Source organism: Homo sapiens, chromosome 2, assembly GCF_000001405.40.
Source record: "Homo sapiens chromosome 2, GRCh38.p14 Primary Assembly".
Taxonomy (NCBI): Eukaryota; Metazoa; Chordata; class Mammalia; order Primates; family Hominidae; genus Homo; species Homo sapiens.
The window spans coordinates 130,065,200-130,329,345 of NC_000002.12; the positions used below are offsets into that span (position 1 = coordinate 130,065,200).

The 264,146-nt window shown below is 46.2% G+C and overlaps 5 protein-coding genes, 1 long non-coding RNA gene and 20 pseudogenes across 40 annotated transcripts, besides 13 other annotated features; 17 read left to right on the plus strand and 9 right to left on the minus strand.

The window, feature by feature from the left end:
• Window positions 1–8,335: 8,335 nt before the first annotated feature.
• Window positions 8,336–64,023, minus strand: POTEF (POTE ankyrin domain family member F). Of its 5 annotated transcripts, none has more exons than NM_001099771.2 (17): window positions 63,873–64,023; window positions 62,510–62,665; window positions 54,796–55,409; window positions 50,015–50,129; window positions 49,682–49,855; window positions 46,796–46,902; window positions 45,344–45,481; window positions 42,810–42,880; window positions 36,911–36,981; window positions 35,477–35,521; window positions 34,271–34,437; window positions 28,239–28,309; window positions 22,868–22,938; window positions 21,144–21,188; window positions 20,615–20,796; window positions 11,882–12,002; window positions 8,336–10,373 (listed from the first exon to the last, which is right to left on the minus strand). In NM_001099771.2, the coding sequence occupies exons 3-17, from the start codon at window positions 55,314–55,316 to the stop codon at window positions 9,045–9,047; spliced, it is 3,228 nt and encodes a 1,075-aa protein (NP_001093241.1). In that variant the 5' UTR covers window positions 55,317–55,409; window positions 62,510–62,665; window positions 63,873–64,023; the 3' UTR covers window positions 8,336–9,044. The 5 variants fall into 5 exon arrangements, with proteins under 5 accessions (NP_001093241.1, XP_047301677.1, XP_016860322.1 ...); XM_047445721.1 differs by having other exon boundaries at window positions 54,796–56,099; XM_017004833.2 differs by lacking the exons at window positions 62,510–62,665; window positions 63,873–64,023 and having other exon boundaries at window positions 49,985–50,129; window positions 54,796–55,461.
• POTEF-AS1 (POTEF antisense RNA 1) lies at window positions 42,388–45,158 on the plus strand. The gene is made up of 2 exons (XR_007087238.1): window positions 42,388–42,607; window positions 44,088–45,158. It is a non-coding gene; the product is annotated as a POTEF antisense RNA 1 (long non-coding RNA).
• RNU6-1049P (RNA, U6 small nuclear 1049, pseudogene) lies at window positions 43,997–44,103 on the minus strand (annotated as a pseudogene).
• Window positions 63,935–64,509: an enhancer, noted in NCBI's record as "H3K27ac hESC enhancer chr2:130886707-130887281 (GRCh37/hg19 assembly coordinates)". NCBI's record gives its function as "activates a minimal SCP1, AML or CMV promoter by ChIP-STARR-seq in naive and primed H9 embryonic stem cells {active_cell/tissue: H9 hESC(naive and primed)}" and the evidence as "EXISTENCE:reporter gene assay evidence [ECO:0000049][PMID:30033119]".
• Window positions 64,424–74,214, plus strand: MED15P9 (mediator complex subunit 15 pseudogene 9; annotated as a pseudogene). The gene is made up of 6 exons (NR_033903.1): window positions 64,424–64,599; window positions 69,946–70,346; window positions 71,493–71,625; window positions 72,439–72,672; window positions 72,877–72,964; window positions 73,412–74,214. The product of NR_033903.1 is annotated as a mediator complex subunit 15 pseudogene 9 (transcript).
• CCDC74B (coiled-coil domain containing 74B) lies at window positions 74,088–79,913 on the minus strand. Of its 17 annotated transcripts, none has more exons than XM_047446281.1 (9): window positions 79,548–79,913; window positions 79,141–79,275; window positions 78,070–78,114; window positions 76,934–76,984; window positions 75,959–76,109; window positions 74,980–75,172; window positions 74,824–74,897; window positions 74,692–74,748; window positions 74,088–74,491 (listed from the first exon to the last, which is right to left on the minus strand). In XM_047446281.1, exons 3-9 carry the CDS (start codon window positions 78,092–78,094, stop codon window positions 74,356–74,358), a joined length of 687 nt encoding a protein of 228 aa, XP_047302237.1. In that variant the 5' UTR covers window positions 78,095–78,114; window positions 79,141–79,275; window positions 79,548–79,913; the 3' UTR covers window positions 74,088–74,355. The 17 variants fall into 17 exon arrangements, 16 of the variants coding, with proteins under 16 accessions (XP_047302237.1, XP_047302234.1, XP_047302235.1 ...); XM_047446278.1 differs by having other exon boundaries at window positions 76,934–77,182; XM_047446279.1 differs by having other exon boundaries at window positions 76,934–77,182; window positions 79,422–79,913.
• Window positions 77,949–78,028: an enhancer, noted in NCBI's record as "active region_16521". NCBI's record gives its function as "activates an Ori minimal core promoter by ATAC-STARR-seq in GM12878 lymphoblastoid cells {active_cell/tissue: GM12878}" and the evidence as "EXISTENCE:reporter gene assay evidence [ECO:0000049][PMID:35858748]".
• On the minus strand, window positions 86,193–116,558 carry SMPD4 (sphingomyelin phosphodiesterase 4). Of its 9 annotated transcripts, none has more exons than XM_011511443.3 (20): window positions 116,097–116,403; window positions 111,355–111,438; window positions 109,715–109,801; window positions 108,315–108,457; window positions 108,080–108,155; window positions 107,588–107,696; window positions 107,426–107,478; window positions 107,150–107,301; window positions 102,259–102,391; window positions 99,175–99,246; window positions 95,987–96,073; window positions 92,052–92,197; window positions 91,386–91,476; window positions 90,836–90,936; window positions 89,897–90,060; window positions 89,078–89,283; window positions 88,503–88,736; window positions 88,120–88,251; window positions 87,844–87,972; window positions 86,193–87,685 (listed from the first exon to the last, which is right to left on the minus strand). In XM_011511443.3, the coding sequence occupies exons 1-20, from the start codon at window positions 116,400–116,402 to the stop codon at window positions 87,356–87,358; spliced, it is 2,835 nt and encodes a 944-aa protein (XP_011509745.1). In that variant the 5' UTR covers window position 116,403; the 3' UTR covers window positions 86,193–87,355. The 9 variants fall into 9 exon arrangements, 7 of the variants coding, with proteins under 7 accessions (XP_011509745.1, NP_060221.2, XP_011509746.1 ...); NM_017951.5 differs by having other exon boundaries at window positions 86,209–87,685; window positions 116,331–116,403; NM_017751.4 differs by lacking the exon at window positions 95,987–96,073 and having other exon boundaries at window positions 116,331–116,558.
• Window positions 93,015–93,114: an enhancer, noted in NCBI's record as "active region_16523". NCBI's record gives its function as "activates an Ori minimal core promoter by ATAC-STARR-seq in GM12878 lymphoblastoid cells {active_cell/tissue: GM12878}" and the evidence as "EXISTENCE:reporter gene assay evidence [ECO:0000049][PMID:35858748]".
• Window positions 95,185–95,814: an enhancer, noted in NCBI's record as "H3K4me1 hESC enhancer chr2:130917957-130918586 (GRCh37/hg19 assembly coordinates)". NCBI's record gives its function as "activates a minimal SCP1, AML or CMV promoter by ChIP-STARR-seq in naive H9 embryonic stem cells {active_cell/tissue: H9 hESC(naive)}" and the evidence as "EXISTENCE:reporter gene assay evidence [ECO:0000049][PMID:30033119]".
• Window positions 99,052–99,235: a silencer, noted in NCBI's record as "fragment chr2:130921824-130922007 (GRCh37/hg19 assembly coordinates)". NCBI's record gives its function as "represses an EF-1alpha promoter that drives an FKBP-Casp9 reporter gene in an ReSE screen in HepG2 liver carcinoma cells {active_cell/tissue: HepG2}" and the evidence as "EXISTENCE:reporter gene assay evidence [ECO:0000049][PMID:32094911]".
• Window positions 115,315–116,111: an enhancer, noted in NCBI's record as "H3K27ac-H3K4me1 hESC enhancer chr2:130938087-130938883 (GRCh37/hg19 assembly coordinates)". NCBI's record gives its function as "activates a minimal SCP1, AML or CMV promoter by ChIP-STARR-seq in primed H9 embryonic stem cells {active_cell/tissue: H9 hESC(primed)}" and the evidence as "EXISTENCE:reporter gene assay evidence [ECO:0000049][PMID:30033119]".
• Window positions 116,159–116,298: a silencer, noted in NCBI's record as "silent region_11953". NCBI's record gives its function as "represses an Ori minimal core promoter by ATAC-STARR-seq in GM12878 lymphoblastoid cells {active_cell/tissue: GM12878}" and the evidence as "EXISTENCE:reporter gene assay evidence [ECO:0000049][PMID:35858748]".
• Window positions 116,455–139,594, plus strand: MZT2B (mitotic spindle organizing protein 2B). 6 transcript variants are annotated; one of them, XM_047445914.1, is made up of 4 exons: window positions 117,063–117,253; window positions 117,428–117,576; window positions 137,126–137,240; window positions 138,970–139,594. In XM_047445914.1, exons 1-4 carry the CDS (start codon window positions 117,084–117,086, stop codon window positions 138,995–138,997), a joined length of 462 nt encoding a protein of 153 aa, XP_047301870.1. In that variant the 5' UTR covers window positions 117,063–117,083; the 3' UTR covers window positions 138,998–139,594. The 6 variants fall into 6 exon arrangements, with proteins under 6 accessions (XP_047301871.1, XP_047301870.1, NP_001317211.1 ...); NM_001330282.2 differs by lacking the exons at window positions 137,126–137,240; window positions 138,970–139,594 and adding exons at window positions 118,588–118,767; window positions 125,270–125,528; XM_047445915.1 differs by lacking the exons at window positions 117,063–117,253; window positions 137,126–137,240; window positions 138,970–139,594 and adding exons at window positions 116,455–116,598; window positions 125,270–125,528.
• Window positions 116,809–117,318: a silencer, noted in NCBI's record as "silent region_11954". NCBI's record gives its function as "represses an Ori minimal core promoter by ATAC-STARR-seq in GM12878 lymphoblastoid cells {active_cell/tissue: GM12878}" and the evidence as "EXISTENCE:reporter gene assay evidence [ECO:0000049][PMID:35858748]".
• Window positions 118,012–118,748: an enhancer, noted in NCBI's record as "H3K4me1 hESC enhancer chr2:130940784-130941520 (GRCh37/hg19 assembly coordinates)". NCBI's record gives its function as "activates a minimal SCP1, AML or CMV promoter by ChIP-STARR-seq in naive H9 embryonic stem cells {active_cell/tissue: H9 hESC(naive)}" and the evidence as "EXISTENCE:reporter gene assay evidence [ECO:0000049][PMID:30033119]".
• Window positions 118,749–119,485: an enhancer, noted in NCBI's record as "H3K4me1 hESC enhancer chr2:130941521-130942257 (GRCh37/hg19 assembly coordinates)". NCBI's record gives its function as "activates a minimal SCP1, AML or CMV promoter by ChIP-STARR-seq in naive H9 embryonic stem cells {active_cell/tissue: H9 hESC(naive)}" and the evidence as "EXISTENCE:reporter gene assay evidence [ECO:0000049][PMID:30033119]".
• On the minus strand, window positions 126,546–133,240 carry TUBA3E (tubulin alpha 3e). Its single transcript, NM_207312.3, has 5 exons — window positions 133,159–133,240; window positions 130,950–131,172; window positions 129,880–130,028; window positions 128,587–129,267; window positions 126,546–126,928 (listed from the first exon to the last, which is right to left on the minus strand). The coding sequence occupies exons 1-5, from the start codon at window positions 133,159–133,161 to the stop codon at window positions 126,632–126,634; spliced, it is 1,353 nt and encodes a 450-aa protein (NP_997195.2). The 5' UTR covers window positions 133,162–133,240; the 3' UTR covers window positions 126,546–126,631.
• RHOQP3 (ras homolog family member Q pseudogene 3) lies at window positions 145,680–148,610 on the minus strand (annotated as a pseudogene).
• Window positions 163,923–164,012: a silencer, noted in NCBI's record as "silent region_11955". NCBI's record gives its function as "represses an Ori minimal core promoter by ATAC-STARR-seq in GM12878 lymphoblastoid cells {active_cell/tissue: GM12878}" and the evidence as "EXISTENCE:reporter gene assay evidence [ECO:0000049][PMID:35858748]".
• On the plus strand, window positions 164,164–166,887 carry NOC2LP1 (NOC2 like nucleolar associated transcriptional repressor pseudogene 1; annotated as a pseudogene).
• Window positions 164,193–164,272: an enhancer, noted in NCBI's record as "active region_16524". NCBI's record gives its function as "activates an Ori minimal core promoter by ATAC-STARR-seq in GM12878 lymphoblastoid cells {active_cell/tissue: GM12878}" and the evidence as "EXISTENCE:reporter gene assay evidence [ECO:0000049][PMID:35858748]".
• MED15P5 (mediator complex subunit 15 pseudogene 5) lies at window positions 186,303–187,538 on the plus strand (annotated as a pseudogene).
• Window positions 186,617–187,118: an enhancer, noted in NCBI's record as "H3K4me1 hESC enhancer chr2:131009389-131009890 (GRCh37/hg19 assembly coordinates)". NCBI's record gives its function as "activates a minimal SCP1, AML or CMV promoter by ChIP-STARR-seq in primed H9 embryonic stem cells {active_cell/tissue: H9 hESC(primed)}" and the evidence as "EXISTENCE:reporter gene assay evidence [ECO:0000049][PMID:30033119]".
• On the plus strand, window positions 206,587–207,070 carry MTND1P29 (MT-ND1 pseudogene 29; annotated as a pseudogene).
• NMTRQ-TTG7-1 (nuclear-encoded mitochondrial tRNA-Gln (TTG) 7-1) lies at window positions 207,139–207,210 on the minus strand (annotated as a pseudogene).
• Window positions 207,280–208,309, plus strand: MTND2P22 (MT-ND2 pseudogene 22; annotated as a pseudogene).
• MTCO1P7 (MT-CO1 pseudogene 7) lies at window positions 208,709–210,250 on the plus strand (annotated as a pseudogene).
• Window positions 210,393–211,058, plus strand: MTCO2P7 (MT-CO2 pseudogene 7; annotated as a pseudogene).
• Window positions 211,308–211,988, plus strand: MTATP6P7 (MT-ATP6 pseudogene 7; annotated as a pseudogene).
• Window positions 211,985–212,758, plus strand: MTCO3P7 (MT-CO3 pseudogene 7; annotated as a pseudogene).
• MTND3P15 (MT-ND3 pseudogene 15) lies at window positions 212,859–213,178 on the plus strand (annotated as a pseudogene).
• MTND4LP15 (MT-ND4L pseudogene 15) lies at window positions 213,245–213,540 on the plus strand (annotated as a pseudogene).
• Window positions 213,537–214,896, plus strand: MTND4P27 (MT-ND4 pseudogene 27; annotated as a pseudogene).
• On the plus strand, window positions 215,106–216,880 carry MTND5P29 (MT-ND5 pseudogene 29; annotated as a pseudogene).
• Window positions 216,886–217,407, minus strand: MTND6P8 (MT-ND6 pseudogene 8; annotated as a pseudogene).
• On the plus strand, window positions 217,480–218,130 carry MTCYBP8 (MT-CYB pseudogene 8; annotated as a pseudogene).
• RPL19P4 (ribosomal protein L19 pseudogene 4) lies at window positions 228,590–229,280 on the plus strand (annotated as a pseudogene).
• Window positions 248,741–249,212, minus strand: TEKT4P3 (tektin 4 pseudogene 3; annotated as a pseudogene).

Genomic DNA, 264,146 nt, shown 5'->3' on the forward strand with positions numbered 1-264,146 from the left:
CGCACAGCCTGCTCCTGAGCCTGCTGCTCGTTTCCTCTCTGTGGCTCCATATGTAGCAGAGAGGTTGCACTGAGGCTTGTTCATGCCGGGCAAGGCCAAGCTGTCTCAAAGAGCAACCAGTCACCTCTGCGAGGGTGTGCCAGGAGCCGCTGCACCAGCCACCAACCTCACTTGCTGCTGCACATGGCACATCAGTACTTCTACCCTAAAGGTAGGGCCACAGGGCCATCTGCTTTTCCTAAGGCCTCTGCTCCATCAGCCATCAGGAGGCAGCCACTCACGCTGTTGGAAACTGGCCATCCCAGCTTCCTTGAGTAGCTGAGGTTGCTGGCTGGTCCACCTTGTCCTGGCACACCCTTGCAGAGGTGGCTGGTTGCTCTTTGAGCCAGCTTGGCCTTGCCTGGCATGCATAGGTCCCAGCTACTGACACGCTGCTCTGAGAGAGCTAGTCCTGCCTTGGAACAAATTCTGAGTCTGGCCAGGGCCACAGAAGGCCGAGTCCCCTGGATGGTAATCCTGGCTGCTTTCTGCACTTGAACATGAAGTCCTCCTCGAGACGGCCTGTTGTGTGCCTCCTGGTAACCAAGAAGCCCACAGTGTCATATGACCCCTGAGGCATGGACTGGAGCCCCAAAGGCAGCGCACACCCTGCTCCTGAGCCTGCTGCTCATTTCCTCTCTGTGGCTCCATTTGTAGCACAGTTGTTGCACTGAGGCTTGTGCATGCCGGGCAAGGCCAAGCTGTCTCAAAGAGCAACCAGTCACCTCTGCGAGGGTGTGCCAGGAGCCGCTGCACCAGCCACCAACCTCACTTGCTGCTGCACATGGCACATCAGTACTTCTACCCTAAAGGTAGGGCCACAGGGCCATCTGCTTTTCCTAAGGCCTCTGCTCCATCAGTTATCAGGAGGCAGCCACTCAGGCTGTAGGAAACTGGCCATCCCAGCTTCCTTGAGTAGCTGAGGTTGCTGGCTGGTCCACCTGGTCCTGGCACACCCTTGCAGAGGTGGCTGGTTGCTCTTTGAGCCAGCTTGGCCTTGCCTGGCATGCACAGGCCCCAGGTACTAACACGTTGCTCCGAGTGAGCTTCTCCTGCCTTGACACAAATTCAAAGTCTGGACAGGGCCACAGAAGGCCAAGTCCCCTGGGTGGTAATCCTGGCTGCTTTCTGCACTTGAACATAAAGTCCTCCTCAAGACGGCCTGTGGTCTGCCTCTTGGCAACCAAGAAGCCTGCAATGCCATATGAGCCCTGAGGCATGGACTGGAGCCCCAAAGACAGCGCACACCCTGCTGCTGAGCCTGCTGCTCATTTCCTCTTTGGCTCCGTTTGTAGCACAGTAGTTGCACTGAGGCTTGTGCATCCCGAGCAAGGCCAAGCTGGCTCAAAGGCTGCGCACATCCTGCTCCTAACTCTGCCGCTCATTTCCTCTCTGTGGCTCCATTTGTAGCACAGTTGTTGCACTGAGACTTGTGCATGCCAGGCAAGGCCAAGCTGGCTCAAACAGCAACCAGCCACCTCTGCAAGTGTGTGCCAGGAGCAGCCAGACCAGCCACCAACCTCACTCGCTGCGGGACATGGTACATTGGTTCTTCTACCCTAAAGGCAGGGCCAAGAGGCAGACCACAGGCCGTCTTGAGGAGGACTTTATGTTCAAGTGCAGAAAGCAGCCAGGATTGCCACCAAGGGGACTCAGCCTTCTGTGGTCTGCACTGCCATACAAGCTCTGAGACGTGGACTAGTGACATCTGCTTTATAGAAAAATTAACCTAAGATCTATTAAAGAGTTAAACATGCCATCTGATTTTACTCAGGCCTCTGCTCCATCAGCCCTCAGGTGGCAGCCACTCAGGCTGTGGGAACCTGGCCATCCCTGCTTCCTTCAGTGGGTGAGGTTGGTGGCTGGTCCAACTGGTCCAGGCGCACCCTTGTAGAGGTGGCTGGTTGCTCTTTGAGCCAGCTTGGCCTTCCCGGACATGCACAGGCCCCAGGTACTAACACGCTGCTCTGAGTGAGCTTCTCCTGCCTTGACACAAATTCTAAGTCTCGCCACGGCCACAAAAGGCCGAGTCCCCTGCGTGGCAATCATGGCTGCTTTCTGCACTTGAACATGAAGTCCTCCTCAAGAGGGCCTGTGGTCTGCCTCTTGGCAACCAAGAAGCCTGCAGTGCAATACGACCCGAGGCATGGACTGGAGCCCCAAAGGCAGCGCACACCCTGCTGCTGAGCCTGCTGCTCATTTCCTCTTTGGCTCCGTTTGTAGCACAGTAGTTGCACTGAGGCTTGTGCATCCCGAGCAAGGCCAAGCTGGCTCAAAGAGAACCAGCCACCTCTGCAAGGGTGTGCCAGGAGCAACCGGACCAGCCACCAACCTCACTTGCTGCCAAACATGGTACATCGGTTCTTCTACCCTAAAGGTAGGGCCAAGAGGCAGACCACAGGCCGTCTTGAGGAGGACTTTATGTTCAAGTGCAGAAAGCAGCCAAGATTGCCACCCAGGGGACTCGGCCTTCTGTGGTCTGCAGTGCCATACGAGCTCTGAGGCATGGACTGGTGACATCTGCTTTATAGAAAAATTAACAAGATCCATTAAACAGTTAAACGTGCCATCTGATTTTCCTCAGGCCTCTGCTCCATCAGCCCTCAGGTGGCAGCTACTCAGGCTCCTGTAACCTGGTCATCCCTGCTTCCTTCAGTGGGTGAGGTTGGTGGCTAGTCCAACTGGTCCAGGCGCACCCTTGCAGAGGTGGCTGGTTGCTCTTTGAGCCAGCTTGGCCTTCCCTGGCATGCACAGGCCCCAGGTACCGACACGCTGCTCCGAGTGAGCTTGCCCTGCCCTGACACAAATTCTAAGTCTGGCCACGGCCACAGAAGGCCAAGTCCCCTGGGTGGTAATCCTGGCTGTTTTCTGCCCTTGAACATAAAGTCCTCCTCAAGATGGCCTGTGGTCTGCCTCTTGGCAAACAAGAAGCTCGCAGTGCCATACCATCCCTGAGGCACGGACTGGAGCGCCAAAGGCAGTGCACACCATGGTCTTGAGCCTGCTGCTCATTTCTTCTATGTGGCTCCATTTATAGCACAGTTATTCACTGATGCTTGTGCATGCCGGGCAAGGCCAAGCTGGCTCAAAGAGCAACCAGCCACATCTGTAAGGGTCCACTTGGAGCAGATGGACCAGCCACCAACCTCACCCACTCAAGGAAGTAGGGAATGCGTGTTTGTACCATGCATTTCACTACAAGTACATTCCCCTGAGGTTGGTGGCCTACATTTTCTTCTAGGTTTTTTGCTTTTAGGTCTTACGTTTAACTCTTTTATGCTTCTTAATTTTTGTATAAAGTGTAAGGAAGTGGCCCAGTTTCAGTTTGCTGCATATGGCTAGCCAGTTTTCCTAACACCATTTATTAAATAGGCAATCCTTTCCCCAGTGCTTACCTTTGTCAGTTTTGTCAAAGATCTGGTGGTTTTACATGTGTGGTGTCATTTCTGTGGCCTCTGTTCCATTCCATTGGTCTATATACCTGGTTTGGTACCAGTACCATGCTGTTTCCGTTACTGTGGCCTCGTAGAATAGTTTGAAGTCAGGTACTGTGATGCCTCCAGCTTTGTTCTTTTTGCTTAGGATTGTCTTGGCTATGTAGACTCTTTTTTGGTTCCATATGAAATTTAAAGTAGTTTTTCTAATTTTGTGAAGAAAGTCAATGGTAGCTTGATGGGGATAGCACTGAATCTATAAATCACTTTGGGTGGTATGGCACTCAGGCACAGAAATGTCCTTGTGTTAGGCAATACCATTCAGGACATAGGCATGGGCAGAGACTTCATCACTACAACACCAAAAGCAATGGCAACAAAAGCCAAAATTGACAAATGGGACCTAATTAAGCTAAAGAGTGTTTGCAGAGCAAAAGAAACTATCATCAGAATGAACAGGCAACCCACAGAATGGGAGAAAATTTTTGCAATCTATCCATCTGACAAACAGCTAATATGCAGAATCTACAAAGAACTTAAACAAATTTACAAGAAAAAAAACAACCCCATCAAAAAATGGGCAAAACATATGAACAGACACTTCCCAAATAAGACATTTATGCAGCTAAAGAACATGTGAAGCAAACCACATCATCACTGGTCATTAGAGAAATGGAAATCAAAACCACAATGAGATACAATCTCACACCACTTAGAATGGCCAACATTAAAAGATGAGGAAACAACAGATGTTGGAGAGGACGTGGAGAAATAGGAACGCTTTTACACTCTTGGTGGTAGTATAAATTAGTTCATCCATTGTGGAAGACAGTGTGACAATTCCTCAAGGATCTACAACTAGAAATACATTTAACCCAGCAATCCCATTACTGGGTATATACTGAAAAAATAATAAATCATTCTAATATAAAGACACATGCACACGTATGTTTACTGCGGCACAGTTCACAACAGCAAACACTTGGAACCAATCCAAATGCCCATCAATGATAGACTGGATAATGTGGCATATATACACTATGGAATGCTATGCACCCATAAAAAAGGATGAGTTCATGTCCTTTGCAGGGACATCGATGAAGCTGGAAATCATCACTCTCAGCAAACTAACACAAGAACAGAAAACCAAACACCTCATGTTCTCACTCGTAGGTGGGAACTGAACAATGAGAACACATGGACACAGAAGGGTAACATAACACACCGAGAACTGTTGTGGGGTGGGGGAGGAGGGAGGGATAGCATTAGGAGATATACCTAATGTTAAATGACGAGTTAATGGGTGCAGCACACCAACATGGCACATGTATACATATGTAACAAACCTGCACATTGTGCACATGTACCCTAAAACTTAAAGTATAATAATAAAATTTAAAAATTAAAAAAAAGTTTTAAAAAATTTCCAACTGGATTTTTTTTTGTTTTTTGTTTTTTGTGTTTTTTTTTTGTTTTGTTTTTGTTTTGCAGCCACAGGAGTTTTAGCCAATTCAGATGCCTTGCTCCCCACAATTTGGAACATTCCTTTGGATTTGACCAAGTCAGGAAGAGATGGGAGAAAAGTGAAACAACAATAAAACCCCAAACATAAACAAAAAGAGTTAAGCAAAACAAACAAATGCACAATTCATATGATTAACTGAGTGTTCTAATGGTAAGGAGGAATTAAAAGCAGCTGGTGGGTAATCTTAAATTTTAGTCATTAAACAAAAATTTTAAGACAAAACTCTAATTCAGCTACTTACCTGGAAATAAGGCTCAGACTGGGTGATCATTCTCTGCCATCTTAGAAGCTGGAAAAACTTACACTCACCTTCCCTGTCAGAAGCAAGCTGAAACTCAGGAAAGGAGGTGCCTGCTCTCCTTTGTCAATGGAAGCAGGAAAACTTGCCTTCCTTGTTGGAAATGAGTAAAACTTCAAAAAAGGAGTTGTACAGCAAAATCAACCTTACATCTCAACCAAATTTTCGGAGATCAGGGACTCTGTGAAAGGGAGAAGCTCCACAACCTCAGCAAATTATCCTATTGGTTTGGGCAATACAAATAGCCCAGGTTGGTATCAAGCAATAATGAGATTTATCAAAGGTCAGGACCACCTTTGTAATGTCCTTCTCTTTTTTTATCTTTATTGGTAGAGTCTGTTTTGTCAGAAACTGGGAGTGCAACACCTTTTTTCTGTTTTCCATTTGCTTGAAATATTTTTCTCCATTCCTTTATTTTGAGCCTATGTATGGCACTGCACATGAGATGGGTTGCTTGAAGACGGCATACTCCAGTGGGTCTTGGTTCTTTACCCAGCTTGCCCCGTGTCTTTCAATGGGAGCATTTAGCCCATTTACATTTAAGGTTAGTAATGGTATGTGTGGAATTTATCCTGTCGTCATGCTGTCAGCTGGTTATTTTGCAGACTTACATATGTGCTTGCTTTTTAGCATCATTGGACTGTGTACTTCAGTGTGTTTTTGTAGTAGCAGGTGATGATCTTTTCTTTCCATATTTAGTGCTTCCTTCAGGAGCTCTCGTAAGGTAGATCTGGTGATACCAAATTCCCTCAGCATTTGCTTGTCTGAAAAGGATCTTATTTCTCCTTCACTTATGATGCTTAATTTTGCTGGACATGAAATTCTGGGCTGAAATTTCTTTTCTTTAATGGCAGTTGATGTGGGTTGGGGTGTGTGCTGCACTCCCGTGTGCTCTCAGGGCAAGTAAAGCAAAACCCACCCGTGTAAACACACACAGCAAAGTGATTTAGGAAGTTTCCAAATAAAGGGCTGCCGTATGGAGAGGCAATGTGCAGGCTGGTGCGTGGCTCTAGAGGCCACCTTGCTGCAGCTCTCCACTGATATGGTACAGTCCACTAGCATGGAAGCTATGGTGTGGGCATCTACGAGTGCCCCGTAAGCAGGTGTGGCCAGGCTGGGGCCATGGGAGAGGCGAGCAGACTAAGGAGTGCTGAGATCAGACCAGCCCCATCTCAAGTGCAAGACTGCCCAGCCTCCAGAGATCAGGTCTCAGAGGAGAACTCTCTCAAAAGTGAACCCCCAGCACAGCACAGCTGCTCTACACAAACGTGGCTAGACTTCTTTTATTAAGCAAGTCTCCTTTTTTTAAAAAGGGAACTCTCGGACCTGATCTCTGCTGGGCAATCTTGCATATAAGATGTGGCTGGTATGACCTCAGCATTCCTAAAGTGCTGGGATAAAGTGTCTCACAAGGGCAAGTGGACCCTAGAGAGACAGCCATCCCTGACCTCTGGGCTCCACATCACCTGACTTGCTGCTCCACCACTTTGCTTGTTTCCTGGGTGCTCCATCCCAGAGACATGTGAGTTAGCAATCACTTAGTGTAATCAGCCCAGGATGGAGGGTCTGTGCTGTGGGCCCAAGCCAGGGTTCCCTGTCTGGTGATGAGTAGTGGAGGGTGTGTGGTACCCGTGGGAGATGGACTGGCTTGTTCTTTGGGTCAACTGCAGCTTATTGGAGGTGTTGATAGGGCACTTAGGGTCTTTGCACCCTTGCATCTTCTGAGGGTAGCAAGGGCAGTTCCACTGCAGAGGCAGTGGCAGAAAGGATTTCATTTGCTCCTGGAAGCTCTGTCCCAGGAACTGCAGAGTTGCTACTGGCTTGATAGCTCCAGTGGTGGGCTGGCTAGAGACCCAGGCCAGGAGGATCTGCCCATCAAGTAGAGAGCCCGGCCACTTTTCTGTAGGGCTGCTGTGGTATGCTGGGGGTCCCCTCCAGTCCCTAATTGCCTTGTATTTTCCACGGAAGATGATAGTCTGCCCCTTCCTCTGGAAGCTCTGTACCACTGAGGTACGAACCTGTTGCCAATCTGAACACACCTATAAGATGTGGCTGGAGGCAAGTTGAGAAGTCTTACCTAGTCAGGACGAACGAGAACAGGGACTTGCTTCAAAAAAAAAAGTCTGGCCACGTTTTTATAGAGCAGCTGTGCTGTGCTGGGGGTTCACTTCAGCCCCTGGTCCGCCTCAGACACTCTGAAGCCCTAAGGCTGAAATGGCTGGGTCGCCCAAACAGCAAAGATGACAATCTGGTCCTCCCCCTGGGAGCTCTGACTCAGGGAGGCCTGAGACCTCTGTCGGCCAGAGAACAGCAGTCAAGGTAGCCAGAGACCCTGGTTGAAAGACTTCACCCGCTGACTAGAAATGTGATCAGGGACTGACGTAAACAAGAGTCTGGCCACGTTTTTGTAGCGTGGCTGTGCTGTGCTGAGGTACCTCTTCCACCCCTTGTCAGCTTGGGCTCTCCAAAGCCCGCAGGCCAGAATGGCTAGTCACCGAAAGAGCAAAGGTGGGGGCCTGCCCCTCTCCGGGAGCTCTGTCCCAGGAACATTTCACATTTCCATTGGCCAAGGAATGCTGGTGGGGGTAGCTGGAGGCCCCAGTTGGGAGGTCCTGTCCAGTGAGGTGGAACAGGATCAGGGGCCTGCTTACAGAAGCAGTCTGGCCATGATTTGGTAAAGCAGCTATGCTGTGCTGTGGGATCTCTTCTGTCCCTCGTCGGTTTGTACTCTCCAAAGCCCGCAGGCTGGAATGACTACGTTGCCTGAACGGGAAAGATGGCGGCCTGCCCCGTCTTTTCTCTCAGAGTTTTATCTTGTTTCGTGGAGCTTAATTTTTAGCCTGTTGATTTTACTGTCTTCATTAGACTTGTTGAGAAAGAATCTGTTCTCTTTTAGGTGAGATAAATGAGAATTCATTGTCTTCTGTAAATAAACCTGTTCATGTCTTGTTCTCTGGAAAGAAGTCTCTTTCAGCTATCTGACTTTGGTCACAATCATGTAGAGCAGCAGCCAGTCTACAATGACGTAATTGAATTTCCATTTCCAGTGTTTCCTCGTTGTGTCTTACATTGTCCAGTTCAGAACTGAGCATTTTATTCTCAGTTGTCAACATGCTAAGCTGTCCACTGTACTGAAATACTGTGCTTCCTCAATTTGTTTTAAGGTGTGCACTTTTATCCAACTCTCCTCAAGTCAGAGTACAGGTAAGCCCTGGCTGCCTCCAGCCACTCTCAGGGAGACCAAAAGCCTTCATACACCCCAAGTTGGGGTACAAAAGAGGGGGGCCACGAAGGCTGATCATTCAAAATAAAACAAAATTAAAAAGTATTAAGGCGAAGATTCAAAAAATTTTGCATTATGTAATTTGCACAAAAGCAATGCTATCACCTCCCCTGTGTGAACTAGGGAGAGGACTGGGCCATTCTCCTTAGAGAGAAGTGGGGTGGCTTTTAGCAGGGCAAGGGGCTTCCTGAAACAATGCGTCTCACAATATTTGGAATGACTATTGAAAAGAAGAACAAGGTACAATCAAAGTCCTTGGCCACATTGTAGAACTTTGGAGGAAGCTTCCTCCAACCGACTGCTGTCACCTTCACCATTCCGGTTTTTAAATCCTGAGTCAAGCCAATAAAAAACAAAACAAAAAATGAAACAAGAAAACAAATAAAGCCATGCCAATCTCATGTTGTTTTCTGAGAAGTTTGGTTTTGTCAAGAAAGGGTGTAACGCAACTAAGTCAGAGTCCACCTACAAGCATTTGCGGTGGACAATGGAGGGGCCTGACTCATCATACTCCTGCTTGCTGATCCACATCTGCTGGAAGGTGGACAGCGAGGCCAGGATGGAGCCACCGACCCACACGGAGTACTTGCGCTTGGGAGGAGCAATGATCCTGATCTTCATCATGCTAGGCGCCAGGGCAGCGATCTCCTTCTGCATTCTGTGGGCCATGCCAGGGTACATGGTGGTGCCGCCAGACAGCACTGTGTTGGTGTACAGGTCTTTGCGGATGTCCACATCAGACTTCATGATGGAGTTGAAGGTAGTTTCATGGATGCCACAGGATTCCATGCCCAGGAAGCAAGGCTGGAAGAGCGCCTCGGGGCAGCGGAACCGCTCGTTGCCGATGGTGATGACCTGGCCATCGGGCAGCTCGTAGCTCTTCTCTAGGGAGGAGCTGGAGGCCACCGTGGCCATCTCCTGCTCGAAGTCCAGGGCAACATAGCACAGCTTCTCTTTGATGTCACGCACGATTTCCCGCTCGGCCATGGTGGTGAACCTATAGCCATGCTCGGTGAGGATCTTCATGAGGTAGTCAGGCAGTTCCCGCCCAGCCAGGTCTAGGCGCAGGGTGGCATGGGGGAGGGCATTCCCCTCATAGATGGGCACAGTGTGGGTGACCCCGTCACCAGAGTCCATCACGATGCCAGTAGTACGGCCAGAGGTGTACAGGGACAGCACAGCCTGGATGGCCACGTACATGGCTGGGGTGTTGAAGGTCTCAAACATGATCTGGGTCATCTTCTCGCGGTTGGCCTTAGGGTTCAGGGTGGCCTCGGTCAGCAGGACGGGGTGCTCCTCGGGAGCCACACGCAGCTCGTTGTAGAAGGTGTGGTGCCAGATCTTCTCCATGTCATCCCAGTTGGTGATGATGCCGTGTTCCATGGGGTACTTCAGGGTCAGGATGCCTCTTTTGCTCTGGGCCTCCTTGCCCACATAGGACTCTTTCTGATGCATGCCCCCCATCATGCCCTGCTGCCTGGGGCGCCCCACGATGGAAGGGAAGACAGCCCGGGGGGCATCGTCGCCCGCAAAGCCGGCCTTGCACATGCCAGAGCCGTTGTCAATGACGAGCACAGCGGTATCATCATCCATGGTGAGCTCATTCAATTGTAGAGCCTTTAAAAGATTATCATTCCTTTTTTTCACACTTTCAATATCCTCCAAATATTTCTTTTCTCTTAGCTGGCTCTGATGTTTCATTGTGTCTAGCTCCAGTCTTAGCATGGCAATTTCTTCCCGCAACGTACTATTTTCATGCAAGATGTCTTTTTCTTTCTTACAACTAAGAGAAAGCTAAGTAAACAAAGAGAACTTTTAGTTAGCACTCAATAGATTGACATATCATGATTTCTTCTGAAATTCAAAAATAACATGTATTTGTATAATGAAAGAATCCCCATAGTGGATATTTAACTGGAAAAAAATTGGACAAAACTTCAAACCTAATAAGAGTGTAAATTCCTCCAGTGATTTATTTTTCATCGTCTTTAAATAAATATTTAAACTTTTAGGAATCTGCTCCTAAATTCCTAAAAGTTTAAATATTTATTTAAAGACGATGAAAAATAAATCACTAGAGGATTTTTAAGAATCCCAGAATTAAAAAAAGCCTTTTTTCTGAGTTACAAAAAACCCAGAGGCATAAAATATAAGATTAATAATTTGACTACATTTTTAAGATTAGGTTTACACTCTGATATCTAACCTATCAACCACACCATCCTAAGAGCCTTAGCTATGCATATATTTGGACAGAAGCAATTTCTCAAAGTTCTTTAAGTTTCTTTTACTTAAGAACGTTTTACCGATATTCTACATTTCTAATATTTCTATACTCAGTTATAAGAATTACATTTATTTATAACTGTCAAATAAGCACTGTACCCTTCTACACTGTACACATCTGTATCTAGGCATTGCTCTTCTACATATAATACTGAACTCATTTAAGATCGCGATTCTTAAAAGGAGAGGTCAAAAAATATACACAGATGCAGGATTTTCCCCAGGTCTGCTGATGCTACTTCTAGTGATCCTCCACAAAACCACACTTACTTCTGTGGTGTAAATATATAAATACAAAAGAAACCTTTTGTTTCAAAATATGAATGGTAAATAAGATACAACTTATAGAGATTTTCTTAGAAATCATGAGATTATTTGCCATTGCGGTAACTTTTATTTCCTCTTTATAATGTTTGAAACAGTAGTAATGGTGAAATAGGGGAAATATACTGAACTATTTCTCCAGAAAGAAAATACTTATCAATAAATTATTACTAAATGTGTATCATGGCATGTCATTCTTTTCAAACCTCTTTACATTGAAATGAGAAACTACTTGGAGCAAACTGTTCCTCTCTGCAAAAGTAAGGATAATGGTATCCACAATGTGGCCTCTGACCCAGCTATACATTTCCTACTTTCTTATCAGTAAAAATAATCAATTGACTTCTCTATTAACATTTTTTAAAAAACTAATGTCCAAAAACGAGAAAATCTGTTTTCAGTAGCAAAACTTATTTCTGATGTGGAAAGATCATCAATTCTTATGAAAAATATCAAATACTTCTCCTTTGGATTGAGGCCATTGTGCAGGTCACTACTCAACTGTTGCAGGCAAATGAAGGTGAATTAAGAACATGGCTTTATCCTATACGTACGTATATAGATATATGACAAAGGATATATAGAATATATACACACATATATATGACTTAAAAATCCTTTATATTTCCAAAATACAGTTCTTTAAAATATACACACATATAAAAACATTTGAAAATAACTAAAGAAAATACCTCAGAATTCATTTTTTCAACCACTTCTATCTGCTTTTCTTCATGAATCAGAATCTCATCGTGTAATATTCCAGTGTTCTGTTCTTCACAAAATTGCTTCTGAGTATCATTTTGTTCGTCACTAGAAGAAATTTTAATTTTCATGAAATACTGGAGCTGTCCCTAAAATGATGTACAGGGCAAGATGGCGCCATCAGATGTCATTCACACAATGCATATCTGCACATTATTCCAAGACAAGGCAAAGGGGTCTCACATCTGTTAACCAGGTGTCCCCAACCATGCTGGCACCAGGGACTGCTTTTGTGGAAGATAATTTTTCCAGGAACCTGAGGTGGGGGATGGTTCCAGGATGATTCAAGTATATTACATTCATTGTGCACTTTATTTCTATTATTATTAATATATAATGAAATAATTATATCTCACCAAAATGTAGAATCAGTGGGAGCCCTGAGCTTGTTTTCCTGCAACTAGATGGTCCCATTTGGGGGTGACGGAAGATGGTGACAGATCAGAAAGGCATTCGATTCTCATAAGGAGTGAACAACCTATATCCCCCTGCATGAGCAACTTACAACAGGGTTCAGGTCACACTCAGGACAATCTAATGCCACCGCTGATCTGACAGGAGGAGGAGCTTGGGCGGTAATGCGAGCGACAGAGAGTGGCTGTAAACAGATGGAGCTTCACTTGCTCACCTGCCTCGAACCTCCTGCTGTGTGGCCCAGGTCCTAACAGGCCAGGGACTGCTAATGGTCTGTGTCCTGTAACCCATACTCTTTATGTTTATTGTTTGGAAACACTTTCTACTTATATTCTTGATTCCTATGTATTTTATAAACAACTTAGAAATTCCTTTTAGAACAAGACAGGGTCTAATATTATGTTTTTAACATAGGACTTTGAAATAATTTTATCTGTGTATGAGAGAGAGATGTGAAATAAACTCATCGTTAAGCACTTTCCATTTTACTTTTATTTCATGCATATTAAGAATAAAACTGGGAAGTCCTAGGCAGAGCAATTGGGCAAGAGAAATAAAGGGCATCCAAATTGGAAAAGAGGAAGTCAAACTATCTCTTCACCAATGATATTATCCCATACCTAGAAAACCCTAAAGACTCCTACAAAACACTCCTAGATTTGATACATGAATTCAGTAAAGTCTCAGAGGTTACAAAATAAATGAATACCAATCAGTAGCACCACTATACATCAACTACAACCAAGCTGAGAGTTCATATCAACAATCCAATCCCTTTTACAGTGGCTGCAAAAAGGTGTGAAGTACCTAGGAATATACTTAATGAAAAAAGTGAGTGATCTATATAAAGATAACTGGAAAACACCACCAAAGAAAATAACAGATGACACAAACAAATGAAAATACATCCTATGTTCATGGACTGAAAGAACTGATATAGTGAAAATGACCATAGTGCCCAAAGCAGTCTACACATTCTATACAATACCTACCAAAGTACCAATGTCATTCTTCACAGAATTATTTTAAAATGCTGACATTCATGTAGAACCACAAAAGAGCCTGAACAGCAACAGACATACCAAGCAAAAGGAACAAATATGTTGGCATCACATTACCTGACTTCAAATGATACTCTAAGACCACAGTAACAGAAGCAGCGTGGTACTCGTATAAAAACAGATACATAGATCAATGGAACAGAACAGACAACTCAGAAATAAAGCCACTACAACCAAGTGATCTCTGAGCAAGGATACAAAAACATACACTGGAGAAAGTACAGGTTATTCAATAAATGGTGCTGGGAAAAAAAGATAGCCACATGTGGAAGAATGAAACTGGATCTCTATCTCTCACCATATACAAAAATTAATTCAAGATGGATGAAAGGCCTAAACCTAAGACCTGAAAACATTGGCCTAGGCAAAGGATTTATGAGGAAGACCCTAAAAGCAAATCCAACAAAAATGAAAATAAATAAATAAGACCTAATTAAACTAAAAAGCTTCAGCACAGCAAAAGAAATAATCATCAGAGTAAAACAACAACTTATACAATGGGAAAATTTTGAAAATTATGATGCTAACAAAGGACTAATATCTATAACCTACAAGAAACTCAAACAAATCAACAGGAAAAACGCAAATAATTCCATTGGAAAGTGGCCAAATTACATGAATAGACATTTCTCAAAAGAAGATGTACAAACGGTAAACAAGCATATAAAAACACGCTAAATATCTCTAATCATCAGGGAAATGTACAATAAAACCACAGTGAGATATCACCTCACTGCAGCCAGAATGGCCACTATTAGAAATCAAAAAACAACAGATGTTGGTGTGGATGCGGTGAAAAGACAACAGTGATACACTGCTGGTGGGAATGCAACTTCATACAAATCTATGGAAAACAGTATGGAGATTTCTCAAAGAACTAAAAGTAGATCCTACCATTTTATCCAGCATTCTCATTTCCAGATATCTACATAAAATAAAAGAAATCATACTCTCAAAAGGACACCCGCATACATATGTTTACTGCAGCACAATTCACAATATGCAAAGATATGGAATCAACCAGTGTCCATCAACTGATGCGTGGAATAAAGAAAATGGACGTATATACATATATATATATCTCACATCACATACATGTATCATATATATGTATGTGTGTATATACACTCACACATATACATATGTACATAGCTGAGACTGGGTAATTCACACACATACATACCTGAGACTAGGTAATTCATAAAGGAAAGAGGATTAATTGATTCACAGTTACGCATGGCTGGGGAGGCCTCAGGAAACTTAACAACCATGGTAGAAGGGGAAGGGGAAGCAGGCACCTTCTTCATAAGGCGGCAGGAGAGAGAGAAGAGAGAAGTGAAGCGCAAAGAGCCCCTTATGAAACCATCAGCTCTTGTGAGGACTCACTCACTATCACAAGAACAGCATGGAGGAAACCGACCCCATGAGCCAATCACCTCCCAGCTGGTCTTTCCTCAACACCTGGGAATTACAATTTGACATGAGATTTGCATAGAAACACAAAGCCAAACTATTGCGGGGGGGGGGGGGGGTTATCCTTATTTTTAAAATATCTAAATGTCATTATTTATAATTCAAAATAGCAATTTTTATTACTTATGATTTTGTTTGAAAATAAAATGATCTCGTAAATTTTCTTCACTTTTAACCTATTCAGTCAAAATATAGAAAAAGCTAGATTTGCCAGCAGAAAATTGTTAACTTTTTAATGAGATAAAAATGTATAACAATATCACTATTATTGTACAGAGAAAAAAGTGAACAAGAAAAGGAATTTAAAAACACAGAATATGACTATCACATACATACATGAACTGACAAAGAGACTAAAATCTCCTACTGGAGATTATGTTAGGACTTGAGCAAAAGCTTCTAAAAATACCAAAAACAAAAACAAAACACTTATTTTTAAGAAATAAATTATACAGAGAACACTTCTGGTTAAGATGATGTATCAAAAAAAAAAAATCTTCGTGAGAGCTATTATTAACCAAGTCATCATAACCAAAACTTTAAATCCACAATTCTGGAATATTAAAAAGTTTCTTTTTGAACATAGTTAATGGAAGGCAACTTTTGAACAGAAAATTTCTGGTTAAAGTTGACTCAAACTTAGGAAAGAATTGACCTGTAGCCATGGTAACAAGAAGCCAGCCAGAGCCAGTTCAAAATCTAGTCAATCGATCAATGACCGACCACTGGCTGTGCTCACCAACCAATATCAGTGTGAGCAGCTTGCTTCTGAAAGACAGCCAAGCAGCAACAGCTGCTCCATCAGAATAGACAGTGCCTGACCAGTATAGTCTTACTATCGGAAGCAAAAAATTCCAACTGTCTTTTTATTTCAAATACCGAAGGTCCATAATCCCTTGGAAAGAATTTGTGAGTCCATTACATTTACCACCCTAAAAAAACTAAAATACTAGTGGCCGGATGTGGTGGCTTACACCTGTAATCCACCCAGGTGGGTGGACTGCCTGAGGTCAGGAGTTCAAGACCAGCCTGACAAACAGGATGAAACCCCGTCTCTACTAAAAATACAAAAATTAGCCGGGTGTCATGGCACGCACCTGTAATCCCAGCTCCTCAGGGGGCTGAGGTAGGAGAATCGCTTGAACCCAGGAGGCAGAGGTTGCAGTGAGCCGAGGTCACACCACTGCACTGCAGCCTGGGTGACAGAGCGAGACTCTGTCTCTAAATAAATAAAATACCAGTAAAGTTTGTAATTTCTCTAACTCATTTTACCATAATTGCAATTATCATGATTACCAGTAAAAGAATAGTGAATAACCACAATATTGGGCTTTTCTCCCTAAGTGAAAAAATATTAATATAAAGAATGTAGCTTATTATAAAAAGCCGAAAGAATTTTTAAAATACATATAATTACCAGGCAAAATTGTTAAAATGAACCTTGTCAAACATTTTTTAAGTGAGAATCAATCAAACAATATACCCGGGATAAACTCCATTCATTCATTTAATACCTATTTATTAGGTAGCTACGTCTGATAGGCTAGGCCTCTTTCTAGGAAGTGAGGATATGGTAATGAACAATAAAAACCCTATTCATGAGAGTGAGATAAACACACAATAACAACAGACAGATACGGCAAAATACACAGTACGTTAGAGGAGAAAAACTAAAGCAGGAAAATGAAATCTTTATGTGTTTGATGGGAAGGGTGGTGGGAAAGTTGGGATGGCCAGAAAAATCCCTGCTGAGAAAGAGGATTTTTCTTTAATACAAAGAAACTTTTATTTGTACATCAAAGACTCTAAAAAATGATGATGTTAACAGAGTTGATGTCAAGACACAAACAGGTTTGAAGTTAAAGATGATAAATCACTTTGTTTCATTGAACCTTCCCTCAATTACGTTAAGAGAGCATCCCTGGTATGTTCCCAATTGAATCTCAAGCCTGACGCGTCCTGATGATACAATCCTAATTCCTTTCTGTTAGTCCTCATTATCTCTCTTTTTTTTCATTTTCTTCATTTTCTCTGGATTAGGAATCGTGCTGGTACATGGTTCTTCCTCAGGAAGTGGTTATTCCTTAATGGGTTTCTTTTTACCCTTTTTCTTCTTCTTAGAAAGGGGATTTTAAGTAAAGAGCTGAAGTAATGGAAACAGTAAGCTAGAAGAATATCTGGGGAAAAAGCATTCCAGACACAGGGAACTGCTAAGTGCAGAGGTGTGCCTGGAGTCTTTAAGCACTAGGGATAGGTCAGGAATAGCAACAAGTTCAGTGTGGCTGAAACACAGCAATAGAGATAAGAAACAGAAGTTTCAGCAGGAGAGGTAACATGCCAGATGGTTTACTGCCTTTCAGTTATTAGGAGGAACTCTGCCACATACTCAGAGTGAAATAGGAGGCAATCAGAAGGGCAGGGGCAGAGGAATGACAACATTTGACTTATGTTTTAAATACATCCACTGAGATAAGAATTGATGAAAGGGGAAGTTTTTAAAAACCAGGACTATCAATTCCCGTCTATGACACTCATCTAAACTGCAGATGACGGTGGCTCAGATGTACAAGATAGACTGGCCTCTGGATATATTCTTCAGATAGACCTGACAAGATTTACTGAGAGATTAGATGTGAAGTGTCAGGACAGAGAGAAAGATCAGTCAAGAAGATCTTGACTGAGAGAGAAAGATCAGACACTGAGGTTTTTGGCAGAGCAACTGGAAGAGTTGCTGTTAACCAAAGTAGGAAAGACTACATGAGGTGTAGATTTCAGGAAGGACATCAGTAGCCCAATTTTGGATCTGACAAGTGTGTGATACCCAACAGCTAATCAAATAGAGATGTCAAGTAGGTGGGATGATATAGAGATCTGGAATTAAGGAAAGAGATCTAAGTTGGAGACATACATTTGGAAATCACTAGCATATACACAGTAGAAAAAGTCACGAGGGGCCAGGCACGGTGGCTCACGCCTGTAATCCCAACATGTCATGAGGCCAAGGCGGGCAGATCACCTGATGTCAGGAGTTTGAGACCAGCCTGGCCAACATGGGGAAACCTGTCTCTACTAAAAATACAAAAATTAGCCAGGCGTGGTGTTGCACACCTGTAATCCCAGCTACTCAGGAGGCTGAGGCAGGAGAAGTGCTGGAACTCATGAGGCAGAGGTTGCAATGAGCCAAGATCATGCCACTGAACTCCAGCCTGGGGGACAAAGTGAGACTCTGTCTTAAAAAAAAAAAAATTATGAGAAAGAAGATTGAGGACTGAGCCATGAGAAACAACAATGTCCAAAAGGAGAAAGATGAGGAGCAGCAAGCAAAACAGACCATGATAAACGGACTAGAAAGGCAGGAGGAAAAGCCTGAGGGAGTGAGGTCCTGAAAGCCAAGTGAAGACGCCATTAGGGAGGAGATGCCCTCCATTGGCTCAAATATTGCTGACAGATTAAATGAGGTGTAAGAAAAATGCCTAGATTTAGTACAGAAAAAAATTAGTGATAATCTTGAGGAAAAATAGTTCTGGAGGAGTGCTGAAATTGAAGACTTACCGGCATTGAGATCAAGAGTGAATGGAAAGAAAATTTGAGTTCATGAGTGTAGACAGTTCTTTAAGGACAATATACTTAACGCTCATGACTGAGAATGATGTAATTTTCATCCACAGTCATGGAAAAGTGATAGACAAGAAATAGTAGCTTCCAAATTTTACATACCAGGTGGAGTTTTCAAATTTTATGTAACCATTATATATTCTAAAGGTTATAAAAATTATACACATATGGCATTTAGAAATGTCAGACCAAGGTTTTAAAGGCCCTTTGAACATTTCTAGATTACATAAGCTGATTATCATTTTGTTCACGCTTATACATAAAGACCAAGAAATACTAAAACTCTCAAGGAGAATATTTCTTGCTTGATAAAAATCAGCCAATTCTAGGACAGTTGACACTCATCAAATATACGAAGTAATTGATCACAGTAAAATACTGAGTTCTATTAACAGGAATAAAGTGGGAGAAATGCAGAAAATAATCTTATTTTATAAATGTAGTTTTCAAAATCATATGAAGTCACTGGAAAAATATGGTGAGGTAAATACTGAAATATATCCTTTTCTCAAAGGGAGGATAATGTCACACATGCAGGGCACTTTTACAAATAAAAGTCACTGCATTAGCAGCACCTTCCTTTTAGCACAAGGGTCAGCAAATAAGCACCTGTGGGCCAAATCCAGCCCACTGCCCGTTTTTGTAAGTCAAGTATCTTGGAACACAGCCATGCTTATTCACTTTACAGTCCATAGTGTCAGTTAGCTGGGTGTGATGTTGCACACCCGTGGTCTCAGCTAGTAGAGACTGAGGTCAGAGGATCACTAGAGCCCAGAAAGTCGAGGCTGCAGTCAGCCATGATCACACAACTGCACTCCAGCCTGGGAAACAGAGTGAGACCCTGTCTCAAGAAAATCAATATATGTAGTCCACAAAGCCTAAAATATTTACTAACTAGCTCTTTGCAGAAAAAGCTGGCCAACTCCTGGTTTAGTAGATCAAAGATTCTTTGATGTATTTTAATAAAAGTTTTACCAAATATACTGAAATGTTTATATTAAATATAGATCCCCATGTACAATCGCTTGGCAATATTCAGATTGAGGGTCCAATATTTCAGCACTCAGGCACTGACAACAAAAATTTAGTAACTAGCAATCTTGTTGCTAACAAGGTACAGTGTCAATGTAGCATGTAGCTTCCATTTGCAACACAGCAGATATTACAAGAAATTTAACAAGAACTCTTAAGATGTGTCATCAAACTAAACGCTTTAAATACATTTTAATTGTGAAATAATCAGTATACCCTACATCTAACCTCATTTTTTAAAAATGGTTGCATAATACATTATTTTGGGGATATGGAAATTGAGCTATTTCCTATTGATAAGGAATTAGACTAGCTCCAAATTTTTTACATAATACTATAATAAATGTCCTTATACATAAGTATACATATAACATATCTATACAAATATCCTTTACATGTATTATATATGCTTACTGTTATATATGTGTGTGTGAATATGCTACTCAATTAATGTTCAAAATGTATTTACCAACAGTATATGAAATGTCTTTTTCAATGAAACCATTTCCCCTGCAGCAACACGGATGGAGCTGGAGGCCATTATCCTAAGAAAACTCATGCAGGAACAGAAAATCAAATGCCACATATTCTTACTCATTAGTGGGAACTAAACATGAGAACTCATGGACACAAAGAGGAGAATAACATACACTGGGGCCTACTTGAGGGAGGAGCATGGCAGGAGGGAGACGACCAAAAAACTACCTTTCGAGTATTTTGTTTACTATGTGGCTGGTGAAATAATCTGTACCCCAAGCCTCCATGATACAGTTTACCTATATAATAAACCTGCACACGTACCCCGAAGCTAAAATAAAAGTTCACTGAAAAGAGAAGAAAATGTCTTTTCCCTCACATTTGCCAATACTGGTTATTTTTCAAATAAATTAATGACTGGAAAAAAAACGGTAACTGATTGTTTGCTGATTTTCATTTTTCTGATTAACAGGCAAGGCTCAATATCCTAATAAAAGTATAAAATTTGTTCATCATGAATATTAGCTCAAATTAGGATTAGTTTGGCAGCACAAAGTTACCTCCTGTTCAATGTTGCCATAGGCTTACCTGTGATACTCTTCATTCTCAGTGTCAGGAAATTGCTGGCTTTCAGGTGTTCTGCTCTTCCTTGGAGGAATTAATCCATCATCACCATTGCCAGCAGTGGCACCATTAGTCAGGTTTTCTGGGAATCCGACATGAGTACTTCTGTGCTTCTTCATTTCTTCGATAGCCATAAAATTTTCTAGCTGGAAAATACAGAGAATAAGAAATTATCTACTTTAGGCACATTATCTATTGATAATCAGACTAAAACCAAGAAAGATAAAATAATTGGTCTAAAGCTCCTAAAGTGGCATTACCTAGCATTTTATGGCACCATTCGGGATTATTCCATAATAATGAAAGAATAGCTCTAGGGTTTGCACCTCTTCAAAATTCAATGTACAGAATTCTGAGTTAACTATTTAATTTTTCACTGATGATTTATGCTACTTACATGATAGGATCATGTATGCCTACATTTACTACACTTTGTTAAACAACATAATGTAAAAATCTAATTCAACACAAACGTTTGAATATAAAGGTATACCTCTCTATCACCATCCTTATTTATTTCTGGTTCTTGAGATCTTTTCTGCAGATGTAAAAACAGAAGGTTAATTTGCTTGTTGTATTTCTGTGACATTTCCTCTTTTGGAGTGCATGTTTTTAAAATAATTTTATTCTGAAGTAATCAAGTATGGACAATAAAAATTAGAAAGTAATTAAAATTAAACTGTTAAAATAAATAATAATTAAAATTAAGAATTAACTTTTTAATCTATGTTTAGCTACTGCCACATCACTGGCTTCTAACATGTGAAAAATAATTCACCTTAGACAAAGGGAGAAGAAAAACATGAACCAGCAAACTTAACTTTCTCACTATTTGTTTGGACTAAATTTAATTTGTTATGTGTTAAATCTACCAAAAATGAATCAGCAGATGATTTGTAGTGTTCCAAAATCTTCCTCACTTGAAAAGAGTTTACCTCATGAAACCCTAACTAGTGAGCACCTACAGTGCACTGAAGTGCTTTTTTAAAAGATTCCTAACTGGATTGTAGGCACCCTTTAAACTATTAGGAGCCGAAATCAACACCAAACAGAAAGAAATGCAAATTCTCACATTTTAATTGAAATTATATACTGTCATATGATAGTGTTATGTATCCAGATTATCTGCGTAAGTCCAGTTCTAATATATTCTAATGTGTACTAATGACAGCAGATAAAATTTTTTAATCTCTACTGATTTTCTGCAACTGAAATAAATTAGAATGTTATTGTGTTTGTGCACTAACACCAAAGGTCCCATTCTGCAAGATATGGTTCTTGTAATAGGCAGTTGGGTTGCTTTTATGACCTGGTTCCCTCCCTGAACAGAAACACTGAGGTCAACGAGAGACCACAAGGCAGGATATGTCCTTAACCTTGGTATCAGTGACTGACAATATAAAACTGTGGATTTTCAATCACAGGCCATGATTACTCTTTAACCATGAATCCAGCTCAGGGAATCAGTGTTACATTGTTCATAATTCCTATTGCTTAATAATATGATTCAATCATTGATGTTACTTTCTTTATCATGTTAGGGTGTTGTAAAAATAAAAGAACAAACAAAGTTCTGAAATTTGTTTTTGCCTCTATTCCAAAAGGAGAGATTAGCTATAAGCTAATCAAGAAGGCAGATAAGAATATTTTAAAATAAGAGTATTTTAAATTTTATAGTGGGTTATGTTGAAGTTAAATATCAAATATTAAATTAGAATCTATTGATTCTTCTGTTAATAAGGTTGCTGATTTTATTACAATAAATTTTAAGAATCTATTAAAATTTTTTTTTTTTTTTTTTTCACATGGAGTCTCGCTCTGTCACCCAGGCTGGAGTGTAGTGGTGGATGTCGGCTCACTGCAAGCTCCCTCTCCTGGGTTCATGCCATTCTCCTGCCTCAGCCTCCCGAGTAGCTGGGACTACAGGCACCCACCACCACGCCCAGCTAAGTTTTTGTATTTTTACTAGAGACGGGGTTTCACCATGTTAGCCAGGATGGTCTCGATCTCCAGACCTCGTGATCCACCTGCCTCAGCCTCTCAAAGTGCTGGGATTACAGGCGTGAGCCACCTTGCCTGGCCAAAAGATTCTTAAAAAAACAATCTACTGATTCTCAAAGCCTAGTCTGAAAGGTAATTTCATTTGGACTATCTAATATTATTAAGGCAAAAAAAACACAACATTAAACAAAAGTTTAAATTTAAAAGTTTCCATGCCTCTGGCTGGCCATTTTCACTGCCTTTAAGCCTTTGTGACTCTTCCTCTGATGTCAGCTTTAAGTCTTGTTCTGTTGAAAAATCCATACATTCAGTTAAAATCAACCACTTAAAACAGTTAAAAACTATTGCCTTTTAAAAACAGATTTGAGACATTTCATTTTATTTCATAAATTGAGTGTTTCATCTTTTGTGAAATTGTCATTTAAGAAATAATTCTCAAAAACTTCAAAAACCCACTTGGGGAGATAGCAGATGTCACCAGATTGAAGACAAACAAACATGTCAAAAATTCCCTCACAAATTCATCCACCCAACATCCATGAACAAAACCACCAGAAACACAGCTTTAAAATACAGTAGAAACATATAAGGTGACACAGTGTACTGTTCTCCACTTCCTAATAGTACCTTATAAATGATTTCCAAAATCACTGCTGACACCTTTATTAGTGTACAACATCTTCCTAATATCTAAAATGTTTCTCTCCACTATTCTGACAAATTTATTTTCTTTTTTTCTTTTTTCTTTTTTTTTTTTTATGAGCTAGAGTCTTCCTCTGTCACCAGGCTGGAATGCAGTGGTGTGATCAGCTCACTGCAACCTCCGCGACCCTGGTTCAAGTGATTCTCCTGCTTCAGTCTCCTGAGTAACTGTGATTACAGGCAAGCACCACCACACCCAGCTGATTTTTGTATTTTTAGTAGAGATGGGGTTTCACCATTGGACAGGATGGTCTCGATCTCCTGACCTCGTGATTCCCTCTGAAAGTGCTGGGATTACAGGTGTGAGCCACCACACCTGGCCTTATTTTCATCTTTTGAAACAATGCTATATGAAGTCTTCCTTGATTCTGCATGTCTTTCCCCAAATAAACAGGTACCTCCTTCCTTGAGGCTGCCTTAGTACTTTACTGATTTTTCTACTGCATCTTGACCACCTAAACTGTACATTATTCCTCCACGTCTGTCCCCTCTGCTCCAAGACTGCAGGGGAGAGTCTTGCACATCATCTTTGTAAAAACAGTCTTTGTTTTACTCAGAAATATTTTATTGAGTCCTGCTAAATACATGCTAGGCATTAGGGTTTAAAAAGAATTAAAATAAAGCATGTCAGAGATGGCTTTTCTAGAACACATGCCCAAGCAGAGACTTAAATATTGAGACTAGCCAGATTAAAAGGTGTAGAGGGCAGGAAAGGGTGACGGCATGCCACGCAGCAGCAAGAGCGGGAGCGACTCCTGAAAGAGTGAAAGTATTTGCCTACAATAGAAGGATGAGTGAGTAGGGCACTGCCAGCAGTTCAGTAATGCCAGAGACAGGGCACACAGGGAAAAGGGCTAAAGATGGAGAGTGGGGCAGAAGTCAGATTATGAAAGCATTATGTGTAATTTTAAGATGCTTGAACATTAATGTTCAAAAGTGGTCCCGGGTCCTATCTGCATTTAGATATAGATCATTTCAATGCCAAAACCAATATTCCTAGTGAACAATTATTCATTAAGACAAGGTGACAGATAGCTCATGTGGACACAGCTGAGATGATACAATGTAGCAAATTCTAAACAATTCTCATGAACACTTGGAAAGTCAGTTCTATAATAAAGTCATACAAATTATAATAAATCAGTAAATATTTGGTTTCGGAAGATGCTTTGTAAAGTTATAATGCATATGAATACAATTAACAGTCGTGAATTCAGAGCTGTGAAAATAAATCAAAGAAACCACATTGTGTTTGAGTCAGCAATCTTTAGATTTCTATCCAGTCTTCCCATCCAGTCCATAAATTCTAAGTATAATCCTGGTACTCACTCTCAAGTTTACGTTAAATACTATCCCATTACAAAAAAACACTCTTTCTCTTACTTCTTTTCATTATGTCCTGCTAAAAAGATTCTGATTGGCTGCAGGCGGCAAGAGGGAAAAACAAAAAGCACATTTTGCAGAAAATGATTATTTAGAAGTCAGAACTATGACATGAAGCCAAGCAGGGCACTCTAGGACCGAATTTGCTGTGCTGCCTTCATACGCTCCTTGCTCTTTCTTTTCTGGCAGCTGTGACTCACACAGGTCATGGAGAGTATCATTCCCTAAGAGGAACAACTCCGATATTCATCTTTATCTATTAAGTTCATCTGTCCCAATTCTGTGTTCTGTGGATGCTGACTTTCTGTCACGGACGATGATGCACATGGACATTTATTACTGACTTTCAGATTCTTGGATCTTTGACAAGTCTTATTACTTAGAGTCAAACTAGTAGGATGCGAGTTATAAATGCTGATTATCCAATTACCTACTCAAAATACCCTACACGAATATTCCATTAAACATGCATCGAAAAACATTAGTCATTCCTGCTGACCTGCTGCTCTTTGCTCTCCTGTATTCACCAGAAAATTTCCTACTCCTTCCTCATGTCCAGGTTAAATACTAGTGTGCAATCTGGAAACCTGTACATCATCTGAGATTTCTCTCTGTCCCCCAAGCCTTTCTCATTCAATTATCACTAAATCATATTGACTATACCTCTCTTCTGCCTCTGTTTTATATTCCCACTGCCACTGGGAACACAAACATTTACAAAATGACTTCTATTTAAAAGAAAACTGCCAACTATTAATGTTATTTCTTACAGGAAAAAAAATTAAGCAAAACAAGTGAAAAAGGCATAACGAAGGCCAACATAGTAAAATGAGTAACTGAGATTTCTAACGTTATTTATTTTACCATGGACGGGTGAAAACCTTGTAATACATTGATGCTACTCCAAGGATGTGTGACATGGAAACTATAGCTGACTACTGCAAAAGCTTCCTTTGTCTCCTGGTTTCTTTGCATGATTATCTCCCATCAATCCCAGGAAACTATAGGCCACAGGCCAAATCCAATCTGCATTATGGTTTTGTAAATAAAGTTTTATAGGAGCTCAGTCATGCCTGTTTGCTTACATATAATCATGGTGGCTTTCACACTACAACAGCAGACAACAGCACGGTTAAGTAGATATGACAGAGACCACATAGTCCAAAATATTTCCCACCTGGTCCTTTAAAGAAAAAGCTTGCTAACCCATTTTACACCATAACCAGAATGCCTTAATACTCAAATTTAATCTTGTGGCTCCCCTGCTCAAATTTCTCCAATGAGCCCCCTCCAGCACACATTGTTGGCTCCCTATCAATAGCCATTCCTCATTCTTTCTGGCAGAAAAAACATAAGTCTATTGGGATATTTAATATCCCAATCCCCCTCCTCAGCCTCAGAAAGAAATGTTTATTCTAAGCTAATCAGATATTTACCTTCCCAGTGCCTGGTTTGGGAATGAGCATGTGGTATGACCCAGCCAATGAAATGTTACAGGAAGCCCCTTGCATGCTTCTAAGTTTTCTCCCTGTTTAAAAGACACATGTGAAGAAAAGCAGCCCTTTCGATGTTGTGTTGTGAGAACAAGATGTTTGGAGCTGCTGCAGATTAGCCAACCACAAAAGGAGACGTGAATAAAACACTGTCAACAGCACAGCTGAAAGAGGGACAAGTGGGATCCCTAGGATATCAATGAACAAAAAAACAACTCTGGTTCCTAGTGTTTTAGGCACTGCTCATCTAGTATTTGCAGTCCAAAGCATTCTACCTGGTAAATTTCCCATGGCCCACAGGAAAAGACCTACTCATTTCTATAGTATTAAAAAGTCTATCGTAAACTTGCCTTAGCTAAGTATTCACCTCACTCCCAACCTCTGGTATCTCACACTTTTGGTACTAGCAAAAGTGAACTGCTCAGAAACCCTGCCATGTTCACTCAAGCATCTTGTCTTCTGCACTTGCTGCTCTTCCTCCCAAACGGGCAATCTCATTAGATGTTCCTTCTGGCAAACACACTATCTCACTCCATGTTCCTTCTGCCAAATGTCATTCCTCTGCTTCTTTCCCTGAAAAATTCTTCTCACTCTGCATGCTTACATTAAATCCTGCCTCCTTTCTTTCTAAAGCTTTCACTCCTCATCACATATGTCTGGCACACAATCAATATCACATATAATAAATCATAATTATAAGATTCCAGTGGGCATCTAGCACACAGTAAGCACTGAATAAAGCAGCAAAATAATAAAAATGACAATGATAATAATAACAAGCTCCTGTCTGTTTTTGTGTTCTGTAGCCTTAGAAAAACTGCTTAGTATCTAAAAGACATTTGACAGTTATTTGTTAAGTGGACAAGTGAAAACATAAATAAAAATGTTTTCTTTGTAAATTCTGTTGAAAAACCACAGAAATGAAATAGAAACACTTCTGTTGTGAGCACCTTAAAGATTAAAACTACATCTATTCCATCTTTGTCTCCTGCAACTTATAAAACCTAACTTACAGAAGCTCTTTGATAAATAGGTAGCTAAATTAAAGGTGTCCTCATACAGTTTGGATTGTACCATGTATTAGGTGTCCACATCCAGGTAGCATACTAGCATTTTTGTTACTGTGAAACATTTTTATATTTTTATTATAATCTGCTGACCCTTGCATTGGGAAAATTGTACATTATGACAATCTTTTGGCAAATGGTAGCAGAGCACCTTCTTCTAACAAAATTACTGTTATCATGACAATTAACCAGCCGGTGGAAGAACACATCTTGTTCCAACAAAGTAAATGCATCTCTTTCAACTTCAAAATAGGAGGAATGAAGTCAGTAACAGTGAGACCTTGTTGGCACAAGCATATGTAACATGACCTGTGCTTCACTGTTCTTTTGTGAACAAAAATTCCTTACTTTTACTTTTTAAATCTATGGTAGGACCTCCCAGAGCAGGGCTCCACAACTCCCCGGCCACAGACTGGTACCAGTCCACGGTCTGTGAGGAACCACGCCACACAGGAGTAGGTGCGCAGCAGGCAAGCCAGGGAAGCTTCATCTGTATTTACAGCCACTCCTTATGGTTCATATTACAGCCTCTACTCTGTCTCCAGTCAGATCAGTGATAGCATTAGATACTCATAGGAGCATGAACCCTGTTGTGAACTGCCCATCTGAGGGATCTAGGTTGTGTGCTTCGTATGAGAATCTAATGCCTGATGATCTGTCACTGTCTCACTTTGCCCCCAGAAGGGACCATCTAGTTGCAGAAAAATCAGCTCAGAGCTTCCACTGATTCTACATTATGGTAAGTTGTATAATTATTTTATTATATATTACAATGTAATAATAATATAAAGTAGCACAATAAGTGTAATGTGACTGAACAATCCTGAAACCATCCCCACCTTCCCCCAGCCCATGGAAAGATTGTCTTCCACAAAACCGGTCCCTGGTGCCAAAAAGATTGTGGACAACTGACCTAAAGTAATTCACTATCACAAGTCTTACCTGGGTTGCTGTTTTCAGAAGAGTATTTTGGCATCTGCTTTTCTTTGTAGTCAGAAAGTAATTCACAAATTCTATGTATAAAAATATAACAAATAAAATTACTGTTTTAAAATACTGATCTGGAAACTTACCAAATGTAAAATTCTTAGAGTATTTCAAACAATATCAGAATATCAGAACTTAACAGTATTATCCCATCCACTTATGCGTACGTTCTACAAACTTCTCATGAAGCTTCTAATTAAAGAAGAAAAAAAAGTAAGATGAAATACTCATAAATCGAGGGCACTTTGACCCAGTAAATTAACTTGCATTAGCCTGACATAATAGAAAGTGTCCCAACTCTAAATAAGTCCTAGCTCCATAATGAACAGCTATTTGCTCTTGAACAAGCTGCTTCTCTTAGGCTCAATGTCTTCTACAAAGTGAGGACTATGCTGCCTTATTTTACTAGGTTGTTATAATGATTTAACACGATAACATTTTTTTAAATGCTCAAAGAAATAGTAAAACAATGGAATAATTTGTTCCTAAACTTTATGACTGAAATTATCTTGGAATCCCAAATAAAACCCAGTGCGAATTTTGTTCATAGGTTCTAATATGCAAATGTTGTAGTTTTCAGGAAATGTTATTAAGTCCTAATTTTGCTTCTTAGTTGTCCTACTCTTTATGGCTTCTAATTCAGGGCATCTCAACTATGTCATAGTTTGTAACTAAATTTTTTCATAAATATCTCATTAAAGTAGATAATGTGATTGTCCACTATTACGGAGTTGATCAATCACGCCAAGGGCAGAAAAACCAATGGATGTCAAGACCTGACTTGGACCAATGATCCTTCTCTACAGACTCAAACTCTCAGCCAGATGTTTGTTACGATGATGCTTTATATACATGTTCATCTCCAGCTGACATGGGAGACGAAAACCCTACTTTTATTTTTTTTTAGGTTCCACGAAGAAGTTGTAAGTTGCCATTCTCTAATTTTTAACATACATACTAACAATATATTTGGTACACAACACCCCACACGTTATTTGGCTCTGGTGTCATCTCACAGACCACCTTACATGACTATTTTTATTGCGCAAATCACAATTTCAATGTTTTTGTGGCACCCATTCTGCTTTGATTCACACCATTTCCTTAAAGCTACTCAGCAAACAGTCAAATGACCTTCCAGTGACTGCGCAAAATATAGAATGCTTCAAAAATTTGTGTGGCCGCCTTATGCAAGGGCCAGCTCCTTGGGAGGCTGAGGCAGGAGAAATGCATGAACCCACGTTGCAATGAACTGAGATCGCGCCACTGCACTCCAGCCTGGGCGATACAGCGAGACTCCATCTCAAAAAAATAAAATAAAATAAAATAAAATAGTAAAGTTTGCAATTCCTCTGACTCAGTTTACCATAATGACAATTATGATTACTATTAAAGAATAAATAGTGAATAACCACAATATTGGGCTTTTCTCCCTAAATAAAAAAATTAATATAAAGAATGTAGCTTATTACAAAGAGCCAAAACGATTTTAAAAATGCAGACAATTACCAGGCAAAACTGTTAGGAAAGAACCATGTCAAACTTTTTTTTTTTTTTTTTTTTGAGATGGAGTCTTGCTCTGTCACCCAGGCTGGAGTGCAGTGGCACGATCTTGGCTCACTGCAAGCTCCGCCTCCCGGGTTCATGCCATTCTCCTGCCTCAGCCTCCATAGCAGCTGGGACTACAGGCGCATGCTGCCACACCCGGTTAATTTTTTTGTATTTTTAGTAGAGACGGGGTTTCACTGGTCTCCACCTCCTGACCTCATGATCCACCTGCCTCGGCCTCCCAAAGTGCTTTGATTACAGGTGTCAGCCACCATGCCCGACCCATGTCAAACATTTTCAAAGTGAGAATCAATCAAACAATATACACAGGATAAACTCCATTCACTTATTTAATAAGTATTTATTAGGTAGCTACATCCAATATGCTAAGCCTTTTTCTAAGCAGTGAAGATATGGTAGTGAAAAATAAAAACCCTATTCATGACAGTGAGAAAAACACACAATAACAACAGACAGATAAGGCAAAATATACGGTATGTTAGAGGAGAAAAACTAAAGCAGGAAAATGAAATGTTTATGTGTTTGATGGGGAGGGTGGTGGGAAAGTTGAGATGGCCAGAAGAGTCCCTGCTGAGAAAGGGTTTTTTTTTTCTAATACAAAAAACCTTTTATTTGTATATCAAAGACTCTAAGAAATGATGACATAAGGTTAACAGCGTTGATGTCAAGATACAAATAGGTTTGAAGTTAGAGATGATAAATCACTTTGTTTCATTGAACCTTGCCTTGATTACCTTAGAGAGCATTCCTTGTATGCTGCCAATTGCATCTTAAGCATGATGCGTCTGGGTAGTACACGGTTCTTCCTCAGAAAGTGGATGTTCCTTAATGTGTTTCTTTTTACCCTTTGTCTTCTTCTTCTTAGAAAGGCGGTTTTAAATAAAGAACTGAAGGAATGGAAAGAGTTAAGCTAGGAGGATATCTGGGGGAAAAGCATCCCAGACACAGGGAACTGCCAAGCACAGAGGTGTGTCTGGAGTCTTTAAGCACTAGGGGTAGATACGGGATGGCAAGAATTCAGTGTGGCTGAAGCAGAGCAAGGGAGATAATCAGGAGGAACTTTGACCCATACTCAGAGTGAAAAGGAGGCAATCAGAAGTGCTGGGGAAGAGGAATGACACAATTTGACTTATGTTTTAAATACATCCACTGAGTTAAGAATTGATGAAAAGGGAAGTTTTTAAAAGCCAGGACGATCAATTCCCAGTCTATGACACTCATGACTGCAGATGACAGTGGCTCAGATGTACAAGATATGACTGGCTTCTGGTCATATTCTTCAGGTAGACCTGACAAGATTTACTGAAAGATTAGATATGAGGTGTCAGAGGGACAGATGAGTCAAGAATGACAATGACATTTTTGGCAGAGCAATTGGAAGAGTTGCCCTTAACCAAAGTAGGAAAGACTACATGAGGTGTAGATTTCAGGAAGGACATCAGTAGCCCAATTTTGGATCTGACAAGTGTGTGATACCCAATAACTAACCAAATAGAGACGTCAAGTAGGCAGGCTGATATAAAAAATCTGGAATTAAGGAGAGAGATCTGAGCTGGAGACATACATTTGGAAATCACTAGCATATACACAATAGAAAAAGTCATGAGGGGCCGGGTGCAGTGGCTCACACCTGTAATCCCAACACTTTGTGAGGCCAAGGCAGACAGATCACCTGAGGTCAGGAGTTTGAGACCAGGCTGGCCAACATGGGGAAATGCTGTCTCTACTAAAAATACAAAAATTAGCCAGGCATGGTGGCACACACCTGTAATGCCAGCTACTCAGGAGGCTGAGGCAGGAGAATCACTTAAACCCAAGAGGCAGAAGTTGTAGTGAGCTGAGATCACACCACTGAACTCCAGCCTGGGGGACAGAGTCAAACTCCGTCTCAAAAAAAGAAAAAGAAAAAGTCAGGAGAAAGAAGATTGAGGACTGAGCCCTGGGAAACAACAATGTCCAAAAGGAGAAAGATGAGGAGGAGCAAGCAAAACAGACCATGATGAATGGACTAGAAATGCAGGAGGAAAAGCTTGAGGGAGTGAGGACCTGAAAGCCAAGTGAAGACGCCGTTAGGGAGGAGACGCCCTCCACTGGCTCAAATATTGCTGACAGATTAAATAAAATGAGGTGTAAGAAAAATGCATAATTTACAGAAAAAAATTGTGATAATCTTGAGGAAAAACAATGTTGGAGGACTGCTGAAATTGAAGACGCCGGTGTGAGATTAAGAGTGAATGAAAAGAAAATTTGAGTTCGTGAGTGTGGACAGTTCTTTTAAGGACATCATGCTTAGGAGTCATGACTGAGAATGTTGTAATTTTCTTCCACAGTCATGGAAAAGTAATAGACAAATAGTTTCAAGTTTTATATAACAGGTGTAGTTTTCAAATTTTATATAACAATTATATATTTTAAAGGTTATAAAAATTATACACATGTGGCATTAAAAATGCCAGACTGAGGTGTTAAATTCTTAAAACTATAGAACTAAAAGTCGCCTTGAACATTTCTAGATTACACATAAGCTGATTATCATTTTATTCATGCTTATACATAAAGACCAAGAAATACTAAAAGTTTCAAGGAGAGTATTTCTTGCTTGATAAAATCAGCCAATTCTAGGAAAACTGATACTCATCAAATATACAAAATAATTGATCACAGCAAAATACTGGGTTCTATTAACAGGAATAAAGTGGGAGAAATGCAGAAAATAATCTTATTTTATAAATGAAATTTTTAAAATTATATGAAGTCACTGTGGAAAAATATGGTGAGGTGAATACTGAAATATATCCTTTTCTCAAAGGAAGGATAATTTCACACACGCAGGGCACTTTTACAAATAGGAGTCACTTCACTTGCAGCACCTTCCTTTTAGCACAAGGGTCAGCAAATTAGCACCTTGGGCCAAATCCAGCCCACTGCCTGTTTTTGTAAGTCAAGTATTTTGGAACACAGCCATGCTTATTCACTTTACAGTCCACAGTGTCAATTAGCTGGGTGTGATGTTGCACACCTGTGGTCCCAACTAGTAGAGAGGCTGAGGTGGGAAGATCACTAGAGCTCAGAAAGTCAAGACTTCAGTGAGCCATGATCACACAACTGCACTCCAGCCTGGGAAACAGAGTGAGACCCTGTCTCAAAAATAAATTAATTTATATAGTCCACAAAGCCTAAAATATTTACTAACTGGCTCTTTGCAGAAAAAGCTGGCCAACTCCTGGTTTAGCAGATGAAAGATCCTTTGATATATTTTAATAAAAGTTTTACCCAATATACTGAAACGTTTATATTAAATACAGATCCCCATGTACAATCCCTTGGCAATATTCAGATTGAGGGTCCAATATTTCAGCACTCAGGCACTGACAATAAAAATTTAATGACTAGCAATCTTGTTGCTAACAAGGTACAGCATCAATATAGCATGTAGCTTCCATTTGCAACACAGGAAATATTACAAGAATTTTAACAAGAACTCTTAAGATGTCATCACTGATGCTTTAAATACACTTTAATTGTGAAATAATCAGTATACTCTAGATCTAACCTCACTTGTAAAAAATGGTTGCATACTACATTAATTTCTGGGTATGAAAATTGAGCTATTTCCTATTGGTAATGATTTACTTTTGATAATGATAATTTCCTATTGATAAGGATCCATCTTTTTGATATAATAATGCTGTAATAAATGTCCTTATACATAAGTATATATGTAACAAATCTACACAAATATCCTTTACATATATTATATATCCTTATTGTTATACATGTGTTTGTGAATATGCTACTAAATTAATGTTCAAAATGTATTTACCAGCAGTGTATGAAATGTCTTTTACAATGAAACCATTTCTTTTGCAGCAACACAGATGGAGCTGGAGGCCATTATCCTAAGCAAACTAATGCAGGAACAGAAGATCAAATGCCACATATTCTTACTCATTACTGGGAACTAAATAATGAGAACTCATGGACACAAAGAGGAGAATAACAGGCACCAAGGGTCTACTTGAAGGTGGAGCGTCGCGGGAGGGAGACGACCAAAAAACTAACTTTTGGTGTTTTGCTTATTATGTGGCTGATGAAATAATCTGCAGTCCAAATCTCCATGATACACTTTACCTATATAATAACCCTGCACATGTACCCCTGAAACTAAAAGAAAAGTTCACTAAAAAGAAAAGAAAATGCCTTTTCCCTCACATTTGCCAATACTGGTTATTTTTCAAATAAATTAATGCCTGGAAAAATGGTAACTCATTGTTCGCTGATTTTCATTTTTCTGATTAACGGGCAAGGCTGAATATCCTAGTAAAACTATAAAATTTGTTCATCATGAATATTAGCCCAAATTAGGGTTAGTTTGACAGCACATAGTTATCTTCTATTCAATGTTGCCATAGGCTTACCTGTGATACTCTTCACTTTCGTTGTCAGGAAATTGCTGATTTTCAGGTGTTCTGCTCTTCCTTTGAGGAATTAATCCATTATCACCATTGCCAGCAGTGACACCATTAGTCAGGTTTTCTAGTAATCCCACATTATTACTTTCATGCTTCTTCATTTCTTCTTCAACCTTGAGTGGGATATTAAGGATAGTTATCACTTTATTGAATAAAAAGAACCTTTTTAATTGATTCTATCAATTGACTCAGTTTGTCATTATTTTAGTCATTAAAAATATTTCACACTTAAATTTGATCATATATATAGAAATATTACCATATAACTTTAAGATGTAATTATCATCTCATTAATATATCACAGAAATTTTTGTAAAGTTTGCTTCATTTCTGTTTCAATGAATGAAACAGAATTTTCCAAAATTCAAAAAGGGCCCTCCTTCATTTTGTGCTTTTATTCTCAATCACTCTTCAGAATCTTATGTATGTATTTACCCCATTTGATTCATGGGAACACACAAATAAAAAGACAAAGATGCAAAATGTGTCCTCTTCCGTCTTTACCACCTAGATTTTACATTAAACAGTCAGATTTAGAGGATGACACACTGTGCGGCTTCAGGAATAGAAAGGAAGTTTGCCCTTTTCTGCGCTAAGATATTCTTCTACCCCACTGCCTTTGAGCATTCTTTTTTCATTTGGTTGCTGGGATATCAAAAACATGATGGTGCTCACTGAAAATGGGAGCCAAAGTTTGCCACAACACAAGAAGCAGAGTGAAACTGCTGACGTGCAAGCATGGAATTCCAGAAAATGAGATGCTCCCCAAATTTCACATTGAATAGCCATACAATTTTCTAGCTGGAAGATACACAGAATAAAAAGCTATCTTCTTTAGCCACATTATCTATTGATAATCAGACTAAAACCAAGAAAGATAAAATGATTGGTCCAAAGCTCCTAAAGTGGCATTACCTAGCATTTTATAGCACCATTCAGGATTGTTCCATAATAATCAAAGAATATCTCTAGGCTTTGTATCTCTTGAAAACTCAATGTACAGAATTCTTTCTGAGTTAAATATTAACTTTTTCACTGATGATTTATGCTACTTACATGATAGGATCATGTATGCCTACACTTACTACATTTTGTTAAACAACATAATGTAAAAATCTAATTCAACAGAAACATTTGAATATGAAGGTATACCTCTCTATCACCATCCTTATTTATTTCTGGTTCTTGAGACATTTTCTGCAGAGGCAAAAACAGAAGGTTAATTTGCTTGTTGTGTTTCTGTGATGTGTCCTCTTTTGGAGCGCATGTTTTAAAAAAATTTTATTCTTAACTAATCAAGTATGGACAATGAAAAATTAGAAAATAATTAAAATTAAAATTTAACTGTTAAATAAATAATAATTAAAATTAAGAATTAACTTTTTAATCTATGTTTAGCTACTGCCACATTACTGGCTTCTGACTAACATGTGAAAAATAATTCACCTTAGCCCAATGAAGAAAAAAAACGTGAACCAGCAAACTTAATTTGGTCACCATTTGTTTGGACTAAACTTAATTTGTTATGTGTTAAATCTACCAAAAATGAATCAGCAGATGATTTGTAGTGTTGCAAAACCTTCCTCACTTGAAAAGAGTTTACCTCATGAAACCCTAACTAGTGAGCCCCTACAGTGCACTGAAGTGCTTTTCTAAAAGATTCCTAACTGGATTGTAGGCACCATTTAAATTATTAGGAGCCGAAATCAACACCAAACAGAAAGAGATGCAAATTCTCAAATTTTAATTGAGATTATATACTGTCATATGATAGTGTTATGTATCCAGATTATCTGCTTAAGTCCAGTTCTAATATATTCTAATGTGTACTAATTACAGTGGATAAAGATTTTTTAACAATATGTACTAATTTTCTGCAACTGAAATAAATTAGAATGTTATTGTGTTTGTGCACTAACACCAAAGGTTCCATTCTGCAAGATATGATTCTTGTAATAGGCAGCTGTGTTGCTTTTATGACCTGGTTCCCTCCCTGAACAGAAACGCTGAGGTCAACGAGAGACCATAAGGCAGAATATATTTTTAAGCTTGGTATCAATGACTGACAATATAAAACTGCAGATTTTCAATCACTGGCCATGATTACTCCTTAACCATGAATCCAGCTCAGGGACCATCAGAGTTACATTGTTCATAATTCTATTGCTTAATAACATAATCCAATAATTGATGTACCTTCTTCATCATGTTCGGGTGTTGTAAAAATAAAAGAACAAAGTTCTGCAATTTGTTTTTGCCTCTATTCCAAAAGGAAAGATTAGCTATAAGCTAATCAAAAAGGCAGATGAGAGTATTTTAAATAAAAATATTATAAGAGTATTTTAAATTTTATAGTGGTTATGTTTTTTAAGTTAAATATCAAATGTTAAATTAGAATCCATTCTTCTGTTAATGAGATTACTGAATTTATTAAAATAAATTTTAACAATCTATTAAAAAATTCTTTAAAAAATCTATTGATTCTCAAAACCTAGTCTGAAAGGTAATTTCATTTGGACTATCTAATATTATTAAAGCAAAGAAAACAACATTAAATCAAAAATTTAAATTTAAAATTTTCCATGCCTCTGGCTGGCTATTTTCACTGCCTTTGAACCTTTGTGACTCTTCCTCTGATGTCAGCTTTAAGTCTTGTTCTGTTGAGAAATCCATATATTCAGTTAAAATGAACCACTTAGAACAGTTAAAAACTATTGCCTTTATAAAAATAGATTTAAGACAACATTTTATTTCATAAATTGAGTGTTTAGTTTTTCATGAAATAGTTATTTAGGAAATAATTCTCCCAAACTTCAACAAACCACTTGGGGAGACACCTGATGTCATTCACTCACAAATTCATCCACCCAACATAAATGAACAAAACCACCAGAAACACAACTTTAAAATACAGTAGAAGCATCTAAGGTAACACAGTATGTTGTTCTCCACTTCCTAATAGTGAAGCAGTAAATGTAAAGAAAAGGAAATTTAGTTTTAAAGAGAAACAAGTTTTCCCGCACTTAGCTAGTCTGACTCTAAGGATAGTAACAAGCAGGGCCCAGGAAAGGTCGTGGTGACCCTGCCTGAGAAGCCAGAGCCCACAGGTATGGGCTCCAGACATCCCAGAGCAAGGTTAAGAAAACAAAATCCTTTACTGTCTCCCCTTCCCCTCAGCATTCACTCAGAGCTGTTTTTACAAATGCATACTATTCGCAAGTTCCTGTTGACCTTCAATGCAGCTGCAAGGTCATAAGCTTTGCTGAGGTTGCAAAACTGTCACTATATGATTAACTGCCTTTGTTCTGCTTCTGTAAGCTTGCCTACATAAGCCAAGCCCTGTCTTTGTTCAGGGCTCAGCTTTCGGATGCAAATCTGCTGAGCTGTTGCGAACCTAAATGAAATCCTCCTGTTTCACCCACTTGGTCTCTCCTGCCTCCTGCTTTCTGCAACAATAGTACCTTACAAATGATTTCAAAAATTACTACTGACACCTTTATTAGTGTACAATGTCTTCCCAATATCTAAAATGTTTTCCTCCACTATTCTGACACATTTATTTTCATTTTTCTTTCTTTCTTTTTTTTTTTTTTTTTGAGCCAGGGTCTTGCTCTGTCACCAGGCTGGAGTGCAGTGGCGCAATCTCAGCTCACTGCAACCTCTGACACTCCCTGGTTCAAGCGATTCTCCTGTCTCAGTCTCCGGAGAAGCTGGGATTACAGGCATGTACCATCATGCCCAGCTAATTTTCGTGTTTTTAGTAGAGACGGGGTTTCACCATTGGCCATGATGGTCCTGATCTTTTGACCTTGTGATCTGCCTGCTCCAGCCTCCCAAAATGCTGGGATTAGAGGTGTGAGCCACCACACTTGTCCTTATATTTATCTTTTAAAACAATGCTATGAGAACGTCTTCCTTGATTCTGCATGTCTTTCCCCAGATAAACAGGTACCTCCTTCCTTGAGGCTGCCTTAGTACTTCACTGATTTTTCTACTGCATCTTTACCACCTGAACTGTACATTATTCCTCCACATGTCTGTCCCGTCTGCTCCAAGACTGCAGAGGACAGTCTTGAGCATCATCTTACTCACATTTTACTCAGAAATTTCTTATTGAGTCCTGCTAAATACATGTTAGGCATTAGGGTTTAAAAAGAATTAAAATAAAGCATGTCAGGGATGGCTTTTCTAGAAAACATGCCCAAGCAGAGACTTAAATATTGAGACTAGCCAGATTAAAAGGGGTAGAGGGCAGGAAAGGGTGACGGCATGCCACGCAGCAGCAAGAGCGGGAGCGAGGCCTGAAAGAGTGAAAGTATTTGCCTACAATAGGAGGATGAGTGAGTAGGGCATTGCCAGCAGCTCAGTAATGCCAGAGAAAGGGCACACAGGGAAAAGGCCTAAAGATGGAGAGTGGGGCAGAAGTCAGATTATGAAAGCCTTATGTGTAATTTTAAGATGCCTGGACATTAATGTTCAAGAGTGGTCCCTGATCCTATCTGCATTTAGATATAGATCACTTTAAATGCCAAAACCAATATTCCTACTGAACAATTATTCATTAAGACAAGGTGACAGATAGCTCATGTGGACAGAGCTGAGATGATACTATGTAGCAATTTCTCAATAATTCTCATGAACACTTGGAAAGTCAATTCTATAAGAAGTCAGAGAAATTATAATAAATCACTTAATACTTGGTTTGGGAAGGTGCTTTCTAAAGTTATAGTGCCTATGAATTTAACTAATAATTGTGAATTCAGAGCTGTGACAATAAAGCAAAGAAACCACATTGTGTTTGAGTCAGCAATCTTTAGATTTCTATCCAGTCTTCCTACCCAGTCCGTAAATTCTAACTATAATCCTGGTACTCACTCTCAAGTTTATGTTAAATACTAGCCTATACAAAAAACACTCTTTCTCTTTTTTCATTTTGTTATTTATATATTGCTTTGTTTAAAGGAAGAACACAAAAATGCCCTGCTAAAGGGATTCTGTTTGGTTGCAGGCTGCAAGCGGGGAAAAAATCAAAGTGTATTTCACAGAAAATGATTTTTTAGAAGTCAGAACTATGACATGAAGTCAAGCAGGGCACTCTAGGACTGAATTTGCTGTGCTGCCTTCATACGCTCCTTGCTCGCTCTTTTCTGGCAGCTGTGACTCACACAGGTCATGGAGAGTATCATTCCCTAAAAGGAACAACTCCGATATTCATCTTTATCCATTAAGTTCATCTGTCCCATTCTATGTCTGTGGATGCTAACTTTTGATCATTGATGGTGATACACATGGACATTTATCATCAACTTTCAGATTCTTGGATCTTTGACAAGTCTTATTAGTGAGAGTCAAACTAGTAGGATGCGAGTTATAAATGCTGGTTATCCAATTACCTATTCAAAATATCCTACATGAATTTTCCATTAAACGTGCATAGAAAAACATTAGTCATTCCTGCTGACCTGCTGCTCTTTGCTCTTCTGTATTCACCAGAAAATTTCCTCCTTCGTCCTCACATCCAGGTTAAATACTACTGTACAACCTGGAAACCTGGAAATTATCTGACATTTCTCTCTGTCCCCCAAGCCTTTCTCATTCAATTATCACTAAATCATATTGACGATACCTCTCTTCTGCCTCTGCTTTATATTCCCACTGCCACTGGGAACACAAACATTTACAAAATGGCTTTTATTTAAAAAAAAGCCTGCCAACTATTAATGTTATTTCTTACATAAAAAAAATTAAGCAAAACAAATGAAAAAAGCATAACACCAAAAAAACAAAGGCCAACATATTAAAACAAGTAGTTGAGATTCCTAACTTTATGTATTTCACTAAGGACGGGTGAAAACCTTGTAATACATTGATGCTACTCCAAGGATGTATGACAAGGAAACTATAGCTGACTACTGCGAAAACTTCCTTTGTCTCCTGGTTTCTTTACATGGTAAAGAACCTTCCATCAATCCCAGCAAACTATAGGCCACAGGCCAAATCCAATCTGCCTTATGGCTTTGTAAATAAAGTTTTATAGGAGCTCAGTCATGCCTGTTTGCTTACATATAATCATGGTGGCTTTCACACTACAACAGCAGACAACAGCAGGGTTAAGTAGATATGACAGAGACCACATAGTCTAAAATATTGCCCACCTGGCCATTTACAGAAAAAGCTTGCTAACCCGTTTTACACCATAACCAGAATGCCTTAATACTCAAATTTAATCTTGTGACTCCCCTGCTCAAATTTCTCCAATGAGCCCCTGCAGCACACATTGTTGGCTCCCTATCAATAGCCATTCCTTATTCTTTCTTGAAGAAGAAATCCAAGTCTATTGGGATATTTATTATCCCAATCCCCCTCCTCAGCCTCAGAAACAGAAATGTTTATTCTAAGCTAATCAGGTATTTACCTTCCCAGTGCCTGGTTTGGGAATGAGCATGTGGTGTGACCCAGCCAGTGAAATGTTACAGGAAGCCCTTTGCATGCTTCTAAGTTTTCTCCCTGTTTAAAAGACACATGTGAAGAAAAGCAGCCCTTGCGATGTTGTGTTGTGAGAACAAGATGTTTGGAGCTGCTGCGGATTAGCCAACCATGAAAGGAGACGTGAATAAAACACTGTCAACAGCACAGCTGAAAGAGGGAAAAGTGGGATCCTAGGATATCAATGAACAACCAAAACAACTCTGGTTCCTACTGTTTTAGCCACTGTTCATCTAGTATTTGCAGTCCAAAGCATTCTACCCAGTAAATTTCCCATGGCACACAGGATAAGACCTACTCATTTCTATAGTATTAAAAAGTCTATCATAAACTTGCCTTAGCTAAGTATTCACCTCATTCCCAACCTCTCGTATCACACACTTTTGGTACTAGCAAAAGTGAACTGCTCAGAAACCCTGCCATGTTCACTCAAGCATCTTGTCTTTTGCACTTGCTGCTCTTCCTCCCAAACAGGCAATCTCATTAGATGTTCCTTCTGGCAAACACACGACCTCGCTGCATGTTCCTTCTGCCAAACATTCTTCTTCTGCTTCTTTACCTAGAAAAATTCTTCTCTCTCTGCATGCTTACCTTAAATCATACCTACTTTTTCCCAAAACTTTCATTCCTCATCACATATGTCTGGCACATAATCAATATATAATAAATCATAATTATAAGCTTCCAGTGGGCATCTAGCACACAGTAAGCACTGAATAAAGTAGTAAAATAATGAAAATGACAATGATAACAAAAAGCTCCTGTCTGTATTTTTAATTGTTTGTGGTCTATAGCATTAGAAAAATGGTTACTATCTAAAAGACATTTGATAGTTATATGTTAAGTGGACAAGTGAAAACATAAATAGAAATGTTTTCTTTGTAAATTCTGTTGAAAAAGCACAGAAATGAAATGGAGACAGCTCTATTATGAGCACCTTAAAGATCAAAACTACATCTATTCCATCTTTGTCTCCTGCAACTTATAAAACCTAACTTACAAAAGCTCTTTGATAAATAGATGACTAAATTAAAGGTGTCCTCACACAGTTTGGACAATATAATGTATTAGGTGTCCACAACCAGGTAGCATACTAGCATTTTTGTTAGCGTGAAACGTTTTTCTGCTTTTATTATAATCTGCTGAGCCTAGAGTTGGGCAATTTGTATATTTATTATGACAATCTTTTGGCAAATGGTAGCAGAGCATCTTGTTCTAACAAAATTACTGTTATGATGACAATTAACCAGCAGGTAGAAGAACACATCTTGTTCCAACAAAGTAAATATATCTCTTTCCAACTTCAAATGAGGAGGAATGAAGTCAGTAATAGTGAGAACTTATTGGGACAAGCATATGTAACATGACTTGTGCTTCAGTGTTCTTTTGTGATCAAAAATTCCTTACTTTTACTTTTTTATCTATGGTAGGACCACGCAGAGCAGGGGTCCTCAACTCCCAGGCCACAGACTCATACCAGTCCATGGACTATTATGAACCACACCACACAGGAGGAGGTGAGCAGCAGGCAAGCCAGGGAAGCTTCATCTGTATTTACAGCCACTCCTTATGGCTCATATTACAGCCTCTACTCTGCCTCCAGTCAGATCAGTGATAGCATTAGATACTCATTGGAGCATGAACCCTGTTGTGAACTGCCCATCTGAGGGATCTAGGTTGTGTGCTTCGTATGAGAATCTAATGCCTGATGATCTGTCACTGTCTCACTTTGCCCCCAGATGAGACCATCCAGTTGCAGAAAAATAAGTTCAGAGCTTCCACGGATTCTACATTATGGTAAGTTGTATAATTATTTCATTATATATTACAATGTGATAATAATATAAAGTAGCACAATAAATGTAACATGATTGAATAATCCTGAAACCATCCCCACCCTCCCCCAGCCCATGGAAAAATTGTCTTCCACAAAACCGGTCCCTGGTGTCAAAAAGATTGGGGACAACTGACTAAAGTAATTCACTATCACAAGTCTTACCTGGATTGCTGTTTTCAGAAGAGATTTTTAGCATCTGTTTTTCTTTGTAGTCAGAAAGTAACTGGCAAATTCTATGTATAAAAATGTAATAAACCAAATTACTATTTTAATACTGATATAAAAAAACTTACCAAATGTAGAATTATTAAGAGTATTTCAAACAATATCAGAATAACAGAACTTAATAGTATTATCCCACCCACTTGTGAGTACATTCTACAAACTTCTCTTTAAGCTTCTAATTAAAGAAGAAAAAAATGTAAGGTGAAATAGTCATAAATCGAGGGCACTGTGACCCAGTAAATTAGCTAGCATTAGCATGACATAATAGAAAGTGTCCCAACTCTGCATAAGTCCTAGCTCCATAATGAACAGCTATTTGTTCTTGGACAACTTGCTTCTCTTAGGCTCAATGTCTTCTTCAACAAAGTGAGGACTTTGCTGCCTTATTTCACTAGGTTGTTATAAAGATTTAACGAGATAACATTTTTTAAATGCTCAGAGAAATAGTAAAGCAATGGAATAATCTGTTCCTAAACTTTATGACTAAAATTATCTTGGAATCCCAAATAAAACCCAATGCGTATTTTGTTCATAGGTTCTAATATGCAAATGTTGTAGTTTTCAGAAAATGTTATTAAGTCCTAATTTTGCTTCTTAGTTGTCCTACTCTTTATGGCTTATAATTCAGGGCATCTCAACTATGTCATAGTTTATAACTAAATTTATTCATAAATATCTCATTAAAGTAGATAATGTGATTGTCCACTATTACGGAGTTGATCAATCACACCAAGGGCAGAAAAACCAATGGATGTTAAGACCTGACTTGGACCAACGATCCTTCTCTACCGACTCAAACTCTCAGCCAGTAGATGTCTGTTAGGATAATGCTTTATATTGATGTTCAATTCCAGCTGACATGGGAGACCAAAAGTCTACTTTTATTTTTTTTTTAGTTTCCACGGAGAAGTAGCAAGCTGACATTCTGTAATTTTCGACATACATACTAACAATATATTTTGCACGGAACATGTTATTCAGCTCAAAGTCATCTCATAGACCATCTTACATGACTATTTTTGCAGCACAAATCACAATTTCAATATTTGGGTGGCACCCATTTTGCTTTGATTCACACTATTTCCTCAGAGCTAGTCAGCAAAAATAGTCAAATGACCTTCCAGTGACTGCACAAAATATGGAATGCTTCAAAGATCTGTCCTGCCTCCTTATGCAGAAGCCACGCTAACTTTCCCCGTATTGTTCCAATTTTAGGATATGTGCCGCCGAAGCAAGCACAAAGCCCTACTTTTACATATGATTAGTGATGCGTCATGGACAAGGCTTGGCTCTGTGAAGTCCAACTAACCTACTTGAGATTCTGAGAATTCTCTTCAATGGCTTCCTGTGAGCTAGAGTTTGAAAATATCTTAAAATCTTGAGCTAGAGATGGAAGTAGCTCCGATAATTTTCATTATCATGTAAATCAGATCACTCAAGGGGCCAACCACAGCTGGGAGCCACTGCTCAGGGCAAGGTTCATACGGGACTTTCTACTGCCCAAGGTTCTATACAGGATATAAAGGTGCCTCACAGTACAGATCTGGTAGCAAAGAGGAAACAGACACTGACCTCCTTCTGCCACATTATTTGAACCCCTCTCACCCTTTAGAACAAGCCCACCTAACATCTGCCAGAGAAAAGACCAACAACAGCCTCAAAGGATCTCTTACCATGAAGGTCTCAGCTAATTCCTGGCTAAGATGTGGGTTCCACATTAGGTTCTGAATATGCGGGGAAGGGTCAATTTGGTCACTTTGTGTGCGGATAAAGTCAGGATGCCCAGCGGCCAGAGCAGGGGGCTGGTGCTCTGGGAACAATGGCTGAGCATATAAGCATAGGTATGGGAATTAAAAAACATCAAAGTCACTGTATGAATCGCCATGAAGACTTGAGGGATCTGAATCTACTGATTCATCTTAAGGCAGCAGGACCAGTTTGAGTGGCCACAAAGCAGCAACAGAATCAACGGAAACAACAGAATGATTGCAATGTCTTTTTTCCTCCTCCTTCTGACTTGATAAAAGGGACTGTCTTCCTTGGATTTAGTGAACTCCTTCGGTTCTTGAAAAATTCAAGGAGTATGTAGGACATAGTCCCCAGAAGACAGTACAAGACTTTCCGCTAAACTGGACATTTCAAGACCCAAATAACTAATCAGAAAAATTAAAGATGTGACACTATTTTTTATCCCTGCATAGGTGTTACACTTGGATCAAATGAACAATGCTGGGATCTCTAAGGATAAAGATCTTAAAAGTCCTGAGATAAAGAATCCCGCACCCATTGGTACTTCTAACTTGTCTTGCTTTTTGTCTGATTTCTGGCTGATGCAGGGGACTAAAACTCACTGCCACGCGAAAACTACCTGAACCAAACTATGACATCTCACCTGATATGTGAGATGCAACTGTTATAATTATTTTAAACCTCAATTCAGCATTAACTAGCCTTTTAATGTAAACACTTACACATGATGATGACTAGAAACAGCATACTCTCTGGCCGTCTGTCCAGATAGATCTTGAGAAGATACATCAATATTTTGCTCAAGTAGAAGGCTGACTATACTTGCTGATCCACAACATACAGCAAGTATGAGAGCAGTTCTAAAATGACAGAGATAGGAACTGTAATAAAGTTATTTTTAAAGCTAATTTGATATACTTTACCAATGTAACATCTTGCCTGTCTGTGCAGAATCAAACATTTACATGCACTAAAAGACATAAGCAACCTGAGTGCTCAAGTGTTCATCTTTGTAAAATGCCACCAAGGTTAAAAGGAAGGGACCAAAAAAAACCCTCTTATCTCAGTGGGGTATTGCATAGCAGAAGCTACTAATTTAAAGTCCTTTGATGGGCAAGAAACAATGTTAGGGCCACTTATCTGAGGTGGACAAAGATTTAAGTGAAGATTTTGTCACAGCTTCCCTAGACTGACATGCTGTAATAGAAAATCAGCTAGGGGGTAAGAGAAATAAGAGCTCTCTGCATGCTCAAAGCAGTAATAATAATGGTAAGAATAGTAGTCATAGGAGTTTCAGTTAATGGTGCCAATAACCATGTGCTAGGCACTGAATTAAATGCCACATATATCTTTCTTACTTATGCACAGCCAACTTTGAAGGATATATTCTCCTACTTTTCATATATGACAACATATTTGGTGGTAAATAACGTCCCCAAGGTCACACACCTAGCAAGTAAGAAAGTTACTAATTAAACCCAGTCTTGTGTGAATCCAAAGCCTAGCTCTTTTCTCTTTATCACCCACGTACGGCTTGTCTTCATTAAAGGAAAAGTGTATCCACTTAAAACTATCTTCACTCCCTCTCTCCATACCAATTAAAAATAAAAACATCAAAATACACTGGAAAAACAAAAGGAAAAAAGCTGTTGAACCCACAGTATGTGGGAACAGCAATTAATTGTTATGTAGGGATAAGCTAACACTAATATTCTTCAAAGAAAGCAACTTAAAGCAAAGTCATTAAAAAGACAAAAGGATTTTCAACCCCTATTTATGTTTAATACAGCATATTTAATGGAAAAGCATGTAAGACACAGGTTAAAAACTATTAGAAAGGGTTAAGAAGTTCAATACTGAGTCATAAAGTAAACTAAAAGTTAAAGTTCAAACTTCATAAAATTAATATGAAATCCTTTAAGCTAACATAAGATCATGTAACCAAAAATGTCACATAACAAATAACATCAGTCAATATAATAAGAGAAGATGAATCCTACTAAAACTGTTCTTTATGTTGCCCAGCCCAAGTAATTGTTTTTCTACCTAACTGATTTGTGTTGATACTGATCACTACATCCCAGTAAGTATACATTAATCTTATTAATTTAATATTTATGACTTGAGTGACTGCTGTCCATCTACAACACACAGATTAAAAGAAAGAACTATACCTTCCATATCTATCCAGTGCATTTAAATTCGCTTTTTTCTTAATTAAAAATTTCACGACTTGCTGTTTTTGCTCATGTACACCAAGTAACAGTGGTGTGAGGCCATGCTGTAAAACAATATAAAGCAAAAACCTATGTAATTCAAAAAAGTACATATTCCTCAACCGAAGTGGAAACTTTATATAAGATCTTATGGACTTACACGCATAGAAGTAAATAAAATGTAGTCACTTCCTTCTCACTCTTCTGTGCTTTCCCACACGCTGCTCCTTCCCTTGGAAACACCCCTTCTCTGCCTCACCACAGTAACTCTAATCATCTCAAAAACTCACTTTAAACATTTACTGCTTCCAAGGCTCTTTGCTTCTAAACCAGCATTTGGCTTGGTGTTATTGGATGATAATATTTTTCCCATCTAAACAAAAAGCTTCTTGAGGGCAGGGGCTGTATCTTTTGTCTCTATATCCTCAACCCTAAGACAAATTGTGTATAAAGCAAGAATCTGCATGTAAAATATTTCTTTAGTTTCATGTTTTACCAAAAGTTCAACCTCCAACATGCAACAAAAATTGCTATTAAAACTCATACTGCCCATTTGAAAAAATTTTCCAACATTTATTTATTTAAAATCTATTTGTATTTAATTTTCCCAGATTGTTAACTAAACCATCAGTTCATAGGACTACTGAAACTAAATTAACAGAATTCCTATCTGTATTCTTAATAACTCCATGGTTTTTAGTGTTTAAAACTGCCATGCTGATTATGCCAAAGCTCTACATACTTAAGAGACACACTGGATAGTCCATAATACAGCGTCAATTGACAAAAAATGGTTTAGAATTTGCTACTATTCTAATTGAGAAAACTCTGCTCTTAACGACTTACTGACCTAAGTACTTGAATGACTGAACAAAGAGACACAAAATCCTGAGAGGGCCATCCTCTACTTATTGAAAGACTACTCACAGCAAATTTCTAAAGACCTTCTGAACGGCAGTGAATAACTGATGGTAGGAAGGAAAAGGTATTATTCTGTAAGCTGATACATACTACCAATAATATTCATTTTAATGTCTCAACCACAGAGATAAAAGTCAGACTAGGTCAGGAATGGTGGCTCACACCTGTAATCCTAGCATTTGGGGAGGCTGAGGTGGGTGAATCGCTTGAGCCCAGGAGTTCAAGACCAGCCTGAGAAACATGGCAAAAACCTCATCTCTACTGAAAAAAAAAAAAAAAAAACTGAGGTTGGAGGACCATCTGAGCTTGGAGAGGTCGAGGCTGCAGTGAGCTGTGATCACACCACTGCATTCCAGCCTGGGAAACAGAGTGAGACCCCATCTCAAAAAAAAAAAAAAGTCAGATTAATGTTATTGGAAAGATTTAAAGAAATCAGCACATATCCAACCCCAACTCTTCTAGAGATACCTTAAGTTTCTGAGACATAAGAATTTACATATTACATTTATGTATTGAGTGGTTCTTAAGCAGGAGTGTATCCAGATTTTGAGAAAATTGTTGTTGTTGTCGTTGTTGTTGTTGTTGTTGTTAGAGACAGGGTCTCATTATGTTGACCAGGCTAGACTCGAACTCCTGAGCTCAAGCAATCCTCCCACCTCAGCCTCCCTAGCAGCTGGGACTACAGCCATGCACCACCATGCCTGGCTTCAAGGAAACATTTTCAAATATACATATCCAGGCTTTATTAGACTTACTGTATCAAAATATTCAGAAAAAGCCTAGACTTGTTATTTAAACATTTTCCTCAGGTTACTAGGATGCACAATTCTAGCTGAAAGCTAGTGCAACAGACAATTACTTCAGTCTCATTTCTCACCCACATGACCAATTCCCTTTCTCATTTGAAGATTTGGCCAAAAAGAGTAAGGAGTAGGAGAGAGACCCATTTGCTGAAAACACCACATGATTTTCCCCGGTAAGAGAAGAACAGGGTCTAGTCAACTCAAAATCCAACTTGATCTTGTTACTTGTTTATCTTCCACCTTCCCATCCAGACACTCTAGATTTGAAAGCAGAGCTGAGACTCTCATTGGCCATTTCTACCAGAATAGGATACTAAGTCAGTTAATTACTTGATATTCCCTCTGCTCAAGGGTTTCCTCTTACATTACCACCTATTCACTGCCAATCTGGTTCCTCAGAGGCCTCCTAAAATTGATCTCTAGGTAGTTTACAACCCACTAACTCCCTCTCCCAAACTGAAAACTGTCATTCTCTAAAATTGAAGAGAACCTTGTCTCACCATGCAAAGGAAACAAATCAGTCAACAACAACAACAACACACACACACACAACCTCTTCATGGTCTTTTCCCTCCATTATCTAATTTCCAAATTGGCCTTGATATTTCTGATTGCTCTCTTTTTTGCTTTCCACTTCTGGCTCATGAGCAATCAGAAATATCTTAAGCCTTGCCAGTGAGAGGCGCATCACCTCGTATCTATTACTGTTTTTTAGGAACTTGCCAAAGGAGCAGGATCTCTATTCACTGAAACATGTTTAACTTTTCTTGGAGTTTTCATGTAAAACCTATTTCAGGGCAAATTTTGCCATTTTACATTCAATAGGGAAAAAACATCCTAGGAGGGAAAAATTGAAAAATAGTAAGTATTATCTTTTACAAATTCAGTGTTTTCAAAAAAAGTATTTACCACAAGTGCATTAAAAAAAAAAACTGTACCCTCTAATGCTTCTTTGAAAGTAACAATATTTAAAATGAAGTCTTAGATAATTAGGTCATTTCAAAATATTTCCATTCAGGTTATGCTTGAGCTTCCAAATATGGAAGACTGGCCCTTACACAGGTCAATGTTAAAATGAATGCATTTCAGTATTTTGAAGATAAAATTGGTAGATCTATACCTTGTTTTTTGATTCGATATCAGCACCATATAAGAGCAGTGCTTTGGCCATTAATTTATCTTCATTATAGATAGCGTAGTGCAGAGTGGTATTTCCATACTCATCTGGAATATTTGGATCAGTGCCATGTTCCAGCAACATTAACGCACATTCATCTTCCTGGCATTGTACGGCCTGTCAGTATTAGACCAAAAACAAATTACAAATCTTAGGAATTCAAAATAACATTCCACAGCTTTCACCAACTAGTTATATTTAAAGGAGAAAACTCATTTTTATGCCATGTATTGAAATCAAACCCACCTCATGCTGATATAGTTGGCTACTGCATACCTTTATCAGAGCTGTCCTCTTTTTGTTGTCAAGGACATTAAGTTGACATCGTCTGTCCAGCAGGAGTTTTACTACTTCTGAATTCCCATTGGCAGAGGCCAGATGTAGAGCAGTCCTATGAGAGTGAGAAGACTTTTTAGGAAATTGTAGTGCACTAGCTACAGCCATAGCAATGATTCATGTAACTGCAAACACTGAATAGCCTGCTATTACTCTGCCTTCAAAACAAACATTTAACTTTCCCATGAAAAAAGCACACTATTTATTATCTCTCATTGCTCGCTGTATTAATGAAAGGGCAGCCTATATGAATATAAAGAGCATAGCCCTTGGATGACATTCAACGTGGGCTGGAATCCTACTTGAAGCTCTGTCACTTCCTGGCTGTTGCTTAGCCTTTTGGGGTCTCAGTTTCCTCATCAATAAAATAGGAATGAAAATAGTAGCTTTCTCACAGGAAACCACTCTAATGCTTAAATGAGACTCTGCACAAAAGATATAGAATAGTTCCTAACACAAATAACAGCTCAATAATTGTTAGATATTTTAATTTTTACTAATACCACTAAAGACAACATTTGAATTGAGATGATACAATTATACCTACACTTTCAGGTGTGTTTTAAATATTACAGCTAACATTGTATTTTAGTGATTCTGAGATGATCATTGTCTCCATGTTGTCTCCACTGAAATACCACTTACAATTCATGATTTACTATAATTGGCGGCATTTAAATAATTCTCTTATTGAGGCATAAAATAATGGGGCATCACACAATCCCTGGTGTCTTACATGAAGTAGAATATGTTATAACAGGTCCGGGGCGGTTCCAGTCAGATGACCAGCATTTAGATAAATTTTGGTTCTTAAAAGAACTATGGAATAAGAAAGCTGAGGTGAAAACAAAAACAAATTTCTAAAATAAACCAATTCTTACTTTGGTTTTCAATAAACTTTAAGCCAAAGAAAACCTGGAATTCAAATGAATAGCATGGGCTCATTTTTGTCAATACTTAGATTTATACAATGTATGTACATCAGATATTTCCAATCATTCATATTAGGATTTAAGACTGTTATAAATTTTCTCCTTTTAAAACGGATTTATGAAACGATTTGTGGAGCTTTTTTCAACTGTTACATTCAGGGGTACACGTGCCAGATGTGCAGGTTTGTTACACAGGTAAACACGTGCACCAAGGGGGTTGGTTGTACAGATTATTTCATTACTCAGGTGTTAAGCCCAGTACCCATTCATTCTATTTCCTGCTTCCTTCCCTCCTCCCACCCTTCACCCTGTAATAGGCCCCAGTGTGTGTTGCTTCCCTCTAGGTATCTGTGTGTTCTCACCATTTAGCTCCCACCTATAAGTAAGAACATGCAATATTTGGTTTTCTCTTCCTTTGTTAGTTTGCTAAGGATAATGGCTTTCAACACCATCCATGTCCCTGCAAAGGACATGCTCTCGTTCCTTCTTTTATGGCTGCATAGTATTCCATGCTGTTTATGTACCACATTTTAGTTCTTAAAACAACTAAAACAGTCTTTCTCCAAGACTTATAAATTTTCAAAAGGGCAGTTAAGGGTTGTCTTTTACTATTTTCTACCTTCAGAAATGCTTCTGTTTGAAAGGAGGGAGGAAAAGCTTCAATTGAGATTAAGTCCTAATGCACCAATTTTAAATCTCTCATCTTGCTCAAGCCCAGCAGATAAACATGAAGTTTTCAAAGGTGGAAGGATCCTGAGAGATAGTAGAATATGCCTGCCACATAATAGGTGTCTGGCTTATGTCTGATGACTAAATGGATTGAAAGAATGGATGAACACAGCTTGGGAGTTCAATATTTTCAAAGAAAACTCCTGTCGAGTAATGCAATACATTTGCAATAGTAATAATCACTTACATTTGCTATTTTAATTTTCATAAACATATAACTCAACTAAAATGATTAATTCATACTTTTTACATGTTAATCTATATCTAATGAAAAGATAATTATGTAATAAAATGTATATACAATAAAATCTACAGGAACAGGTAAACACAATCCCTCTACTTCTGAAGAGGGTAAAAGTTCACGGAAGATAGCCAACCACAGATAGAAAAATAAATAATAGAATGTGACAAATTATTTGCATCTATGCAAGAAGCATATTCCTTCTCTTCCCAAGGATTATTGCATTACTAATGAACTTTAACTAAAACTTCAGATGTTCATTGCAGAAATCACAGATAAGAGAAAGGGAAAAACTTCACTTACAAATCCCCAGAAACAAGTTTGATTATATTTTCTACATGTTTTCAGCTAACACGAGCAGATTCTGTTCGTGTATATGTGTAACCGATTTTTTTTCTCACTTGTTATAGCAAAGTACATCTTTGCATGTCGACATATCTCTGTATCTACTGACAACCTCAATAGTTACATATTAGTCCATCCTATGGATGCACTGAAATTTGTCCATGAAATCTTTATATGGGTTCTTCTAAATACACTGCTATTTTAATCAATACTAAGAAAAACAGACCTCTATTTGGTAAAGATATTTCAGTATAATGGAATTGATGAGTAAAAAGCATAACATTTTAAAAATGTGGTTCTTACCACTAAAGTGTTTGTTTGAAAAGCTGTAGCAATTTAAACTTTAAATGACTACGTAAGTACCACTGTTCTTCATCCTCACAAACTTTGTGGATAAAAAACAGTATTTCATTCCTTTTTTTTTTCTTTTTTTTTTTTGAGATGGAGTCTCACTCTATCACCCAGGCTGGAATGTAGTGGCGCGATCTCGGCTCACTGCAACCTCCACCTCCCTGGTTCAAGCAATTCTCTTGCTTCAGCCTTCTAAGTAGCTGGGATTACAGGTGCGTGCCACCATGCCCAGCTAATTTTTTGTATTTTTAGTAGAGATGGGATTTCACCACACTGGCCAGGCTGGTCTCAAACTCCTGACTTCATGATCCACCTGCCTCAGCCTCCTAAAGTGCTGGGGTAACAGGCGTAAGCCACTGTACCCGGCCTTTCATTCCTCTTCTAACTTAAATAGAAAACAGTATTTCATTCCTCTTCTAACTTACATTCCTTCTTCTACCAGGAACGCTATCTTTTCCTATGTGCATAGGTCACTGGTAGATATGCAAAAAAAGTACTTTGCCCAATTTTAAAATGAGCTTATTTTATTATGTCTGCAAATATGGCCAGGCACAGTGGCTCACGCCTGTAACCCCAGCACTTGGGGAGGCCAAGGTGGGTGGATCACGAGGGCAGGAGTTCAAGACCTGCCTGGCCAAGATGGTGAAACCCCATCTCTACTAAAAATACAAAGCAATTAGCCAGGCGTGGTGGCAGGCGCCTGTAATCCCAGCTACTCAGTAGGCTGAAGCAGAGAATTGCTTGAACCTAGGAGGCAGAGGTTGCAGTGAGCCGAGATCGCACTACTGCACTCCAGCCGGGGCAGCAGAGTCAGACTCCATCCAAAAAAAAGTATATATATAAATATATATCTGCATATATAAATAGGCATTTGTATGTTTCTCTTCTGGTATGTTTCTCTTTTTGTATATTTAAATTTTTTAATCTATACTCTTATTTTTGTGACATAAAAATCTAGCTAGTTTTCTCCAAACATGAATTATGAACAATCCATCTTTTTCAAATAATAAAAAACACCACCATTATCAAGCGCTAAATTCTTAACATATATTTGGGTATTTCTAAATTTCCTATTCTGTTGTATTCATTGATGTCTTTTCAGCTGTTAGTAAACAATTTGTGGAAATAAATAACATGCACATTTTGATATCTGGAAAAGCAGCCTTTTTCCATTCTGTTACAAAAAATTAATTTATCACAATAATAAAAGACAGCATGTGTAATTTAAAAACGCTAAAACTTTGCTATTTTTATTTGGCTTAGGTAAAAGTGATAAATAGAAAAAGCTCCCATCTTTTTTTTTTTTTTTTGAAACGGAGTCTCGCTCTGTTGCCCAGGCTGGAGTGCAGTGGCACTATCTCGGCTCACTGCAAGCTCCACCTCCCGGGTTCACGCCATTCTCCTGCCTCAGCCTCCTGAGTAGCCGGGACTACAGGCGTCTACCACCGCACCCGGCTAATTTTTTTTATATTTTTTAGTAGAGACAGGGTTTCACCGTGTTAGCCAGGATGGTCTCAATCTCCTGACCTCATGATCCGCCCGCCTCCCAAAGTGCTGGGATTACAGGCGTGAGCCACCGCGCCCAGCCAAAAAGCTCACATCTTAAGAAAATTCAATCTTCCTGTTCAAGCACAGGAACCATCTTCCCATTTCAGTTTCCTTCTAAGGTTCCTCAGTAAAGAACATATTTACATACTGTACATTGATATAAAATCCATACTGGATTTTATTTGAAGAATATTTAGCCCTGAAGTTGATGTGTTATGGGGCTTCGTTCTTAGTTCTCAATATACACTTTTCTATAATGTATAGAACATTGTTTTAAAATCTGTAGATTAAAAATAATCTGCTGCATTGACTTAATTAATTTTGCAAGTTAAATCACTTTAAAACAGTCTATTAGTGTTCTATGAGGGAAATTATGATTGGAAATCAGCTAAAGTTTTGTTTTTGTGTTGCTGTTCATAAAGGGCCCTGTACCCTGACCTCTCTGAGGTTTCCACATCCAGGGTGGTGTGAGGCCTGCGGAGGCGAGAAAGCCAGGTCCCCCTCCTCCCCCGCCAGGAGGGTATGTCCCCATCATCCCCCCACGTCCCACCTCCTCCCAGCCCAGGCCTGGTTACCTCTTTTGCTTGTCCTGCTTGTTCACGTCAGTGTCCCTGAGCATGACGATGAGATCCTTTCTGGGGACTTTACCCCACCAGGCAGCTCTGTGGAGCTTGTCCAGATCTTCTCCACGGACGTGGTACCTGGGCTCCATGAAGGCACTGTCATCGTAGTCTCCCCAAGCGCCCACCTTGCTCTTGCTGCTCCCCCTGCAGCAGGGGAAGCAGTGGCAGCACCACTTGCCCATCTTGTTCCTGAGTGTCTTCATAGCAGAGTCGTCGTGGTCTCCAGAAGCGCCCACGTTGCTCTTGCCACTCCCCCTGCAGCAGGGGAAGCAGTGGCGGCACCACTTGCCCATCTTGCTCCTGAGTGTCTTCATAGCAGAGTCGTCGTGGTCTCCAGAAGTGCCCACGTTGCTCTTGCCGCTCTCCCTGCAGCAGGGGAAGCAACGGCAGCACCACTTGCCCATCTTGCTCCTGAGACCAAATGGCTTCTTCACAGAAGAGGCAGCCGGCATGGAATCAACCTCAACCACCATCTGCTTTTAACAGCCAGGAGAAGCCAGTAGTAGCCAACAGATCGCGTCTACCAACCAGTTTCACCAACTAGCAGGTAACTCCGGGTTTCCAATCTGTTTGAAGAGAAAAGTCAATCCCAGCCAAAACCTGCCAACCCCAGCAGGGGATTCCAGCCCAGCCCACCCCACCCAGGGAAAACCCACACCCACCCGAGGAAAGCCCACGCCCCCCCTGGGCGACCCCACGCCCACCCCAGAAAGGGCCAACCCCCGCCCCCAAGAAAACACCCAGCCCACCCAAGGGAATGCCAAACCCAGCAGAGAAAAGGTCAAGCCCAGCAAAGGAACACGAGAGAGAAAACGTCAATCCAAGCAGGAAACGTCAATCCAAGCTACCAACGCCAAGCCAAGCCAAGAACGCAAAGCCAAGCCAAGCCGCTACAGGCCAGCCAAGCCGTTAAAGCGCGTGCAGCATGCGCGTGCAAGCCATTACAGGCCAGCCAAGCCGTTACGCGCGTGCGGCGTGCGCGTGCAAGCCGTTACAGGCCGGCCAAACCGTTATGCGCGTGCGGCGTGCGCGTGCAAGCCGTTACAAGCCAGCCAAGCTGCTGCCGGGCGTGTGCGCGCGGCGTGCGCGTGCGCGTGCGGCGTGCTTATCTCAGGTGGCGTCAGGGCACGTGGCACAGACACTGGCCGATGCATGCAACGCGCCTGCTTAAGTCTTGGCGCCACGAATGTCACTGACAGCCTTGAGTTCCGGCAAACTTCGTGGGAGTCAGCTGAGCTTTCAAGCCACTGAGAAGCCTCTGGTGAAAAAAAAAAAGCCTCTTAAAGGAGGACTGGGGCTAAGCGTCTGGAACTTGAGGATGCTGACAGCCTCCTTTGAAAAAAGCCCCCAGGACACTCCTGGCGGTGCTGTTGTGCATGGCAGCAGCTGCAGCTGGGAGCTCGGGCTGACGGAGCTGGCTGCAAATGGCCTCAAAATCGCGGAGCACAAGACGCCCACCGAGCCCAGGGCCTGCCTGAGGTGCCTTCAACACCTGCTCCTCTTTGCTCCGCACCCAGAACACGAGGCCATCAGCAAGGGGGCATTTGGGGCCACAGGATTGCAGCCAGCTCCTGCCCCGGTGCAGTGTATACAGTGTATACTGCACAGGTGTTGGGTGCACCAAAATCTCCTGAATCACCTCTAAAGAACTTACTCATATAATCAAACACCACCTTTTCCCCAAAACCCTAGGAAATAAAATGAAGAACTTTTTGTTTATGCATACCACATATTTTTTAACTTTTTTCACAGGTTCATTGAGATACAATTTATATATTATTTAATTCACTCATTTAAAGTATAAAATTCAGTTTTTTAAGTGTATTAACTAGTTAAACAATCACCATGATTTTAGAACATTTTTATGCTCCTTAAAAGAAACTTTGCACCCATTAGCAATCTTTCCCTATTTTCCCCATTCTTCCTTTAAACCTCTCCCAGCCCTAGGCAATCATCCATCTATTACCTAAGAATTTGCCTATTCTGGAAGGATTTGCCTATTCTGGACATTTCATGTAAGTGGAATCATAATAATATAGTTACGTGTGACTTACTACTTTCATTTATCATGTTTTCAATGTTCATCCTTTTTGGAGCATGTATTAATATGTTTTTCTTTTTCATTGCCAAGTAATATTTTATTTTATGGACAGACCACATTTTATTAATCCACTCCAAAATTCATGGACATTTCTGTTGTTTCCTACTTTTTGTTGCTATAAATACTTTTATGTGTAAGGCATTTGTTTTAATTTATTTTTGGTGTATACATAGGAGTGAATTTACTGAGTCATGTGGTAATTCTGTATTTAACCTTTGAAGAACGGCTTCATTTTTCTGCATGTGGCTTGCCAATTATACCAGCAGCATATGTTGAATAGGGTGTCCTTTCCCATTTTCTTGTTTGCTTTGTCAAAGATTAGGTAGTCTGATGCCTCCAGGTTTGTTCTTTTTGCTAAAGATTGCTTTCGTTTTTCAGCATCTTTTGTGGTTCCATTCAGATTTTAGGACTAATTTTTCTATTTCTGTGAAGAATGACATTGGAATTTGACAGCGGTTGCATTTAATCTGTAGAATGCTTTGAGTAGCATTGAAATTTTGACAATATTAATTTTTTCAATTGATATAGGACTTTTTCTATTTGTCACTTTCAATTTCTTTCATCAATGTGCTATAATTTTCAGTATACAAATCGTTCACATCCTTCATTAAAATTACTCCTTGCTCTTTGATTTACTTATATATTTGTTTTGTTGCTATTATAAATGGAATTACCTTATTTTTCAGATAACAGTTTGTCATTGGTGTATAGAAGCCAATGTTAATTTTGTAACTCTCAACTTTATTGAATATAGTGTTTATCAGCTGTAATGGGTTTTTTGTGGAGTCTAAAACACAGACAATCTCACCCCTTCCCTTCCTATTTAGATGCCTTTCCTTTCTTTGCCTTGTATAATTACTCTGGCAAGTCAGTTACATATAACGTTCTCAGCATTTGTAATTTGACATCAAATCCATCTGTTGTAATACACTGATTGTTACTTTTCAACTCGAAAACATGGACATTTATCACTACTCTCCCTTTCTCTTGGTCTAGTTGTTATTTAAAAAAAAACCTATCAATGCAAACCAGGATATTTTTCTACAAAACAATTTCAAACACACTAAAAGGTTTTAATCTAACAATTTTTAAACTTTCTTTGTCAATGACTTTGAACTGTGGTCTCTCGGAACAAATCCAACACCTTTAGTAGAAAAATTATGTTAATTCCTACATTATCATTGGGTCTAGCCAAGAGTTGACCAAAGGTGATATTAACAGATATGCTTATTTATTACCTTGTTCTCAAAGTTCTAGCATAAGTCTTGAAAAATCTAGTAAAAATTTGTAAAGACTATAATTGCACAAACTCCCTCTCTCATGAGTCACACAGTTAATCCAGAATACTATTTCTAAGTTATTGGAAAGCCAACAAGTAAATATGATGTAGTGTATAAAAATAATCCTAATTTCATTGTATATTCTGTAAGTGACATATGCAATTGATACTATTTACTAAATATCTCATAATTATATTTATTTACATAGAAAAAAGGAATAAAAAACATATCTATTATCTAACATTTAAATGATTAAAAATACTTGAGATAGCATTGCTACATAAATGCTATGTAAATGCTGAAGAAAGTAAAAATGTCATTCCCTACATTTGCTAAATATATTGTGACACATTATAAGCATTTTTAAAATATATCACTAATGGTTGGGTCAAGTCAGCAAAAATGATTCTAAGTATTTAATTGTGGAAAAATTTAGTACAGGGGATAGTATTCATGTGATGGAAGGATTTTAAATGGAACCCAGAGATTAGCAGCAGCAGTAAGTTTTAATTGCATACCAGGTGCAGAGTCTAGGATACAAGACAGAACTGCAGATAAAATCTGACTCCTTCCAGCATAGCTAGGAGACATGGCTAACTCCACCTGTCCGGAGACCTTACCTAGAAATCTAACGGCTCCAAACCAGGTAAACAAAACTATTTTCCAAAGTCAAAGCATCAATTTATGACATTAAAGCACTTCTAAAACTTAACCTCTGACTTAAGTTAGACCAAATGGATAAATTTTGAAGATATTTTTATTTTACCACTGACTTTAACACCATCTTTATTTCCCAAAGATTACTGAAGTCACATGAAATAAAAGGCATTAGAGCTTCTATTTTTCTTACAAAATATTTAAGAGCTTTCATTTTCTTTTAAGCCGAGCCATTATATATACATCACATACACAACACTTCTAGACAAGAAAAGATCTAGCAGTTGTTCAGTTTTTCTTTCCCACTTTATGAATCATAACACAACTTCCACAGACTATCTACAACATGATTAAATTTATCTGACCTGTCCTGTATTTCCCTCTTTTGTAATTAGTCATTCTACTTTAGGACAACAATTTGCCATATAAGATCCTCTCTCATATAACATTTCTTTCCTTCATAACATTTCTTACAATAAATACATCTTCATATCCACAATTTTCTTTAGATCTCTCTCCCCTACTAATTTCTGATGCCCATCCAAACCAAAAAGGTCAGACAACGCAAGGCAAAACAGAGCAGAGCCTTAGATTTTTGAGAGGGACCTGTCTGCTTAAAGTTCTTGGGGTTCCATGAGGAAAACAGAGGTTTCTCCTAAAATGGGGTTTGTGGAACCTTCTGTTTTTCCTTAAGGAGTCCCAGGTTGTCAGAAATTACCTTAGATCCTCTCATGTGGGCATCAAGAGTGGCAACAAGAGAGACTGGGGTAATAATTCAGACAACTGAGCAGAAAAAGAAAAACTTACTACTGTCCCCACTGTAATGATGGATAAACTGAGGCACCATGCAGTTCAAAAATTCATGTTCACATAATTAGGATCCACAGCTCACTCTCTTAAATAATTTTGCCACCTCTATGCCCAGTCACTGATGCACCTGTATGGTAGCTCATGGCCCCCTTGGAACTTAGAACCTGGGTTTCATTCCTGCTCTACGGCTATATAATTCAACAATTTTCCTTTGAATTTGTTGGACTCTAACCCTGTATATCTCAAATTTTATTAGTATTACTGAATCTTAAAGGGAGCTGTGACGTCTTTAGTCTTTAGAAATATTAAACCTATAAACAAGGACTATATGAGGTTAAACAGTATTCAAATTTCTATATGCTTTAAAACATGGACACAATGTATTGAGAAACACACCTACAAAACTGCACCCCATCAACTCTGGACAAAAATTTAGATATTATCTCTTCAATATAACCTATCTAGTGGTATTTATACATATTCTTCCATGTATCAACGGTATATTACATGCTCATAACCTTAAAAATAACAAGTGTTCAAATTATAGGCCTTACACATTTCTACGGGCTTGAAAAATGATACAATATAGATTGTCTTTAAAGCAGTCAAGAAAATGCATAAACTTCTAGAGGAATCAGTAAAATAAAGATAAAAAGTTCACACCTAAAGTAGTAATACTAGGAATAAAAGAGGGCTCGACACTGCAGGTTCTTAGATACAAAAGTTAATAAAGCCTTGTTTTTGGTTGTGAATCTTTGCCTTAAAATACACACAGCTGACCGAGGTGGGTGGATCACCTGAGGTCAGGTGTTCTAGGCCAGCCTGGCCAACAGGGTGAAACCCCATCTCTACTAAAAATACAAAAAGTAGCCGGGCGTGGTGGCAGGCACCTATAATCCCAGCTACTCAGGGGGCCAAGGCAGGAGAACTGCTTTCACCCAGGAGGCAGGGGTTGCAGTGAGCCAAGATCGGGCCATCGTACTACAGCCTGGGGGACAAGAGCGAGACTTCATCTCAAAAAAAAAAAAAATTACACACAATTCTCCCGACTTCCTTTTTCTCTTGCAAAGAGGTGGTGATGAACCAGGTTTGCTCAGGCAGATGACAATACTCTTGAAAATGGTGGCAGAGAGCCAGGCGTGGTGGCTCACACCTCCAATCCCAGCACTTTGGGAAGCTGAGACAGGTGGATCACTTGAAGTCGGGAGTTCAAGACCAGCCTGACCAACATAGAGAAAACCCATCTCTATTAAAAACACAAAGTTAGCTGGGCATGGTGGCACATGCCTGCAATCCCAGTTACTCAGGAGGCTGAGGCAGGAGACTTGCTTGAACCCAGGAAGCGGAGGTTGCAGTGAGCCGAGATCGCCCCATTGCACTCCAGCCTGGGCAACAAGAGCAAAACTCCATCTCAAAAAAAAAAAAAAAAAAAAAGAAAGAAAACAAAGGAAATGGTGGCAGAGAAAATGAAGGCAATACAGTTCACTTAATAATCTCATAAATTAGAACTTACCCCGTGACTCCTGCATAGCTCCAAATATGTGAGAGAGATGAAATGGCTGTTTGCCACCAATATTTTTATGTGATGCTTCATTTTTTGATTCTCTGAATAACTACTTACAACGCATTAGCCCATTTATGCCAGAGGCTGCAATTTTTTGAATTTTTGCACGAGTGAAAAATCAAACCTTCTAATGACCTTGAGCAGTAGGATGTAATTAACTCCCTCATGCTTACCATTCCAATAATGGAACACTAGGCATAAGTGGTTTAACACAATCGTGAAAGCATAGCTATTCAAGTAACTAATTATACAACTGATTTTTTTCCTCATCCCTAAAACATAGTAAAGGACCAGTTATTTTAAAAATACAACACAGTGACAATTTTGGCTTGTTGTTTGTTAAGGCCATTGCTTGGCATAAAGAAAACAAAAAGAGGAGGAGAAACAAGAATAGAAACATGAAATAGAAGCAGCAGCAAAAGAAAATGAAGAGGAACAAGAAGATGAGAAGAATACACAGACTAGAATAAGCAAAAAGAACAGGTGCAGGAATTAGAAGGCCTATTATGACACCTTTTATCCCCTCCCCAATTCACAAAATTTGAAAAAGTCCAAGACCATCACAACAAAAAAGAAGGAAAAAATGGCCGGGAGTGGTGGCTCACGCCTATAATCCTAGCACTTTGGGAGGCCAAGGTGGGTGGATCATGAGGTCAGGTGATCTAGACCATCCTGGCTAACACTGTGAAACCCCATCTCTACTAAAAATACAAAAATAAAATTGGCTGGGCGTGGTGGCAGGCGCCTGTAGTCCCAGCTACTAGGGAGGCTGAGGCAGGAGGATGGTGTGAACCCAGGAAGCAGAGCTTGCAGTGAGCCGAGATCACACCACGGCACTCCAGCCTGGGCAAAAGAGCGAGACTCTGTCTCAAAAAAAAAAAAAAAAAAAAAAAAAAAGCCACACACACACACACACAGTCACCCCCTAAATTTTGTTAAGAATGAGACAATGCTGCCACTCATGCCTGGCTCAGAAGGAGGCCACCCTCCAGAGATTGCAAGAGAAGGGGGAGGACTCCTTTCCCTAAGTGCACCTCCACCACTGCCACCGAGGCCCATGGTACAGCACCAGCAGGTTCGTCCCCACCCCAGGTCGGACTGGGCCCTGCAGTGCTCCTACTCCCCCTTCCCAGTCCCCAGACTTTCTGCCACTACCACCACTAGCACCAATGCCAATACAATTGCTGTCGCCATCAATGCAGCAGCCCACCCTACAAGGTTCCTACCACCTTGCCCCCGCGGGCACCCTCCTACCACTCCTGTCGAGCTGCAGTCTCCGTGGCTGCCATCAGTCACACGAGGCGAGCTGCAGAGTCACGCCACATGCAGGCTCCAGCGTACCACAGGTGATTCCTTCTCCTCCTCCTCCAGCCTGGCTTGGAGCAGCTAGACGGGCAAAGCCAGAAAAGCCTAGAATGGGATGCAGGGAGTGGTAACGTTAGAGCCTCACCTTGTCATGCTGGCCACTGGGTGGCAGGGACCAGCTTCAGCTAAGGCACTCAGACCCACCCACCGAAGTCCAGCCTCTCTTTCTGGCAAAAGGTGGCCAGGAACTGGGGCGGGTGTGAGTGCCTATGCTGAAACCACCCCCATCCAGGTGCAACTGGCCAGAAATTGCTGGGCCCACCAGGGCTGCACTCCTTGGGGAGCAGGAGTAGGAGAAACTCAGACCCAGCCAGCCCTCCCCACTCAACTGCTGGTTCCCATTCCTGACACCTCCACCCACAGTGCCCTGTTCCCACAGTCCCCCGCGATGCCCACTAATCCCCACCCGGTAGTCCCAGGTGGTCTCCCCAACACAGAGCATGGGGTGTGGGCGGGAGGTGCAGGCCGGAGAACCGCAGTGGGTGTGGGGGCCCTGCCCTGCTCAAGATTGCACCAGGAGGAACTCTGGAGTCTGGAAAAGAGAAGAGTCACCCGAAGGAGCAAGGAGACCATGGCTGTTGCTGTCCCCACCACCTCTGCAGCCGACCAACACCACTGGCAGTATAGCCCCCATAGCAACCCTAACCTGACCCCTGCCGCCGGCAGTGTAGCCCCCGGACAGCACACCCACCACACCCTGTGCCAGTTGCAGGCAGTGTAACCCCAATACCCCCCCCAACCACCCCCTCCACAGGCAGTGTAGCACCCGATAGTGCCCACAACCTGACCCAGCCACAGGTGTTGCTGCACAAGACAATGCCTCAAAATCGCCGCCCCCACCCCACCACAGGTAGCGCAGCTCCTGATAGCGCACCCTGAGTAAGGGCAGTGCAGCACCCGACAACACTCCTAAACCACCCCCCGCTGCCAGCATTGTAGCTCCAAATAACCACCAAAACCACTCCCTGCCCCGGGCAGTGCAGCAGAAAATAGTGCCCCTAACCCCTCCCCCGCCACCGGCAGTACACGTTAGTGCACACAACCTGCCTCCCCCCCATCACCCCCGCCACCACGGGCAGTGTAGCCCCGGACAGCCAGCCAAAACCGCCCCCCTCCACCGCCAGCAATGCAACCTCGGAGAGTGCCCCCAACCAGCCCCCTGACACAGGCAGTGCAGCCTCGGGTAGTGAGCCCCAATAGGACACCCAACCCCTGCCCCCACAGGCGGGCAGTACATCCCCGGATAACTCACCTACACCAGGACATTTCTACCACTCTGGCCGAGCTGCAGTGTCCCACGTCACCACCAAACACAGCAAGGCGAGCCCCAGGGGCTCAGGCTCCAGCCTCCAGCATGCCGCTCCCTTCTACTCGTCTTCCTGCCTGGCAGGAGAAGCTCCCGCTACTGGTTGCCCTCCTACCACTGTCGACACCACCAACTGCAGTGAGCCAGTGTCCGAGGCTCCAGCCAGAAACAGGTAGCAGCCATGCCGGATACCAAACGCCCACACTTAAGAGCCTGAAATGACCTGACGCCACCTCCGCATGCTTTACCTACTGAGGTTACGCACATGTGGTTCCCAGACTACATGTTCTGATTGGATGAGAGAAAAACCTCTAGGCCTACTCTGATTGGACTTTATTTTCATGCTGTGATTGGTTGTCTTAAGACTGGCTCTCATCCAATCAGAACATGATAATAAAGTCCAATCCAAGTAACCCTGGAGGGTTTTTCTCATCCAATCAGAACATGCAGTCAGGAATCCTCCTGTATATAATCTCGGTATATGACTGCTGCTGAAGGGAAGTCAGGCTCTTCCACGTTCCCGTATTTTCCTGTGGAGCTGCTCAGTGCCCGGCTTAGAGGACCAGGAATGGGTAATCACCAGCCGTACGCTGGAGGCTGGAGCCGCTACACCGTGGCTCGCCTCGCTGCGACTGGTGGTAACCGCGACCGAGACGGCAGTGCGGCGGAAGCGGTAAGAGGAGGAAAAGAGTTTTGGGATAGATGGAGGGGGTAAAGAGGGTGGTTAGTGCCAAAGGGAAAAGAGGATAGTGAGCAGGAGAGCGCGTTGCAAAAAGGCGGTGGGGAAAAGATAGTGGGAAAAAAAGTTTTTGGGTAGATGGAGGGAGAAAAACGGGGTGGGGAGCGGGAGGGAGGGAAGGTTTTGCAGAAAGATGGTGGGTAAAATGTTTATGGGTAGATGGAGGAGGAAAAGAGGGTGGCAAGGGAGGAGGAAAGAGAGGGTGGTGGGGGGGAGAAACAGCGTTGAGCAGTAGGGAGAGAAGGTTTTGTGAAAAGACAGTGGGGAGAAAAGGTTTTGGGTAGATAGAGGGGGAAAAGAGGGTAACAGGTGGGGGAAGGGAAAAGGGTAGCCAGCGGGAGGAAGACAAGGTTTTGCAAAAAGATAGTGGGCAGGAAAGAAAGACGGTGGAGAAAGAAAAGACAGTGGGTAAAAAGTGTTTGGGTAGATGGTGGGGGGAAAGAGGGTAACGAGGAGGAGGAAAGAGGGTGACGAGAGGGAGCAGGGAAAGAGAGTTGGGAAAAAAATGGGAAAATAGTTTGGGGTAGATGGAAGGCAAAAAAGAGAGTGGCAAGCAGGATAGGGCAAAGAAGAGGACGAGTGGGAAGGGGGGAAGACTGTGAAAAGACAGTAGGGAATATTCTGGGGGGTGGATGGAGGGGGAAAAGGGGAGGTGAGCAGGAGTGGGGAGAAGGCTTTGCGAAAAGACTATGGTGAAATGTTTTTGGGTAGAGAAGGGAAAGAGGGTGGCAAGGAGGAGCGGGGGAAAAGACGATGAGGAAAACAGTTTTCGGGTAGATGAAGGGCGAAAAAGTGGTGAGCAGCAGGAGTGAGGAGAAGGGTTTGGGAAAAGACGGGAGAAAATGTTTTTGCTTAGATGAAGGAGCAAAAGAGGGTGATGAGAGTGGGATGGGGGAAAAGAAGGTGGCCAGGGAGAAAGGGAAAAGACGGTGGGAAAAACAGTGGGGAAAGTGGGTAAGTGGATGGGGAAAAGGGTGGTGAGTGAGAGAGCAGAGAAGGCTTTGCGAAATGACGGTGGGGAAAAATGGTGGGGAAAAAGTTTTGGGGTAGATGGAGGAAGAAAACAGGTGGCGAGGGGGAGGAGGCCAAAGGCGGTCGGGAAAAGAAGGTGGGAAAATAATGGTGGGAGACAAAGATTTGGGGTAGATTTTTTTTTAATCAGATTATTTGTATTTTTGCTTTTGAGTAGTTATTTATATATTTTGTGTATTAGCCCCTTGGCTGATGCATAGTTTGCAAATACTTTCTTCCATTCTCTGGGTTGTTTCTTCGTTCTACTGATTTCTTCCTGTGCTTTGCAGAAGCTTTTAAGTTTTATGTAATTACATCTTTGCTTTTGTTGCTTGTGCTTTTGACAAGTTTAATGTAATTACATCTTTGCTTTTGTTGCTTGTGCTTTTGATGTCTATTTGAAAATTCCTTGTCCTAACCAGTTTCATGAAGGATTTATCCTATGTTTTCTTCTCTAGTAGTTTTATAGTTTCAGGTCCTACATTTAAATCTTTATTTTGAGTAGATTTTTGTATATGGTAAGATAACGGCCTAGATGTATTCCTGTACATGTGGGTGTTGAGTTATCCTAGCAGTTTATTGAAGAGATTGTCCTTCCCGAATGTGTGTTCTTGGTGCCTTTGTTAAAAATGAGTACGCCATAAATGGGTGAATTTATTTCTGATTTCTCTATTCTGTTTCACTTGTCTATGTCTGTCATTCCTTCGTTTCTGTTTCTCCCCCGCCCCTTTTTTTGATAGTATTATGCTGTTTTGGTATTACCATGCTTACTACAGATTTGTAGTATGTTTTGAAGTCAGGTGTGATGCCTCCAGCTTTTCTTTTTATTCCAGATTCTTTTGTCTATCTGAGGTATTTTGCGTTTCCATGTGAATTTTAGGATTTTTTTTTTCTATTTCTATGAAGAATGTCTTTTGTAATTTAACATGGATTGCATTGACTCTCTAGATCACATTGGGTGATATAGACATTTTAACAATATTCTTCTAGTGCATGGACATGGGATATCTTTCCATTTACTTGTGTCTGCTTTAATAGCTTTCATCTGTGTTTTAGAGTTTCCATTGTGGGATCTTTTGTCTTTTTGGTTAAGTTTATCCCTAGATATAATTTTTTTGGTAATGAAATAGCTTTCTTGATTTCTTTCTTAGGTATTTCACTATTGGTGCATGGGCGTGCTACTGATTTTTATATGTTGATATTGTATCTTGCAACTTGACTAAATTATTTCTAGTAGGTGATTTTGTGGAATCTTTAGGGTTCTCTCTTTCTCTGTGTATATATATGATCATGTCACCTGCAAACAAACAGTTTGACTTCCTTTTTTCCAATTTGGATGCCTTTTATTGCATTCTCTTGTCTAATTGCCCCACTTAGGACTTCCAGTACTATGATGAATAAAAGTGGCGTAAAAGTAGCCACACTTGTTCCAGGCCTTAGAGGAAGAGTTTAAACATTTCCCCATTGATTATGATGTTAGCTGTGGGTTTGTCATATATGGCCTTTATTGCGCTGAGATATGTTCCTTCTGTACTCATGTTGTCCAGTTTTTGTCATGAAGGAATGTTGATTTTTATTTTTTTCAGCATCTACTGAAATGATTATATGGTTTTTGTTCTTGATTCGCTGAATGTGATGTCGCACATTTATTTGTGTTTTATTGAATCATCCTCATATTCCTGGGATGAATCCCACTTGATCATGGCAGATCATCTTTTTATTGTGTTGTCAAGTGCAATTTTCAAGTATTTTGCTGAAAATTTTTTTGCATCTGTGTTCATCAGGGATATTTAAAATGCCTGTGGTTTTCTTTTTGTGTTGTTTCCTGGTCTGGTTTTTGTACCATGTACCAGGGTCATGCTGTCCTCATAGAACAAGTTTCGAAGACTTCCTTTCTCTTCATTTTTTGGGGAATATTTTGAGTAAAATTCGTATTAACTCTTTAAAAAACGTTTGGTAGAATTCAGCAATAAAGCCATGATTCTTGTGTTTTTGTTTGATGGAAGACTTTTTATTACTGCTTTAATTACATTACTCATTATGGATCTTGTTCCGGTTTTTTGTTTATCATTCTATCTTGGGAATTTGTTATGTGTCCAGAAATTTATCACTTCTCCTAGATTTTCCAACTTGTTTTTATATAGGTGTTTTTAGTAATCTCTTACAATCCTTCATATTTCTGTGTTATCCATTGTAATGTCTCCTTTTTCATCTATCATTTTGTTTTGTTTTTCTTTTCCTTAGTCTAGTTAAAGCTTGTCAGTTTTGATTTTTTTCTAAAAAATCCAGCTCTTTGTTCCATTGACTTTTTGTATTTTTTGTTTCTATTTTTAAAATTTCTTCTCTAATCTTTATGATATTTTTTGTGCTAATTTTAGTATTTTATTTTTCTCGTTTTTCTCATTACTTCAGGTGTACTGTCAGGTTGGCTATTTGAGATCTTTCTATTTTCTCTGATGTAGGCATTTATAGCTATGCCCTTTTCCTCTTACAACTGCTTTTGCTGCATCCCACAGGATTTGTTATGTTGTGTTTCTTTTTTCAATAAATTTTTAATTTTCTTTTTATTTTTTCATTTATTTATTGGTTGTTCATGAGCATGTATTTTAATTTCCATGTATTTGTACAGTTTTTCCTCCTGTTATTGATTTCTAGTACTATTCCACTGTGGTCAGAAAAGATACTCGATATGATTTCAGTTTTGTTTTGTTTTGTTTTTTTTGAGACGGAGTCTCGCTCTGTCGCCTAGGCTGGAGTGCAGTGGCGCGATCTTGGCTCACGCAAGCTCCACCTCCCGGGTTCACGGCATTCTACTGCCTCAGCCTCCCCAGCAGCTAGGACTACAGGCGCACGCCGCCACGCCCAGCTAATTTTTGTATTTTTAGTAGAGATGGGGTTTCACTGTGTTAGCCAGGATGGTCTCTGTCTCCTGACCTTGTGATCCGCCCCCCTCGGCCTCCCAAAGTCCTGGGATTACAGGCATGAGCCACCGTGCCCGGCCATGATTTCAGTTTTTAAAAATGTGTTGTGACTTGTTTTTTGGCCTAATGCATAGTCTTTTGTGGATAATAATCCATATTCTATTCAGTGGAATGTGCATTATGCAGTTGCGGAGTGGAAAGCTGTGCAAATGTTAGGTCTATTCGGTATAGAGTACAGTTTAACTGATGATGTTTTGTTGTCTGGATGATCTGTCCATTGACGATAGTGGGGTGTTGATTATAGCGAAGCATTGAGGCATTCTGTTATTGTATTGCAGTCTATCCTTTAAGGTCTGTTAATATTTGCTTCTGTGTTTAGTTGCTTGAGTGCTGGTTGCATATACACTTATAATTGTTATGCTGCTGTTTACTTTTTCTCATTATATAATTATCTTCATTTTTTTCTTTTTTTGACTGAAAGTCTATATAATCTAAGTAGAGCTACTCCTGCTTTTTTTGTTTCCACAGGTGTGCGATATTATTTATCATGTCTTCACTTTCAGTCTATGTATGTCTATAGGTGAACTGAGTTTCTTGTAGGCAGTATATAATTGGGTCTTGTCTTTTAATTCATTCAGCCACTCTGTCTTAATTGGAGAATTTAATTCATTTATATTCAAGGTTATTATTAACAGGTAAAAACATACTACTGCCATTTTTTACTTGTTTTCTGGTTGTTTTGCTATTCTCTCTTTTTTCTTTTGTTCTTTCTCTCTTCCTTCCTCTTTCTCTTCTCTCTGATCTCTCTCTTTCTTTCTTTTCTTTCCTCCTTCCCTTCCTTCCTGTCTTTATTTGTAGTGAGATAATTTTTTCTGGTAGTGTGTTTCAATTGCTTGCTTTTCATTTTTAGGGTGTCTATTATTGATTTTTGTTTTCTGGTTACCATGAGGCTAAACAACATAATTATATCAAGTTATTTTAAACTGAAGAAAACTTAACTTTGATTTGTCCCAGCTACTCCGGAGACTCAGGTGGGAGGATTGCTTGACCCTGGGAGGCTGAGGTTACAGTGAGTTGAGATCGCGCCACTGCGAATATAAATAAATAAATAAACAAACAATAGCTTATAATGAATTCTGATTGTAAATTTTGAGATGATGATTGATAAGGTATAAAGAAGAAAGTGAAAATCATTCATAATCTCATTACTCAACTACTCCTAATGTTTTGGTACATATGCTTCCTAATTCATAACTCACTCTCTCTCTCTCTCTCTCTCTCTCTCTCTCTGTCTCTCTCTGTCTCTCTCTCTCACACACACACTCACACACACGTACACATAAAATAGATACATTTTATACACAGATACAATTTTATTGTAACATTTTAAGAAAAACAGCTTTGTAATTTTTTATTTAAAAATATTGGCCTGGCGCGGTGGCTCATGCCTGTAATCATAGCATTATGGGAGGCTGAGGCGGGCAGATCATGAGGTCAGGAGATCGAGACCATCCTGGCTAACATGGTGAAACCCCGTCTCTACTAAAAATACAAAAAAGAAATGAGCCGGGCGTGGTGGCGGGCGCCTGTAGTCCCAGCTACTTGGGAGGCTGAGGTAGGAGAATGGCGTGAACCCGGGAGGTGGAGCTTGCAGTGAGCTGAGATGGCACCACTGGACTCCAGCCTGGGCGACAGAGTGAGACTCCATCTCAAAAAAAAAAAAGAAAACTCAAGAATGACATGGCAGTGGTGAGTGGGATCCTGGGCATCCCTGGGGGAATTGGGGCTCCCCCAAGAGCTCCTGGGAGCACCACTGGGAGGGGCCTTCAAGGTTAGGGTGGCTGGGTAGGGGCTGGGCCTGACCTGAGACCCTGCCCACCAGGCCTCTTCCAGGCCAGGTTTGCTGTGCTGGGTGGGAACATGGGAGAAGTCACTCTCTGTCTGTGGCCCCCATCGGTGCCTCTGCCACCTGGCCCAGAGGGGGCAGGGACTCTGGGGAGGACAAAGCTGTGGGGGTAGGGAATATACCCAGGATCAGCCAACATTGTCTGCACAAGGGTGGAGGCTGAGAGAGAGGCCTCGGGAATCTGGCTGTGAGTGAGGACGGGCCTGGGGTGGGAAAGCCCCCTACATGGGGAACCCTTGGGTTCCGGGCTGCTGACCATGCCCATCCTGCTCCAGCCCACTGCCCCACTGCCCCCGGTGCCACTGACCAAACAGCAGTACCTATGCCAGCTGCTCCTGGATGCCATCCTGGCCAACATCCGCTCACCCTCTTCAACCATTCCCTGTACCGCATATTCATGCCAACCATGATTGCCATCCACAGCCCACCCATCACATACATCCAGCTGGGCTGGGCTTCGCAGAGGGTGGCTGCCTGGCCCTGGGCCATGTGTGCCCAGTGTGGTCACCATGGTGCCTCCCCAAGGCCCCAGTGGTATGCACCCAGAAGCACAGGCTTGAGGACGATGAGCAGCAGAGCATCCCCAGTGTGCTCCAGGGCCTGGTGGCCAGGTTGGAGCCCAAGTGCATGATAAACCTGGACCCTTCTCACTGCAGCAACAACGGCACCGTCCGCCTGATCTGCAAGCTGGGCGAGTGTCCAGGAGGGCCAGGCTGGCGCAAGAGAGCAACCCCCAACTGCAGCCCCAGGCCTCTGCTGTCCAAGCTGGAGGGCACAGTGCCCAGACCCCATCCTATGTTCACGTGCCAGCAGGTTGTCTGCTCTGTCTTCTGGGCCCAGGACAGACTGGCCATTGCCTCTGCCCCCACCCCCGGAGCCCACGCACCCTCACCTCCCCAACACAGATGCGGCTCTGCTTGCCTGGGGCCCTAGGGAGGTGGCACGCAGGACCTCTGGGCACCCATTGATGCAGGTCACTCTGGCTTCAGGTTTGGAAATCCGAGAGTGAGAGAGACATCCAGGCTTTGCCGCAAGCCTCACCAGAACCTCCCTGGGTGTGAAGAGTCCTGTTCGGGAGCAGGGCTGTGAGGCGGGGCAGGCCAGGGCTTGTCTGGGTCACAGGTACAGCCTTGTGTGTTGCAAACGACAAGGACCTCCCAAGTGTGCCACCATGTGCCCACCCACTACCCTACCCAGAGTCCACTGTGGATGGACCGGCAGTGGCTATACAGTGGGCAGACCCAGAGGGAGCTGTCTGGGGGCCCAGGGCAGGCAGGGGTCATTCTGGAACACCAGGCTTCCAGTGCTGCAGGGACAGCCTCTGTGCACTCCAGCCCCTCCCAGCTCAGGCCCCTCCCTCCCCTCTTCTGACTCCCCCTGCACGGGCAGGCGCAGGTTTTCCAGTGGTCACCTGAGAGAGAGGGGTCTCTGCTCTTCTTCTGTGTCCCTTTGCCCCTTCATCTTGTGTCAGGTCAGTTGTCCAGGGTGGCTGTGTTCAGTGGCTGAGGGGTGAGAAAGCCTACGGCTCAAGGACAGACCCTGCTTTTCCCAGAGGCCACCAGGGAGCTCAGCGGGGCTGACAGGTCCTACCAGTAGCTTGGGCACACAAGGCCCCATCTGGGCGATGTGGCTCCAGAGGGTCATGTTGACAGGAGTCAGTGTCCCTGAGCCCAGAGCTGGCACACAGCAGATCCAGGGCTGGGTCCCCAAGGTTGTCAGAGGCAAAGCCCTGGGCTCCAAACCCCATTCAGATTCAGTTCTTCACTGACAATGAGGCTCTGGGAGGAGAGCCCGATGGCCAGGCAGGCAGCGTGCAGGGCTCCTCCTGGTGCTTCAGCCAGTCCTGGGGCTGCCACTTCCCAGAGCACTGCCGGGTGTGCAGGCCGTGGGTGCAGCACCAGCTGCCTCAGGCTCATGCCCATTGTTCTGTTGCAGGCACCAACCCCTTCCTCAGGTCGGTGCACCACTGCGTGACCTCCAGGCAGCCACAGCCTGGAAAAGCACTCGGTTACCACCTTGCTCAACACCTGTGCCCGGAACATCCACAAGGCCTGCCTCGGCTGCTTAGCCAGGACTGCAGGGATGGCCCGCAGCCTCATCGGGGCCAAGGACGCATGCCTCCTGTCAGACACTTCTAGGTGTTGGCGTCCATGGAGAGCCTGGAGTTAGGTTAGCTTTCCTCCTTTTCTCTCCTGCCTTGGGGATCTGCCAAATGAAATCCCGCACTTGTACAGACTGAGATGGGCGTGGTGGAGCGGGCTGCTCGCCGTGGCCTGTCCAGGGTCCAGGTCCATCTCAGCGGCATGAGGGTGCGCTCAGGGTGTTGTTAGAGCATCTTGTGTGTGCTCAACACACCCCTGCTCCTTTCTATAGGAGAACACAGAGGACATAGGAAACCCTTCAAACACACATCGGATTCTCTGCTCACAGTTTTGGGTTCAGGCTGTGCTGCTTTGGGCAGGTGGGGCACCCCCCAGAGAAGCCCCTAAGTCCAGGGCACAGGCTGCCTATCGGAGGGAGGGCTGGCCCATGGCTGCTGCCAGCTCCCCACCACCAGCTGGGCCTCAGCCCTCACGGCATTCCTGCTGAGCACTGTGGGGCCCCCAGGGAGCAGGGGCACGGGGGATCCTGCTGCCGGCACCCCTGTGTCACTCGTGTGAGGGCCGTGTCCCCATTGTGAAGGATGAAGAGCCAGGCCCTCTGGACCCGCGTCCTCAGAACACTACGCACTGCCACCCAGAGAGTGCGGGCCTGGCGGTGGGTGGGGCCATGCAGTGAGTGCCTCCCTATGTTGCCCACTGCCCTGGGCACCGGCCAGCAGCCCTTTGGTGACAAGAGTCGCCCCTTTTAATGCATACCACCCCATCATCTGTGATTGTTATAATCTTGTTATTCCTGTGTTTGTCAGGACTCGTCACTGTGTCCCCCACTCCATGAAACTGGGCCTGCTGTCCTGTTAGGATGCTGTAAGCCCCCGGGCCTGGGCTGTCCTTTCTGACGCACTGTCCCATTCCTTGGCCTGGTTCATCCCCAGCTTCCTGGCAAAGTTCTGCTCCCTGAAGCAGGAAGAGGCTGAGATTAATGCCAACGAAGTGGGCCGTGGGCCTGGGAAGACTGTGTGGCTGGCTGAGGGTGGGCACTAAGCTGGCCACCCCACCCCCGACATGGACATGGCTGTGCTGTGGCGGAAGGGGTGGTGCGGGCATGGCCACGGCACTCGAGACAGCCCTCCGAGGAGGAGGGCGAGCCTGGCTGGACCCCCTGTCTGCGGTGCTGTGTCAGGGCAGCAGAGGACAGCCTCTTGCCCCCAGGAGTGTGCAGTGTGGGCAAGAGACAGAGTGATCATGTGTTTGGAACGCAGCTCCAGCCCAGCCAGGGGACCAGAAAAGCCCTCCCGCTTCCAGGGAGGATGTGCATGGCTCTGCCAATGCCTGTCTCCCAGGGCCGCTGGCAGGTCCCAGGATGCGCAAGACTGGGCTGCCCAGGCAGGTCCCTGCAGACAGCGGGGCCTGGGCTAGAGGCCAAGGGCTGGGACTGGGAAGGGACGCGACGCCTGATAGCCAGTGAGGAGCCAGGCACACAACTTGGAAATAAACAAGCTTTATTTTCAGTTTCAACAGGTAAGGCGATACCTGCTTCATCGTGTGCTTTTATGTAAATGCCAAATAGCAAAATAACAGCTAGAAAATAAACAGTTTGTCAGTTTGGAGATCAAGTACTTTATCTATCTTGAGTGTTATCTATCTTGGAATTTAGCCAGGCCTAAAAGTAGCGGAAGTGTCAGGAAATGCTATAGAGAGCCAATCTCCAGCTGCAGGTTGGTGGGCCTGGCACTGACCAGATGCGGGTAGCTCAAAGCACCGAGCGATGCAGGCGCCGTTTCTGCATTGCCTGCAGCCTCTTCTGCCTCTCGGCAAAGTTGTTCTTCGGGGTCTGCTTCAGTGCGGGCAGGATGGCACGCTCCGCCACAGGTGGGCTCAGAAGCAGGCTGGGGGCGGGTAGAGGGACTGTCACCGTGAGCATCCTCGCGAGTGGAGTGTGTGGGGAGTGCGGCCTGCATGGCCCTCACGGGGGCACAGAGAGGCCTCAGCGAGCTCCGCTTCTGCGCTGCCACGCTCCCTTCCCCACTCCCTCCCTGGGGCCCAGGCTGCAGGGCTGCCCCACTGTCCCCATGCCTGTGGGACTTACCATTTCTTGGAGAGGCTCTTGGTGGAGACCTTGGGGAAATGCGTGGCTTCTTGGTCCCTGGGTGAAGGAAGAGTCAGCAGTGAGCTGTGGATAGGCCCCCAGGGATGGGGCAGGGGTGCACCAGGCACTCACCTGGGAAAGCTAGCTTCCTCCGGGACTGCCTGGGGCCTCTGGCTCCCTTCCAGGAGGGACTTGAGGTGCTGCAGCTGAAAGGCAGGGGCAGGGGCGTGGTGGGGCCTGTGGCGGTGCCAGACTGCCCAGGGCCACCCCCACCACCCAGGGCCTCACCTCTTGGGTCTGCAGGAGGTTGGTATTCCACAGCTCGCGGATGAGCACTTCGCACTGCCTAAGTGTGGTGGGCTTTCGCAGGGGAAGGGGCAGGATCATTGGGGGGTGTGCCGCCGCCCCCATCTGCCTGCCCTGGTGCTGGCTGTTCCCCATACAGGCAGCTCCTGCGTTAGAGGCCTCTGCTTTCTCCTTTCTGAAACAGTCATTGCAGCAGCCAGAGGTGACCTGCCCAGGTGCGTCTAACCACCCACCCAGCATACCTCCCCAGGCAGCGCCCAGGCCAATGTGGGGAAGAGGGCCTGGTTCCCCTCTCCCACTGAGCAGGGTGCTCTGGGCACCAGGTGGGGGTCTCTGGGACTGGGGCCTGTCCCTTTCTCCCCTCTGAAGGTGCCCTAAGGGTCAGATGGGCTTCAGTGGGTGACCAGCTAGCTGCCAGGCTGCTCTTGATCGTGACCCCACACCCAGTGGGGCATCTTGCTCCAGGCCTGGTCTCGGGATGTGCAGATGCAGGAGCCTGTCCTGCTGGTTGCGCTGCTGAAAGTGTGCGCTCTGTAGCATCTCAGGGCAGTCCCGCAAACTCAGGGATCACCAGAACCTGTTCCTACTCTGACCTGCTGGCCTAGTGCCCTCCAAAGGCAGGCTGTGGCCAGGGGCAGCAAGCCTTCTCTTGGTCAGAATATTACTTTACTTTTCTCTGAGGAAGTGGTTTAGGGGCCGCTACTGGCCCCCCTCGTGGGCTCAGGTCAGCACAGGTACTCTGCAGGACCCCCAGGGGAAGGGAGGAAGACAGCGCCCACCGATGGGTAGAGCGTGGCCGTCATCTGCTATCATGAGCCCTGGAGACAGGCCCCTGGAGCTAGGGGCAGAGCAGTTGGCTGACTGCAGGGCGTGAGCCTAGTAAATGTAGTCATGGGGCCCTTAGGGTGCAGGCAAGACTTACCTGGCCTGCCCTTGCACCCCAGGAACACCCAAGCCTTACCTGGCCTGCCCTTGTACCCCAGGAACCTTGTCCAGCTTGCTGTTGTGAAGTAGGGGCTCCTCTTCCAGGTCCGCCTTCTGGGGGACGTCAGCTTTTGAATCTTGCTTGTTGAAGGAGCCGGGCTGGGGCCTGGCCTTGCCTTGAGAGTTGGCTGCAAGTCAGACCCTACAAGGCCGGTCACTGCAGGCACCAACAGTCACCGCCCAAGTTTTCCAGGAACAGCTGTGTGTACCCAAGAAGCCCCTGTCCCTGCCTCAGTTTCCTCCTCTGTAAAGGGAAGCCTGCCTTGGAGGGTTCTGGGGGGAATCAATGTGGTTCTGAGGGTGAAGCCCATGGGTGGTGCCTGTGAACACTCTAGAACAATCAACATAGTGGAAGCTGGCCCCATCTTGGGTAAAATGAAACTGCATGAGAGGCTTGGGACCCAGCCTGCATGGGTTTCCTCGGCAAGGACAAGGCCCGTCCAGCACCTGGGCCCATCACAGGAATGGTGAGGGTTAGGGCTGGGCTGAGGAAAATGCCCGGCCTCACAGAGTGGGGAAAAGAGGCTCTCTGCTCCCAGTTCACTCTGCAGAAGGTGCCATGAGCCCAGGGCTCCGTGGGCAGTGCCATCCCTCCTGTGTCCTGCCTGCTTGTGGCGGGGACACGGCCAAGCAGGGCTGCTGCTGGGCAGCCAGGGTACGTCCTCCCTAGGCGGCCACCCGGGGAGGCCCCTCCTGCCTGCTTGCTGCCCCACCCTGGGGTGCCTGCTGTGAGGCCTTACTGCCCTGTGACTGGTCCCTGGTCCTGCCCACCCCCCCTTAATCCCCTCCCGGTGGCTTCAGCTTGCAGGGCTCTTTTCAGCTGCACCTTCATCCCCAAATCCTGGAGCTTGGCCCAGCAGAGGGTACCTGGTCAGCACCCCTAGAGGCCACCCAGGCTGGGGTCCCCGTGGGGCACTCACCCCTGTGAGCACATGGACGCCAGCCTGCTCACCTGAATTAGAGATGGACTTGACAGACTGGAAGCTTGACGTGGAGAGGCTGTCTGCAGGAGAGCGCACAGTGTCGGCGCTACCGCCCGCAAGACGCCCATGCTTGCCTCCTGGCCTGTGTGTCCGTGAGGAGCCCTCCTTCAGCCTGGCAGGGCTGGGTCCTCCCGGCTCTACCCACACTCCGTTGATGCAGACCCAGCGAGCGCCCAAGGGAGCAGAGGCCCTGGAAAGGTGGTTTCCTGAGGGGCCATCTGGAAAGCAGGAGGGCTTGGGACACATGGAACAGCAGGTCCCGAGGGAGAGCATGGCCTCTTCCCGTGTCCTGTCAGCGTCCCCAGCACTGCAGGGCTGGGGCTGCCGACTTGGGCCACACTTTGCCCAGAACAGCTCACTGGAGTTGCCACAGCGGCTAGGGAAGGGCCCTCCCTCAACCCCATTCTCCATGTCTCTCTGGGAAGGGAGAGCCCTAGGCACTGCCCCAGCTACGATGTTCCCAGGCTGGCTCCATCCACCAGTCAGATGTCCTCCTGATGTCAGCCCCAGCCCCAAAGATAACGGGAAGTGAGCTCGAGACCACAACCCAGAATCCTGGGCTGGGTGGGGGCCGCTGTCAGGATGGGGAAGTGCCTTGGACAAGTGGCAAGGAAACAGGACTCTGCTTCCTCCCTTTGTCCCCATGGTTGCTGCCCAGATGGCAGGAAGGGATCCCTGGATGGAGTGTGTCCAGAGCCCCTGGGCCCCCAGCATGTCAGGACTCAGAGCCATAGGGCTGGAGATCCTGGGCCTGGCCACAGCAGCAATCTGAGGCAAAGATCTAGCAGGGCAGGGGCTGTCCCAGGGGTTCCTTCCCATTTCAGCTCTACTTGGAGGAGGGAGGTCTGGGGAGCACCCTGTGCCCACCTCCCCACTGCAATGACCTCAGGCCCTGGGCTTCCTGAGAGCAGCACGTGCTGTGCTTGGCTGCGTAACATCATCCAGCCACGGCTAGAGGTAGCGGCATCTGTCCAGGTCCCCCAGAACCTGTCCCCACTGGGTTGGCATACAGGGGCCAGTGCAGCCAGGTGGGCAAGGACAGTCTGGAGGGGCTCCCCTGGGTGGCAAGAGCATCCCATCAGGAACTGAAGGGCCCAGTTCTCACCTTTCTTCTGTGATGTCTGATTCATTATGAGCTTGTAACGGAGATCTGAAAGCAAGCACACGCTCTCCTCAGCACTTGTGAAACCACAGCCATTCTGAGAGAAGAAGCCTGGCCTGTCCTCTCCTGGCTGCTGAGCCCGAAAGTCCTGCCCCCCCACTGGCTGATTGGGCCCTGCCCCATGGATCCCGCTCTCCACCATGCCTTTGTCGTGGGTGTCAGGCCAGGAGTGGCCCCTGCCTGTTCCCTAGGCAGAGCCCACCTGGCATATCAGCCTCATCCATCTGAGATGACTGGAGGGCGTCCACACTGCCAGGCAGAACCTGGGCTTTAGGGGTACAGAGGTGAACTCTGGAATCCCTGGCTATGGCGGTGTCATGATCCCGTGGGCATCAGGGACTGGGGGGAGGCTCAAGAAGATATGAGGAACGGGGCGTCCTGAGGCTCAAGAAGACATGGGGAAGCGGGGTCCTGACAAAACAGACGCCTGGTGATGGGATACTCGGCACTCAGGTAAGGCAGCAGCAGGGAACGGGGCGGGAGAGGAGGCCGCGGGCACTGGTGCCCTTGCTGGAGCCCTCCTGAAGCAAGAGCGAGGAGCGGAGCCACATCCCACATCCTGGCGGGCCCTCCTCCTGCTCGGGGCAGGAGGGGTGGGGGAGGAGGGAGGGAGAAAGGGGGGCGTGGGGGTGAGGAGCAGCTAAGGGTGCAGTTGGGAAGGCCCCGCCGGAGGACAGCATGGGCACAGGCGAAGCGGGGACGGGGTGGGGGGCGGGGGAATGCCTGCTCCTGATCCGATGTGTTTAGCTGGAAGAAATTCACTGAGCTGCGCACTCGCACTTGGGCACGTTTCCCTGCATAAAGTTTTTGTTTGTTTGTTTTTGTTTTTTTTGAGACGGAGTCTCGCTCTGTCACCGAGGCTGGAGTGCAGTGGCAAGATCTCGGCTCACTGCAAGCTCCGCCTCCCGGGTTCACGCCATTCTCCTGCCTCAGCCTCCCGAGTAGCTGGGACTACAGACGCCCACCACCACACCCAGCTAACTTTTTGTATTTTTAGTAGAGACGGGGTTTCACCGTGTTAGCCAGGATGGTCTCGATCTCCTGACCTCGCGATCCGCCCGTCTCGGTCTCCCAAAGTGCTGGAATTACAGGCGTGAGCCGCCGCGCCCGGGCCCCTCTATAAAGTTTTTAACAGAGGTGTGTCTGACCCTGCTTGGAGAGGAGAGGACTGGCGGAGTCAGCATCTGAAATGCTGCTGCCCTAGGAGACAGGCAGACAGGTTCGGCACTGCCCGGGGGCCACGCGGGTCTCCCTCTGGGAGGAGGGGACAGCTCAGCGTGGCAGGGCGGGCTTACCGTCCTGTGTTCCCCCTGAGCCCAGGCGTGTGCTGGAGTTGATGGCTGTGTTTCTGTGCTGCGGGAGCGGCAGTGTTGAGTGTGCCTGGGGAGGCAGGGCCGGCCTAGGGCCCCGCGCCGGCTCACCCTTGTTTTCCCGCTTCAGATGCTCGATCTCCTCATGGAGCTTGGCCAGCATCTCCGAGTGCTGCTGCTGCAGGAACTGTAGGCTCTTCTCCAGGTCCAGGTTCCGTTTCTGCGGGTCGCTCTGCCTGAGCTGCGGGCTCTGCGGCCTCAAGGACTGGACGCCCACAGAGGGGCGCTGGCGCCGGCGCCGAGAGCCCGGGGTCGGCGAGCTGGGGGGCCGCGTCCCAGCCGCCACCCCCGCACCGCTCATATCGCCATCGCCAGGTACTCTCCCGCTGCCACTGCACCCCGGCTCAGTGGCCAGGCCGCCCTAGCCTGGCGCCCCGTCACCATGGAAACCGGGCGACGGAGGGCGCCAGGCGTTTGGCGGGGGCGGGGCCTGTCGCTGGCTCTTCCTGGGTGAGTAGTGATTTACAAGGCATCCAGGGCTGGGCGCCGGGGCTCACGCCTGTAATCCCCGAACTTTGGGAGGCCGAGGCGGACGGATCACTTGAGGTCAGGAGTTCCTGACCAGCCTGACCAACATGGCGAAACCCCGACTCTACTAAAAATACAAAATTTAGCCGGGCGTAGTGGCGGGAGCCAGTAATCCCAGCTACTCCGGAGGCTAAGGCAGGAGAATAGCTTGAACCGGGAGGCAGAGGTTGCAGTGAGCCGAGATCGCACCGCTGCACTCCAACCTGGGCGACAGAGACTCTATCTAAAATAATAATAATAATAATAATAATAATAATAATAATAATAAAAGGCATCCTTTCCAGCCTGGATGGAAAGTGAGCCCCTGTCTCTATAAAAATTAAAAGAAAAAAAACCCGGGCATGGTGGCTTGCGCCTGTAGTCCCAACTGCTCGGGAGGCTGAGGTGGGAGGATTGCTGGAACCCCGGAGGTCGAGGCTGCAGTGAGCTATGATGGCACCACTGAACTCCAGCCTAAGTGACAGAGTGAGATGCTGCCTAAAAATAAGAGGCCGGGCGCAGTGGTTCACACCTGTAATCCCAGCTACTCCGGAGGCTGAGGCAGGAGAATCACTTGAACCCAGGAGGTGGAGGTTGCAGTGAGCCAAGATCGCGCCATTGCACTCCAGCCTGGGCGACAGGGTGGGATTCTGTCTCAAAAAAAAAAAAAATAATAAATAAATAAATAAATTTAAAAATAATAAAAATAAAAAGTCTTTTTTTTTTTTACAAGGCCTGCCCTCAAAAAAAAAAAAAATCACAGCCAGGCCAATCATAATTTTGCCAGACACCAACAAACCTGGAGGAAGGGAACATAGCTAACCCCAGCCTGCTCTGGCTCTCCTTCCCCACATCTTACTGCCACATCAGCGGGGCTCCTGTATAATAACAGGGGATACAAGTGAAAGAACTGCTCATCTCAGAGCTTATTCGAGAAATCTCTAGGAAACCGTAAAGACAACAGGGAGACAAAAACTAAGACACTAGAGGAGGTTTAAGCCTCTGACACCTCCAGTTAACAAACAGCACACATGGCACAACCCCTAACCAGACCAACATAAAACTTCACACAGAAAGTCCATTTACTGGTTGAGCATGACCAGCCCTCAACAAAAACTTGCAAGGCATAATAAAAAACAACACAGTTCGAAGACACAGCAAGCATCAGAGCCACACTTAAATATGGCAGAGATGTTGGAATTATCAGACCAAGAAATGGAATACGACTATGATTAATATGCTAAGGGCTCTAATGGAAAAAGTGGACAACATGAGATTACAGACTGATAATGGGAACAGAGAGGTAGACGTTCTAAGAAATAATCTAAAGAAAATGTGAAGGCCAGGCAGGGTGGCTCATGTCTGTAATCCCAGCACTTTGGGAGGCTGAGTTGGGCAGATCATTTGAGGTCAGGAGCTCAAGACCAGCCTGGCCAACATGGTGATACCCCATCTCTACTAAAAAATACAAAAATTAGCTAGTGTGGTGGCATGCACCTGTAATTCCAGCTACTTGGGAAGCTAAGGTGGGAGGATTGCTTGAATCCAGGAGGTGGAGGTTGCAGTGAGCCGAGATCATGCCACTGCCCTCAAGCCTGGGCAACAGAGTAAGACTCCATCTCAAAAAAAAAAAAAAGAAGAAGAAAAGAAAAGAAAATGTGAGAAGTTGGCCAGGCACAGTGGCTTACACCGCTAATCCCAACACTTTGGGAGGCCGAGGTGGGTGAATCACTTGAGGTCAGGAGTTCAAGACCAGCCTGGGCAACATGGTGAAAACCCATCTCTACTAAAAATACAAAAATTATTGGGAGGCCGAGGCGGGCGGATCATGAGGTCAGGAGATCGAGACCATCCTGGCTAACACGGTAAAACCCCATCTCTACTAAAATACAAAAAATTAGCCAGGCATGGTGGTGGGCGCCTGTGGTCCCAGCTACTCGGGAAGCTGAGGTAGAAGAATGGCGTGAACCCGGGAGGCGGAGCTTGCAGTGAGCCAAGATCATGCCACTGCACTCCAGCCTGGGCGACAGAACAAGACTCCATCTCAAAAAAAAAAAAAGAAAAAAGAAAGGCAGGCATGGTGGTGCATGTCTGTAATCCCAGCTACTCAGGAGGCCGAGGCCAAAGAATTGCTTGAACCCAGGAGGTGAAGTTTCCAGCAAGCTGAGATCCTGCCACTGCACTCCATCCCGAGCAACAGAGTGAGACTCCATCTCAAAAAACTAAAAGAAAATGTAAGAAGTCAAAAACACAACAGAAATGAAAACTCAGGTGCATGGCTGATGCCTGTAATCCCAGCACTTTGAGAGGCCAAAGCAGGAGCATCTCTTGAGCCCAAGAGTTAGAGACCAGCCTGGGCAATATAGCCAGACCCTGACTCCACAAAAAACTAAAAAGTTTGCCTGCATGGTGGTGCACACCTGCAGTCCCAGCTACTGAGAAGGCTGAGATGCAGCGAGCCGTGATTGCACCACTGCACTCCAGCTTGGGCAACACAGAGAGACCCTGTTTCAAAAAAAGAAGGAAAAAGATATAGGAAATTTGGATCTAAAAAAAGGGAAGTGCATTAGAGAAGGAATAAAGTAAAATAAAATATAATCTTTATTATTATTTTTAATAGATGACAGGTTGTTCAAAAAAATTATGGCAACATGTATTTAGTAATTATGGTTTATGGATAGCTGGAATGAATGGTAGCAATATTATTGCTGGGAGGGAGGATATCCTGAGTGGAGAGAAATTCATCCAGGCAGGAGTGCAGTGGCGCGATTATAGCTCACTTGCAGCCTGGAACTCCTGGGCTCAAGCCATCCTCCTGCCTCAGCTTCCCTAGTAACTGGGATTACAGGCACACACCACGCCTGGCTAATTTTTTTTTTTTTTTTTGTCTTGCTATGTTGCCCAGATTGGTCTCAAACCCCTGGGCTGAGGCAATCTTCCTCCCTCAGCCTCCAGAAGTGTTGAAATTACAGGTATGAGCCACTGTGCCTGGTATATGGTTGCTTTTGAATGTCCTAGTCCTAAACATCTGGTTCCCAAGAAGGAGAAAAGAAAAATGAAGGCAGGAGGAGGTGCTGATCCATAAAAACCTCCTGGAAGGTGTGTACCCAGGGAGGCAGTGAGGGTTGAGGAGGGACGTTGCAAACATAGCAGTGGAGATTGCAGCAGTGGCTGCCTGCCTCTTTGTCTGCATTTTCACAATCAACAGCAGCCATCATCAATCAGAGCACAGATCCCCAGTATTTGGAGGATGGGGCTCTTATTGCCCGCTCTGGTTCCTGCAAGCTATAGGGAAGCTACTCCAGAAATGCATGCATGGCTGCTTGCACCACCAATTTAAATGCCACTTTCTTCTGAAAACACCCTTACAGACCTGCCAGGAAATAATGTGTAACCAGATATGAGTGCATCCGGTGGCCCAGACAAGCTGACATATAGAATTAACCATCACAAGTCCACCCCTTGTCAACCTGGCACCCATACACATCTCCTTAAACCATACGCACTCTCCAAATAAACACAATAACCCAGTGTTATTGTGTTAGCAGTGGAAGGTGTCCGAGTTAATAGTGTTAGCAGTGGAAGGTGTCCAAGTCACTGGCAGTGAATCCGGATGGGTCTTCAGCAACCACAATTCTTGGCTCCTCAGAAGAAGGAATTCGACTGAGGGGCATAAGGCAGAAAAAGAGACCGAAGCAAGTTTCAGAGCAGGAGTGGAAGTGTATTTTAAAAGGCTTTAGAACAGGAAAGAAAGGAAAGTACGCTTGGAAGAGACCTAAGTGGGCACATGAAAGTCAAGTGTGGTGTTTAACCTTGATCCTAGGACTTTCTAGACTGGCCCCTTTCCCATGATCCTTCCCTTAGGGTGGGCTGCCCACATGTACAGTACCCTCCTTACCCTTGGGAGTTCCTAAACACATGCAGTGTGTTTAGGAAACTGTATGCATGCCCATCTGAGGTTTTTGGGTGGGGTGCCCCCCGAAGGTCATACTCCACCACTTTGTCTCTTAATGCACATGCCTGGGAAGTTGATTCTCCCTGGAATCTGCATTCAATTAACACTTTAGTGAAATAGGTGTGGCCCATCAGGAAATGGCCTGTCCCTGGCGCCAGCTGCCAATTTATCACTTTTTTTATTTATTTATTTTTTGAGAAGGAGTCTCTTGTCACCCAGGCTGGAGTACAGTGGTACGATCTCGGCTTACTGCAACCTCTACATCCCAGGTTCAAGCGATCTTCTTGCCTCAGCCTCCCAAGTAACTGAGATTAGAGGCATGCGCCACCACACTAGCTAATTTTTGTATTTTCAGTAGAGATGGGATTTCAGCATGTTGGCCAGGCTGGTCTCAAACTCCTGACGTCAAGTGATCTTCCTGCCTCAGCCTCCTAAAGTGCTGGGATTACAGGCATGAGCCACTGCGCCTGGCCAAAAGTAGGAATTCTTGACTGGGAAATAATTTGATATATTTTCGCACCTTGTGACTTGAGAAAATTATGCTAGGAATTCTGGTTTTGGGAGTCAAGGGAAGCTAGCTTAATTTTTACAGTGAAGGCTACATAAGAGTCCGCTCTCCAGTGTGGTGGCTCACACCTGTAACCCTAGCACTTCAGGATGCGGAGGCGGTCGGATCACTTGAGCCTAGGAGTTCAAGACCAGCCTGGCAACACAGTGAGACCCCGTCTCTACAAAGAAATTTAAAAATTAGCAGGGTGCGGTGGCGCATGCCTGTAGTCCTGGCTACTTGGGATGCTGAGGCGGAAGGATTGCTTAAGCCCAGGAGTTAAGAGGCTGCAGTGAGCTGTCATGGTGCAGTGCACTCCAGCCTGGGCAATATAGCAAGACCTTGTCTCAAAACAGAGAGTTCTCTCTCATTTATATTGGAAATGTCAGGGTTATTGGTGAGAGCTGGCCTTTAGGGGATCTAACTTGCTCTTGGATGTCCAAGGGGAAAGGTATAGATTTCTCCCGACTGCACAGGGCCTCTGCTTGTGAGTTGCTTGCACAAGATGATCAGAATCTGACTTACCTTGGATCACGGGGGCGCTGGTATATCCTAGCGGTAGATCATGGAAGGGAGTGGGCCACGAATGGGATCCAGGGAACGGGATTGTCTCGGGGCAAGGAGGACGATGCGGAGGTGCGGGGGCAGGGGTGGTGTCAGGACAGGCTGAAGCTGCGCTGCCAGAGTCTCTGGGCCACGTGGTCAGAAAAGCATCGGATTTGGCCTGTTAGCAGGGGAGTGTGGCCCAATGGCAAAAAGTCAAGGGCATCCTAGGAGCTGAGGAGGCGGTGGCAGTGGCAGTTAGGGCAAACCACTCTGGAAGCATCCAGGGGTGGAGACAAGAATCTGCAGGAGCTCCTGCCTCCAGCCTGGCCTCCCTCCTCCTTGTGCCCCAGACAGAACTGCTTCCCCTGAGTTGCTCCAACTCGTCCTTCCCCGGAAGTCCCTCACAAGTGCCTCCTGGCCGGGCCCCCCCAACTGCATTTTGCTTCTGCTCTCATCCCAGCAGTCCCATTTTCTCTACAGTGAGAGTTCTTGGCAAAATTTAAATCCCATTTTATTGGCGAGGTCCCTACCCCCCACCTGGAAGTGGCTGGAACCCAGCTGCCCACTGCTGCCCTCGCTCCCCAGGGAGAAGCCACTGAGCACCAGCTGGCTTTGTGGCCATCGCTGTCCAGGTCCCAGCCACCAAGACCCTGACCCCTCACTCAGCTTTGCTGTTCTTGGTTCTCAATGCATTTTTGTCTGCCCTCCGCTCCTGGCCAGACAGTTCAGCCCCCAGCAACTCCCGCAATCCTCAGAGCTTCTGGAAGCCATAGACTTGGCAGCACATGTTCCCGGTGGTCAGCTTTTCTTTGAGAACAGGGTCTCACTCTGTCACCCAGGCTGGAGTATAGTGGCGTGATGAAGGCTCACTACAGCCTTGACCTCCTGGACCCTGATGATCCTCCAAACTCAGCATCCCAAGTAGCTGGGACCACACATGTGAACCGCCATGCCTAACTTTTTGAATCTTTTGTAAAGGCAGGGCAAAGTCTACTGTGCCTCTGAGAGAGGAAAGCATAGGAAGCCAGAGGTCCAGGCCTGTGGACACTAGCGGGAGGGGCCGACAGGGTGCCCAACAGTTGTTTCTGCAGCCCCCGTGTGCTCAGGGACTCTGTACAGGTGAACCTCCTAGAGACTGAGCCCAGGTGCCAGAAGACTCAGAAGCAAGGACATGTTTATTCAGATCCATGGTCGTTACAAGCTTCATTTTTGGTCACAGGCCCTAAAATGCCATTATGCTCAGTTTACATCAAAATACAAAGCCCAACATTTACAATTTCAAAAACATTAAAGCAAACCCCCAAAACCCCACACCGAAAACAAAGGCTTGGTTTGGAAATCACCACTGAGATGCTGTTCTCCCTCGCATGTCGCCTGTGGGGTGAATGAAGGTGAAGACCCCGTGCTGGTTTCTGTCAGAGAATCTGTAGTTGTATATTTTGAATACTTAAGTACCACTGAACGGTTGCCATGTCTTTGAGCACTTGATGTTACTGAAGTGACAATGCTTCTGACCATCTTTGGCTGCAGAGCAGAAACTGGCAGAATCCGACCCCATCGACCCAGCAGTGTCCCCAACGCCTGAGGACCAGCACCCATCTGTGACAAGGCACAGGGGTCCGCGATGTTGGCCACTGCTTTGGGTGATGTGCTCAATGGCTTGGGGTCTGCGGTGAAGCCCCTGGGCTCTGGGAGGGTCTTAGGCTCCTGAAACATGGAATTCTACGGCCCAGTCTTGGAACAGCTGGGAGAACATGAAGAACGCCCCTCACAGTGAAGAATCAGGACAGCCACTCTCTGGTTTTCTCACAACTCTAGAAACTTTGATTCTTTCCTGGAGTGGAGACTTAAGCCACTGTCCTGGTCCCACACAGAGAGAGGAAGCGCCACAACCCACTCTGCCAACCTCAAGGCCAGCCAGTGGGGAGGCCAGGCCCAGGTGGCTGTTGGCAGGCTGGCTCCCAAGCTTGGTGCAGCAGAGTAGCCAAATGGGCAGTGGAAAAAAGGCCCCGAGAGCTGGCTTGGCCGTGAGTCCTTGGCGGAGGGAGGGAAAGGCCGCCGCTGAGCTCTGCGCTGTCACAGAGCGTAGCTGTTGAGCCCTGGCAGCTACTCCTTTGCTGGGGCCCACCTGCCTTCCTTTCTTGGTTGCGTTTCCTCCAGATGCCTCTGCGGCTGCAGGAACCCCGCTCCAGAAGCCCGAGGATGACCGTGTTCCCTCCTGGAGGGGCTTCCCAGGTCCTCTCAGCCCAAGGGTGGGGCTGTGTGGCAAATCCCTCCAGCCTGCTCTGAAGGCAGCTGACACCTTCAGGGCTGGTGCAGCTTCCCCCGCTCGGTCAGCAGTGTCATGGCAGAGGCGTAGAGGACATAGCCCAGGGTGAGCAGCAGCGTGCATGGGAGGGGCCCGACGCAGAACAGAGAGGCCACGAAGAAGGCCAGCAGCAGCGAGACCAGCGTCCGGTAACTGCCCAGGAAGCGCAGGCTGAGCCTGGGGCCGCGGGTGTGGCCGGCCACCTGCCTCCGCCCCACAGGGCTCAGCAGGTGCCTGCTGGCCAGCCCAGGTTCTGTGAGGTGGTAGCGACAGAAGCTGCCGAGGAAGTCATCCCGGGAACACAGAGCCGCCATCTGTCCTGCAAACTGAAGCACAGACAGAGGCACGGGGATGTGGGGTGGTGGCACCACAGGCCTCAGGACAGCAGTACCCCACCCTCACAGGCCACCCCAGGACTGCACCCCAGGCAGGAGCATCTAGAACCCTCTCTGAAGACGCCAGGCCAGCCCTCCTGCCCACTCACTCTGTGGTTGATGGCAGACGACAGCCTAAAGAGTGTGCGGACCAAGCTGGCGATCTCATAGCTCCGGATGGGCTGCAGCTCCGGGTCCCCCTGGTACTCAATTTCAAACCTTCGCAGCCCATTGATGATCTAGAAAGCCAGGCCATGGGGATGGGTCAGAAAACACAGCCCCACACACAACTCAGAGGAGCCTGATGGCCTCTGCTCACAAGGGAGGAGGGAGCTGGGGACGGGTCAGGGCCCAGCCTGTGCGCCTCTGAGACACGGGCCTCTCACCTGGTACCGCCCCAGGGGCGTAAGGATGAGTCCGTCCTCACCCACGATGCAGTCGGGGAGTTGCTTTTTTCCATTCTCATCCTGGGTGGTGCCCAAGGCGAGTGTGAACTGCCTGAGCTGCGCTTCGCTGAGCTGCCAGAGAGAAATGCCACTGCCCTCAGCATCAAGATGAAGAGAGGGGACCAGTCTTCACCCCACCAGCCTACAACAGTGGCAACAAGGGGACCCAGCTATGACGCTCGGGGTGTGGGCCTGCCTCCCACAACACTGGGTCCATATGTGTGGGGCCTGGGACTGGTAGGTGGCTGACCACAGGCTGGGTGGAGTGGATCCTTCAGGGAAGGGGACCCTGATGGCGGTGGGGCAGGCCCCATAGCTCGTACCCGGAATATCTGGCGCAGGTACTCCAGGGCCTTCTCCAGGTATTCATCTGTCTTCCGGACACTGTCTTGCCCCATCTCGTCCAGGTCGTTGGCTGTGTAGGAGCCATTGGTGTCCATGGAGCTAAAGCCCAGCCATGAGAGGAAGGAGTGGCCAGCCGGGCTCTCCGCACACTGGTCGGAGATGGACTTGGCTGTGTGTTTGGCCTGTGTGATGAGCTGAGCGAGGCGCAGGACCTGCAAGGGAGGCGCGGGCAGGTCACCAGCAGGACAGGCCTGTGCTGCCACCCAGGCAGCCCCAAGAGCAATGCACAGCCAGACTGCTGAGCGTCAGGAGGAGTGGCTTCTGCCAGAAGACTTTTAAAGACTAAAGGATGATCTTCTACATTTGAAATTTCCCAAGAAACACTGCCTTCGTTATCAGGAAAAAATTAGACTTTACTAAAACGGGGGAAGGAGATATGGCGTCAAATCTATACCCAGCCTCCCTCCTTCCTGCTGGATCACAGCACTTCCCGGGTTCTGCTCAGCCCCATGGCTCCAGGGGCCCTGAGGACAGGCACCGCCGAACCACTCACCAGGGTGCGGGCCTCGGGCCCAAACATCGGGGTGTACTTGCAGTCCTGGCCCTCCAGGCTGTAGACGTGGCTCTTCACCTTGAAGGAGGCATCAGTGACCGCTGGTGGCCAGGGTGACAGGAAGCTCCCAGTGAATGTGGGGGCCGTGAAGAGTCGGTGCTGGCGGTGGGGGATGACCAGCTCTGGCTCCAGGAATAGCTGCTCACCTAGAAGGCAGGAGACGAACCTGGCACCCACTTCCCGGAGGCAGAGTACCCGACTGCTGCCCTTAGGATTCTGGGGTGTCTCTGAGGTGTCTGGGGAGCCATGACCCAGGGGTGTCCTCCTGAGGCCCTGCCTGGCAGCATCTCCCACACAGTAGGTGGCTGACATGGGGAGGGCGGATGGGGGAGCTGCTGGCTCACAGAGCCCCTAGCAGTGTCTGCAGGAGGTAAACAACAGGAGGATCGACAGAAACCAACGCCCAACCCAGCCAGGATGAATGCAAGGCAGAGACCAGGCTCACCTCCTGAAGCGGCCAACACGAGTTGCCAGGGAGAAACAGCGGGGTCACGGGGCCGCAGCTTGGACCGTGCCGGCCCGCTCTGTGGGCACACCTGCGATCCCCCACCCAGTGCCTGGTGGCTGCAGGGCAGGCAGGATCCAGCCGGTTTCAGACCTCACCACACAGACGTGTCCCAGGAGTCTCCACAGCACCCTTTGCCGGGGCCCACTCTGGGCGTGTGGGTCCCTCTTAAAGACCAGCCACCCCCAGCTAAGGGCCTGGCCCTGGTCTGGCTGGGTTGACGTATACCGGGCTGGCCCAGGCTGAGGACTTACCTTTCTGAATCATCTCAGCCAGGTTGGGCTGGGCAAAGACTTTGGCCACTCGGAACACCATGAGCGCGTGCTTGGGGCTGACCAGGTCTGTGCGGAGCGCGCGGTTCAGAAAGCCCACAAACAACTTGGTGTACATCAGCAGGTTCTCCTGGACAAAGGGTGCCCTGGGGACCGAGGTGGCAGGTTGGGGCCAGCCTTCCAACTGGAAGCATGCCCCTAATGCCCGGTCCGTGCCCCTAATGCCCTTGCTCACCCTTGGGCTTTCAGACTCTCCTTAGCCAAGGTGACAAGCTGTCACAGATGACAGCTCAGGGGGCCACGGGCAGGCAGGGAGGACAGGACAGAGGCAGGTAAGACCCAGGCCCTCTGAGGATGCCACATCCTTAGCAAGGCTGAGGCCCCTTTCCAAGTGGATGGAGGCCACCATGGCAGAGGCCAGCCCAGAGCCTGAGGGGGCTCAGGGAGGATCCCCCAGAGGGTCCAAAGGGGAATGCCTTGGGCAAGGAGGGGAGGGATCAGTGGCCATGCCAGGTGCCACGGAAGCCTGGGGGTCCGCTGTGAGGATCAAGCAGGGGATGAGGGGAAGACAGCCTCCCTCATCCCCTGCTTGATCACCGCTGCTCTGTTCTGTGCTGATGAAGGTCAAGGGATAGTTTGGGGGTGGCTAAACACTCATCTGGGACAGAAGGGAGAGGGGACAGGGCAGGATGGGTCACCCACAGCTTCCATAAGAAACCAATTCTAGGGCCTGGCAAAGTTGAGCCTAGGAAAAGGCTGGTCTGTGTTCCGCTCGGCAGGGGCTGGGAGAGGACTTCAGGAGGCCACGGGGGCCAGGGCCAGGCTGACCCCAGCACAGGCCGCTGGCTTGGCCTCCACCCACTGGAACAATATCCACCTGGGGGAGCCAGTGGCATGTCTGTGAGAGGAGCTGAGGCTCACCATTTCTCCGACACACACCGGGGCTGGGAGTCGCTGCCCGGAGCCTGCTTGTCAGGCGCGTACCGCCACGGCTGCAGGTAGCTCAGCCACATCTCCAGGACCTGTGGGGGAGGTGTGTGCTAAGGGCTCCGTGGCTGGGGGCCAAATACTCGGTGGCCTGGAGCCCAGATACCAGGCGGCAGCTGGGTGGGACTGACTCTTCTCACTTCCTCCAGAGGGCGCAGGAGAGACATGCACAGCCCTGTGAGGTTTGGCTCTTGCTGGCCCTCCAGAAGCCAGGGTGGGCTTTTCCCAGCCCAGGGGGCAGAGTACTCCCTGGTCAGGTAAGGGTAGGAACCTGCCCTGCACCAGACAGGTGGGACAGGGCAGGGCTTTCCTGAGGGCTGGCTTTGGAAACTCAAACAGAAAGAACAATGTGGCCCTCCAAGACCCCCTCCTTGCCAAGGCCTCTGTGATAACACTTGCTCTCCTCCTTTATCTGCCCCAAAGGACCTCCCACCTCAAGGCACACAGAGGACACAGGCACACGTGTGACGGGGCCAACACTCACAGCTCTGAACGATGCGTCCAGGGGCCAGTGGCCAAAGCAATGCTGCAAGAAGAGGTAGAGTTTCTGCTGGACGAACCTCGGGACAGCAGCCCTGCAGGGGATGGGGAGGGTCACCTGCTGCTTGCCCAGTAAGGAGGCCCTGCTCACAGATGACCCCAGGGCTCCCATCAGTGAGGGTTGGCTCCGCCGGGGGAGAGCACTGGGCACCTCCGGGAGGTTCAGCCCCATTCTTCAGAGGAAGAAATCAAGGTTCAGAGAGGTTAGGGAACATCCCAAGGACACACAGCACGCAGGCGGCCGAGTCAGCACAACTCCTGCACACACCTCACCCTCCGTCCCATACAAACAGCCCACTCTGCTGGCCCTGGTGGGCCTGGCAGTCAGGGCCACCCCAACTCTTCTGACAGGGTTGAAGAATATGAGATGCAAGAGATGGCAGCACAATGGGGCCTCTCTGGCCAGTCTGGAGAGAGAGGCTCTGGGAGCCAACTGGGCGGGGTGAGAGGACACCTGCCTAGGCCTGGAGAGGCCTCACGTGCTCTGTGAACAGAAAGGGACTCCCCTCACCCTGCCCTCCATGCCCTGGGGAGAGGTCGCTGTGGGCGACACCTTAGGAGGGGAAAGTGGGGGAGACGGCAGTGGTGGGAAGCCGCAAGGGCCACCCACCGTTTGAACTCCTCCAGGGGGCTGGTGGCGTGGGAGTGGGCGGAGGGTGAGGCCTGCTCTGGCTTCAGGCTGTTGGCAAAGGCGTGCAGGTGCTTCAGCAGCAGGCGCACCACCAACACATGCTCCTCAGTAGGCGTGAACGACTCCTGGGTGGAGAAGGAGGGGTGAGGGCCTGGGAAGGAGCGTGGCACCCATAGCACTCCGCCTCCAGGTCTGACCACATCCCGCCCTGAGCCAGTTGCTCTGCTGCCCCCACGGGAGGCATGAGCCAGGCCAGGAGTGGGGCCACCCCATGGGGCACCACTGTGCCTGGCACCCAGATGTGCCTTGCACTGCTTGGTCTGAACTGTGACCAGCTTGTGGTATGGAAGTGCTTGGCCCAGCGCCCACACAGCCCTGGGGAGGCCTCACTAAGACAGACACATCTGCAGAGGGCCTCCCAGCCCTGCTTCTGCACGGCTGCAAATCCGCAGCGGGTGGCACAGGCTGTGCCCTTGGGCGCTGGTGCCTGTCTTGATCCCCAGGGCAGGAGAAAGCCAGCATCACCCACAAGCTCTGGATCCAGGGTCTCCCACCTGCCTCCCAAGTGTGTGCAGAAAGCACATGGAACCCAGGTGTGGTGCCTCAGACCTGTAATTCCAGCACTTTGGGAGGCCAAGGTGGAAAGATCGCTAAGAAGAAGTTCGAGATTAGCCTAGACAACATAGGGACACCCTGTCTCTACAAAAAATTTTTAAAAGTTAGCTGGGTGTGGTGGTGCACACCTATAGTCCTAATGACTCAGGAGGCTAGGGTGGGAGGATCACTTCAGCCCAGGAGTTTGAGGCTGCAGTGAGCTAGGATCGTGCCACTGCACTCCAGCGTGGGTGAGAGTAAGACCTGGTTCAAAAATAAGAACCCCATGGCTTCACTTTCCTCCCCAATTCCTCCCACCTGCTCCTCATCCTGGACACAGCCAGATGAGAACTCGGCCCAGTAGAAGCCCCGGGCGTCACTTCCTCTGTTGCCCAGGGACCTGTGGTCAGGAAAACCCCAAGACAAAAGCACAGTCAAGCATATTAGGCCAAACTTTTTTTTTTTTTCTTGAGACAACGTCTCCCTCTGTCGCCCAGGCTGGAGCACAGTGGCGCAATCTCGGCTCACTGCAACCTCCGCCTCCAGGTTCAAGCAATTCTCCTGACTCAGCCTCCTGAGTAGCTGGGACGACAAGTGTGTGCCACCATGCCCAGCTAATTTTTATTTTTCATAGAGATGGGGTTTCACCATGTTGGCCTGACCTCAGGTCTCCCAAAGAGAGGGAATACAGGCGTGAGCCACTGTGTCCAGCCTAGGCCAAACTTTTGATTTGTAACATACAAGCAGGATCCTGGAGATCTAGCCGGAGAGGAAAGCCTTTTTGGTGGCCATGGGCTTCCTCTGGTTGTTTAGCATTGGGAGGGCAGGTGGGCGCATCGAGAGTAGACGAGGGCAGGGAAGTAGGGGTGCTGAGGGCAGGACCCTGAGTCTGAGTGGACATGCTCGCCTCTCCACACTTGTCCCCTAGCCCTTTGGGCCGTAACACATCTGTGCTGCTGAGGCTGGTGCAGGGCCCAGCCTCCAGGTATATCCTGGTATGCTGTAGACCCCGCACGGGCCACTGCCCATATCGCTACCCACTCAAGTCTCCCCGTCAGGAAACTGTCCCCACAGGTCCAAGTGACACACCCCAGAGATAAGTGGCTGAGTCTGAAGATGGAGCTATGGGGTGGGAGGCATTTTCTTTTTTTTGAGACAGGGTCTCACTCTGTCACCCGCGCTGTAGTGTCGTGGTCTCGGCTCACTGCAGCCTCTGCCTCCAGGGCTTAAGGGATCCTCCCATCTCAGCCTCCCGGGTAGCTGGGAACACAGGCGCACACACCACCACACCAGGCTAATTTTTGTATTTGTAGAGACAGGGGTTTCGCCATGTTGCCCAGGCTGGTCTCAAACTCCTGAGCTCAGGCAATCCGCCTGCCTCAACCTCCCAAAGTGCTGGGATTACAAGCATGAGCCATCGTGGCTGGCTATTTTTCTCTATCTGTATTGTTAAGTCTTTGGGCAATGAATTTGCATTGTTTTGGAAGAAAGGGCCAGGTGCGGTGGCTCACGCCTATAATCCCAACACTTTGGGAGGCCAAGGCAGGCAGATCACTTGAGGTCAGGAGTTTGAGACCAGCCTGGCCAATATGGTGAAACTACATCTCTACTAAAAATACAAAAATTAGCCGGGTGGGTGGCACATGCCTGTAATCCCAGCTACTCAAGAGGCTGAGGCAGAAGAATCACTTCAATCTGGGAGGTGGAGATTGCAGTGAGCCGAGACCATGTCAATGCATTCCAGCCTGGGCAACGGAGTGAGACTCCATCTCAAAAAAAAAAAAAAAAAGACAGAAGGAGAAAAGTATGAGACATAATACCTGTACCTATACTGCCCAACTAGAAGGGCACCAGTGGGGTGGGAAGTTAGACCAGGGTCTTTCTCCTCCTCCAGTCTCAGCCCAGGCCCTCCCTCCAATCCTGGCCTGGGATCCTGAGCCGTAACATCCTTCCTGCAGCTAAGGGGAGGGGAAGACCTCCACATGTGAACTGGAAAACTGCTTTCCCCTGCTGGTGCACTTGACCCACCTCACCTGGTCCTTCCGAAGGGTCTGGAGGGCCCACTGTCCGCCCCTGCCGCCGGCAGTCACATGGAACCCTCTCAGGCTATTTTCCCATAGGTTTGCTGAGCCAAACTTCTCCCTCAGCTCTGCACCCCTCCTGGGCCATGTTCCCACATGGAGTCCCTGGCCACAGTCACCTGCTTGCTTCTTAAGGATGTGTCCCCAAAGCCGCACATTTCCCACTGGGCTGAGACTCACAGCACCTCAGCTCACCCCACCTGGGTCTCGCTGGTCACCCTCCCACCATGGGGTTTGCCAGATGCTTTCTGGACCACTGTCCTCCCTCCCTGGCGCAAGCCCTCAGGTCCCTCCTCTCCTCTGCAGTGGCTCCTGCGGAATGAGGTGCCCCTGTGTGCTGTGGCCACCATCCCAGCCCACCAGCGCTAAGGAGCCAACACATTTTCTCATCTTATGCTCAAATTCCTGTTCAATCATGTGTGCTCTTTCCCAGGTGAATGGGACAGATCACTGGCTGTGAGCACAGCCCGTCTCCCCCGGCTCTCACAGATTCCTCTGTCATCCCTGAAGTCCCCTACAGGTCTGAACTCTGCTTCACTGACCTCAAATCCATCCACACACTTGTCATTTCTGCCTAGGCAGCTGCAACCTCTATGAGGTCACCACCCACTCTAATCTGCCTCTGGAGGTGTGTATGAGCGGCCAGGGCTCCCCAGGTGAAGGCCGGGTCCTGGCTGGGCTGTCAAGGACTGACAGCTTCTGTGGGCTATAGGGTCAAGCCCCAGGTCCTTCCCACCCCCTGCCTCACACGCAAGCTCTGGGTCACAGCACCTCCAGGCTGGGTGACAGTTCTGAACAAGGCAGAACCCACACCACCCGTAAGTCCCAGGCCTCTGCGTCTTCAGCTCCTTCCTAAGCGCCAGACCCTGCAGAGTGCAGTGAACCCAGCCACTGCTGAGGCCTGAGGACTCCAGCTCTTCAAACCAGGGCCAAGCACGAGGCCTCCAACACTGGAGAGCTTGTGACACCTCCACTGGCCTGGAGCCTGGACAGCCAGGGCCACATGCCCACATGCCTCGTTCTGCCACAAAGCCACCACCCCCACCCCCAACCAAACTAGTCTACAAAGCCAGGGGCCAAGCCAGGCTGGAGGCTGACCCCTGCCTCCCCCCGACACAGGGGCTTCGTTCTGCTTGGAACTAGCCTCTGAGTCACCAGCGGCCGGCCCCGGCGGCCCCTTGCTTTGCCAGGCATGGACATGCACTCTGGGCAGGAGGAAGGGAACGAATGAGCCAGTACTTGGTAGGCGTGGAGGGCCTGGAGGCTGGGTTGGGCGGGGCTGTAGAGGGCGCTGGAGACACTGAGTCGGTAGTGCAGAACCTCCAGCTGAGATAAGAAACAGAGAGATGCCGGAAGAGGCCGAAGAGCAGAGGACAAGAGAATGGGGTGGGGAAGGGGAGAGATAGGACCAGACACGGGAGGGGGAAGCGGAGAGAGAAAGAAAGCAATGAGAACGAGCCCAGGAGTGAGGAGAAAAAAACAAAAACAAAGCACGGTCAGTGACAATCCAAACAATTGCAGTCCCAGCAGCCGCGGGCCAGCGCAGCACCCCCCTCCACAACCAGGCCAGGGCTGTGGCCACACTCTCCTCGCTTTGAAGGCCCGGGCAGAGGGGCCTCCAGGTCACCTGGGTGGCCCCTCAGTATTGCTGGGGCCTAAAGGCCTCTCTAGCTCCTTGGAAGGGCCCAACTCACTGCCCTTCAAGACGGGACCCACTCTCCCCAGTGACTGAGGTCACACTATGTGTGGCAAATGCAAACCAGAGCCCTCCAAGAGCCCAGGGCCCTCACTGGGACATGCTGCCAGCCACCAAGACCTCAAGATCCTGAGGCTCAGAAAAGAAACCAGCGGAGCATGTTCCAGGAGGAGCACTCTGCCCAGAAAACACATGTGGAATTGACTGGATTTCCCTGGGTTGTCTTAAGAAATTTACCAAATTGGTATAAGACATGATTGATTCCTATGTGTCTAAAACTCAAATCAATGTCCCCTCCATGACTGGCTCTCTGAGAACTGAGGGCGAGGACAGGTCCCCAAGGGTAGCACAGAGACGAGGAGCACAGGCTCAGGCCACCAGGCCCTGCCCTCCACCCTCATAGTCTGGACGTCAGCTAAGGTGGTGTGCACATCAGCTCTGACTCCTGGAGGCAGCCTCTCCTACCGCACCAGAAACTCCCACCCTCCAGATACAGTGGGTTCCCAAGGGCGGGAGCCCCTGAGGATCTGGCCACAGCCACACACACCCAGAGGCAGCAGGAACCTGAGGCTGAGCTGGCTCCTAGCCAGGACCCTCCGACCTGCTGCCCTGCAGCACCACGGCCTGCCGAAGCACCCCTTCAGCCCAGTGCAGCCACAGCCGGCCTGGTGCACATCCTGCCCCGCCAGCAGCATGCCTCCTGCCCAAGCAGCACACCCACTGGGCTCCACACAGGAGAAATCAGAACACACGCCAGTCGCCATGACACGCAGAGCAGGGAGTGAAGGAGCAGGGCAGGGAGGTGTTGCCCTCCACAGCCTTCCTCTGTGCCAGACCTGGGGCTCAGGGAGGAATCAGACACATAGTTCCCCAGTGTGGCTCTGCCCTTGCTTGCAGGAACACAGTGGCCTACAGCGCCATGGCCATCCTTACTGCCCACAGGGCCACTGGGGAGCAAGCATGCATCCTGGACTCAAGCAGGGTGAGGAGGATGACCCCAGGAGCCTCACTTCCTGCATCTGAAAATAAGGGCTAGTGGGGACGGGCAGGGATTTCTGCATGGCAGTACGTGTAGCACAGGCCTGGACAAGCGGCAAGAAGCCTTGGGAGACACAGACCTCCACAGCTGCCTTTCTCTGACTCCCACCCACCAAGTTTTCTTGCGTTTTGTGTTTTGCCTGAACTGGAAGAGGCGAAGAGTGGAGCATCTCTGGGTACTTGGTCCGGCCACTGCAAGGTATTCTGAGCAGGGTCCACCCACCCCAAGGTCTGGCCAAGAGGAAGCAAATGTGGGGAAGAAGGGAACTGCACCTCCTGCCCTCCACAGGGACAGCCCCCTGCCCTTCCTCTGGCCCGTGAGGACACAGAATCCTCACAGGTGACAGCCTCAAAGAGCCTTTCTGGCTGACTCTTGAAAGTAGGTGTGCTTCCACTCCCTCAGAAGGCAGAAGGAGCAACAGGAACACAATGCGGTGCAGTGGCCTCTGCCCCTGCCAGGCCACGCCACGCCACGCCACATGCACGAGTGCTGAGTGTCCCAGAGCCCCACGGGAGGAGCAGGCTCAGGGAATAACCAGGCCCCCAGGCACCGGCCAGGAACATGCAGCAAGTCTGCTCTGGAAGCAGGAAGGGCACTGCAGGCTCTTTGTGACTCAAGAGGCCCAAGATGGGGTCCTCAGCTTTTCCCCATTCTCCGCCCATGTGATTCTGAGGGTGAGGATTTGGGGGACCCTATGCTCTGAGAGAGCCTCCACATGGCAAAGCATGGGGCCATGGAACTGGCTGCAGACTGTGGCAGAAGCAGACCCACAGCTCTTTGCCAGAACCAGAGGAAAAGTGACAGGATGCTCTTCTGAAGTTTAACTCCATCACCCACATTCTGGAGGAAGCCCTCAATAATTCTGTCAGTGACAAAGCCAAAGTTTCCCAAGCATACTGATGCACAGACGCCATGGGCACCAGACTACGTGGCTGATGCCACTTCAGGCAAGGGCACGGATGGGCATGAGTCAAGCTGCTCCATGGAGATGACTGACTGGAGATCTAAGGTTCACCTAGCTGCTTTCTCACTCTGACCGGTCCAGGGGTGGTGCTAGCTCCAGGAACGGCAACAGCAGGAATGACCCAGGGCCTCCGCCACCTCCATGCATCTGAAAGCAGCGTGCTGCCCAGAGAGAGAGAGCAGGGACAGGCGAGGCGGAGGGAGAGGAGGCAAGCCAGGCTGCATGCAGGGGGGCACCAGGTGCCACTCGCCACGAGAAGGGCTGCTTGCTCATGCTCTGGAGAAGGTGGGGGAGTAGGGTGAGCAGGCAAAGGAGGCTCCAGGCCACCCCTTCATGGGAAAGCACAAAGGCACTGCTGATGGTCGAGGAGACAGACAAGAAAGTGACTCCCTGAGGCATCGCAGCTCCCCCACTCCCAGAGCAAGAGCACCACAACCTCATCTGTTCCTGCTGCCAGGGAGGGGGCTCAGGAAGCTGCACAGGGAGGGCCCCGGAGAGGCCAGACTTCCAGGCCTCAAGTTTCTACACATCAGGGTGCAATGCCCCCTGCCCGCCACCGGAAACTAGAGAACGATGCCCACTTCTTATTTGGCTTCTGAGTGACAGGTGGGTGGTGGGTTTCTGCTTCCCACCATCCAGCCTGTGAAAACTCACTCAGAGGCAGGATAAGAAGCAGCAGGCTGAGCAGGGTCAGAAGCAGGAGGTGGGAAGAAAAACTGAAAACATACCTTGGCATGAGGGGACTGCATTTTTTGATACATCTCCAAGGAATAGTGATGAAGCCACATTTCAACAAAAACCTGCAAAAAAGCATTAGCTAGTCAAACCATTCTTGACAATGGTGTCAGACCATCCAGTGGGGAAAGGACAGTGTCTCCAACAAGCAGAGCTGGGAACACAGAATACCCATGTGCAGAACAGTGAAGCTGGGCCCTTCCTTCACACCATCACCAAAAAATAACTCAAAATGGGTAAGCGACCTGAGGATAAGCACTAAAACCATACACTCTTAGAAGAAAACATGGGAGAAAACTTCATAACACTAGATTTGGCAATGATTAATTAGATATGATGCCCAAAGCACAGGCAACAAAAGGAAAAAAAATAGACAACTAGACTTCATCAAAATCAACACTCTTGAGCATGAAAAAATACTATAGATAGAGTAAAAAGGCAACCAACAGGCATGGTGGCTCAACCCTGTCATCCCAGCACTTTGGGAGGCCGAGGTGGGTGGGATTACCTGAGGCCAGGAGTTCCAGACCAGCCTGGCCAACATAATGAAAATCTGTCTCTACAAAAAATACAAAAATTAGCTGGGTGTGGTGAGGCATCACACCTATAATCCCAGCGACTTGGGAGTCTGAGGTGGGAGGATTGCTTGTGCCCAGGAGTTTGAGACTGCAGTGAGCCAAGACTGCACCACTGCACTCTAGCCTGGCAACAAAGACAGACTCTGATTTAAAAAAAAAAAAAAAAAAAAAAAAAAAAAGGGCTGGGCACAGTGGCTCACACCTGTAATCCCAACACTTTGGGAGGCCAAGGCAGGTGGATCACCTGAGGTCAGGAGTTCGAGACCAGCCTGACCCAACATGGAGAAACAGTGTCTCTACTAAAAATACAAAATTAGCCGGGCGTGGTGGCGCATGCCTGTAATTCCAGCTCAGCTACTCAGGAGGCTGAGGCAGGAGAATCGCTTGAACCCAACAGGCAGAGGTTGTGGTAAGCCAAAATCGTGCCACTCCACTCCAACCTGGGCAACAAGAACAAAACTCGGTCTCAAAAAAAAAACAAAAAAAAAACCCAGCAACTCAAGTGTCTACTGAGAGATGAATGAATAAACACAATGTGGTACATCCACACAATGGAACACTATTCAGCCCTAAAAAGCAAGGAAATTCTGACACATGCTGTAACATGGATTAATCTTTAGTCCATTATGCTAAGTGAAGCATGCTACTCACACACAAATAAGTACTATGTGCTACGCATACTCTGGGTATGAGATCTAGGAGTCAACTCCATAGAAACAGAGAGCAGAATAGTGGTTGCCAGGTGCTGGGTGGGGAATTGTTTAATGGTTTGATTTCCTTGTTTTTCATTAGAAGAGATGGGGTCTCACTATGCTGGCCAGGCTGGTCTTGAACTCCCGGCCTTGAGCAATCCTTTCCTGCTGGGCCTCCCAACGCACTAAGATTAGAGGTGTGAGGCCCCTGCGCCCGGGCTGGTTCAGTTTCAGTTTTGCAAGATGAAAAGCATTCTGGAGATTGCATGCACAACAACATGACTGTATTCAACACTACTGACTGTACACTTGGAAATAGTTAAGACAATAAGTTTCATGTTATATATATCTTATAATTAAATTTTTTTCTTAGTTAAAAAAACAAAAAGGGCCGGGCACGGTGGCTCACGCCTGTAATCCCAACACTTTGGGAGGCCAAAGCAAATGGATCACTTGATGTCAGGAGTTCGAGACATGGTGAAACCCCATCTCTACTAAAAATGCAAAAATTAGCTGAGCATGGCAGTGGGCACCTGTAATCCTAGCTACTCGGGGGGCTGAGGCGGGAGAATCACCTGAACCTGAGAGGTGAAGGTTGCACAGAGCCAAGATTGAGCCACTGCACTCCAGCCTGGACAACAGAGGGAGACTCCATCTCAAAAAAAAAAAAAAAAAAAAAAAAAATGCTTTGGCCCAGGGAACAGCAGAACCTTCCAGTTCTTCCCTATAAGCGCTGTGTCATGATCTTCTGCCCTCTTCATGGCCAGCACAGCCTACGGTCCACACAGCCAAGAGCCATCTGGGCATCATGGTCCCCTCTGTGAACAGGGGCAACGGTTCTTACCATTCCACCCTGCGAGGATGCTGTGAAATGGTATGGAGGCTTCAAAAAGTGCAGCACCCCAAATACTAGGAGTTACATATAAGATGGGAGATAGAATCCTATCTTATCTACATGCCAGGCTGTAAAGCAAGGCTGTGGCTACCAAGTCAGCCCCAGGATCCAGCGTCAGAAGCAGCACCTGCTGAATCTCTCTGTGTGCCTAGAAGACACAGCCAGGACCTGGGAGTTGGCCAGCACTCAGGAAGTGAGCCAGCCCATACCATCCTGACAGGCTGGAGCCCCTCTGGGCAGACAAGGAAATCTGTCACCTACTACTTGGATCCCCTGAATCAATGGAAGGCCTGTGGAGGCTGCACAGACCCCTCACCATTCAGTGTCATGGAAACCAAAAGACTCTGCAACAATTATATCACCACAGGCAAAACGAAACAACTTCCATGGACAGGGGATCCTGGGATGAAAAACGCCATCAATGACATTCAAGTTAAAAGGGTGGGCAGATTTACTTTCATGTTTTCTAAATGTCACAGCAGGAAAATATCAACAATTTAGAATCAGCCCCGGGCTGAGGGGCCGCCTCTGGGACTCTGCCCCACATAGTGGAAGGTGGCAACAGTTTCTTTTCTTTTTCTTTTTTTTTTTTTGAGATGGAGTCTAGTTCTGTCACCCAGGCTGGAGTGCAATGGCACGATCTCAGCTTACTGCAGCCTCCACCTCCTGGGTTCAAGCGATTCTCCCGCCTCAGCCTCCCGAGTAGCTGGGATTACAGGCGCCTGCCACCACGCCCAACTAATTTTTGTGTTTTTAGTAGAGACGTGGTTTCACCATGCTGGCCAGGTTGGTCCCAAACTCCTGACCTCAGGTCATCTGCCCACCTAGGCCTCGCAAAGTGCTGGGGATTATAGGCACGAGCCACCATGCCCAGCTGGCTGAACAGTTTCTTTTGACCAGCTCAACTCTCACCTGGAGCAGAGTTTCTGACCTCCAGATCTCGTGGGAGGCGGGGTCTGCATTCACAGACGTCTGATGAGAGATGTGTCGCTTTAGGAGGCTAGTGTGGTGGAGGCCATAGGAAGCAAAGGGTATGGCTGGTGTCCTGAGGGAGACACAGAAACAGGCCCGAGTTACAGGCTCCCGCTGTAACTCGCTCCCGCTGTAACAGGGGCAATCTGGATATCAAAATCAACGAGAGCAGGGACAGATTACAACTTGTTCAATAGCACAATGCACACCTCCCCCCAGCCCCCTGATCCACACTGATATACCTGAATAAATAAATAGCAAAGAGAGAAGTCTTCCTTACCACAGAGTGACCATTGACCCACAAATCAATGAAGGAGGGATGAAGTTAGAGAACCACCATTTAGTAACCGCCCTATTAATAGCTGATTTGGTCAAGAATCAACAGTGAGGTTGGGCATGGGGGTTCACACCTGTGAGCATGGGGGCTCACACCAGCACCTTGGGAGACCAAGGCAGGAGGATTTCTTGAGGCCAGGCATTTGAGATCAGCCTGGGCAACAAAATGAGAACCTATCTCCACAAAAACATTGAAACATAAAACAGCTGGGCCTGGTGGCATGTGCCTGTAGTCCTAGCTACTTAGAAGGCTGAGGAGGGAGAATGGCCTGGGCCCACGAGTTGAGGCTATAGTGACAAATGATCGTACCAACTTCACTCCACCCTGGGGTGACAGAGCAAGACCCTGTTTCTAAAAAATTAAGAAATTCCCAGCCTGGGCAACATGGCAAAACCCTGTCTCCACAAAAAAATACAAAAATTAGCCAGGTGTGGTGATGCCTCCCTGTAGTCCCAGATACTTGGGGGGTTGAGACAGGAGGATCACTTGAGCCCAGGAGGTTGAGGTTGCTGTGAGCAGAGATCGTACCACTGCACTCCAGCCTGGGGTAAGAGAACAAGACCCTGTCTGCAAATAAAATCAATTTGAAAAAATAGGAGAATCAAAAGTGGATGTTAATACTACTGATAATTACATAGTCTCCATACATCTTCCCGGTAAATTCTCGTTATCAATTTTTTTTTGAGACAGGATCGTACCCTATCGCCTAGGCTGGAGTGCAATGATGCAATCACAGCTCACTGCAACCTCAACCTCCTAGACTTAGGCCTCCCAAGTAGCTGGGACCAACACCACCACGCCTGGCTGATGTTTTTCTTTTTAGTAGAAACAAGGTCATGCTATGTTGCCCAGGCACTATTAATTTTTTTTTTTTTTTTTTTGGTTGAGATACGGTCTCACTCTGTAGCCCAGGCTGGAGTACAGGGGCATGATCTTGGCTCACTGCTACCTCCGCCTCCTGGGTGCAAGCAATCCTCCCACCTCAGCCTCTCAAGTAGCTGGGATTACAGGCGCACACCACCACACCTGGTTATTTTTAAATTTTTGGTAGAGATGGGATTTTGCTATGTTGCCTGAGCTGGTCTCACACTCCTGAGCTCCAGTGATCCGCCCACCTCAGCCTCTCAAAGTCCTGGAATTACAGGCATGAGCCACCATGCCCAGCCTCATTACTATTTAACCTGGGCACAAAGTAATTATTTTACAATGGAAAAACCTGACCGGCACCTTTTTAACCCAGTGATAAAAGGGCACCTGGCAAGGACCAGGTGTCCCACTACGGTGCTCCTCCCAACAAAGCCCATGCTGGGCCTAGTCACCAGCAAATACCACACAGCCTAAGGGGCGGCCGCATGCTCTGGAGGGGTCAAGGTCAGGAAAGACAGAAAGGCAAGGGACCATTCCTGACTGAAGGGGACTAGAAATATCACTATATACAGTGGGTGAGCCTGTGAAACATCACTGCACACAGTGTGAGGCCTGGTGGCAATACTAACTTCCTGGTGTGGTTACAGGCACTGTGACTATATAGGATAATGCATTCGCTTCTAGGAAATACACTGAAATATTAAGAGGTCAAGGGATGCCATATCCTGTAGCTTACTCATATTGGCTTAGAGAAAAAAAAACACATACAATAGAGGTGGAAACCAACACATGCAGCAAAGTATTAACAGTTTGGAAATCTGGGTGAAGATCTATGAAAGTTTCTTTTTTTTTTTTTTCCCTGAGACAGGATCTTGTTCTGTTACCCCAGGCTAAAGTGCAGTGGCACGCTCACAGCTCATTGCTCCTGGGCACAAGTGATCCTCCCACCTCAGCCTCCTGAGTAGCTGGGACCATAGTTGCACATCACCATACTTGGCTAATTTTTTTTTTGTAGAAATGAGGTCTCCCGACGTTGCCCACACTGGTCTCGAATTCCTGGCCTCAAGTGATCCTCCCGCCTTGGCCTCCCAAAGTGTTGGGATTACAGGCGTGAGCCACTGTGCTCAGCCTGCAAGTTATTTTTATTATGCGTGGAAACTTATCTGTAAATCTGAAGTTATTTCAAAATAAAAAGTTAGGTGTGGTGACTTGCAACTGTAATTCCAGCTACTTGGGAAGCTGAGGCGGGAAGATTGCTGAGGCCAGGAGTTCAAGACCAGCCTGGGCAACACAGCGAGGCATCCCCATATCTCCGCAAAAAAAAAAAAAAAAGTTAAATTAGCTGGCTGTAGTGATGCATGCCTATAGTCACTGATGTGACAGGCTGGCTTGAGTGATGATTGTGCCACCAAGTGATGATTATGACACTGCACTCCAGCCTGTGTGACAGAGTAAGACCGTCTTTAAAAATACATAATGGCTAGGCCAGGAGCGGCGGCTCACACCTGTAATCCCAGCACTTTAGGGGGTCGAGGCAGGCAGATCACTTGTGGTAAGGAGTTCAAGATCAGTCTGCTCAACATGGTGAAACCCTGTCTCTACTAAAGATACAAAAATTAGCTGGGTGTGGTGACAGGCACCTGTAGTCCCAGCTACTTGGGACTGAGCCAGGAGAATCACTTGAAGCAGAGACAGCGCCACTGCACTCCAGCCTGGGCAACAGAGTAAGACCCTGTCAAAAAAAAAAAAAAAAGCACACAATGGACCAGTGTAGTGGTTCATGCCTGTAATCTCTGAACTTTGGGAGGCTAAGGCAGGAGGATCGCTCGAGCCCAGGAGTTCTAGAGCAGCCTGGGCAACATAGCAAGACCCATCTTACAAAAAAATAAAATAAAAGCTAGGTGTGGGGGTGCATGCTTATAGTACTAGCTACTTGGGAGGTTGAAGTGGGAGGATCACTTGAGCTCAGGAGGTCAATGTTGCAGTGAGTTGTGATCACAACACTGCACTCCAGGCTGAGCAACCCAGCCAGGCCCTGTCTCAAAAAAAAAAAAATGCTGGGTGCAGTAGCTCACACCTGTAATCCCAGCACTTTGTCTGAGGCCAAGGTGGACGGATTGCCTGAGGTCAGGAGTTTGAGGCCAGCCTGGCCAACATGGTGAAACCCCGTTACTACTAAAAATACAAAAATTAGTCGGGCATGCTGACCTGTGCCTGTAATCCCAGCTACTTGCGAGGCTGAGGTGGGAGAATCACTTGAACCCAGGAGATGGAGGTTGCAGTGAGCCAAGATCATGCCACTGCACCACTCCAGCATGGGCGACAGAGTGAGACTCCATCTCCAAACACAAAATAAAATAAAATAAAATAAAATAAATAAATAAACCCAAACCATATATATATAATTTCTTTTCTTTTTTTTTTTTGTGTGTGTGTACAGTGGTGCAATCTCAGCTCACCACAACCTCCGCCTCCCGGGTTCAAGCAATTCTCCCGCCTCAACCTCCTGAGTAGCTGGGATTACAGGTGTGCACCACCATGCCCAGCTAATTTTTGTATTTTTAGTAGACAAGGTTTCACCATGTTGGCTAGGCTGGTCTCGAATTCCTGACCTCAGGCGATCCCTCCACCTTGGCCTCCCAAAGTGCTGGGATTACAGGCATCAGTCACCACTCCCAGCCTACGTATATAATTTCTAATAGAAAAAATTAAAACAACCCAAAAAGTTAAAACAAGCAAAAAAACCAGGCATCAAAAACTGCTTGGCAGCTGAATTCTGCATCTAAGAGGGTGTGAATCTGCCTCACCTCCGAGTCCTCCACAGGATCAGCAACATTTCAGGGTCACTGATCACTGCCGCTACCTGGGCAGCGTCTCCTCCTTGCCACTCCCTTTCTCCCCTCCACCCTCTGGGGAATCTGTCCACACGTGAATTGTAGGTAAAGGCCTGGCCTGCCTTACACATGCCAGCAGATCTGGGGTGGGCCAGCATCTGCAGGAAGGGGCCTGCATGCAGCTTCCTGGGGAAGGCGATGGGCCAGTGAGATTAAAGAGGGTCAGAGGTGCACAGGCAGCTGCTGCTGGGGCAAGAGGGTCTCCTGGGAAGTCGGCCTGCGTTAGTGCCCACTGAGGACCCAGGACAGCCAGGCATGAGAGCCCCTGGTTCACACTCCCAACCTGTGCAGGCACGCATCAGGCTCAGCCTGTTTGGACTGACAAAACAGGCTCTTTGGCCCAGGGCCTCCCCTTCAAGATCTGCTCCTGGGGCCCATAGAGATTCCTATTTTTTTTGCTCATAGGACAACCTTTCCACCCTGCTCACTGACTCAGACACCGCCTGTGGGGACGGCTGCTCCATGCACAACACAGCCCATTCCCATGCAGGCCGTGGAGGCCTCCAGGGACCTGATAGCTTCAGTGATGGCCAAAGACACTGAACACTAAGGACAGATTGCCCGCCATACCCCACCCTCCAGTCTGTGCTAAGACAGCTGGGGATGGGGAATGAGGCATAAGAAAAATTGGGGAACCGTGGACAAAGGGTGGCAACATTGTCCCCGTGGGCGATGCAAGTGACCAGGCCACTCCCTTATGGAAGGGCCAGGTCTTAACAAAGGGCAGCCTTACCTGGGAGGTGGTGAGGGGCTGGTCCCCCCTGGGCTGGAGGAGAGTGGTGGGGGCACACTGCCTTCGGTGGGCAGGAACCATGACAGGTACCTGTCCACCAGGATGAAATAGGCACAGTCTGAAGTACGGACGTGGAGGGACACAGGAAGTGGCTGGAAAACCAAGCTAGTTGTTAGCATGGGCTCTGGACACTGCCAGGCCACCAAGCACCAACAAGTGCAGGGAAGCCCTGGGCCGTGGCCCCACCTCTCCCAGCAAAAGGCATCCCTTCCTTACCTTCTGAGTGATGAGGCTCAAGGCAAAGAAGAATATGTAATACTCGAACGGATCTGAGAGCAGCGTCAGGGGCAAACATGCAGGGTTGATGAGCCACCCCCCGCTCAGTGTCAAGTGCTGGGCCACCCACAGCCTCCCTACCTCAGGGCCACCAAAGGATACTCAGGGCCAAGTTCAGACCAAGGCCCCCAGTAGGGGTGAACTGGACCTTGTTGTGGTACAGAGGACTGTCAGGGAGGATGCACTCCTGGATGGACGCCTTCACAGGACCCTGCAGAGAGAGGCAGTGAGGCTTGTGGGCAGGTGCTGGTGCGTAGTGCCCGATACGCAGTACCCCACATGCACAGCAGCACTTTGGGAAGGCTGCTGGGGAAGAGACCCACACACAGAACCCACCTGTGGGGACAGTGCCCTGCCTCTGAGCAGTGCCTGAACAAGAGTCTTTGCTTAGAACTTCTCCTACCATCATCTCATAAAGAGCTGCAGACAGCAAGGGTAGCAGTCATGCAATACCCATTTCCTTTGCCTCTCACACCCCTGGAACGAATCGCTCCTCAATTTGCCCTCAGAGGACTGGAGGAGATTGCCCATCACCACAGGGCTGTGCAAGGCCCACTGCCCCGAGCACCACTCTCGCCACTGTGGTTTACTTACAGGCAAGTAGGAGACAGGAAAGTCGAACTTATAGTCTTCAGCTTGAAGCTTATAAACCAACTTCATCATTGGGCCACTGAACACGAAATTGAACAAACAAACAAAAACAGGGCAAATGAACTGCGAATTATCTTGCTTTGATTGTTTCTTAATCTTGAGAAATTCAGAGAGTGCTTTAAAGGTGGAATCACCATGAGGAATCACCCAGCCTCTCTCCGGTGACCAACCTACCTACCCAGGGTCGAGAAATTCCATCACGATGCTGTACTCCACAGGATTCACGCGCCCCTGTAAGCAGCGGAGGTTCCAGCCAACGAGGACACCATCTAGGCTGCCAAAAATGCTTTCTACCAGCCATGGGAAGATGGTGTGCAGCTCCTGAAACAATGTGTGGTGAAGCCGCGTGCAGGACCAGCACCCACTCCTGCCCCGGCTCTAGTCCTGCACCACCTGCTGCCCAGCTCCCTCTGAGGAAGCCACTCCCTGGCTAAGACCTATGGGATCAGCCCTGCACCCAAAGGAAGCCTGGTGCCATGGTGCCAACGACAAGAGCAGCTTTACGTTCTTCCAGTGGGGTACATGGCATACCAAGCAGTGTTGCTTTAGACTTGGGCCAGTTAAGTAAGTCAGCCTCCGATCAAAATACATTTTTTGTGTGTGATAGAAGATTAAATTAAGAAAAATAAATAAATTTAAAAAAAAACAAACAATGAAAATAAAAAAATATAAAATAAAAAAATAAACAAAATACATATTTATTGAGACAAGGTCTCACTCTGTTGCCCTGGCTGGAGTGCAGTGGCGCAATTATGGCTCACTGCAGCCTCGACTTCCTGGGCTCGAGCAATCCCCCCACCTCAGCTTCCTGAGTAAATGGGACTATAGGCACACACCACTACACTCAGCTAATTTTTAAATTTCTTGTAGAGATAGGTTCTCAGTATGTTGCCTAGGCTGGTTTTGAGCTCCTGGGCTTAAGTGATCCTCCCACCTCGGCCTCCCAAAGTGTTGAGATTACAGGCATGAGCCACCACAAAAAAAAGATTCTTTAAACAGTGATGGAAACTTCTGACTTGAAGGATGCTCTATCAGAAAGGAAAGCAACATCCTTTCCAGAGTGAAGCCCCTGAAACCTAACTGACCTATTGCCATTTGGTATTAACTCCTTGTCTAGGCCAGCTTCCTGGGCTTGACAATTCCAGGTGTGATTTAAATACATATTTTTAGTATTTACATCAGGGTTTCTCAATCTTGGTGCTGTTGACATTTTGGGCTAGATACTTCTTTGTCGCAGGGAGCTGTCCTGTGCTTTGCAGAATGTTTCCAGCAACCCTGGCCTCTACTTCTTAGAAGCTAGTAGCACACACTCCCCATCTACCTCCAGATGTGACAACCAAAAATGTCTCTGACATTGCCAAGTGTCCCTGAGGAACAGAGCATCTGTGGCTGAGAACCCCTGATCTACAAGTTCACATGTTTAAATGTGTCCGTAAACATAATGGTCATGGTAATGGCCAGGCCTCTGTGCCAGGCAGTGCTCGGGGTTGGGGCGGGGAGGGAAATTAGGAATTATAATAAAGTTCTTCAACGAATGTATAAGACATGCTCCAAAGAGAGACGTTAGCAGAGCTATACCTTTGCTGGAAAGTCCTCAATGACTTTAACCAAGTCTTGGCACTGCTGTGCAAAGGGCTTATTTATAGAGTCAGCTTTCAGGCTAGCCTAGAAGACAGAACAAAGCGAAAAAGTCACGAGGACATTCACTCTGCAGCTTTTAGTGGCACTCTGGCTTGAGTCAAACAGAAATCCAAGCAATAGGTTATGAGTCAGACCCATAACCTCTGGCCTGGTTCCCCAGCCCCTCATGTGTGTCAGTGGCCCAAAGAGTACTACTAGGAGAGGCCGTAGTTCTATGCTCTCTGGACCAGGAACTATCAGCCTTGTTTCCCAGTACCCCCTCAGAGTGCTGCACATGATCAGAACAGGATTGACTTCCACCAATCCATAAGTAGGGGTTGGTCCCAGAGTCAGCCCCACAGCCAGAAGAGGATCTTGACTGTGTAAGGGCACCCCTCACAAACCACAGAGTATAACTGAGTTTGTACGCATCAACTGGAAATTTCCAGCCTGATGGACCACCGTGATTACACCATTGTGATCATCAGTAAGAACGCCCAACAACATCACGGCTATGGCAGAAGCTCTCTTAAATGAGCTGTCCTTTATTCGGTAGACACTGAACCACTAAACCAATGATCTTAAAACACAGGGCAGACAAAAATTATAGATGGCTTCAGCCAAGTAGACACTAATCATGAAGGCAATGGAGAGGCCAGAAAAGACTCAGGACAAGGACTAATGAAATCTACCTAGTCGTGGGATGTGAGGAAAGCACCCTGACTACAAGGAGAAAAAGGGCATCTGTGCGAATGGATTAAGATCAGGAGAAACGGCTAGAATTTCAACCTAGAGAGCTTTGCCAAAGGATATCTAAGGCCTTGTCTACCTCCAAACAAGGGTGGATTTCACAGTGATTGAGACAGAGATGGAGACCTGAGCTATCTGGCCATGGGCCAGACCTGTTGACTCTAGTGGGGTGCACTGAGGAAGAATGTCCTTCCACATAAATGTTTACAAAAACACCTCCTAAGAACTAAAATTAGGAACTTTCATCACCAATACTTGCCTCATATCTAACTTCTCACTTCTCAGTATCATTTTTTTTTCCTTTTTGAGTCTTTACTATGTTGCCCAGGCTGGTCTCAAACTCTTGGGCTCAAGTAATCCTCCTGCCTCAGTCTCCTCAGTAGCTGGAACTCCAGGCATGAGCCACTGCACCCAGTTCTCAGCATCATGTTTAATACTTAAAGTGCAACCTAGCAGGCCCCCGCACAACAGTGTCTCCATTTTTCACTGATGACAGTTATGACTGATTATTAGAATACTTCATATCTATTTAAGAATTTACAAGTCATGAACATTCTGATATACATCCTTCTCACTTGCTCTTCCTCCTCCTCACACCCTTGGGAAGTAGAGAAAATAGAATTTGAATGAACTTGTGTGAGAAAACCCAGAGCCCAGAAGTTGAGTAACCCCAAGGTCCTGTAGTAATAAGGAGGCACAGTCAAGTTAAGGAGTCTGCCATTGTTTCCATCACATGCCCCTAAAAAACAACCACTACAGAGTTCTTCAAGTCAATGGGAAGAACACTCAAGTCCCACATCTACAGAACTATGGCCACACTGACACTCATGCAAGCAGTTGATATTTACCAGTAGAAAGCTGGGCTGCTGCAGGTGAGGGAACGCCATAGCAGCCTCCAGTGGAGAGTTGAAAATGGCCTTCTTAGCAAACCACTGTGGAAAAACAAAGACAAAATCTCAACATCTGTAACACAGCAGAATCTTTTTATATTATTTTTTTAGAGACAGGGTCTTGTTCTGTTGCCCAGGCTGGCATGCAGCAGCACGATCATAGCTCACTGCAACCTCAAACTCCTGGGTTCAAGCAATCCTCCCACGTCAGTCTCCTGAGTACAGGCACGTGCCACTATGCCTGGCTAATTTTCTTCTTTTTTGAGACAGGGTCTCGCTATGTTGCCCAGGCTAGTTTGTCAGGCTGTGATGCCCAGGATCCTGGCCTCCACTGATCCTCCTGCCTTGGCCTCCTAAGTGTTGGGGTTACAGGTGTGAGCCACTGCACCTGGCCCTAACAAAATATTACATAGTTTCACAATGCCCAGGAGAATATCACACATTACATTACCAATTCGCAACACACATTACATTGCCAATTCTCATGTCTTACTTATTGATTAGAGACAGGCTCTTGCTTGCTCACTCAGGCTGCAGTACAGTGGTGCGATCATAGCTCATTGCAACCTCAAACTCCTGAGCTCAAGTGATCCTCCTGCGTCAGCCTCCCAACTAGCGGGAACTACAGGCAAACATCAACAAGCCCAGCTAATTTTTGTACTTTTTGTAAAGATGGGGGTTTCATCATGTTGCTTAGACTGCTCTTGAACTCCCAGACTCAAGCGAACTATCCGCCTCAGCCTCCCAAAGTGCTGGGATTACAGGTGTGAGCCAACACGCCTGGCCAGCAATTCCCATCTTTTATAGAAATGCTGTTCTCAGCCGGGCATGGTGGCTCCCACCTGTAATCCTAGTACTTTGGGAGGCTGAGGCAGGAGGATCACCTGAGGTCAGGAGTTCAAGACCAGCCTGGCTAACATGGTGAAAACCCGTCTCTACCAAAATACAAAAATTAGCCGGGCATGATGGTGGGTGCCTATAATCCCAGCTACTCAGGAGGCTGAGACCCGAGAATCACTTGAACCCAGGAGAGGTGGTTGCAGTGAGCTGAGTCACACCACTGCACTCCAGCCTAGAAGGCTGAGCAAGACTCCATCTCAAAAAAAAAAAAAAGAAAAAAAGAAATACTGTTCTCCTGCAGCCCATAGTGGCCAGCTTCAGAGCCAAGTTTGTAGTACTGAATCCTCGGTAATGCTTGTACAGCATTTGTTATATACCAGGACTCGCTCTAAATGCTCTCTATATATCTCCTCATTTAATCCTCAGTGGTAGGCAGAATTCTAAAGATAGCAGCCCAAGATTCCCGACCCCTGTTTGTTCAATCAAATACTCATCTAGGTACTGCTATGACGGCATTTTGCACATCCAATTAGAGTCCTAAGTTAGTGGACCTTAAGTTACAGAGTAGTCCCCAGCTGACAGCCAGCAAGGAAACAAAGACCTTAGTTCTACAACTCCAAGGAACTGGATTCTGCCAGCAACCTAAATAAACCTGGAAGCAGCTTCTTCCCTAGAGTCTCCAGATAAGAGCAAAGCTACCAACACCTTGATTTTAATCTTGTAATGCCTGGACTTCTGCATACATAACTATGAGATAATAAATGGATGCCGGTTTAAGCTGCTAAGTTTGTCATACAAGAATAGAAAAACCAACCTCACAACAACCCGATGGGTACAGATGTACTATGACTGCAGGTCAGTACAGATGATGAAGGAGAGGCAGAAATGGGATAATTCACTTACCCCCACCCAGCTAGTAAGTGGCAGAACCAAGATTCCAATACAAACACCACCTCACAAAACTGAGACAGGGGCAAATCCCCTCCATATTACCTGTGCACTATGCAATGAACGGAGGGGAAGAGCAAGCTCTGCCAAGGGAGCCTTTGAATAAGCCATGAGAAAACTAGGATCAAAGGCCGGGCACCATGGCTCACACCTGTAATCCCAGCACTTTGGGAGGCCGCGGTGGGCAGATCACTTGAGGCCAGGAGTTTGAGACCAGTCTGGCCAACGTGGCAAAACCCCATCTCTACTAAAAATATAAAAATTAGCTGGGTGTGGTGGCGGGCACCTGTAGTCCCAGCAACTCGGGAGGCTGAGGCATGAGAAATGCTTGAGCCCAGGAGGCGGAGGTTGCAGTGAGCCAAGATCACACCATTGCACTCTAGCCGGGGTGATAGAGGGAAACTCTCAAAAAATGGAAAAAAAAAAAGAAAAAAAAAGAAAGAAAACTAAGATCAGCTTTCCAGAATCCTACCTCTCAGCTCACCCAGGTCAGAAATGAAAAATGCTCAGACCTAGACTTCACAGACAGGAAGTCTGCCAAGTCCCACTGGTGGGCTAGTTACAGTTTTCATGGCCCAGCTCTGCCCACTGCACAAGTAAAGGCACTGGGGTGACACCTGGCAGTCTGTGGAGGAAGAGAGGCTGGGTGTAAAGAGGCCATGTAGGCAGCTGTAGAGTGAGAGGAGACAGGAATCTCTGCCTCTCGGCAATAGGAACATCTCCCAAGTTTTTTCAATTCTTTTTTTTTTTTTTTTTTTGAGACAGAGTCTCGCTCTGTTGCCCAGGCTAGAGTCCTGTGGCGCTATCTTGGCTCACTGCAAGCTCCGCTTGGGTTCACGCCATTCTCCTGCCTCAGCCTCCCGAGTAGCTGGGACCACAGGCACTGGCCACCACACCCGGCTAATTTTTTTGTATTTTTAGTAGAGACGGGGTTTCACTGTATTAGCCAGGATGGTCTCGATCTCCTGACCTCGTGATCCGCCTGCCTCGGCCTCCCAAAGTGATGGGCTTACAGGCATGACCCACCGCGCCCAGCCTCTTTTTTCTTTTTTTGACTGAGTCTCACTCCATCATCTCACTGCAACCTCCACCTCCAAAGTTCAAACGGTTCTCGTGCCTCAGCCTCCCGAGTAGCTGGGATTACAGGGGCCTGCCACCACAGGCTGCCTAATTTTTCTATTTTTAGTAGAGGCGGGTTTCCCTATGCTGGCCAGGCTGGTCTCAAATTCCTGGCCTCAAGTGATCCGCTGCCTCAGCCTCCCAAAGTGCCGACTTTTTCAATTCTTTTTTGAGATGGAGTCTCGCTCCGTTGCCAAGCTGGAGTCCAATGGCATGATCTCGGCTCACTGCAACTTCCGACTCCCTGGTTCAAGCAATTCTCCTGCCTCAGCCTCCCGAGTAGCTGGAATTACAGGCACATGCCACCACATCCAGTTAATTTTTGTATTTTTAGTAGAGATGGGGTTTCACTATGTTGGCCAGACTGGTCTCAAACTCCTGACCTCGTGATCAGCCCTCCTCGGCCTCCCAAAGTGCAGAGATTACAGACGTGAGTCACCATGCCCGGCCGCTTTTTCTTTTTTCTCCTTTTTTTTTTTTTGAGATGGTCTCGCTCTGTCGCCCAGAGTGGAGTGCAGTGGCGCGATCTGGGCTCACTGCAAGCTCCGCCTCCCGGGTTCACGCCATTCTCCTGCCTCAGCCTCCCTAGTAGCTGGGATTACAGGCGCCCGCCACCACGCCCGGCTAATTGTTTTTTGTATTTTTAGTAGACAGGGTTTCACGTGTTAGCCAGGATGGTCTCGATCTCCTGACCTCGTGATCCGCCCGCCTCAGCCTCCCAAAGTGCTAGGATTACAAGCGTGAGCCACTGCGCCCGGCCAGCTTTCTCTTTTTCTTTTTTCAGACGGAGTCTCGCTCTGGGCTCTGTCGCACAGGCTGGAGTGCAGTGGCGCGATCTCAGCTCACTGCAACCTCCGCCTCGCGGGTGCAAGCAATTCTCTTACTCAGCCTCCCAAGTGGCTGGGATTACAGGCGCCCGCTACCACGCCCGGCTAATTTTTGTATTTTTTACTAGAGACGAGGTTTCACCATCTTGGCCAGGCTGGTCTTGAACTCCTGACCTCGTGATCCACCCGCCTGGGCCTCCCAAAGTGCTGGGATTACAGGCGTGAGTCACCGCTCCCGGCCTCAATTCTTAACCTAGCTATCAACTGCAGTGTTAAAGAAAAACGCCTCAGTCCTAAGGCACTTGGTCAAGAAAACGCTGCACTACTACAAAATGATCAAAGCAGCATTAAACTGTGGACTGTTCGGTAAGTGCGGAGCTCTAGAGACGATGAAGGGGAGAGCATCTCTGCTCAGAAGAAGCTTTCATGGGCAGCGACTGAAAGAATGAGGCCCAGAGGAATTTCTAGGAAATTTCCAAGAAAGGAAATTCAAACCCGAGAATTCCCAAGAGGTGTCTCCCACACCCCTGTTATCTGACTCTGCCATGGCCACCCTCCCCCGTCACAGGTCTCTGCGTGCCATGCACCTAGAGTCCACTTCATGGCGACTCTCCAACACCTATTTTCTCCAGGAGCTGCTTCGGACCCCGTTTGTTTTTTGTTTTGTTTTGTTTTTCTGACAGCGACAGCCCTTGGGCAACGCTAATCATTCCAAGCAAATTCTGTCATGCCAAGACCTCCCTTAACAGCACGCGCCCACTTGTTCCCAACTCTCCTGCCAATTGGGCTTCGGGAGCCTCCAAAACCAAGGCTCGGAGATGTGGAGCACACAGGGGAAGGGTCGAGCTGGGACCCACACCCGGCTCTTACACCCACACCGCCTGTTGAGCCCAAGGCTCAACTTCAACACAAAGCTCTCCTTCCCTCAATTCCTTCAACGAAGGTTAACCTTCAGCGAACACCTACCGGACCGGGACAGAGTGTACGAGCCGCGCGGGAAGGTGGCACAAAGGCATGGCCCAGAGGGGTGGCAGAAGACTCAACCGGGGCCCTCCACTCCCCAGCCTGCCCTGCCTGGGCAGAGCCGGCTGGCCGGCCCGAGTCCTGGGGCTCGCGGAGGAACGGAGATGGCCTCCGCAGGGGCTCGGGGAAGCCCCCAGGGCGCCGGACCGTCTCAGGCGCGCATCCCGCGCCACTCACCTGTGGGATCCATAGCGTCGCTCGCCTCAGAGATGGAAGCCGCCATTCCGCCACGGCGCCGAAAGTCGTCATCAAGCTGCGCGCAGAGCCACGCCCCGCGGCCGGGCGGGAAAAGCGCTTCCACCTCTTTGGGCCGTTACCTCAAAAGGCGCGTGCGCAAAGCGAAGGCCGGCCGGGCGGGGAAGAGAAATGGCGAGGCAGGAGTGCGGGGGAGGGAGTGGTCCTTAGCTGAATGCGCCTGCGTTGTGGCGGCCTCCGGCGCCCCAAGGTACTTTCTCCCCAGCAAGGAATCCGCGTGCGCGTAAGCAGTATTGTTGATTAGTGCCCCCCCCTTCCCCCCGCCCGCCCCGAAAAGCGACCCCTAGTGGTGCACCGGTGCGGACCAGAAAATTGCACGCTTTCTTGAAAGAGGCATTTACCGAGCGCCCAATGTATGCCTGGCACTGGGCTGGGTGCTGCCACCTAAGCGAGCACGACCAATGCAGTCTATCAGGGAGGCCCAGATCGCCAAGCAGCGGACCCCTGCGGTCCGCCATGCCACTCCCGGCTCCTAGAGCGCCGCTCAGCACACCGTGAGCGCCCAATAACTGTTGGGCTTCAATGACGCCGCGGAGGCGGCCCCGTCCCCGCGCTCCCGCCCCTCCCGCCAGGGCAGCCCGGGAGGCCAGACGTTGACGCTGCAGGGAGAGGGTGGTGGGCGCAGCCGCTAGGGGGCGCGGCGGGGCGGAGCGCACCTTTCCGCGGGCCGCGGGGATGGCGGCGCAGGGCGTAGGGCCTGGGCCGGGGTCGGCGGCGCCCCCGGGGCTGGAGGCGGCCCGGCAGAAGCTGGCGCTGCGGCGGAAGAAGGTGCTGAGCACCGAGGAGATGGAGCTGTACGAGCTGGCGCAGGCGGCGGGCGGCGCTATCGACCCCGACGTGTTCAAGTGAGCGGGGCGGGTGGGGGCCGCATGCTAGCCAGACACCCCCCGACCTCTGCTTTCCGGGTACGCCCGGCCCGCTGGTCGGGAGGAGCCCCCGCCCCCGTCCTTGTCGGGTCTTCAGGGAGGTGGCCGCGCCGGGCGGAGAGGGCTCACCGGCCCCGCGTCTGTCCCCGCCAGGATCCTGGTGGACCTGCTGAAGCTGAACGTGGCCCCCCTCGCCGTCTTCCAGATGCTCAAGTCCATGTGTGCCGGGCAGAGGCTAGCGAGCGAGCCCCAGGACCCTGCGGCCGTGTCTCTGCCCACGTCGAGCGTGCCCGAGACCCGAGGTCAGAGCTGGGCCCGCTGTCCCTGCCCCAGTGGCGGGGGTGGCGGGCGGGGAGGGGGCAGGCGCGGCACAGCGGCGGCGTGGCCCTGAGTGGCCAGGCCTGTCTGTCGGTCTAGGCCCAGCACCTGCAGGGCCCATCCGTGGGCTCTGCTCCTGGGCTTCGCTGCCAGCCTTAGGAGGCACGTCCAGGTCAGGTGGACGCAGAGTGCGTACCCCAGGGTGGTCCAGGCTGGGTAGGGCTCCTCCGCTTAGCTCCCCTCCACCTCTTCACTCAGGCCTTCATCCTACAACGTCGGGAATCAAGACAGTTTGGGGCTGGGCGCCCTGGCTCACGCCTATAATCTTTGGGACCCCAGGGCGGGAGGATCGTTTGAGGCCATGAGTTTTAGACCACTCTGGGTGACAGGGTGAGATCCTGTCTCTAAATGTTTTTCAAAAGACAGTCTCGATCTCTGTCCTGTGGTATACAGCATCCAGGGAAGTGCCCAGGGACCAGGGCAGGCAGAGGTCTTCCTGCCTTTACCCCACCTGGGCCCAGTTCCTGCGCAGGGGCTTGGCCAGTCCTGGTCAGCTTTCCCTCTGATGACTGCAGGAAGAGAGTCAGACGCGGAACTCCCAGGGTGCAGAGGCCTGCGGGGTCTGAAGGGCCTCCTCCCTCTCCAGTGTGGTGACTGGGCTGAGGAGATTCTGGGACTGAGAGTGTCATGGTGGAGCCTCTGTCCCTGCTCATCCTCTCCGCATGTTGCTTCTGCTCCCGATGGCTCTCTCTGAAATGCAGCACAACCTCCTAGGCCAATGGAAGAAGGCCCAGAGCTGGCTCCCTGCCTGGAAGCACGAGGAGACCCGCACAGGCATCCTGAGAAGGCGTGGAGAGCAGGCTGCCTTCATGGGGGGAGTGCCAGGGCCTGGGCACCCACACCCGCTGACCCAAGAGGGCCCGGGCACCTGCGTGCTGGCCTCTTCACTGACCTTCGCTCTGTCTGCTCTCTTTGTGTCTCTCTCTGACCTCCAGAGGCCTCCTTTCTCTCTGCCAGGAACAGTAGCCCCCCTGCAAGGCCCTCCTTTTCCTCCAGCCCGCAGCCTGCGGCCTCTCCGGTTCTGCTCCACAGCCCGGCTGCCACACACTCGCCTCTCTCTCCAGGCCCCCCGGGTTCCCTCCGCCTCTCTTGCTGCCTGTTCTCTCCTTTTGCAGGTTGCGTTTATTGGCTTATCTCTGGGGGTTGGTGCTCTCCCTTGTTTCCATGGAAACTGCCTGGCCCCAGGAGGCCCAAGCAGCTTTGAGCTCCAAGGGCAGGACCATGCAGGCCATCGCTGCCCTGCCGCTTAGCCACAGGGCACGATTTCTGACTCGGTTTATTAGAGACATAGTGTGGCAGTCTCTAGACCCCACAGTCGGGCTGGCATCTGGGGACAGGACCAACACCCCCACACCCCAGAGGCGAACTGTGGTGAGTGTAAAGAGCCCCTCTCCAAGGGAAGACAGCCGGCCAGAGTGCGGTGTGCTGTGCTGGAGAGCACAGCCCCAGGCGTGACAAACACCTCGGCCTCTTAGAAGTTGTCCCTTATCTGGACAGGAAGTCTGGAGGCTGAAACAGAGACTCCCACCTTCCCAGAGTCTCCTGGGCAGTGCCACACAGATGCCATATGCTGGCCCCGTGGCCACACTCCAGCACTCAGCCCCCTTGCCCACCTCACTCCTGAGTTAGCACACTTTCCAGGTGTCAGCAGGTGTGATCAGGGGCTCAGAGCCAGGGTCCTGTGAGAGCCCAGGGGTCTTTGGTTGCACCTCCTGCGTGCACTTCCTGACAGCGCCCACCTCACTGCCACCCAGAGCTCGGACCCAAGGGAGGGTGGAGAGGGGCTGAGGGACAGGCCTGGAGTAGGGGTGTATGCACTGCAGGCTGAGATGAGCAATTGAGGGGCAAGTGTCCAGCAGGAGGGAGAAACTGGGAACAGAGTCCTTGTCACTCCAGGGGATGTTGCTGCTCACTCAGCACTCACTCAGGGCTCTGGGAGCCAGGCCTAGCTCTCAGGGCAGAGGGTGTGGCAGGGAAGTGAGATGATCACACTCAGAGCCCAGTGAGAGGCAGTGAGGAAAACCACCAGCGAGACCAGTGTGGTGGCTCACACCTGTAATCCCAGCACTTTGGGAAGTCAAGGCAGGTGGATCCCTTGAGCTCAGGAGTTCAAGACCAGCCTGGGCAACATAGCAAGACCCCATCTCTACAAAAAATACAAAAACTAGCCAGGCAGGGCTGGGCGCGGTGGCTCACGCCTGTAATCCCAGCACTTTGGGAGGCCGAGGCGGGCGGATCTCGAGGTCAGGAGATTGAGACCATCCCGGCTAACACGGTGAAACCCCGTCTCTACTAAAAATACAAAAAAAATTAGCTGGGCGTGGTGGCAGGTGCCTGTAGTCCCAGCTACTCGGGAGGCTGAGGCAGAAGAATGGCGTGAACTTGGGAGGTGGAGCTTACAGTGAGCCGAGATCACACCACTGCACTCCAGCCTGGGGGACAGAGCGAGACTCCGTCTCAAAAAAAAAAAAAAACTAGCCAGGTGGGCATGGTGGTGGCGCCCATCTGTAGTCCCAGCTACTTGGGAGGCTGAGGTGGGAGGATCGCCTGAGCCTGAGGGGGATGTTGCCGTGAGCCAAGAGCTTGTGACTGGACTCCAGCCTGGGCAACAGAGCAAGACCCTGTCTCAAAAAAAAAAAAAAAAGAAAAACCGCTAGCAATGGAGATGGGAGGAGGCTTCAGAGCCCAGAGAGCAGCAAGGGTTACACAGGGGGGTAACAAGGGTTACAGCAGGAGGGGGGTCGGCAGAGCCCCACACGTGTGAGCTGGGGCAGTGGGAGGGCGTGGGTGAGGCAGAGCGCTGTCCAGGTGCTGGTAGGCCGGGGGCGGGAGGAGGCAGGTGGGGGGGCACGGTCAAGATGTATGTGAGGGTTGTGGCACTGGAAATGCAGGCATAGAGGGGCCAGGAGGATTAGGGGGTGCTGTGTGAGCGAATGGGGGCTCCGAGAGAATTTACCCAAGGACAGGAGTGGCCTGGAGTGCTGGGACCCTCAGGGTCATTTGTTCCTTGAGGGCTCTGTCCTGGAAGCATAGCCCAGGTCCTGTAGGCTGGGTGGCAGAAAGCCAGGACATGAGGGCACCGAGGCCCTGTGGAGATAGAGTGGAACCTGAGGAGGAGGTGGAGGGGAATGGGGCAGATGTGGGGCCACACCAGGAGTGTGCTGCTGAGTGAGAAGCAGAGGCCACAGATGGAATGCTGAGAGCTCTCTGAGGCCCACATGTTACAGCATCTGACCACACAGAGCTCCGGCTGCCCTGGTAATGGCAGAATCTGGGGTGGAGGACATAAGGGGGGTTGTTGGAGTGATCCGGCTGGGGGGCATGGAGGCCATAGGTTTCCCACAGGACTCGGGTGTGGAGTTCTCCAGGCTGTGGGCCAGGCCCTCTCAAGCTTGCCTCTGAGCTGCAGCAGGCACCCTGGGTCCTCTGGATGCCTGTCCCCCAGCCATCCAGACAGCCTGTGGGGACAACCACCACCAGATTCACTCATACCCACAGGGAAGGGGAAATAGAAAACCCCAGAAGCACAGAGGGGCAATGCTTGTCTTGGTGAGAGTCTGGAGTCATTGAGGGAAAAATAAATTCAGTCAAGCGTTCTATTTAAGTTTAGAGAAACTATACGTTTTAAAAGTTGTCCAGAGCATGCATGTAAGATGACGTTTGGAGTGTGGAAGCCATCTCACCTGAGCTGTGCTGCCTGATACAGGAACCTTGAGCCACACATGGCTGGCATGGTCATTGCACTGCGTGTGGTATGCACAGCAGATGCCAAATGACCGGTACAAAAGGGAATGCAAAAAACCCACCACACCTTGGGAGTCCACAGCTACTGGATCTCTTGAGCTCAGCAGTTCAGGACTAGCCAGGGCAACACAGGGAGACCCAATCTCTACAAAACACAAAAATTAGCAGGGCATGGTGGCACACATCTGTAGTTCCAGCTACTTGGGAGGCTGAGGTTGGAGGATTGCTTGAGCCTGGGAGGTTGAGGTTGCAGTGAGCTGTGACTGCACCACTGCACTCCAGCCTGGGTGAGAGAGTGAGACCCTGTCTCAAAAATAAACAAAAAACCCCAAAGTGAATGAGGCTGGGCATTGGTTCACACCTGTAATCCCAGCACTTTGGGAGGCTGAGGCAGGATCATCACTTGAAGCTCGGAGTTTGAGACCAGCCTGGGCAAAATAGCAAGACCCCACCCATTTCTACAAAGAAACAAGAAAAAGAACAGAGGTGAATGCAACATCTTATGAATAACTTATGTACTGATTACGTATTGAAATAATACGTTGGATATTTTAGATTAAAGTATTTGAGCTAATTCTGCATTTTCTTTTACTTTTTATTTATTTATTTATTTTTGAGACAGTCTTGTTCTGTCACCCAGGCTGGAGTGCAGTGGCACACTCATAGCTCACTGCAGCTTCAACCTCGTGGGCTCAGACAATCCTCCCACCTCCTCTTGAGTAGCTGGGACTACAGGTGCACACTACCACACGTGGCTAATTTTTTAATTTTTTGTAGAGATGGAGGTCTCACTGTGTTGTCCCAGCTGGTCTCTAGCTTCTGGCCTCAAAGGATCCTCCCGCCTTGGCCTCCCAAAGTAGTGGAATTACAGGCATGAGCCACTGACCCCTGCTGAGCCAGGCTGTTTTCAACATTCAATGGTCATTGACTATCTTTGGCGTTTAGGAGGGCCCTCCAGGGACCAGGCGTAGGGGCATCAGTCACCCCGCCCTCACACCCCAACCTGCAGCCACACTTGGTTCAATCCCACTGTCTAGCCCGTCTGACTCAGTAGCCCCTCCCGAGGGAGCAGGGCTAAGCAAAGCTGGTTTCCCCACTGCAAGGCACTGCAGGCCATTCTATTCTGGGCCTTCTCATCCTTCATAAAGTGAGGAGGCCTGAACAGGGCTCCCCACTAACCCTGAGAGCGCACAATTCCTGAAGATTTCCAGGATTTTCTTAGTATCAGTTATGGCTTAAAGTTATGTTGGTTTCACATTTCCAGGGTTTGTCAACCCTGTCAGATTTAAAGATAAGCATTATTAGCCAGGTGTGGCCCCATGCTTGTAGTCCCAGCTACATCGGAGGCTGAGGCAGGAAGATCCCTCCAGGCCGTGAGTTTGGGGCAGCAATGAACTGTGATTGCATCACTGTGCTCTAGACCAAGTGACAGAGCAAGACTCAGTCTCTAAACCCCCCTCCCCCACCACTCAAAAAAAAAAAAAAGCATTATTTGCTCTTTTCTGCTTCCCTCTCATCCTTGTTTCCAGAAGGGACTGGGTCATTGCTGAGGGGAGGAGAGGAAGCTCAGATGGCAGCAAGCTGAAGGGAAGCCGACTCTGAGTCAGGCCCAAGTCTGCGGCCTGCCATGCTGCGTGCTGTGGGGAGCTGAGAGCGCATGGGCACCTAAGCACCCAGATTAGGCTGCGGCTACAGAAGATCTGACTCTGTCTGGCCTGGCCTGCGGAGGGACTGTGGCCTCAGAGGAGGATGCTGGCCCAGTGTGGGAGCTGCTGCAGGGTGGCGGGGCCCGTCTGCTCATGGAAGACAGAATCCTTGCCCCTTGACCAGTCAGTGGGGACTAGAATTATGGCAGTTTGTACCACAAGAGATGCGTGGTGGCTATTGTCTGCTTTGTGCCTTTTTCACGAGTCACTGCTGGGCTGAGGTGGCCAATCATCACCCACCACGTGTTCCTGACTGCGCTCCTCCTTGGCTCAGGGCAACCCTGACTCCATCTTTGTTGAGTCAAGTGTGACAAGCTGACAGAGTTCCAAGCATGACACCGCTGTAACCCTCACCACCACCAGGCAAGAATGAGCAAAGATCTCATTCTCTGAGGAAGAACTCCCCGGAAACTCAAAAGGAGGGCCGTCCTATCCCTGCAGGGTATGGGGAGAATTTTCTGGTATTAGCATAGAAAGGGAGCTGGAGGTACCTCTGGAAGAGCGGGGGTCCACGGCATCTCAGACACAGGAGTCTCTGCTTGTTCAGGGTGACAGATGGTGAAACAGAAATGACCTAATGGATCTCTAGACACCCGGTTGCATCTTTTCTCCAGGAATCCAGTTTCCCATTGCAGGGTATTTGACTACACTTGATAAGAGGCCAGGGAAGGACCAGGATTGAGGCTGGGTGTTCTGTTGGCTGAACCCTTGTCTGGAGTCACCCTAAAAGTGATGGCAGGGGAGTTCCTGCAAGGGACTGCCCCAAACCTTTCCAGGATGAGAGCCAGTTGGGATTCCAAAGGAAGAAACACTTAATGCCAGGGTGGTCAGTCCAAAGCATTTGTTAGGGAGCTTACATACAGAGGGGGCTGCAGTGTACCCTCACGAGGGACAGCCAGGAAAGAGGTTGTGCCTAGGCACACCGCACTGAGGGGGTGGGGTGTGGAGTTTCTATGAGGGTGCAAGGAATTTGGCTGGGGTGGGACCAGTTTCCACGTGCTTAGCAACATGTCAGATCTTTCAGTGTTCCAGGCAACAACCTAAACGTGTATCAGTGTCTGGTAACATGCAAGCCCCAGCCAGGGTTTGAGCCTGCAGGGGGAACATGTAGCTGATTAGGTCAGAGTAGTCAAGGCACTTCCTCAGTCAGGACAAAGGAAACACTGGGGGGATGAAATGGGGGACCCAACACTGAGTCAGGCAGGGGACACATGCCCTGTTTAGAGCCCACAGGCCAGACCCTGCCAGGCCAGAGCAGGGGAGAGCCCTGGCCAAGGCACTCCACATGGGGGTCTGTGACCCCACGGGCAAGCCTGCTACCCGGGCACGTTTGTACCTTGGAGGGTCCTCTCAGTCTTGCCGATGCTGTCAACACCCTGAGCCCAGGGAAATCCATCCCATTAAAATAAAGGTCTGGCCCAAGTGTGGTTGCAGATTTTTCTTGGCTATCTTAAAGAGTAAAGTAAGCAAATTACAAATCAAAGAAACTCTGAACCAGTGGTCTTCATCCAAGAGAGCCTCTGGTGGTCAGAAGGAAAGTCTCAAGCATTCAGACTGTGGCAGGAACCCTGTCATGGAATCTGGCAGCTAAACCCGAAAGCAAGAGGCTTGACCACTGCAGAACACTCGGGTAGGTAGGAAACAATGAAAGAGCTTCCAAAATCAAAATCAGAAACCCAATTCCAGGACTTGGTGACTGCAGTACTTCCTGCCTGTCACCATCTAGGGCAGCTCAGATGTGCAGTCCAGCATGAACACACCTTGAGGATGAGGCAGCGCATCCCTGCTGCTGCCGCCGCTGATGGCACCATCAGGGCAGACTAGGTTTGCTGACCAGGCTAGGTGTGGACCAGCACACCTACCTTTCCCTAAATGGGCCCGTGGCATGTGTCCTTTCAAAATGTTCCCTTGGCAGTGTGCTCCTTGCATGGCTTTGCTCCTAGGACACATCCAAAAGGGTCCCCTGCACACTGCGAAGGGCTTCTGGGGCGTGACCTGTCTTTAGTGGTTCTGAGTCTCAGGACTTGGGGCTGATGCAGGGCCTCTAGCTGAAGGGACTTTGATGGAAATGTGCAGACACAAATGTTGCCCAAGGACCACGAGTACAGCAGGTGCTGCAGTTACGGGGCACGCCCATTCCTAATCATTGTGCTTTGTGTCTCCTCAGGGAGAAACAAAGGCAGCGCTGCCCTCGGGGGAGCATTGGCCCTGGCGGAACGCAGCAGCCGCGAAGGATCCAGCCAGAGGATGCCACGCCAGCCCAGCGCTACCAGGCTGCCCAAGGGGGGCGGGCCTGGGAAGAGCCCTACACGGGGCAGCACCTAGGATGGGGCAGAGACTTGTTGCATCTTTGTCCCCAGCAAAGGCTACATGTTACCTCCTTCAATTGATAATAAACCTTTCTGAGATGCAGAGGGTCCAGGTCAGATGTTGTCTACCGTTTTTTTTTTTTGTTTTTTTTTTTATATTAAGGCACACTTAGAATGAAGTTTCTGTGCCGGTCCTGGTTGTGCCACAGTGAACTAACCAGGTCCCTTCACCATGGGTCAACTTCCTGAACCTGATTTGGGTTCTGAGAAAAGGCATCTGGATTGCCAGGTCTTTTATAAATAGACGTCAACAAGCTTCACTTGAAGTGAAATGTGGGAGGTTTTTTTGGTTTTTTTGAAATGGAGTCTTGCTCTGTCACCCAAGCTGGAGTGCAGTGGTGCGATCTCGGCTCACTACAAGCTCCGCCTCCTGGGTTCACGCCATTCTCCTGCCTCAGCCTCCCAAGTAGCTGGGCCTACAGGTGCCCATCACCACGCCCGGCTAATTTTGTTGTATTTTTAGTAGAGACGGGGTTTCACTGTGTTAGCTAGGTTGGTCTCGATCTCCCACCTCATGGGAGGTTTTCTACCAAGGCAGTTGACAGTGCTGAGGGACAGGGTGGCTGTGTGTGCGCACAGAGGGCGAACGCTGCCTTCCAGGTTACCGTGGAGCACTGGGGTCAGCATGGGTGTGTTGTGACCTTCTGTGGGTCACGAATGCTGTGTGGAACTCGGTTAATATTCTTTCCCCCTCTAAAATGTCCTGACCTTACATATTTGACCCACAGCTTTAGAGACTTCATGGACAAGCCCCATCCACAGACCTCCAACACTTCATGCTCCCTTTTAGCCAGCATGACCCATCAATAAAGAAGCCCGAAAAATCACAAATTCAGTTGAAAACCCTGACTCAGCTTTCCTAGAATTTAGGAAATCTATACATTGAACGCCTGGCTTTGAAGAAACACTATTTTCCCCTGGTCAGGTTACTTCTGTGGCAGCTGCTTATGTACAGTCCTGCTGCACCCAACCCCACGCCAGCAGGGCAGGCTGGCACCCCACCGCTGTCCATGCAGGCTCTGGGGTCCCACCAGCTCCTGTAGGCAGAGCTAAGCTGCATGACACTCAGAGGTCTTGGTTTTATACAGAATCTTTAATTGCAAACAACTTGAAAGCAGCCATCCTAGGGGTGGCAGGGGAGAACCCACCACACCCTCCCCTCAGTATGCTTCGCCTTCTTCAGCCTCAGCTTCCACGGAATCCACGCCCACCTCTTCACAATCCTTCTCTAGAGCTGCCAGGTCCTCGCGGGCCTCAGAGAACTCTCCCTCTTCCATGCCTTCGCCCACGTACCAGTGCACAAAGGCCCACTTGGCATACATGAGATCGAACTTATGGACCAGGCGGGCCCAGGCCTCCGCAATGGCCGTGGTGTTGCTCAGCATGCACACGGCCCGCTGCACCTTGGCCAGGTCTCCCCCGGGGACCACTGTGGGGGGCTGGTAGTTAATGCCCACCTGCCAGAGAAGGGAAAGAAAGCAGTCCGTGAAGCTTATATCAAACCTAGAAATGGTAGCTACTTCTCCTCAAACAGAAGACACCCTGTAGGTGACACGGAGAATGCTCAGTTCACCTCACAAACGTCACTAAGCCCTTCTCTGCACCAGGCAGGGTGATAGTTCCAGACGAGGAATAGAGAAAGGAACCTTGGAGGTAGCCACCCTGGTGGGATCCCAAGCTACCTAAAGGGCTGTGTCCTAGTACCTGTGACATGTGATAGGTGCCCAGGTGAAGACAGTCTTCCCTCTGAAAATGTATGCTGCTTGTCTTCTTTGTAGATTACAATTAAATTCTGTAGCTAAACTTCTTCCACCCAGATAGATTCAGAGTACACAACTCTTGCCCATGCTATCACAAGGAACATCATACCCACTTCTGACCCACAAAACAAGCCACTGTGGATATGCAAAGGTAGCAGATCATGGGTCAAGAGTCATATGAATGCTGCTACCACAGCAGCAGGAAGTGGTCGAAGTGGTCCATGTGCCTGCCTAAGTAGGGGGTGACATTCCAAGGTGGTAACCAAAGGGGAAGCATTCCAAGTTTCAGAACTCGGTAATAACATGACCTGAGGTCCTGGCAGCAGTGCACAGGGTCAACTAGAGCAGGGATCAGCAAACTCGTTCTATAAATGACAACATCAGGCCAGGTGTGGTGGCTCAAGCCTGTGACCCCAGCACTTTGGGAGACAGGCGGGCAGATCACGTGAGGCCAGGGGTTTGAGACCAGCCTGGCCAACATGGCAAAATCCCATCTCTACTAAAAATACAAAAATTAGCCAGGCGTGGTGGCAGGTGCCTGTAATCCCAGCTACTTGGGAGGCTGAGGCAGAGAAGTGCTTGAACCCGGGAGGTGGAGGTTGCAGTGAGTCAAGATCGTGCCACTGCATTCCAACCTGGACGACAGAGCAAGATTGTCTCAAAAAAAAAAAAAAATTACCCGGGCATGGTGGTACATGTCTGTGTTCCCAGCTACTTGGGAGGCTGAGGTGAGAGAATCGCTAGAGTCTGGGAGGCAGAGGTTGCAGTGAGCCAGGATCACACTACTACAGCCTGAGAGACAAAGCGAGACCCTGTCTCAAAAAATAAATAAATAAATAAAGCTCACCACAGATATATAGTGTGATGACTCAGAAAGAGTTCAAAAGACATCACTGACCTGGGCGCAGTGGCTCACGACTGTAATCCCAGCACTTTGGGAGGCTGAGGCAGGCAGATCACCTGAGGTCAGGAGTTCAAGACCAACCTGTCCAACATGGCGAAACCCCGTCTCTACTAAAAATACAAAAATTAGCCGGGCATGGTGGCAGGTACCTGTAATCCCAGCTACTTGGGAGGGTGAGGCCAGAGAATTGCTTGAACCCGGGAGGCAGAGGTTGCAGTTAGCTGAGATCGCACCACTGCACTCCAGCCTGGTCGACAGAGCAAGACTGTCTCAAAAAAAAAAAAAAAAAAAAAATCACTGAATCAATTATCAACTCTGGTTCACTAACTTATGCCCACATGCCTAGCCCATGGAACAGGGATAGTCTCCCCAAAGGATGTGGGCCTTCAAGGCCAGTGTTATTTTGTGCATCTGCTGCTTGCTGAAAGGCCTCCATGTCACCCAGTCATACCTTAAATCCAGTCGGGCACCAATCCACAAACTGGATAGTGCGCTTGGTCTTGATGGTGGCGATGGCCGCATTGACGTCTTTGGGGACCACGTCCCCCCTGTACAACATGCAGCAGGCCATGTACTTGCCATGGCGAGGGTCACACTTGACCATCTGATTGGCTGGCTCGAAGCAGGCATTGGTGATCTCGGCCACAGACAGCTGCTCGTGGTAGGCCTTCTCAGCTGAGATGACTGGGGCGTAGGTGGCCAGGGGGAAGTGGATGCGGGGGTACGGCACGAGGTTGGTCTGGAATTCCGTCAAGTCCACATTCAGGGCCCCATCAAATCGCAGGGAGGCCGTGATGGAGGACACGATCTGCCCAATCAGGCGATTGAGGTTGGTGTACGTGGGACGTTCAATGTCCAGGTTGCGCCGACATATGTCATAGATGGCTTCATTGTCGACCATGAAGGCACAGTCAGAATGTTCCAGGGTCGTGTGGGTGGTTAGGATGGAGTTGTAGGGCTCCACCACGGCTGTGGAGACCTGGGGGGCTGGGTAAATGGCAAACTCTAGCTTGGACTTCTTGCTGTAATCCACTGAGAGCCGCTCCATGAGCAGAGATGCGAACCCAGAGCCAGTGCCGCCCCCAAAGCTGTGGAAGATGAGGAAGCCCTGCAGTCCTGTGCACAGATCCGCCTGAGAGAAACCAGACAACGTGAGCCAATGCCCGTGGAAGCCACACCACCAACCTCCAACAAGCCAGGGCCGCTTCTCTTTGCCTCTAAAGAGTTGATATGGATTCAAATCATCCATAATAAACATGCAATACACTTTGAAGCAAAGAAAAGCAAAGATCTACGGACAAATCACCATTGCAGACTCAGTAGGACTCAAGATGCTGGTCTAAGTTTTTGCTTGTTTGTTTGAGACGGAATCTTGCTCTGTTGCCCAGGTTAGAGTGCAGTGGTGCAATCTCAGCTCACTGCAACCTCCACCTTCCGAGTTCAAGCAATTCTTCTGCCTCAGCCTCTCAAGTAGCTGGCAGTACAGGTGTGTGCCACCACACCCAGCTAATTTTCGTATTTTTAGTAGACATAGAGTTTCACCATGTAGGCCAGGCTGGTCTCAAACTCCTGACCTCAGGTAATCCACCTGCTTTAGCCTCTCAAAGTGCTGGGATTACACGTGTGAGCCACCGCGCCCGGCCAAGATGCTGGTCTAAGTGTTGATAAAATGACTTCCCTTTCACATTCCAAGAACTACCCCTCCCATGCAAGACAATGGCCACATGAAACCTTCTCTTCTTACCAGTTTGCGGATCCGGTCCAGGACTAGGTCAACAATCTCCTTGCCGATGGTGTAATGGCCCCTGGCGTAATTACTGGCTGCATCTTCCTTCCCGGTGATCAGCTGCTCTGGGTGGAAGAGCTGCCTGTAGGTCCCTGTGCGCACTTCATCTGCAAAAGAGACAGTGTGTACTGTGAATTTTTAAGGCCTGTACTCACCAAGATGGACACATTCCAGGAGTGTTCACTTCTACAGAGCACATGCTGTTCAAAGTACATGACCTACATGTCATAGGTCAACAGTGGCAGTGTCTGGTAGAAAATGTCTCTGTGTGATAACCAAACTGCATATGCAATTTATGACTCTACGACGTTAAACTCAGCTTGTGGTATAAATGTCAGCACGACCAGTTCCCAGTGAAAGGAAATAAGCTCTTGCACTCCTACTCAGGTACATAATTCTTTCCTACGTGTAGCTACATCAAAGGCTGTAAGTTAAAAACTCTTACAACCTGGGCAGTCACCAGGTCAGTGTGACTTCTGCAGGGCAGTCCCATCAGGGCACCCTGGATGACCTGGGTCCCACAGGCTTTCAGGTGATGCTGTCATCTCCTGGGGGGCCACTGAAAGGTGCTGCCTCTTTGTAGCTCTCCTTGGAAACTACCTCAGGCTGCGAATCTGAAGGAAGCAAATGACTGTTCTGTACTTACCTTCTATGCCTAAGATGCAGGTCAAGACTCTCGTGCACCAGCATAAGAGAATGCACAGCATTCGGGAGGGAACCAATGCCACTGCACCCTGCAGGCAGGGCCACCTGAGCAGGGCTGAGGCAGCCATGAGGGAATCTCTTCACAGCCCATCTTACTGCTGGCAAAGCAGCTTTTCCCTGTAGGTCAGGTTTTCCTAAATTAGGAGCCGAGTCTCACAGACACTTTCATCACAAACCTTTCAGTTTCTCTCCTAACAATGCCATGGGCATATGCCTGTCTATCCCATCCTTTCAGCAGGAGGATTCAAAGGAGCCCACACGGGGCTTTACCAATGCTCTCCCACCCTCTCAGGAAAGCTGCCATCCAGTGCCCAGGCACCTACCGACCACAGTGGGCTCCAGGTCCACAAACACTGCTCTGGGCACGTGCTTGCCAGCTCCAGTCTCACTGAAGAACGTGTTGAAGGAGTCGTCCCCGCCACCAATGGTTTTATCACTTGGCATTTGACCATCGGGCTGAATTCCATGTTCAAGGCAGTACAGTTCCCAGCAGGCATTGCCGATCTGGACACCCGCCTGCCCCACGTGGATAGAGATACACTCGCGCTGTGAACCGGAACATAAATGTGAACCCATTCATTTCAAGGCAACTTGAAACTATATGGCATGCAAAATATTCTAATTTAATATTTATATAGTGCTTCAGTATCTGGCGCTTTCACAATCGATATTTCCTAGGAGGGTTAGTGACTGATCCCTTTATCGCTGTGAAAACTAATTGCTGTAAACCATACTAGCTAGTAAGTTCTAGAAGTAGCCCTAGAACCTGTTTGCCACTACACAAAACTTAGGTTATTTTAAAACTTGGAAGCCATTTAATGTCAATAATCAACCCCACATTATAGCCCGTCACAGTAATTCTCTGAAGAATAAGTAGCAGTTTTTGATTATGTCCTGATCAAAGGATAAGGTAGTCGGGTTGGGTAAGGAAATACAGAGTAGGTCCCAGGTCACCATGGTCCAAGCCCAGGTGCTCAGTGTGTGTCCTCTCTCTGCCCCCCAGTTCTACCCCGTCCATCATTCACCACCTGCTCTGTGCTCTCGAAGGCTGACCCTTGAGAACAGCATCAGAGGCCTTCCTCGCCCTCTGGCTTCTTGCTGGTTTGGTCAATGGCAGGCAGCAGTGGGATACTGGGGGGCTGGAGGAAAGCAGTGCCAGGGTACTCCCTCCTTGGCCCCTTCCTGCTCAACTGCTGTGGGTGACCTGAATCCCTCTCAAGGCTACACTTTTGGCAGGCTGCCCTCTTCATAAAACTACCCTCCTAATTTCTTGTAACCACGCCCTCTCTCTACCCCTTGAAGCCTACGGGTGTAATGGCTCCCAGACATCATCAGTGCTGGGACACTGCACTGTCCTTTGGTGGTTTCTTTAAACTCTGCCAAGCTGGGTGTGGTGGCTCATTCCTGTAATCCCAGCACTTTGGAAGGCTGAGGTGAGAGGATCACTTGGGACCAGTTTGAGACCAGCCTGGGTAACATAGTGAGTCCCTGTCCCTATGAAAAATTTACAAATTAGCCAGGTGTGGTGGCACACACCTGTAGTACCAGCTACTCGGAAGGCTGAGGCGGGAGGACTGCTGGAAGCCAGGGGTTCAAGGCTGCAGGGAGCCGTGATCTTGCAACTGTGTTCCAGCCTGGGCAACAGAGCATTTATTGAGTGCTGTCTCAAAAAAAAAAAAAAAAGAAAAGAAAAGAAAAAAGAAAAAGAAAGGAAAAAAAGGATAACTGACAAATCACAGCTATTCAGACTTGGGACTTGGGAATCTGTTATGTTAATGGGCTGCTTTTTTTGTTTGGTTTTTTGAGGCAGGGTCTCTGTGGCCCAGGCTGGAGTGCACTGGCGCCATCACGACTCACTGCAGCCTCAAAGTTCCAGGCTCGGCTGATCCTCCCACCTCAGCCTCCCGAGTAGCTGGAACCACAGACTCGCATCACCATGCCCGGGTAATTTTAGTATTTTTTTGTAGAGACTGGGTTTCGCCATGTTGGTCGGGCTGATCTTGAACTCCAGACATCAGGGGATCCGCCCGCCTCCACCTCCCCAAGGGCTGGGATTCCAGGCGTGAGCCGCCGCGCCTGGCCTAACGGTTGCCTTTAGGTGAACAAGGCAATGTTGCAGCAGCGTCTGAGCCTTAATTCCTCATCTGACCAATGTCCACAGCCCCAACCCCCGTCACCGAAGGCTCCTGCAGCTCCTCAGCTGTTTCCAGTAGCACAAAGACGTGTGAAGCGGGAGCAGCGCCCTCCTGTCTTCAGGAGGCGACGCCACTATTTGCTCTCTGGGGGACGGGATACCGTCAATGGTCCCCGTCCACTAAAGGCCGGCAGCTTCATCTAAAACAAAAGCCGCCGTCCCTGCCCTGGGACCTGCAGATCCAGGAAACGATCCCGTGTCCTCCTGTCCCGCACTAGACCCTGCGTCCTTCTCTGGCCTCCTCTCAGCGCCCAGGCCCGCAACAACGTCCCTCTGTCCACCCGAGGCCAACTTCGTCTGCCTGGGCATCTGCGGGGCGGGAGTGACCCGGGTCTTACCATGGCGAACTCCGCTGCTTCAGCCCAACGCTACTTCCAGACCTCAACCGGCTGCCACAGCTGCTGAGCGCCCAACTGCAATGACCTGCCCACGCGCGCCGCACAGGATTGGCCTGCCGGTGCCAGGCCGCCATTGGCTCGGAGTTCCTGGGAGGCAGGCCGAGGGCCGGATCCCAGTTCTGATTGGCCGTTGCTCAACACGTGTAGTGGGGATGCTCTCTGATTGGATGCAGGATTGGCGGGAAGGCAGCGGGGTCATCAAAGGCTGCGCGGTTGCTGAGGCATTTCCGGGGTGTCTTCCGACCAGGATTGGAACAGCTACTGCGCTGCCTCTGTGGGTCGCGGAACATTGCCTTGCTCCCAGTGTGCCACTGCCCCTCCCTGATTGCCCCAGGCCTGCTCCTCTCCCTGCCTAATTCAGATCTTTGCAAACAAGGCCACCTCTGAGAGGCCTTGCCGCCATCTACCCAAGTCACAGCAGCACCGCAATTATCCCCCTCTTCCCTGTTCCCACCCAGCACCCGGGAAGTGGCAGGATTCAATCACTTTTCTGACCCAAAGGGAGAAAACGGGCCGGGCGCGATGGCTAACGCCTGCAATCCCAGCACTTCGGGAGGCCGAGGCGGGTGGATCACTTGAGGTCAAGAGTTCCCGAGACCAGCCTGGCCAATATGGTGAAAACCCATCTCTACTAAAAACACAAAAATTACCCTGGCTGGTGGTAGGCACCTGTAATCCCAGCTACACGGGAGGCTGAGGTAGGAGAATCGCTTGAAACTGGGAGGCAGTTGTTGCAGTGAGCCGAGATTGGGCCACAGCACACTCCAGCCTGGGCAACAGAGCCAGACTCTGTCTCAAAAAAAAAAGGAAGAAAGGAGGCAAAATTAACGTAAGTGGAGAGGTTGGGCCAGGCACACCAGCTCATGCCTGTAATTCCAGTGCTTTGGGAGGCCACGGCAGGAGGATTGCTTCAGGTCAGGAGTTCGAGACCAGCCTGGGCAACGTGGTGAGTCCCACCTTGCCCGTTTCTACAAAAAATAAAATTAGCAAGGCATGGTGGCATGCGCCTGTAATCCCAGCTACTCAGGAGGCTGAGGCAGGAGAATCCCTTGAACCCGGGAGGCAGAGGTTACAGTGAGCTGAGATCACGCCACTGCACTCAAGCCTGGGTGACAGAGCAAAACTCCATCTTGAAAAAAAAAATAGTTTATTTGGGCCAAGTTTGAGAAGTGCAACCCTGGAGATGCAAGTTGTCTTAAAATATTAGCAGCAGTTATAAGTGGGTTTTTAAAGGAAAAGAAGAGGCAGTTCCTAAGTTGTTTACCAAGAATTTGAAATTAGAGAAGTCTTGCTGTGTTGTCCAGGCTAGTCTTGAACTCCTGACCTGAAGGGATCCTCCTACCTCGGCTGGCCTAGCCTGAGGAATTTATATTAAAATAACGTAAGCTATTTATTGGGCCAGGCGTGGTGGCTCACACCTGTAATCCCAACACTTTGGGAGGCCAAGGTAGGAGGATCACTTGAGGTCAGGAGTTCGAGACCAGCCTGGCCAACATGATGAAACCCTGTTTCTACTAAAAATACAAAAATTAGCCAGGTATGGTGGTGAGCACCTATAGTCCCAGCTACTTGGGAGGCTGAGGTAGGATAATCACTTGAACCCAGGAGGCAGAGTTTGCAGTGAGCCAAGATCATGCCATTGCACTCCAGCCTGGGCAACAGAGTAAAACTCCATCTCAAAAAAAAAAAGAAGGCAGGGCGTGGTGGCTCACGCCTGTAATCGCAGCACTTTGGGAGGCCAAGTCAGGCGGATCGCGAGGTCAGGAGATCGAGACCATCCTGGCTAACACGGTGAAACCCCGTCTCTACTAAAAATACAAAAAATTAGCCGGGCATGGCTGCAGGTGCCTGTAGTCCCAGCTACTCTGGATGCTGAGGCAGGAGGATGGCATGAACCCGGGAGGTGGAGCTTGCAGTGAGCCGAGATAACACCACTGCACTCCAGCCTGGGCAACACAGCGAGACTCTGTCTCAAAAAAAAAAAAAAAGCTATTTATTGTCTCTACATTGTCTACATTGTCTTTGGTATCACAAATTCCAGGAACAGGAAGATAATGGGTTGAGCTAGTCAGGAACAAAATGCCTTTAAACAGTCACCCCAGGGCATGAGTACAAGGCGTGTGACTGAAGTCCATATTCCTGTCTCTCTGGGCCTGATAAATTCTGCACACCTCACATAACTCAAAGTGCTGTGAACACTTTTTCTTATTTCTTTGGTGAGAGGGAGTGGGTTTATGGCCAACAGGAAAGGGGAAGGCACACCCCTGTCCCGGGAAGAGCAGAGTCAGGACCCAATACCCATTTTGGAGGACTTTGGAACAGTCACCTGATTCTTCCTTTTTATTTATTTATTTTTTGACACTGGTTCTCACTATGTTGACCAGGCTGGACTCAAATTCCTGGCCTCAAGTGATCCCCAAGCCTCAGCCTTCCTTGTAGGCTGGGACTACAGGTGTGTGATTCTTCCCAGTTTGAGTCTTCCATCCCTAAAGATCATCTTAGTGTGTATTCAGTTCTGGGGAAAGCCCTGGAGGAGACGTGCTGGCTTACCCCCAGCTCATCACCAGGATGCAGCATCCCACCATGTCATCTCCCTGGAGGGTGGCCAAGCAGGCCCTTAACTTTCCCTCCTGAGAGGAGAGCAGAGAAGAGAGAGGGAGCTCCCCCAGTGGGATGGGACTCACGAGGTCCAGGAGTTGAGACTTTTCTGTGGCCTTTGGGGACCTCTGAACAGTGCAATCAGGTCTTCCCTTAGAAAGATGCTTTGGCAAAAGGAGGAGGGGCAGGGACGGAGTTCTGCCGACAGCTGGGAAAATCAGAGGAGGCCACTGGCCCCTTCTCCCCAGGAGGGTGAATCCTTCTGTATTAGCCCCAGGCACCCTAAAAAATACCACTGACTGAGTGGCTTAAACAGCAGGGTTTTATTTTCTCACAGTTCTGGAGGCTAAAAGCCCCAGAGGCCTCTCTTCCTGGTTTGCACACAGCCACCTTCTCACCATGTCCTCCCACGGGGAGGTAGCATCCAAGCGCTCTGGTCTCTTATAAGGACATGAATCCTGTTGGATCAGGGCCCACCCTTATGACCTCACTTAACCTTCATCATCTCCTTATAGGCCCTGTCCCCAACTACAGTCACATTGGGGATTAGAGCTTCAGCGTCTAATATTGGCGGGGGGGGACACCATTCAGTCCATAGCCCCCCTTCCTCAGGGCTCCAACCACATCATGCACAGAACTCAGCTGTAGCCCACATCACACGGTGCTCTTCAGTCCAGCCACGCATCCTTCAGCGGCTGGGATACGTTCTCGACAATGCATCATCAGGTAATTTCGTTGACGTGAGAACATCACAGAGTGTTCTTAGACCAACCAAGGTGGTGCAGCCTACTGCACACCTAGGCCACATGGTATAGCATATAGCCCCTTGGCTACAGACCTGTACAGCAAGGATTTATGTATCTAAACACAGAAAAGCTACGGGAAAAATATGGTATTATAACTTTATGGGACCACTCTTATATATATGCTGTCTGTTGTTGACCGAAACATCATTATATGCTACGTGACTGCAATATTTATTTTTCTGATTATAAAAGTAACACATATTCCCAGTAGACAGTGTAGAAAATTAGCAACAAACTATTCTACTGTAAATGACAAAAGAAAAATTGAGCCTTGGACATGCCCATTTTTACTGTAAGTTATGATTCCATAATTGACTTGCAGTAAACAGTGTTTCTGGCCCCTAAGTATTGCTGCCTTGTGTATTTTATTTAGTATACAGCACTAAAAAAAACAGTCCTGTGAATTATTAAATCATTTCAATAAGTCAGCTAACAACGTTTACATATAGTTGCTACACAGAAAGGAACACAAATTATTTCCTCTTTTGCTCATATTCAAACAGGCTTGAGTGACAACTTGAGGACAAGGCGGCGCCTCGACAAGATTTCACACAGCAGCTACGGGGGCCAGAGAAGCAGCACCGCATGGTGTGGCAGGAGAAGGAGGACATGCACAAGGTAGGCAGTTTGGTTCTGGGTGAGAAAGGCTTAAGAGGCTTTGCAGAGTTTTGTAAGGTTCATTTCATACAGATGTTTACAGACCTCCTTGGGACTCCCACTCATGGACTGTCCCTGCTGCAAGCAGGACAACAGGGCCAAGCCTGGTTCCAGGGCCCCTGCTGTGCCCAGTTGCTACACAGCCCATGTCAGCTAGCTGGGCTTGGCTCCTTGCCATGGGTGCCTTTCAGCGTGCTGCCTGCAGCAGGCACCCACTTCACAGTCATCATCTGCCATCTCCAGTTCAACCCCGCAGAGTAAGCAGCAACTCCCCCAGCCCCGCCCATTCTGAATGAGGAACGATGTCCAGAGGGCACTGTGTTATCTGCAGTGACACGCTGCGCCTGACACCAGTGACCTCGTCCTTCTCTCTACACCATGCCCCCTGCTCTTAGAAGGGGCATCTTAGTAAGGACAGGGAACTGCAAAAGAGGACATATGTTAAAATGTGGCTGATTCCCCCATAACTCCTTTATAAATTTGGTTTTTAGTAAGATATCTGAACTTTATATTCAAATGCCATTAAGTATAGTAATAACACAATTAGGTTCTTTTTTCTTTTCTTTTTTCTTTTTTTTTTTTTTTTTTTGAGACAGAGTCTCTCTCTGTCACCAGGCTGCAGTCATGCGATCTCAGCTCACTGCATAGGCTCTGTTTTCTAAAATACATTCATTTATACACTGAAGTCCTTGGACCTGTAGTTTGTGATCTGTCCTCTAAAATGGGGCAGATTTTAAAACCAAATTGCTTCTTAAGATCATCTGTGGTATCATCCCCCTGCATGACTTGTCTGGGAGTGCAGTGTGGGCTGGGCGGCCTCTCATTGCTTGACACAGTCACAGTGACTCTGAGCTGGACCCAGAGAGGCCTGGGGAGGCCTTTCCTCCCCATGTGGGAGCCGCCCTGCCAGCTTGCTCCAGGTCTCGTCACTTCCAGTCTTAGTCCAGCAAGTGTGACAGTGACTAAACAGCCAGACTGTTGGCCAGATCAGCTGCAGGGAGGTCAGGGTCATCAGTGCAGCAAGTGGTAAGGTTGGGTTGTCAGTGCAGCTGAACTTGTGGTAAGTCCTACTTGTGGCCCTCCACCCAGGGAGTCTTTGATTTAAATCTCTTTCTTCTTAATTTTCTTTTCTTTCTTTTTTAGTTTTTTTAAGAGATGAGGTCTCACTATTTTGCCCAGGCGCTGGTCTTGAACTCCTGGGCTCAAGTGATCCTCCCACCTCAGCCTCCCAAAGTGCTGGGATGACAGGCTTGAGTGCCTGGCCTGATTTAAATCTTCAGCACTTTGCCTATGTATTTTTTTCTGCTTCTGCTTCTTCTTGTGTTTAAGTAACTAGATTGAGTGCCCAAATGCTTTATTCACCTTTGCAATTGTGTAGAAGACCTCGGGCAGAGGTTGGCATTACAGAGCCAGCTGTCCTGCTGTAAGTTACTCCATGCAGTTGCGAGGTCTTTCTTGGTGTGGGGTTGTTGCTCAGCACCTGAGCCCAGGTGGTCTTCCCATTGAATGTTTGGCTGGGGTGAGGTGAGCACAGGGCTTTTTCCAAGCAGGGGATTTCTCCCATCTGTGGCTTTAATCTGTAACCAGCATTGGCTGTCACTTGTAACTCTTTAATATAGTGTAAGACTAAATGTCCAGCCTTCCAGACCTTTGTTAAGCAAACATAAAACATCTGTAATTTTTTTTTCAGCAATTGGTTGAAGCTTCAGAGACATTGAAATCCCAAGCCAAAGAACTGAAAGATGCCCATCAGCAGCAAAAGCTGGCCCTGCAGGAGTTCTTGGAGCTCAATGAGCTCATGGCAGAGCTCTACTCCCAGAAGCAGAAGGTGTGGGACAAGGAGGAGGAGATGGAAGTAGCCATGCAGAAAGCTGACATGATGTGGCAGGAGATCTGAAGATCCAAGAAGCTCAGAAAGAGGATGCTGTTTAGCCAGATGTGGTGGCTCACGCCTGTAATCCCAGCACTTTGGGAGGTCGAGGCGGGTGGATGGCCTGAGGTCAGGAGTTTGAGACCAGCCTGGCCAACATGGTGAAACCCCGTCTCTATTAAAAATGCAAAAACTAACCAGGCATGGTATTGGGTGCCTGTAATCCTAGCTACTTGGGAGGCTGAAGCAGGAGAATTGCTTGAACCTGGGAGGCGGAGGTTGCAGTGAGCCAAGATCATGCCACTGCACTCCAGCCTGGGCATCAAGAGCAAAACTCTGTCTCAAAAAAAAAAAAAGGGGGGGTGGGGAGGAAGCTATTTAGATATTTCAGCGATGGTATTGACTGGACTTTTGTATGACCTTAATAAAACATCTTTGAAAACTTGGGCTGCATTATGTAAATTACTTTAAAATCATCTTAAGTTTTATGTGAACCCAAGTAAGTTGATCTGCCAAGCATTTATTTTGTGCTCATCCCTCAATATCTATTTGTGAAATTATTAAAAGAGGTTCCTAGTCCTAAGTTTTTAAAATTCCCTTTTAAGTAAGTAGAGGGTATTTATGCTGAGCTGTGATATGGCCCGGCTTAATTGAATAAGAGCACCTGCAGTCCATAAAGGGCCAATGGCAGTAGAAAGGCAAATCATAGTCTAGGACGCTTCAAGCCACTTGCTTTAGACCAGTGCTTCTGAAGCATCTTGGCCTAAGCACTCCTTTACACTCTTGCAAATTACTGGGGATCCCAAAGAGCTTCTACTTAGGTAGATTACAGCTCTCAATATGCACCACGGCAGAAATTAAAACTGAGAATTCTTTCAATACAACAAAAACCCATTACATGTTAACGTAAAGTTTGTAATGAAAAGTAACTATTTCTTTAAAAATCTAGTGAGAAGAATGGCATTTTTACATTTTTTTTATTTTATTTTAAGATGGAGTCTTGCTCTGTCACCCAGGCTGGAGTGCAGTGGCACAATCTCCGCTCACTGCAGCCTCTACCTCCCGGGTTCAAGCGATTCTCGTGCCTCGGCCTCTTGAGTAGCTGGGATTACAGACATGCACCACCATTCTCGGCTAATTTTTGTATTTTTAGTAGAGATGGGGTTTCACCATGTTGGCCAGGCTGGTCTCGAACTCCCGGCCTCAGGTGATCTGCCCTCCTCAGCCTCCCAAAGTCCTGGGATTACAGGCGTGAGCCACCGCACCCAGCCGCATTTTTACATTTTTTAATGTTTCTTTAATATCTGGCTTAATAGAACGTGCTCGGGTTCTCATGTCTGTTTCTGCACTCAATCTGTTTGGATACACTGTTCCGGATGAAGTACATGAAGAACTCCTGGTTCCCACAGATAGCTAATTAATTATTAAAAGAGATTACTGTGGTACTAGGTTTTAAAAATTCCCTTTTCAGTAAGTAGAGGGTATTTATTCTCTGACAATGTCTCAGGATCCCAAGGTTCTCAGCCCACAATTTGAGAACTGCTGCCCTAGGTATTCTGAATGTTCTGCTGTTGATGAGTGACATGTTTTAAGCAATGCTTACTTTAAAATTTGATTAAAGGCCAGGGGCAGTTGCTCACACCTCTAATCCTAGCTCTTTGGGAGGCCGAGGTGGGCCCATCGATTGAGCTGAGGAGTTCAAGACCAGTCTGGGCAACATAGTGAAACCCCATCTCTACCAAAAATACAAAAAGTTAGCTGGGTGTGGTGACATGCACATCTAGCATGAAGTACTCAGGAGGCTTAGTGGGAGGATCACTTGAGCCTGGGAGGTGGAGGTTGCAGTGAGCCGAGATTGTGCCACTGTACTCCAGCCTGGGCGACAGAGTGAGAATCTGTCTCAAAAAAATTCTATTAAAATTTATTTAATGAATCCCACAAATGAGAAGGTCTGAAAGCACATGCTCAAGTTCAGGGCCCTTTGCTGTTTAGCCACAGGATATCTGTTTGTTTTCTTCTTAGTTTATTTTGCAACCTAAATATATTTGTAGTTGTAGCCAGTTACAACTCAAGTTAATGAAACCCCTAACTAAGGATTACCATTCCACATCGGATGCAGTGATACGTTGCCTGGGATTTGTTCTCAAGCGGTTTGTGCGTAGGCAGAGATGAAGCAAGCTCAGCTCAAGCTGCTCACTGTCAGCCGACTACGGTGGCTTGCCTGTAATCCCAGCACTTTGGTGAGGCTGAGGTGGGCGGATCACCTGAGGTGGAGTTTGAGATTAGCCTGGCCAACACGGTGAAACCCCATCTCTACTAAAAAAAATACAAAAACTAGCCGGGCGAGGTGGTGTGTGCCTGTAATCCCAGCTAAACTGGAGGCTGAGGCATAAGAATCGCTTGAACCCAGGAGGTAGAGGTTGCAGTGAGCTGAGATCACACCACTGCATTCCAGCCTGGGCGACAGAGCAAGAATCTTGTCAAAAAAAAAAAGTCCTCTCCTTAGTGTCAAAGCCGAGGTGCCAGGCACAGGAGGTTCATTACTCTCTCTTCTTCTGTTCTTCTGTGTGTGTCTGAAATTGTCCATTTAAAAAATGAATCAGTGTTCTACAGAAATCAGAAGTACTTGTTTTCACAAATCAGTACCCTTTCTTGAAATCTTATCTCAAAATATCAACTTAAATTTGAATTTGAACTTGTTTTATTACTAACCAACCACTTCAGCTGAGCCCTGCGGTGTATTTCTGAAACTTTAATTTGTGATAAGATTGATAAAGGGTGAAAAAATACAAAGGTCCTTTAAGGTCTTGCTCTCTTACAAGTCCTTTGGGGAAGATCTAACTGGTAAGGCCGTGCTTCCTTTGTGTTAATGACAAGTGCGTCTTCGTTTCGTAGCTGGAAGCTCAGCTCAAGGACACTGTTGCTGAGGCCTCAAAGGAGTGCAGACGTCGTGAGCACGTCACGGACTTCAAGCAACAGAAAGTGAGCCTGAAGCCCTCGAGGTGGTGCTGGGTTAGAGTCTTTACTCTTACCCCAGACAGAAAGCTCATCCTTGCTGATCCCGGCACGTGGACATTGCCTTGTGTAATGTGCTGGTCCCGGCTGAGCGTTACCCAAGGCAGCTCCAGACAAAACAGGGATATGGAGAGGTGGGGAGGGACCCTGCCTTCGTGATTGTTTTCATTTTCATAGCCAAGTGTATTAGTCCATTCTCGCACTGCTATAAACAACTACCTGAGGCCGGCGCGGTGGCCGACGCCTGTAATCTCAGCAGTTTGGGAGACCGAGGTGGGTGGAGCACCTGAGGTCAGGAGTTTGACACCAGCCTGGCCAACATGGCGAAACCCCATCTCTATTAAAATACAAAAATTAACCAGGCGTGGTGGTGGGCGCCTGTAATCCCAGCTACTCGGGAGGCTGAAGCAGAAGAATTGCTTGAACCTGGGAGATGGAGGTTGCAGCGAGCCGAGATTGCGCTACTGCACTACAGCCTGGGTGACAGAAAAAAAAAAGAACTACATGAGACTGGGTAATTTATTAAAAAAAAAAAAAAAACCAACAGGTTTAATTGGCTCACAGTTCTGCAGGCTGTACCGGCTTCTGTTTCTGGGGAGGCCTCAGGAAACTTAACAATCATAGCAGAAGGGGAAGCAGGCACATCTTACATGGCCAGAGCAGGAGGAAGAGAGAGAGCGGGGAGATGCTACACACCTTTAAACAACCAGATCTCATGAGAACTCCTGACCTCGGGTGATCCACCTGGCTCGGCCTCCCATAGTGCTGGGATTACAGGCGTGAGCCACCATGCCCAACCCTATATTTTAATTTTCAAATGAAGTAATATATTTGGTCTTTTAAATAGGATGTTTTTATTCAGTTAAAAGATGCTAATTAGGCCAGCCCGGTGGCTCACCCCTGTAATCCCAGCACTCTGGGAGGCCAAGGCAGGTGGATCACCTGAGGTCAGGAGTTTGAGACCAGCCTGGCCAACATGGTGAAACCTTGTCTCTACTAAAAATACAAAAATTAGCCAGGCTTGGTGGTGGGTGTCTGTAGTCCCAGCTACTTGGGAGGCTGAGGCAGGAGAATCACTTGAACCTGGGAGGCAGAGGTTGCAGTGAGCCAAGATTGTGCCACTGTACTCCAGCCTGGGCGACAGAGCGAGACTCCATCTTGAACAAAACAAAACAAAAACAAAAACAAAAAAGAATTAATCACCTGAAATCATTAGGTCTATCAGTTTTAGATTTAGATTTGAATTGAAATGTCACTTAAATTAGATACAATTTAAAAATCCATATCATGAACTTAGTTTGGAAAAATCTCATGACAATTAAACTTTCTAAATCTTCAAAAGAACTTCCAGTGTTAATAATGCTAGCATACCACAGGATGCCGCGTGAGCAAGTTATGTAGTGAAATTGTCTCATCTCAGCTTTGTTACTTGTGGATAAACTCACATGCCAGAGGGTGTGGTCAGGGCTGTGAATTACAGGTGAGGCCAAGTGACCTCCCACTGCTGGTGGTCACTGTGACTTGTCAGACTCCACCTGCCCATGCAGTCACCACTTTAGCCAAGGATGCCAAGGGCAGTGGTGCTTGGGTAGGCGGCCAGCTGGGAGTGGAGTGGGGGTCTGTGTAGAGACAGGAGGGGTGATGGGATCCAGGAATAAGAACCACGGGAACCTCTGGGCCAGACACAGTGCATTTTTTTTTCTTTTTCTTTTTTTTTGAGACAGAGACTCACTCTGTTGCCCAGGCTGGAGTGCAGAGGCGCTGTCTTGGCTCACTCTACCTCCCAGGTTCAAGTGATTTTCCTTCCTCAGCTTCGCGAGTAGCTAGGACCACAGGCACGTGCCACCATGCTTGGCTAATTTTTTGTATTTTTAAGAGAGACGGGGTTTCACCGTGTTAGCCAGTATGGTCTCGATCTCCTGACCTCGTGATCCCCCTGCCTCAGCCTCCGAAAGTGCTGGGATTACAGGCGTGAGCCACCGCGCCCGGCCAAGAGTGCACTTTTTAAGTAAAGAACTTGTAAGTAGAGTCTGAATCCTGTGGAATATGTCTTCATCCCACTATTCATTTCTTTGTTATTACAGACCAGCTGAGCTAGTGAGCAAGAAACACAAGCACTGAAGCTGGAAGCGTCCCCATCAATTTCTGTGGCTGCCAGCACAGAACCGCAGGAAGTAACACAGCATTGTCCTACTGATGCTCTCACCTGGGGTCTGCCCTCATGTCCAAGTGACACAGCTGCCCTTGGTGACCAGAAGCCACTCACCTGGTCCCTGCATGCCAGCTTGCAGTGAGGACATCTGTCCAGGCACGAGAGCCCACCTTCCATTTTGAGAATTACTGTCAGTACCTCAGTTAGATAAGCTAGGCTTCTGCAATCATACTGAAGTGTAACATCCATACAACAAATTGCACAAATCACAGCATGTAACCTGGTGAATTTTTACAAAGTGAATATGCCCCAAAAACCAACACCCAGTTCTAGAAATAGAACATTAGCAGCCCCTCAGAAGCCCCTCAGAAGGCTGCTTTCTCCTTTCCTGACACTAGCATTCCTTGACTTTATTCTGCTTTCTAGCACTGTAGGTTAATTTTACTTGTTTTTAAACTTTATGTAAGTGGGGTTGTAAATTATATGTTCTGTGCCTGTCTTCTTTTGCTGCAACATTAGGAGTCATCCACATTATTGTATCAGGCAACACTTTGTTCATTCCCATAACCTATGGTATTTAACTAGATAAATATGCTACACTTTACTTATCCATTGTACTTCTGGTGAATATTTGTGGCATTTCAAAATTTGGGATATTACAAATAATAAAGGAATAAGCATTTTTACATGTCTTTCGGTGGACATATGCAGGCTTTTCACACACTTTTTAAAAACTGTTTAATAAACACCCTGTTTTGCAAGAAGTTCACATGCCAATTCATGTAGAGTTGCTTGAGTCTGTAACAACTGAATAGAGGTTAATTGTATGATGTCTTGTAATATGTTTCCTTGTTGGTCATTTAGTCATGTGGCAGAAACCACTAGTTGTTTGCTAAAATTCATTCTCTGTTTCCTCTATGGTAATGGACCCTCCACATTTTAAGCTAGGCAGATGGCTGCCCAGAATAAAGACTACCAATAAAGGTGCAATCATGTTCCTAAGTTCTTAGTAACAGGATGTAGTAGAAATATGGCATGGCAGATTCCAAGATCTTTCCTAAAGGGACACACTTTGCTTTCCTATCTCCCTTCCTCATTGCTGTGTATAAACATATACTGCCATCTTCCACCTTGGGGTTGCGGCTCATACAGTGGCCACAAGACAGAAGGAACCTGGGCCCTGATAAAATCAAGTGTTATATTTACCTTAGACTGCCTATGCAGGTTTTGACAAGAGCTACAATGGTTTTTCTACCACTCATAACTGAAATAAATTATAATATATAAGATAGTTTCCAATTTTTGATATTGTACACTATATAGCAGTGAACATTGTGCAATATATCTTTTTTTTGGAAATGTATAATAGTTTACTGTTGTAATTCATTTATAACATGTGTTGGACAACTTAGCTAATATGTTAATTGATTTATACAATTCCTTTCAATTTTATCTAAAAATAGCAGACCAAAATTAAATTAAGAAACTTACATAAGATTCCATTTGAGCATACATAAGGCCATGATACTTTAATGTGAACCACCATTTCTTGGAAGAAAGAAGACATCCAAATGTCCAATTCAGAGAGAAAGTTCCTGGCCAGTCATCCAGTAGACTCTCTCCACTCTTCAGTGCGAAGGTGATGCTTATATTTTTACAAATCTCTACAAAGCTCACATACAACAAGACAGTACATCCTAGATTTGTGACTGATATGAGCATTTAAGGCTGTCATTTTCAAGTATAAAAGTTTAGTGTTCCATTACCCAATCTGTGCAGTAGACATAGCTATAAGCTCAAGTCACATGAATTAACAGAAGCCCACCAAAGACATTTAAAAAATTATAATTTAGGCAACAGCAAGTTTAAATGTAGGAAAGGCTAGAAAAAAATGTGTAGATGAGATTGTTTCTCTAAAATGCATTAGGTTGTTCACAATGAAGCTTTGTCTAACACCATTATCTGATGCATGGCATATGCAATAAGGCAGATCCACAGCAGACCAAACAAGGAAGCTGAATTAGGTAATAGAACTAGTAATTAAGATGGTTCACCTCTAACACAGTTCTGCAGCCTGTTCCCCCGAGAGAAAGATTAGAAAAGGCTCCAGTGTACCAAATAAGCTTCACAGAAGAACATGAAAATTTTTCTCCAACTTTTTTTTTTGAAGCAGAGCCTGTCACTTAGGGACCAACTGCTTGTAGATGAAATAAATCAACATTAATTACTTCTAGCCTAATGTAATATGGCTGGAGAAAATGGGTCTCCGGAAGCCGGTATTTTGTTTAACTTACATTCTAGGTGTGTATATAAGTTCTCGCTCTATAACTTCTGCTGTGGTCCCAACATCTATATCTGAAAGGTGGAAGCAGCTGCTCTGTTACAATTTTCATGTAACATGCTTGGATTCTAGGTCTTTCCTCTTTAACACAACTTAAAGTTTCTTGTGGTTTGGTCAGCATACACACTTCTCATTTCATTTGATGTACACAGCCAAAGTGGGAATTAAAAAAAAATTACCATCTAGTTCAGAGAGCTAAATTGAGTCCAGCATTATGGCAAAGTCTGACCCAAAATTTTAATTTGTAATTTTAGCATGTGTCTCATGCACTTTGGGGAGCGTCAAACTAAATCTACAATTGCCCGAAGCCTTGTTACAGTTTAATGCACATTAACTAAAATGTGTACATTTTTAGTGTTCATGATAAATGCAGTTATGACCTTATTACACTTTAGGCATTCTTTAAGAAAGCACATTAAGCTTTAATATAGAAATATTTAGGTTACACTTGTGCTCAAGTAATAATAAAACATTTGTTCTTTTTTGATCTCATACATTCTCTCCTCAGGTATGGCCCATCTCCTGTACGCTTGGAGCGACCTTTGGCTATGTGGCTGGCCTTGTTATTTCACCACTCTGGATATACTGGAATAGAAAGCAACTTACATACAAGAACAATTAACTGGAACAAAGGGAGATATTTCTTTGTGCAGATTCTGTAAGGGCTGTGCAGAAATGTGTATGGTCAAAGCCAAGCAGTTCCATTTACAGCTCTGTTTTTTACGTAGTTACATGATGTGATTGTAGCTTTTTAAACTATGAAACCCCTGAGAGATTGTACCTTCTAGTTGAAATAAAGTATTTATAGTAGATTGTGGCTTCAGATACTGCTTACTGCTTCTTAAACCTTTAAGGAACATTCTTAATAAACTTTATGGAATTCTGGGGACAGGTTTTGTTTTCTTTCAAGTTTTGAACTGCTTCATTACCTATAAAAGGTCTGGGTATAGCTGTAGCATTTCATTTGCTTTCTCAGAGAAATGGCCAGTTTCCTTGGCCACTGAAGATGTTTCTCACGTAATTAAACAACAGTTTATACATCTTGATCCTATTCTTTTTTTTTTTACAGTGTGTTTCTTTGGAGTTAAAATGGCTATGATAGCCTCATCAAAAACAGTCTTCAATCCCTTCTGGGTTAAAGCTGAACATTCCACATAGCAGCATGCTCCTATCTCTTTTGCTAGTTTCTGTCCTTGTTCCACACATATAGGTTTTTCTTTCATATCATTCAGTCTTGCTAAAGTTTTGGGGTCATCTCGGAGATCAATCTGAGTTCTTATTAATAAAAAGGGTACATTTGGTGCGTATTCCTTAAGTTCCGGTACCCACTCCTCTTTCACATTTTGAAATGAGGCTGGATTTACCACCGAGAAGCATATAAGGAAGACGTCGGTCACTGGGTAAGATAAAGGCCTCAGACAGTCATAGTCTTCCTGTCCGGCCGTGTCATAGAGTCCTAGGAGGTACTACTTGCCCCCCACAGTGACGCTGACTGCTTAGTGGTCGAAGACGGTGGGCACGTACTCCTCCGGGAAGGCTTCGTTGGCATAGCTCATGAGTGGGCACGTCTTGCCCACCGCCCCGTCGCCGACCACCACGCACTTGAGCATCAGCGCGCCAGGCCCGTGAGCCACGCTGCTGCCCGCCGGCCTCCGGGCATGGTCCCCCCGGAGCCCCCGCCCCGGTCCCCGGGCTCAGCCCCAGCCCGCCTGGGGAGTCCGCCGCCGTCGCCGCCGCTCTGCGCCGCAGGCCGCCCCCCGACCGGCCCCATCCAGCGGCTCCCCTCGCCGGAGGGGAGGGGGCGGCGGGCCCGGGGCGCTGCCGCCGCGGCGGTCGCCGCCAGGATCCCCGCCCCGGCCCCGGTCGCTGCGCCTGCCCGCTGCCCCCGCCACTGGGCGCCCGCGCCCTCTCCCCGGCCTGGTCTCCCCAGGAGAGGATCCGCCGGATCATAAGCATCTTTTTTTTTTTTTTTTTTTGTGGAGTTTCGCTCTTGTTGTCCAGGCTGGAGTGCAATGGCACAATCTCGGCTCACCGCAACCTCCGCCTCCTGGATTCAAGTGATTCTCCTGCCTCAGCCTCCCAAGTAGCTGGGATTGCAGGCATGCGCCGCCACGTCCAGCTAATTTTGTATTTTTAGTAGAGATGGCGTTTCTCCATGTTGATCAGGCTGGTCTCAAACTCCTGACCTCAGGTGATCCGCCCACCTCAGCCTCCCAAAGTGCTGGGATTACAGGCATAAGCCACTGTGCCCAGCCTATCTTTTATCTTTATATATGTCTGTTTTATAGAAAAAAAAATTCTACAGGTGGAATTGCTAGGTCAAAAACTAAGAACACTTTTGGCCAGACACGGTGGCTCACGCCTGTAATCCCAGCACTTTGGGAGGCCGAGGCAGGCAGATCACCTTGAGGTCAGGAGTTCGAGACCACCCTGGCAAACATGGTGAAACCGTCTCTACTAAAAATACAAAAATTAGCCAGGCGTCAGGGTGTGCGCCTATAATCCCAGCTACTGGGGAGGCTGAGGCAGGAGGATCGCTTGAACCCAGGAGGCGGAGGTTGTAGTGAGCCGAGATCGTGCCATTGCACTCCAGCCTGGACAACAAGAGTGAAACTCCATCTCAAACAAACAAAAAAACTAAGAACACTTTATAGATACAACCCAATGTTTGTTCCTCCAAAATTACATTAACACTGACATAAGTGACATTTCTGTCTTAAAGACACTGGGTGTCAAATTGTTAAACCTCTTATATGTAAAAGAGAAACCAACAAAACAAAACAAAAGAACCAATGATCAAACCCTAATTATCTGTTTCACATCTTTGTTGTGGGAAGAAAGTTGAGCAGCTTTTCATTTGAAGAGCCTACTCTTCTTTCTTTTTTTGTGACTTGTCTGTTGAAATGCTTTGCCATGGAATAGTAATTCCATTGCAGAAGCTTTTTATAATGATTTTAATCAATATTTATAATATAGCTTTTCCCTCAATTTTGTTTCGATTAGCTTTACATTTTTTGATACATAGTAGAGCAAATCTTTTCACATTCTTATCGAATATAAGGTATTCGTATACATTTTTCTTCCAAAAGAAATCTGAAGTCAAGCACTGACGTTCGAAGAAAAAAAAACAATAATTTGATTAAAATTGTATTAAACATATTTAATTTGGAGGAGGCTGAGATAATCAAGATATAAATAATGCTGGATATTCTCATCTAGTCAGATGATGTCTCTCCATTAACTAACTCTTGTAGTCCAAGTAACATTCTGTAGATTTATCTGCATAGGGAATGCTCACTTTTTCTAAGTGCATATCAAGATATTTTAGAGTTTTCAATGTGAATAGAAACTTTTTGCTTGTACAAATTCAATTTGATTCAGTTTGATTCATGAGAATTCTTTTGAGTTTCATTTTATCTTTTATCTGTCCTCTTAACTCATTGTTTTTATTAATTTTTAATTTCATTTTCTGAAAATTATATCAGTGGCTGTGTAATTGATGTTTCATTCTAATATGTATATTTCATTTTTCCTGTCATATTGCACTGGGAATAAAACCTGAACAGTACTGAATACTCTCAGTGAAAGTAGTCATGCTTTTTCTCTTACCAACAGAAATTCCTTTAGTAATTCATCAAGATGTTTAATGTAGAATTCTTTAAAAAATCAAAACCACAATGAGATACCATGTCATGTCAGTTAGAATGGTGATCATTAAAGAGTCAGAAAACAACAGATGTTGGAGAGGATGTGGAGAAGTAGGAACACTTTTACACTGTTGGTGAAGCTGTAAATTAGTTCAACCATTGTAGAACACAGTGTGGTGATTCCTCAAGGATCTAGATCAAGAAATACCATTTGACCCAGCAATCCCATTACTGGGATTATAAGGATTTACATTTCCAAAGGATTATAAATCATTTTACTATAAAGACACATGCACATGTTTGTTCATTGCAGCACTATTCACAGTAGCAAAGACTTGGAACCAACCCAAATGCTCATCAATGATAGACTGGATAAAGAAAATGTGGCACATATACACCATGGAATACTACACAGCCATTAAAAAGGATGAGTTCATGTCCTTTACAAGGACATGGATGAAGCTGGAAACCATCATTCTCAGCAAACTAACACAGGAACAGAAAACCAAATATTGCATGTTCTCACTCATAAGTGGGAGGTTAACAATGAGAACACATGGACACAGGGAGGGGAACATCACACACTGGGGCCTGTTGGGGGTGGGGGGCTAGGGGAGGGATAGCATTAGGAGAAATACCTAATGTAGATGATGGGTTGATGGATGCAGCAAACCACCATGGCACATGTATACCTATGTAACAAACCTGCACATTCTGCACATTTACCCCAGAACTTAAAGTATAATTTTTAAAAAATCAAATTAAGGTATTATAAAGCTTTTAGATGTTTGTCTCACTTCAATACTATTTTTCTTTAGTTTACCATGTAACCATCCAAAACTAAATCATCCCCCACCTCAGTTAGGCATCTTAGCATAAGTCCAGTTACTCAGAAGTCTCAGCTTTGCTTCCTCTTCCCCTACAACCCACTTTTAGAATGTAAGCAAGTCCTCTCCTGGTTTTCTTTTCTCCATTCCTACATCTTAGTTAAAGCTTTTACATCTTCACCATGCAGACCACAAAGACCACTAAAAATGAGACAGATAATAGACACAGGCTCCCATTTCTGGGTTCTGGGACCAAAGTTTAAATCAGAAGCACAGCATAATGCTATTAATTGGTAGTGTGTTTGGGCCTTATTGAAAGAGCCTACCTCAAGTGTTGAGACAGAAATTGAAAATAATCATACAGGAAAATACTGTAGAACTCAGTAGTCCAGAAAGCTCTATTACAGGCTGGGCACTGGCTTATGCCTGGCTCATGCCTGTAATCTCAGCACTTTGGGTGGCTGAGGCAGGTGAATCATCTGAGGTCAGGAGTTTGAGACCAGCCTGCCAACATGGTGAAACCCCATCTCTACTAAAAACCCCAAAATCAAGCCAGGCATGGTGGCGTGCACCTGTAATCCCAGTTACTCCAGAGGCTGAGGCAGGAGAATCATTTGAACCCAGGAGACGGAGGTTGCAATGAGCCGAGATAGCACCATTGTACTCAAGCCTAGTCGACAGAGGGAGACTCTGTCAACAAAGAAAGAAAGGAAGAAAGAAAGGAAGGAAGGAAGGAAAGGAAAGCTCTATTACAGAAAGCAATGTGAATTGGAATTGCTTTATGGTCATAAAGGAAATATTTTGGCCACTCTGAGGGATGTTCCAGGCAATAGTTTCAGTCTTACTCTAGCTATATAACCCTCTCAGGTCAGCAAAAAGGGTCAAAAAAACCAGCCAGTGTTCAGAATGAACATGCATTTGAGATTTGTGAGAAGGAGAACTCACATCTAAAGTCTAGAAGAACAGGTCCTAGGTGTTCTGGCCGTAATTCATTGGTTACTGATACCATATGATTGCAATGACATTCTATGTTGTAAGGGCAATGCTTGCTGCCAAGACACAAAACCTTGTACAAAGCTTTCTGGTTTTGGCCCCTCGTTTAACAAAGATATAATTCTGGTTATTTTCTTTCTTTTTTTTTTTTTTTTTTTTTTTCTTTTTATTCCTCCCAGAGCCTTGCCATTTCTTCCCCACCCCCCTCCGCCCCCGTCCCCCGCTCTTTTTTTTTTTTTTTTTTTTTTTTTTAAGATGGAGTGTCGCTCTGTCACCAGGCTGGAGTGCAGTGGTGCGATCTCGGCTCAGGGCAACCTCTGACTCCCTAGTTCAAGCGATTCTCCTGCCTCAGCCTCCCGAGTAGCTGGGATTACAGGCACACGCCACCATGCCCAGCTAATTTTTGTATTTTTAGTAGAGACGGGGTTTCACCATGTTGGCCAGGATGGTCTCAATCTCCCGACCTCGGGATCTGTCCGCCTCGGCCTCGCAAAGTGCTGGGATTACAGGCGTGAGCCACTGTGCTCGGCAGCCATTTCTTCCTTTAATCTCCAGCTGTTTCACCCCAAGATGGTCAAGACAATTTTTTATTTTTATATTTTATTATTATTATTTTTGAGACGGAGTCTCGCTGTCGCCCAGGCTGGAGTGCAGAGGCGCGATCTCGGCTCACTGCAAGCTCCGCCTCCTGAGTTCACGCCATTCTCCTGCCTCAACCTCCGGAGTAGCTGGGACTACAGGCGCCCGCCACCGTGCCCAGCTAATTTTTTTGTATTTTTAGTAGAAACGGGGTTTCACCGTGTTAGCCAGGATGGTGTCGATCTCCTGACCTCGTGATCCGCCCGCCTCGGCCTCCCAAAGTGCTGGGATTACAGGCGTGAGCCACGGTGCCCGGCCAAGATTGCAAGAAGACAGGAAGTAACACTTTGTCCTCTAATTTATCTCATAGGTGAAACTTTCTTTCTTTTTTCTAAGAAGTACCACTAGAATATAATCCTAAAATTTAATGGTTGAGAGACTTAACTATAGAATTTGCTTTCTGTTGATGTTATAGGGGCTTCCTTCTAACTCAGATGAATTTACTCTGAAAATGGCAAATGGTTCCCCCACTTACCCGAGGATGGAAGAACAAGTTATAAGTTGCATTCACTTGCTGAAGATACCTTAAGTATTTAGAATTGCGATAATGTGCTGAACTCAAATAGTTGAAACAAGTAACTTCTGGGGCAGCAGGTACTTATGTCAGCAATTGGCTTATTCCTTGACGCCAATGTTTTGGCTTTGTTTGGTGAATTGGTGGTTGACTTGATCCTTACTTGCTATTCAGACTGCCTCTGATCTTTCTGAGAGCCAGAACAATCTGGATGGTTCATTTGACATTGGTCAGAAAGGTCCTTAATCTTTAAATACACCAGTTCAAGCACAGAGTCATAAGATGAGATGAGGAGATGAAAGGTGGCTCACTTTGGGAGGCTGAAGTGGGTGGACAGCTTGAGCCCAGGAGTTCGAGACCAGCCTGGGCAACATGGGGAAACCTCATCTCTATGAAAAACTACAAAAAATTAGCCAGACTTTGTGGTGCATGCCTGTATTCCCAGCTACCCAGGAGGCTGAGGTGGGAGGAACTGAGCCTGGAAGGCCGAGGCATCAGTGAGCTGTGGTTGCATCACTGCTCTACAGCCTGGGCAACAGAGTGAGACCCTGTCTCAAAAAAAAAAAAAAAAGACCAACAAAACAAAAAAAATTCAAATAGGCCCCTCCAAGGAGCAACCATTTGTCTACAAGGAGTAAGGAGACTTCTACATCTTGGCAGTACTTGAAGACGGTGGGAAATTATCACGTCACATTCTGTTACAGTTTGGGGGCTACTCCAAAAGAAATTTCTTAATGCAACACTTTCACAAGAAAAGATAATGTGCTACTAGTGCTACCATTGTATGAGTGAGAGAAGGGGAGTGATTAATGTGTTACAGCCTCTTCTCACTAGTATCTAAGAACATGAAATTCATGCAGCACACCCTTCCCTCTCCCAGCCACTTGGAATCAGTCCTTCACCATGTCCTTATTCACTTCACAAATTATCCATATGCATTGTGGTTACAACAGAAAGTGTAGATAAGAAAAGATACTTTACTGATGTCATAACTCATATAATTTCAAGTGTCTTACAGGGTCAAGTGTTCTTGTTCCAGTTATAATTGCTGCATAACAAACCACCCCAATCTCAGTGCCATACAATTGTATTAAAATAACAACATTTGTATTCCCAGATTTTATGGGTCAGGAGTTTAGTCTGGACACAGGGCAGACTGCTTATATGTCTGCTATGCCACATCTGGGGCATTTGCTTGGAAGACTCAAAGTTTAGGTGTGACAGCAGTTGGGAACAGGAATCACCTGTGTGTATCTTCATTCACATGCCTGGTAGTTGATGCTGATTATTGGCTGGGACCTCAGATGGACTACAGGCCAAACTGCCTCTGCACAGCCTCTGCACACGGGTTATTCTGTCCTCCTCACAGCATGTATAGCAGATGGGTTCTAAGAACAAATGTCCTAAGTAGGCAAGGCAGAAGTGCAAGGTGTTCTTACTATCGATCTTGGAGGGCACCATGGCATTACTTCCATTATACTCTATTGGTCAAAATAGTTACAAAATTCTGCCCAGCATGACACCACAGGTTTTTCTTTGGGGGCTCAGTATAAAAAGGCAGAACAGCCTCTGCCTGTTTATCTCTTATTCTTTTGCAGGAGTTTTGTGTTACATACAAATAAATATTTAGAGATATTGTCGTATTTCCCAGCTACCGAAGTCAACTGTGAAGAAGAGGCATTTACATCCCTCTATAGCAGTACCAAGAAGAGAGGTATCCTTGACTAAATAAGCAAGGCAAGATTACTCTTTCCAGACTCTGATTTCGGAGTTAGCAGATAGAACATCAGGCAGAAGTTCCTCTGTTGGTGTCACCTACAAAGCAACAAGCTTGAGAACTCTGTGTTCCAACTTGGGAGCTAGTCAGTCTCCCAGAGTGGGGGTATTTGGAGAGCAGGCTTGTGAAGAAGGCCAAGGAAACAGAAAGGACAGCTCTTAGGATACACTTTACTGAAGATATATCACTCAGACAAGATGCCCAGAAAGTTCAGGATTAACAAAGGTCTAGAGTCTTGTAACTCACTTCCTATGGAAGTTTATTGTGAACAACAACAGTAACAAAGCAGCCTCAATTCTCTAATCCTGCAGAGGGCTAAAGAACACCTATTACTCCCTGGAGCTTAATAGAGATGAAATCTTAGGATATAACTGCAGTATACATGCTTAGGATGACCAGGAAGATGGTTATAATTGTTATACCCTAGTTTAGGTGAAAACTACATGTAAGATATTGTGAGGTCCTTGAGTGGTTAGATGACTAAGGTATTAGTCATCCTGGAAGAAAATCTGGATCGATTAAATGTCAGATGAATTAGATGCACTAAAAATAAAAAGAGAAGCCAGAAAGTTGTCCTAGTAATAATCAGTCCATCCTTGCTTAGCACAGCTCCAGTATTACACAGATTTCAGTTACCACAGTTTAGTCCAATGACACCAGTCCCCCAACAACACAGTTCTGATATCAGTTGCTATGGTCTATTAACTATGAATAATTGGATAAAGGAGAAACTTCACTGCTAGACCTTCAACCCATAAATTGCTGCATGTATACCAGAGGCGCATTATGATCAGTGACCAATCATGTCACTTATTTCAATATCTATTGGTGATTGGTCACCACACATCTTTTTTTTTTTTTTTTTTTTTTTTTTTGAGACGGAGTCTTGTGTCTCCCTCTGTCGCCAGGCTGGAGTGCAGTGGCGCAATCTCGGCTCACTGCAACCTCTGCCTCCTGGGTTCAAGTGATTCTCCTGCCTCAGCCTCCCAAGTAGCTGGGACTGCAGGCAGGTGCCACCATGCCCAGCTAATTTTTGTATTTTTAGTAGAGACAGAGTTTCACCATGTTGGCCAGGATGGTCTCGATCTCTTAACCTCGTGATCCGCCCACATCAGCCTCCCAAAGTGCTGGCATTACAGGTGTGAGCCACCGCACCCGGCCCCACATCTTTTATTCAATTCACACACTGGCAACAAACCATGCAGCTGTGTTTTTTCCTTTTCTTCCAGTGATAAACCTGCATAACATTTTCAATAATGGCTAATCAAAAGAGAAAACTGGCCAACAGTGAAGTGTCAGAAAGATAAAAGCACAGCAAATAAAAATAGAGAACTCTGAATGCTAGTTACTTTTATGCATCAACTTGGCTAAGGGATGTCCAGACAGCTGGTAAAACATTAGTTCTGGTGTGTCTGTGAGGGTGTTTGCAGAAGACATTACCATGTAAATGAGTAGACTGAGTAAAGATCAGATCACCCTCACCAATGTGGGCATCATCTGATAGAACAAGAAGGTGGAGGAAGGGCAAATGTACTCCCCCTGTTTGAGCTGGGATATCCATCTTCTCCAGCACTTGGACACTGGCACTGTGGTTTTCCAGCCTTGGACTTGGACTTTGGACTGAATTATTCCACTGGTTTTCTTGGTTCTCCAGAATGCAGATGGTGGAACTTCTCAGCCTCTCTAATTGTGTAAGCCAATTTCCATAATAAAATAAATCTTTATATATACTTATATAAATCTTTATAGATCTTATAAATCTTCATATATATAAGATGAAATAAATATTTATGCCTCTGTGTGTGCGTATACTGTTTTCTGGAGAACACTGACTAGTATACTCTGAAAGTGAAATTCAAATTGAGTGTAAATGGAGTTATGGAAGAAATAGCTATTGGAGGTAATTTGCCACTGTTTGAGGCATTCCAGAGGAACTTAGGGAAGGCAGACTTAACAACATAAATGAAAATAGATGTGTTCATTCATTTTAGGATAAAGATGTCCCAAGAAAGTGACATGGCAAAACAAAACAAAACAAACAAAACTCACATTAACGGAATTATCAGAGGTATTTCATGACATTGAAAGCACAAAGAATAAATAGTTGGAAGCTGATTCAAACTTAGACAGGAGAATGACAGTTTGTCAAGGTATAGCTCACTCTGCACTGTAAGTATACTACAAGAAGAGGAGGGCCAGCTTCATTCAAACTATACTCCATAAGATTTTTACAAAGAAATAAAATATTGATTCGTGTTTCTGATGTTTTAAATTACACTATACTAAATATTAGTTTTACTATTTTTGAAAATGTTCCTGTACATTTATAACCTACAATAGTTTTTAATGTTTTGACAACATATTTTTAAAAGTCACAGAACAGTCAGAACATTCCCCTTTGATGCACGAGATCGCGTTCCATTTTCTGTTTGCAGTCATTTCTGTGGTCCCTCATTAGCATGCAAAGCAGGGCCTCCCTCTATATCTGTTCTAGGAAGTGACTGTGGGAAGGGAAATGAAATGGTGTATGTGGAGTGAAGCAAAACTGCAAGGACCACGATTGAGTGGCTGTGAAGAATAAGGCTGGAGATGGTAATCACTGTGCCTAGCAGAGAGAAAGGTAAAAAAGCTCTGAATCTTTCAGATTGTGCTGATTTACCCATGATCTTTTAAAGACAGGTTAATCCTCACTGAGGATTTGCCTCTGATGACAAATGTCTTCTTTAGGAGATGTTAGTTCAGTGATGTTATTTCAGCATTCAGGCCAACAAAGGCAGTCAGAAGAGGAATGCATGCCAGGTGTCCTAGAGGTCAGTAAAAAAGAAGAACTTGGTCTAGGGGAAGAATTATGAATGAGAGACTGCAGCAGAGCTAGAAGATGGTGCCCAGCAGAAGAGAATTGGAACAGATAGATCCCTGCTCTTTTAGAGCTTCAACGATGAAGCCTATTGTTCTGTGGTTTGAGGAATGCTCATCATTCACCATAGCTGGTTAACATAATTTATTAAGTTGAATCAAGTACAAAAGGAAAAAGTTCTTTCTAATAGGCCAGATTCCATGAGTGGAAATTCCTTGGAGTCAAACAGGGAGAAAATACGTCTCAGTGTTAAAGACTTTCCAGAGACTTCTTCCATTCCACTTTCCACCCCTCCTTAAATCACTCGCCAAAGAAATGCTTTGCTGGACACTAAAGTGGCCACAAATGTGTTCATAAGAAAACATCAGAATATAAAATTAATCATTGTCTCTTTTAGTTAACTTTTTTGGAGTGTGTGTGCAGGGTTAAAGGACAGATGCTATTAAGATGATAAACATCAGCCAGGTGCGGTGGCTCACGCCTGTAATCCCAGCACTTTGGGAGGCCGAGGCGGAGGCATCACCTGATGTTGGGAGTTCGAGACCAATCTGACCAACATGGAGAAACCCCGTCTCTACTAAAAATACAATATTAGCCGGGCGTGGTGGCACATGCCTGTAATCCCAGCTACTCCAGAGGCTGAGGCAGGAGAATTGCTTGAACCAAGGAGGCAGAGGTTGTGGTGAGCCAAGATCGCGCCATTGCACTCCAGCCTGGACAACAAGAGCAAAACCCCATCTCAAAAAAAAAAAAAAAAAAAAAAAAAAAAGATGATAAACATCACTGAAAAGTTTGGAAGTACTACCAGTTTCTATGACCAAGAGCTTTCCAAACAGCTGTAATTATTTGAAGGTCAATGAACTAAAAATGTCCATGTATCAGCTTTAGGCAAAAAGGTCATTAATGCTTTAGGGGACTGTAATAAGTCTGGAAGAGGCTAACTTGACTCTCACCTTCTGCAGTTCTCTATCAGATCACCCTGAGATCCTCTTCAACTGCCAGGCTCCTGGAAGGTCAGAGTCAAGCCAGTGACTGACTCCCTGACCAGCCACACAGAGCCTAAAGTTACAACCTACCTGGATTGGCAAGGTCTTCTACAACTTATGTAGCCCCCCATCCTTGGATGAGGTTGCCACCCACCCAATTCCCACCCAAAAGATCAGTCTTCTATGCTAGCTATGAAAAAAGAGAGGCAATGACAGTATTTTATTCCATTAGTGTTTGAAAAAAGTCTGCAACTTCTATGCAGGTATCTCAAAGCATCTAGGATTCCAGGGATGGACAGAAAGTCCTTCAATCACAACAGAATTCCTGTTTTGCTCTTTAAAAAAGGAGAGAGGACAGGCTGACGGATGCTGTGGGTGCATAGACTCACATGTTGTCCATGAAGTGGGGACTGTCCTCTAATTCTAAAGGAATAGCTTTGGTGACCGTTTTGCCATTGGTGCCATCTCTCAGGAAACTGATAATAAACTACAATGTTTTAAACTTGTACTATATCCAAGAGATATGTAGATATATAAAATATTTTGTTATTTAAATTCCACAAGCGTACAATGTAGGTATTATTTTCATTGCACAAATATGATAAATGAGACAATAATTTTCTCAAAGACACCCAGTTAAGCTGCCTGACTGCAAAGAGTTTCAGGCAATAAGATTTAGATTCCTTTAGTTCATCATCTTCTAAAGATGATGCTTTAATCATTGTTTAGCTGGTTACTGATCATACTCTTCTTAAAGCCCTTCCCCATGGGATTTGAAAAATCTGCTTCTAAGCATATCTGAAAGTTTTTTTAATTTTCAATTTTTTTTAGAGATGGGGTCTCACTATGTTGCCCGGGCTGGAGTGCCACGGCCATTCACAGGAGTGATCATAGTGCACTATAGCGTCAAACTCCTCAACTCAAGAGATCCTCCCGCCTCAGCCTCCTGAGTACAGGCTACAGGCATGTGCCACCATGCCCAGCCATAGCTTGAGGTTTTCACCTACAATAACTGAAGTTCCTACCTTGCCACTTCAGACCATCTACTAAGAAGTCATAGATATTACTTCAGGGAAAAAAATGCCTGGCTGCAAATAATTCCCTTTAACGGACTTGAAGATAGTTCTGTTAGTGTCTTCCAAGCATAGTTTTCAACTCAGATCCAGTGCTCATGCAATACTCCTTATCTACTGTGTCTTTGTTTCCAATAGCAATAACACATGAACTTAATAAATATGCTGTCTTTTTAAGAATTTACGGTCGGGTGTGGTGGCTCAAGCCTATACTCCCAGCACTTTGGGAGGCCAAGGTCTGTGGATCACAAGGTCAGAAGATGGAGACGATCCTGGCCAACACGGTGAAACCCCGACTCTACTAAAAATTAGCCGGGTATGGTGGTGGGCACCTGTAGTCCCAGCTACTCAGGAAGCTGAGGCAGGAGAATCGCTTGAACCCGGGAGGCGGAGCTTGCAGTGAGCCGAGATCGTGCCACTGCACTCCAGCCTGGGTGACAGGGCGAGACTCTGTCTCAAAAAAAAAAAAAAAAAAAGAATTTACATTGGTGTATGAATACAAAGACTGAAAAAATGTATTAGAAAGATTTATTATTTAAGAGATTCATTATGAAAGAGTTTAAATATGAAAGAAATTCATCAAAGGGTTTGTATATTTCAAGAAGAAAGTATGACATCATCTAAATACATATTGCTGGGTTAAATATTCTTTCCACCATAAGAGAAAAATCTATTCTCTTTTGTCCTAGTGTAAAACTCAGGACTTCTGCAGCTGCCCTTGTCTCTGAAATCTTCAACTTGCAGAGTTCTAAACACACACCCTACCTCACACCCCACGCAGTTACTCTGCGTCCACACAGCTGAGCTCTGTGTGTTTTAACAGTCATAGGATTTAATTACCACATCTTGTTCTGAAAGCTGAGATTTATAATTTCAATAAAGATTTCAACAGAAAGATGGTAAATAACTCAGAGGAACTTATTTATTTATTTATTTATTTTTGAGACACAGTCTGGCTTTGTCGCCCAGGCTGAAGTGCTGTGGCATGATCCCGGCTCACTGCAACCTCCACCTCCCGGGTTCAAGCGATTCTCCTGCCTCAGCCTCCCGAGTAGCTGGGATTATAGGTGTGCACAACCACACCCAGCTAAATTTTGTATTTTTAGTAGAGACGGGGTTTCATTATGTTGGCCAGGCTGGTCTCAAACTCCTGACCTCATGATCCACCCACCTCAGCCTCCCAAAGTGTTGGGATTACAGGTGTAAGCCACCACGCCCGGCCCTTCATAACAATGTATTATCTCTGAAATTCCCTTTCACAACAGTGACCTTGATTTGAAATTTTAAAAAAATCAGGCAAATCTATTAAGATATAATAAATAGAGAGTGGCTAAGAAACTCTGAAAACAGATATCAAGGACCTCAACTTCTAATGTTTATTTTTAATCATTTTAACAAATAAGCAAACTTTACAAGATTAGTGAGGTTCTGGTGTAAGAGATGTTTTCATAGTCCCTGAATGAGCCTCACCAGGCTTCCCACTAAAATGTGGCAGGGATGAGAGTGCACCTCACCACTGCAGAGCCCAGAATGGAGGCTCCCCTAGTTTCAGAACTTGGGAACAGTTTCCACCACTTGGCCTATCAAACACTCAGACTCAATGAAGAAACCCAATTGGTGGCTCAGACCTAGAAATGGAGTAAATCTGTTGGCCTGAATAAAAGGTCAAAAACATTTTGTACATGTCTGCAGAAAACTGGACTTTTCATCTATTGCAGGCATTGTTTTTACAGGCAAACAGAATGAGGTCTTCTATCTCTTTCTGTTTCCCCAGACACCTCCCCAAATCCTAAGTCCTCTCTCATACATTATATGTTCTATTTTTCACCCCTCTGTAACAGTCTAAAAAAGGATAACTGTGGAAGTAAGATAATGCCTATTAGGGAACATCTGGAAAATCAGAAAACTACAAAAAAGAAATAATCACCAGAGACACCTGATGTTCCTATTTCAGCCACTTCACTGCTCGGGCTGTTCAGCAGCCCTTGCGCTGCCTGCCAGTTCTGGTCTCCTTGCTTGCCCATCCTCCTAGACGACCGTTCCGTATTCTTCTCTTATTCAAACCTCAACATTTCCTCTCTGCTTCTCACTCTCACCTGAAGGCTTCAATTTTGATACAGGAGAAATCAGAATGGATCATTCTACAAAATGCAGCAGGCACAGACATCTGTCTCCATGCACTCGGCTTTCCCTGGCTTCTAGGGCCAACCCCCCACTTTGTACTGGATCCTGTTCCCCACTCCTCCTAAAGGACTTTGCTCCTGGAATTATTTCCATTCCTGCCTCATTAGTTTTTTCTTCTTTTTTAATGAGTCATTGCCAAGAAAAATGATGTACCGTAACATCTTGAATTGCAACTTCTAAAAACTTCCCATTTTCCTGATTCCTCAGTATCTCTACAAACAAGCTGTGGGCACCTTTCCCAGATGACCAGGTACACCAATGTGACAAGGCTGGTCCCTGTCACAAGTCCCCCTTCTTACTCTCCCCTGACCATGGCCTAGTGACATTTAAGCACACCCATGATATCCCCTCCTGCCTTTGCTGGTGAACCCCACCCTGATGCCCAATAAGGGTAACTGTCCACAGGAACCTGTTTGCCCTTGGCTCCCCACCTGCTTGGCTGAGCCCGCTTTGTTGGTGCTCTGCCCAGGTGATCCCCACAAGGTATGTCGTGCCTCCCTCTTTGGAACCTGTGAGTACAGTAAATCCTTTATTCATATGCCTTCCCAAAGTCATCTCCACAGCCTATTGGAATGTTCCTTAAGGACTCCACAAGGGGTACTTAATCCCTCATTTATAACACATACCTCCATCTTAAAAAAGCCCTCTCTTGAACCTGTATCTTTCTCAGCTACTACCCAATTTTAAGCTTCCCATTTCCAAGAAAAGTGACTGCAAGAGTTGTTCACATTCGCTCGGCGCCGCCCGCCCGGCCTCCCGAGAGGCTTTGGGGACTAGACCTTGGACGCGGATCCTTCCAGCGCTGCGCCCCGGGTCTGCATCCTCCTCCTCCGGGAAGCCCCGCCCCCAGGCCTAGCCCTCCTCCTCCTCTGGGAACCTCCCCCCTCAGGCCTAGCCCTCCTCCTCCTCCGGGAAGCCCCCCTAAGCCTCGCCTTCCTCCTCCGGGAAGCCCCCCAGGCCTTGCCCTCGTCCTCTGAGAAGCCCCACCTAGGCCTCGCCTTCCTCCTCCTCCAGGAAGCCCCCCCAGGCCTCGCCCTCCTCCTCCTCCGAGAAGCCCCCCAGGCCTCGCCCTCCTCCTCTCCCGGGAAGCCCCCTAAGCCTCGCCCTCCTCCTCCTCCGAGAAACCCCTAGGCCTCGCCCTCCTCCTCCCCCAGAAGCCATCCCCGCTCCCCCGACCCCCTAACTTGCTCTCCTCTGGGAAGCCACGGGGCCCCGGTGCACCAAGAGGCCGAATGGGACCCTGAGGGCACTCTGGCCGCGTCCGGCTCACGCGCCCCCTTCAGCGCCAGGTCTGGGGGATCCGCGCCTGCGCCCCGGGGCGACCCTGTCGCGGGGTCTGGCTGTCCAGGCCCGGGGGCCCGGGTGTCAGGCTGGTAGCAGGAAGGAAGGCGCTGGCCTCCCCACCGCATTCGCCCCATGCGGCGTCCCCGGGAAAGGCCGCAGAAGAGGCGCCGTCGGCACCCAAAGGGCCATGGACGGGGAGCGCCCTGCGTGGTGTTCGTGGCGCTGGCCTGGTCTCTGCGGATCAGAGGCGAAGCCAGCCTGGCTCTCGGGTCGCCCGTCTTCTGTCGAGCTGGCAACATCAGTGCGGTTCCCACCGCCATTTGCGCTTTCTCCTGGACCCTCTGCTTTTTATTGTTGATTTGTGGGAGCTCTTTGCATAGGGGCCCCGCCGTCGCAGCCTGGCGTTCTCGCAGGCGCATGCCCTCGGAACGCCGGGTGGGCTGCGGGCGCGACGGGACTCCTGGTCTCTCTTCCCCAGGACGGACACCGGCGTCGCCGCGTCCTACGAAGCCGGGCGCCGAGCGGGAGGCGCATCTGGGCCCCACCGGGGCTGCCCGCACCGAGCACGCGAACGCGCCCTCCCGCCCGGAGGCCGCGGGCGCTGCGGTCGGAGAACCGTAGAGCCACTCGGCTGGGCGTGGCGCGGCGGGGCGGGTAACGGGGCGGGACCTGGGCGACGGAAGTGCGTAGCCGCGCGGCATTCTGGGGCCGGAAGTGGGGCGCCAGCTGCGGGCTGGTGTCATGGCAGGTGGGCGGCGCCGCAGGAGGCGCCTGGCGGAGCTGACGGTGGACGAGTTCCTAGCTTCGGGCTTTGACTCTAAGTCCGAATACTCTCCAGAAGCGGAGACGCGGGAGGCACGCGAGGCTGCCCGGAGTCCGGATGAGCCGGGCGGGAGCCCCTCGGCCAGCCGGCGTAAAGGCCGTGCCTCTGAGCACAAAGATCAGCTCTCTCGGCTGAAGGACAGAGACGCCGAGTTCTACAAGTTCCTGCAGGAGAATGACCAGAGCCAGCTAAACTTCAGCGACTCGGACAGCTCTGAGGAGGAAGAGGAGCCGTTCCACTCCCTGCCATATGTGCTGGAGGAAGCCAGTGAGGATGAGGATGGAGCAGAGGAGGGGGAAGATGGGGACAGAGTCCCCAGAGGGCTGAAGGGGAAGAAGAATTGTGTTCCTGTGACCCTCGCCATGGTTGAGAGATGGAAGCAGGCAGCAAAGCAACGCCTCACTCCAAAGCTGTTCCATGAAGTGGTACAGGCGTTCCGAGCAGCTGTGGCCACCACCCAAGGGGACCAGGAAAGTGCTGAGGCCAACAAATTCCAGGTCACGGACAGTGCTGTGTTCAATGCTCTGGTCGTGTTCAATGCTCTGGTCACCTTCTGCATCAGAGACCTTACTGGCTGTCTCCAGAAGCTGCTGATTGGAAAGGTGGCAAAGGACAGCAGCAGGATGCTGCAGCCGTCCAGCAGCCTGCTCTGGGGGAAGCTCCGTGTGGACATCAAGGCGTACCTGGGCTCGGTCATACAGCTGGTGTCCTGTGTGGCAGAGACAGTGGTGTTGGCGGCCGTGCTATGGCACATCAGCGTGCTGGTGCCCTGCTTCCTGACCTTCCCCAAGCAGTGCTCAAGAGAATGGTGGTCGTATGGAGCACAGGGAAGGAGTCCCTGCGGGTGCTGGCTTTCCTGGTCCTCAGCAGAGTCTGCCGGCACAAGAAGGACACTTTCCTTGGCCCCATCCTCAAGCAAATGTACATCATGTATGTGAGGAACTGCAAGTTCACCTCGCCTGGTGCCCTCCCCTTCATCAGTTCCATGCAGCGGACCCTGACGGAGCTGCTGGCCTTGGAGCCGGGTGTGGCCTACCAGCACGCCTTCCTCTACATCCGCCAGCTCGCCATACACCTGCACAACGCCATGACCACCCGCAAGAAGGAAACGTCTGTGTACAACTGGCAGTACATGCACTGCCTCTTCCTGTGGTGCCGGGTCCTGAGCACTGTGGGCCCCAGCGAAGCCCTCCAGCCCTTGGTCTACTCCCTTGCCCAGGTCATCATTGGCTGTATCAAGCTCATCCCCACTGCCCGCTTCTACCCACTGCGAATGCACTGCATCCGTGCCCTGACGCTGCTCTCGGGGAGCTCGGGGGCCTTCATCCCAGTGCTGCCTTTCATCCTGGAGATGTTCCAGCAGGTCGACTTCAGCAGGAAGCCGGGGCGCATGAGCTCCAAGCCCATCAACTTCTCCGTGATCCTGAAGCTGTCCAATGTCAACCTGCAGGAGAAGGCGTACCAGGACGGCCTGGTGGAGCAGCTGTACGACCTCACCCTGGAGTACCTGCACAGCCAGGCACACTGCATCGGCTTCCCGGAGCTGGCGCTGCCTGTGGTCCTGCAGCTGAAGTTGTTCCTCCGGGAGCGCAAGGTGGCCAACTACTGCCGGCAGGTGCAGCAGCTGCTGGGGAAGGTTCAGGAGAACTCGGAACACATCTGCAGCCGCCGCCAGAGGGTTTCCTTTGGTGTCTCTGCAGGCAGTGGAAGCCTGGCAGAAGCTGACCCTGGAAGAGGGGACCCCCCTGACCTTGTACTACAGCCACTGGCGCAAGCTGCATGACCGGGAGATCCAGCTGGAGATCAGTGGCAAAGAGCGGCTGGAAGACCTGAACTTCCCTGAGATCAAACGAAGGAAGGTGGCTGACAGGAAGGATGAGGACAGGAAGCAATTTAAAGACCTCTTTGACCTGAACAGCTGTGAAGAGGACGACACCGAGGGATTCTTGGAAAGAGGGATACTGGGGCCCCTGAGCACTCGGCATGGGGTGGAAGAGGATAAAGAGGACAAGGAGGAGGGCGAGGAGGACAGCAGCAACTTGGAGGATGGAGACCCAGACGCAGAGGCGGGGCTGGCCCCTGGGGAGCTGCAGCGGCTGGCCCAGGGGCCGGAGGATGAGCTGGAGGATCTGCAGCTCTCAGAGGAGGACTGAGGCAGCCCATCTGGGGGGCCTGTAGGGGCTGCCGGGCTGGTGGCCAGTGTTTCCACCTCTCAGGCCTAGAGGCTGGCGTCTGTGCAGTTGGGGGAGGCAGTAGACAGGGGACAGGCTTTAATATTTATTTTTCAGCATGAACGACCAAACTTACCGAGAGCTAGGCTGGGCTGGCGTGGCTGCTGAAGCCCCACAGTTGTGGGCTGTTGAAGTCAGCTCCGCGGGGGAGCTGACCTTGACGTCAGCTGACGGAGACCAGTCCCAGTTCCAGGGGGAGGCCTGCAGGTCCCTGGCCCCTTCCACCACCTCTGCCCTCCGTCTGCAGACCTTGTCCGTCCGCACCAGGCTCTGCATTCACTCCCCCAAGTCTTTGGAAATTTGTTCCTTTCCTTTCAAGTCACATTTTCCTTTAAACTTTTTTGTTTTGCGTCTAAAACTGAAAGAAAGAAAGCTGTGGGAGGCAGGGCCATTGTAAAAAAAAAAAAAAAAAAAAGAGTTGTTCACATTCAACATTTTTTCTTTTCTTCTCTCTTCAACCCACTCCAGCATGGGCAACAAGCACACCCAAGTTGCTAAATCCAATGGTTGATGTTCAGTCCTGAGGTAATTTGACCTTGCAGCATCTTTTTGAGTCTGTGGGTCATGCTGTCCATGTCACACAATTTACTCCCTTGGCTTTTATGACCTCCTCACACTTGCTTGGTTTTCGGTCTACTTCATTGGCTCTTTCTTTGGCTGGATCTTTATGTTCCCAACTAGAACCCGTTGCATAATTTGCAGGGTGCAGTGCAGAATGAAAATGCAGGGCTCTTATTCAAAAATTATTAAAAGTTTCAAGATAGTGAGAGCAGAGCACTCAACAAAGCATGGGGCCCTTCTGAGCAAGAGGTCTTGCGTGATTGCAAAGATCTTGTGCCCATGAAGCCCTGTTCCCATCCTCAGAATGCAGCAAAGCACCTGCTCAGTGCTCATCTATAAATGATCTTGTCCAACCCAATTGGCTTTAGATGCCACATTCAGCAACAAGCTTCACATCTTACCTTCAACACCAATCTCTCCATTTTACTTCAGATTCAAATATTCAACTATCTATTCTCCATGTGCACTGAATATATGAAATGCACTCAAACTTAATATGTCCAAAATGGAACTTTCATTTCCCACCCAAATTCTTCCCATAGTTTTCCCCATGTCAATAAATACCAACTCCATTTTTCCAGTTATTCAGGCCAAAATCATTATAGCCATCCTGAACTTCGCACTTTTCTCTCACATTCTACATTCAATCCACCAAATCCTGCAAGCTCTACCTTCAAAATATTTCCTAAATCCGACCAGTCACGACCTTCACCACTTGCAACCCCGGTACAACTTTCTGTCCTGAGTCACCTAGTCTTCTAGTGTCATAGGCCTCTTGGCTTTCACTTCTGCCCTTCACAGTCTATTTGCCACACAGCCATCAGTTATCTTTTTAAAATGTAAGTCATAGTTTGTCACTTTCAAATCGCAAAGTTGAAACCTTTGAATGCCTTCCAACCTCACTCATAATTTTTTGTTAAGTCTTCAAAATATGGCCTAAAAAACTCTATGTAGCCAGCTTCTGGCTACCTCTCCACCCTCAGCTCCTATCACTACCCCCTCAGTCACTTCATCAGCCACATTGGCTTTCTTGCTGCTCCTCACTTTCCTTTGCACTGTGGTTTTCTCTGTCTGGAACACTCTTCACTCAGATATTTAAATGACTCGCTTTCTCAATTCAATCAGACTTCAATTTACAGGGCACCTCCTCAGAAAGCCTTCTGTACTGAACATAAATCTCAGCTTCCCTTGACTGTTTCCTTTGTTTAAAAGGTGGCACCCCTCTCCTGAACGAGGACCATGCCACACCACTGCCATCTTTGTTGAGTCCCCAGAACTGTCAGTAATCTGCAAAAGTCCCATTAGTTCCAAGTCTCCACTCACTTCTGATGAAATGTCCCATAACAGAGAATGCGATCTGCCTTCCTGGTCCACCGTCTAAAAGCCCAACAATGTTTTCCTAAAGAACAGGGCATTCGCTCTTCATGAGCAATAGAAAACAGGAGCCACAAAGAGCCAAGCAGCAAAGGGCAGAGAATAGATCTAGATAGATGATGAAGAATAACCAGTATACACTCTCTGTCCTCTTAATCTGTTTTGTTGCAGACTGATGTTTTACTCTATGTCTATGCATATGCACATATGCATGTACGTATACATGCGTGCAACTTGATGGCAAAGATCCCATCTTGTATGTTCCTTGTCATATCACCAGCTCCTACGGCAGTAACTGTCACATAGTAAATATTCAGCAAATATTCTTTTGAGAGAACGAATGAAGATGCAATACTATTAAATACATTCACAATTTCTCACCTTGTTCTTTTCACTCAACACAATCACTTTGGGTTGTTTTTTGGTGTGTGTGACAAGTATTCTTCTAAAAGAAATTATGATTTCTTTAAGGAATCTAGTCTAAATACACATGAAAGGAAAGGGACTACTGAACTAAATTATTTCAGCAAGACATTTAGAGAGTATTAGTGATTTTATAATAAATAATGCTATCATGTGATTTAAGTGTTCAAAGAAAAAAGTGGATGCTTTTCCTATTTGTAGTTCAAAAAAAAGATTTCATCAATCACAACGTGAGTCAAACCCAAGGATGATTATCGATGACTAGAACTATTAGAAAAAGCATTCGACAGGTAGGCAGTAAAGAAGGGTGGGAAGTTCAGAGTAATCACATAAACAAAGAAAGGAACTATCTAGAAGGCAGACCCATCAGGGGAGGGAAATTTCAAGGGAAGAAGACTGGACCCTGTTACCTGGGAAATAAGTAAGGCCACAGCACGGGGAGAAAAAAAGACTTGATACTTTTCAGAGAACAAAAAATCTGTCTTTGTTAATGCAAATGCATGTAATGCACAGTAGTTTGAGAGGTGCTAATGGGTTTTTTTATTGCTTTTCTTTGTCAATTACAAATTGCTCATTCCTGAAGATGAAACTAAAATGAGCCATTGAGTAAATTACTTCCAAAACAAGCTGGTGGAAAACGTGTAAACCTGTAAGTGAGTAATATTAAATCCTTACATGTTTTATAGGCATTTAGACTCCAGGCACACGCAATGTTTTATACCGATAATGACTATACATTTTTTAACTTATTACATAAAATTATATATGTTATAGTCCAGGCACAGTGGCTCACGCTTCTAGTCCCAGCACTTTAGGAGGTCAAGGCAGGAGGATCACTTAAGGCTGTGAGTTTGAGATCAGCCTTGGCAACATAGCAAGACCCTATCTCTACAACAAATAAATAAATAAATTAGCCAGGAGTGGTGGTACACACCTGTAGTCCCAGCTACTTGGGAGGCTGAGATAAGAGGAACACTTGAGCCCAGGACTTCAAGGTTGCAGTTAGCTATAATCGTGCCATTGTACTCTAGCCTAGGTGACAGGGCAAGATCCTGTCTCTTAAAAAAAAAAAAAAAAGTACTGGTAGGGCACAATGGCTCAAGCCTGTAATCCAATCACTTTGGGAGACCTCATGATCTCTTGATCTCTTCAACATGGTGAAACCCCGTCTCAACTAAAAATATAAAAATTAGCTAGGCATGGTGACACACACCTGTAGTCCCAGCTACTTGGGAGGCTGAGGCAGGAGAATCGCTTGAACCTGGGAGGTGGAGGTTGCAGTGAGCCGAGATCACACCGTTGCACTCCAGCCTGGCGACAGAGTGAGACTCCGTCTCAAAAAAAACAACAAAAAAAAGGCATTATTGAAAGTTTAGAACATAGCAATAAACAAAAGAAGAAAATATAAATCAAAACAAAAACAGCCACTGTAAATGTTTTAGTTTATAATATTTCAGATTTTTTCTACTAAGTAAATATATGATTATGAAAAGTTGTACTCATTACTGCTTAATATCCTGTTTTGTTGTTCATGAAATAATTTTTCATGAATATTTAACAGTGTAATTATATTATTGTCTCTTTTAAGCCAATACTATAACATAAATAACACATTATTAAAAATTAATCCATCACTGCAGTTTAAAAGTTAAAGAAAAAAAAACAAAATTCAACTTGGTCATAGCATATTAGTATTTTAATTTGAGACTGGATGAGTTTGCTAATATTTTACTCATAATGTAATTGTAGGTTTCTTATTGTGGGATATTTGTCAGGTTTTTATTTCAAGGCTAAGCTAATTTATAAAATAAACTAGGATATTATACATTATACATAAATTAGGATATTATACATTATACATAAATTAGGATTGTTTTCTATGCTTTAAAACAATGTTTTTCAAATTATCTGTGTGAAATCCTTTTTTGCAGTTTCCCATCCATTATGTACTGCTATTATGGTTAAAACAAAACAAAAAGAAATTAGTAGAAAATTAAAATAGTAAGCCACAAACAATCAAAATAAAAGTTTAATTTCTTTATGATTACATTCAATAGACACTAAATTTCTCTACCAAATTGCTGTAAAAGTCTCTAAATGCTGACTGTCATTGCCATATTTATCATGAACTTGTAACAAATAGTTCATGACCACCAGAAGCCCATGGACCACATTTTGAATAGTGCTGCTTGAAAGAAGACGCTTAATATGTTTAATGATACACATTTATCAGCAAAAAAATGCTGTTGAAATATTACCACAATATGTGAATTTTCATTTATTTACAAATCATATCTCTAATTAAAATTATTTTAATAATATTCTGGATGCTTAGATTTTAAGTGCTCAGCATCCTAAAGACCTCATCTTTTTTTTTTTTTTTTTTTGAGATGGAGTCTCATGTCTCGCTCTGTCACCCAGGCTGGAGTGCAGTGGCCTGATCTCCGCTCACTGCAAGCTCCGCCTCCCGGGTTCATGCCATTCTCCCGCCTCAGCCTCCCAAGTAGCTGGGACTACAGGTGCCTTCCACCATGCCCGGCTAATTTTTTGTATTTTCAGTAGAGACGGGGTTTCACCATGTTAGCCAGGATGGTCTCGATCTCCTGACCTTCTGATCCGCCCGCTTCAGCATCCCAAAGTGCTGGGATTACAGGCCTGAGCCACCGCGCCCGGCCGACCTCATCCTTTTATCAGTTAATTCGCAGGTACAATATCCAATTAAGATAAGATTTGCTATTGCTGATACTGTGTATGGATCTCTATTTTCCAGTAACATTTCTGATCACTTAAAATTACTGAGCCAATGCTTTTCATATCTGATTAGATCATCCTTGTGTTTGACTCATAATGTGATTGATGAAATCTTTTCCTTGAACTACAAATAGCAAAAGCATCATCTAGTAGTGCTCTGTCTTCAATCTGTGGCTTCTCTTCAGGAATATAATCATGCCACTTGTTCATTTTGTGAGGATTCCTTTCGTGACAACTATATGGTATAACCCACATAATTGGAAATTGCCATGCAGTGTTTAAAGAGCAAACACACTGGTGAGGGGACCAGGTGCCACCTACACTTTCTTTCAAGAATATCTGTTGGAGGCAACCTACAGAATGGGAGAAAATTTTTGCAATCTACTCATCTGACAAAGGGCTAATATCCAGAATCTACAATGAACTCAAACAAATTTACAAGAAAAAAACAGCCCCATCAAAAAGTGGGTGAAGGATATGAACAGACACTTCTCAAAAGAAGACATTTATGCAGCCAAAAGACACATGAAAAAATGCTCACCATCACTGGCCATCAGAGAAATGCAAATCAAAACCACAATGAGATACCATCTCACACCAGTTAGAATGGCGATCGTTAAAAACTCAGGAAACAACAGGTGCTGGAGAGGATGTGGAGAAATAGGAACACTTTTACACTGTTGGTGGGACTGTAAACTAGTTCAACCATTAGTGGAAGTCAGTGTGGCGATTCCTCAGGGATCTAGAACTAGAAATACCATTTGACCCAGCCATCCCATTACTGGGTATATACCCAAAGGATTATAAATCATGCTGCTATAAAGACACATGCACACATATGTTTATTGTGGCACTATTCACAATAGCAAAGACTTGGAACCAACCCAAATGTCCAACAATGATAGACTGGATTAAGAAAATGTGGCACATATACACCATGGAATACTATGCAGCCATAAAAAATGATGAGTTGATGTCCTTTGTAGGGACAGGGATGAAGCTGGAAACCATCATTCTCAGTAAACTATTGCAAGGTCAAAAAACCAAACACCTCATGTTCTCACTCATAGGTGGGAATTGAACAATGAGAACACATGGACACAGGAAGGGGAACTCACACACCGGGGCCTGTTGTGGGGTGGGGGGAGGGGGTTGGGATAGCATTAGGAGATATATCTAATGTTAAATGATGAGTTAATGGGTGCAGCACACCAACATGGCACATGTATACATATATAACTAACCTGCACATTGTGCACATGTACCCTAAAACTTAAAGTATAATAAAAAAAAAAGAATATCTGTTGGACCATGCGTGTGAATTGGCCATTTGACATAAGAACTCAGAGAGGGGGCCAGCTCAAGTAGTTAAATGCTATTAAAGTGAAACTGAAATTTATTATTTTATTAGGAAAAATAACTAAAGTTCTATTTCTTTAATCCATCCTAATGAATTTTTTGTGCAAACTTCATATTTAAAAAGACTATGGCTTTAGAACAGGTTTCTCTAAGGACAGTATGGTTCTCTAAGCATCTGTTTGTTTAAAATTCAGATTCCCAGATCCCATCCCATAACTACTATATCAAAGTCCCAAAGAGAAGATGGGGAGAGAGGAGAAAGGAATTCATATGTTTAATAAACTCCCCAAGTGATTATTGTGCATATATATATTTATTTATTTGAGACAGAGTCTTGCTCTGTTGCCCAGGCTGGAGTGCAGTGGCACAATCTCAGCTCACTGCAACCTCCACTTTCCAGATTCAAGCAATTCTTGTGCCTCAGCGTCCCAAGTAGCTGAGATTACAGACGTGCACCACCACACCCAGCTGAATTTTGTATTTTTAGTAGAGATGGGTTTTCACCACGTTGGCCAGGTTGGTCTCGAACTCCTGACCTCAAGTAATCTGCCTACCTTGGCCTCCCCCAAAATGCTGGGATTACAGGAGTGAGCCACCATGCCCAGCCAATATTTTGAAAACCAATGCTTCAGAGCAATTTAAAAAATAATCATAGGCATTACATATAATCCTCAAAGGTTACATGCACAAAACTGGGCATCTCTATTATGAAATAGTTGAGGACTCTGACATCCTTTTCAGCTTTTTTTCTATCATTCGAATTAGCCTTTTCTTTTTTCTGTTTCTTCTTGAGTCCATTTTAGTAATTTTTATCCTCCTAGGATATCATAATTTTAGTTAGCTTTTAAAAGAATTATTGTAATAAATTATATTTAGAAAATAATTTAGTATGCTTTTCTTTTCCATACCTGTCTGATCATGCATGTCCCTATATAGGGATACAAACTGCTAGTGATATCTTTAGTTTAAGGGAAATGAGAGAACAGAAGTTTAAAATTTATCTAGCTCAAACACAAAGAGAATGCAAACTGTTAAAAGATATTTTTAAGGGGAATGTGAGAACAGAGGTTTAAAATGTATTTAGTCAAACACAAAGAAAAAGAGAGTCGGCTGGGTACGGTGGCTCACGCCTGTAATCCTAGCACTTTGGGAGGCCGAGGTGGGTGGATCACTAGGTGAGAAGTTCGAGACCAGCCTGACCAACGTAGTGAAACTCCATCTCTACTAAAAATACAAAAATTAGCCGGCATGGTGGCTCACACCTATAATCCCAGCTACTTGAGAGGCTGAGGCAGAAGAATTGCTTGAACCTGGGAGGCAGAGGTTGCAGTGAGCAGAGATCGTGCCATTGCACTCCAGCCTGGGCAACGAGAGCAAAACTCTGTCTCAAAAAAAAAAAAAAGTAAAGAAAAAGAGAGTCAATATTTTGAAGTCCACATAAAAGATGATAGTTTGGAAAGCTGTTAGTTTACAAGAACCAAGATTTTTGAAAGAACAATTTTTGAAAATCAAAAGGCAAAGATTTGAAAGATAAAGGTATAACATTAGCCTACAAATAAACAATTAAGGTTGCGGTTTTCCAGGGAGTCAATAGGATGACAGAGAACCTGACAAGAACGAGGTCAGGGTGACCTGCATGGCTTCCAGGGATCACACAGAGAAGAGCAGAGATCATACTTGGAAAGAACTCAGTTTCTGCCCTAAAGAAGACCAATACAGCCAAACCAAGGGCAGTCGGGCAGGTGATGGAACCAAGCCACGCTGAAGTCTGTCCACCACCGTTCAGGGGAGTGCTGTTCCCCGTCCCACCAGGAGAACTGCTAGCATTGCCTTCATTGCCCCCCGTGAAGGTCTTCCTTTGATCGCTGTTTGCACCTCACTCCATGACACCCAGGAGAAATGTGACCCGTATACATCCTGATGTTTCAGTCAGCCCATCTCAACTCTACTATAAATATTTTTCAATAACCCAGCACTTTTTAAGGCCCCTAAAAGAAAGGGTAGAACCGTGGATGCCCGACAGGACTGGGTAGTGCAGAGAGAACCAGCAGCTCAACTTGGGTGGTTTCAGAAAAACAAAAAACAAAAAACAAAACAGTTCAAAACTTCACTTTGAGCCAGGACAGTGGAAAGAGCCACAGCTGTTCTATTAGTATCAGTATTTTTAGCAGAGTCTACTTTCCTCAGGCTGCAACTTTTCTTACTGGAAAAGTGCAACCACCTCTTAACTGATCTCCCTGAAACTGTTCTCTCCACCCTCCAGTCTTTTCTGTACATTGCTTGCAACAATTACCTTCCAAAAAATCAAATGTGGTCATGTTTCCTCTCTAGAAATCTTTATTATCCTGTTGTTGCATACAAGAGGAAGGCCAAACTCAGCAGCATTAACTGGACTGCCCTTCAAAACCCAGTCGCAGTCAAAATTTTAGCCTCAACCTATGCCTCTGCCAGTGTTTAAACTTAAATGTTAGCCATTTCAAACAGGGCAGAGCTTTTCCATACGGTTGAATATTTACTCACTGGTTCTTCCTCCTAGATTATCATGAACTTGGTTCTCTGCCCAGCAAACTCCTTCCCAACTCAAATACTATTATGACCCTATAAAAAGTTACTTGCTTTCTCTCTCATTTACCGAGGTGCTTTATTCAGATTAATCTAAAAGCATCCGTCAGATTCTTTTTTTTTTTTTTTTTTTGAGACGGAGTCTCACTCTCTCGCCCAGGCTGGAGTACAGTGGCATGATCCCAGCTCACTGCAAGCTCCGCCTTCCGGGTTCATGCCATTCTCCTGCCTCAGCCTCCCGAGTAGCTGGGACTACAGGTGCCCGCCACCATGCCCGGCTAATTGTTTGCATTTTTAGTAGAGACGGGGTTTCATCGTGTTAGCCAGGATGGTCTCGATCTCCTGACCTTGCGATCCGCCCGCCTCAGCCTCCCTAAGTGCTGGGATTACAAGCGTGAGTCACTGCGCCCAGCCCCGTCAGATTCTTTGATCATGATTTCCTCTTGTCTCTTTCCCTACTGGACTGACAGCTCCTTGAGAGCAGTGACTTCCTTCCACTTGCTCCTAGGAGCCACCCTATACATGTTTGTTGAATGACTCAGTCCACAATGAGTGACACAGCTGACTAACATAAAACTAAAATGACCTTTGTTCACACAACAGGCTACAGTACTTTGTTAATTGTTCTGATCCAGCTTTTTTTTTGTACTTGGAAGTTTATTTGTTCATCGTGCATCATTTCTCTATGTTTGGTCAATCATTCCAGCCTGACAAGGTAGTTTTTTTTTTTTAATCATTTTTTAAACCTTCTGAGTCTGTTATCCAAGGAATAATGTTGCCTCTTCCAGCTGCATCCTCAGCACCATTTATAATTGTGCCATCAATTCCCTCATCCAAGTTATAAATATCAGTTCTGGACAGAGAGTTTTACATGGCAGTTACCCTATCTTCTCTAGAATTATACTTATTTCTTGTTTTGTCAACTTGAATGTGAACTCCTCAAGACAGGCATCATGGACCTCTCATGTTTATGTTCTCTTAACTTTCTTGATTTTAATAAACACTACAAAATATCCTAGTGTCCCTTGATGGTGGTGACAGAAAGCGGGTTCTGGAATCAGATGACCGAGGATCAGACCACAGCCCCCCACCTGCAGGTCAACTTAGGCAAGTTTCTCAAACCCTTCTAGCCATCAATGACATTTTCTCATATACAAAATGTGGAAAAAAGTAGTACCTACATGACAGAATTGTCTTGAGAGAATAAAACAGATAATGTATGTAGAACGTTTCATGCTATACTTAATCCAGAGTGTTTAATATAATAATAGTTATTAGAGGTATTAGTTGAATAAAATAAATAATGGAAATATCAATGTCATCAAATCTACTAATTTATTACTCAAGTGTATACTTTGCTAGGGCTGCCATTACAAAGTACCACAGTCTGGGTGGCTTTAGCAACAGAAATCTATTTTCTCACAATTCTGGAGGCCAGATCTCCAAGATCAAGGTGTCAGCAGGGTTGACACCTTGAGGCCTTTTTTTTGTTTTGTTTTGAGGCCTTTATTCTTGGTTAGTAGGTGGCCATCTTCTCCTTGCACCTTCACATGGTCTTTCCTCTGTACCTGTCTGTGTCCTAATCTCCTCTACTTACCAGAGCACCAGTTATACTGGATTAGAGCCCACTCCAACAAACTCATTTAACCTTATTTATTTTTTTAAAGACCCAATCTTGAAATGCAGTCATTCTTAGACACTGAGAGTTAGGATATCAAACATAATTTTTTTTTGGAGAGGGGACACAATTCAGGCTGTGATAATCAGTAATAGCTATCACACCCATTATAAGTAATATCTAAGTTAGTCATGATCAGCTGTATAACCATCAACAACAACTCACTGACCCTTCTTTTGTCTTTTTTTTTGAAACAAGGTCTCGCTCTGTTACCCAGGCTGTAGTGCAGTGGCATGATCTTGGCTCACTGCAGCCTCAATCTCCCAGGCTCAAGTGATCCCCCAACCTCAACCCGCTGAGTAGCTGGGACTACAGGCATGTGCCACCACACCCAGCTGATTTTTATTTTCATTTTTTTTGAGATGGAGTTTCACTCTTGTTGCCCAGGCTGGAATGCAATGGTGCAATCTCGGCTCACAGCAACCTCTGCCTCCTGGGTTCAAGCCATTCTCCTGCCTCAGCCTCCCAAGTAGCTGAGATTACAGGCATGTGCCACCACGCCCGGCTAATTTTGTATTTTTAGTAGAGACGGGGTTTCTCCTTGTTGGTCAGGCTGGTCTCGAACTCCAGACCTTAGGTGATCCACCTGCCTCAGCCTCCCAAAGTGCTGGGATTACAGGCATGAGCCACCGTGCCCAGCCTGATTTTTTATTTATTTATTTTTTGTAGACACAGGGTTTCTCTATGTTGTCTAAGCTAGTCTCAGCTGAAACAGGGCTTAGCTCACACAGTTCAAAACTAGCTGAAGGCCTGACTTTCCCTGGTGACCATACCAGATACAATCATAAAGCAGGGAAAAAAGAGAATGTGCCTGGCGACTCCTCTTCTGGAAACTCTCTGGGAAATCCGTCCTTTTGGCCACTATCAATGCCTGGGGGCAGCTTAGATTGAAAACTGTGGTGCCCCATTAGCAGGCAACTTTCCTCCAAGAAAATGTTATTTTTCTTTCCCTTATTGAATTACTGGCTTCATTATATTGGGGTTTATTTGGGAGGGGAAATTTCTGTCTTCCTTGAATTAAAACCTGTGGTTAGACATGGTTCTTTTGTACATATACCGTTTCATAGGGTTTTGAAAAAAGGAAGGGATGAAGGAAAAGAAAATGATGAGGATAAAACCACCAGTTGGCTTAGTTCTCTGTAAATATTTTCTTTTTTTTTTGATTGACAAAGATTACGCAAGACTTTATTTTTACTTATAAAGTGAACATATTTAGAAACATTATTAATCCCTTAAAATAACCAAGATGTTGCTTATCAATAGGTATTAACTATATTATATACAATATATGAATATTTTATTATATAAAACATATTTATATAAATATAATGTATATAATATATAAAATAAGCTTTGGTAGTGAATAATAATGGTTAGCTTAATCAGTATAGTAATGATAATTTTTTGCTCTCCTGTGCAAATGACACTGGGATGTTCTTATAACTTTTATGTGCTCATCTATAATTTCATCTGTCTTTACAGAATCAGGAAAATTACTATCTTGTTCTCCATTCTACTTTTTGCACTTAGTCTCTGTCATGTAGTAAGAATTTGATAATCACTGTTAATTATTTTAGCTATAAAACCAAAGATTTGCAAGAAGTACGTATTTATGCTCATTCCATATTTGTAGAATTTACATTGATTGATTGTTTTTTGAAAAGATAATATTTTCATATGGTTAAAATTTATAAGGGAATATCATGAAGTATCTCTGTTTCCAATTCCCAACTTCCATTCCTGGTCTCAATCAGTATTATTAATTCTATTTTTTTAAATTTTATTATTATTATACTTTAAGTTTTAGGGTACATGTGCACAACGTGCAGGTTTGTTACATATGCATACATGTGCCATGCTGGTGTGCTGCACTCATTAACTCGTCATTTAGCATTAGGTGTATCTCCTAATGCTATCCCTCCCCTCTCCCCCCACCCCACAACAGTCCCCAGAGTGTGATGTTCCCCTTCCTGTGTCCATGTGTTCTCATTGTTCAATTCCCACCTATGAGTGAGAACATGCGGTGTTTGGTTTTTTGTCCTTGCAATAGTTTACTGAGAATGATGATTTCCAGTTTCATCCATGTCCCTACAAAGGACATGAACTCATCATTTTTTATGGCTGCATAGTATTCCATGGTGTATATGCACCACATTTTCTTAATCCAGTCTATCATTGTTGGACATTTAGGTTGCTTCCAAGGCTTTGCTATTGTGAATAGTGCCACAATAAACATACGTGTGCATGTGTCTTTATAGCAGCATGATTTATAATCCTTTGGGTATATACCCAGTAATGGGATGGCTGGGTCAAATGGTATTTCTAGTTCTAGATCCCTGAGTATTCACCACACTGACTTCCACAATGGTTGAACTAGCTTACAGTCCCACCAACAGTGTAAAAGTGTTCCTATTTCTCCACATCCTCTCCAGCACCTGTTGTTTCCTGACTTTTTAATGATTGCCATTCTAACTGGTGTGAGATGGTATCTCATTGTGGTTTTGATTTGCATTTCTCTGATGGCCAGTGATGGCGAGCATTTTTTCATGTGTCTTTTGGCTGCATAAATGTCTTCTTTTGAGAAGTGTCTGTTCATGTCCTTCGCCCACTTTTTGATGGGGTTGTTTGTTTTTTTCTTGTAAATTTGTTTGAGTTCATTGTAGATTCTGGATATTAGCCCTTTGTCAGATGAGTAGGTTGTGAAAATTTTCTCCCATTTTGTAGGTTGCCTGTTCACTCTGATGGTAGTTTCTTTTGCTGTGCAGAAGTTCTTTAGTTTAATTAGATCCCATTTGTCAATTTTGGCTTTTGTTGCCATTGCTTTTGGTGTTTTAGACATGAAGTCCTTGCCCATGCCTATGTCCTGAATGGTAATGCCTATGTTTTCTTCTAGGGTTTTTATGGTTTTAGGTCTAACGTTTAAGTGTTTAATCCATCTTGAATTAATTTTTGTATAAGGTGTAAGGAAGGGATCCAGTTTCAGCTTTCTACATATGGCTAGCCAGTTTTCCCAGCACCATTTATTAAACAGGATATCCTTTCCCCATTGCTTGTTTTTCTCAGGTTTGTCAAAGATCAGATATTCGCAGATATGCGGCGTTATTTCTGAGGGCTCTGTTCTGTTCCATTGATCTATATCTCTGTTTTGGTACCAGTACCATGCTGTTTTGGTTACTGTAGGCTTGTAGTATAGTTTGAAGGTCAGGTAGCATGATGCCTCCAGCTTTGTTCTTTTGGCTTAGGATTGACTTGGCAATGCAGGCTCTTGAAAAGTGATTTTCTAAATGCAGAGTTCTGATAACCTCAAACGGTCCCTTCCTTGGACGGTTATTTTGAAGAATAAGTAAGGAAGTATACACAGCATATTGCCTGACTGGTATTAAGCATTACATATTCTTTCAAAAAGGGTGGGCAGCTGGAGGGATGAGGCATGGCCCCCTTTTCCCAGGATCTTCTTTGGGCACATGGATGCCTAACCCTAAGCTGCAAAAATATGCAGCCCAACCCCCGAAGGAGAAGAAATGTCTGCTTCCTATTTGTCTTTGCGCGTGTGCTTTGCTTGGCCTTCTCAGGGTCTCTCTGGCACCAGAGCAGCCAAGCTGCTGGCCCACCATGGGCCCAGTGTCCTCACGCCTCCCAAGCAGACACCAGAGATTGTCAGGTTCCTCAAGCAGATGGTGGAAGGTTCTCCCTCCTCCTGTGGACCGGCACCCTCCTGTGCTGGATCGCATGTGGGATTCAGCACTACCAACAGTCCCTGGACAATATAAGTCTCTTGAGTGTCCCCTCCTGGTTTTGCTCAGGCAGTAACAGGGAGAACAGAGGCTGTCACTGCATGGGTGTGGGAAAAACAGTCATTTCCTCTGCTGTAAAACAGAAATGGTATCTGCCTTTCCAATGTCTCACAGGCAGTTTGTGCATGAATTTCACAAAAGAGAGAGACAGACATGAAGCACCCTGCATTTTTAAGAGGAAGAAAATATGCATCCATGTGAAGTATCTTTGGGCTCTGTTTCCTCCAAGCTAGCCTTTCCCTTTAACATGGAGAGCATGTGTGCCTGATGAGACCTGGGAAATCAAATCACAAAATTGAGTCCGCCACATGACGCTGACAGACAGAAACCAGAGGCAGCCAGCCACGTGTCGCAGGATTAAATTGACGTGAAATGTGCAGAATAGGCACATCCACAGGGCAGGAAGCAGATCAGTGGTGCCGGGACTGCGGATGGAGCAAAGGGTACTGCAGAGGGGCAGGGGGCATCTGCTGGCAGCATTGAGATGCTGAGGCTGAAGTGCAGGATGGTTGCACAACTCTGCAAACTTACAAAAAAATCAACAAATGGTGCACTTAACATAGGTGAATGCTGTGGCCTGTAAATTACACCAGGTCACAGCTGCCAGCATCACATCCTCCTATGGAGAGCCCCAGCCTCCAGGCTTGGGTCCTTGCTGCTGCCTATTTCTCTGGCTGATGCCCCTGCTCCTCACCCAGGTGTACTTGGCTATGTACTTGTCCTAGTTGTCATTTTGATAGGGATCTTTACTTGTTGGCAAGAGATAAAAAGCACTGACATCTTGTCCACCTCTTTAAGATGATCCTCAGGTGGGTGCCAGCCACCCCTCCTCTGGTCTCTGGTGACTCCCAGGTGAGGAAGCCTCAGGAGAGTAGGAGCTTGGGGCCCCAGGAGCCGAGAGTCCCTGCTCAAGCTCCGGCCTGCCCTTCCCTGTCTGAGAAAGCTTGGGCAAGTTACATCTCTCTGAACCCTGTTCCTCACAGGATTTTGATGATCAAGCGTGTTCCCATCCAGGAAAATGTGAATCACTGTCCAACATCTATGCCTGCTCTCAGCATTTGTGGACAGTTATCTGGGGGCTTCTGGAAGGAGCCTGTAGAAGGTCAGGGAGTTTCTTAACCAAAAGCAGAGGAGATCCACCTGGGATTGTTGATCTGTGACTGTTCTGAGACAGTCTGAGTCCCAAAATGCACTCAGCGAGGGGACCTAGCACTCCCCTCTCACCAGGAACCCTGACAGGTGTCCAAGGCAGGAAAGCCATGCTGGCCCTGGCTCAGGGAGCTGCTGGCTGGAGTGAAGGTTCTAGGTGCAAAGGATGCCTCCTGCCGAGCTCAAAGCAGGAGATCACCTTGTTAGAATTTCCCTGACCCTCACGAGATTATTAACACCTTCAGTGTTCTTCCCAGATGCCCAGCCAGTATAGCTCACCCTTGTTTCCCTTTCTATGAGGTCCAGGGCTCTTGCTTTGTTAGATCTGCCTGACAGCAGCCTTTTCTGGTTCCAAGAACATCTCTTTGAGCTTAAGAAAGAATAGTTCTTAGAGTCTTCAGCTCCTAGGTCAAACCATCTTCAGTTGTATTCTTGCCAATGTGACAGCTTCAGGTTCCAAGGCCTCCATGCTGGGGTTTGCTGCAGCACAGATTGGAGAGGAGGGCTGGGGTCCTTCTAGGATATGAGGCACCTGTCACAGCTTTCTTCTGCAGCAAGCTCTTGTCATCTCAGATTCTGAGGAGATCATCGCTGCAGAGCAGCTGGGGTGTGGGCATTGTGGAGGCTGAAGAGAAGACCAGATCTCTGCAGATATCAAGGTGCTGCCTTCTATGGGGTGTCGGGCAAGTGGCAGGGGCACCAGCCCTGGGGACTGTGCTTAGAGCAGCTGGTGTTCCACCTTTCCCTACCTCAGTGTAAGAGGCAAGGAACAAGGTGCCTAATTTTGATCTGTTTTCCACATTTCTTCTAGGTGGGTAACTCGCCCGTCATGGGGGAGTCTGAGCCCTAGGCCCGCTCCTCTGAGTTGCACACGAGACCCTCTTGGGAACAAGAACATCTGTTTCTCTTCTCCAACCTGTCTGGGAGGTGAGGCTGCTAGCTCTCGGGCTGCATGCCCACCCACACCCCTTCTCCCTTCTGGGGCCTCATGTCTGTTCTTTGTGACACCTTGTTACAAAGCTTGTCGTAGAGGAAGCATGAAACTGAAGGGCCTAGATGACACATGTTTGGTCTTCATAACATCACACGCTCATGGATCATGCAAGCGCTGAGGGAGGGCTACAAGCTGGCTGTGTGCCCCTCATAGCTAACATCCCTGGAATAAAATGTCTACTTCCCTGGTAGGCATCGCCACGGCATAGCGATCGGCACGGTGACCGCACACCACTGGTCATATTGCCTCCTTGATCTCAGGAGTTGGAAATGAGAAGACGCCATTGCCGCTGAGAGGGGGCACTGTGTTGGTCTGTGGCGGGAATGGCCATCTCCACCGGCACCCTTTTCTTCATCATGGCAGTGTCCCTGCAGTATCACATCCTGGACTCTGTTATATTCCTCACTGGCATCACTGTGGCCAATGTGCCCAAGGTGTCCTGGCCACTGTTACTGTGAGTCCCTGCTGTTAGGCAGCTGCACTCAGCCCTGTGGACACAGCATTGCTGCTCTCTCCACCAAGTCCAGGGCACCAACCCTCCCTGCCAGGGACAATCACGGCACCTTCTGAATAGACTGTTTCTTAGAGGGACAAAAGGAATTGTCTAAAATTAGACAAACTTACTTTAAAACAACAACAAAAATATTAACAGAAATAAGGATATTTTATAACGACAAAGGGTAAATTAATCAGGAAAATGTAAAACTTATTGACATGTATGCACTCAGGGAAAGAGTACAGAAACACAAGAAGCAAAACTTGACAGAAATGAAATAATTCAGCAATGATAGTTGGAGACTTTAGTACCCCACTTACACTAATGGGTATAACAACTAGACACAAGATAACAAGGAAATAGAAAATATGAACAACATCAGAAACCAAATACACCTAACAGATACATATAGAACACACCATTCAACAGCACAATCTGTATTCTTCCCAAATGCACACAGAACATTTTCTAAGACACTATGCAAAGCCATAAAACAAACACCAATTAAATTGAAGGATTAAAATAATACAAAGAATATTTTCTCATCATGATAAAAGCACATTAAGGATCAATGAAAGGAAGAAATCTGGGAAACTCCTAAAAATGTGAACATTAGCAGAAACTTTCCAAAATAATAAAAGGCCAAAAAAGAAACCACAAGTAGTATAAGACAGTATTTTAAGATAAATGAAAAAGTAGACAAAACCTAAAAAAAAAACTTACAGGATTAATTGAAAACCATGCTCTGAAGGAAGCTTACAGCAGAATTCCATCAATGAAAAAGCAGAAAAATCTCAAATCAATAACTAAATGCCTGTTAAAAACATTTAAATGGAAATGGCTGACCCCACTCATCTGAGAAAAGGATATCAGTTGGGGCAAAAATAGTCTTGTTGAAAAACCCTAGGAAGGAAGACTTGGAAAGGACACCCTCTGGAATTCAGGGCTGTGACAATAGTTTTGGAAATCTAGAAGGCAATGTGGATGCTCAGGGCCAGGCACGTGATCAGGAATGACCCAGGAAGACCCTAAGCTCTCACCTCTGACCTTCAAATTCTGCAAAAGAAGAAGGTAAAAAGAAGTTGTCATTAGATTAAAATAATTGGTTATAAGATGTTCTATACAAGCTTCATGGTAACCAAAAACCAAAATCCTATGATAGGTATGCACAAAATAGAAAGCAAGCAGTTAAAACATACTACCAGAGCAACTCACTTTTATACAAAGGAACACAGGAAGCACGAAAGAAAGGAAGAGAGGACCAAACAATCAACTAGAAAACAAGTAGCAAAATTGCAATACTATGCCCTTACCTATCAATAATAACACTGAAGGTAAATGGACTAAATGATCCAATCAAAAAACACAGAGTAGCTCAATCAATTAGAAGACAAGAGCCAACTATAGGCTTCCTACAAGAAATCCACTTCACCTATAAAGACACATATAGATTGAAAATGAAGGGGTTGAAAAAGACGTTCCATGAAATGAAAACCAAAAAAGAGCAGGAGTAGCTAGCTACACTTAGATGAGACAAAATAGATTTCAAGACAAAAACTGTAAAAAGAGACAATAAAGTTTATTATATAATCATCAATTCTTCAAGCTAATATAACTATTATAAATATATATGTACCCAGCATTGGAGCACTCAGATATATAAAGCAAATATTATTAGAGTTAGAGAGACAAATACCAATAAAGTAATAGCTGGGACTTTAACACCCCACTTTCAGCATTGAACAGATCATCTAAACAGAAAGTTAACAAAGAATCATCAGACAATCTGTACTGTAGACTCAATGGACCTAATACATATTTACAGAATATTTCATCCATCAGCTTCAGAATACACATCCTTCTCCCCAGCACATAAAACAGTCTCAAAGATTGGCCGTATGGTAGACCACAAAACACGTTTCAAAAAAATTTTTTTAAACATGAAATTACATTAAATATGTTTTTCTGACCACACTGGAATAAAACGAGAAATAACTAAAGAAACTTTGAAAACCATACAAACACATGGAAATTAAACTACATGCTTCTGAATGACCATTGAGTCAATGAAGAAATTAAGAAGAAAATGTTTTAAAAATTTCTTGAGACAAATGAAAATGGAAACACAATGTAACCAAATCTATGGGATACAACAAAAGCAGTACTAAGGGGGAAGTTTATAGCAATAAACACCTACATAAAAAGTAGAAAAACTTCCAATAAACAACCTAATGTTGCATCTTAAAGAAATAGCAAAGCAAGAGCAAAGCAAACCCAAAATTAGTAGAAGAAAAGAAATAACAAAGATCAGAGCAGAGGCCAGGGTGGTGGTTCACGCCCGTAATCCCAGCACTTTGGGAGGCCAAGGCAGGCGGACCACCTGAGGTCAAGAGTTTGAGACCAGCCTAGCCAACATAGCAAAACCGAGTCTCTACTATAAATACAAAAATTAGCCAGGCATGGTGGCTGGTGCCTGTAATCCCAGCTACTTGGGAGGCTGAGGCAGGAGAATCGCTTGAACGGGGGAGGCAGAGGTTACAGTGGGCTGAGATCGTGCCATTGCACTCCAGTCTGGGTGACAAAGCAAGAATCCGTCTCAAAACAAAACAAAACAAAATCAGAACAGAAATGGAGACTAAAAAAAATACAAAAGACCAATAAAATTTCCAGTTATATTGAATCATCAAAACCAGCAACAGACGCAGCAGCACAGGGCACAGCTGCAGCTACAGGAGCAGCAGCAACAGGCTTTGCAGGCCCAGTGCCAATACAGCAGCCACCAATGCAATGTCTGCTGCAGCCTGCCCCCTCCCAGGTCCTGCCCCAGCAGCTGCAGCAGATACGTCAACCACACCACCACTAGCAGCTGCCATAGTCCCGGCAACCTCCAGCTGCTCAGAACCAACCATTGCAGCTCCCGCCACAGTCAGTCACAGACCCAGCCTTTGGTGTGGCAAGTGCAAGCATTCCCTGGACAGATGTATGCCCAACAACAGCTGCAATTTGTCTGAGCTCCAAGGGTAGTTCAGCAGCTGCAAGTGCAGCCCCGCTGCAGCCGGTGCAGTCCTGGACGCAGTAGCTGACAGTGGTGCGGACCGCTGAGGCTCCCCAGGTGGTGGCTCCCGGAGTCCATGGTAGCCAGAGCAGCCTCCCCATGATGTCCTCGCCGTCGCAGGGCCAACAGGTGCAGACCCTGCAGTCGATGTCCCCTCCCCGACTGCCGTCCTCACAACCCGACTAGCCCCGGTCTCACAGCCCAACTCCAACATCAGCTCCGGCCCTGCCCCAGCGCCCAGTGGCTAGCTTCCTGCCCAGCCCCTCGCCGAAACCCTCCCAGAGCCCAGGGATGGCGCACCAGAACTTCAGAGTCCCATGACCCGGATCTTTAAACGCCCCTATGAAACGCGGCTCAGTCATGAGCCCAGCGGGCTCCAGCCGGGCCGAGCAGCAGCAGTGCCTGGACAAGCTAAAGCCGCTGCCCAAGTACAGGGAGCCCCTGCGCCGCCTGAGCAACGGGATCCACGGGAACCAAGACAGCAAAAGGGCTGCGGTAAGACGAGCCTTCTGGACGCTCTGACAGTCGGCTCCCAGCTGTGTCCCCTGGAGACCCTGTGGAAGCCTGAGATCGCCCTGGAGAAACGCAAGCATGACCTGGAGGTGCCCAAGCCCCGACTGCACCTGGTGCCGCTGACCACGCAGCAGCACTTGGCGCCTGCCGCTCCTGGACACACAGTCCTGGCCCGCATCTGCTCGCAGTCCTGAACCATTCCCTGCACCGCGCCTTGGTGCTGCCCAGCACAAACACCTTTCCAAAGGAGGCAAATCAAATACGCATCTATCTCAGTGAGCAGGGGAGAGACTTTAAATAAAATGGGAGGCAGGTTTGCCCTAAGCAGCTCCAAGCTTAAGTTTAATTTAATGATTTTGGGGGGCCCAAAATATTTTCCTTTCACAGGCGCAATGGGAGCTCAGGGTCTCCTGAGAGCATCTTGTGTGCAGGCTCGAGGCACCTCCACTCGCTTCCACAGGGGAACACGGAGGACACAAGAAACCCTTCACACACACGATTCTCTGATCGCAGTTTTGGATTCAGGCTCCCTGCTTTCGGCATCTGGACGCCGCAGGCGGAAGCTAGGGTCAGGGTGGAACGCTGCCTCTGGAGGGAGCCCGGGCCTAGAGGCTGCCGGGTCCCCGCTCCCAGCTGGAGCTCAGCCCTGCGGGCGCCCGAGGAGCGGGGGCATCGGAGATCCTGTCCTCCGCACCCCTGGCCCGCTCTCGGCTCAGGGCCGCACCCCAGCTGTGCAGGATGCCCCGCGATGTCTGGGGGCCCCGCGCTCAGAGCACCCCGGGCGCTCTGCGCCACTGCAGAGTGTGCAGCCCTGGCAGGGGAGCCGTGCCTCCCTCTGCTACCCACACTCGGGACCCAGAGCAGATCTCTGGCCCCAGGATCCCCCTTTTTAATGTGCGCTGCCCCATCATCCGTGATTTTTTCTTTTATTTTTCTTTTTTTGGACAGAGTTTCGCTTTGTTGTCCAGGCTGGAGTGCAATGGCGCGATCTTGGCTCCCTACAATCCCCGCCTCCTGGGTTCAAGCAATCATCGTGACTAAGCCTCCTGAGTAGCTGGGATTACAGGCGCCGGCCACCACGCCCAGCTGATTTTTTGTATTTTAGTAGAGGCGGGGTTTCACCATCTTGCCCAGGCTGGTTTCCAACTCCTGAGCTCAGGCAATCTGCCTGTCTGGACCTCCCAAAGCGCTGATTACAGGTGTGAGCCACAATGCCCGGCCTCGTGATTCTTACAATTGTATCACTCCTGTGTTTGTCCGGGGTTTATCACTGCAGCACCCCTTCTCCGTCCATCTGGGGCCCGCTGTCCCCTCAGGATGCTGTCAGCCTTGGAGCTGGCAGAGACCAGTCTGGCCCTGGATGCCCAGACCTTACCTCTCCTCTGTCGCAGGGTCCTCTTCCTACACCTTGTTCGCCCCCCAGCTTCCTGGCACAGTTCTTGCTCCCTGTAGCAGCAAGAGACTGAGCTTAATGCCAGGAAATCTGGGCTGTGGGACGGGAGGGTGGGCTGCCAGTGAGGGTGGCACTGAGCTGACCACCTAGGACAATGGTGGCACCTGGGGCTATGGCGATGGGGGCCACATGGGCTGGGCAAGGCACTCTGGAGATGGCTGCCCAGGAGAATGATGAACTGGTAGGACCACGCCTAAGCGGCCCTGTGTGAGGCAGGAGAGGCCAGCAGCTTGCCCCCAGCAGTGTGCTGTGTTTGTGAGGAAGCTGCCGGCCCAGGCAGTGCACCAGGAAAGCCCTCCGGTCTCCAAAGAGGGCCTGCACAGCTTTGCCAATGGTTTTTTTCCAGGGTAGCTGCCAGGTCCTGGAATGAGCAAGACTCAGCTGCCCAGAGGGGTCCCTGCGGACAGCAGGGGCTGGGATGGGACACCTGATAGCCAGTGAGAAATACAAGCACGACTTGAGAGAAACACAAGCCTTATTTTCAGTCTTACAAATAAGGCGATCCTCATTTTGTCATGTGCATTTGTGTACCCGCTGAATAGCAAAATAACAGCAAGAAAAGATGACAATTTATATTTTCATAGACTCAGAAAAAGTAACAGGCAACAGTGTGTTTCAAATTTTCGATTAGTTGATTTTACAGTGCAAACATGGAAGAATCTGCAGCATGCTAGGACAAAATAATTTTATTAATTTTATAATTTTACTGAGATTGCTATTTAAAATAATTAGATGTGGGGATACTACAGGAAAATAGGAAAAAGTTCATGCTGCAGATGAGTTTTTCAGATGAGTTTTCACAAATATTTTTGAATCTTGAATCTTTGAATAAGATGAAATTATTCTGAATATGTGTGTTTGGGTGATAACAGTTGCCAACAAAAATATGGCTCATAACACCAGTTTCATTTGATTGCCTTTGGTACATTTTAAAAAATGCTACACTACTTTATTCCACATTAGGTGAAATTTATTTTTTCTTACAGTCAGATTTTATCGTGTAAAAAACATTCTGGATATGTAGGTAAATTTGATTTATTATCTGATTATAGGAGTTTCTGATTGTAACTGACATTGTTTGGATACAGGAGAGTTAATTAATCATCATTAATGAATCACAGTTAATATGTCCATTACAGTTGAGTGCTACATCTTTACACTGGAAGAAGCAGTGGATGTGTAGCAGAAACTTTCGAGTAAAATAGTTCTGGGTTCTTATAATCCCTTCTCTGATATCTACCAACTCTGTGTCCTTAGGCAAGTTAATTACCATCACTTTCCTGATCCATAAAGGGAATAATACTAATATCTACAAAATATGGTTAGAGTGAAGTTTCATGAAGTGATGAATGTAAATAACCTGGCAGAGTGCCTGGGGATACAGCATGATTCATCACGATACCTGCTAATATTAATACTGTCTAGTTAGAAAATTATTTAGATAAAATCATCTGGGTAATCATCACGGTGTATTAGCAACACAAAATCAATTTATAACCTCTTTTTACTCCTTCTGCTGGAGAAGCTGTAAAGCCTAAAGATTTGCCTTCTCAGTTTCCTTCTGGCTAGAGCTAGTCATGAGACCTTGTGGCCAATGGAATGATACCAACATACAAGACTTCTGGAAAAACCGGACAGACTCAGGTGACCTAGATTTTAGCTGTTTGCCCCTTCTCTTTTCCCTTGTCTTTCTAATATCTGGGATGTGGGTGTGATGTTTGAAACTGTTCCAGCTGCCTTCAAACTGTAAGAATGGAAAAATAAAGAAACCTGAATCATTGATGAAATTTTTGAGCTACAATGTGAGAACCAACACATCTGCATCTAAGTGACTTTACTCAGTGGAGAAACTCTTGCCCCGATAACACTGAAACTTACATTATTGTTAGTTTCAGGAACATCCCCTAATCTGTTTATCTGAACAACAGACCACTCAACTAATCCTCATTTCTCTCTTCTCAGGACAGCAGATTATCCAAACCAACTAATCAACTGGCTATCTACCCAACAAGAGTCCCTTCCAAATCCTTACCTCCCTGTGTTCACTAACCCTTAGCTATTGTACCTTGAAGTTTACCCAGTTTCAAGCACGCCTCACGTTAAGAAAGCCATGTTAAACCAGACACCAAATATCTCACAACCGTCCTGCCTGTGGCCTCCTTACTATAAGTAGCTAGTAAGATGCTCTGCAAGTGGTGGTGTCCCATACAACAGTAAGCAGTAAACTTGCCTTTGGTTTATGAAGAGATTTTGGTGGACTTTTCAGGGACTTAATCAACAAATACTAGGGCTTGATTACATAGGATAAGATTCTTTCTCTTCCTTTTTTTTTCTTTAGAGACAGGATCTCACTCTGTCGCCCAGGCTGGAGTGGCATGGTGCGATCATAGCTCTCTGCAGACTCGATCTCCCAGGCTTAAGTGATCCCTCCACCTCAGCCTCCTGAGTACCTCAGACTACAGGTGCATACCACCATACCCAACTAATTTTTAAATTTTTTGTAGAGATGGGGGTCTCGCCATGTTCCCAGGTTGGTCTCAACTGCTGGCTCAAGCGATATTCCCGCCTCAGCCTCTCAAAGTTCTAGGCTAACAGGTGTGAGCCACTGTGCCCAGCCAAGATTCTTGATACAGGTAAAATGAACCTCTTTTGTTCAAGCCACTGAATTTTGGTTTCGTTTATTCCTGAGCATATCTCTAACAAATTGTGCAGCTATTATTGTTCATAAAGTAATTTATGTAAAGACTATACTAGAACAGTATTTACTATACTATATTTGCATAGGATTTAGCAGAGAAATCATCAAGTAATGGTAGTTTTCCTTACTTTATGGCCAGTCATTAAATGTTCGTTCACATAATCTTCATGAAAGGATTTTGAGGGACAATTTTTTTAAAGTACATTCTGTCTGGTCAGTCACAACTCAATTCAAAACCCCATTCTGCCATCTGCTCACTATGTGACCCTGGGCACATTGATGAACTCCTAATCAGGCCTCAGTTTCCACACATGTAAAATTGTCATAGCAACCTTACTAGATTTTTTAAGGAAAATAAAAATAACATTATTGATAAATAAATGTAAACTATTTAGGAGAAACTTAGTTCAATTATGAAGCATTCGATGTGTTATGCTTTCCTCAAAGCTTCATGTTGTTCATGGTTTGCCCCTGCCTTGTGAAAGCTCCCTACTGAAGTCTCAGCCCTCTGTTCTAAACTGCTCTCTTCTCCACCCTAAAAACAACAAGAATTTTAAACCTCTGTTAAATCTCTAAAAATTCTAAGATTAATTCCTATTAAAATGGTAACAGCTATTAAAATTTAATACAGGCTAAGGATCCCCTTACCTTGGGACCAGAAGTATTGTGGATTTGGGTTTTTTTTTTTTAAGACTTTGAAATATTTGCATATACATAATCAGATATGTTGGGGATGTAATCCAAGTCTAAACAGAAAGTTCATTTATGTTTTGTATACACCTTATACAAATAGCCTAAAACTAATTAGATAAAATATTTTAAATAATTTTACGCATAAAAACAAATCTGACTGCATTTTGACTGTGACCCATCACCTAAGGTCAGGTGTGGAATTTTCCACTTATGGCATCATGTCAGCACTCAAAAAGTTTCAGATGTTGGAGCATTTCAGATTTCAGTATTTTGGATTAAGATGCTCAATCTGTATGTTACCCTGCCTAGGATTTTTCTGTATCTAATGGTAGAATCTAATGACTTTGAAAAGACAAGGCAATCATTTCCCCTTTGTCAGTGAAGAATATATTTTTTTCTCTCTGAAGTTGAAATCACACTAGGTAAACATTTACCCGTCCATGTGTAACTCTAACATGGCCACATTATTGAGCACTTACCTGCCTAGAGTCAGCTATTGAATAAGTATATTAAGTCTGCAGAAGGCCGAAATACGCACATTTAGATGGACTAGGGCTACAGGGCAATGGGCTTTGGACATTTTGCTTTATAAAGGTAACAGATTTGACTCTGCAATTTCATCACTTTCATTATTTCCCTATTGTCTGAAAATATCCATTTCTGCCGATTCCTTTTACTTACATCAGCAACACTGCAATAATACAACTCAGAGAACCTTTCAACATATTCCTTTTCTTGTATAAGGAGTGGAATCTTTCAAAACAAAATAATAACTTTAAATTGTAGAAGTTTATGTACTTAACTTCAGATGTTTTCAATTATAATGACTAGTGATATTCATAGTAGAAGCACATAGTTTAAAGGGCTAAGAATTGATTTGAAATATGTCAGAATTAGAAAGAAAGGTTAATTTGTTTTGAACCAACGTGTCGTGGTTTAGGTAAGTGTTTCTCAACCTTGGCACTCTTGATGTTGGGGCTGAATGATTCTGTCGCTAGGCAGCTATCCAGTGCATTGTAGAATTGTGGCAGCATCTCCAGCCTCCACTCACTACACAGCAGTCCACCAGTAGCAGCACCCTTTTGTGACCACCAAAAATGTCTCTAACTATTGTCAAATGGTACGTGAGAGTGAAATTACTCGTTGGTAACCACTCATTTTGTTTTGGCATCCTTACAGTTGACATGTATCATTTTCTTGCTCAGTATTAGAAGCTTCTTGTACTTCAGGAACATGTTACATACTTCTTGTCAAGTTTCCATTTGTTAAGTGTTTCCACAGCAACACTTAACAGGCAGCTGCCCTTGGCAGTATTCCTTCACTGAGAAGAATAAATGGGAGCTGCCCCAGCTCCATCTTACTCTTATTCTCCTTTTCTTCTACTCATGCTAACTTCTTTCGACTACTTGCTCACCCTTCATGGGATGGTTCCTATTTATTCATGGATTCCATTGCCTAATAGCTTCTGCTTCAGTCCTTCCTATTCTGTGCCATTATTCTTAACTTTGCTATTTATCTCACTAAATTCCCCACTAGATAGTGCATTTGTCTTTACTGAAGACACAGAAAATTCTTACCAGGCCACTCCACAGACTTCAGGTCTGCCTTTAGAGGAAGGTCCTTCAGAACAGAATCCTGTTTGACTGGCTAAAGTCATTTTTAAGAAAACTGTTGTCATTTCTTTTAATATGAACCCAGGTCAAGGAAGGCATGCTGAGTTGTGGAGGTATAGGATGTTATTCCAGGCAGGCACTTTCCCTCCGTTATGTGATACAGATGAGATTTGAGCATTACCTTTTTGTCACTTGAAATTATATCTTACAAAAATACAAACAGATAGAGCATATACAGATACACATTAGAAAGGGTGAGGGGAACAGATACAGAGGAAGGAGGAAGAGAGACAGAGAGGGAGGGAGGGGGAGAGAAAGTGGCTTTGTGTGGAGCCAAGATGGTAACATGCCGAACTGAGAGGCATGAGAGAGAGAGACAGAAAGACACAGAGACAGAGAGAAACAAACAGACACAGACAAAGAAGGGGTTCCAGGAAAACAACAGGGCACTAAGACCTCAGAACTTTCATGCTACAGAGAAAAGGGGTCAATGCTGGCTCATTATCCAAATCCTGATTTCAAAGCAAAATACAATTAAAGTGGATTCAGAGAACTCGTGACCAGAAACATGAAGGGACCGTCTAACACCTTAGTAAGCCAAGACCACCACAATCCTGGAACATAAACACAAAGAACTCAATATATGCTTGTTGCAAGAAGAAAGTTAAAAAAAAATTGTGCCAAGGCCTGTGCTGAGAAAGAAGGTGGACACACCACCATCCTCAGGGAGCTACTTCTGAACACTCCTGGCAGAGTGAAACAGTCACTGTCAGTGATCAGATTAAAAATTACTTCATTATAATAACTGGACTTGTACCCTCCTCAACCCTCCTCCTTTGTGAATGCAATCCAGTTCCTGGACTTGCCTCACTGCCTACAAAGAAAACAAAAACAACAACCTCCTCCAAGTCCCCCACTGGGTACAACGTGCGCTCTGCAGCTTGGCTTTCTGAAATCACACAGGAAGGCACCTGCATGCATGTTTTTCTAGAGACAGCCCACGGCTTTCCTTAGGTTTCCCAAAGGATCTATGACCTGACCCCAAAGGTTCAGAATCACTACTTTTTAAAACACCCATTTGTGAGTATGTGCGGGAATGTTGTTGCTTCTCTTTTCTTCTTTGTATGTTGGCAATTGTCAGTGATGAAAAAAAAGAAATGGTTTCTAAGGAAAAAAAAATGATCCATATTCTCTAACAAGGAGTGTTAAAGGAGACCCCCCCAGATATTAGGACAGCAATGAGGGACCATGTGTGAAGTTGACAGTTGGATGCTGTCCACGAGCGTGGGGCCAACACTGACAATCACAGCAGGGAGGCTTCCCCAGGAGAACTCCCTTCATCTCTAACTCCTCCCATATATGCAAACTCCCAATGACAGCTGCCCAGAATCCTGCTTCAAGGCTATAGTGGATGCCACGGTTGACCCCTTCCTTTCCAGCCCTGACCACTGTGCTGTCACCTTACAATGTGGGGCATGGGGGTGGTATGGAGCAAATCTGACCTCAGCTCCAGGTGTGGACCCTGATGGGTTCAATTTGTCTCCCCTGCCCATAGTCACTGGTTCAAATGATCCAGGCTTAACCTGATGAAAAGTTGGCAAAGTCCTGGACAAAGGGATTGGTTTAGCTTTGAACATGGGGCTCAGTTTGGGCCAATGCGACTTAAGGGGAGGGGTATGGGAAAGGGGGTTTTACAATGGGAAACAGGAAGTGTTTGGCATGTAAGACTGAACCTGCTGCAGCCATATGCCCATGCTCCAGGAAGCCAGGCTCAGGATGAAGTCAACACCAAGGCAAGCAGAATCACAAAATTCAAAGAAACTGAGGTCTCAGTGATACTGTGGAACCACTGGTCGAACTGACCCTAAACCTGCTCTGCTTCTCATCCTTTAAGTTATCTGAACCCAGAAATGTCCTCCACTGTTTACCCAGGTGGAAGCGGTTTCCTATCATTCACAAAGGAGTCACAAACAATATGAAGTCCTAACTAAAACAGAAAGGATGTTCGTGTTAAAACACAAAGTTGAGGCTGGGCATGGTGGCTCATGCCTGTGATCCCAACACTTTGGGAGGCTGAGGTGGGTGGATCACTTGAGGTCGGGAGTTCGAGACCAACCTGGCCAACATAGTGAAACCCCGTCTCCACTAAAAATACAAAAAAATTAGCTGGGCGTGGTGGCGGGTGCCTATAATCCCAGCTACTGGGAGGCTGAGGCAGGAGACTTGCTTGAACCAGGGATGCAGAGGTTGCGGTGAGCCGAGATCGTGCCACTGCACTGCAGCCTGGGCGACAGCCACGAGACTCCATCTCAAAAACAAACAAACGAACAAACCCACAAAGTTGATCCTTTTCCCTACAGCCATGCCAAAAGGAACTAAAGAAAAATATGGAACTAACGTGTATTTAGCACATAAAGCTCAACAGTAACGCACTGCCCTGTGTTGACAGAAATGAATCCAGCTGTCAGATGAGTGGCTTGGCTGGAAACCCTTATGACTGCTTCTCCTCAAGACATTTTTAAGATAGTGTATTAAAAAAATACCCCAACAACTAACCTTACACGAAATGAATATTTTCCACTAAAAAGACTTAAAAGCGGCACATTAAAATGAATAAGATTCTATAATAGAAAACTATTCTGACCATCATTTGGGGGCAATTCATAATCTTCCTATTCCCGAACGGTTTTGTTTTTTACCCTATACCACACCCAGAATGGATGGAATGATGAAACTACAATTTTCCCTCAACAAACCATTTCAGTTGGGTGCATGATAAAAACCCTGCCAATAGCCACTTTGGCTACATTTAAAAACTTTTGTACACAGGTCGTGAACCTAGTTCTCAATTGGTTGGGTCTTTTTGGTTTGGGGTTTTCTCCCATGTTGGGAATCTCTCTATCCCGAGACATTTTCAAACACCTGACAGTGACCTGGCTTCCCAGTGCTCCATTCTCCTAAACACGGCTGACTCGGCTTGGCATCCTGTCCCCTTCTCCCTCCTCACCAGGCAGCTATATGGATGGTAGCCTGCGTCCGCCAGAAATCATCAGTAGCATTTGTTGAGTACCTACTAGGTACTTACTGGAGAAACATCACTAATCCTTCCAGAAATAGATTCTCTCAGCTTTATAGATATGGAAACTGAGGTCCAAGTCTCACCTGGCAAGTAGAAGAGCCAGCTTCGGCCCTGGTTTCTCTGACTCCTCCACCCAGCTCTCTGCCAAGCAAAGTGCAGGAAAACAGCTGCACAGGGAAACAACCAGGCAGCCGCACTGAGCAGCCTTTTGATACAGTCCAGATGCTCTCAGGCACAGGCAACGTGCAGAGGGGTCCCAAATGGCAATCCTGCACTTCCAGAATGGCCTCGATGTCAAGTAGCCTCACACATTAGGAACTCCTTTAAAATAAATGGAAATGGGTGGAAAACATCCACGAATATGCACATTGGAAATAACAGGCAGGACAGACACAGCACCTGTGCCGGGCTGTAGGGTGGGCGGGAAAGCCAGGCCTGTGTCCCAGCCTAAGGGGCAGTTCACCCCCACAGGGCTCTTGAGAAGCCAGGAGATGGCTCTTCTTCCTCCTGAGCAGGAGAGGGTTCACAGTATGCCTGGCAGTGGGAGAAAGGGGTGTGCAGGGCCTCTCGCTGTGAAAACAGGCTTGGGGCACTTCTTAGAACTGCGAAGAAGACTTTCAGCTGCTCCCCTGCCCTGTGTCTGACACATGGCTGCTGGCATAGGGCCCAGCCTCCCCAGTGAACTCCACTGGGACTTGCTTATGTGGTTGTTTTCCAGCGCCCCAAGGCAGCCACCTCTCCTGCTTCCTAACCACCTCCTCTTCCTGGGTCTGTAACACGGGTTTGCATTAAGGTTCCAGGCCCTCTGCCCTCCTTTCCCTGCACATTCCTTCCAGGCTCCATTGTCTCCCATAATTACCTCTTCCCTGTTGGCAGCTCCCTGATTTCCAGCTCCAACCCTGAAACCCAGCTCCACTCTAGCAGCCACCTGCCGGCAGCTGTGAGGTGTCTTCCACTCCAGAACCCTCTCTCACCCTTTCCTGGGGTACCCACTCCTGGCTCAAACCTGACTGATTTTTGATCCCTTGCACTTCTCTAATTCCAAATTCTACAGATTCTTCCCCAAAACCTTCTAAACAAATCCATCCCCAGATATGAAAAGATGACCTAACGGCAGGAATCAGGAGTGAGCCACAGGCAGCAGTGGCCTCCAGAATCATAGAAGGGTGCACATTCCATACCCCACCAGCCCAGAGAAACTCATCCACAGACAAAAACACCATGCTGGTCAATCAGGATACAAGCCATAGTTTTCAACTTCTGCTCAAAAAAGTAGAATCCAAACTCCCTAGCCTGTCATTTAAAAAATTTTCCATGAGCTGCTCTCACCTTAAATTTCAGTCCTTGCTGCTCCACTGGGAGCGTCTGATCTGGTGAGACTGGACAAGGAATTTTCCCTCATGCTTGGGGCAGCATCTTATCTTCCCACCACTTGCATCTGTCCATTCTTTGAGGGCAGTTGAAATGCCGCTTGCTCCCTGAGCCTGCAGGGCCAGTGCTCTCCTTTGACAGCACCCATGAGAGCCACCTGGCCAGGCTGTTGGGACATGTTCCTCACTCATCTCCCTTCTCCATCAGTGGCCTTCAGGGAAAACTATAGCAGTGTGGGAACCCCACCTGTGGTGGTGACACAGGCCCCATGACCCAGGGCCCTTCAGTGGATGGGGACAGGTCCCTGATCTCAGGGCTGCAGGTTACCTAGCTGGGTCCTGCCCTGCCCCCTTTAGAAACCATGCTCCCAGACAAGACCCCATCCAGGGTGGAAGAGCAGCCCAGCCCCGCCCTGCAGCTGCACTCACTCCCAGCTGTTCCAGGGCCTGTGCAAAGCAATTGCCTCCTGAGCCCGGGCTGCAGCTGCAAGCACACATGTAGGAGGAAGGGAGGCGGGGGCCAAGCAGCAGATGAGGCTGCAGCCTGCAATTACAGTGGGCCAGTGGGCCAGCTCAAGTATGGCTGGGCAGAGGAGGCGAGGCTGGGGGCTGATGTGGTTCTCGTGTCTCTTGGCCTAAGAACTTACATCTGGGCGCTGAGGGAAAGGGCAGTGCCACAGGGGCACAGAGCGGGTGTCCCAGGGGCTGGGAATTTATGCCGCTGCTAGGGTGGAGGCTTGGGTCCCACTGTCTGTAGGATGTGGGAAGGGCTGAGTGTGGATGGGGCCCACACTTGTGACGCTTCCTGAATGTCTGCATTGCACACTAAGCTCTTGCATCCAGCCCTGGACTCAGGCGTTCAGAAGAAGCTTCCACAGTGGCACTGGGCCTGAGGAGTCAGGAGCCCATCCCTGGTGCTCAGCAGCCCCCGGGTCCTTCCGCGTGGTGACCCTTGGTGACTGAGGCCTGAGGTTCAAGGCAGTCAGGGTTCTCATGGGCAGGCTGCAGCTGCTGCTGTACTGCCGGGCCAAGGGGCAGCTCCATCGCATCCCCCAATATGGAGACACCATCTTCACATAAAATCACACTCAGAGGCTCTGAGCAGATGTGAATTTGGGAAACACTTCAGCTGAGGACAAACACCAACTTCAGGAGGGGCAGCTTCCTGGGGCAGCCCAGCTTGACTCACATCAAGGCCTGGCAGACCCAGGGGGCACATTCCACCTCTGTGCAGTGGGGGCTCAGGCAACTTCCTTGGGGAGTCTCTGACCTGGGTTCTCCTGTGCCTGGGACCAGTCAAGGAAGGAGCTGCTCCCTGTCCTTGGAAAGGGTGCGCTAGGCCATAGCATGGGGCCTGGTGCTGGCAGGGGAGGGTTTCAGAGCCAGAGGAATGTGTGTGGGCTGAAGGTGGCAGCGCTGGGATGGCGATGGGTCCAGCAGGGAGCATAGGGTTGGGGGACGTGGGTGCCAAGGCCCAGAAGCCAGGAGGAGGCAGGAGGGACAGCATTGTGCCTAGAACCTGGGAAGAGACAGAGGGGATCCCCAAGGTGGGTCCCCAGTTTAAAGTCGCAGGTGCCCTCTGCTGTGGCCACAGATGGCCAGGGAATAGGAAAACCCCACAGTGGAGTTGGCCCAGGCAGGGCTGAACACCCATTGGGAGCACCCCAAGTGCAGGGTGGGCGACTGGGAGCTGGCCTGGGGGTACAGCTGCTGCCCGGCTGACTAAAATTCACCAGTGGTTGCCGTGGTTCAGATGTCCCTCTCATGGCCATGACTGGGGGACACAGTGGAGAATGGGCACAGGCTCCCAGGTCAGTGAGGACAGTGCAGGTGTCGGGGACTTGAGGGAGGGGAGTAGCACTGGGCAGGCCCCTGGCCAAGCCTGGATGACGGGGCAGGAAGAAGGGCAGGGAGTACCATGTGCCCGGCCGTGCACTGTGGACACGGGGGCTTCCCTGCTCCCGTCCTGGTGGCCAGAGTGAGGATGTTCTGTGCTTCTTCAAGGACATCAACCGCCTCCCCTTCCTGGGACCTTGGACAAGGTGCACTGTCCAGGTTCCCCCCACCGGCCTCACAGGGTCTGGTGAGTACGGCAGTGGGACAGGGCCACTCTTGGCCCAGGCTGCAGTGAGCACTCAGCCAACCTGGCCACAGTCTGGTCACTGGGGACCTGGTGTCTGCTGCCCACAGGCCTAAGGACCCCAACACCCGTCCCAGCCCAGGCTCCCCAAGGCTGGGCAGATGAGGGTGAGAGGCCCCTGTTCGCTGGGACCCATTCTTGACAGGCTGGGCTGGGCTGTGCAGGGGCACACCCGCTCTGGGGGGATGTGGGGTGGGGACACTTCTGGGCCTGGTTCTGTTGGCCCCAAGGACAGACATGGCATCCCTGGCAACAGCTACACCAGAGGCTCAGGAGCCAGGAGACAGAGCCCAGGCCGGCTGGGCCCCTACTAGGGATGAGTTACAGGGGCTGCAGATGCAGAGGGACTCTCTGGGGGGGTCAGCACCAGGGGACAGACAGAGGCTGCAGTCCCCCCGCCCCAGGCTGGGACAGAGGATGAGCCAGCCCCCACCCTTCCCCACCCAGCATTCCCCAGGGGCTGCTGTCACCCTGCACACAAGAAGCTGTCCCAGGCTGTCACCATCTGACACTGCCCAGGCTCTCCCCTCGGAATCCCTGATTAGCAACTATGGCCACCCTAGTCCCTCCCACTAACCTTGGGCAGAGCACAGGGACCCTGATCTCATCTCCACTGCTGCCACCTCCACCCCCAGTATGGTGCATAACTGGGCTGGGAGGGGGATCCCAGGACGGTGCACGCTTGGGGAGCCCCGGCACCCAGGCAGTGGGAGGCCAGGGAGGAGCCGTCCCTCTGGGCATAGCACGGTCACTGCAGACCATGGGTCGGCCTCAGCGCTGAGGACCCACCAGCACACAGGAGGCGCTCAGTAAATGCTGGAGGAGTAAGTGACGGTCCACGTGGTGTGAAACTCCTGTGCCCTGGAGCCCTACCCAGACTCCAGCACCGTGACGTTTATTTCTCCCACCCCAAGCCCCCCTCAGTGACACCCTGGGACCCTTAACAAATGCCTTTTTCTTCCAGGGTCCATCTGGACCTCAGGGCCCTCTAGGATACCCAGGACCTCCAGGTGTCAAGGTAACTGACCTCCAGGCTGGGGATAAAGGACTGTGTTGAAGGGAGCGAGATGGGGTCTCAGGGGCTCGCTCCTTCCAACCCACCTCCATCCCCTGGCCACTCTGTCATCCTCTAATTTCAGGGTGCAGATGGAAATCGGGGTCTGAAGGGCCATAAGATGCAAAGGTGAGCAGAATTTCCCAGCACCTCACTCCTGCCATTGCTGCTCCTCAGCCTGCCCCTGGCTGCCCTCCAGCTCCTGATCCCACCCTTCCACCCATGTTCTCAGAATCCTCCATTAGAGCCCCCGGCCCTCTGTCATCTGTGGGGTCATCTCACCTCCACCTTTCTCAGGGGATGGCTTTCTGAGGTTCAAAGGTGACGTAGATGTGAAAGGTGTCAGGCTGAGTAGAGACCCCACACTGGCCCCAACTCCATGTCCTAATGATTCTCCACTCTGGAGCCCCCAAGCACCGGTTCATTCCATGGAGGCCCCGGGTTCCTCAATTCCAGTGCTGTGCATCCTTGGGGGCCTGGTCCCTGCAGGACAGCAAACCCATGATCTGCATCGCGCTGGCCCTGGATCACCACACTCTCTATACCCCACAGGCTCCCTCTCCTGCAACAGCTACTGGGATCCGCCAGCCCCACTCGGCCTCACTGGTGCCCCTTTCTCCTCTGGGCCCAGACCTCATCCCCAGGCCTCCACGCTTACCTCTCCCACTCTCTCACTCATGGTGAGGCTGGAGCCCTGGTTCCAGAGGAGAGGATGGTCCCAAGGAGCAAAAGGAAACAATGAACTGACTAGAGATCCTGGGCTTCCCAGGGCTCACAGGCAAGATGATGATGGGAAGAGAGGTCTGTGCCTGGACCCTCTAGGGATGTGGGCACTAGGTCAGGACGGGCATGCAGGGTGCCCACAGCTGACATCAGCCAGTCAATTGAAGATGGCCGTGCCTTAATTATGCTCCTCTCTCTGTAAACGGCACCTGCTGGCTGCTGATGGGTTGAGGAACCTATAGGAAAAGTCAAGGAAAAGCCACTGTGTGAAGAGTTGATTGGAGATGAGGCACAGAGTGGCTGCAGGTCCCAGGCAAAGTGAACATGCCCAGGCTCAGAGCAGTAGCTTCGAAAAGGGAGTGTCCAACAGCAGTGAGACTTGTGGTCTCCAGGGCTGACTCCCCCCAGCCCTCGCCATGTGCAGGCACTGTGCTAAGGTGTTCTCTCCATCCTGTGAGGTGGGCGTGGATGGTCCTGTTTTGCAGATGAGACTCTCCAGAGGCACAGGAAGGCTTGGTCATCACACCAGCAGTGATGGGCAGGCCAGGGGCTGAGTCAGGGCAGTCTGGCTGCAGAATTGCTGCTCCCAACCCTTGCTCCACAGCATCCTGGGCAGGAGGAGCCCTGGAACATCAGGAGGAAGGGGACAGGTTGGGGAGTTGGGGTGTTGTGCCACGTGGGCAAAGGGCAGGGGGCCTGCAGGGTGACTGATCTTGGTGGATGGAGCAGGAGTGGGTGCTGGGACAGATGGTACTGAGGTCGGCAGGTGGGCTGCAGCTGGATCACAGTGACCCTGAGGACTTGACAGGGCTGCAGGCACAGGAAAGCAGGATCCCAGCACTAGAGTTGGGGAAAATTCACCCTCTGGAAGGAGATACTGCAAAAGGCAGCCATGGGGCAGGAGAGAAGGGGCTAGGAGCTGGGGTGTGTGGGTGCACTGGGGGATGGGGCATGGCCCTCACATGTGAGGGTCGGGGTCTCCAGAAAGTAGCACCAGGGCCTCCTCTCACTCCTAATTGCTCCCTGTCCCTCCACAGGGCAAGCTGGGTGTTCCTGGTCTGCCTGGCTACCCCGGATGCCAGGAACTCAGGGTGACACCGGGTGTGTGCCCCTCCTCCTTTTCACTTCCCTGACTTCGATTCCAGGGAGCACAGACTAGCAGAGCAGTGGGGGGCCCTCAAGAGTGTTTAGCGGCCCCCAATCTACAGATGAGAGAGAGGCCGAGAGCAGCAGGGGTTTGTCCCAGGCCACCTCATTTGTGGCAGGATCCAGGTCTCCATGCCGCTGCCTGCATGGCCTCTGCTGGCCCCCTCTGCTCCTTCCCGAGCCTGACCTCTCATAACTTCTCAATTTCCCCGCTTCTCCTTCCTCACCAGGGACTCCTGGGATTTCCTGGCTTTCCTGGAGTCAGTGGGGAGAACGGAGCCTGAGGAAGCTGGGGATAGGGAGAAGGTGTGGAGGGAAAGGCTGGAGGGGTGTGGGGGGGGCTCTGTGGGGAGGCACGCCCCGGGGGATGTCCACTCCATTCCCACCAGGGCCTGTCAAGGAAGTCAGGGCCTCGAGGAGAATGGGGCCTCATGGCAAGTGCAAGGGAGAGAAACAGGGGGCTCAAGGTCCAAATGGGTTTGGGTTTTTCTGACAACAACACTCCCCTCTCTAGGGTCCACAGGGTCAGCCGGGTCCTCGAGGTGCCACTGGGAAGTCTGGAGCTAAGGTCAGTGGTCTCTGCAGGGCTCCCCCTGACCCCTGCCCACTGAGCCCCAGCTCTCCCTCAACCACCTGACCTTGGGGACAACTGAGGAGCAGCTCCTCCCACTCTGTTTCCCCCATAGGGAACATCGGGGGCGAAGGCCTCCATGGGCCCCCCAGAGACAGGGTGTGTGTGGCATGAGTGTCCTCTCTCTCCATGCTCCCAGGGAGCCTGGGTGAGCCAGCTCCTTCCTCACCCCAGTGAGGACCCCAGCCCCTGCCCCCATTCTCCTGACTCAGCCCACCTCTGTCCCTAGGGTCTTCCTGATTAATGTGTCTGGTCCTCTGCCTCCCTTTCCCCAGGCCATAAACTCTAGTCTTGTCTCAGGGGCCAAGAGAAGCCCCTTTCCCCAGGAGGGCTTCACTGTCTCCCTGTAGTGACCTTGGAGCACTTATCCTGGCCTCTGCCCCAGAAATGGGCCCACCTCCCTAAGCAATGACGCCTATTTCTGCTCCTCCTTCAGGGCCCACAAAGCGCCCCAGGACGCATTGGGAACCTGGGTCCCCCTGGAGAGATGGTCACTGGGAAGGGGGTGAATGGACAAGTATTTCAACTGAGGGATGAAAGTTGGTTTTCTGACAACTTTGATTGGGGAGACATAAAAGAATGAGATGTGAGGAATACCAGGATTTTCTGATGGGGCAAATAGGTTTTTGACATCAATCTCTTTGCAGGGGGAGCCAGGAGATTCAGGATCTCCAGGGATCCAGGGTGAGCCAGGTGTCAAGGAGACTGACAGCTCCAGGGCCCTACTTTCCAACCCCTTTCACCCCCCTCACTGCCCCCCACTTTTCCTGTGACCTCTTTGAGCTGGAGCTCCTCTGTGGCCAGGAGTATCTGCTCTGGACCATACTCTCAATAAGCCCTTCCCCTCTTACCTCCAAGGGAAAGAGACCAGGGTCTCCCCTTATAGGCTGGACTTTCTGTGTCTGTCACATTGTCCCTGAGGGCAGTAGGGGGTGGCTGAAGGTGTCTTTGAAGCAGAGGCTGCATCCCTGATCTTCAAGAACCCCCAGACCATCTGTGCCCTTCACTTGTTCTGCAGCACCCATGTGGGGAGCATGGGGAGAATACAGTAGAGTTGGGGCAGCTGGGAGAGGCAGGACCACCAGGGCCTTAAAGGACACTGGGGTCAGGTGACCGCCCCAAAGGGAACCCTGCAATTTTGGGGGCATGGAGGCTGAGGCCTCTCAGCCCTTGCGAATGACAGCCCTGGGATCATGGGTGACTGTGAGCAAGGATCTTGGAGTGTGGGGAGCCCAGGAGTGGGGGGATGCCTGGGAGGGAGGCTCTGGGAATGGGATCTCCTGGGAGGATTCTTGGGGTCTGGGACCCAAAGAGAAAGTGAGAAAGGCCCTGTGGCTAATACCCTAAAGCATTAGATGGCATTCAGTGAGTGCATGAAGTGGAGAGGGGGCACTTCGATAAAATCACTTTTCACCCTTCCTATGCAATCAAAGATATCCTAGGTTTAATTTTTCTCCTCCTCCTTTTAATAATGCTAGTACTATCTTCACTTGACCTCCTGAGTGACCTAGATAATTATGCCTTAGCCAACCCCTCAAAATAGTCATCTACTTTATTTTATGATCAGGATGAGCAACCTATTCAAACTATGACTAATCGGCACATTACAAGCCATCGCCTAATTTCATATGAAGTTACCCTAGCCATCAGCCTATTATCAGTTCTACTGATAAGCAGCTTATCAGGGGAAATTCAGCCAGATATCGGGTGAAATTCACCCCCGATATTTCACATAGGTTCTTTTCTATTTTCCCTAAGTGTTGGCTGGTCTGAGAAATAAAGGGACAGAGTACAAAAGAGAGAAATTTTAAAGCTGGGTGTCAAGGGGAGACATCACATGTTGGCATGTTCCGTGATGCCCCCCGAGCCACAAAACCAGCAAGTTTTTCTTAGTAATTTTCAAAAGGGGAGGGAGTGTTCGAATAAGGTGTGCGTCACAGAGATCACATGCTTCACAAGGTAATAGAATATCACAAGGCAAATGGAGGCAGGGCAAGATCACAGGACCACAGGATCGGGGCGAAATTAAAATTACTAATGAAGTTTCGGGCACGCATTGTCATTGATAACATCTTATCAGGAAACAGGGTTTGAGAGCAGACAACCGGTCTGGCCAAAATTTATTAGGCGGGAATTTCCTCATCCTAATAAGCCTGGGAGCGCTACAGGAGACTGGGGCTTATTTCATCCCACAGCTGTGACCGTAAAAGATGGCTGCCCCCAAAGCGGCCATTTTAGAGGCCTACCCTCAGGGATGCATTCTCTTTCTCAGGGATGTTCCTTGCTGAGAAAAAGAATTCAGTGATATTTCTCCCATTTGCTTTTGAAAGAAGAGAAATATGGCTCTGTTCCGCCTGGCTCATTGGCAGAGTTTAAGGTTATCTCTCTTGTTCCCTGAACATTGCTGTTATCCTGTTCTTTTTTCAAGGTGCCCAGATTTCATATTGTTCAAACACACATGTTCTACAAACAATTTGTGCAGTTAACGCAATCATCACAGGGTCCTGAGGCGACATACATCCTCCTCAGCTTACGAAGATGACGGGATTAAGAGATTAAAGTAAAGACAGGCATAGGAAATCACAAGGATATTAATTGGGGAAGTGATAAGTGTCCATGAAATCTTCACAATTTATGTTCAGAGACTGTAGTAAAGACAGGCGTAAGAAATTATAAAAGTACTAATTTGGGGAACTAATAAATGTCCATGAAATCTTCACAATCCACGTTCTTCTACCATGGCTTCAGCCGGTCCCTCCATTCGGGGTCCCTGACTTCCCCCAACAGCAGCTCATTCAATTTATATATACTTATCACAACACAAGAATCCCTCTGGCTACTCCTACCATCATGACCCCTAGCCATAATATTTATTTCTGCATTAGCAGAAACTAACCGAGCCCCTTTTGACCTAACAGAAGGAGAATCAGAGTTAGTCTCAGGTTTCAACATCAAATATGCCACAGGTCCATTTGCCCTCTTCTTTATAGCAGAATACATGAATATTATAATAATAAATTCCCTAACTACTACAATTTTCCTAGGAACAATTACACTCTATGTATTCACCAGAACTCTATACTACATATTTCATTACCAAGACCCTCCTCTTAACCTCCCTATTTTTATGAATTCGAACAGCTTATCCCCAATTCTGCTATGATTAACTTATACATCTCTTATGAAAAAACTTTCTACCACTTACACTAGCATTCTGTGTATGATACATCTCAATACCCATCATAATCTCCAGCATCCCACCCCAAACGTAAGAAACATGTCTGACAAAAGAATTACTTTGACAGAATAAACAACAGAGGTTGAAATCCTCATATTTCTAGGACTATAGGAATTGAACCCATCCCTGAGAATCCAAAATTCTCCATGCTACCTATCACACCACGTCCTAAAGTAAGGTCAGCTAAATAAGCTATCAGGCCCATATCCCAAAAATGTTGGTTACATCCTTCCCATACTAATTAACCTATTAGCTCAGCTTATCATCTACTTTACTATTTCTACAGGTACCCTTATCACAATGCTAGCCTCACACTGATTTTTCATCTGAACAGGCTTAGAAAGAAATATACTAGCCCTCGCCCCAATCTTAATTAAAAAATAAATCCCCGCTCCACAGAAGCAGCCACTAAATATTTCCTTATACAGGCAACCACATCTATAGTCCTCATAATCGGTATTCTCTCCAATAATCTGTTATCTGGACAGTGAACAACAATAAATACTGTTAATCAGTTTTCATCCCTAATAATAATAATAGCCTTAGTAATAAAATTAGGAATAACCCCCTTTCACTTCTGAGTTCCAGAAGTAACCCAAGGAACTTCTCTAACATCTGGCATACTTCTCCTCACGTGACAAAAACTAACCCCTATTTCAATTCAATTCAATCAAATTTTTCCATCAATAAATACAAATATTCTCCTATCTATCTATTTTAGTGGGCAGTTGAGGAGGACTCAACCAAACACAACCATGTAAAATTTTAGCCTACTCCTCAACCACTCATATAGACTGAATAATAGCAGTACTAATGTATAACCCAAACATTACCATTTTTACCCTAATTATCTATTTCATCCCAACAATTGCTGCATTCCAAGTACTCAACCTGAATTCAAGCACCACAACCTTATCACTATCTCACATTTAAAACAAATTAACATGATTAATATCTATAATCCTATCAATTTTATTATCCCTAGGATGTTTACCCCCATTAACAGGATTCCTACCTAAATGAATTATTATCCAAGAGTTTACAAAAAATAAGTCTTATTATCCCAACCATCATAGCCATCATAACTTTACTCAACCTATATTTTTATATATGCTTAATTTACTCCACTTCAGTGACAATATTCCCCACATCCAATAATATAAAAAGAAAATGACAGTTCGAAAACACAAAACCCGTATTATTCCTCCCCCCACTCATCATCTTCTCTACCTTCCTCCTACCAATATCTCCATTGACACTATTTATAATCTAGAAACGGAGGTTAAGTAAGACCAAGAGCCTTCGAAGCTCTTAGCAAGTACATTATACTTAAGTTCTGCAAAAACCTAAGGACTGTAAAATTCTACTCTGTATCAATTGAACGCAAATCAATCACTTTAATTAAGCTAAGCCCTTACTAGATTGATGGGACTTAAACCCACGAACATTTAATTAACAGATAAACACCCTAATCAACTGGCTTCAATCTACTTCTCCTGCCATTGGGGGAGAAAGGTGGGAGAAGCCCCGGCAGGATTGAAGCTGCTTCTTTGAATTTGCAATTCAACATGAAAATCACCTCGGGGCTGGTAAAAAGAGGTCTTGATCTCTGTTTTTAGATTACAGTCTAATGCTTACTCAGCCATTTTACCTTTTTCTCACTTCACTTATGTTCACCAACTGTTGACTGTTCTCAGCCAACTATAAAGATACCGGGATATTCTATCTACTATTCAGTGCATGAGCAGGGATAGTGGGTCCAGATTTAAGCCTCCTTATTCAAGCTGAACTGGGCCAACCAGGTACTCTTTTAGGAGATGATCAAATTTATAATGTCATCATTACAGCTCATGCATTTGTCATAATTTTCTTTATAGTAATGCCAATTATAATTGGAGGCTTCGGCAACTGATTAGTTCCTCTGATAATTGCCCCCCCAATATAGCATTTCCCTGCATAAATAGTAGGAGTTTCCGACTCCTCTCACCCTCTTTCCTACTATTATTTGCATCCGCTATAGTAGAGGCAGGCGCTGGAACCGGCTGAACAGTCTACCCCCACCCCCCCACCCCTTAGCAGGAAATCTAACACATGCGGGAGCCTCTGTAGATTTAACCATCTTTTCACTCCATTTGGCAGGTGTTTCTTCTATTTTAGGGCTATTAACTTTATTACCACAATTATTAATATAAACCCCCAGCCATGTCCCAATATCACACACTCCTCTTCATCTGATCAGTCTTAATTACAGCAGTTCTTCTACTCCTTTCTCTCCCAGTCCTAGCTGCTGGCATTACTATATTGTTAACTGACCGCAATCTTAATACTACTTTTTTTCGACCCAGCTAGTGGAGGTGATCCTATCTTATATCAGCATTTATTCTGATTCTTCGGTCACCCCGAAGTCTCTCTCATCTTACCAGGCTTCGGATAATTTCCCATATCATAACATATTATTCTGGAAAAAAAAAGAACCATTTGGGTATATGGGCATAGTATGAGCCATAATATCAATTGGCTTCTTAGGGTTTATCGTATGGGCCCACCACATATTTACAGTAGGAATAGATGTAGATACATGAGCATATTTCACCTCTGCTACTATAATTATTGCTATTCCTACTGGTGTCAAAGTCTTTAGCTGGCTAGCTACACTTCACAGCAGTAGTATCAAATGATCCCCCACAATGCTCTGAGCCCTGGGATTTATTTTCCTTTTTACAACAGGAGGCCTAACCGGCATCGTACTAGCCAATTCATCACTGGATATTGTACTACATGATATTATGCTGTAGCCCATTTCCATTATGTCTTATCAAAAGGAGCCATATTTGCCATTATGGGAGGCTTTGTTCACTGATTCCCTCTATTTTCAGGTTATACTCAATCAAATCTATGCTAAAACTCACTTTGCTATTATATTTGTAAGTGCGAATTTAACTTTTTTCCCACAACACTTCTTCGGCCTATCTGGTATGCCTTGACGTTACTCCAGTTATCCTGACGTGTACACTGCATGAAATATTATTTCATCCTAGGCTCATTTATTTCCCTAACAGCAGTAATACTAATAATTTTCATGGTCTGAGAAGCCTTCACTTCAAAATGAAAAGTTCTAATAGTTGAGCAACCATCTACCCACTTAGAATGACTATATGGCTGTCCACCAACCCATCACACATTCGAAGAACCAACCTACATGAAGACCTAAGTGAAAAAGGAGGGAATCGAACCCCCCACAGACTGGTTTCAAGCCAATCCCATAACCTCTGTGACCTTCTCAATAAGATATTAGTGAAATTATTTCATAACTTTGTCAAAGTTAAGTTATAGGTTAAGCCGTATATATCTTAATGGCCCATACAGTTCAATTAGGTCTTCAAGATGCTTCATTTGCTATTACAGAATAACTACTTACCTTCCATGACCACATCCTTGTCATTGTTTTCCTAATTAGTTCCCTGGTTCTATACGTTATTTCTCTAATACTCACAATAAAATTGACTAACAATAGCACCATAGATGCCCAAGAAATAGAGACTGTCTGAATGATCTTGCCTGCTAGCATCTTAATCTTAACTGCCCTCCCATCCCTACGTATGTAATATACAACAGATGAAGTCAATAAGCCTTCTCTCACCGTTAAAACAATCGGACATCAATGGTATTGAAGCTACTAGTGTACAGATTATGAAGAGTTAAGCTTCTATTCTTATATGCTTCCAACAGCAGACCTAAAACCAAAAGAACTCCGACTCCTTGAAGTCGATAACCGAACAATCCTCCCAATAGAAATTCCCATCCGCATGTTAACCTCATCTGAAGATGTCCTGCACTCATGAACTATTCCCTCATTAGGTTTAAAAACAGATGCAGTCCCTGGACGCTTAAACCAATTTACCTTAACCACTACACGACCAGGCTTCAACTACAGACAATGCTCAGAAATCTGTGGATCTAATCACGGTTTTATACCTATTGTTCTAGAACTAGTTCCATTAAAAACTTTTGAAACTTGATCTATAGCCACACGATAATATCACTGTAAAATTACCCCAGTGTTAACCTTTTAAGTTAAAGATCGAGAGAAATCATACCTCTCTAGAGTGAATGCCTCAGCTAGATACCTCCACATGACCTATTATTGTATCAATAATCGTAACTTTATTTTCCATTATTCAATTAAAAATTTCAAATTTCATCTACCATACACCCCCTTCACCAAAAACAGTTAAAGTACAAAAACATAACAACCCTTGAGAACTAAAATGAACAAAAATCTGTTCACCTCATTTATCGCCCCAACAATCCTAGGGTTACCCACAGCAGCACTAATCATCTTGTTCCCCTCCACACTCCTTCCAACCTCCAACTATCTAGTCAATAACTGATTAATTTCTATTCAACAATGACTAGTTCAACTTATCCTAAAACAAATAATTATACGTAACATTAAAGGACAAGCCCGATCCCTTATACTGATATCTCTAATTCTCTTTATTGCCTTAACCAATCTCCTTGGACTCCTACCAGACTCATTTACACCAACTACCCAACCATCAATAAATCTAGCTACAGCAATCCCCTTATGAGCAGGCACAGTAATCACAGGCTTCCGCTTTAAAACTAAAAACTCCTTAGCTCACTTCCTACCACAAGGCACACGCATACCACTTATTCCTATACCAGTATTCACCGAAACCATTAGTCTATTTATTCAACCAACAGCACTAGCTGTACGTCTAACAGCCAACCTTATAGCCAGTCACTTACTCATGCGCTTAATTGGAGGAGCCACACTAGTATTATCAACTACTAACCTTCCCACAGCTTCAATCACCTTTATTATTCTAATTCTATTAACCATGCTCCAATCTGCTGTGGCCCTTATCCAAGCTTATGTCTTTACGCTTTTAGTAAGCCTTTATTTCTATGACAATACATAATGACCCACCAAACACACACCTATCATTTAGTCAAACCCAGCCCTTGACCATTAACAGGGGCTCTCTCAGCTCTCCTAATAACATCCGCCCTAGCTATATGACTTCACTTTAACTCTATTACTCTTTTAACCCTGGGCCTACTAACCAATACACTGACTATATATCAATGGTGATGTGACATTATCCGAGAAAGTACATTTCCAGGCCATGATACAACAACTGTTCAAAAAGGCCTCCGATGTGGAATAGTCGTATTTGTTATCTCAGAAGTATTTGTCTTTGCTGGATTCTTTTGAGCATTCTACCATTCTAGTCTAGCCCCAGCTCCAGAATTAGGAGGACACTGATCTCCAACAAGCATTTCTCCCCTCGACCCCCTGGAAGTACCCCTCCTGAACACATCTGTATTACTTGCATCAGGGGTTTCAATTACTTGAGCCCATCACAGCATAATAGAAAATAATCGAAAACAAGTAATTCAAGCACTACTTTTCACAATTATCTTAGGCATTTGCTTCACCCTCCTACAAGTCTCAGAATACTTAGAGGCTCCCTTTGCTATTTCTGATGGAATTTATGGCCCAACATTTTTTATAGCTACAGGCTTTTATGGACTTCACATCATTATTGGATCAACTTTCCTTACTATCTGCCTTCTCTGCCAATTAAAATACCACTTTACATCCAGCCATCATTTTGGCTTTGAAGCCACCGCCTGATATTGACACTATGTAGATGTAGTATGACTATTCTCATATATTTCTATCTACTGATGAGGGTCTTACTCTTTTAGTATAAACAGTACCATTGACTTCCAATCAATTAGTTTCGATAGTATCTGAAAAAGAGTAATTAACCTAACACTAGCCCTAGTAATCAACACCCTACTAGCCCTGTCACTTACAGCTATTACATTCTGGCTCCCACAACTTAATATTTATACAGAAAAATCCAGCCCCTACAAATGCGGATTTGACTCGTTATCCTCTGCCCTCATTCCTTTCTCCACAAAATTATTTCTAGTAGCCATCACATTCCTCCTATTTGACTTAGAAATCACCCTACTGCTACCCTTACCATGAGCCCTTCAAACAACCTGACACTAATAATTAGTACATCCTTTATGCTAGTTATCATTTTAATCCTAGGGTTAACTTATGAATGAACTCAAAAAGGATTAGACTGAACTGAATTGGTAAGTAGTTTAAGCCAAAATAAATGATTTTGACTCATTAGTTATGACAGAACATGTTTACCAAATGCCCTCTATTTACATAAATATTATATTCACATACACCATGTCACTTCTGGGGGTATTAATCTATCCATCCCACCTAATATCATCCCTACTATGCCTACAAGGAATAATATTATCATTATTCATCATAAATACCCTTTTAACTTTAAGTATACATTTTACCCTAGCAACGTAGTACCCATCACCCTACTAGTATCTGCTGCCTGCGAAGCCGCAGTGGGCCTTGCGTTACTAGTTTCAATTTCCAACACATATGGCTTAAACTATGTGCATAACCTAAATTTACTTCGACGGTAAAAATTATCATTCCAACAATTATACTGCTACCAATAACATGACTCTCTGATAATCCTATACTCTGGATCAATATAACCACTCACAGCCTAATTATCAGCTTTATTTCCCTATTATTCTTTAATCAATTCAACGACAATCTATTCAACTTCTCATCAACTTTTCTCCTCTGATCCCCTAACATCACCCCTTCTAATCTTAACAGCCTGGCCATTAACTCTTATAATTATAGCAAGCCAGTATCACCTCTCCAGTGAATCCCTCCCACAGAAAAAGCTCTATATTTCCATATTGATCTCCCTACAAGTTTTTCTAATTATGGCATTTACAGCCACGGAACTAATTATATTTTATATTCTCTTTGAAGCTACACTTATCCCCACCTTAATTATTATTACCCGCTGGGGCAACCAACCAGAATGCCTCAATGCAAGCACATATTTCTTACCTTACAAACTAGTAGGATCTCTCCCCCTACTTATTATACTTACTTACACCCAAAATATCCTAGGCTCACTGAGCATAATAATAATAACATTTTTTAATACCCAAGAACTATTGATTTCCTGATCCAACAACTTTATATGGTGTGTATAATGGCTTTTATGGTAAAAATACCCCTATACGGACTTCACCTATGACTTCCTAAAGCCCATGTAGAAACCCCTATTGCTAGCTCAATGGTACTTGCAGCAGGACTCCTAAAACTAGGCGGCTATGGCATAACACGACTTAACCCTTATCCTCAGCCCCCTGACAGAATATATAGTCTATCCCTTCCTCATGTTATCCTTATGAGGTATAGTTATGACAAGCTCTATCTGTCTATGACAAACTGAGCTAAAGTCACTTATTGCATATTCCTCCGTAAGCCATATGGCACTTGTTATTATGGCTATCCTTATTCAAATCCCCTGAAGCTTTACCAGTTTAATTATCCTCGTAATTGCCCACGGACTTACTTCGTCCCTACTTTTCTGCCTAGCAAATTCAAACTACAAGCGAATCCACAGCCGAACCATATTACTCTCTCGAGGGCTTCAAACATTATTTCCACTAATAGCCTTTTGATGGCTTATAGCAAATCTTACTAACCCTGCCTTACCCCCCTCCACTAATCTAATAGGAGAACTCCTCGTAATAGTGGCTTCTTTCTCCTGATCAAATATTACCATTATGCTTATAGGATGTAATATATTAATCACTGCCCTTTATCTCCATCACATACTTGTCACAACACAACGATGAACACTTACTTATTATATTAACAGTATTAAGCCCTCCTTTACATGAGAAAATATATTAATATTTATACACCTTTCACCTATTCTCCTATTATCTCTAAACCCTAAAATTATTATACAGTCAGTTTAATCAAAATGTTAGATTGTGGATCTAATAATAGAAGTCTGCTGCTTCTTATTTACCAAGAAAGTGTGCAAGAACTGCTAACTCATGCCCCCATGCCTGACAATATGGCTTTCTCAACTTTTAGAGGATAAGAGCTATCTGTTGGTCCTAGGAACCAAAAATATTGGTGCAACTCCAAATAAAAGTAATAATCACATATTACCATAATAACCTTAATCTCCTTAACCTTACCAATTATTATTACCTTCATAAACCCTTACAAGAAGAACTCGTACCCATATTACATAAAAATAGCTATCGCATGCACCTTCACCATTAGCCTCATTCCCACAACAATGTTTATATATACAGACCAATAACCCATCATCTCAAACTGATATTGAATAACAATCCAAACCTTTAAACTCTCATTAAGCTTCAAACTAGACTACTTCTCCATAATGTTTATTCCAGTAGCACTATTTGTCACCTGATTATAGAATTCTCAATATGATATATAAAGTCAGATCCTAATTTTGATCAGTTTTTCAAATATTTACTTATTTTCCACACCACAATATTAATTCTAGTTACCGCCAACAACTTTTTCAACTTTTTGTTGGATGAGAAGGCATAGGAATTGTGTCTTTTCTACTAACTGGCTGATGACATGGCTGAGCAGATGCTAATACAACAGCCCTGCAAGTGATCCTACATAATCGCATTGGCGATATTGGCTTCATTTTAGCTATAGCATGATTCCTCACATCCTCCAATACATGAGAGCCTCAACAAATATTTATCCTAAATCCTACCCCCGATCTTCTTCCATTAATTGGCCTTCTCTTAGCAGCAGCAGGAAAAACAGCCCAACTTGGCCTCCACTCCTCACTTCCTTCCGCCATGGAAGGCCCAGCCCCTGTCTCAGCCCTACTCCACTCTAGTAATATAGCTGTGGCAGGGGTTTTCCTACTTCTTCGTTTCTACTCCTTAATAGAAAATAATGTGTTAATCCAAACCCTTACACTATGTCTAGGAGCTATTACCACTTTTTTACAGCAATCTGTGCTTTAACACAAAATGATATTGAAAAAATCGTAGCACTCTCCACCTCAAGTCAACTAGGCCTTAGAATAACCACAATTGGCATTAATCAACCACACCTAGCATTCCTACACATCTGCACCCACGCCTTTTTCAAAGTTATATTATTTATGTGTTCAGGATCCATCATCCACAGCCTCAACGATGAACAAGACATCTGAAAAACAGGACTATTTAAGACTTTACCCCTTACTTTCTCCTCCCTTATTATTGGCAGCCTAGCACTTATGGGTATGCCCTTCCTCACAGGCTTTTACTCTAAAGATCTCATCATCGAAACTGCAAACACGTCATATACCAACGCCTGAGCCCTCTCTTATTATTTTCATTGCCACTTCCCTAACAAGCGTCTATAGTATCCAGATTATCTTCTTCGCCCTAATAGGACAACCCCACTTCCCAACCCTAATCAACATTAATGAAAATATTCCTTCCCTAATAAATCCAATTAAACACCTTATAGTTGACAGCATCTTCGCTGGGTTTCTCCTCACCAATAGCATTGTCCCTGCTTCATCCCTACAAACAACAATAGCACCTCATCTAAAACTTGCAGCCCTAGGTGTAAACATCCTAGGGCTTTTACTGGCTATAGAACTGAGTTCTATAACTAATAATCTTACAATAAAACACCCATTACAAATATTCAACTTTTCTAACATATTAGGATTTTACTCAATCACAATTCACTGTATAACCCCTCACTCAAGCCTATCTACAAGCCAAAACCTGGCATCACTTCTATTAGATCTAATTTGACTAGAAAAGTCCATACCAAAAACAACTTCACAAACCCAAATCACAGCCTCCGTTACTATAAGTACTCAAAAAGGCCTATTTAAATCTTATTTCCTCTTTTTTTATTCCATCCTTTTTGACTTTACTCTTAAGTATTTAATCTGTTGCCCTGAGTAATTTCAATTATAACATCAACACCAGCCAACAATGTTCAACCAGCAACCACCACCAATCAACACTCATAATTATAGAAAGCACCCGCACCCACAGAATCTTCACGAACCAACCCTGGCCCCTCACCCTCAAAAATTATTCAACTTCCCATACTATTAAAATTAACTACAATCACCAGTCCATCATACTCACTCATCAACTTAACACCAACTCTACTGCTAAACCCAATAATAACGTTTCTAAAACCACAATGCTTGATCCTCACTCCTCTGGATATTCCTTAATAGCCACCACCGCAGTATAGCCAAAAACAACCATCATCCCCTACAAGTAAATCAAAAAGACTATTAATCCCATAAAAGCCCCACCATAATTTAGTACAATAACGCAACCCATAGCACCACTAATAATTAACCCTAAGACCCCATAAATTGGAGGTTTAGAAGAAAAACCTACAAATCCCATAACCAAAAGAACACTTAATCAGAACAAAGCGTATGTCATTATTCCCACATGGATTATAACCATGACTAATGATAAGAAAAACCATTGTCATATTTCAACTATAAGAACACTAATGACCATAATACGTAAAACAAATCCACTAATAAAAATCATTAATTATTCACTCATCGACCTCCCCACTCCATCTCATATCTCTATATGATGAAACTTGGGCTGACTTCTTGGCACCTGCTTAATCCTTCAGATCATCACAGGGTTATATCTGGCCATACATTACACACCAGATACCTCAATTTCTTTCTCTTCAGTCGCCTATATTAACCGAGATGTGAACTACAGCTGAATTACCCGCTTTTTTCACGCTAACGGTACTTCAACATTCTTCATCTGCCTCTTCCTACATGTCGGCCGAGGCTTATATTATGGCTCATTCACATATTTGGAAACCTGAAACACTGGCATTATTCTCTTGCTTACAACCACAGCAACAGCGTTTATAGGCTATGTGCTTCCATGAGGCCAAATATCACTCTGAGGCGCCACAGTAACCACAAACCTAATATCAGCTACTCCATATGTCGGGACTGACCTTGCCCAGTGAATCTGAGGTGATTTTCAGTTGACAAAGCCACTCTTACACGATTCTTCACCTTCCATTTCATCTTACCTTTCATCATTATAGCCCTAACAATTCTCCACCACCTATTCCTTCACGAAACAGGGTCTAATAACCCCTCAGGAAATCTCATCACACTCCGATAAAAGAGACCCTCTTCCTAGGGAGGCGGTGTGGGGGATTGGTCAGAGTGGTGGGAAAAACTATAGGGAAAGGACACAAACCTTCTGAAAGGTCGGAAGTTTCTACAGAGCCCCAGGAGGAGAATAGCTGAAGGCAGCTGTTCTATAACCCTGAGGTAGAGGGCAAGGAGTAGCTACAAGGGAGTGTGGGGGAATTTTTCTTAAACAAGATTGTTCACTTACATCAACCAGGAACTGACCTTTGATCATCCGTGCGCCTGACGTTCCCTGAAAGGGGAACAATAAATGTTAATTACCTACAGGTTGTGTCGGCTCCAGGTTTTCACCATTGTGCCTGCACTGAATAAAAGCAAGCAGCTCCAGCTTCTCACAGCTGCTCTCTGGCCACTGGGGCTGGGCAGTCACCTAGCTGCCTTACACTGCATACCTGTGTCTGAGTACTCATTTCATCCATCAGCCAGGGTCTGTGGGACAGATCCGGCAAGGTGGCAGGCACTGTCTGTACAGAGGGAGAGGGTGGCATGTGCCTGTGGTAGTCTGTGTTGAGCGGGCTTAAGGGGCTGTGACCTTGATCCTTGTTCTCTCTTTGGATCAGGGTCTTGATTTTCCTGGAGACCCTGACCCCCCTGGAGAAGGTGACTTGGGTGTCTTAGGGAGGGGGAAGGGGAAAAGAGGGTGGGGCTTCTATGAGGAGCCTCCATGTGGCTAATGGGCTTGGGTACTGGGAAGCTGGAGATATGGCAGGACAGGCAGGGGGATGGGAGGATTGGCAGTTTTAGGGGTGATGCCAGCCAGGTTGGGGCCTCCTCTGGCCTTGCTTCACCCCTGCAGGGCCAGGACAGTGCTAAGGGTGACTGTGGCAAGGATGGCGAACCAGGACAATCTGTGAATGACCAGTGACCCCACCACCCCCACTGAGCCCCAGCCTTCAGCCCCTTAGCCCTCTTCTATACCCACGCCTGAGAGGTCCCTTGGCTGGAGGCCAAACACACACCCATCCCAGTTCTTCTCTTCCTAGGCATTCCCTGGTCCCACTGGGGAGAACAGACCCCCTGGGCCACTAGTCAAGTGGGTGAGTGAGGTGGGCTCTGGGACCCTGGGAGGCAGTCCCTGGGCCATGTGGTAGAGATTGGGCAATGGCTGGTGGGGCGGGCAGGGAGATGCCTGCTATCTGTGCTGTCCCTGATGTGTGCATGGGGCGGGGGGGCATGAGCACACGGGTTTATGAGTCTGTGACCTCCTGGGTATGTTGTTCCTGAGGTTTGGTGAACATGTTCTCAACAGCGGTGGTCATGTTTACTGACCAATCAATGGACACTGGTGGAGGGACGGGCCAGCTTTTCTGCTGGGCCAGAGGTTAACCTGGGCCACCAGGTGGGGTGTGGGCGACTGGCTCTTCCCCAAATGCACAGACGCCTCTGCATTTTCACAACAGGACCTCTGCATCTGTGTGTGTGTGCCATGTGTGTGCAATGTGTCTATAGTATGTGCATGTGTGCAGTGTGTGTGTGTGTGTGTGTGTGTGTGTAGCACAGAAAGGGGAAGACTGGCGCCTGGCTGCCTAGGCCTCATGTTCTCTCCCTTCCCGTCCCATTTGCAGGGTCTCACTGGCATGCCTGGTCCCCAGAGCCAATGAGGAGTAAAGCCCAGGTGAAAGAGAGGCTGCCCCTGGGTGCTGGAGCCTCCCCTCTGCCTTCCTGCCCCTCAGGTGCCTCGTCTCCAGATGTCTACCCACCCCCATCCATGTATCCCATGTTGACCCCTCCTGGGGATGGGGTTTCCTATAGTTATTGCTGCTCTGGGGCTCCCAGGCTTCGGGCCCTCCTCCCTGCCTCACCCCTTCCACTTTGAACCCCTGCTCCAATTCACATCCCCTCTGCTGCCTTTCAGGACACGTTCCTTGTGTGCATTTCAGGGCCTCCAGGTGCTGTGGGTGCCTTGGGTCCCACAGGCCCAGCTGGTGCTGATGGTCTGAGGGGCTCTGGGGTTCAGTGTGAGTCACTGCAGGCGAGGGCTGGGCTTGGGGAGGAGGGTGAAAAGCCCGGAGAGGAGTGCAATGTGGGGTGCTCCTCCTCATCCCTGGGGTCCCCTCAAATCTGCAGGGTCAGCAAGGCCGACCTGGAGCCACAGGCCAAGCTGGGCCTTCCAGTCCTGTGGTGAGTGACTGGGATGGGGCTGGTGAGGGGTGAGGGTGGGCGCCCTGAGGCAGCCAGCTAAGACCCTGCAGGAAGTGGGAGGCGATGGGAGAACCGAGTTACCGCCTCTCTCTGGAGAGAGGGACTTCCTGTCTCCCCAAAGGGACCCCCAGGGCTTCCTGGCTTTGGGAGCGATGCTGGAGCCGAGGAAGAGGTGAGTGACAAACACATGGCCAGGTGTGTCTCCCATCACCCTCAGCCCTGAAGCCTGTGGGACTCTGAGGGGCCTGCTCTGCTCCAGGCCCCCAGCCGCCAGGCCCCGGGGTCCCTGCTCAGTGAGGGCCACCCACAGACCCTGTGCCCAGGGCATTCTCTGTGTCTTGGCCTTTCTCCCCCATCCATGTGACTCCTCCTGTGTTCCCCGACCACCTGCTCCCTTCTCTAGGGGCCGCTCAGGTCTCACTGGACTGATTGGGCCCCCTGGAGGAGCAGGGAGAGAATGGGGATCAGGGTCTTCCTGGCCCTCAGGGCTCCCCTGAACAGAAAGGGAGAGGTGAGTACAGGGCCTGGTCCTGGAGGGTGGGGGGAGGGGTGGGGAGTGGGAGGATGGGGTTAAAACTCAGCTGTGGGTGAGGGAGCAGATGCTCTGGAGTTTGGGGGGAGGAGGGCCCAGTTGAGCCAGGTCCTTCCCTAGGGTACCCCAGGAGCATCCACCCCATTGGTCCTGGAGACTCCCTGGCCTCCCCGTGAGCACTGCTTCTGTTCCTGCACTAAATCCTGAACCCCACTGTTGCCTCCCTTGACTTCCAGTGTAACACGCCAAGTCCTCAGGGTCCCCATTTGTCCTCATGCCTCCAGTGCTTCCTCCCCACACTTCCAGAGCTCCAATGTCCCCAGATTTCCTCAGGCCTGCCCCTCCTGTGTAGGAACTCGAGGCTGCTGTGGACTTGGGACCTGGCCTCTGCACTCCTGAATCCTGTCTTTCCCCTGCCGTGACTGGCTCTTTCTTGTTCTTTGTGTCACAGGGACACTGGCTCAAAAGGAGCCAAAGGAGGCGCAGTGAGTGACCCCTGTTGGACTGGACACTGTCTCTTCAAGGCAAACAGACTCCCCCCAGGGAGCCCCTGATTCCCAACCAGGAGACTGACTTCACCCTTCTGTGACCTTAATCCCATGTGTGACATCTTGACCTCTCCATGACCTCATTTGTCCTCGCCCGACAGGAGAGGACCACAGCCCCAACCAGGGCTGTGCTTGGGAGGCCTTCTGGATTTTCTGCCACTTGGCAGCAACAGGGGAAGCTTGTGGGACCCCCTGGGATGATGCCACAGAGGTGCGAGCTGGTCTCTGGCTGCCCGTCCCTGCCCATAGTGCACCCCCTCAGGGCCCAGTGGTTTGGCGGTTGTGGAAATGGAGAGAAGCCTTTTGGAATTCATACTGGAGAAGGGATAAACAGGACTCAGTCATGGGTCGTTTAGGACACTGGGAGATACAGGATGAAGAAACTCTCCCAGAGTCTCAGACTAATTCATAAATTAAAATACAGGCTCCAGCTCTGGCACTGTGGCTCATGCCTGGAATCCACGTGCTTTGGGAAGCTGAGGCAGGAGGACAGCTTGAGACCAGAGTTGGAGGCCAGCCTGCGGACACAGCCAGGAAAAGAAAGTGGCTGCCAGAAGGTGCCCGACCGCCAGGCCCGAGGCACCCTGGAGGGATCCGCGGGGAGGGACCCGCAGACCGAGGAAGGCATGCAGCTGCCCCACAGGTGGCCCGGCCTCTTCCTGGCCCCCTCACGTACATGTGCAGAGACCGTTCCTTGTCTTCGGAAGGTGAACTTGGAACAATTCCCACGGGACACTGCGAATGACGGCGGCTGGGCTTGGGCTCCCCTCTCCGTCCTCAGAGCATGGCCAGGCCCATGGCTGCTGCTCTTTGCCCGAGAGCATGGGAGATTGCCCCAGGGGGCGCGCCCGGCAGGGCCCTGCTGTGCTACCTGGAACCAAGAGGCCTGGCCGCAGTCTCTGACCCCACTCCCGCAGGGGACTGCGCAGGACACAGATGCCGAGGCCGGCGTGGTGGCTACGCCTGTGGTCCCAGCTGCTCGGGTGAGGCGAGAGGAGCGCAGGAGCCTGGGAGGCCGAGGCTGCAGTGAGCCGAGAGGGCCACTGAGCCCCAGCCTCAGCGACACAGCTAGACCCTGTCAAGGAAAGGGGAAGGAAGGAAAGGGAAAGCAAAGAAAAGAAAACAAAAAAGCAGAAGCAAACGGGCAAGAGGCCAGCGTGTGGTCCCGGGCTGGCCTCAGTAGTAAAGATGCTCGGAGGATTGATTGATTTGCCGGATTCTGCGCGGTTTCCCAGCCTGTGCCTGGTTGCAGTGCCCTCCCTGTGGTCGCTGGCTGCCCGGACCCATACCCAGCCCCACGCCTGCCCTGCCCTCTTCCCAGCCAGAGTCACGTGAAAAGACCCGTGGAGGTACAGGAGGGCGGCCCTGTATCTGTCTCATCCCCCAAATACCTTGTCACTAGGACCACGTTGCCTGAGATGCCCATTCCATCTCTGTCCTTAAAGGCGTCACTTTTTTTTTTTTTTTTTGAGACGGAGTCTTGCTCTGTCTCCAGGCTGCAGTGCAGTGGCGCCATCTCGGCTCACTGCAACCTCCGCCTCCTGGGTTCAAGCGATTCCATTGCCTCAACCTCCCGAGTAGGTAGGACTACAGGTGTGTGCCACCTCGCCCAGCTAATTTTTTGAATTTTTAAGTACAGAGGGGGTTTCATCATGTTGGCCAGGATTGTCTCCATATCCTGACCTCGTGATCCACCCGTCTCAGCCTCCCAAAGTGTTAGGATTACAGGCGTGAGCCACTCGCCAGGCCAAGGCTTCACCTTTTAACAGGTCCTACTGGAAGCATGTTCAGGACTTTCATGTGGTCCTAAACTTCGTGAGGGAGAGTGAGAAACTGCCCCCCATCGCAGTGATGAGATTACCGCGTGGAGGTGACTTGGAGGTCCGCCCGCGCCCTGGGATGGAGCCTCGGCCAAGCTCCCGGGAAAGTACTTAAAAAGGCCACTAGCAAGCGCGCGATGAACGGCGCAAACACCTACGGGACGGCTCGAGATCGCAGGCTGGCGAGGGCCATCGCAGCTGCCACCCGCACGCCCGACACCGTCCGGGTCCACCTGGGATCGCCGTCCCGGCCCGGGTGGGCGGAGGGGCCCCGACACCACCCCAGAGCCCCAGCTTTGGAGCTCCCCAACGCCACAGCCAGGCACAGTGCGACCCCGGCAGCAGAGGGGGCACTTGGACCATTTGTTCATAGTCTGGGACCTCCGGTCCCACGAGAGCAGCTGCGAGAAGGCGACCGACTCCTCCTGCAGCTCCGGGGCCGCGCCTGCGGGGTCGCAGCTCCGGAGAGGACAGGGCCTTGCTCCAGGCGAGGAGGCCGGGGGCGCCTGGCCAGGACTTGCCCAACGGGTTCCTGGCAGGCATGGACCTGAAACCTGAAACCAAGAAAGGACTGCGAGAGAAAGTGGATGAGTCCCTTTTAACGCCACCATTTCCGAGTGCAGTTCTTTCTAAACCTTAAAACAAAGCCCAGAAGCCATCAAGGACATGGCTGAGAAGCTAACCACGGCATTCACACCAAATTTATCTTCTGCAGTGCGACCAAGCCAAAGGACAACAAATGGGTGTGGGCCGCAGTTGTGCAAATATTTGTATAAGAGCATCGATTTCAGGTGGGCTCAGTGGCTGCGCCTGTAATCCCAGTGCCTTGGGAGGCCGAGGCAGGAGGATCGCTTGAGGCCAGGAGTTGGAGACCAGCCTCAGCAACACAGTGAGATCCCATCTCTTAAAAAAAAAAGAAAGAATGTCGATTTCAGCATTACTTACCATAATAACAAAAAAAGAAAGAAAGAAGAAATAATAGGCATTAAGAGGGACCTACTTAAATAAATCCTAGTACATCCATACAACACAATACTATGAATTTATGGAGTTTTTAAAATAAGGTAAATGTTGATGAACTGTTAAATGAAATACTCTTTCGCCTCACTCATACAAACTAACTGCAAATGGGTCACACACTTAAATGTAAAACATGAAACTATAAAACTTTAAGGGAGAAATTCTAAAAGAAAAATGGGGGACCTAGAGCTGGATAAATATTTTAGGCTTGATACCAAAAGCATGACCCATAAAAATTTGGATAAATCAGAGTTCATCAAAACTTAAAACCTAGGTTCTGTGAAAGACTATCTTAAGAGGATTAAATGATAAAATACAAACCAGTAGAAAAGACAGACATTCCTGGGCGACATTTCAGGTTCTGTTCCAGACTACCACAATAAAAGCAAATAGGGAAATAAAGCCAGTTACACAAGCTTTTTGGTTTTCCAGTGCATACAAAAGTGGAGTTTACATATATTATAGTCTATTAAGTGTGCAATAGCATTGCCTCTAAAACAATGTACATTCCTTAATTTTAAAATACCTTATTGCTAGCCAGGTGCCATGACTCATGCCTGTAAATGTCACTTTGAGGGTTGAAGTGGGAGGATCACTTGAGCCTAGGAGTTCAAGACAGCTTGGGCAACATTGTGAGACCAAATCTCTACCAAAGAAAAGTTTCTTAAATTAGCTGAGCATGGTGGCACACGCCTGTAGTCCCAGCTACTCAAGAGGCTGAGGTGTGAGGATCACATTAGCCTAGGAGTTAGAGGCTGGTGTGATCTATGATTGAGCCACTGCACTACGGCCTGGGTGACAGAGCGAGACTCCATCTCAAAAAAAAAAAAAAAAAAAAAAAAAAAACACTAAATAAATATTGCTTAAAAATGCTATAGAAGATCTGAGCCTTCAGTGAGTCCTACATAATCTCTTTGCTTCCTTGATGCTGATGACTGCTGATTGATCAGGGTGGTGGTTCCTGAGTGACCAGCAATTTCTGAAAACAAGATTCATCAATTAAGTTTGCCACATTGAAGAACTATTCCTTTCACAAAAGACTTCTCTGCAGCATGCAGTGTTGTTTGATATTTTACCCACAGTAGAACTACTTTCAAAATCATCTCAAACCCTGCTGTGGCTTTGTCAAGTTTCTGTGCTATTCGGAGTCCTTTTTGTCATTTCAACCATGTGCATAGCATCTTCACCAGGAGTAGATTCCTTCTGAAGAAGTCACTTTCTTTCCTCATCCATAAGAAGCAACTCATCTATGCAAGTTTGATGCTGAGACTGCAGCAATTCAGTCCCATCTTCAGGCCTCACTTCTTCTTCTTCTTTTTTTTTTTTTTTTGAGATGGTGTCTTGCTCTGTCGCCCAGGCTGGAGTGCAGTGGCACAATTACGGCTCACTGCAACCTCCGCCTCTCAGGTTCAAGCGATTCTCCTGCCTCAGCCTCCTGGGTAGCTGGGACTACAGGTGTGTGCCACCATACCTGGCTAATTTTTTTTCAGTAGAGACAGGGTTTCACCGTGTTAGCCAGGATGGTCTCGATCTCCTGATCTCGTGATCCACCCACCTCGGCCTCTCAAAGTGCTGGGATTACAGGCCTGAGCCACCGCACCTGGCCACCTCACTTCTAATTCTAGTTCTCTTCCTATTTCCACCACATCCACAGTTACTTCCTCCACTGAAGTCCTGAACCTCTCAAAGTCACCCATGAGGGTTGGAATCCACTTCTTCCAAACTCCTGTGCATGTGGATATTTTGACCTCATCCCATGGATCACACATGTTCTAGATGTCTAACTACACCTAGAATGGTGATTCTTTTCTAGGTTTTGAATTTACTCTGCCCAGACCCATCAGAGGAATCACTATCTGTGGCAGCTATAGTCTTACAAAATGTATTTCTTAATAAGAATTCAAAGTCAGAATTACTCCTTGACCCATGGGCTACAGAATGGATGTTGTGTAAGCAGACATGTAAACAACATTCATCTCCTTGCACATCTCCATCAGAGCTCTTGGGTGACCAGGTGCATTGCCAATAAGCAGTAATATTCTGAAAGGAAGCTTTATTCCCGAGCAGGTCTCACAGTGGGCTTAAAGTGTTCAGCATATCATGCTGTAAGTAGATGTGCTGCCATCCAGGCTTTGATTTTCCATTTGTAGAGCACAGGAAGAGTGGGTTTAGCATAATTTTTAAGGCCCTGGGGTTTTTGCAGTGGTAAATGAGCACTAACTTCCACTTCAAGTCACTGGCTGCATTAGCCCCTAACAAGAGTCAGCCTGTCCTTTGAAGCTTTGAAGCCAAGGCATTTACTTTGGTTCTTTATCTATGAAAGATCTGGATGGCATCTTACCCAGTAGAAGACTGTTTCATCTGCATTGAAAATCTGTTGTTTAGTGTAGCTGCCTTCATCAAAGATCTGAACTAGGTCTTCTGGATAATTTACCACAGCTTCTCCATTGGCACTCGCTGCTTCACCCTGCACTCTTATGTTATGGAGATGGCTTCTTTCCCCCTTAAACTTCATGAGCCAACCTCTGCTAAGCTTCAAACTTCTATTCTGCAGCTTTCTAGCCTCTCTCAGCCTTCATGAAATTGAAAAGCCTTATGACCTTGCTCTGGATTAGGCTTTGGCATAAGGGAATATTGGGGCTGGTTTGATCTATCCAGACCACTCAAACTTTCTCCATATGAGCAATAAGGCTGTTTTTTCTTCCTCTTTTTTTTTTTTGTTTTTTTTTTTTGAGATGGGGTCTTCCTCTGTTGCCCAGGCTGGAGTGCAGTGGCACGATCTTTACTCACTGAGGTCTTGACCTCCCAGGCTCAAGCAATCCTCCCACCTCAGCCTCCCGAGTAGCTGGGACTACAGGCATGTGCCACCATGCCCAGCTAATTTTTTTATTTTTTGTAGAGACAGGGTTTCACCATGTTGCCCCCAGGCTGATCTGGCCAAACTCCTGGGCTCAAGAGATCTGTTCACCTTGGCTTCCCAAAGTGCTGGAATTACAGGCGTGAGCCACTGCACCCAGCCTGTTTTGCTTTCTTATCATTTGTGGGTTCACTGGCTTAGCACTTTTAATTTCCTTCAAGAACTTTTCCTTTGTATTCACAACTGGCTAGCTGTTTCGTGCAAAAGGCCTAGCGTGCTGGTCTGAGCTTTCCACATGCTTTCCTCGGTAGCTGAGTTTGGGATTTAAAGTGAGAGATGTGCAACTCCTCCTTTCACTTGAACACTTACGAGCCCATAGCAGGCTTACAGATTATTGTATTTTCAATATTGTTGGGTCTCAGGGAATAGGGAGGTCTGAGGAGAGAGATACAGACAGCTGGATAAACAGCTGGCTGGTGCAGCAGTCAGAGCACACACACCATGTATGGATTAGGTTCACCGTCTTATGTGGGTGCTGTTCATGGTGCCCCAAACCAATGACAATGATAGCGTCAAAGATCACTGATCACAGATCACCATAACAGATATAGTAATAATTCAAATGTTTGAAATATGGCGAGAATTACCAAAATGTGACACAGAGACCCAAAGTGAGCACATGCTATTGGAAAAATGGCAGTCTTTTTGGATGCAGTTTTGCCATAAACCTTCAATTTGTAAAAAAAAAAGAAAGAAAGAAAGAAAAAAGAAGAAAAGAGCAATATCTGCAAAATATGATAAAAATAAAGCAATAAAGTAAAGTGCAATAAAATTAGTCTGCCTGGATTTGCAAATTCTGTCTCCAACCAGTGCTGGGATCCATAATATGCAAAGAACCCTCAAAATTAAACATTCTGTGAGTATCAAATTCGAGAATTTGGTATAAAAATGCATCTACTTCTAAAAGTGAAAACTACAACAAAAAGAAGGAGTTGCTTTGCTTAGAAACTTTTGAAGCGCACTGCATTATTTTTATTTATCCGCATGATTGCCAGGTAATCTGCATATCAAAATAAGAGGTTTCAGATGCCATAAAATTAATTACCATTGAATTTCTGACAGAGGAGATTTGGGAGAATATAGGCAACATTAAATATAAGAGGAAGTTTGATAAGTTTAAGAACTATGACCACAAAAGCTTTTTGGATGTGGCAACTTTCAATTAGAACTGATTGAAAGTGAATAAACTTTGAGAAGATTTTCTACCACTCTGTGGGTTGTCTGTTTACTCTGCTGATTGTTTCTTTTGCTGTGCAGAAGCTTTTTAGTTAAGTCCCATCTATTTATCTTTTTGTTGCATTTGCTTTTGGGTTCTTGGTCATGAAGTGTTTGCATAAGCCAGTCATCTAGCAGGGTTTTTCTGATGTTATCATCTAGAATTTTTATGGTTTCAGGTCTTAGATTTAAGTCTTTGATCCATCTTGACTTGATTTTTATATAAGATGACAGAGCTCTTTCCTTCTGCTGCTGCGGCTGCAGCCATGAGTACTGCTCAGGCTTCAGAAGAGGCTCGCCTCTAGTGTCCTCCACTGTGGCAAGAAGGAGGTCTAGTTGGACCCCATTGAGACCAATGAAATTGCTAATGCCAACTCTCATCAGCAGATCCAGAAGCTGATCAAAGATGGGCTGATCATCCACAAGCCTGTGATTGTCCATTCCCAGGCTCAATGCTGGAAAAACACCTTGGCCTGCCGGAAGGGCAGGCACATGGGCATAGGTAAGCAGAAGCGTACAGCCAATGCCCAAATACCAGAGAAGGTCACATGGATGAGGAAAATACTGCACCGGCTGCTCAGAAGATACCGTGAATCGAAGAAGATTGATGGCCACATGTATCACAGCCTGTACCTGAAGGTAAAGGGGAATGTATTCAAAAACAAGTGGATTGTCATGGAACACATCAACAAGCTGAAGGCAGACAAGGCCCACAAGAAGCTCCTGGCTGACCAGGCTGAGGCCCCCAGGTCTAAGACCTAGGAGGCACGCAAGCACCTTGAAGAGTGCCTCCAGGCCAAGAAGGAAGAGATCATCAAGACTGCCCAAAGAGGAAGAGACCAAGAAATAAAAGCTCCCCCTTTGTCTGTACATACTGCCCTCTGTGATTACATAGATCAGCCATTAAAATAAAACAAGCCTTAAAAAAAAAAAGATGAGAGATGAGGATCTAGTTTCATTCTTCTGCATGTGGCTTGCCAATTGTCCCAGGACCATCTGTTGAACAGGGTGTCCTTTCCCCATGTTATGTTTTTGTTTGCTTTGTCTAAGATCAGTTGGCTGTAAGTATTTGGTTATATTTCTGGGTTCTGTATTCTTTCCATTGATCTATGAGCCTATTTTCATATCAGTACCATGCTGTTTTGATGACCATGGCCTTATAGCAGAGTTTGAAGTTGGGTAATGTGATGTTCCAGATTTGTTCTTTTTGCATAGTCTTGCTTTGGCTATGTGGGCTCTTTCTTGGTTTCCTGTGAATTTTAGGATTGTTTTCTCTAGCTCTGTGATGAATGATGGTGGTATTTTGATGAGAATTGTGCTGAATTTGTACATTGTTTTTGGCGGTATGGTCCTTTTCACCATATTGATTCTACCCACCCATGAGCATGGGATGTGTTTCCATTTGTTTGTGTCATCTATAATTTCTTTCAGAAGTGTTTTGTAGTTTTCCTTGTAGAGGTCTTTCATGTCCTTGTTTAGGTATAAACCTAAGAGGGTTTGTGTGTGTGTGTGTGGTTTTTTTTGCAGCTATTGTAAAAGGGGTTGAGTTCTTGATTTGATTCTCAGCTTGGTCTCTGTTGGTATATAGCAGAGCTACTGATTTCTGTACATTAATTTTGTATCCTGAAACTTTGTTGAATTCATTTATACATCTGACAAAGGACTAATATCCAGAATCTACAAAGAACTCAAACAAATCCGCCAAAAGAAAACAAACACTCCCATCAAGAAGTGAGCAAAGGACATGAACAGACAATTCTCAAAAGATACACAAATGGCCAACAAACATAAGGAAAAATGCTCAACATCACTAATGATCAGGGAAATGCAAATCAAAACCACAATGTGATACCACCTTACTCCTGCAAGAATGGCCATAATAATAAAAAATAGATGTTGACATGCATATTGTGAAAAGGGAACACTTAAGGCATGAGGCATGAGATATAATGGACTTTGGAGACTTGGGGGAAAGTGGGGAGGGGAGTGAGGAATAAAAGACTACACATTGGGTACAGTGCATACTGTTTGGGTAATAGGTGCACCAAAAGCTCAGAAATCACTACTAAACAACTTATTTATGTCATCGAATACCACCTGTTCCCCAAAAACCAATCGGAATAAAAATATAAACAAAAACAAAAAAAGAAAGTGAATAAACTACCATGAATAAAGCTAATAATTAAAGTTATTTTAATTATCCATCTAGAGGACTTATTGGCTAGTGTTACCTTCCAACAGCTATGGTTATGTGCCACAGTTTGTAACAATGGGATATGAGTGGAAATGATCACTGACTTTACTAAATCTTGGCCTTAAAACATGCACTTCATCTTCTACCCCCTTCCCCTTCCCGTTGCAAAGTCATGGTGATAAACCAGGTTTGTTCATGCAGATGACAATACTTTTGGAAATGATGGCAGAGAAATAAAATGAAAAGAATATTGTTGTGGGAGAATGATGGCTGGTGGTGTAGGGGTAAAAGAATTTACAAAGAGAGTTGTAGGTAAAGAAAGGCAGATTTATTAGAGAAAGTAGAAAAATATGTTACCAGGGAGACAATGGGCAAGTCAGCAGAAGCTCACTGCAAGGAAACAAAAGCTTGCCAGAGATTTTATAGCACGGTGTTCATGCTGTCTATTGAAGAAGGCTTTGTGTAGAAGGTTGCAGTGAGCTAACTTGCAGGTGTCTGGTGATAGCTGGGCACAGGAAGACAGTGAGCTACTTGTGCAGGACAGCTATGAGTCCTGGACCATGAAGAAAGGCAGATTTGTGGCTTATCTGCTTTCTCTTTTTGCTTTCCCTTGCTCCTACCAGCCTGACTTCTTTTCCCCAATCAGGACTCCGCAAATATAGTTCACTTAATGATCACGTAAATTGGAGTTTATTACCCATGTGACTTTTGCATATATCCAGACTAATATGTGACAATATATATTTCTACTTTGTCTGTGCCACAGTATTTGTATATCTTTAGTTGTCTGATCTACAGTATTGTATGTCTTGTTATGGAACAACTTATACTAGTATAGAATTATTAGCTGTGTTTTAAAATTTTTTTGTAGACATGTTGTGTGTTCTCACATCCAATAGAAGTGTGTAACAGGTTATCTTCTACCCATTTTTCTCAATATCTGTGTCATTTCAAAATCCATCAATTGTGGAGGCAAAAGGAACATACTTATCTTTTTTGTAATAATGAGGTTAAGTATATTTTTATTTTTGTAGAAATTTGCAATTTTTGGTCTTTTTATATGTTTTGATCACTTTCCATTTTTTAGAGTTCTGTAACTAATTTGTAGCCAATGGGTAAGATTTATCTGGTTTATCAGGTATGGTTTATTTAAAAGCCATTTTTTCCATTTTGTTACCTTTTGTTAATTATTTTATAAGCTTTTTGGCTGCAGATTAGTTTTGTTTATTTCCAACGCATTAATATTTTCTTTTTTTCTTCTTTGTATATGTGCTTGGAAGACCTTCTTCTGTGATATCAGATCAAACTCAGATATTCAAGATTTGTTGCTAAGACATTATTTCATTAGCGTAGAAAAGAAATTAAGTTAATTTACCTTAATATTTATAAATCAAGTTAAACTCACATAACAATATGGTAAATATTATTTTGCATAGTTCAGGAATGTGTTTAATGATTTTACTTGAACTGACTGACTGGCTACAAGTCAATGAATTTGTGCTTGGTAAAGATTCAGCATCAAAAACTACATAATTCTTAGATCAAAAGTAAGGTGTATCATTTCAGTTGAAATAAATTACTTATAACAGTTTTGAGGTATAACTGACATAAAATAAACTCACATAGTGTATTTTTTTCATCAAAGAATGCAAAATTTCAACAGATTTGAAAAGGGTATATATAACCCAAAACATTAGTGAGTACTTATTCTCTAATTTATTCTTCCTAATAAGATTAATGTTGGTCTAAGTTTATCATGTGTATGATTTATCATATGGAAAAAAATGTTCCTTTAAAGCTAATTCTTAAATATGTGCACTGAAGATTCTCAAATAACATTTAGACAAATACAACGATAATATTGTGATTTCTTGCATAGTGGTTGCATTATTTATCATGTTATATAAGAATTTCCTTTTAGCTTTGAGGTGAAATAGTTTCTGCCACTAATATTTTCTATGCTGCTAATATAAAATTAGCATTAAATTTTTTTATTCCTTGAATAACTATTTACAACATATTAGTAGGGTTATAGATCTTTAAAAAAACATAGCTATTCCAGTATCTAGTTATGCAACTAACTTTTTGCCACATCTCTAAAACATTGTAATGGACAGATTATTTTTTAAAAATACAACACACTGGCATTTATTTGTAATACAGTTTTGCTTTGTTGTTTGTTAATTCCATTGTGTAGGGAAAAAAAGAAAAAAAGGAAGAGGAAGAGATGGAGAAGAAATAAGAATACAAACAAGAAATAGAAAAAGCAGCTAAGAAAATGAAGAGGAGCAAGAATAAGATGAGAAGATGAAGACAAGTCAAGAAGAAAGGAGAAAAAGCAGGTGAGGGAATTTAGAAACCCTCTTATACGATAAATCTATTTTTCCCTCACTGATTCATAAAATTTGAAAACATCCAGGACTATCACAACCAAAAACAAGCAAAAAGATACAAAAATAATTATGCCCGAAATTTTTTAAATGTACATATGTATTTTTTGCTATGACAAAGCCTCTCTTCTCACTTACTAGTTTTATCAATGCTTGCTTCAATATTTCAGAAATAGAATTTTTCATGTTGTGACTTTCCTGAATTGTCAAGAGATTGAATTTGGATTGAACTCTGGAATTTATTGATTATCAATATTTTAATAGCACAGGACAAGTATATATTTTTCAGGAAATATGTTTTGCATGATGTTTTACCCTAATAATTTACTTTCATAGAGTGATTAAAACTCTGCAAACAGTAAGCATGATATTTAAGTATTCAAATATTTTTAAATATTTGTCATTTTCTTTGATAAATGTCATAACTTTCAAATGTATATATCTGAGGTAACAGTGAGTTTGAATTTTTCCATCACTGACTATATTATAAATAAGTCAATTAGCTCTTATTAGTATTAGGCTTTTGTTATTGATGTGAACCTACTCAATATTATACAAAATAAGTTACTATTTATACTTCAAACCTGTGATGGTGGTTTTTAAATTATAGCAAAAATACATATAAAATTTACCATCTTAATCATTTTAAGTGTACAGATCATAAGTATTAACTATATTCACACTGCTGTGCAACAGATTTGCAGAAATTTCCCATCTGGCAAAACTGTAATTCTAAAGCCACTGAGTAACAACTCCCCATTTCCTGCCTCTTGTGGTGGTTTTAAATACAATGCAATATATACTAGCTGAAAATAGAAAAAAGAAATATACGAAAATATTAAATGTATAGCACAAAAAATGAATAATAGGATAACTTTGGCTATGACTTTAAATGAGAGAATCCAAAGTAAAATAATGGTATATAATATAAATATATAAGATGCACAAGTACACTTAAAATATTTAAAATTTAATATTAACAAAAATAAATGTAATATACCACACAAATAGGTATTCAACAAAACTAAATACAATTATGTTTAATACTTTTAACTATGTTATACCATGAATAAAATCCTATCAACTTTTGAATATCTAGGCAAGGAAACCAACTACATCTCTTCTTTAAGAAAGATCCCACAATGAAAACTATAACACATTGATGAGATATTAAAGCAGACACAAGTACATGGAAACATATCCTATGTCCATGCACTAGAATATTGTTAAAATATCTATATCACCCAATGTGATCTACAGAAACAGTGCAATCCATGTTAAATTACAAAAGACATTCTTCATAGAAATAAAAAACTAACATTCACATGGAAATCCAAAATACCTCAGGTAGACAAAATAATCTTGAAAAAAAAGAAAAAAGCTGGAGGCATGACACTCCCTGATTTCAAAATATACTACAAATCTATAGTAACCAAAGCAACATGGTACTGTCAAAAAAAAGCGGGGCAGGAGAGACAGAGAAAGAGACGAATGACAGACAGACAGACATAGACAAATAAAACAGAAAACAGAAATTCACACATTTACAGTGAACTCATTTTTAACAAAGGCACCAAGAACACACATTCGGGAAGGACAATCTCTTCAATAAACTGTGCTACGAAAGCCCAACCCACATGTAGAAGACTGTATCTAGACCATTATCTTAACATACACAAAAATCAACTCAAAGATTTAGGACCTGAAACTGTGAAACCACTGGAGAAAAAAACATAGAATGAATGCTTCATTCAATTGGTTAGAACAAGGAATTTTCAAATAGACATCAAAAGCACAAGCAACAAAAGCAAAAATAGACAAATGCAATTACATTAAACTTAAAAGCTTCAGCAAGGTGGAGGAAGCAGTAGAATTAAGAAACAATCCAGAGAATGGCAGAAAGTATTTGGAAACTATGCATCAGGCAAGGGGTTAATAAAAAAAAATAAAGAAATAAAACTACTCAAAAGCAAAAATACAAATAATCTGATTTTAAAAATCAGAAAAATATCTACCCAAAACCTTTGTCTCCCACCATTATTTCCCCACCTTCTTTTCCCGACCGCCTTTGGCCCCCTCCCTCTCGCCACCCTTTTTCTTCCTCCATCTACCCCAAAACTTTTTCCCCACCATCTTTTCCCCACCGTCCTTTTGCAACGCCTTCTCGTGCTCGCTACCCTCTTTTCCCTTTGGCACCAACCACGCTGTTTAGCCCCCTCCATCTATCCCAAAACTAGTTTCCTTCTCCTACCACTCCAGCCGCGCTGCAGTCTCCGTGGCCACCACCAACAGTCACCACCAACAACCAGAGGGAGGCGAGCTGTGGGGTCACAAGCTCCAGCCTCCAGCGTACTGCCAGCGATTTCCCATTCCTGGTCCTCCAAGCCAGGCACTGAGCAGCTCAACAGTCCAGCCACGCTGCAGTCTCTGTTGCCACCACCAACCGCAGCGAGGTGGGCCGCAGTGTTGCACGCTCCAGCCTACAGCTGGGGATTTCCCATTCCTGGTCCTCTAAGCCAGAGACTGAGCAACTCAACACGAAGGTATGGGAAACTGGAAGGGCCTGACTTCCCTTCGGCATCAGAGTTATGCACATGGGGGTTCCTGTACTGCATGTTCTGATTGGATGAGAAAAAACCTCCAGGCTTACTCGGATTGGACTTTATTATCATGTTCTGATTGGATGAGAGCAAGTCTTAAAACAAGCAATCACAGCATGAAAGTAAAGTCCAATTAGAGTAGGCCTTCGGGTTTTCTCTCATCCAATCAGAACATGTAGTCCAGGAACCGCAGGTGCGTAACCTCAGTATATAAAGCATGCAGAGGCAGTGTCAGGTCATTTTAGGCTCTTCTGTGTTAGCGCTGTGTACGTGGCTTAGAGAACTAGGAGAAGAGGCCACTGCCTGCCACTGGCTGGAGCCCGGGGCACTGGCTAGCTGTGGTTGGTGGTGGCGACGGAGCAGTAGGAGGGCGACGGGCAGTGGGAGTTTTTCCTGCCAGGCTGGAGGACAAGGAGAAGGGAGAGGCATTGCCGCATGTTGGAGGCTGAAGCCTGCGCCACCGAGGCTCCCCTCGCTGGGGTTGGTGGTGACGTCGGACACTACAGCTCAGCTAGAGTGGTAGAAATGTTGTGGGGTAGGTGAGTTTTCCAGGGCTGCACTGCCTGCCTCTGGGGGCAGGGGTTGGGTGTCCCATTGGGTCTCACCACCAGAGGCTGCACTGCCTGTGGCAGGAGACTGGTTGGGGGCACTCTCTGGGGTTGAATTGCTGGCAGTGGGGCAGGTTGGCTGGCTATGGGGGGCTACATTGCCTGCAGTGGTGGGGGTGGTGTGGGGAGGCAGGTTGTGTGCACTAACGTGTACTGCCAGTGGAGGGGGATGGGTTGGGGTGCTATCTTCTGTGCACTACCGGTGGCAGGGGGTGGGTTGGGTGGAGTTCTTTGGGGCTACAATGCTGGCAGTAGGGGGTGGTTTAGGGGCATTGTCGGGTGCTGCACTGTCCGTGACTGGGGGTGCGCTATCAGGAGCTGCACTGCTCGAGGTGGGGTTGGGGGGGCAGGTTTCGGGTGCTATCTAGTGCAGCAACACCCATGGCTGGGTCAGGTTGTGGGCACTATTGGGTGCTACACTGCCTGCTCTGGGGGAGGGAGGGTGCTTTGGGGGGGATATTGGGGTTACACACCCTGCAGCTGGTGCGGGGTTTGTTTGGTGTGCTATCCAGGGGCTACACTGTTGGTGGCAGGCAGCAGGCGGCAGGTTAGGGGTGCTATCAGGGGCTACACTGCTAGTGGCGTTGGCAGGCTGCGGAGGTGGCAGTGACAGCAGTGGCCTCCTTCCTCCTTCAGGTGGTCTCCAAGGAAGGGACCGTTCTCCTCTTCCCCAATTCCAGACTCTAGAGAGTGATCTCCTCCTCCTTGCACAATCTTGAGTATGACAGGGCCCCCACACCCACCGTGGTTCTCTGGCCCATGCTCTCATGCTCTGTGTTGCAGAGACAACCTGGGACTACTGGGCAGGGAGTAGTGGGCACCACTGTGGTGGGGGTGGGGGGATAGGGCACTGTGGGTGGAGGCATCAGGAACGGGAACCAGAACTTGGGTGGGCAGGGCTGGCTGGGCCTGAGTTTCTCCTACTCCTGCTCCCTGAGGAGTGCAGCCCTGGTGGACCCAGCAATTTCTGTCCAGCAGGACCTGACCTAGGGCTGGTTTCAGCAAAGGCACACACACTCACCCTGGGCCCCAGTTCCTGGCCAGCTTTTGCCAGAAGGAGAGGCTGGACTTTGGAGGGTGGGTGTGAGTGCCTTTGCTGAAACTGGTCCCTGCCACCCAGTGGCCAGCGTGACAAGGTGAGGCTCTAATGCTACCACTCCCTGCATCCCGTTTTAGGCTTTTCTAGCTTTGCCCATCTAGCTGCTCCAAGCCAGGCTGGAGGAGGAGGAAGAGGAGGAGTCATCTATGGTACATTGGAGCCTGCAGATGGCATGGCTTTGCAGCTCGCCTTATGCGGTTGGTGGCAGCAACAGAGACTGCAGCTCCCCCGGAGCAGTAGGAGGGCTACTGCGGGTCCAGGTGGTAGGATCCTTGCAGGGTGGGCTGGCGCATTGAGGGCGACAGCAGTTGTATTGGCATCGGTGCTAGTGGTGGTAGCAGCAGCAAGTCTGGGGATCTGGAGCACTGCAGGACCCAGCCCGACCTGGGGTGGGGAGGAACTTGCCGGTGCTGTACTGTGGGCCATGGTGGCAGTGGTGGAGGTGCACCTAGAGCAAGAAGGAGTCCTCCCCCTTTTCCTGCCATCTCTAAAGGGTGCCCTCCTCCTGCTAGTGCCTGAGGCAGGCGTGAGTGGCACCATTGTCTCATTCTTAACAAAAAGATACACAGATTCTTAACTATTTGTGTATCTTTTTGCTTGTTTTTTGTTGTGATAGTCTTGGACTTTTTCAAATGTCATGAATCGGGGAAGGGATAAAAGGTATCATAATAGGCCTTCCAATTCCTACATCTGTTCTTTTTCCTTTCTTCCAGTTTGTATTTTCTTCTTCTTATTTTCTTGTTCCTCTTCATTTTCTTTGCTGCTGCTTCTGTTTCATCTTTCTATTCTTGTTTCTCTTCCTGTTTTTGTTTTCTTTATGCCAACCAATGGCCTTAACAAACAACAAACCAAAACTGAGTTAAAAAGAAACTACTTGTCCCTGTGGTGTATTTTTAAAATAACTGGTCCCTTACTGTGTTTTAGAGTTGAGGAAAAAAAATAGTTGCATAATTAGTTACACAAATAACTATGCTTTCATGATCCTGTTAACCCACTTATGCAAAGAGTGTTCCATTATTGCAATGCTATGCATGTGGGAGTTATTTGCTCCCTACTGCTCAAGGTCATCACCAAGGTCTGATTTTTCACTCAGCAAAAATTCAAAAAACTGCAACCTTCTGCACAAATGGGTTAATGCATCATAAGTAGTTATTCGAGGAATCAAAAAATGAAGCATCACATAAAATATTGGTAGCAAACAGCCATTTCACCTCTCACAAATATTTGTCTGGAGCTATGCAAGAGGCTCAGGGGTAATAAGTTCCAATTTATGAGATTATTAAGTGAACCGTATCCCTTCATTGGCCAGGCACGGTGGCTCATGCCTGTAATCCCAGCACTTTGGGAGGCCGAGGTGGGTGGATCATGAGGTCAGGAGATCGAGACCATCCTGGCTAACAGGGTGAAACCCCGTCTCTACTAACAATACAAAAAAAAAATAGCTGGACGTGGCGGTGTGTGCCTGTAGTCCCAGCTGCTGGGGAGGCTGAGGCAGGAGAATGGTGTGAACCCGGGAGGCGGAGCTTGCAGTGAGCCGAGATTGTGCTACTGCAGTCCAGCCTGAGTGACAGAGCGAGACTCCATCTCAAAAAAAAAAAAAAAAGAATCCAAGCTAGTTTTTAATTTAAAATAGGAGTAATTTTTCCAGATAAAAATATTGTTATGAGGTTTTTCATTGTCTTCTCATGAGATATAAGCTCCATAAGAATGGAGGCCTTGTCGGTTGTGTCCACTACTAGAGAAAACATCATTTTAGGGTCCAGAATAGTGCCTCACATATAGCAGAATTTCTCTAAATATTGATGAATTAATGGATGGAAATAGTTCAGCAAAGTTCAATACTTGATTTCTAGTAAACGTTCTTATATAATAAATGGTAGATACTATTAGTAATAATATTCATAACACAAAGTGCCTATTGTATACACTGTACTTGTTGTCTGTCTTGTATTTTTATTAGATCTTTATAAAAACATCTTATGGGCCAGGTGCAGTGGCTAACGCCTGTAATCCCAACACTTTGGGAGGCTGAGGCGGGCAGATCACAAGGTCATGAGATCGAGACCATCCTGGCTAACACGGTGAAACCCCGTCTCTACTAAAAATACAAAAAATTAGCCGGGCGTGGTGGTGGGTGCCTGTAGTCCCAGCTACTCGGGAGGCTGAGGTAGGAGAATGGTATGAACCTGGGAGGCAGAGTTTGCAGCCAGCCTGGGTGACAGAGCGAGACTCTGTCTCAAAAAAAAAAAAAAAGCTTATGGTAAAATTATCATCTGCACTGTACAGATCAGGACGTAAGGACAGGCTGAGTGGTGAGCTCAACTTAACTAGTGGTGGAGCAAATCTAGATAAACTGAGTTCTTAACCTCTATGCTGTGCAAATAATTACAATAATGATGATGATGTTGGCGATGATAAGGATGATGGTGATGATAGTGATGGTAATTATGATGGTGATGATGGTGAAGATGATGGTGATGTTGGTGAGTATGGTGATGTGATGTTGGTGATGATGGTTAATGCTGGTGATGACAGTGATGGGGGTCATGGTAGTGATGATGGTGATGATGATGATGAAGATCACAAAGTTGAAGAAGCAGCAGGAAGAGGCAGCCATGAACTTGCTCCTAACGCTGGTTCTATCAACATAGTTAGGAAACATAATATATAGTTTCTAATCTCCTGTGTAATTTCTGGCCATAGTTGCCCTCTGGCAAGGAGCAAGATGCAGACAAGCCATAGCTAAACGAACTCAAGAAGGCATCAGGCTGTATCACTAGGTCACCCTAGCTGGTGTTGCAAGATTCCAGATGATGGTGAGGCTTCAGGATTCAGGAGCTAGCTCACTGAAGAAAGAGCATGGCAAGATCTGAGCAGAGTATCAGAGCCCTAACCAAGTCAGCCACAGGTTAGGACAGGGCCAGAGACTCACCAGGAAATGGAGAGCCAAGTAGAGAAACCAAGGCAGCTATCCAAGAATAAGACATCATTCAATGGGTGGAAGACTTTTGCAAAGTCAAAATTGAATAGAACTGTGGATGCCCATGGCTGCTCCTTGCACACACGAGAATTTATTCATCGCAAAACGTTTATAACACATCTGTGTGCTAACACTGGGGACACAACAAAAATGAAACAACCCAGCTCACACTCTCGTGTACTTCAAATTCTAGTTGATGCAGTACAAAACATCCTAATAAATAAGCAAGGTAGTTCTAGATTGTGGTAAGAGTAATGAAGTAAATAGACATGATCATGTGAAGAATGAGTGGGAAAAGTACTTCAGATAGAGTCATTTGAATATAACTCTTTGAGAAAGTCAGAATTTGATCTTCAACAGGGCACCCTGGATACCAGATCCAAAGCATTAAAACTAATTCTAGATGCTTCTGGCTGGTAGTCTGAAGCTGTTAAATGGCCCTGTAGCTCAAGCCAGGACAGCCCCAAAAAGATCAGGGATGTTAGTAGCCCCTGAAGGTAGAAACAGAGGAAGCAGGAGAATGGGGCACAGCAGACCTATACTGCACACTTTAGATTTGTTAATTAATCCAACCTCCTTTGCAATCCTATGAGTTAGGCATTAATTGCTCTTTTACAGATGAGAATACTGAGATGCAGAGAGGTCACCTTTTTTGCATAACTCTTTTATAGCACAGCTTAGATGTGAATCTAAGTTTAAATGACTCCAGTGATAATTCTATTTCCATTATACCGGGGGAAATATAATTCCCCTAGCTGAGTGAAAGGGACACTTATTCTCAGGCTTTTAATGCTGAGAAGAATTGTTTCTATATCCTCATGAAAGAGGAGGTTGTAGAGCCTCACATTCAAGGAAAAGATAATGTTAGAAGTATGAACCCATAGGGACTTTTATGACTGTCTCAGAGAGGATGTGAGGCTTCTCATGCATAATAGCTGAGAAGTCTGGAAGATTCTGGAAACTTTGTCAAGGCCCCATATTTGCAAAATTATTTCTTCTTCATGGGGTAATACATGGTGTTCTGCAGTAAACACATTTTGGAGAAAGAGCTAGTGAGATATCTTCTGGAGGAGTGCATGGGGCTGAAATACAGTGAGAAACTGGGAAACTATTGAGATGGGACCCTGTTGTACATCAGAGTGAGGGAGAGTCCCAAAGGAGGTGAAGGCAACCCAGCCAGGCTCAGGGCCTGTGTTTGAAGAAGTTCAGCAGCTTCAAGTTACCTAAAAGAAATACAACAAAAAGGGAAGGCACTGTTACAGAAAGGAGTATGAAAATAAATGAATTGATCCATGTAAACACTTAACATATCTGTTGAGAGATGAAAACCCTGAGCTAGGACACTTACATTCATTAACTTTTTTAACTTTCGTGATAACCACATTGAGTACACTTTTTCCTATTTTATATAGCATGAAGCTGAGTCCCAGAGTGGTCAAATTAATGGCTGCTGAGTAGTGTAAAGACTTTGTTCAGAGTCACAGAACTAGTATGTGTTGAACCTGGAATTCAGACCCTGGTGTGCCTCCAAGACCTTAGTTCTTTCACCCATACCAAATAACTCCACTAGAAAGGGAGCAGAGTCAGTCTTCTGTGATGCCTCATGGTAATCATTGCTTTCTTTTCCAAGGGTTCATATCCTTTTATAACCCAATCAAGGACCATGCCCCTGAATTATATAAATTTCTCAGTCTATTGCTTGCAAAACTCACTTTGTTCCTTTTTTTGTCCATCGTCAAATCACTGACATCTCACCGAGTTATCATAAGACAAATAGTAACAGTGAATAATTATCAGAGCAACTATAATAACAGAGACCTCAAAGTCTTTCTCAACTCCCCCTCTCCTCCATATTTTTGACCTGAGAATCCTATGTCTTAAACCCGTTATCCTGTTGTTTTCTTCCTTTCATGCCCTTCTCATCTCTCACCTGTAGGTCAACGGGCCTCACTCCATCCAGGTCATCTCGCTACTCATCATCCACACCAGGGTCCATCTTTCAAAGACGGAGTCATGACTACTCCCTCCCCTGTTTAGCACCCTTTGTGGCCTTGCCATCACCTCTGACTACCAGATTCCTTCACTATCTGTCCTGTAAGTCCTGGAAGACATGATCTTGGGATCTGGCCTTTGTCCCTCTTTCCAAAAATGTTTCTTCTCATCCCTGTATAGGTGCTCAAAACACTAGCTACCAAAATGGGCCCTGTGACCCTCTCTAATACATTTAAATGGAGAACTCCTTCTGCCTTGAACACACAATCCTATACCTTGAACCAGCTCACTTCTTGAGAGCCAAAGGTTTGCCTCCTCCTGGATGTCTTCCCTGATTACACTGTTTTAGGTACTCTACCTTTGCACCCCCATAGTGCTCTGTGCTACACCTATCCCTTTGCTGATACTTCCTGTGCTTATTGGAAATATTGTTCGGCAAATATCCAGTCGCTTGCCCTCCCATTGTTGGAGAGTAGGGTATAGGTTCCTGCCCCACTGAGGCTGGGCTTGGCCATATGACCTATTTTGGCCAATGGAATGTTAGCAGGGATGATATAAGCAGAGGCTTAAATGTGCTTGCATGATTGGGCTTGCCCTCCTGCGCTCCTATGATACGTTATGAGAACAGAATGCCCTGAGTAGTTGCTGATCCTTTAGCCTGGCTGCAGAATGAATCCACAGGGAACAGACATGAACCAAGCTCTCAGCCTGGAGCCAAACCAGCTTATTGGTCATGTAAAACAGGAGTGACTAGCTGAGTTCAGCCCTAGAGTATTCTTGTCCTAAAATATTCCAAGCTGGAATATTCTCATAGACCTGAAAATATGAGAAGACATAGTTGTTGAAGGCCAGTGGTTTACCACACAGGACTACATTTCAATTGACAACAAATATTTATTTTTTTACCTGCTTTTTCCCCTCTCTAAAGCTATGAACAACTGAAGGGCAAAGACTGTCTCTCATACATATAAGACTACACCTTCTTGGCCGGGCACGGTGGCTCATGCCTGTAATCCCAGAACTTTGGGAGGCTGAGATGGGCGGATCACAAGGTCAGGAGATCGAGACCATCCTGGCTAACATGGTGAAACTCCGTCTCTACCAAAAAAAAAAAAAAAAATTAGCCAGGCGTGGTGGCGGGCGCCTGTAGTCCCAGCTACTCGGGAGGCTGAGGCAGGAGAATGGCGTGAACCCGGGAGGCAGAGCTTGCGGTGAGCCGAGATTGTGCCACTGCACTCCAGCCTGGGCGACAGAGCAAGACTCCGTCTCCAAAAAAAAAAAAAAAAAAGACTACACCCCCCCACATCCAACATGCAATTTGGCATCTTAGAGAGTGCCCTATGTGTGTTTAAAGAAAGAAGGGAGGGAGAAGGAAAGAGAAGGAGGAGGGTAGAAGAGAAGAAGGCAAGGGGAAGGAAAAGAGAAAGGAAAGAAAGAAGGAAAGAATGATGATATTCTTAGTAAAGTGCCCAAGCCTTTGTTAAAATAGCCTTTCATTGGTACTTGAATTTAATGATTAAACCCCATGCCAACAAAACTGTCAGAAAAGATACAGAAAGGAAGAAATAAAGTGAAAAGTTACCAAAATGACCATAAATCAACCTAAATTCATTCCAGAAAGACTGAAACTAGGCTACTTCACCATCTTCAAGGCTGTCCAGGTCCTACAAAAATGAAGTTACTTCTAGCAGTGGTTGGACATCAATTGACACAATGACATCTACTGAAGAAGACGAAGAGGGTAATCAGAGAAGAGTGGGCAAGAGCCGTGAGGCAGAGATTCTTCTGGGGCCACAGCAGTAACCATCGCGGACATGATCTCCTGCTTCCCTTGCCTATCCTGCCCAGGTGGGGATGATTGACATTGAGTGCCATACGTAAAAGTTGAGTGGGCATCAGTGAGAGGGAATTTATGACAAACAGCAGGTGTGTTAAAGTCAGGATTTCATACTTGCTGATGATTTGGCATGAACTATCTTCCTTAAGCCTTCTCGTTTGTAGAAATAATTTTTACTTTTATTTTCATCTTTCCTGACACCTTAGGAAAGACAGCACCAAGTTCAAATTTCTGATCCAAAGGTTTTTCAGTTTTCAAGACTGTACTTTATCCAGACAAGGAAGATAAAAAATTATTCAAACTTTCCTTAGAGGTTCCCTAATAGCCTCCCCAATGGCTGCCCAGTCTCCCACCCAAATACCCTTCCTAGGTAGGGAGAATAATGTGTCGGCAGCTGTGGAGACCCCTGCCTTCTGCTGTTCTGGACAGGGGCTGCTTGCCCTTGGTATACCCAGCAGGTCCAGGCAGCAATGAATAAGAACAGGGATTTCAGAGAGTGTTCTATTTGGGTTTGAATTCCAGTATTGCCATTTACTTGATGATTGACCTTGGCAGGTTATGTACCCTGGGCTTCAGTGTCCTTACCAGTAAGTATAAAAGCACCTGCTCCTTTGGTGCCCATTTCCCATTCCTCTTCTTCTGGTGCTGGCACCCTGACCCTCTTCAATGTGACATGCTGCCTCTACACCTTTGGCCTTCTGCACATGCTGTCCCTTTGCCTTTCTTATACTCCCTTTTCTAGATACTCCAAACCTTCCCATCCCACACTCCTCTCACTGGCTTCCTCTGCAGCAGACTCCTATTCAGTGCCAGGATCCTGCCTCCTTCAGGAAGCCTCCTCTCCTCCACTGGACCATACGTTCTGTGAGGAAGGAACAACATCAGTCCTGGGCAACAGTGCCCAGCATAGGGCCCTGAAGCATTGCAGATCCATATTCATTGTTTCTGAAAGAATAAGAAAGGAACAATTCTGGAATATGACTGTAGGTTTTGTGTGTGTGTGTGTGTGTGTGTGTGTGTGTGTGCGCCTGTGCGTGCATGTGCATGCAGATATTTGGATTCCATGGCGATCCTCCCCAAGATTCTGGCAATAGCACAGATGTGGATACCCTCTTCTCAGCTTGGCCTGGCTTCTCATCTCCTTCCCGCTGCCTTTCTTCACTAACAATCTATTCCAGGTAGCCTTCTTCTCTAGCATGCTCCTGTTTCTCAGCTGGGGCTCCTGCTCTCCATTCCCTCTGCTTTGTTACGCTAGTGAGTTGTGATGTACACATTGGAAACTTCAGGTACTCTCTTCAACCCTATTCTAAAAATCCTAGAGCTGGAGCTCATCAAATAACAGCAACAGCTAACACTTAATTGGTCTCTGGCTATGTTCCAGGCACTTTCAAATGTGTATTCCCTCCTTGAATCTCCACACAACTCTCCATGTTAGGTAGTATTATTACCTTTATATCCCCAGTTAATAGACTATGACTCTAAAGGCCAGAGAGTTTAAGCATCTTGCCAAAGTTCATAAAGCTAGCAGGTGGTGCGGCTAGGGTTCCACATGGTTTATCAATCGTCTGTACTATCTTTTGTGGTTTATCAATGGTCTGTACTATCTTTTGGCCAAAAGAGTGGACACCTTGCCCCCTTCTTCCACCATTCAGTCTCTCATCTTGTTCCTTGCAGTTTTCAAAGAGCTTAGGTTTGATACTCATACCCTCAATGCCTTTTCTGGCTCTATTTTCTTCCAGCTCTGTTCTGCTGCTAGATACTTGACAATGTCTCTCCAGTGTCTGACCTTGACCTGTGGTTCAGACTAGGGGAATCCCAACCTGGTTTTTGGCTTCTGTTTAGAACTTGTCTGGCCTGGTGTAACCCTGGCAGTCATTCAACTCAAGGTCATGGCTATTCTCTGTCACAGTTCCTCCTTTCTGACCCTTTGGATACCAAATCCACTTGCTTACACTTATTATACCTCCATCCCACCCATTAGAATTGGGAATATCTGTCTATGGCTTCTATGCCCCTCACTCCCTCTGGATTCCCTGTATAGGCACCCTTTTCCCTGCCAAGTGTCCTAAGCAAACATCACAGACTCTGAGTCTTATTATGAAAAGAGCAATTATTATAGAAATAAGAGATTACCATCTGCCATGTACTGAGCAAAGGGGTTTACATATATTAACTCATCTGACCCTCCCATTGGCATTCTGTGAGATGGAGGTAACACAATTCTGTATTAAAGGTGAGGGGGCTGAGATTCAGAGAAGTAAAAGAATGGCATGTTTTAGGCTGGGCACGGTGGTTCACACCTGTAATCCCAGCACTTTGGGAGGCTGAGGTGGGCAGATCACGAGGTCAGGAGATCAAGACCATCCTGGCCAACATGGTGAAACCCCATCTCTACTAAAAACACAAAAATTAGCTGGGCATGGTGGCACCTGCCTGTAATCCCAACTACTCGGGAGGCTGAGGCGGGAGAATCACTTGAACCAGGGAGTTGGAAGTTGCAGTGAGCTGTGATCGTGCCACTGCACTAAAGCCTGGTGACAGAGCAAGACTGCATCTCAAAAAAAAAAAAAAGCATGTTTTATGTGGCAGAGCCTGGTTTAAACTCCCAACCCGTAAGACTCCCAAGTCTGTGCTCTATGCTACCATCATCTGAACCCAAACAGACCCTTGCACTGGGGTTGGGCTCCCCTTCCTCTCCTGACCTTTCCTGCTGGTTCCTCAACTCCAACCAGCATCATCTTTCCTCTGATGTCATCTTCTGTTCTTTGACCACACCCTTCCATCCTAAAGGACATGGTCTGAGGCTTCTTCCAAATTCTACTGCTAAAGTGTCTCTTATTTCTGTGAAGGGACAAACTAGAAATGACAGAGTAACAAAGGAAGGGAAGTGGCTGTTTCCAGAAACTCCTGGAGGTTTAGGCCATTGCCTGTGCCGTTTGCCATCTTGTCACTGGTTTGTCCCTGGCCTGGCCATTGGAAGCTCACTAGGGCTTGAGTCCTTTCAGTTTGGGAATCATCACACTCCTCCCTCTTCTCAATATTGCCTTCCCTTACAGTATGGGCAGATGACACCCTCTTCTCAATCATTCAGCATATTCAGTCAGCAGTAAAATGTTTTTGAGGTTTGTAGAGTTCCTCCTTTGTGCCTTAGCTTTCACCAGGTTGTTCTTAGCAGAGTTGGAAAGGACCAAGTAAGAACAGGCAATCACAAAGCCACATGATAAGGTGTCAGATAGACCTGAGTTCAAATTTGAGCTCCTTCACTTATTCACAACACATCCCTTAAGGAACTTAATCTATTTATCTAAGTCTCAGTTAATAGACTGAGACTACTCTCTATCCTGTTCAGAGTAGGGAAGATAGAGCATGGAGATAGTATTTACCTTATAGGGTAGTTGTGATATAATGCATATAAAAGCACTCATCTCAGTGACAGACACATAAAAAGGGCTCAATAATAATCGTAATAAATTGCTGTGAAAATGATGGTGGTTATGATGGTGGTACTGATGGTGTTGGTAGTGATAGTGGAGGTGGTGATGGTAGTGATGATGGTGGCAATGATGGTTGTTGTTGGTGGTGGTGGTATTGGTGATGATGGTGATGGTTGTGTGGTGACACTGGTGATGATGATGATGGTGGTGACAGTGGTGGTGGTGGTGATGATCATGGTGGTGGTGAACACAGACAGAATCAGAGCACTCTGGAAACGGCATAGAGTTGGGAGTGAGAGGAAGGTGCTTAGTGGGAGTTGCCCAGAAATGAGTCCTAAAATGAGTTTTTAAAATAAGAACAAGCAAAAGAGTTGAAGCAGAAAGTTGGGTCAAAAGTAAAAGGGTATTTTAGGCAGGAGAAGATAATTTGCAAAAGGTAAGAAGGTAGAGAAACCATGTAACAGGCAACCCACCCACCCCTAGAGGCTCTGAAGGAGGGCTGGATACCTTGCAGAATTGAAAGCCTTTTCCAACTTTTTTTTTTTTTTTTTTGAGATGGAGTCTCGCTCTGTCGCCCAGGCTGGAGTGTGGTGGCGCCATCTTGGCTCACTGCAAGCTCCATCTCCTGGGTTCATGCCATTCTCCTGCCTCAGCCTCCGGAGTAGCTGGGACTACAAGCGCCCGCCACCACGCCTGGCTAATTTTTTTTTATTTTTAGTAGAGACGGAGTTTCACCGTGTGAGCCAGGATGGTGTCGATCTCCTGACCTCGTGATCTGCCCGCTTTGGCCTCCCAAAGTGCTGGGATTACAGGCGTGAGCCACCGCCCCCAGCCCTTTTCCAACTTTTGAATCAGATTTGACTCTTGCTTCTCATACTCCCGGGTTTCTATTTCCAGCCCCTGGAGTCATTCAGAAGATATCACGCCTTTTTTCTGGAATTATATTTCTGCTATCTGGGGTGGGGGTGCCTTGTGACTCAGCCCCCCAGGGCTAAGGGTCAGGCTGAAATGTGCCTGAACTCAAATGGACTGGAGGAGGACAGGCACCCAGAGGAGAGACAGCTGCTTGGATGTCTAGGGTCCCTTGGGACAAAGCTGCCTCCTGTGACTAAGGTGCCAGATTTCAGGACTCAGGGGTCCAGGGTGCAGAGGCCTGGGCTCCTGCATGCCTGCAGCAGTCACCTGGCTTGTCCACATGAACTGCCTGCGTCCCTCCTCTCTGTGCCTGCATGTCCTGGGATCCAAGGCTGTGGCACCCTCAGCAACTCCATCTCCATGTGGTAGCTCACAAGGTCAGGGTGCTGGCGGCACGTGCAGCACTGCAGGTTGTTTGTGGCAATAGAGAAGGGCTGGGCAGTGGTGTCCAGGAGGTGCTCCAGCCGCTGCTTCTGGACCAGCAGCAGGTCTGACTCTTTGCCAGCACCTCCACCTCACGCTGCAGCTCCGACTTCCAGCCGTGGAATCCCGCAGGTGCTCACTCACCCTGACGTGGAGTCCCATACCACACCTGTGCCTGGGTCTGGGCTGCCAGTTGCTGGCTCTCGGGCCACTACCACTCTGACTGCTGGCAGTCTGACTGCTGGTGATCTGCGAAGGCCTGGTGGCAGTGGCCATAGCAGTTCTAGAACCACTCGTCCAGCAGGTGGTTGGCTGAGCCCGCAGTGGCCAGGCCTGAGGAGTGCAGTCACCTGTGTTGCAAGCCACGTAGTCCATCTTACAGGGGCGGCAAAGTCTGTGGTGCCAGGTGCATAGTCAGGAGCACATCCATCTACACTGTGGTGCCAGGCGCCCATCAGGGCTGGGGCAGTGAAGGGTGTGGTCAGCTGGGTGCAGTTAATGGGGCAGCTCCAGTTGCTCTGACCCAGAGAAGGATGTGCCTCCCTGTTGCCTGGGTGACACTGTACACACCAAGGGCCTTTTGTTGCTGGGCAATGGGGATCCCTCCCCTGGTGGCTGGAGGAGGGGCATTCAAGGTGGGCAGAACTGCCCTCTTAAAGTGCCAGGCAGGCCCAGGCCCACCCTCCCTCCCCCTGCCATGAGCCAAGCAGCAGTGGCCAAGGGTTCTCTCCACCTAGAGGATCCTAGGGCGCTCTCTCCCCTTCTTTGGTTCATCCAATTGTTGTTCCAGGTTTGATATCTGATCCCATCCTGCGAGGAGCTCAGGGCTCAGGATGAACAGGACAGAAGAGGCTCTGCCCACCTGCACCCCCATTGGGGCAGATGGGCTGTGGCTTTTGGGTGGGCCTCAGGGTGGGTGTTGTGGGTGCTGACTGGGACGGTGTTATCGTATATCTAAACATCTAAATCCTACAGCAGGGTGGCTGTTCCCCGTGCCCTAGTGGCCCCATACACCAGCGTTCAGAACCTGGGGGTGGGGTCAGGAAGGCCCTGGAGGCCCCCACACTCCTTTCCACACTCTGCTTGCATTCCCCCAGGGACGGGGTGCTCCTTCTTCATGGAAACCCTGAGGGACCCCCCACAGTGTGATCCCACTTTCAGGGTCTGCCAGCCAGAGAGTGGGGCCCTCAGGCCACGTGCAGCCTGCTGGGTCTCAGCCTCACAGGCTCCCAGGTGCTGGCAGCCCACTGAGCCCCAGGTCAGGGGGTGTCCATGAGAGTTCCTTGGGCAGAGTCCAGAGATGGGGAGGGCAGGGCTGAGGTCACCCCAGTCACTCGGCAGCCACCAGGAGGTAGGGGCCCTGTGATGGGTGTTCCTGTGGCAGGGATGATTGGAGGGACAGAGTTGCCTGCTCAGGGGCTGAGAGGCAGTCATGAGACCATAGAAGGGGACCTTGAACACTGGGTGGCCCCAGGGAGGTTTTGGTTTTTTGGCATAACTTTGTTGCCCTGGAGAATGGGGAGGCCTTGGAGTTAATTCAGCTGGGAACTGAGGAGCAGCAGATAAGAATAAGGGTGCTTGGACTAGACCCCAAAGGTCCTGCAGGAGGAAAGAAGAAAGGAGCACTGCCCTGGTCAGCTGGCTCTGGGACTCAGCCCAGTGGGATGAAACCTGACAGCTGTAGCAGCTGAGCAAGAGTAGCGCCTCTGTGAACCAGGTCATGGTGGACTCCTTTGTGCCCCTATACTTTGCCAGTCTGCAGGGCCAGGCATGGTGCATGCAGCTACTGCTGGCTGCGGGGGCCTAGGTGAGTGGCCCTTCCGGACAGAACCCCCAGACCCACTGAAGCTGCCAGAATGGAGAAGATTAGCTCAGGTGCACTCTGCGGGGAGGAAAAGAAGTAAAGGGTGGTCAGCATTCTGTGAAATGCAAGCTCACAGCCTTACCAGAGCCCATTGAGGGGACTTCAGAGGAAAGGCAGGAGGGGACAGAACAGGGTGTGCTTGGAGCTGAGGGAGGAGAGACTACACCTGGTCCACTGCACAGGGGGAGCAGGAAGCCCAGGGCTTGGCTGTCAGGAGGTCATGGAGGCTGAAGGAAAGGCAGTCTGAGGCCGGGTGCGGTGGCTCACACCTGTAGTCCCAGCGCTTTGGGAGGCGAGGCAGGCAGAACACGAGGTCAGGAGATCGAGAAAATCCTGGCTAACACGGTGAAATCCCGGTGAAACCCTGTCTCTACTAAAAATTCAAAAAATTAGCTGGGCGTGGTGGCGGGCACCTGTAGTCCCAACTACTCGGGAGGCTGAGGCACAAGAATCCCTTGAACCTGGGAGGCAGAGGTTGCAGTGAGCCAAGATCGCGCCACTGCACTCCAGCCTGGGTGACAGAGCGAGACTCTGTCTCAAAAAAAGAAAAGAAAAGAAAAGAAAAAAGAAAAGGCAGTCTGAGCAAAATGGTGGTGGGAGAACCAGCCCTGCAGTGGGCCGGGGCCAGCAGGCCAGCATCTGATAGACACAGGCTCCTGGGTGTAGCTGGGCTCGGGTGCAGAGCTGCCATTTGAGCCCAAAGAGAATGGTATAGGCTCTAGGATGCCTGAGAGGGACACTGGAAAACCAGCTATCTGAGAAAAAGAGCAAAACCAACATTCTGCTTTGCAGCTTTCCCTGGTGAAAATCCTCACTCTTTGGCTGTTTTTCAGCTGTGAGTGGTTTCCAGCCAGCAGAATTACTGGCTATTTAGCAGCTGGCTCTGCTGAGCAGCAAATACTGGCCCTGTACACCCCTGGACAATTTCTAACGGATTCCCCCCTGCCCCCCATCTCAGAGTTCAAAGGGTGAGGAGGAAGTGAAGACAGTGGGAGTACTGTTTACTCTTCCCAAAAGCTTGGAATGGAAAAAGTGCCAGAGTGTACCCAAATAGAAGCTGAATTTGTACAAATTCTAAGTAGAATTTGCCAATTTGAGGGGCTGCCTTTTTCCTGGCCCCTCTCTGTTATGCTAGAGAAGGTGTGGTCAGTGATCTCAGGCAGTCCTTCCTGTTGGGGCTTGAGTTTTTATTGACTGCCTCTCTCCCAGCTTGGAACCTAGGGCTCCTCTGTCCTGCTCTGTTTTTAGTAGGTGTTAGGGGTAGGGCTAGTGAGGGGGAAGCTGAGCTTATCCTGTCCTGACACAAAATAACCCCAAATGGGATGGCTTCTACACTCAGGAGGCTATGGGTGCTCCCCTTAGCTCTGGGAAGCTGAGCCACAAGGCATCCCCACCCCAAGGATGCTCCTGGCTGAAACAGTTGCTTCAGAGGTGGAAACCCAGGCCTGGGCCATCACTGCAGGTGTGGACAGGTGGGGTGGGCTGGGAGCCACTGCTCTCATTCATCCTATACAGAGCCCTGGCCCCAACGATCTGCACCCCCAGGTCCCCTCTTTTCCGAATGTCCTTTGTCCCTTCCGAATCCACAACTTGTCCATGGGGCAGCCCCATAGGATGAGGGAGTTCCCCAGTCCTGACCCCAGTGCTAGCTCTGAAGAATTCTGTCACCTCTCAGAACCTGGGACCTCCCTGTGAACGCACTGTAGGCCTGTGGACATTCATGAAAGATGTGGGTTGGGAGCAGCTGGTCCGGGGCCTCAGGGAGCCCCTTTGTTGCACCCCCAAACTCAGGCCAAAACCTTGAGTCCCTCCCTCCCCCTCATGCCTTCCCTCTTCCCTGCCTTCCTTTCCCCCAGACCCCTCCCCCTGCACCCTCTCAGTGCTTCAAGAACTCCCTCAGCTCCTATGCAAAGGGCCAAGGGTGCCTGCCCAGTGATGGAAACACTGAGAGTGCAGGAACAGAGGCAAACTCACAGGACAGAGGGGCACAAGACTTGTGCCCTGGCACACAAGGAGGTATCCCGTGGTGGAGACGAAGACTCCAGTCACAGAGAAGAGGGTTGCTCCCATACACAGAAAATGAAACTGTCCAGGCACTGAAAAGAAATGTGGGGTTCCCCTCCTGTTCTTGGTGTGAGGATAGCCTCTGTCAGCACAGAACCCCATGGGGCAGCCTGGATAGGCATTTGGGCCCCATGGGTTGGGGTCCTCAGGGGGCTGTCCGGGGACCAGGGGCAGGCTGACATCCCTTGGTGCATTGGGCAAGCAGCAGTGATGACCCCCAGAAGTACATGGCCTACCGCGTCCATTATCCCACCATCGTACAGCTGGCCAGCTACCAGCGAGCGGCTGGCACTGTGCAGGCACCATCCAGTGCTTCCTGTCCCTCGTCCCCAAATAAAGAGCATGTTAGCTTTCTTTCTTTCTTTTTTTTTTTTTTTTTTGAGTTGGAGTCTCGCTCTGTTGCCCAGGCTGGAGTGCAGTGGCGCAACCTTGGCTCCCTGCAAGCTCCGCCTCCCGGGTTCACGCCATTCTCCTGCCTCAGCCTCCCGAGTAGCTGGGACTACAGGCTCCCGCCACCACACCCAGCTAATTTTTTGTGTTTTTTAGTAGAGACGGGGTTTCACCATGTTAGCCAGGATGGTCTCTGTCTCCTGAACTTGTGATCCGCCTGCCTCGGCCTCCCAAAGTGCTGGGATTACAGGCGTGAGCCACCATGCCTGGCAAAGGGCGTGTTAGCTTTCTGCATGGGACGTGTGTGCCAGGTGCAGCCTCTAGTTGCCATCCGTCTGGGTTGGCATCTCAGTCCCCTTGTGCCCCACTCTGCCCATGGACTCAACATCCCAACTGTGGAAGACACAGGGTCAGAGCCAAGGACAAGGAGTCCCTGTGCCTCAGAGAACAGGACAAGCCCTGGTAGGGACTGGGGCTCCACAGCGCAGCCCAGCTGGACCGTGTGTCTAGCCCAGAGCCGGGCCATCCAGCTCCCTCTCCCTGCTCCCTCACCAGTGCTGGCTTCTCTGTCCCTTCACCAGAGTCTTGAGGCCTTGAGACATACTTTGGGACCACTGCATCACTCACTCCACTTCCTCTCCCTGCACCTCCAGGTCCCCCGCTTCAGCTCACAATACCCCTCAGGACAGGGCACTCACCCCATCCAAAGCTCCTCCCACTGCTGGATGTACCTGCTGGGGCGACCCCCCAGACAGGGCCTTGCCCAGACAGTGCCCCCTTTAGCAGCCCCTTTCTGTCCCCAATGTCAGTGCCCACCCCCCGCCCAGTTCTCAGTGCCCAGGATCCCCGAGGCTCAGATGGGCAGATCAGCAGGGGCACGTGGAGCTCCCACAGCACTCCGCAGGACGGGACCCACCCAGAAAGCATGTGGGTGGGGGGCCCTTTTCCAGGACCCAGGCCCACAGGGCTCTTGTCCCAGCCTGGAGGGGATGGGCGGGTAACAGGTACCAGCCCCTCTACCCATGTGGACACCCAGCTGGGCATGTACTCCCACAGGGCAGGGCGTGGGCAGGTAGCACCCAAGCTCTCTGATCTCTTACAAGGACACAAATCCTATTGGATCAGGGCCCACCCTTATGACCTCACTTAACCTTTACCATCTCCTTATAGGCCTTGTCTGCAAATACAGTCAGGTTGGGCATTAGAACTTCAGCATCTAATATTGGGGGTGGGGAGCGGGACACAATTCAGTCCTTAGCCCTCTCCTTCCTCAGGACTCCAGCCACATCATGCACAGAACTATGGCCTGTATCCCATGGTGCTCCTCAGTACAGTCTGGGATACATTCTCAGAAATGAATCATTAGGTGATTTCATTGTTGTGAGAAGATCATAGGGTGTATGTAGACAAACCTAGACGGTGTAGCCTACTGCACACCCAGATCACGTGGTACAGCATATTGTCCCTCAGCTACAGACCATATAGCAAGTATTTGTGCATCTAAACACAGAAAAGCTACAGTAAAAATATGACATTATAATCATATGGGACCACTGTTGTATATGCAGTCTGTCATTGACCAAAACATCATTATATGCCGCATGACTATAATATTTATTTTTCTGATTACAAAAGTAACACATAATCCCGGTAGAAAGTAAATCTTACTAGTACCAATCCTCCATAATTGGGGATACTTCAAATTTTCATTATTATAAATAGCACTTCAATCAACACGTTTAGCCATCAGTCTCTTTTTGCATTTCTAGTTATTTCTCTGGAGCTGATGAGTCAAATGATTGGATCAAAGGACATGTGCAGTTGTGGACTCTTGCTGCATGATAAATTGCCTTCCAAAAGGTTGTGCCAGTTAGCATTCCCACAAGTAGAGTTTGGGAATGCCAGTTGCACACCTCCTTATATTTTAATAGTTTCCTGAGGTCACCAGAACATGAACATCTGGAGGACAGCAGCTTGCTTGGGCATCACGGACCCCATGTCCAGCTCAATGTACAGCACATAGTAGGGAATTGCGTTACATGAACGAAGATGTTTTTGATTAACTTTCTGGAAACAGTCTTAAAATTAGAGAAAAGTTCTAAGTTTTACACAAAGAACATTTTCCCCCAGAAACATTTGAGAGTAAATCACCCCAGATTACTTTGGTGAGTGTTGCTACGGGTCAGAACATTCTAACTACAATGCAACTTTCATAATCAGAAAGTTAATATGAATACATTGTTAGGTAATACATTCTGTTATGTAACCCTCAGATTCTTTTTAAGTTTTATTACTTGTCTGTAATGTCCTTTACAGCAAAAGGATCTCATTCAAATTCATGGATTGCATTTAGTTGTCATGTCTCTTAGACTCCTTCAGTCTGGAACAGCTCCTCAGTCTTTCCTTGACCTTCATGACCTTTACTCTTTTGAAAAGCAAAGTCCAGTAATGTAGAAATTTCCTCAGTTGGGTTTCTCTGATGTTTCTTTTAGTATTAGACTTGGACCATACATTTTTTGATGAGTATCCTGTGATCTCATTGCATCTTACCATGGGACCTACAATTTTGATTTGTTTTGTTATTGGTGATGTTAGCCTTGATCACCAATGGTGGCATATGCTGGGTTTCTCCTCTGTCATGTTATTTTTTCACCTTGTAATTAATTTGTATTTTGTGAGGAGGAAATTTGAGACTATGGAAATACATCTGTTCCTCATTAGACTTTCAATTTACTCATTTACTGGTATCAACATGGATTCATGGCTTATTTCATTCAGTGGGTTATAATTTGTTAATATTTTTTAAATCAGCTTTTCTTTTTAGAAATGCTTTATTTTTACAATTTCAGATTTAGAGAAAAAAATTATAAGAATTGTACAAAAAATTCTTGGATGTAATTCCTCAGATATTAACACTTTACCACATTTGCTTTATTCATTCTCCTCCTTTTCTCTTTCTAGATAAATACAAATATATATATATAATGAATTTTTTGTGAACATTTTGTAAGTTTTGAACCTGATGCCTCTGTAAATATTTCAGTGTGTGCTTCCTAAAAATAATTATCTTACATTATTATGGTATGATTCACAAATGAGGAAATTCAAGTTTGTCTAATATTAATATCTAATCTACAGACCTTATTCAGATTGTGCCAGCTGTCTCCCTAATATCCTTTGTAGCCAAAGAAAATCAAAGATGGGGATTCACAGTCCATGATGTTTTGTGTCCAGTTATCCTGTTTCTTTAGTCTCTTAATCTGAGATAGTTTCTCAGTCTTTTTGGTTTTCATGGCATTTATGTTTATTTTTGTTCTGTTTTGTTTGGTTTGGTTTTTTTGAGACGGAGCCTCATTGCTGAACGTGAAAATACATTGCTCATCTGATATGTGTATATACATGTATGTTGTAAATACTTTGCAAGTATGTTGTGTTTTGTTGATTTTTTTTCTTATATATGGGGTGTTTTAATTTTTATTTTGCTAAACCAACCTTCAAAATGTTTGCTCGTGAAGTCCTTAGGAAGGTCTTTGTCAACGTGAAAATGTATCTGTATGCCAGGCGCGGTGGCTCATGCCTGTAATCCCAGCACTTTGGGAGGCTGAGGCGGGTGGATCAGGAGTTCGAGATCAGCCTGACCAACATGGTGAAACCCCGTTTCTACTAAAAATACAAAAATTAGCTGGGCATGGTGGTGCATGCCTGTAATCCTAGCTACTTGGGAGGCTGAGGCAAGAGGATTGCTTGAACCTGGGAGGCGGAGGTTACAGTGAGCCAAGATCGCGCCACTGCACTCTAGCCTGGGTGACAGGGCGAGACTCTCTTTCTCAAAAAAAAAAAAAAAAGTATCTGTATAAATAGGCATTTGTGTTTTCTTCTGGTAGTTTTCTCATTTTGTATATTTAAAATTTTTAATCTATATTCCACCAGGAACCTATTTTTGTGACATAAAAATCAGCTAGTTTTCTCCAAACAGCAGGCATTCCATTTATGAATAATTCATCTTTTTCTACTAATATGAAATGTCACCATTATCAAGTTCTAAATTATTTCATATATATGGGTGTTTCTGGATTTTCTAGTCTGTTCCATTCATTTATGTCTTTCAGCTGTTAGTAAATGACTTATAGAAATTAATGGCACATTTTGATATCGAGGAAGGCAAGTCATTTTTCGTTGCATTACAAAAAAATTTTAATGTCATCATAACAGTAAAAGACAGCAAGTGTAATTTTTAAACGTTAAAACTTTGGTGTTTTTATTTGGTTTAGGCAAAATTGATAAATACAGAAAGAGCTCACATCTTGAGAAAATTCTTTCTATTCAAGAACATGAACCATCTTCCCACTTTCCTTCTAAGGTTCCTCAGTAAAGTATATATTTACATAGGGGTACGTGGATAGAAAATGGATATTGGATTTTATCTAAAGAATTTTTAGCCCAGAAGTTGATACATTATGGGAACTATTTCTCTCATTATACACTTTTCTATAATGTGAATAACATGTTTAAAAGTGTATACCTTAAAAATATTATATAGACAATTCTGTGAGTTAAATCACTTTAAAATTGTCTCTAAAGTGCACTATAGGGAGATTATGGGTGCACTGGAAACCAGCTAAAGTGTTGTTTTCATTTTGCTGCTCATAGAGAGACCCAGGCCTTGACTCCTCTGAGGCTTCCACATCCCAGGTGCTGCGGGCCCTGCTTAGCTGTATTCCTAGGTATTTTATGTTCTGTGTGTGTGGCTATTATGAATGTGATTGTGTTCTAGATTTGGCACTCAGCTTGAACACTATTGGTGTATAGAAATGCTTATTATTTTTGTAAATTGATTTTATATCCAAAAACCCTGCTGAAGTTGTTTATCATACCTAGGAGCTTTTGGGGAGATACTATGGAGTTTTCTAGGTATAAAATCATATCATCTGCAAACAGAGATAAATTTGACTTCATCTCTTCTTATTTTAGGATACCTTTTGTTCCTTTCTCTTGCCTGATTGCTCTGGCTAGGACTTCCGGTAGTATATTGAATAGGAGTGGTGAGAATGGGCATCCTTGTCTTGCTCCAGTTCTCAAGGGGAATGCTTCCAGCTTTTGCCTGTTCAGTATGATGTTGACTGTGGGTTTGTCATAGATTGCTGTTATGATTTTGAGTTATGTTCCTTTAATGCCAGTTTGTTGGCGGTTTTTAACATGAAGGGATGCTGAATTTTATCAAAATCCTTTTCTACCTCTATTGAGATGATCATGTGGTTTTTATTTTTTGTTCTGTTTAGATGGATGAATTACATTTATTGATTTGCATATATTGAACCAAACTTGTATCCCAGGGATAAAGCCTACTTTATCATGGTGAATGAGCTTTCTGATGCGTTGCTGGATTCAGTTGGCTAGTATTTTGTTGAGGATGTTTGCATCTATGTTTATCAAGGATATTGGCCTGAACTTTTCTTTTTTATTGTGTCTCTGCCAGGTTTGGGCATCAAGATGGCACTGGTCTCATAGAGTGAGTTAGGGAGGAGCCCCTTCTCCTCAATTTTTGGAATAGTTTCAGTAGGAATGGTACCAGCTCTTCCTTATATGTTTGGTAGAATTCAATTGTGAATCAATCTGGTCCTGGGCTTTTGGTAGGCTTTTTATTATTGATCCCATTTAAGAATTCATTATTAGCATGTTTAGGGTTTGAGTTTCTTCCTGGTTCTCTCTTGGGGAGTTGTATATTTCCAGGAATTTACCCATTTGTTCTAGGTTTTCTACTTTGTGTGCAAAGAGGTGTTCACAATAGTCTCTGATGGATTTCTGTATTTCCTTGGGGTTGGTGGTAATGTCCCCTTTGTCATTTCTTACTGTGTTTATTTGGATATTCACAAACCACTGTTCATTGAAATAAAAGAGGATACAAACAAATGGAAGAACATTCCATGCTCTGGGTAGGAAGAATCAATATGGTGAAAATGGACATACTGCCCAAGGTAATTTATAGATTCAATACCATCCCCATCAAGCTACCAATGACTTTCTTCACAGAATTGATAAAAACTACTTTAAAGTTCACAAATTTCATATAAGCATTCAGTCACTTCATATTTTTGGCTAAGGTTGATGGTGGTTTTTGATAACTGTGGGAGTTTTTTTTCAAAATAATACAAAGATTCCTTTTTTTCTTCTTGGGAATTCTGTTTAACAGCCAGTTTCTCACATTTCCTCTCTAATTTGTCTCCCTTCTTCTACCATTTTATCCCACTTCTGCCTCTTTCATCAACTGGTTTATGATTTCTAAGAGAGTTACACAGAAGTAACAAGCATCTCTGGTTTAAGAACAACAGGTTGTCAACATGCTCCAGGACAACAGTAGCAAAATATATGAGGTTAGAGTCTAAAATCATTTCTGCAGAGCAGAAAAGATGAGGAAGCATAAAAGATAAGCACATTTAAGTAAAATTGTTCACTTATATATAATTCTTCAGTAATAAAGGGCAACCACAGAGACGTTCTCACTATACATACATCTCCCTCAGAATCCATATAATCCATGCTTTTTTGCATTATAACCATTTTTATTTAAATATAGACCCTACTCAGTAGACACCCATCTACTGAAACATAAAACCATCTCCTTTTAATTTGCTCATTTGGTAGATTCACTGGACAATATATATCTAAGGAGAGAAATATAATATCTGGAATATATATATGTATATATTGGACACATATATAGAGAGAGAGAACATAAGATCTGGAAAATATTAAAGGTTTTTTCATTTCTTTATAACATGAAATACTCCATTTCATTATTTTTAACTCCAAAAAAGTCTGCATCTGATTGCTAATGGTATATCAATTCACCTTAAAAATTCCATTTAGGTGTTCAGTAAACAAAACCCAGAAATACTACTTTCTTCCTAAAGGAAAGCAAAAAAACATGATCATCCACTTTAATTACATGGTCTCTATCACATAATTTATGGAACCTGTGGGTTTTAACTGTGCAAATTTGGTGTAAAAAAAAATTGACATGGATGAGATTACTAACTAGAGGTCTTTAAGATGAGTTTGATTTAACTGCTGCTGCTTCTGCTTCACTCACTATAAGTCCATCAACATCCTCTTCTAGTCTTACAGTTAAGTCTGAAGGCTTTCAGCATTAAGAAATATATATACAGGGCCAGGCGTGGTGGCTCACACCTGTAATCCCAGCACTTTGGGAGGCTGAGGTGGGCGGATCATGAGGTCAGGAGTTCAAGACCAGCTTGGCCAACATGGTGAAACCCCCATCCTTACTAAAAATACAAAATTAGCCGGGTGTGGTGGTGCACACCAAAAATCCCAGCTACTCAGGAGGCTGAGGCAGGAGAATCACTTGAACCTGGGAAGCAGAGGTTGCAGTGAGCCAAGATTGCACCATTGCACTCCAGCCTGGGTGAGAGAGCAAGACTCCATCTCAAAAAAAAAAAAAAAAAAAGAGAAAAGAAATACATATACAAAAGACTCGTGTAACTCTGTGTCCCATAAGGTTGAATTCTAAGAGACTTTCATTAGTAATAAATGTATGCAATATATATGATTTTGAACCTAAATGACACTAACTGGTTGAGCAAGGATAAAGTGCTTCTTCTATGAAACCAATCCAGAAGACCTTAGAATTTCACATGCTAGAGATCTTAAATTTTCACTCATTTGACAGATCCTTCTGTGTGACAGATACTCTTATCCTGGGTCACAATCTTGCCTTATATTTTTTTTCTTTTTCTTAAAAAGAAGTCAGACTTTCCCCTACAGGAAGGCATTCCACCAGTCTTTTTGAGATGGAGTCTCACTCTGTCCCCCAGGCTGGAGTGCAGAATGCGATGGCACGAACACAGCTCACTGCAACCTCCTCCTCCCAGGTTCAAGCGATTCTCCTTTCTCAGCCTCCCGAGTAGCTGGGATTACAGGGGTACACCACCCTGCCTGGCTAATTTTTGTATATTTTTAGTGGAGATGGGGCTTCACCATGTTGGCCAGGCTGGTCTTGAACCCCTGACCTCAAGTGATCCGTCCGCCTCAGCCTCCCAAAGTGCTGGGGTTACAGGTGTGAGCCACCACGCCTGGCCCACCAGTCTTTTTACTACAATACTCTCCAGGATATTTTCAGAGATGAAAAAGGCACTTAATACTCCTATTCTCTGCAGCATTTTTTAACCCTCCTCAGAGAGTCTGATCCCTCTATTCTAATGCTCTGCCTGATGCTGAGAGAATGAGGAAATTTCATCTATTGAATACCTATTAAAATGTATTAGGTACCTACCTATAAAGCACTCCATTTAGCTTTAGAGATGCAAAGGTGTTCAAAAGAAGCTTCCTGGAACTCCGCAAGTGGGGAAGGCAGAAATAGACACAATAAATTATAGAACAGTTTATTACAAAAGTACAAATCAAACATTGTGAAGAAACAGAGAAAGCAGCTGGAAATACATCCTAAACAGAAAAAAGCTAGAGGGATAGTCTTTCCCTTGCACTAAGGTACAACAGCATACCGAGGAGAGAAATACAGAGAGACACTAAACAAAAACAAGGCTATAACCTGAGTTAACCAACATGAGAGGAAGGACAAAGAATGAGGCTCTCACAAGGTCATTCCTGAGTTTTAACATAATCAGATAGGAAAGCTTTCAGCAGAATGCAAGGGGAATCAGAAGGCAACATCATCTCCCACTGTCCCTTATCAATTAAATATGTACATGTTCTTCCGCCCAGGCTGAAAACATGATTCTCAAGGAATATAAAAAACCCAGTGCTGCTTTAATTGACAAAGCACTGAAACAGACTGTCCCTCCCCACGTAATGATAAAAATGCGCCAAAGTCGGCCGGGCATGGTGGCTCATGCCTGTAATCCCAGCACTTTGGGAGGTCAAGGCAGGATCACGAGGTCAGGAGATCGAGACCATCCTGGCTAATACCGTGAGACCCCGTCTCTACTAAAAATACAAAAACTTAGCCGGGCCCGGTGGCGGGCGTCTGTAGTCCCAGCTGCTGGGGAGGCTGAGGCAGGAGAATGGCGTGAACCCGGGAGGCGGAGCTTGCAGTGAACAGAGATCGCGCCGCTGCACTCCAGCCTGGGCAACAGAGCGAGACAATGTCTCGGGGAAAAAAGAAAGCCCCAAAGTCAGAGTTAATCAGCTGGGGCCTGTCGCAGTCTGGCCACATGCAGTAAGGGAAGGAGGCAGGCACAGTTCTTCTTCCCTAATTCCATCCACCCTCCCTCAGCTACCAAATTATGGTTTCTGATCCTGCAAGAGTCAAATTTGCAAAGGGTGGTTGAGTTCTTATCTGACTGATAACAGTTGTAAGATAATTTCCAGCAATCTTTATATGGCATTGAAAGGTGACAATGTGCTAGCAGCCCTTGCTTGCTCTCGGCGCCTCCTTGGCCTCGGCGTCCCTTCTGGCCACGCTGGAGAAGCCCTTCAGCCCACCGCTGCGCTGTGGGGGCCCCTCTCGGGGTCTGGCCGGAGCCCGCTCCCTCTGCTGGCGGGGAGGTGTGGAGGGACAGGCGCGGGCGGGAGCCCGGGCTGCGCAGGGCGCTGGAGGGCTGGCGCGGTTCCGGGTTGGGCGCGCCTCTGCTGCCCTGCACTCCGCGCCGCCGTCGGGCGCCTGCTGGGCTTGATTGGAGGACGGGCTCCCTCTGGGCTGCAAGAGTGCCCCGGCTAGGTGCCGCAAAGTCCCGCAGCCAGTGCCATTGAGAGGTGAAGCCTGCTGGGCTTCTGGTTGGGTGGGGACTTGGAGAGCCTTTCTGTCTAGCTAAAGGTTTGTAAACGCACCAATCAGCACTCTGTGTCTGTGCCACCCGAGCCAGTGGGGGCAACACGTTTGGGTTTCCTTCCTTGCTGTGGAAGGTTTGTTCTTTTGCTCTTTGTGCTAAATCTTGCTGCTGCTCGCTCTTTGGGTCCGTGCTGCCTTTATGAGCTGTAACAGTCACTGCTAAGGTATGCAGCTTCACTCTGAGGCCAGGCCCGCGAGACCACGAACCCACTGGAAGAAAGAACAACTCCAGAGGCGCCGCCTTTAAGAGCTGTAGCACTCACCGGGAAGGTCTGCAGTTTCAGTCCTGAAGTCAGCAAGACCATGAACCCACCAGCAGGAAGAAACTCTGGACACATATGAACATCTGAAGGAACAAACTCCAGACACACCATCTTTAAAAACTGTAACACTCGCCGCGAGGGCCCGTGGCTTCATTCTTGAAGTCAGCAAGACCAAGAACCCACCAATTCCAGACACAGCATTTATTTTAAAACCAACTCTCTCAGGAGTATTTCTCTGCCCACGGGTGTCCTCACCTCCAATTGCTTTAACCTGAATGAACGCACTCCATCCTGGCCTTTGTTTTCTCACAGCTCCTAAGGCATCCAGAGATCCACTTTGAATTATACTCTTCTGAGGCCTCTTCACACCTTTAATAGGCCCTTTCACATGGGATTTAAAATGGATCCTCCCTCCCCATAATGGCTCACTGTCTTTTGCCCGTGACCAACATCTGGGCCTCTGTAAACACTCAAGCATTCTTTGCCAAAACAAATTCGGAGAGTGCAGACAAGTCTCAACACAGTAACAATTCTCCCTTTCTCAGACAAAGCAGCTCACCAGCCACCAGCCCTTCTCTCAGCCTTGATTTCCTGGATGAGTCAAATACCTGCTTCCAGAAGCAGAACATTCACAGCAAGCTCTCTGAAGTAGGATTTATTTAAGAAATAAGTGTCCTCCCACCCTCCCTGTTTGGCAACTTAGTAATTTTTTTAATGAAATGCGTTCTCACATTCATAACAGATTAGCCACCCGTTATATTGTCATGGTGATGGAAGATGGAAGTAGTTCAGAAAACATCGCTTTTATATATAATTTAATTAAGTTTCTATTGTGAAAGGGAAGGAAAGATTATATTCCTGACTAAAATAAGGATTCATGTGTAACAGAGTGGGGACAGAAAGGTATTTGCATAGAAATAAAATATTTGTTT

Bases quoted from the DNA above. Each gene is read 5' to 3' on its own strand.
- POTEF (XM_017004833.2), bottom strand. From the start codon at position 55,316: ATGGTGGTTGAGGTTGATTCCATGCCGGCTGCCTCTTCTGTGAAGAAG. The intron at 42,881-45,343 runs GTAAGTGTTTAC...TTTTATACATAG, and splicing joins GTTTCTAGTCATCATCATGT to AATTTGCCAGTTACTTTCTG. The intron at 10,374-11,881 runs GTATTTTCTTTA...TTGTTTACTTAG, and splicing joins TTGAAAAAATGAATTCTGAG to CTTTCTCTTAGTTGTAAGAA.
- TUBA3E (NM_207312.3), bottom strand. The intron at 130,029-130,949 runs GTAGGTGCCTGG...TCTCTTTTGCAG, and splicing joins CCTGGAGCCCACTGTGGTCG to ATGAAGTGCGCACAGGGACC. The intron at 129,268-129,879 runs GTAAGAAGAGAA...GGTTTCTCTCAG, and splicing joins TGGACCGGATCCGCAAACTG to GCGGATCTGTGCACAGGACT.
- CCDC74B (XM_011512142.3), bottom strand. From the start codon at position 77,783: ATGGGAAGGAACCCCTGGGACAGCCCCTGCCCTGCTAGATCTTTGCCT. The intron at 74,898-74,979 runs GTGAGGCCCTGG...CCTGCCTTTCAG, and splicing joins ACCTCCTGCAGACCCAAGAG to CTGCAGCACCTCAAGTCCCT. The intron at 74,492-74,691 runs GTAAGTCCCACA...ACCCGCCCCCAG, and splicing joins AAGAGCCTCTCCAAGAAATG to CCTGCTTCTGAGCCCACCTG.
- MZT2B (NM_001330282.2), top strand. From the start codon at position 117,084: ATGGCGGCGCAGGGCGTAGGGCCTGGGCCGGGGTCGGCGGCGCCCCCG. The intron at 117,254-117,427 runs GTGAGCGGGGCG...TGTCCCCGCCAG, and splicing joins ATCGACCCCGACGTGTTCAA to GATCCTGGTGGACCTGCTGA. The intron at 118,768-125,269 runs GTTGCGTTTATT...GTGTCTCCTCAG, and splicing joins CCTGTTCTCTCCTTTTGCAG to GGAGAAACAAAGGCAGCGCT.
- SMPD4 (XM_011511443.3), bottom strand. From the start codon at position 116,402: ATGACGACTTTCGGCGCCGTGGCGGAATGGCGGCTTCCATCTCTGAGG. The intron at 90,937-91,385 runs GTGAGTGTTGGC...CCTCCCCCACAG, and splicing joins TGGACGCATCGTTCAGAGCT to GTCCTGGAGATGTGGCTGAG. The intron at 87,973-88,119 runs GTGAGAGGCCCG...CTGGCTTTCTAG, and splicing joins CGCCCCTGGGGCGGTACCAG to ATCATCAATGGGCTGCGAAG.